The following is a 288,358-nucleotide window of genomic DNA, read 5'->3' as shown; positions in this document are numbered from 1 at the left end:
TTTAAGACTTGCAGAAGGTGCTGGGCCAGTTGTGCTGCTAACAGTGGCACTCCACTCTTCATTGCCTTCAGAAGTGGTGAGGGGAACGGACAAACTTTGCAGCTACTTTGCAAGAAATAAAGCCAGACAAGTCATGAAAGAGCTGCACGGAGTGGCGGGGGGAGAAGAAAAATAAAACCACTCTCAGCTTTCCATCTGCAAGCCGTTGCTGCACAAGAATGCAGTACAGAGCTGGTGTGAGGAAAGATTATCGTTTCATGTGGTTTCCAGATAACCACTGATAACATATATAATTGCAGCTGACCTTACGATACCGTATTACAAGTTATATTTTCTTTAATAGTACAGGAAACTGTGTCACTTAACCCTAATGAGACTGGTGATGAAGAATCAAGCTCACAGCACACGAGGGAGATGCAAGGGCCAGTGACTAGAGCATACTGTCCAGCCACAGCTCTTGTCTTGTCTTTCTGTTGGGTCCATCATCATCTGGAGCACACTATCTATACTGTTTCAATGTAAAATATGCCCCTCCCTCATTATCCACAGAGCTTTCTAAACTCTCCACTGAACCATTTGCTTTGCCCCCTCTGAGGAGCTACATCCGCAAAACTCATGTTCCCACACAGAGTCTAGGGAGGTGTAGGATACAGGAACTGGCCACTGAGTCATTTTGGCATTTTCCTACCACAGTGCTTCAGGCCTAATTGCAGGTTGCAAGTTTTCCATCAGTGACATTGCAGATAGACCAGAGTCTTGATCAATGCAATTTAATTTGTTCATGGTAATGAAGATACGCAATAAGTGAAGAGAAGGCTTTGGTCTTTCCAGCTAGACCAAATGTTCACAATGTGCTCTTAGTGCCTGCATTATCTATATTGTACAGGGCTCCGGAGAGTCCTTGTTTTATTCAATATACTAAATTGCATTGATTGTTATTTCCTAGTGTGCACTTTCCATTATTATCACTACATTTTTGTCTCAAACACAGAACTGAAATACCCCAGATGCTGATGGCTGTTTATTGGAAATGTAGTAAGTTAGGAAAATAAGACTCAGGAAAAAAAATTGCAAGCATTTATAGATAGGAAAGGGCAAAAGGTACTGTTAGTTATCCATGAGTACTGTTTATTTTTCTTTTAATAATCTGCATAAAGTTATATGAAAGCAGTAATGTTTTTCGACATCTCGTCATCTTTAACACTAACTTTTTGTGTCACTTGTTTTGGAGATGAAGGACAGAGAAGAAGCATCATCTCAGTTATGGTGAAAAGTGCAAAGCTGGCAGCCTTGAAAACAGGTTCTTAAGACACCAGTGCATCAAGCAGAGCAGAGACAGAAACGTCCAGCCAAGGTCTTCTGCAAGGAGCTGCACAAGACCTCTTGCCCATGGGTAGAGAGGGCTACCGAAATGCTCCTCTGATCCTGGCTGCTTCAGATGCTGCAGCAGGTCTGAGGACAGCGTAGGAGAGTGTAAGCCATTGCAAGCATCCTGGTTGGCTTCCCAAAGGTTGGTACTTGTGCCATTAGGTATTTTATGGTGAGCTGTTACTAAACTTCAGGAAGACCTATGAGTTCAGTCACTATTCATTCATGAAGCAGTAGCTTCATGAATACTTGTTTAAAATGAGCTTTGCCCTTTACTATGTTTGCTAATGTATCAGACAATAAATTGCATAGCTGCTCCACTGCCTCTCCAAAGTTCCAGGGTCACCATGTGATATACAGACTGGCTGGACTGATTTCATTCGCAGCCGAGAAAAAGAAAACTAAAAAATGAAAAAAAAAAAGAAAATGATGACACAAGGCTCAATTAATAATTAATTTAAGGATTGGAATATACTTATTGTGGATTTTGGGGAACACAAGTCTTTCCAAGCAAACTGAGTTTATTACATCAATGTAGGGTTTTTTTTTATTTTTAAATAGATGGAATGTTTGACATAATACTTTGTGCCATTTGGTTTAAAAACTAGCACTCTATAGTTTCCACAGAATATGGCTCACAATGAATTGGGAAATACACTACTAAACTTTTAAAAAATGGTAGTCATCACATGTTGTGTACTGGAGGGCTTCATGCATCAGCATTAGCATCAAGAATGTTCAGCATTCCAGAAGAATGCTCTGGAAATGAATATAAAATCCCTGCTAATAAAATTTGCAAATGACATAGAGATAATGATGAGGACAGAGCACTCGTACAAACTGACCAGGATCTTAGCATCTAGGCTCATTCAAACAAAATTTGTTTCTATGCAGTGAAATGTAAAGTAATTCATTTAGCAATGTGGAATCGAGCCAAAGCTACAGACTTCATCCTGTTAAAGAATGAGTCTGAAAAAGATTATAGTAGAAAAGCAATTCAACATGGGCTCTAAAGGCGATTCTGTGATAAAACATGACCAGTCTTATCCTGGGACTTTTAAACTGATGATTAGTGAGTGGGACTAAGGAAGTGATTTTACTGGATAAAACACTGTGGCAAGTGATAGTGTAATACAACATCTGGTTTTGGTGTCCACATGTTTAGAGGATATTTGGAACAGGGAAGAGCCTCCAAAAGAAGAAAAATCTTTGCAGTAAGAGATGTAACAGCTTAGTGCTTTAGCTTATCAAAAAGAATATTGAGGGGACTGGCTTATAGCACATAAGTACCTTTTTCATAAGGAGAAAATAGAAAGCTTCTGCAATGTAGTGGAGAAAAGTAATAAGGACTAATGGCTGGAAACTAAGGCCAGACAAATTCAAATTAGAAAATTAAGGACCTTTTTTATAGTAAAGGTGATAAACCACTGGAACACATGACCAAACAAAGGGGTCATTCTCCATCTCATGACATCTTCACATCAGGCTGTGCATAAGCCAAATGCAGATTATTAGCCTCATTGCAGATGTAACTGCATGGAATTTAATGGCCTGTGATGCACAGGAGGCCGTACGAGATGATCTACTGATCCCTTTTCACCTTAACCTCTGTGCACCAGGGAATAAAAGGAGTGAATTCTTTCACTGTGGAGAGGTATTGCCAGCTGGGAAAGGATAAACTGGTGCTTTTGGCAACCAGGAAAGTGGGAGATGCTTCTAAAAAACAGAAGCTTGTTCTGAAATTTTAGTAATAACATCAGAGGGGAATAAATTAATTTACATTTTTGTGGCATTTCCCATGTCCAAATTCCTTCCAAACAGTAACTTCAGGAAACAGAAAGTTTCCTTATTTCTTTCCCTCTCAATATCTGCTTTGAAGGCATCCCACAAGCAGGTGATATGGAAGTGTCTATTATTCTCATCAGTCACAAATAGTTAATGTTAAGCCCAATCTGAAGTCCTTTAAAATTAGCAGCACTCACCCCTGAATTCTCCAGGGGAAGTTTCATCAGGTTCACTGACATTCACATACTTGCTAGACAGTTTTATGGCACCTGCAGCCAATGAATTGTATATTCTTTAGCTACACTGGCTTAGATCTCCATTCACACCTGAGAAGACCATCTGCATTTCTTCAATCTCTACACTGTATCTTTTTCTTTATAAACCAGCCAGAAGTATTTTTTAATGACACATACGATTCTGTTATCCACTTCTGGAGCAAATTATATTTTGCTAAGTTTTAGGTTATGCTGGAGGGAGAGAGTCTTACTAGACCGTTACTAGAGGAGTAACACCTTCCACCATAATGTTCAATTTCACAATATCAACCAAATAACTTTGTTTTTCAATAGTATTTCAGCTGAAGACTTTCCTGTTTCCACCCAAAACAAGAAACAATATTGTACAAGATATGAAGGAAATTAATTAAGTTTTGCATTAGTTCCTATAACAAAAATATTCTCTTCCAGGGATATTAATTCTTTCTCTCACACCTGCTTCCCTGCTTTGTCAAATGTATCGAGTTTCACCAGACCTTGAAAACTTAGCCTTTAGGTACTCTAGAAGAAAATGTGTTTAAACAAAGAAAGGAACATGGGTGTGAAAGGCCAGCTCTACTTCAGCTTTTTTTTTTCCATGGGAACCATGGATCAAATTTTCTCAATGTTGGTAAGAATTTTTTGAGTTAAGTAATAACCACACTAAATATTGTAAATTTGATGAGGTAAAAAATATATATGGTAAAACCTATATTCTACAGCAGTCATTTTCTATTACCTGGCTGTTTTTGTTATTGTAATTCTCTTGCTTATAGCTGATGTGAAAATGAGGTATCTATTGTTCTATGTACATTACTTCAGCATAGTCCTGGCCCACATTTAAACCTCCTAGCTAGCACAGTGATATAATTAATAATAGTACTTGATATACTCTACAGGCAGCAAAATTGTAAAAGTGATAAATGTACTAGACTCAGGAAGGGATTTACCCTACAGCAGACTAACTGGTTGAAAAGACATGAGAGCAGGGGGTAACAGGTAGAGTTAGGACATTTGGAGAATTCAATATGTAATAAAGTCTCCAGATAATAAAAATATACCTATTTAACTAATTTATGAGGAGGCAACACATCTATATAAATACATACATATATATATGTATTTAATATATAAGGAACATTTTTTTACATTCAGAATTCAGGACACTGCTTCTTTTATTCTGTAATCAAGAAAGCCTTGTCAGCTTATCCATAATAAAAGAGTCTGCAGAAATTTTACCAAGTTCTGACCCATTCTAGATAGACCCACAACACTTTTCTTCTTTTTTTTATTTCTAAAAAAAGCCCATAGAAATGCATTATGGAGGCATTAACTCCTACTGGGGCTATTTTTCCATCTGGCGGTGACAAGCTGTCACTAGAGAGCAGATATTTCGGGGAAAAAATAATCTAGCAGGAAGGACAGAGAGCCCAGGAACTGGGAAACTCATTTTGAATTAGAAAACATGCAATGAGTTGCCTGTCCTTCTGATTACTTTTTGCCTTAAGACCACACAGGGTATTTCTCTTTAGCGTTTCTGGTCCCTCTCGAGTAGTTCTGTATCACACAGACATGTTGTGAGTCTCTTAGATCTGATTGTAATGAGGAATCATATTGAGAGAGAGCTGAGTTAGATATGAGAGACAGCAGGATAATATCTGCCTTTATTAGGGGACAGATACTGCCTTGAAAAGCCAGGACACGGATCCCCACTGTTTGGATATGAACACAAGGATTATTAAATGAATGGGTGTCATAATAGAAATAATAACACTGACCTCTAGTTTTCATCAGTCTTAATGTTGTTCCCTCATTATAACAAACTATTTACCCTTTGGCCTCATTTTATGCACATGGGAATCAGATTATTGCCTCATAAAACAAAGGAGCAGTGAGATTATCACTTAAGTAATGGCCCCAAACATACTGTTAGCCCAGTGTCATGGGCTGTTGCTATAGAGCAGAGCCATGTAACTCCTTTCACTAGGGCACGGCCCCAGCAACACGGGCAGTGGAGCAGGTAGAAATGTCACGGGGCGCGCGAGCACAGCTTCCCATCCACCCTCAGAGCTGTCAATGATGGAATGATATCCCTGGAACTTGTTAAACCTCCAAAAGCTCATATCCATTTAGAAGTGAAAGCTGCTTCCTCCGCGCCAAATTGCTTTATCAGTTTTAGGTAGCCGATTTTTCCCCCCTGGTATTTGCTGATAAAATGTTTGCACACTGTTACAGGGGGAAATACGGAGCACGGGGGGAAAAAAGGAAAGAAAAAAGGGAACCTTGATAATTTAAGAGCTTCCATTTCAGAACTAGAATGCCAAGCTTTTTAGATGTAATTGGTGTTTAACTCAGGGACTCTTCTTCTCTCTCACTTTTTCTTAGTGTTCAAAGCAGGCAGAATTGCCCCATAGTCTGGGGATACCTGTGACCAGCTGAAGCACACAGCAGTGGCTGGAGTCCAGGGAGACAAGGATCTGTGGATGTAATGGCGGCATTGTCTGCACTTTCATTTCTCCTGTTTCCTGGTCCCTCTCCTCCTCCGCGTTCAATGCCACTGCTATATTTATCTGGGAGAGAGGCCATTGTAGGCTGCATATTTATTAATCATCCTTACCTGCTTCTTTTTGTTCTTTGCTCTGGTTCTTTTCAGTGCTGGGAGGCAGAAATGCAGTAGCATATGATAGCAGAAGTACTTACACAGCACTTTTTTATCCACAGATCTCACAGGGCTCTGTAGAGGTAAGTGCTAATATTGCAATTATCATCCCTGTTTGTCAAAGCAGAGAAGCGAGGTTAAGAGATAAACCCAAGGGCACACAGCAAGTAAGTGATATGGGGTAGAAGGGACTCTACAACCTCCATCCAGCATGTGCTTCTTAATGCCAGCACCTTGGTGTAAAGGTCCTTAATCAGAGACATGTTTCATCAGCAGGGAGGCATCATTTTCCATAGCAATGTTCCCTGGGAGGAGCAGTACTCCCTGTGTTAGTGAACAAGCCATCACAGTGGAATATTACCTGTACTGCAGCAATAGAGTTACTGTGGCCTCTGGACTTGGCAAAACTATCCCAGTGACTGGTGCCAATACATGGGTAAGGAGGCTATAACTTATGTGGGGGCTGTCAGGAAATGAATATCTCCATCAGGAGATTTAGAAGAGGTGACTAAATTCAAGCTCCTTAGCAATTATTCCCAAATGGCCTCCCGCCTAGAGCTGGGATCTGACTGCCCCGGAGTAAGCGTAACTTCCCCTGATTTCACAGGCACAGGAGCAAAATTTTGATTTTCCAGAAGGAAGTGGTGTCTGCATAACACCACAATGCTGATTTTTATATCTCAATTTCAGCTTTGTTTATCTTCTGAGAATAGTTATAAAAATAAAATCCAGATCTTTTTTTTTTTTAAGTGCTGATGGGGATGGGAGTCTGGATTTCTCAGGGATTACGTAATGGAAGAGAGAGAATCTTTGGCTTTAAGTCACCCATTCAACAGTAGCCGGGTCAGATGTGTGTTAGTATTGGTATTTTCCACTAGCCCGCATACGGAGAAGTTGGTGGTCTTATACTCGATGCATAGCTCAGAAGGATTATTTTACTAGCAATGTGAAGAGGATTTATTTGCAGCATGGCTGAGGAGAACACACGCAGGGAAAATGAAGCAATCCTGAGGCCTCTGGGCTGAGCCAGGTCTTCAGCACCCTGGAGGATGCTGTGGATAACAGTGACCACATCATACATGTCTCGCACGTAATGGACCTATGGCAAAAACTTTCAGTGCCCTCAGTCTAGCATCTTTTCAAAAAAAAATGGTATCACCACCTTTAAAGATGATTTAAAGCATTAATATCATATTCCTTTGATAATTAGAATTTTGAGTAGATTCGAAATTTATGATACCCTTTTTTGGCTCATGCCAGCATAAGAACTCCATGCAATGTTGTATATTATTATCTCCACTGAAAATATGCTGTGGTTTCTTTTTCCCTCCTGATGTAAGTACAATATTAATAACCCAGCACTTTCAGCCACTGCCAGGGCCTTGGACACTTGCAAGGGAAACTGTGAATTAAAAGTGGATTTGAACAAGAAAAAATCCCTGCCTTAATGGTACCATTGTAACTGATTATATTTGGTAATGGACTTGCAAATGAAGTTTAAACATTAATCTAAGAGCTCAATTAAGTGAGGTATTACAGTGCAGCAGAGGTTTCTTCCATTCCCCAAGCAAGTTAAAAAAAATAAAAACAACTTGGAAATGCAGACAAAATCAGCTTCTCTTCTTTCTTGAGAGGTTTTGTAGAGGTTGTTACTGAATTAATGAAATATTTTTGATTCACATTTCCATTCTAGTAAGTGAAATGGAGGGGGATATTGGTTTTGTTTCCTACAGCAGTGACAAACTGCAACTAGTGATTCCACCGACTCTGCATAGTCCTGAAAATCTTCAAGCAAATCAGACTTCCCTGGAGGTCACCTGGTCACTGAAGACACATTAGCAAGCCATCTGACTTCTTCAAATAAACTAAGATTTCACTTTGTACTGGGAGTCATACAGTACACTACTCAATGTGTATGGAATGGATGTGTATGGGATTGCTAAGGGAATGGTGTGAAAACCCTCTTGGGTGCAACTGGGTGCTCCGTGCTCTGGGTATCCCTGCTGGAGCAGGGGGGTTGGACTAGATGATCTCTAGAGGTCCCTTCCAACCTTAACCATTCTGTGATGCTGTAATGCTGTGATGATCAAGTTACTGGACCCCATAGTGTTTGCTCACAAAGGTTGAAATTCAAAGCAGTACTTAACTGCATGTTTAAATGGGAATTAAGCACATTATTAAAGTTACGTGTGTGCTTAAGCACTGTTCCAAATAGAAACACTTCCCTGAATCCTGAATAGCAGCAAAGAGTAATTCCTTCCACTGCTGATGTTACAGGGTGGAAGGCTATAACCTACATTATGCAGGTCAGACTGGATGGTTGGTTGTAGTGATCCTTTTTGGACTTCCAGTCTGTGCACAGAACACATCGTTGATCAAATACCAACTTTCCAACTGGATTGCATCCAGCACAAGCTGACTGTGTTTAGAATTATAAGAAGGAAATACAGACAGTCCATGGTAATTAAACACAGGGGAGATTTTTTCCGTTCACAAGCCCTAGCCATCAGTGTTTTGGATAACCTATTCTATTAAAAAGCTATCTTGCTACAATGTATTTGTACAGTTCTTTATTCTGCTCATTCTATTAAGGTTGCTCTAAAATTATTCCGCTGAGTATTGCCAGCAGCTTTGAGACCATTAGCACACAGAATTAAATAGAAATGAATAAAGACTTGGCTGAAATAACATGTGGCAACTCACTTAAAAAGGCACTGTCGAGATATTTTATACACCTCTCCTTTTACACTCCATTGTTTCTAATATTTCTCTGAGAGACTTGGATATATTTGGTTCTTCCTACTACCATTTGGTCCTTTACACTGGACAAATAAGAGTTTGTCCTCAATGGCAGTGTAAATGAGCCTGGTTCTCTCCTCTTGACACCTCAGCTTGCACAGTCCGCTGTTGTGCTGGAACATCTTTGTCGTGCATTAGCAGGAGAGATGTCTCATTACTTGTTCGTCCGTGCTCGTACCCTGAAGAAACACCTGAAAGGCAGATTTGCTAGGTCTTATAAAATAATGAGCATGAGACTTTTAAGTATAAATTCTTGTCAAGTAATACATAGTATTTGCACTCAGACATTAAAATGTCTTTACATTAAACAGAGAAAGGAGAGTCTGAATTCACAGAAGAATGCAGCTATCTACCTTCCAGGCAAGAAGCAGGCTTCCTACAATGAAAACTCTGTCAGTAAAATACATTAGCCTCAGATGAACCTGGTGATTCCTTATAATAAAACACTTCACTACAAGGAAGACAACCTGAGCAGGACAACTCTTCTGCTGCTGTGACCATTTGCCAGGGGACAACAGCACTGACACCACCTCAGGTGTGCAAGTCCCACAGCTGCAGCCAGGCTCGTGCAGATGGAGCACTGAGCAGCTTGGTGTAGCCTCCCAAACTGTTTCCTTCACATGCGGGCTAACAGTCTCAGCAGCAGCACTTTGTGTGCACTGCAAGTCTTCTTTGGGTAGTGCTTTGAAGCAGGAAATTTTGCCTTTTCCCACCACCTTCTTACATTCTACTGCTTTTGCCACACATCCATTACGGCTCTTCCCTCTCCCTCTTCCTGTTGTTCGGCTGCCTCCAGAAACTAGGACCAGGGAGCCAAGCGACTACATCGCTGATTCAGTTCTCTCAGAGGTAGCACCAGCACTCTTCCAGCTTTAATTACATAAAAAACTTCATTTAAGAAAGGGGGGGCTTTTTATAAGCCCTCAGGTCAGATTTTCATCTATGCTGGCACCAGTCAGGAGGATCTCAACAAGAGCCAGTGAAATCTGGTTTAAAACTCAGCCTTAATTCATTTCCAGGTCTCCTGCATAGTGTAGATGCCACCACAGAACAGTTGCCTGTCGGCAACCAAGCCAAAACTGTGCTGGAAACAGTTGCTAGAACCCGATGTTAAAGATCTGCTTCCAGCAGTGTCCACTCTCCTCTCCCTTGTCTTCTCCTCACCCAGACCCGGAACCATCCAGAAGTGAAAGCTGTTAGTGACAGCACCCATCTCTGCAATAAAAATAACAAAATCCAGGCCAGGCATATCCCGAGGAAGAAAACCTGGATTTCCTGAATTTGGCAATAGCAAGCATCCAGGGCAACTTAGACTCCATGATGCCAGCAGAGACCATTCCCATCACACTTCGCAGATCCCCTGAGAGGATGGTATCTACCAGCACTATTTCATTCATTTTTTTTAAGGAGAAACCTGTTTACCAGCACTGCACGACACTCCTTGGAAACTAGAAAGTGGCAAATAGGCTTCTTTTTTTTCCCTCCAATTATCCTTTGCCACCAATCCAACCAATGTATTGTGTGATACAACACAAGAGCTGAAGAACAGCTCTCCCAAAGTAAATTACTCTGAATGTCCTTTTTGACAGTTTTTCCAGATTTGACAGTTTTCTTGGTGTGAGAATTTTTCCATCCATTCTCACAAACCTATGGATGAATATCATTCACTCTCTACTCTCCTTCTATCTGTTTTCCACGAGAGAAATTCCTGTCTTCTGAGCAGAGATCTTTCCTGAAGTTTTCCATCAAGAACTCAATCCTACCAAGGAAATATTTAAGGGAAGTCTTTGCCCGAAGCTCTTTTGAAGACTTTGTCCTGCAGCTGCATTTTCACAAATTCGTTTAATCTGACCTGTAATCCAACCAAAAGAGAATTTGTGTTTCCCTAAGGCTCAGGTCCTCATCTTCAACTGATGCAAATCTCTGTACTTCCACCAGCTTTGATATACACAAAGTGATTTGGCCCCAACAGTGTCCTGTCTTTTAAATATCCTTTAAACTACGTTCTGTTGGCTATTTCCCTCAGAAAGAGCACTCATACGCTTGCCTACATTATGGGGGCAAAACAAATAGGGAGATCACCACCTATGGGATGGGAGATTGCATCCATCTCTCTGCAAGCTCTTGACCTATGGTAAAAGTGAGGTGACTGAAGAGTTGGATACCTCAAGTAAGGTATTACAGAGCAGCTGATGGAAGGCACCTTATTAGCGGGACTAGATGTGTCTGAGCCCTTTCCTATTTTTGTGGTACTTTTGAGACAAAATTGTTAAGATTTATTTTCACATATTTGATTCAGGCCATACTTACAGAGTTGAATTTTGTCTCTGTATCTGTATTGTTTATCTGTGCGTGTGTGTATTTATATACATACGTATGTAATAGGCATACTCCTCTGGTTAGTTGCTTTTCAGATTGAAGACAGAAAAAATAATCAGTTTTATAATTCTCTATTAATATGCACAGAGCCTTCCAGGCTCCAAACGATAACTGCTCCCTGTTTAGTGTAAGATTAGACAACAGGGCCTGCTGCCTCATAATGGTACCTCCTAATAGTGAGTACTGAAGTTGGACATTGCCTTAGACTGCAAATTGCAGCCAATAATCACAGCCCAAAGCATATCTTTGGCAGTAGTATAAACATTATTAGAGAGGAATCTAGAAATCTTGCTTGGTCTCTCATTGCAGCAGTAAACAGCATAGCCAAAGCACCTGCTACAAACAACTCTGTAAATCTCTGTCACAAGTGTGACATCCAGCCTGAAGAATTAACTTGTCATCTTTTTCATCTAAGTTTGGAGAAAGAAAAAGATTATTGGGGCACCAAGCCCCATCTTTCCTGTGGTGCTTAGCCATGGGAGCCTCAGCATCCTATCCTAAACCTTAATAATTCTTCCTAAGCTGGAAATCACAGCTGCTTCTACAAGTCAATACTTGATACAAAACGTGATGCCTTCATCCTTTCACAGGCAGATCTCCTGCTGAAGTCAATGAGAATTTGACATTTCTATCAACAGTCATTTTGGCCCTTCAAAACAAAGAATCAGTGTGTAGTTTTCGATACAGTTGCAGGCAGGGACTTGCTTGTGTGGGAGATGTCCCTGAAAAATAAATATATAAATCACATGTTTCCTGGCTGTATCAGTAAAAAAAAAATGTGTGGACACAAGACCAAAACTTTAGGATACCAAATATTCCTATTGGGTGATATCAGTTACCTGAAAATAAATCAGTACATTCAAAACTCTAGCCCTGACAAGATAAACTGTACTTTAGCAATCATTAGGCTGATGAAATTAAAGACTTATAGGCACGGCTAGGCTTCAGTTCAACATATATCTCTGTGAAAGGGGGAAGACAGTCATGTGTTGCTCTGCCTGTGTTCCAAGCCAACCAGATGTGAGGCAGCCAAGAAGTCCTGTTTAAGCACGCATGTTGGATTCAGCGTGTCATATGTACTCTTGATTAGTTTTCTGTCTCTAGTCTTGGAGGATCTTCTCACCCATACATAGATTAATTATGCATCACATGCCCTTTTGCAATCAGGAAATAATACCAGCATTTTCCTGCAGCTATAGAAACACCCTCACATTATTATCATCTTGTATGTAAGCACCTTTTACTACAGTTGAACTGGAAAACTGAGGAGGAGAGTAAACTTACTAGAAATATTTCTTATATTTTCTCACTGTGAACTAGGGACTTATATTTAAAATAATTCAACCAAAAATGTAATATACATACCTCCTAAATGTCACATACCATAGAGCTCCTAAATCTGTACTGATCACATAAAAATGACCAGCTAGTACAATATGATATGTTTCTATAACAGCTTCAATATTCAGCATTTTTGAAAATCAGGCCACTCGATTTAGGTGGCTAATCAGGCACATTTTAAATGGTTTGCCTTAATTAGTTCCCCAAAGTTACATAGATTATTAGAAAAATAACTAAAGAAGCATTTTTATTCAGGAGGCAAAACATAATGCAGTGCTAAACTATTAAGCACAATTTGCATGGAACGTGATGTGCAATCACAACTGCCTCAGTTTGAACTTTACAGCCTCTCTGTATAGTTTACTGGCAATAATTTTCTCCTTGTAATACTCAGTAGGTTTCTCTTTCTTTGGGGTAATTCTTTTGTAGGTAAAATGACAACTGCAAATGAATGGTAAAATTGTATAGCTGAGTGGATAAAATACTTTAAATTACAGCACTGTGATAAAGACACCACTGTAAAGGTTACAAATAATTTTTCATTTTAAGGTCAGTGTTGATAATTTCACTAATATTTTTAGATGGACTTAAGAAACAGGTTCATTCTGTTTTAAGTAAGTCACAGGTCTGTACAAGCTTTTTGTACGTACAGCAAAATCTGTTCCTATTCCACGGCAAGGGAAGGTACGAACATCTGTCTGGGTGAGCTCCTCGGGATATTCTTTAATTTGACTCTAAATATCTTGAACTTAATCTAGATTCCTTCTCCTCAAGCTGAAGTAGTAGGTCTTTTCTTTTTCTTTCTTTCTGATTGCAGGCTCAACTTGCATTAATAAAGAGGCAGACAAGCTTGCAGATTGCGGAGGAAGATATTTAACCTTTGATTTACATCTAATGCATCCACTGGTGCAGACAGGGACTTGAAAACCTCTCTTATGAAAACTTGCTCTCACTGGTGCTGTGAAACCAGTACAAGTTTTCTTTGTGGCTTAGTTCCATAAAAGCTGGTGTTAGTTTTGTCATGACAAATGCAATCTGAAAGCTGTGGTTTCCTCTGCATCCTTAGGGAGAAATGACTACAGGAAGGTGTTTTGAGGGGTTGGGAATTTTTCCCAGATTCTGCCCTCAGTTGACTTCTCCAAGATAAGAGTGAAAAAAAAGTTAAGTGAAAATTTCTCTTGGTGGTGCCCCCATGTCAAAGAGGGTATTTTCAGGGAAGCATCTTAACTTCATGAATCTTCGTGTTAACTATGGGCCTAAAGGTTACAGAGGAAATATGTGCACTTCCAGCCAAACTCTGTCCCTTCAACTCTATTGGAGTTCTTCTCCAATAGACTTGGATATTCTTCTCCTGAATTCACATTGATGCAATGAAAGAAGACAGCCTGTTTCTTTGGTCTTGTGATTTTATGATGACACTAGTTTAATGCAATGGGTCTTTTCTTTTTGCTTCATTTTTGGAAACAAAGACCTTATCTCTGGCATGGCCCTGAACACTCCATGGGCTCTTCTTGTAGATATAGAGCTAAATTCAGTATTTCTGTAAGCTGATATAACCTATTTGCCTCAGCTAAATCGTGGAGCCTACACAAGCAATGAACTCGCCTGGGTCTTTTAGAACGTGGCAGTTATTTATCGTTTGAAGTATCTTATTCATTGCTGTTAGTGCCGTAAATATGTATGAAGAGTCACCTGCTCCATTACTTTCAGTGTGGCAGCTGGATTGTCTCTAAACTCCACTAGCAAATCGCTGAATAGGTACCAGCTCACGGCAAGTTGATTTATGCCATTGCCAGCGCTCCTCCATTTAATCCTCTGCCCTAATCCTTCTCTTAACCTCCATGTGCAGTCCCAAATAAAACCTGCCCTCCCTTCCCTCCTCCCTTCCTGTGCGGAATCTGAGAAGAGATGAATAGGCACCGCAGACAGAGTGATTATTTTGCCGTGTAGCTAAACAAGTCCCTGATTAATGCTGGGTTTTTCGCCAGGCCTTGACTGGGAGTAGGTAGGGAGAGAGCAGAGGGTCCGTCCCACAGCCCTGCTCCCCTCCCACTGCTGTGGCTGCCCTGCACCAGCACGGGAGCATCCCCGGTGAAGGAGCCGGCGAGGCTGCCCGCTGTCCTGGCAGCTGCCTGCCGAGGGGTGTGCGGGGCTGCGCTCGCCGCCCTCGGCCAGTGCGCTGCGAGCTCCCCCTCCTGTCCCATGGCCTGGCCTCCATGAGCATAACCCACATGCCCTGCGTGTGGCATGTGCTGGCCACAGAGCTGCCGCCATGTTAGCGGGCAGCGCAAGGGGCAGGAACTGGACCTGGGGACAGCCAAGCCTGAATCAGTCCCTCTGGCCTAGGCGCTGCAGCACTATCGCATTGCAGGGATGTGGCGAGGCAGCGGGACACCATGTGTGGAGACCACAGTGGGCCTGGCTGCTGCTGCAGAAATGGCTGAGGGCCTCAGGCTTTGCTGGCCCACCTTCTTGGTGTTCAGAAGCCCCTAGCTCCCAAAGGACTCCACTGTCCCTTCCCATCTGGCCAGCCAACCACATGGTAATGAGGGAAGCCTTCCTGCGGTGGAGACATCCACCCACTTTGGTATGGACATCTGGGTCACCTGAATCCCTCTCACAGCAAGTTGCCAGCTGCCTGGTGTGACTTTGAAGGGCTTACCATGGGCATGACTTCAAATGTCCTATGATGTGCATGACTTTGAAGGCCCTACAATGGCCATGTCTTCAAACGTCTTTCTTACAGTTGGTGTGACTTCAAACATCCATGATGGGCATGACTTTGACTTTCAAGGCCCTATGGCTATGGCTTCGAAGGTCCTACAGCTGGCATGACTTTGAAGGTCCTACAATTGGCGTGACTATAAAGGCCCTACAGTCGGTGTAACTTCAAAGGCTCTATAGTTGGCGTTGCCTTTGAAGGTCCTATGGTTGGCATCACCTCAAAGGCCCTACAACGAGCGTGACATCAAGGCATTATGGTTGGCATTGCCTTCGGAGGCTCTTCTGATGAACGTGAGCGACAATGACACAACCAGACACGGAGCAAAGGTGGCTTTGGCCTCTGAAAAAAAAAGAGGCCTAGCAGCAGTGGGTGAAGTTCTTCAGTCCCAGTGTCAAGCTGGAGGGGGTTTTGCTCTGGCTTTGCTAGGCTCAGCCCACCACAGCTGTGTGTTGCAGAGTCACAGTTGGAATAGGGTATGCCTGACAGGATAGTACATGCACCTAGCCGTGCTCATGCAAACATTTAGCAAAAGCAGGAGGCCAGCTGTGGTGGCTTAAGCCACATGGCTGGGGCTATTCAGTGAAGGAAAGAAAACTCAGGAGGGCTGTGGGACTCTGCCAAGAAAGGTCATGATTTTAGTGCAAAGAGTGAGTTTAACAAACAGCAGCCAATTGACAATTGGGAATTTTGGCTAAGTGAAAGCTTTGAGATTTGGCCCATTTGGCCATGCCATTTTATGCATTTTAGAGGACACAGTCTTTCATTCAAAAACCAGCATGTCACAGAGCAAAGCAGCTTTATTTTGCACACTAGAGCCTTCATGGTCTAGGATGATAAAATTGTCTGGCACTGTACAATGCTAGCCTTTGCCAGGACACCACTTATTTTAAACAACTGCATCTTTAAGAAGGAAATAAATGCTAAAATTACAAGAAAAATCCCTTGTTCCTTTCTATCTTTGTATCTTCCCTTGTAATGGTTTAGCATGAAGGCTTGGGATCTAGTAAGGACAAGGCAGAATTCTTTGGATACTGTAAGGCTCCCTCTGAGTTACAGAAAAAAAAGTGAATACAGAGTAGTGTGGAAAGAGGGCACCACATGCACTGTAGTTGGAAGAATTTCCTCGGGCTCTCCCAGTCTATGTTTTATAGATGCAGCGTGTATTTATAGAGCAGGAGGATGAGCAGATGACAGCACAGTATACTCAAGGAGTGAAAGATGAGGGAGACGGACCCAAAGCGCATTTGCTACGGGCACTGCTAAGACAGAGTATTGAGAGACTTTTAAGGAGAGGTGAGGTTTTGTAAGTGAATGGTCACCGGACAGTGTTGCCAGACAACACGCAATCATCGTAGCCTGCCCTTAGGTCTGATGTGTTTTAAAGCCCACTCACCCAGTGAAGCTGAGCAGAACAAGTCCAGAAGTGTCCTTTCATTCTTTCTCAGGAGCAGGGTGTACTCTGGAGTAACTCTGACTGTGCTCCTTGACATGTGTAGCTGTTGCCTTGTTTACAAAGCACAGCCAACACTCATTTGGAAGGAGTGGAGATGAGAAAATAGAATTGAGGCGTCCCTTGAATGTAGGCTGCGTGCTGTAGCTAAAATAGTTCAAGAGCCACTTAGGGTGAAAGAGAACCCAAGCAGAGGGTAATATTGCCTGTGTCCTTCTGCCACTTCCCCTTCTTGGCAGACTTTGGAAGTGCCTGGAGGATGGTCTAAGCAATAGTGCAAGGGTGGGGAGGCTGGAGAAGGGTGTTGACATGCAGGGAAAGAGCCTGGGGAGTGAGGCTTACCCCTGGAGCTGAAGTCGTTCATTAAAGCTGAGCATAGGATGCAATGAGTCAAGAAACTATTCATTTAAGATTGAGGAGTGGGAGTGAAAAGTGTTTAGTACATTACTTGCGAGCTTTCACCAAATCTTAAGCAAAAGTCAGAGAGAGAGCAATGTGTGTTTTCAGTGCTTGCAGCCCAGCCAGGGAATTCTGGCACAGCTCAAGTATCACAGAGTAGAAGTTTTCTAAAAAAATCCTACTTCAGTCCTCCCCCCTCCTGTCTCTAAAACCCAGAAAGACCGTTCATAGGGCCCTATAGACTGTGGAGTGCAGTTACACCATGGGACAAAACACATTTGTTCTTCTGAGTGGAGACTGCCTCTGTCCGTGTGCCCGGATGCTGAGTATTATGGGCTGCAACATGAATATTCAGCTGTGAGCTGAGAAATGCATATTTGAGACAGGGTGGAATGAAACCATCATATAGGCAGAGAGGAATAGAGCTGTACACCACCTTCTTAACCCTTCCCAAAGCAAGGGAGAGAGAGCTTAGACCAGCCATAGCCTTCCCTGGGCAGCTGTGGCAGGTGGTGGTGCTAGTGTGTACCCCATATGCCTTTCTCGCTCCCTCTTGTCTTCAGTCCCATGCACACAAACTGCAAGCACATCCTGTATACCAGGAGCCAAGAGTCTGGAGGGAGTGACGGCTGAAAATCTCCCCCTCACGAGCTGCTTCAAAACACCCTTGTGCCACAAGGCCACTGCAAGGTATTCACAGGGTGAGCCAGACCCTTCCTCACCCTTCCTCTTAGTCAGAGCTCCACATGAGGTCTGTTGGCTTTGGTTGTCCGCTCTGTTACTTATTACAGTTTCTAAAATTAAGTCAGAGCTTTAATCTTAGAAATAAGTGATGGGGAAACCTTCCAGTAGTCAAAGTGAAATCTGACTCAAAAGGGAAAAAAAGAACCCAGTTGTTCATAGGCAGCCTGCGAAATCAAAGAAGCCAGAATCTCCACTTCCCCAGGCACCACCTTCACCAGCGCTGCCTTGGCACCAGACTTGTCTCCTGAAAATGTGAGTGGGTGGAGTTTTATTTGCAGGCTGTAGGGAGTTCCTGAGCTGACATGCTGCCAGATTCATGCTTTGTTAACTGTTGCTTTCACTGTCAGTCGCTGCGATTATAACCTGGGCATTTTTAATAACATGGGGGCAAAAATTAAAAAGAGGCCACTAGATTAAGGAGCAACCCTGGGACAATTTGCAAGTCACAGTTAAGAGAGAGATACCCGGAAGATTTGCCAAGTTCAAAGGTCTTCATTATTAATGTTCCAGTAGCTGACTTGATGGATTGGGCTAGTCTGTGTCCCGTTACTCCTTCCACCTTTTTTCCTAAAGATAAATGCAGTAGACAAATCTCTGTATGGAGGGATAGAATCTGTAATAGATTATTTCTTATTACATAGAAATTGGTTAATAATTTACTAATTCAATTTCAGTGTTTCATCCCTCATTTCAATTAATCCTTAGAATGTAAAATAAATGCTGTTCTTTGTTCTTCCAATGCTAATGAAGAAACTAATGAGGAGACCTGTCCTTCATACCTGTCTAAAGATGATTTAGCTGCATAGGAGTTTTTTTTCTTTTATTATTTTATTTACTTCTGCATTTAAAACACAACATCAATCCATAAAACTGTAAGCATTACAAGCTAGTTATGAGCACAATTTGCAAGTGTGTTGCACTAGTTTTAATCTAGTAAAATTCCGTTTCTTGGCAGAGCATTATAAAAATCACAAATCCCTATATTCTTCCATTCTGTAAATGGATATTTTGTACATATACTTTATACATACTCAAATAAAACAAGATATATGAACTTTTGTGCAGTGATTCAAGCTGTTGTCTGCCACTCTGCAACTGCGCTTTAAGATTTAGCAGATGTAGAGTGATTTGTTTCTCACAAATTGTGTCTGGGGCTCTGTGGCCGTAATACCTTTCAAGGAGATTTTTTTAAATCGCATCTGTCAGGAATTACACAAGTATAATCAATCCAGCCTCCTGACATCCCTTCTAGCTCTGTTTCCTGTAATTCTATTACCTGTTGTTTCTTACTGTCCTCCTACCCTGTTTCGACCCTGTCTCCCCCAGCCACACTCTGAGAACTGTTTTCAGGCCTGTCTGTAAGAGCGGGCAGTACTCAGAGCGCCCGGGCGCTCGTGACTGGCAGGGGCCTGTCTGCCAATACACAGGTGTGAACTAGGGAACCAAGTCAGATTCAAGCCAACAGACTTCTGTTCTTGCAGTGCGCTGTGTCATCAGTGGCAGGGGATTTGACGCAAACACCAAGGGCACTAAATGACGCGTTCTAGTGTTCAGATGCTTTTTGCCAAGTGTGATTTCACACCTTGGGGAGCACAACAAAATCTGTCAACATAACTCCAAACAGCAACATTTCCATATTTTACTTACCATGGAGCCCTTTTTCTTAAAAGAAGAATTACGATAGTAGTGCATGGTCAAATTTGTAAACTTATTCAATGCAATTGCTACTGGTGCAAGCAGAAATTACCCTTCCTTTCCAGACCTGTAGGTTTGCTTAAGGCTGTGTCATTACAGAACAAGGGTAGTGCATTAAAGCATTTAATAGAGACACCTGAATCTTGCCCTTGCAGTGAAGCGGGATGAAGGTGCTGCTCAGTGTGGGCTCTGCTCTGAGAAATAATCACACCAGTCAGGATGGGACTCCTCACAGCAAGCTGATGAGAGCTGGTATCATTTTTCCTATGAATGAGACTGCTGAGATTTTCTTTTAGCTAGAGTCTGCTTCTGAGGGCTGCAAAAGTGATCACGAGCTGGAAGGCTATGTTCAGGTTTGCAGGGGCCGGCACTCAGGAACTTGTGTCTTTGTACAGGGGCAGGAAATTCCCTGTGAGTCTTGTTCTCTGCTTTGCCCTTGCGCACAAGAGAGGGAAGGGTTTGGTCTATGAAGTTTACTTTACAAATTCCTAATTCTATTAAGCAAACGTCTAAACGCCACAGAGTAGACCCCCAGATATATTAGAATTATGAATTCCTATATCTTTAGCAGTAGAGAAGTAAGATTTTCCAAATGACTGAGTAAACTGACAGCTCCAAAAGAACAGCAAGCTGATCCATTGGGCTTGATTCTGAACTCCCTTTATTGCAGTGTAGATCTGAAGTCAACAGAATTATGCCAAGGCAAAATCAGAATCCATCTCTTTCTTTTCTTTTACTCTGCTAGCTAATCCCATAGTTGCAAAGCATCAGAAAAAAATCTATATATACAAACTCCATTGGCCAGGCTATCTTATTGAGAAGCCTACAGCATATCCTAACCTTATAAAAAATCATTCAAGTATGACTCTGTCCTCTCTCTTGCTTTTGTGATAAGCAGAGAGGAAGAGCTGCCAATAGTACAGAAAATATGAGATGGGAAAATAATATTTCACAGCAGGTGAAAAAAATATCAACAGAATAGAGATCAAGGCAGCTAAATTAAGGAAGCTCACAATACCTAGGTAGCAGGGCCACAATACAGTACATGGATGCAACTGAGGCATTAAGGCAGCTAGAGTATTCTCCCAATGGCTGCTGCAGAAAGCAGCAGCATCTGCAGTAGTGAGCTTCTTACCAAAAATCTGCTCCTATCCATTGGCTTGGCTTGAAGTAGATTAAACTAGTGGAAAGATTCTTATTGACTCCAGCAGTCAGTGTGCGAGGCCTGGTGAGTTTAAATAAAAGGCAAACAGGTGAAATACTGTTGTGATAAACGAACCTACAATTTCCCAGACTGCAGATGACTGTTGTATTGCATGTCCTGTGTGACACACTAGGCTTAAAAGGTTGGTGTCATCTTTCTATGATACCAACAAAAAATAGGTGGGCACATTTTGAGGTTAGCAAATGTTTAAAACAAATGATTGTGGCAGCCTTTAGAAGTGGTATTGGAGACATCTTTCTGCTGTTTGTAAAAGCTCAGCTTTCCCTTCAAAGTCCTAGAAAAAAAATGGCAATATTCCATTTCATTAGTAGCTGCTTTAAAAAAAAACACATGACTATGCCTCTTACATCAATCTGCCCTGTAAACTCTCACTGTGACTTGTAGTTTCATTAAATAAATTCTGATATTTGAAATGTAAATCTCATTTTTGAGGGCATTGCAATTTACGTGCAAATTTTCAGAGAGCAAGAGAGAAAGAAGTTCTGCCTGTCCCGACAACACCTGGTGGAGGAAGGACTCCTTGATACCTGTTGTTCAGTGCTCAAAACCACAGTTTTCCAAACAAACCCTTCCCCGTGTAGCATGATTGCCACCTAAAGTGCCACGGAGCTGTATGATTTTACTGACACTTTAACACTGTATTCCAAGATAAGAGGCATGTTCTTCTGATTTGCTTTAAGCACATACAAATGACTAGATTCTTATCGGCCATATGTCTCTGGGCTGGTAGCTTTCTTGCTAAACTCTCTATCGGTATTTTTTGACTTAGCATTTTGTTGGGCGTGGGGGGGGAAATGTTAAAGCTCTCCAGACAGAAACTAAATCTCTACAATTTATGTTATTATGTACTGTTTGTATTGTTATAATTTCTGTAGTCCAATTACAGTATAAAAATAGTTTAGCCATGTCCAGAGAGATTTTTACCATCCCAATGGATGCAATACCTCTCAAGCTACCGACTGTGCACTGGTGAGGCCGAAGAGCATTTGAGGTGTTACTGGTCTGTTGAGAAGCTGCTTCCACAGGCATCCCCAGGGCACTTCAACAAAGCGCCTGTGAGACTGAAGGAATCAGGAAATAAGAAAAAGGAAATAATGCAGTGTCATTTGCAAGAGATGAAATGTAACCACCATACCTATGAGACGATGCGGGCGAGAGATGACCCAAATGTCGATTTTGTATATTTAGAGAAGATGAGATAAAAAAAGAACAGCTAACTGGACCCAGCAGCCAAAATTTAGGTGATGCCGGGAGGAAAAAAAAAAAAAGAAAAAAGAAAAGCCATAAACAAGGAAGCATATACAGAAAGAAAGGGAAAAAAAAAAGTAAAAAGGAAGCAGGGAGTCTACACGGCCAGATAAATATGGAGAAGCCAGTGCGTTAGGCAATGAGAAAGCACAGAGAAAAGGAAAAGCCAAAGGGGAAAAGAAGGTGCATGAATTATTTAAGAAGGGATCACAAGTGCAACATCAAAAGAGGGTCCTGCTGTTTCAGTTCTAACTCAATGGAAATGTTGAATGAAAAGACTGGAGAAGCAACTACATTACACCATTGATAAATTTCTCCATAGCATGTCAACAAAAAACATGTTAGATATACATATATACTATATAATTATACTGTTGCAACCCCTCACGTAAACACTCTAGGAGCAAGCCTTCCCCAGTTCTGACTTACATTGCTTTGGTTACACCGGAAAAAAAATGTTTATTTTGGAACAAGAGTTCACAGGTAGGGTTATGCTTGTTTAACTATTCTTATATAGTTGTATTGATGTGAACGGTGAAATGTGCCTTTGTGGACAAAGCCTGAAATATCTAGCTGTCCTTCAGACCGTAGACATGACATTTTTTCCCTTAGCAAGAAGCTGCATTTCAAAGACACCTTTTATGATTGTATGAAAACAGAGCAGAGCAACACAAAATATTTAACAAAAACGGAAAAAAAGTCTTTTATAGGTATTCAGGAATGTTTAAATTTCCTAAGCTTACACTTCCATGCAAGCAATTGCTGAAGATGCTATGTGAAAGTTTTGTGATCATGAATGGAGAAAGGATAATGAGAAAGTCTTAAAAGTGAAGTTTTAGTCCATGCTGTGAATACTTCTATAACCTTTGCCATAATCTGAGAGTTACTATGGCCTATATCAGGAAGAAAAAATAGACAATGGCTTTCAAGAAACCTTGGTACGAAGGGCTCTCAATGCTCTTTAGAGATTTTGATAGTATACCTTTTTGTTTTAAATATGGACATCATGAGGGAGATGAATAATGTTTTGCTCCTCAATACATTTGAAAAATGTACAATTTCAGTGTTAAATGTAAGTAATTGTTAACAATCAAATGCATGTTCTATTCTTTGTCTCTATGTGCTGTATAAAAATAATAATAATAATAAAAAGGTGCTTTACACTGGTTTCTCAAGAATGCAGCATCAGGAATCTACAGAAGTCTGAGAGCCTGAGAGATTCTATTGCTGCCTTTTGAAGGACTCTGTAATAATGAGGCCTGGGGAGAAAAATTGCAGTTGACGACCATTGAAGTCTTGAACTGTAGTCAAGCCACCGAGTGGAATTACTGAGCCTTGAACACCTCTCCTGAACCTTCTCTGCTGAGAAGAACCTTTGTTAGATGAGAAGGCAGAGGTTGAAAGATTCAGTTGAAATCCTCACTAAACACATTTTCTGAGAAGTTGGGACATGTGGATTTTCTCTACACACAGAGTTACAAATCCATGAAATCAGAGCAGATTGGAAAATCACTCTTTTTTTTTTTTTAGCAGGAAGAATAAACTAGAATCAGGATATTAGCAATTCAGCCTATGAGCAAGCAAAGCAGATTTTCTTGTACTGACCTACTTGAGCCAGAGTAACACATACTGTGACACTGAGAAGTGTTTGAAAAGGCAGAAAGAATGGACTGTATGTGTGAAATATTATTTGTATGGTGAGAGACTCCTTTGTCTTGGCTATTAGGAAAAATATTCTGTCTATTTGTTGTTGAGTTTTTAAATGACAAATTTAAAGTTTGGCAAATATTTTGTATGCTCTACTGAGTAGCTGCATCTCCATGATGAGTGATTTTCAAGAGTAAGTCTTCAGACTCTATGGTCAACTTATAACATTATAGTGACTATATGAATAATAATGTCCTTTTCATCTGAGTTTCACAAAGCACCCTACAAAGGCAGAGGCATAAACTGTGAGCTCACACTTTTTATAAGTCGTATCCAGTAGCTTTCATTTCTAACAGTTCAGCTTATGCTAAAGAAAGATTTGTTGGTATAGCTGTACAGACAAAATACAATATCCAGAGACGTGGCTGTATTGACAGAGTAGTCTTCTAGTCTGGTCTTTCCTAGGCTACACTTAGCGTTACACCAGCATAATGCCAGGATACAAATGGCACAATCAGACCATTTATTTCTATACTGGGAAACCTCAAAAGACAGATTGGACAGATTTGGTCCAGTAGTGGCTGTTACCATTGGACAATTAGTGATGACAAATCAAAAGCAAACACAAGTTTAAATGTCAAGCTGGAATTTCTTAGCAGGAGAAGAGTGGCAAAAAGGTGCATTTGCTGCTGTTAGACCCACTACCTCCATGAGTCCTTCTGTCCGGGCATGCTGGCTAACACCTCTCACCTCTGCCAAGGATCCTGTCAAGAATTGCCCATTCAATTGGGCAGTTGGGCACCTCTCCATTGCCCTGGGAGACTTCCTAGGGCAGGACTGAATTATTATAATGCATCTACTGCTAAATCTACAATAATCACTCTACTTTCTAAGTTTCTTCAAGGAAAAGTGATATATATAAATGGAGAGCTGGGGAAGATCAATAAAGCAGTATTTTATATCATCTCAGAAAAAAAAAAAAAGAACACACAATGGGAAAAGCATCTGATCTAGGGAGTCTGCACGCTGCAGAGACAGAGAAGAAAAGCAGAGCCAACTCCTGCAAAGCCCAAAGGAAGCATGAAGACCACGGGGGAGGCAGCATTCTGCAGAAAAGCAGACCCATCAGATACAAAAATTAAATGACAAAAACATCTAATGAGTGGCTATGGGCAGAGTCTGTAAGAACCCCTCTGTTCCCATTTTCAGTCTAACTCCTGATTAACATAATTTTCTTCAGTTATGGGAGGGAAAATGAGGATCAGAAACATGAAGTGATCGCTACAGACATAAGCAGGAAGAGTCGTATACCTCTCAGTCCTGATTGCTAAATACTAGCTATAGATCTGGCAGACTGAGAAAGCAGTGAATCATTGTATCTTCAAGGTAAAGCAATTTTAAGACTCAATCTCATCACCTGGAAGCAATACAGAAACCTCTGAAAATATATCTCATGAAACTTCTTATGATGCTGTGAAACTGAATTGATCTCAGCATCTTTAGTTTTTCGGTTACCAGAATGAACAGGGCCATATTCCAGGAGGGGCATAAAAGGAACAACTTACAGGTAGAAGATATATGTTGTTATATATAGCTATACTTCTCTATTTAAGGCTTTGATATGAATTAGCTTGGCCAAGACTTTAGTAAGGCCAAAACGCCCAACATGTGTAAAGTGTTTCTGCTCACATCACAGATTCTCAGCAAGGCCTTCAGAGAGCTCCCAGGGCTTGTCTTAAAAAAAATCAAGGCAAGTTGCAAAGAGCAGAGATCTGACAACGAGACCTAACAATTTCCCCTGCAACTAACTCTTCTTTGACCCTGGATTAAGGGGAGAGGAAACAAGTCTTTTCCTGCTTGTGAACCCCTTCCTCCTTCTATAAGGAATTGAAAAAGATAAAACTCTACAGACTGAGAGTCATATTGTTTGAGAAAATTACAGCAAGGGAAGTTGAATGCATCATTAATTTATGGGAAGACAGTTGCACGTCGTAAGAAGGAAGCCATGGGTGAGCCTGTAAGTTCACTTACGTCATAGAAATGAGTATTGTGTTTTCTCTGTTACATTTTCTCTCATTTGAATAAGGTTCCTTCCTCTTTTGTGCCCACTCAGAGTTTCTACCTAGCTTTATTCAAATAGCTGTGTCATAAGTCCTGAACTACTCACAACTTTTCCTTGCTACCTGGCCTTGTGTTATAGAGTCACACAGAAAGGACATAGTATGCCATGACAAGTCTGCACAAGATAATCAGCATGTTTCTGGCTTTCCTGCTGCCATTTGCAAGCATGACACCATCAGCAAGCTGATTTTAGAAGACCCAAACAGATGATCATTTCTTTTCTGCTCCCCACAAAAGGCCTGATGCAAAACTCACTGGAACTGGTGGAGAGGCTCACAGAGATGTAAGGGGCTTTGGCTCAGGCCCAAACACACCAGCCAGGAATAATACTGAGAATGTATCTGGAGCTGAGATAATACAAAGGGACTAATCCTAGTCACCTTCCTTTAACAGCAGGCTCCGTGTGATTTGAATTGGCTAGCTTCTGCCATGAATTAAGCACAAAACCCTAAAGGCAACTCCAGTCATCTAGCCTTGCAGTCTCCTCCAAACTTAATCCAGAGGGAAAATTGACTAATCCTATTCAGTTGCTACCCTGATCTAGTGCCATGGCTTAAAAAAAAAAAAAAAAAAAAAAAAAGGAGGGGGGGGGTATGTCACAGGGAGACTGAATACTCTCGGTTGGTTTTCCTTTGCACGTCCTTTGCAGAACTTGACCAAAAAAGGGGGATGGTGGGGGAAGTCTGGTGAGAAGGAAAGGTTATTTGCTAAAGTGAGTATACACTTAAAAAAAAAAAAGGCAGGAGATCAGTGAGGTTTTGTCAAAATTCCCAAGATGGAAGGAGCTAGTCTTCCTAGTCTTCCTTATTTATTGGAGTAAGATGGAGTAAGGACCATGTTCTCGACTCTCTTCTAGTTCTTCAGCGTCCATGCAGGACTGAGAGAACAATTGTAGGCAGGAGTAAGGCAAGCTGCCTTACTTCTGGGCAGTGGACGGCACAGAAGTTGGCTTCTTGTCTACTTTTCTCTCCAAGGCTTCAGAGTCAAGGCTGGAATGGGAGAATGGCGCATTGCCTAGTCTATGAGGTTGTCACTGTAACAGCTGCTCAAGTGATAACACTAGTAGGTGCTTTCAGGGAGTGCATTTTTGGGTAGGCTTCAAAGTAAATAACCACTGGTGGTGGTGATCTTACTGCTTCCACCAGGGTTACCAAGGATTATGTGGTGCAAGAAAAGTACAGTTTATGGATAACCCCCTACCAAGGTTGTTAACATAAAAAAGGGAAAAATGTGTATGGGATTTGGTAACAATCTTTGCATATTCTTTGCTCTCTGTTACAGAAGTGGAAGGCTTTCATTATTAATCTGTTGTCTCATTTGACTGTGGCGCATGTTTCCTGCAATGACAGGAAAGGGCTGGAGGTTTGTTTTTAGTGAAAGTAAAGATTGTCTGGTTTTGAAAAGCTGCTCCATAAGCAGTGAACTTTGTGAAACCTGATCGCCTGCTTTGTGTCCTCATCCCTGCATTTGGTGCTTGACATGCACTGCTGTATTCCCAGCTCCATCCTCCGCTGTCCTCGTGGGCCAGTTCGGGGAATGCTGACAGACCAGCTCATTGCTGTTGGATATGAAGTAGCCAAATTCTCCCCCCACACATACACCCCTTTCACTGGGAAGCACTGAGTGATCCAAATCTCCATCCTTTACCCAAATGTCAGTTTTAATGAAATTTATTTGCCTTTGAAGCCTTTGTTAATGGCAGACATGCCAAGGCTTCAAAGATCCCCGGGGGAAGGGTGACCACATCTTCAAAAGCTTTATTCCCACAGTTCAAAGTAGAAAGATGGGTCCCGCTAGCAAGCTGTTCCCAAGGGCCCATTCACCAGGCCTAGTACCTGGTATCACAGATAACAAAGACTGAAGAGAAAGGTCAGCAAATAAATCAATAAATAAATACACAAAACATGAAATTATAGTGGAATTTGTTCTTTTGTCAGAAAGGACTCTTGCAATATCATTGGTGTATCCTTCCAATACCCCATGCTCCTCAACTACGTGGGAGACCTGGCAGCGAGTCCGGGCGGAGTGTAGGATGTTTTGGGACTAACCCATGTGAAATGAGGTGCTGCTGAGCAGTGCCGATAGAGGCAAGGGAAAGAGGGAGAAGACCAGCACATGCAGTGTAGCAAGGAAAGGGAGGGAGGGTGACAAAAGGAAATGCTGCCCCTGCACTGGCGTCATGCCGTGAAAGCCCAAGCAGGGAAGCCTTGGGGTCTGCAGCACAAGCACCCGGCTCCCTTCCTCCTTCCCCACTCAGAGCAGAGGGGTCACAGGATCATAGAATCCATAGAAGAAGATTGGAAGGGACCTCTGGAGATCAGCTAGTCCAACCTGCCCCTGCACACGCAGGGACACCCAGCGTACGTGGCACAGGGCGGCATCCAGGCGGGTTTTGAAGATCTCCAGAGAAGAAGACTCCACAACCTCTCTGGGCAGCCTGTTCCAGGGCTGTCACCCTCACTGTTAAGATTTTTTTCCTTAAGTTCCTGTGGAACTTTTGATGTTTTAGGGGTGATGTTGGGGTCTTTCATACCATGCCACGCTGGGCAGGTGTCCCGTGTCCCCTGCTGCTCCTGCGAGCTATGGTTATATCATTTAACCTCTTGGACCCCTCGGGTGTGAGGGTGGTAATGAGCCCACAGACCACTTTTGAGGTTCCCCAGCAGAAGGATCGGTGATAAACGTCCTTATGCATTGCCACAGAGCACGGCGGGGATAGTTCATTATATTTTTGGCCACTTAAAAGTATCGGGTAACCTGATTGCTGAATCTCTCGAAACAAGGGCACCAAGCCAATTTTATCCTGAGTGAAGTCAATGGTAATGGCCCATTCCTACTGTCCCTTCAGGAGCAGGTCCAGCACCTTGATTAAGATCTATGGCCACTACAAGGGCTACAGGGAAGGGTAACCGAGGGTAGTGACCTTCTGAACACGGGGTGGGTGTGCTGGGTCAGTCTTGCCAGATCACTTTATTATTTTCTGCTTGGTGGGCAGAGCATATGCAAGAGGCAGTAAAGATTTGGGGCCGGGGGGAGGAAAGAGCAAAAAGCCTCGAAAACCAAGTACAGTGGCACTCCATGCAGTGCCTGTCACACAAACAGGCTCCCCATCAGTGGGGCTAAAAAAAAAGACAGACAGACAGAAAAGCCCCGATGCTTTCAGCTTGGGAAAGCCCAGGCAGCCTCTCGGTTCTGCGGCCGCCGCGCGACGCCCAGGATTTCGCTTTCTCCCCCGGCAGCAGGCGCTGATGACGTCACGAGGCGCCCCTTCTTTGTGTGTCAGTGATGTCACCGGGTGCAGCGTGGGGGACAATGGAATCCTGAACTCCGGGCGAAGCCAAGTGGGAAGCGGCGGCTCCTGCTGTTGATCCGGGGCTGCTCCCGGGAAAGGGGAAGGCGAGGGAAACAGCAGCCGCTTCGGGGCTGAACAGGTGAGAGGCGGAGAAGCTGCTGGGGGGGCCGGGGGGGAAATCCCCTTTTCGGGCTTGTGGTGGGGGGTTTGGGCTGGGCTTTTATTTTATTTATTTTATTGCTTTCCAACTGAGACAGGTGAGAAGTTGCTGCTGCAGGGAGGACAAAGCAGGTGGGGAAAGGGAGCAGCTTCGGGACTGAAGCAGTTGTACGATAAGCAGGGGAAAACAAACAGTCCCCCCACTCTTCAGCCCTAAATAATCGCCTTAAAAAAAAAAAAAAAAAAAAAAAAAAAAAAAAAGGCAGCTTCAGGAGCGGGTCCCTCTCCCCGCCACCTGCCTCCAGCTCGTCCCCTTGGGGCTTTCGCCCTAAGCAGAAACCGGAGCCGGGCAGGGGGAGGGGGCGTGGGGGGGGTTATCCCCCCCAACCCCAATTACTTTTCAGAGGGTCTCCGTTAAAAACTCCCGTCTCCCTCCGCTCGCCCCTTCCTCCCTCCCGGCAGCCGGGGGGTCTCCGGCTCCCGAGACCCCCCTGCAGCGCCGGGGCCCCCCCGGGGCGCCCCCCGGTGCCGGGCGGCCCGCGGCGCCCCCGCGGCGGGCGCGGCGCCCCCGCTCCGCTCGCGGCTGGGGGGAGGCAGCCGGGGAAGCCATTGCCTGTTTAATAGTTGCTGTTGCAGCACTTCCGCTTCGCTCCCAGCGAGAGAGACACGAGTGGCCAGGCCCAGCCGCACCGAGGAGGAGCAGCCAGACACAAAGGCAGAGGTAGGGGCCCGGGCCGCCCCCGCCGCGCTCCCCGCCGCCCCCCGGGGGCACGGGCGCCGCGCAGGGCCCCGCCGGGGGCCGCGGGGCGGCGGAGCGGCGGCCGCCGCGGTGCTGCCCGCGCCTGTCAGGTACCGCTGCCCCCCCGCGCGCTGCCCGGCCCTGCGCGGCCGCCGCTCCCGCAGCCCCGCGCGCCGGGCCCGGGGCTGCCCCGCCGAGGCTGGCGCCCCCCGGCGCCGCCAGCCTCCCTGCCCCCCGGCCCGGCGGCGCGCGGGGACCTGCCGCCGCCGTCCCTGTCCCCCCGGGCGCCGCCGTGCCCTCCGCGCCCGGCCGCTCTCCGCGGCGCCCCGCGCTGCCCCCCGGGCCTCCCCGGCCTCAGCTCTGGCCCCCTGTAGGCCCTGGCCCTTCTCCCACCCCGGCACCGCAGCCCCCCTGCTCCCCTCCCCGCTCCCGGGCCGGCCCCCGGTGCCGCGGGTGTCCTGGACGCACCCGGCCCCTGTTTAGCCTTTATTCCTGCTCTCCCCCCTCGCTCCCAGCGCCAGATGCAGCAGGCAGGGGTTTCTGCTCCTGCAGGTTCCACATCCTCCTTCGGGGTCTCCCCGTTGCCAGCGATGCCCCACTTCCATTTTAGCGCTGGCAGCAGTGGCCCTCTTGTCTCTTCCCACCTGCCCCCACACTTCCAGGGAAGCCGAGAGGCTGGAGCTGCTCCGTTTTTATTTCCTACACCCCTGGGCTGGGAAGTGGGGAGTGGCGATGGCTCCTCTCATGTGCATTTTGGGGGAAGATGAGGAGGAATTGCTTTGAGCTTCCCTCATCCTTGCAGCCCAGTCCCTGCTCCTCTCTTTCCTCACTTGCTTTCTGCGAGGAGGCTTTAAAAGTCCCTTCCTCCTCAGTGTTACTAGTGCAGGGGAGGCTGCTGCTCCTCCTGCTCGGGCTGCAGGGCCTGACGAGGAGAGGGAGACACGAGGACCCGTTAAAAGGAGCGTGACCCAGACACAGAGCAGGACTGTCAGCTGCCTTTCTCTGTGTGTGTTTGTGTTCACTGTTTGTTCCCCGCGCCCTATGGTGTCTCCTCTCCAGGTTGGGGTGTGTGGTGGGGGGGTCGCTATGTCGGATGACGATTCGAGGGCCAGCACCAGCTCCTCCTCATCTTCATCCTCCAACCAACAGACAGAGAAAGAGGCAAGCACACCTAAGAAGAAGGAGAGCAAAGTCAGCATGAGTAAAAACTCTAAGCTGCTATCTACCAGTGCCAAGAGGTGAGGCTGCAGTTAGTTGTGTGGTGGGGTTTTTTTATTGCTGTTTCTATTTTTTTTTAAACTGTTTCACTGTATCTTTTCTCCTTTCCCATCTTCTTTTGCTTTTTTTTCCTGCTACCCCCTTGTTGTTCCCATTCTTGCTCTCTAGAACTTATGTTCAACCTTTCCACGCAAAGTTGCTGTCGTTTCACTTTTTTTCATCATCTCTGTGCAGTAAGGAGTGTCTGCCCGACCTTAACTGCTCTAGGAGATTTCTTCCTGCTTTTTCCTGCCTTCCATCCCAACTAGTCTTTCTTTTTCTTCAGACTGTTTTTCTGTCCTCCAGTTATTTCTGCTGTCTTTTCCCTTTTCCTCATTAACATACAGGGATGTTTAGGAATGGCATGTGGGAGCTTAATTCCTCTCTTTGCTAGTGGAAACTATATGTCTTAAGTAGTGTGTTTAATTTCTGTGTCAATTTCCCTTTCTGTGTAATTATTTGTTTGTTTTTTTGTTTTTAATTTCCAGGATTGCTCTGAGGGTTAATTAGTATTTGTGAAGAATTTTGAGTTTTCTTAATGAAAGAAAGTATATATGAGTGCAAGTGGTGTAGTATAGTGCCAAATCTTTTCCGCTGTTTTCCTGTTGACTTGCCACATACATTATCTTTTTTCTGTGCATTGACTAGAACAAACGATCCACAGCAGGTCTGTTAGTGGACATTGTAGTCTAAAATACTTTTTTTTTTCTTCTTATGGGGAAAAATGGTTTCATTCCAGAATAATGTCTGTATCGGAGAGATGTCTGCCTGGAACTGTAGTAATTCTAGCTACATCAGTCAGTTCTCTTCACGTGGACAGGCTCTTGGAGTCTTTCAGTTAAAGTATCATTGCCCTTTTTTATTTAACTCAGTGTTTCACCTAAATTTAGTGCCATCCTGCTCCAGAAAGCTAAGCCTGCAAATCCGGTTCTCAACCAAACTTTCAGTGCGTCAGTAAGAAGAATAGCCCATCTCCCTGAACAGCTTTGTCGAGCAGCACAGAAAGGTTATATCTTAAGATGTCAAAAGTGACTGGGGTTTTGTGCAAATGCTCTGCTATCATGTCTACAAGTTCTCTGTGGCTCTGCAGAATTTAGGCAGTTTGGCTATTCCAGATCTCCACTTGGCATATTTCCTAGGGAAACTTGTGTAGATAGTGGCGAGTGGTGTTTACGTGTGGTTCTTTTAGCTATTTTGAAAATAACTTTTAAAAGCCTACTGACTGTGAAGTGCCTAATACAAAATGACCGTGGCTTTTGTTGCATGTGACAAGTAGAAGAGGCGGAAAATGTTGGTTGAGTTTAAAGGAGAAGGGAGGGAGCCTGAGTGCTGGGTGGGGAAATTTGGAGGGGAAGCTTGAGTGACAGTAATGGGACTCGAGGGAAGGGGATGATAGCTGGTTGGGCATTCTGTGGCAAAAGCAGCGTGGTGCTATGTAAGCCCAGAATAGTCTGGTGAGGGAGGGCAGGGTGTTGCCTGGACGTGGTGAAGAGAGGAGTGGCAGAAGTCCTGAGGGAAGGGACATGGATGGTGGTTAAATGTTTTTTTTGGAGGTGAGAAGAGGGGAGAACTGAAGGGCAGGTATATGCAGCAGCCTTGGAAATATGCAGATGTTTGCCTTCTTTTAAGTGTCCTTGGGAATGGCTCAGTTATTCACTCCCCTGGGGCTGGTGTGGTTTGTGTTTTTTTTTTTTTTTTTTTTTTTTTGGGAGGGCGAGGATGGTGATGGAGAGTAAGGGAAGCCAATTTGGCATCGAGTGTTCCTCTCAATCCAGGAAAACAAAATTCCTTCTCAGGCTGCAGTTTGGTCCCAGTGCCCTATGCATTGGCAGAGAGCGTCCCCCCTTCCCAGGGGAGCTGGCGCGAGCAGCGCCTGCCTTTTCCGAAGCTGCGCCCCTGTGGCCGGCGCCTCTGCCGGAGCACACGGCAGTGCCGGGCCTGTCTGCTGCTCCCACCGCCTGTGTAACAGGGTGCTCGTCCTGCTTGGAGTGTTTGGGCTGGGGAGAGGCTACAGCTGAGCGCTCTTCTCTTGTGCAGTGTTGCAAACCCGCGGTGACAGCGGGGCTGTGAGGGGGACACGCTAACTGCCATCCCCACGGTGACTTACCTTTGTTCTTCCTCGCTTTTATTACTGCAGGATTCAGAAGGAATTGGCTGACATCACCCTAGACCCACCTCCCAACTGCAGGTTAGTATTGATTCCTCCCTTGGGAAGCGCCGAGGAAGGTGGGGGGCCAAACTGTGTTATGTGTTTGTTTTAATCATCCACAGGGGTTTGTGGTAGAGCAGAGCAATGGCAGTTTAGATGGCTTAAAGTACTTCTGTGAGTGCTTGCATGACATTAGTTTCCAGGGAGTCGGGGAGGGACGACTGCAGAGCTTTTATGTGTTTTGATATGAGTTTTCTGTGTGTTTTGTTTTAATAATTGCATTTGAATCGTCATACTGTTGCGTGTATGTTTCTGAAACCATCCCGAGAAGAGTGTGAAAACTTGCTCTTGGTTTGTGTTTTTTTTTTTTTTTTTTGGTTGTTTTTTTTTTTTTTCTTTTTTCTGGTTTATAAATCTAATGCTTGACTGCACTAATCTTATATAAATAAGACTCCTGCCGAAGAAGCAGAAAACACTGAAATGCTATGAGCTTTTTAGCTCTACAAGTTCTGTTCCAAACAATAACTTAGTGGAAGAGAGTGCGAGTTTATCATTCAGCAGGTGCCTTGCAGAAGTACATGTTAGCTGATGAAGTAGAGATACTCTATTGCCTTTTCTGGAGCAGCTTGTTTTAAGTATGTTTTAGAAACTTGTGCCTTTTTGTTTAAAGCATCTAGCAGGTTGATTTGGTTCATTGCCTGGTGGCCCAAACCACCTTGCATTTGAGGAGGAGACAGGAGTCATAAAATCTTTGGTTGTGCCTGTTTGTTCAATCAGGTTGTTTCCAATGTAGTGGGTGTTCACTGTAGCTGCCAAAGCATGACTCTGTTCCTGTCTTCTTGCTGTGGCTGGACTAGGTTTGAGACCTTTTGATGTTGGGAGGAGAAACAATCAAAAGAAAATGCTGTTTATAAATACCTTTCTATGTTGATCTTTTTACGATTAAATTGGCACCCACAAATATGCAGAAGCCTTTTCAGTGAAACCTTTTTCTCCTGGTAGTCTCAGAGAAGCATTGGCATGAGCTAGCCTAGCAAGAGCCACTCTTTCAGGACCAGTCTGAAGGATCAAAGTTAATGAAATTGGGAATGGAATGAGACGTGTGAGTGTGATAGGAGTCTAGGCTGGAAGAGACCTTCTCACTTAAGTAGACTCATTAAAGAACTTGGTGGCCCTCCAGCAGCTGGCTGCAGATCTTTTGACAGTGTTACCGGTGGGTGATGCTTAGGGGAAAGGAGAGTAGTCTGGTGTTAAGCTTTTTTTTGATTTATTTATATAGTGAATCAATGTCATAAAAGTATTTTCTAAGATATGTTTTAAATATTCATCTAAATGAATTACAATGATTCAGTGTTTTGGCTAGACTTTATATATATATATATATATATATATATATATATATATATATATGTATATATATATATATGTGTGTGTGTGGGTATAAAATGCTGTTTGGAAGATAACTAATGAACTCGAAGCTTTCGGTCATGACGGTATTGTTTTAGTGACCATAGTGACTACCCCTGCATTACTGGAGCTTCCAGCTCTTGGGTTAGAAATGTCTGTCTTGTCTGCATCCTGACTCTGTGTCAGGATGAAGTCCAGATGCTCTCTCTTCTCCTCCTCCTTCCACCATACCCTGATTTTCATTGGAGAGGGAAAAAAAAAAAAAGAGACGGAGGGGGAGGCAGAAATGTGGCTCAGAAAGGAACTGTGACTTGCAGTTAGCCTAATCTGGGTGATCAAACTGCAGTTTGAACTTAGCAGATCTGTCAAAGGTTGTGGTAGTGTGCGAGTGTCTCGGATTGCAGGTCTCTTCCGAAAGTTTGTGTAATCAGTATTGGAACCCTAAATTGCCCTTGTCTGAATTGATGTGACTCATGGGTAGAAATGAGCTGGCAGGCTACCTGTGAAAATATGGTTGCAATTTTTTTTTTCTTTTTTATTGCATAGATCACTGAACATAATGCACTTCAAGGCACATGCAGTAACTTTGTGTTGTTTCAGCCTTTATAAATAGTTTTAATTGTAAAAATTAGTCCATAGTACAAGCAGTGACCGTTAATCTTTGCCCATGGTGTAACTGCAGGTATTCCACATTCCTTCCAACCTTCAAATGAATTGCATTAAAAGTTGACAAGTCTAAAAAATATAATACTGAGAAAGTGGCATAATTCTTTCTGTTGATAGCTGATAAGTAGGAAGAGTAGGACAGAGGGTGCAGGACAGAGGCTGGAAGCTATCCTACTTTATCAAGCTTAGTGGTGAGAGTGAAGGAAAGGAGCTCGGCTTGTGGCTAGCCAGGTTCGGATTGCACAGTGGAGCACAGGGACTTCACCTCTGTAGCAACTGCTTTGGAAAAGGGTAGGCAGGTGCTGATTGCCACAAGAGTGAGATGAGTTTCAGTTGTCACAGTTGCAGAGAAAGTTCACCTCTTGCGGAAAAAAAATAGAAATGGTCAATTTGTGAGTGTGAAGAGGTTAAGCAATTGAGAAACTGGTTGCTGCGTGATGTTTAAAGTTGCCAAAACTTGCTCTGAGGAAGTCTGCTAACAGTGTCACTCTGTTCCTTTATTTTTTTTCTTCCCTCATATGATCATTATTAACATGCTGCGAGTGAAGTATTAAAAATACATTTTCAGAACTTAATTTCAATTTCCTTCCCTCGGTGCTTTGATTTTCCTCATACCTTTCCTCTGCCCTCAAGGCCTTCATCCCTGCTGCCCTTTGTGCCTGTTGTCCTGTGCCTCTGCACATTTTTTCAGGTGCTACTGCAGGAAGAGGGGGGGAATTCCTTTCTTTTAGAGAAACCTCACCCTCTCCTCCAAAGCTGAGCTCAGAACCTGTGGGTTCAGGCAGCAATATAGGACATAAGGTATCATCTGTTCTGCTGCCGGCTTTAGGGTAGCAAAAATCTCAAAGTCACTTTTGAAAATCAGTTACATTCCTACATTACTTAAGTGCCCGTGAAATGGATCATTTTACAGAGAAGATTCTGTGTTATTTTGGAAATGCAGGACCCCCCCAGCACTGGATGGTTCTCTTATACCCCTCACGACCACTCTTTTATTTTCCTGTGTTGTTTTATCCAGTGTCCTGTGTTTGATAGCAATTCAGTGTTGACCAGGCTTTAATATTCGGTTGCATTGCAAAGTGCTGCTCTCCTTCCACTCTTACTGCAGTACTGAGGGTTCAAGATATTTAACACATCCCAGAGCAACTGAGCATGTTGAAGGAAAAAGCCTTAGATTGTAAATGATTTTTGGTAAGAACTGTTTTATACCTTTTCTTATAAAACACCACATATAAGACGCAATTGCAAATAATGAAAACCATTTGATATTTCAAACCAGGTAACTTAAAAACAAATGAGTTTCACTTTTATTTTTGTAGCTGGCTGTGACCATATTTCCATGAGTAAATCCCACAGCTCATCTATTTAAGAAAAACAAGCAAACCCAGCCCCCTCCTCCAAAACAAACCCGAAACACGCTCAACACCCCGTGATGGAGCAGCTGCGTGGCGCCATCCATACCACACGTATGGGGGTAATAATGAAGGAGAGTTTATCCCAGAACTTCCTTTCCCCTCAGTAGTTTCCTAGCTCCTGGTTTTCCATAGCTTGCTTCTGTCCCCCCAGTGCTCACCTGGCCCTGGCCTCTCCCAGCCTGCCTTATCTCCTGTAATCCCTGTGCTCCTAATGTCTCCCTCCCTAGATTGTGACTCTTAATTGTATGCAGGTTAGTACTGTTATTTATGCAGAGTCAGAGGTTATCTGCGTGGAAATACAGTATATGTTTGGCCTTCGTTTAGAGAGATAAGTTTTGGACTTGAAGACTTTTTAAAACAATATATGTTTAACACATTTCACAAGTTTGTGGGTTCCTGAGGATTAGTGTGTCCTGGTTAATGTCCTCGTGTGACATATGTATAGCATTTAGTTAATTTTGAATAGTTCCTGCTTTTCTTCACTCTTTTTTTCAGTAGGCCAGCATTTGAGACGTTTTAATTTTCTGTTGTCTGCAAGATGATTTGTTTCTGTTATTGGTGGTAAGCTATGAAAGCCAAATGTGGCTTTCAAATTGAAAAGGTCGTTAGGGGTTAATATGAATTGCAGAATAACTATGTAGACCTAGAGTATTTCAGATCTCTCGGCATGGTACCTGATGATTTCTCTTCTTAGTTTGTATTAGAACGGAAAGTTGTAACTTTTTAGTTAAAATAAGATACGTAGAGAGATCTTGGTGTCTGTACATGTTTGTGCTAGCAGCAAGTCGAGTCTTTGCAGGAGTCTGCACCCAGGACTGTCTGCAGATGCTCTGTTTATAGATAACACTTGTGAATCTTGTTCTTTGGTTCTGTCACGGTGGCCAGGCTCCCGAAGCTTTAGCAGGAGTTCATTAAAGCTCTTAGTACCGTTTATGTTCTTTATGCCATTTCTTTGACCTCCCTCTCTGCGCGTCTCCTGTCCGTAAGGCTGCTAATTGCCACGAGGTTAGGAAATAAATGGTCGCTGTGTTGTGCTGCAGCTCCCCGTCTGTAAAGTGGGAAAGAAACGAGCGACTTGGCCAAGGTCACGCAGGAAGTCTGTGGCAAAGTGGAGAAATGAATGTAAATGTCCTTTGTTGTAGGCTGCCCTGAGCCCAGCTCGTGTGCTGGAGCCGTGGGCATCGCGCGTGCGGTGAGCAGGGCTGCAGCTTGTGCTTTATTGGGTGTCTGGTGCTGACTGTGTGTAAGCAGGGTAATTTAATGTTATTTTCCCCATCTGTGTAGAGGGACCGAAATGGATATTAACTAGAATTAATGTTTTTAATCTTTCTTACCCAAACCGAAAGAAGTTTGTCTCCACATGGCTCATTTAAGGCCGTATAGGCAAGGCCAGCTGTTACTTAAGCGAAAATAATTTTCAAATCTTTATGAAAAGAGACATTTGCCTGCAAGGCTTACAATTGCTTTAGAGTGAAATGCTATCACAAATTCATTATTTAAATAATAATAAAATACAGTTGTGTTTCCTGGCTCCATCAGCTGAGTCTTTGTAAATCCACAGAATAAGGACCAGATCTCCCTGAGAGTCTTGTGCAAGTTAGCTGTCAGCACTTAATAAATACATGTCTCCATATAGGTGGGGGGGAGAACTGCTCTCTGCTCTCATACGTGGAATATTTGGAGTTTTCAGAACTTCGCAATGTGGAAGTAAGATTCCTTGGCTGGGGGAAGTCTGCAGAAAATGTGTGGCTCAAAGGCAGTTTTGAACTCGATGTTTTATTTTTCTAATTAATATATTTCATCTACTTACTGTGAAAACGTAGCATTTGTTTTGATTACAGTTGTTTATATGGTACTTGGGTTTTTTTGCAAGTGTACTTTCCAAATACCTCCAACTCTAATAATGCTTTAAATGCTTTTGCTTTTAAATTTAGACTCTTAGTTAAGGATGCACTGTTATCATTATAGTGTCAGCTCTTTTTATTATTTTTGTGCTTTGAAGACTTTCCTGAAGTGTGTAGCCATACACTTTAGCATAAACTTTAAGGACTTGTATTTTGTAATTAAAAATTTTCATGTCAGTAAGACTTTTTTTTTTCTCCTTTATGTACACAATCAGGTTGTTAGATCAAAAAAGACATGATTGTGGGATTTTTTTCCTCTGTTTTTAAAAAAAAAAAGGCATTTTTATCTTGAGACTAAAATGCAGATCATGTCTAATTTGAGTTCTCAGTTTATAAAAGTGTCTTCAGCACTCTTGTTGTTTCTCTGAGAAGGGGATGTGTTTTGTAACAAGTTTTGGACTATGGGGTAGGAAGGGTCTTTGTAATTAGTGCTGCGTGTAGTTGAAAAATGTCTTTTGTCACATAAACTACCGGTGGTTCCCCACTCCCTCCCCCTTTTGTTTGGTGCATGATCCCTGGAGAAATAACTCTTCCTTTTGAAACAGTGTATTAACTAATTTAGAGATCCCCGACAGCTGCATATGGTCTATTTTGCAACCCCAAAAAACGGTCTGATTTAGGTAGCTGGTGAGCTCCAGGTTTACGTAGGTCGCAGCTCCTGCAGGCGACGTCCTCCGCTCGCCCTCCTCAGGCAATAGCTGCCGAGGAGCAGCTTCTGTGCGGGTTTGTTAGCTAATATTGCAGGAATTTACAGTTCTGAAGGCAGCGAGCGGTGTTTGTCAGTGTCCTTTATAAACGGGCAGCGTGTTAATGGCGAGGCTGCTCGGCTCCTGCGGCAGGAGCTGGCTGCTTGGGTGCAGGTCCCGCCGGGCACATCCCGCCTCCCTAATTCCCCGAGGAGCCGCGTTCCGCGCTCCCGCGTGCCGCGTATCGCAGCGATGGATCTCCAGAGCGGCTGCGAAATTGTGTTGTGCCTAAGAACAAAGAGGATGGAAATCCCTCCTGTGCGCCTCTTGTACACTGCTTAATTTTTATTATTTGGCTTTCAGCTTTGTTGCCCTTGGAGGGCACTGTGCAACCGTGTTTATTATCCTGCATGTATGTTATATCAGACAGATGCTCTAGAATTTTGTCTTGGTTATGCAGTCTTTAACTTGGCGTAATTTCAGTTGCATTCCAGCTTTGCCTGTCGTCATGCCTGGTACTTTGATGCATGCATAGCAGTAGGTTTTGTATCTGGTTTTGTTTTAAGAAATATTTGTGTGGTGTGTGCATGGTACTTGATTGACATAAATAGGAAACGCTGAGTGTGGAGTACATCTTAAGGGCTTGATTCCACCTTGTCTATTTATAAGGAGACAAAATTATCCACAGAGCCAGGAAATCTAGAGGATCGACAGGGGAAGTTATTGAGTTTTAAGGATTCTACAAGGGCAGGTTGGAAGTAACTGAGTTCTGTGGCTTCCGTAAAGGTCAGGGAAGGTGTCGTTTGATGCCAAGAAGAGCGTGGCCCTGCGGGTGAAGGGGATGCTCTGGGACAGAGGCAGAAGTCGCCTGCACCCATAGAAGTTGCAGCAATGGGTTAAGGTTATTGATGGGCTTGTGCAGAGCAAAGCATCTACAGCCTCTACCTGCAGTCTGGTGTAATGTTAAGTGAGAGCCTGCAGTCTTCCACGTAGCCCACTTCTGAATGTACTTAATGTACTGAACATAAGGACACATGTTTTAATGTAAGTGGGTTAAGAGATTATTGCATATCTGTACAGACTCGTGCACCATATACAAAGCTAAGGTCTATGCTTTCTCCGCCAAAGGAAGTGCTTTAATCTAAGTTAAATTAATGATATTATTTAGTCATTATAGTAGAATCTTGCCAAACTGTACATGCATTTGCATGGAATCAGTTTATATGCATTTTTCCCTCCAAGGCTTAATGCTGCAGATCTAAATACTGACTTAACAAGATGAGCTAGAGAACATGTATTGTCAATTACTATAAATAAATGAAAACTGTCAAAATAAACACTGTACACCTCAGAATTCAGAGGGGCGTTCTTGATTCCCTTGCCAATTTGCAAATTTTAGCAACATGCAATTGTCTTCCAAGGCATTTCTGGAAAGTATAATGGTTACTACAGTGCATTTAGTAAATATTTTCTGTGTGTGAGAGACTAATTGACATTACCAGGAGAATATAACACAGATCTGCATGCTTAACTGCATCATCAAACGAGCAGCATTCTCTATTACCCTGGGCTCCCTGGCATGGGAGGTGGGGGAGAAGAACAGAGCAGGTCATGCAGACTGTAGCTTGTGCTAGATGTAATGTTTGAATCTTCTTCTCCTGCATCGTTTTACAACTTAAAATATAGACTAGGTAAGACTTAGGTGAACTGTTTTGAGTACTGGGCCCCAAACCAAGTTTTGGCAGTTCATTTGTTGAAGAGAAAATACAATGTAATTGGATTAAAGAGACTGTACGATTAATGATGTAGAGCCCTGTAAAATTTCTTTGCGTTTATATGTCTGTGAAGCAGTGCAAAATTTAGGGCTCGATTCCTCTAAGGTCTTCAACTTTTAAAGTCGGAAATGAGTGAAAACCAAATCAGGATGTCAGTGGATTACACTTTCTTTGTATTGGTATAAAAGATTGTCTAAGAGATTACGGAACTGCATTTCTGATCCTTCCCTCTGGAGCTGTTGGGCTCGCTGGAAACCCAGGCAATCTTGAACTGATGTGGAGGTTTGTAAAGACACTAGTGAGTGTTACAGGCTAGAATGGAGGTGAGCTGGAGTGGGTGGTCCTGGAGTGGGGGAGCTGCTACTATTTAATGCTACTTCTGCTGTGGATGTGTGAGTAATAGATTTTTGCCAATGAATCTAATTCTAGTGACTCTTAAGAAGAAACCAGTTTCCTTTGTTTTTCTTTTTGCTTTTTCTTTCCCCCCCCCACTCTTAAATGCCTGAGTTCCTGATGAGATTTGCAAACAGGAGTAGGGGGAAAAAAATGTTAAAAATGGATTCTGAAACTAGAGGTGGCTTTTCACAATAGGTAAGTTGATGAGAGGAGTGGGAGAGAAATCTTTTCCTATGGATGCAGGAATTCATTGCAGTTTCAGGAGGCACAAGAAGACCTGTGCAGTAGTGATCATTACACGAGGAAACCTGTCAGGATTACTGTCCAAAATGTTTTACCTGCAGACTGAATATCCCCACTAAAATGTTAAGATGCTAATTTAGGGCACCATTGCTATGGATGTGAAATTTTCAACTTCCAGAAAGTTTTAATATATTATTTGGTATGCTGAACAAGCATAGACTCTGTCTGCTTTCAGAAATGGCCTATAACAGTAAAGAAATTGCAGCATATTTTAATTAAAGCAGTGCTTAACTGTTGCAGATGGTTTTGAATGATTGTTAAAATGCACGCAACTGTAATAACATAGAGTTTTAAAACAATTATGTCAAAACTGTAGTATACCACAAAAGGTCATTTCATCAGAAATTTCTGATCAATCAAGTTGATTGTTGTAATATCACATTTGCACATTAATTATTTCCTGTGTGTCTTGGTAACCTTATATTAGATATATTAGATGAGGCATGTGTGTGTAGCTGGGTTTACCTTGTAAGTTGTTCGTCAGCAGGAATTGTCTAGTTTTTGTTTGTTTGTTTGTTTTTTTAATTTGGGAATTGAACCATGTTGCATTATGGCTGTATCTTTTGAGAAAACTATTTATGTTACTTGCACTTAAGGGGACCATGGGTGAGAGGGAGAAGACAGAATACTTCAAATGCCGATAAAATCTCAAAATATCATGAATCTAGCTATAATTTCCCAATGCATTAAAGCTGTGCTGGTCCTTTCCTTCCTACCTTAAAGTGAATATCTACACCACACTGTAGTGATCTATAGACTTGGGCACGATGATGTTTAGTAGTTCCAGGAATGACCTAGGCAGGCTGTCAATAGGAATGTAACCAGTGTCAGGTCTTCACTTTATTCTTCAGATGCCCTGCTTTTCTTTTAGTAGCACCTCAGGATGAAGGTGCCTCTAGTGAAATTTCAACACTTTCTTGGGAATAACATCTTCCCAGTATTTTTCCATCCCTTGGCTCCCCATATGAGGTTAGTTGTGTTGTTGGTAAGACTGAGAATGAATGACGTGGTGAAGAAGTGTAAGGGCCTGCTTTCCAGCTCGAATTTGTGGAGAGACACAAAACCACTCCAGGCAGAGGGTCTTGTGTCCTAATGACAGCAAGGCTGTTCATAGAGATATTAATGGTGAGTGTGTAAGGGAGTGGTGGTGCAGAGAGAAGACTCATCAGCATGGCTGAGAATTTTGCACACATTGCTGAAAGAAAGGATTTTGGCAGAGGTGGAAAGTGGAAGATGGAAGACTTTTTTTTTTTTTTTCCTTCTCTCTCAACTCCAGCAATTTAGCCCCACTTTCTTATTGCTTTCTTGAAGGAGCAGAAGAAATGGGACACCCCTTGTATGGATGGAGCGGGCCATCCGTAGACCAACCTTTTCTTGGGTGTGAGTGAGATTTAAGTAACAAGCCAGCATGGAAGCTGGCACGATATTTTTTCATTGCCCGGTCGTATTACACCCCCACTCATGAGGCAAAATATTCACCTAGCAATAAACCAGCGTGTTCGCACAATCCTGAACTGTTCACGATGCAAGAAGGCACGACCTGCCTCGCCTTTCCGAATACAACGCGTGTAACGGGTGCCCAACTGTATCTTTGCAGGCCTCCTCGAACTGCTGCAGGAGCTGCGTGCGGCTCTTGAGCCCGGAGTGTCTTCCTATATCTTTAGAAGCACATGAGTAAGAGCGTGAGCGAGAAAACAACGGTGAGGAGTGGGAGAAGAAAATCAGTGAGAAAGGAATGGAGTGAGAGAAAGGGATGTAGAAACAGAGGGAGGGGGAGGGAAGAAGAGAGGGAAACAGTAAGCAAGCTGAAAGGGGGGTAGGAGGTAAGAAAGTTCAGAAATCCCTTAAAAGCAATGGGTATCAATCAATGTAGACTGGTATTAAAGGTAAGAAGCTGCAGACTTCATTTGTTGAAGGCCTAGCAAACCTCTCTGAAAGGAACCCACCCTGCTTCATAAGCAACTGGAAGAGAAGCATGACAACTGCTCCTGAACAACTTGCTAAATCCTGTACTATTCAAACTAGCGTTATTTGCTGAAACTTCTTGGAGGTCACTCTGAAGCAGATAAGGTCCTTGTGCACAACGGGCAGTGTTATTCAGGAATCTGTTGCTGCAGGAGCTTGTGGAGGCAAATAGGATCAGCACAATCAAATATGGGCTGAACAAGCAAATATGTAGATACAAAGAGAAAAGTCAGGGATGTGCCCTGATCTGATGTGTGTGTGTCTGGGAGTGCAAGAACAGACTGCAGAGAGTGACCGTAGTTATGAATTCCCTCAAAATAGTGTCTCTTCTTGCCAGCTTCAGACTGCATTAGATGACCAGAAAGGGCCCTTTTTACTTTATTAGTGGAGTACCCACCAAATACAGTTTCTGCTCTCCTGCCCCACTTTTCCCTGTTCACCCTCTTACCCTCATTCTAGTCTCATTCTTGTCTAACTTTGGTCCCTCTTCTGTTGCCTTGTTCCACTCTGTGTTGCTTTTAGACAAGTAAAATGTTCAACTTTGGCCCTTTATGGAAGAGTTCCTGCCACCCTTCTTTTTAAGCTTTGCTTTCTAAAACAATCCCTTGTTTTCTGTCACTCAGCGGCTTCTCTTTGCCTTTGTGAAGTGTTAACCTACATACCAAATTGTTGGATTTGGACTGCAGAATTTTCAGGACAAAAGACTGCTTTGCTTCTTGTCCGTGTTTGCAAAGCAGTATGTAAATTTCCAGCTATGATTAAATATCCTTTAATAATAAAATAGGCTTACTCCTTGGGCTTGTAGATGTCTCCCTATCCATCCCACTTCCCCCCAAATTAAGTTATGCTTATGTTGTGACGTTGCATTTTTCTCTTATCTGGTGGAAGTAAATAAGCGAGTGTTTTATTCAGCTGCTATTGTAGCATCTTGAATATGTGATTTGGTTATTTTCCGGGTTTGTGCACATCAAGGTTATCACAGCTGTTACTTTGTGATACTATTACATTGTAATGGGATAATGTGTTTTGAGATATATTAGTTTTCTTTCTGGATAGTAGCAGAGAAATAATAAAGGTGTCCAAGAGCTAATCTCTTTCTTTGCTGTCTTTGTGCTCCTGCTTCACCTTCCACCTCAATAACTAGAGGGACTGTAACTATTTGCTAGGGAACTATTAGTTAAATTGCAGAACTATTACAAGTGCTGAGACACCCAATTTAAAGTACTTAGTATTCAGTGTATGTACTTAACTCCTAATGACTATAAATATTCTGCTGTATTTGAGCTTTTGCAATATATCAGGTGTGTTTTGTAGGTATTATTTCCACAGCAATAGCAAATTTAGATGCATGTAGATGGTGAAAGCTGTGACTTTTACATTGATTTACAAGGATTTTTTGCTTTGCTTTTTATAGTAGATTTTATTCTTTATGCAGAAATGTAAAGTTATGCATTTTGACAAATAATTTAGTACTGAGATTGCTCAGATACATGTGTCATTGCAGTGCTAAATATCATAAAATTAGCTATTTCAGACATCTGCATATCTAGTACTGAATTTTGCCAGGAAAGATGAAAAATAGGGATCAGACAGTAGGGCCTTGGGATGGTAATGCCTTGCACTGGAGATGTGATGGACTGAGAAGGTGTAGGCAGCAGTAGAAGTGGAGTGAAAGACCGAGGAGAAGTGGGAATGTGCAGTGATCTCTGTCGGTGTGGCTGACTGAACAGCTGGATGGGATTCGTTTGGGATCAGTTTGCCTTAGCAAGAGTAAAGGAAGACCCCGACTGGGGTCTGGATCCAGGAAGGTGAAGTTTGTGGTAGGTTGTGAACTCTGTTCAGTTTGTAGCGGTCTTCCTTGATTCAGCAACAACAGGAAAAGAGAAAGGTGCTGAAGTTGGTGACTGAACTGTCACCACTGAGGAAGACTAGGAATATGTGGCTTGGAGTCATATGTGGACCTTGGACGTGGAGAACCTGGGGATAGGGTGGAGGGGTGTATTTTGCCAAATCCCTTTTCCCAGTAGCAAACCCGGCAGTCTCTTAAACAGACTCGCGTCTCCTTGCACTTCTCTTCAGGCTGCCGCTCCTTGGCAGTCTGGCGGGTACCAGCTCCCCAGTGGGGCATAAGCTTTGCAGAAGAGAGCCAGCGTGTCTGTTCTGGCCCTTGGCAGCATCCCTCTTCTGTGAAGAGCCCTGTGAAGAGCCGTGTTAGTGTCTTCCTGCCTCCCTTCCTGCGGCACCGACCTGCTTCTGGCCCCTTCTGTCTCCTCAGGCTCACAGAGCCTTTCGGCAGGAAGCCGTTACCTTGGTCAGACTCCATAGCCCACATCCCCCGGGAGAGGGAAGAGCTGAGATGCACCTGGCAGCAGAAAGCAAATGGTTCTCAGGAATTTAAAAAATGAACGAATAAAATCTAACTTGTTTTGTTAATTTACTTGCAAATGAAGTAGCAGTGATCAACTGAACTACTGAATACGTATATAGATTTTTGAATTAAGTACTCGGATCGTGAATCAGAAGAGCTTGACAAAAGGGCAAGAGGAAAGAGTGGTTTTGAAGTGTTTAAATGGTCAATGGGGATTATCCTGAGTGTGAGGAACACATTGGAATTGACATTTGTCATCTTCATTTACATGGTGTTCTTTGGTCATTGGAAAAGTGTATTCTGTTACCTTAAAAGCTCTCTAGTCAAGAGTCAAGTCTAAACTTCCTTTTGAGGTCACAGGAACATCTTTGGCATATGCAGTTGGTGAGCCTGTGTGAGCATTTACACAGCACATAGTTATACACGAGGCAAATGCAACATTAGTTAGCCAACGTTTTTACTCATCTTTCTCTCATGCAGTCTTTAACTGACGTATATCTGATGGTTTTAGTGCGTGCCTTATTTTCAGAGAGAGAACTGAATCTGGGCTTTAAGACAGTAGTGGAATTGTGATGTTTGCTGAGATGGGCTTTTTGAGAAGGTAACGTGTCATAAACAACACGAGATGAAGCGCTAAATCTCTCCTCGCTGAAGACAGCGACTGACCTGCGTTCAGAAGTGTCTGTATATGTCGATGTTTGTGTTAATAGAGTTCAGGGTTGCTACAAGAGTTGTGAGTTTTAATGTGTAGAATGTGTAATTTACCCATTTTTTTCTTTAATGGGGTTTCAAATTTGTTATTGAACTATTTAAGCTCCTTATTGTTTATATATATATACAGTATCACAGAATGGTTAAGGTTGGACTAGAGATGATCTAGTCCAACCCCTTGCTCAGGCAGGGGCACCCAGAGCACCTGGCACAGGGTGGCATCCAGGAGGGTTTTGAAGATCTCCAGAGAAGGAGACTCCACAGCCTCTCTGGGCAGCCTGTTGCAGTGCTCGTATATGCACAGTGGTTTTCTTTCTCTCAACTTGTATATGCAACATCATTAAGCATTTTTTTCTTCATTTATTAATTAGTCCGAGCCGGCTGTATGGAAAATTGCTTCTTACTTTTGACTTACGTAGGCAAGATATTTCTTTTTTGTGAGCTGGGTTTTATATAGGATTATTTTCTAGTAAGGATTATATCACATGATTATGCAGTTCTCTTCTCCTCCTAAGGGCCATATATATGATATCTGGTCAGTAGAGAGAAACTCACACTTTTGACCTTTATGTCTCTTTGGACCCATTAGCTCTTGTGCATAGTGGTGCTTCTAAAATTGCTTAACTGTTCCAAAGAGATCATTTGTGCTTCCTCTGTTACTGACATTTGATGTGGTCTCTCCCCAAGCTGCCAAAACCCTACTGTATATTAGATTTTTGGTGTTATGTAAAGCAGCTGTAAAACCACGTGGCTGCATAAGTGTATTTGAAATCTTTGCTGTTGGCTACTTAATTTTCCTCTTTGTGTCTCTGATAACTTTTATAGCTTTGCCACCACAGAGAGCTAATGAAATATAATTGATACTGCTAATATATTGCTAATGCACATGTATGTATACTGTTTGTTTAATAATAATACAATGCTCAGATTCGTGGTGCTTCCTTTCTAGTATTTATTATCCTGTACCAAGTGTAAGAAATGCTGGGGCATGCTGTGTTGGGTTGTTGCTGTGTTGTTTTGTGTTTTGTTTGTTTTCTTTTTCCTTTATGCATTAGTTTGTCCATTACAGTCTTCTGATTTTTAGGAAAATAAGAGTTATAGAGGGAGCAATCATGTAGCAAATATGGAAAGCAAAAAAAGACAGATGCATGTGCAGAAAAACATAGATGTAGGTGAGGGAAGGTCTCTTGAACTCCTGTTGATATTTGTATGCCTGCAGGGAATCAGTCCCATGTGCCTGCAGAGCACCCTTGCAGGGATTAGGAAAGGCAATTTGTTTTACATGTTCAGGTTTATCTCTTTACAAGAAATACTAAAGAAAACAAAAGGCTTAAGTTATTCTCTGTTTTTTTTTTTTTTGGTTCTTTTTGTACCCAGTTTAGTCTGTAACAGAGCTGCATGTCTCAGGAGTGCAGTTATGAAATGCATGTATTTATTACGGGCCTGACTTTCAACATTAGCTGTTTACACGAAGAGCACTTGTTGAAATGATGAGTCTCTTGATCATTCCTAGCCCTAGTGGAGAACACATTTCAAAACAGCACAACAGCCACTGAGCTGCCTCTTTTGCTGCTTTTCATCCACACTGGTCACAGCTGCTAAGACATTTTTAATAGACGGGTTGCCTTGGGGTTCATCCCCGCTCTTTAATTGGAGGATGCGTAGATGCTCCTCTCCCCTGGGTTCGGGGAGCCCCGGGCAGCGCTGCGTCCCTGCCCGCGGTGGAAGGGCCCGCTTGGCTCCGGCTGGAGGAGCAGAGCCGCTGTCACCGTGCAGGGGTGCTTGGGACAGGGAACGGCTGCTTGGATTTTGCAAATAGCTGAAGGGGTAACAGCAAGGGGGGCGCCCGCTGAGGCCTTGTTCTGCTTCAGCCTGCGTTCTGCAGTAGGTAAATTGCTCAAGAAGGATGAGAACACAATATAGATGCCCGATTTCAACGTGGAAATGGGTGAAGTAGGCTTAGATTTTGTTTTGCCCACCAGTTCACTCTATTTTCTAGGATAACTGGGAGGAGTTACTAATAACTTGCAAATTTTAAAATTTCTGGATACCTTCTGGTACAGCAGCTTTAAGGGAGCAGTGTCACATCTGATCTACTTTCTATTCCTGGTGTGGTTATGGCGTGCACATATGCACACACCGTCCTCTTGAACTCAGTAATCACAGAGCAGTTATATTCCCAAGTAACGTTTTTTGTTTACCTTTTGCCATTGCTTTCTCCAAAAATGTGCAAAAACAGGGAAGTTTTTGCGTGTAAGTTGGCTTCGCTTGCTGAAGAGGACAGTGAGCAGAATGCCTGTTTCCTAAACTCCGCACATTGCCTCACCCGAGGAGCCCCGCGGGCTAGGCCCTGGGCGCAGGCCGGGCGGGCTCACGGGGGTCATGCTGAGTTGCTACCGTTGATCGCAGGGCTGTGGGCAGCGAGAGCCCAACCTCGTCCTGCCTGAGAGCAAGGGCTGCTGGAGGCTTGGAGGGTGCTGCAATATTGTATATACTGCCAGCATTTTGTATCCAAAATAGCTGCTAATATAATTCTGCAGAAGGCCAGATAAAAGCATGTGTGCTCTGAACAAATACTCCGCTGAAGCTAATTCTCTCCTATCAATCCTGAGGGCCTTTCTGCTCTCCTGGTGTTGACACTGCAGCAGTAGCTGTTCATTTTAACTGTCACTGAGCTGTGTTACTGCACCTATGCAGACGTACCAATTTTGTGTGTGTGTCTCCATGTGCAGGCATATACACACATACCTATTTAAACATCTTTTTAGTATGAAATAAAGTACATGTGTGATCAGGATAGGACATAATTTTACCTAATCGTGCAAGTTTGTTTAAGGGTGTATGTCATCCGTAAAAAAATCAGTGTGAATTACCTTGCACTCGATTAAGGCACCTTTTTTTGTCTTTCCCTCACCTGGGTTTCTTTTTTCAAAAAGATCCTTCTGTCAGCAAGGAGGAACAAATTGTGCTCTTGTGCCCTTGGCAACTACCTGCCAATAATAGCAGACTGGTGGGTTTCCCACAGTCCTTGCAGAGTTTTAACTTGGAAAAATGATCTTCTTAACAGTGTAAAAGCATAGTTGGTTTTGGAAATTCTTTCATTGTCAAAATAGACCTTTAAAAAGTCTGGCCCAAATGACAAGTGTTCTCAACAACAGCTTTTCTGTTCCAGAAATGTTTTTACGTCCTGAAACCTGTTATCCTATAACTAATGCCTTTTCTAAATACATATTAATAATGTGTGTGTAAAGATAAAGAATCTCCCTTTCTCCCCAGGGTGGTTGTCCCTCCACAGTTTTGCTTGCTGAAGGAAAAAGACTTCAGCAGTGGGAAAATCAGCCCTACTTTGTGGTTTTGCAGCTCTGAGCCTTGTGATGTAAATACATTTTCTTTAAGCAGAAGCTTCATAAAGAGAAAAAAAATCCTCAAAATTAAGAGGTTATAGTCCTCATTTAGGTAGTTTAACGTAAAGAACTGTGATCTCGGTCTTCTTGGATCTGTTGGTTTTGTATTTGTTCTTCTGAATTTTTGCCTTCTCACTCTGATTTTCAGTACTTGGCCCATGAGAAAGTTTCAGCCAAACCAAAGTGAACGTGCCTAGATCATGCTCGAATGATTCATGACAGGTGCATTAGGCTTCCTGTGAAATCTTAGGTCAACTTCTGTGCTATGGGATTTTTGACTTGGACGGTTTGATGTCGTTTTGGGCCCAGCAAACTGCAGCAGCATCTGCACCATTGCAGAGCGAGGAAAGTCACACAGCAGGCTCTGAGAATCTGAGAGTAACATTTATATTTAGGGACCAGTCCTATAGCTTAGGTAATGAAAGAGCTCTGCAATGTCTCTGAATTGCCCTTTTCTATCCTTCAATAACTGAATCAAGCAGTTTCCACTGCAACACCAGTGTCATCAGTCTGTAATCCTACCAAGTCCCTCTGAAACCTCTTTCAATTGCTTTTGTAAATGCAGAGCCTCTCCGCAGCGCTCCCTGTTTTATGAAGTGTTTCAGCTGGAGCCCTGTTTGCGCTGGGTAGCGGCGGGTCCGTGCGCAGAGCCGGTCCGGGCCCTTCCTCGCGGTCCCCGGCAGGTGCCCGTGGAGCCGGGGCCTCGGTTGCTCTGGATCCCCGCGGCCATGAGGCCGCTCGTGGCTGTGGCCGTGAGCCCGTGGCTGCCTGTAGGAGTTGGGGCTGTTGGCACCGCTTCTACAGCGGGGTTTAAAGCAGCACGCTGAACACTGGTGATACCAGAGGCCGGGGTGGCGTTGCATGATAGGGTCTTCGTGTGGTTTTTCTGTTTGCTTGCTTGCTTGCTTGTTTTTCCATACTGATTCAGGAAAAGGTGGGCAATATTATTGCCCCTCTCCCCTGCTAGCACTTCAGCCACACAGATACTATATTTCATCTGGTTGCGGGGTTTGTTTCCTTATTCAGGTTTCAAATACAGGTTTACTAGTGTTGAATAGAGGACCGTTTCTAATGCTCTCAGTAATTGTTTCCTCATGTTTCCTTATAAGCAGCTTGCTCTGAGCTCATAAACTTAGAGTTTTCAGCTCCCTTATTTGTTCCTCTTTCTCAGATTCTTCTAGTAGAGGGGAAAGTTTACTCTGTGTGGAAGAACGTAGCCAAGGTGAAATGCTTCAGTTATTTATGTAACTGTTTGCTTCATGCTGTAGTGTAAAAGAAAATAAACTGGAAACATCTGTTTTCCTTTTTCTCATAACATCAGAACAAAGAAATATTCCATTGAAATTAAAGGTGGCAAATACACAAGCAATGAAAAGAATGTGTTGTATGTGTCTCACACGCACAATTAGACCATGGAACTTGCTGTCACAAGAAATGGAGGCCAAGAACAAAGTAGGATTTGAAACAGAATTAGCGAGGCATTTGGATGTTAGGAATATTCAAAGTAATTCTTATTAATTTTGATGATTTAGAAGAACTGTTAGACCCGTGCTCCTAAACTTGAGCACGTTTGTCTTGAGACATTCCACCACAAGAGCAGACTCTTGTGTTTCTTCAAGTTAAGCTTGCATGCAAAAGAAAAAGTGTTCAAATTTTGAACCTTAAATAGAAATCACCCCATCTTCTAATCCCCAGTTTACACATAGGCAAACTTTTTTCCCTCCTTACCTCTACATAGACATCTATGCACCTGTTTTGTATCTCTTTGGAAATGGACATCCTCCTTAAATATTATCCTTGACCTTTTTCTAGTAGTGTTATCATCTCATCCCAGAAACGCCCGTTCTGCACCGTGTCTGGCCGGGTTGCCCAGGATCGCCTCTGGAAATGCCTCTGGAAATGAGCTGTGAAGCGAGGAGCGGAGCGCTCAAGCTCCCGAGTGATGAACACCTCTGTGGCTCTTGCTCTCGGAGGTTGATTAAACTTGAGCACACTGTAATGAGTGAAATCACTATATTTCTCCAAAGGAAGTGCTGAAGATAGCAGGTTCTTTAGCATGTCTTGGCTTTCTAATAAGTGGCGGTTTAAATTATGGAATTAATTCCACAGAGTGGAAAAATATAAGGAATGAGGTAATAAATATGTTAAAAGGTTTGACTATTGTAGCTGACATTTATGCCTGCGAATCTCAGCAGAGCTTTCAACTATACAGTTCCTACACAGGAATTGAGGGAGAGAGGGCATCTTTTTTATATGCTGAAGCTCTTTATTATCAGCAATATCAGGAGAAAAAAGTACTTGAGCAAAAACATAATAGGAAAAACAATTAGAAATCCCTGGGCATTAGCCAAATTACTCACTGTCTTCAGCGACTCTTATTGGGAGTATTAGAAAGGATACATAAAATATTTTTAAATGATAAGTCATGTTTTAAATAAATCATATTTTTAAAAGAAATAACCTTAAAATGCCTCCTGTAGAAGGGTTCAGCTCTCTTTGCAGAGCTGTATGAATTCCGGTGGAAGGATCTGCTCTCCTGTTACTTCCCAAAAGCTTTGCTCAGATGGCATTTAGAAGCAGAGTGTGAGTTTGCTGCTTGCTTACAATATGGTCAGCAGTAGCATCAATTGATCACAAGTGCTTAGAATTTTTCCCTCCATAAAGAGTACAATATTTTGTCTTTCTAGAGAATGCAGAAGTAAGAAGGATGCTTTCAAAAGTGCTCTTTGCTGATAGTGAGAATGGGGGAACGATGGGAAAAAGTGCCCAGTCAGCCAAGTGCTTTGCAGTGATCTGGCTCTGACAATTTCTGTTTATTTCTTCTGGGTTCCCATCAGAGTCTTCTGTGTCCTGCCTTGCCCATGAAACTGTCCTTCGGTTAATTTGATGGGAGTTTTGCCATTGTGTTCAACGGGCTGAAGACTTTGCCTAGCCTGGGCTGATAAGGAACCGCGGGCTCCTACAAACACACACACACACACACACTCTTTACGAATGGTTTTGTCGACAAGACTGTTAAAGTCTTTAGCAAGTATGGTTTGCTTTAAACACTTCTGAAAGTTTGGAAGGAACTTACTCTTCATTGGCCTCATAAAGGACATAATGCAGATGCATAAAATGTAAAGCCTTGTCTGCAAAATTTTGTGTAATACTGCCCACTTTATCTCAAAACGAATATTGCAGAAGTCACTGGATTTAGGAGAGGACAGATGGGAATGATAAAAAACCCTGGAAGAGTTCTCATGTGAAAGATACAGGGGTTGTTTACTTCAGAAAATAGAATATTTCTCTTCCTTATTTCTTTTTCTCTAGAGAAAATAGATGGGAAACCTTTTTCCTTCTGTTTTATCATAAAAGAACAAAAGCATATGGAATGAGATTAAAAGATAGAGAAATTTAATTTTTGTGGCATGAAACCAGACACTGAGATTCCATGCCGTATTGCGTCGTTGAAGCCGGGAATTTAGGAAACTTCAGAAGGACTCGGATGTTTCTGTGGAGAGCAGAGCCAGGCGCAATGAGTCTAGCTTGTTTGTGACCCGGTTTGGGAAGAGAAGAGGGTGCCGCGTTGCAGAGGCTCGGCCAGTTACTGGTCAGGCTCTTGCTGCAGCTGGGAAAGAAAATGACCTGGCAGCAGCATCCGGAATCTGAGCATGGAATGCTGGAAACCCGTCGGGGAAAGGCTGCGGGAATAGGTGCGCTTCCGATCGGATCCTGCACGGCGGATCCTGTGTTCCTTCCGATAAAGTCGTGGATAAGCAACGTCCCGTGACAAAAATCTGTATTTGACCCATGATCAAAGTATTTATTTGCGGTAATACTACTTTTATTATATTAGTTGATGGCTGGAGCTTTAAAAATACTTTTAATATTATTTTAAGTGCTTAAAATAGAGAAAAAAATGTGTTGACAAACTTATCTTTGCAAGTCATAACAGGCTTAGGCACTGTGAAACATTTATGTGACAATGACACCTGTAAGAGTGATTTCCAGACTATTTTCCTTAATAATTTTGCTAAATTAGTATCTGTCTCAAAGAACTCAGTTTAAAGATGAAAACTGAAATGTACCTGCTTCAGGTTCTTACTGCAGTGACTTTGCCTGATCAAAGTTTGTTTCTGGTATCATTAACCCATGGCTTGGAAACTGCATCAGTGTGGCATAGTTTTGTATATTTATATAGAATGAATAAAGAAATCATGTTACTATCGGTAGCTTGCTAATCTCTTAGTGATACTATCACTTGGCTGATTAAAATTTACCTACATTTTTGTGATCTGTTTTACCTTTCTTTGGCAACCACAAGCTCAGCAGAACAGCACTGGTTTCAGCTGGTTTGCCTTACTTCAAAAAGAGAGTTGTCTCATCATAATTTTTAATTGCCTTTGATTAAAAACCTGATTTAAAATACAACGGTTTGTTCAAAGTTTTTTTTTAATGATGGGAATGACACCTGCCCTTGGAATGTGTCGGTTCTTAGAGATTTAAGAAGACTATACGAGTGTACTTTTGGGGTTTTGCTCTATTTACTGACCTTTCCTAGCTGTGACCATGATACAGAAACTTAAACAAAGGAGTGTTTATTATCATTATGCTATTTTAAAAGTTGAGATGAGATTGCCTAAGATAGCTAAGGAGTTTTCTAACACAGTATAAATAGTGTAAATATATGTACTTTGTAAACATGTTGCTGTTTGAACATGTTTGTTTTACTGAAAGGAATATTTGAAGTGTACTTTGTCTTCTAGTGAGAAAGCCAAGTGAATGAGTGTTTTCAAAGGGAGCTGTGGAGACTGGGGACAGACCGTTCTGGTTTCTTCTTGGGTGCATTTCCTTACCTTCCTGTGAGAGAAAAACCTGTGGTCTATAGCTAACGATAGATCCATTTCTTTTCTTGTGGTGATACGTATGTAAAACTATCTCAAGCTTGGGTATTAAAGTTGTCAGTTCTTCCAGGTGTTTTGCCCTGTTACCATATATTATTCTGCTTTGTATTTGCGTCTAATGACAAGCAGTGTACTCAGGTTTCCTTCAGAAAACTGTAGTATAAAACCAGGTGCAAACTGCCTCACTGTCTCTGTCAGTTTTTAGTTTTACATGCATGCCTCTTCGGAGATTTTTTTTAATGTGCATCTATATAGTCATGATGTGCAAAACTCCACGCAACTCTCAAAGCACCATCTTCTCACTATTGCTTTAAGGTGTTAATTGCAACAGTAGCCAGGTTATAACGATGGAAAGTGTGAATTGCTTATCTAAAGCAATTGCCTGTGTTTGAGTGGAGTGCTTTCCTCCTTGTGTACATAATGATGAAGCGTAATAGAAATTTAGAATTGCTACAAATCAATTTGTTAACACTCTCCAGCAGAGCATTATGTGAATCTTCACTGACACTGAAGTTCCTTCTCTGTGAACTTCATAGGTTGTTTAGGAAGTTTATGAGAAAATGGGTATTTCTTGTGACTTGAAGAGACTCTGGATTATGAGAGCCTACCTGAAGTGTTATTTAGCATCTGGATTATGAGAACACACCTCAAGTATTACTTAACACTGGTGCTTTCAGCTGGTTGCACAGCGCGGCAGGGCTGGTGAGGAGGTTGCCTGAACTTCTGGTGTTCCTTGGAGCCACCTGCCTGTGGCTGTACCTGCCATCCTTGGAGGACTTGTTTCCAGCTTATTCAACTGCTGTTAAATCTTCCCTCTTACGTGGAATTTGGGAAGGAACAGAGCCTATTAGCTTTTTTTTGATATAGGTTTTGGAATGTAGTGCTCTAAGTGAATTGAAGCCCTTCTTGTCAGGCACTTTGTTGTCTCTAATGATTCCTTACGTTTTTGAGGTGCTTTCGGTCAAAAATATAGTGAAATGAAGACATTATGAAGGTCAAAAGTCAAAAAGGAAAGTGGCCAGTGATAACTTCTACTGTTTGCAAGTTACTTAACGACTATGGCTGAATAGAGTCCTGGAGAGAAAAGATAACTTGCCAGGACTGTATCTCTCCTTTCAAGTTGAGGTGTGAAAGTTGGGTCTCGACACTGTGTATGTTGTTTGAGACCACAGCTTAGTCCTCTTGTGACACCTAATGTGGATTAATTTAATATTCCTAGCACTTTGAAGACAAAAAATAAATAAATAAATGAAACTTCAGAAAGATGCCACTAATTCCTTGTCACGCTATCCTTGTGAAAATACTATCAAAAATCAAGAGCCTATTTTGTTTTTAAGTCCTTTTGAAAGATACCTTTTATTTCAAGATTTGACTCTCAAAGTCAGCTTCAGAATAATATTTATGTATGTTACTGCTACAATAAATGTTGATTAACCACAGTGATGTGGCTAATGCTTGGAACTGTTATAATAAGAACAACTTGCAATGGTAAGTAAACAAATTTTAGTGACTGCTGTGTAATTGGCTCACGTCTGTGCTGATTTAAATTGTAGGCAAGGTTGCTTTATTTAAAAACAGTAAACTCAGATCTTTGAGCAGAATATCTAGTCTTTGCATGTTACCGTTTTACAAGTCAAAGGCAGTTATATGAAAGCTTGTGCTGGGCAGCTTCAATAGTAATTAAGTGTGAAAATCGGTAAAGAGACGCTCTGGGTGTTGCATAATAATTGATATTCCTTAGCTGTTGTCTGGAGAAGGGTAAATTAAATTTGTGCTGCTATTGGGTGGCTTGTTCAGTTTTGCTCTTGCCTCCTGCAGTGGGTTAATCAAAATCTGGTGCTCTTGTTTCCTTGGCTGAATGACAAGACAAGTAAGTTGATCTAGGAAGTTTAATGTAGATTTAAAAGAAAAAAAAAAAAAAGGAAAAGAAGGGAACTTCTAATCCAGAATATTTTTTCCTTTCTAAGTCTCATATGGCTTTAAAATATGTTCTTCAAAGCAAGTATGCCATGTGTTACACCTTGATTAGTGACTTAATATTGTTGGTATTGACACAGGTAGGCTGATTAGAAGTGATAGAGTGGCCAAGATAATGTGATGACCTGGTTCTTCAGATAGGCAGGGATGGTGCCACCCATCCCTGATCTAATGGGAAAGTGACTGTGCTGGTGTCCATGGGCCGACACGTTTGTTTTAATCTGCAGTATGTTTTTAGGGTTTGGTTTTGGTTATTAAGCAGTAACCAAGTAAGAGCAACCTAAATGGTAGTCGGCAGGACAATGGTAGAGGGATCAGTTTGGAGCATGTGGTAATGCAGAGTGGGTTTTTTTGGGGCTTTTTTTTCGGTTATTTTCTCTTGATAACTTAAAATTGTGTATAAATTAGTAATCCTAAGTACTGCATGATCTGGTCTGAATACAGACTGTCTACAGAATTCATTTTTATTGTGGGTCAGGAGAGATTTTTAATGACGCTTGTAGTCTCTCATCTTTAATACAAGCCTTTTGCCCCCACGGAGCTCTGCAGAGCTAGCTGGGGAGACAGTGGGGTGAAGCCCCAAGGACCATGTCCTTACTAGTTTGAGGAAGTTCAAGAGTTTTTGCCTGCTTTCAATTTTCAGCAAAGCAGGAGCTTCTTGCCAAAAGTTACACATAATTTTTAACTTTCTGGGGCCAGTTTCTGCAAACTGGTTTTAGCTGCCATTGCCTTTTCAAGCCAAGTTGTTTAGCATGTGCAGTTCTTCATCTATGGCTAGTAGTTATACTGAACTGAATAGTGTGGACTGCTGATGATGAAGTCTGCGATAGTGAGTCCACTGTGTTATCTCAGTGCTGGTTAAATAGATTCACTACACAGATAGGATTCGTGTTTTTTTTTTTTCTTTTTTTTTTTCAATAGAACAAATGATTTCTGAAGAGACAGAGGGCTCCGTATCACGTGAATCTAGACAAGTAGTTGGTTTAGAAATTTTGTAGCTGATGTACCGCAGGGTACCTAAATATTTATGATGTGCTGAGATTATTTACCCATTTATCAAGACCACCTTTTCTGATAAGGGCAGGTCAGTAATTTGGCACGGTGGAGAGAAACACAGGCATATATTCTGGCTTGATCCTGGAGTGGCAGGTTAATTGTGATGAATTTCCATTTTTCCTTGTGGGTAAAACATGGTTTAGGGGGAGACCCCTCGGGTTGCCTTAAAGGAGCCCTGGACAGGCTGCTTCTGGGGCATAAAGGGGATTTTACAGAGCTTGTGGTTGTAGAGAGCATTTGCTTTAGCGTGTGCTTAAGGACCTGTTCTGGACCAATAGGTAGTAGGAGGAAGTCGTGCATTTGTTTTATCTCCTGGGGTGCACACCACAGCCGAGGTTAATGACCCGAGAACTTTGGTGTTTATTAACGGTATTGGTATGGATTGATCCTCTTTTTGTGTCTCAGGACTGACAATTTGATGTTGGGCAAGCACTTTGAAAGTGCATTTGCCTTATGAAAGAATTAAAGTTACAGAAATAGATGTGCTTACTAGCTACCAAAAGCCTGTTGGAATTTGAGGCCCTGAGCAAGTGGTGCAATCACAAAAATGTTGCGTTTGTGAGAATGCTTAGTTTTGCTTAACAGTTGTAAATTACACATCCGCGCTGTAAATACTAAATTTGGAAATGAGGTCTAAGGGGGACGGGTCTTCCTTCATGTTATGTTGGCAGCTAATAGTCCGGCTGACAAATGGCAGGAAGGAAACCGATGGTAAAAATATCGCAAGGTTAAGTTGGCAGAGCGTAGCTTCTACCATCACATCTCTTTGTCATTTTAAATAAGCCACTGCTGCTTGTTAGGCAAGTCAGATTCTCTTCTGCTCTTTCCCAATTTATTTTATTGTTTCCTACGCAGGGTATTATTTAATGGGAGAAGCAAGGTCAAATATAAGCCGGTACATTTTAATTTGGGGGTGGCAGTAAGGTGTCAGGCAATGCAGATTTGCATACAATAAAAGTAATTTCCATGGCATTTTTAAAGCTTGGCGTTTTGTGTGTTTGCACACTGGGTCTATTGGCACCACAGACGTGCAGGAGCAAGCCCAGCCCTCTGCAGTCAGGGTGGACACGTAGCAAACAGCCCCACAGGTTGTGGGACAGACCTCTCTGGAGGAGGCCGGCTCTGAAGAAAGAGGCAGCCCTTGAGAGCTGAGCAGGCTGGGTTTATTTTCAATTTTGGAACCGATGCTAAATGGATTAATTTCTCTTGAACCTTTTTATGAGGACTTGCTTCTAAATTGAAGTGATTATTGCTAAACTAAATAGAGCTGCAGCAGACTCCTGAGAATAACCTAGGGCTCCTTCTGACCTCTGCATTAACTGAGCTTTTATTTTAAATCTTTGAAGCCCAGTTTAAAAAATGAACTTTACAGCAAAATTATTCAAGAGAGCTGGCCTTTTTGCAAAATAATTTTGTCATAGCTGCCCAGTAATATATTGTTGAGACTGAAATACTTCAGGTGATAGTCCTGGATTTGCAAGTGTTTCTGTTGTAATCAAAAAAATGACTTCTCAGCAAGGATCAGGCCCTCTTAGTTGTGATGTGATCTTGTTGCCAAATATTTTTGATATAAAATTTTCTCCCCTGGAAAACCTACTTTGTATTTTTTTCGAATAAATATCTTCTGAAACATTTTCCTTGAGGTCTCATAAATACCTGTGTAGCACCTTATCAACTCCATTATCAGAGCTATTTAGTTATTTAGTTTCTTTTTTTAATATCCTAAGCCTGTAATTCACTGCACAGTTTACCATCCAGTTTAAGCTTTGTGCAATTTATTTGCAATTTTTAAATCCTCCCTGTTTTACATTAGTCTGATACTTAAGGGAAAAGCTTTCCAGATGCAACAAAGAAATTTTGTGTACTCTTCCCTCTTTGAAACATGGTGGGATTTGTAAAGCATTTACTCTTGTGCAATAATATTGTGACTGCCATTTTAAATTTAGGACAGAAAATACAATAAACTATCAACAAGTTGCAACAAAATATTTTTTGCTTTGTGTTTTAAAACCATATCCCTGAATATGGATTAAGCTTTGTTATGACAATTTTAGTGCTATAGCAGTAGACTGTGCCATTTTTGCTTACCTCCCCTTTTATTCTTTTGCTTCCTTGTCATTTTTAATTACAGACAGCTGCAACTTTTTCCCTTACCCTTCTTTCCCACTGCCTCTCATTGAGCTTCTAGTGATTTCACCCATGGTCAATCCATCATTTTTAGCTGATCTGGACACAGGGGAGCAGCTTGGCTCCATGTAATGGCATTGAGCAAAAATACTGCTCTGATTCACAGTCATGGGATAACTCAGTACATTACTATTAGCTTTCTGTGGTTGGCTCTATGCGGGAGGTTTTGCTGTCGTGACTTTTTTCCCCTCTTTCCTTTCTTTGATTAAAAATGAGAGGCAGGAAAATTGTTCCCAACACTTAATCTACTTGACTGAAAAGTGGCAATTAAATGGATGGCCCAGGATATCCTCTTAACTGCTTCAGTTTGGTCAAATTTCTTCCCAATAACTGTGTGATGTTTAATGCTTATTTAATGAAAGAAACATCGTGTTTAAGTTGGGCTAAGAGTCTTTGGATCTCATGGCAGGGTGCTTAGCATCGTGGGGTCCTGGCCGTGAACGGAGTGCCTCGGTTTTATACTATTAGAAATAATAATCATCATAATAGTCAAGTGTGCAGTACAGAAATACCAAAGTAGCTAATGTGTGTGTGGGCAGTGACAATTATTTCTAGAACTGCAGCTATGCATCTATGCATTGATACGGAGTTTTGGACGTGGCATTGTGGCGAAAGGATTAGCTGCCTTTTTTTTTTTTTTTTTTTTTTTTTGCTCATTTGTTTTTAACTTGACCGTGATGTACAAAGCTTAAGGGTCTGTAGGGCAAAATTTCTTGGAATAAGGGATTTTGTAAATGTGGGTGTTCTCGGTGGTTAAGAAGCTGTCCTGTCTTCTTCCAGGGACCCTGCTCCTGCCTCTCCCAGTGAGCTGGGACTTCTGCGGTACCTGTGTAATTCCCGCCCCAAATTCACCCTCACGACCTGGGTGAGGAGCCCCACCATGAACCCTCCTGGTGGGCTACCAAAAGAGGCAGCACTTGTAATGCCAGGTCTGGAATCTGGTGTATTATCAAGAAGCACCAGAACTTCACATGAATATATTATCCTTCCTCCCTAGCAGCTACCAGCCAAACTGCTTCTAATGCATTTTTTTTTCTTGCCTTTTTTTTAAAAAAAAAAAAAAAAAAAAAAAGGAGGAAAAAAATGGTGGGCTAATAGTCACATAAATATTTCCTAAAGCTTCCTATCAGTTTGCCGTCAGCCTGCAATGGAATAGCTTTACATGGGACATAGTTTAGGTACACTGCCACTTTGGAATTCCCATATATTTCTAGCACGTTGTTTCTTTCTGGTTTAAGCTATGTCTCTTGGAAAAGATCAAGTCTGCAGTGTTTTTTTGGAAATTACCTTTATTTTTTCTATAAGTAAGCAGCTTCAAAACAGTTCAGCTACTTGCATCAGATTCTTCCTTTTCAGAACAAAATGGTTTTATAGGGGTAAGTTGTAGCTGAAATATGAGTTTGTAGTTTTGTTGCTTGTGGTTTTAATCAAAACACTTGCTAGTTTTCATTGGCTGCTGTTTGCTTCAGCATACCATGAAATTGTCCCCCTCATCCTGAGGAAAGGTGCTCTGGCATTTTAAATGACTGCTAGAATAGTTCCTTTTTCAAAGGAACGTGCGTCCCTTTGGTGTGTCTGGGTATCTATCCGGTGCCGGTAGCACTGCCTGGTTTTGATTTGCTTATCAGTACAGTGCTGCGCTATTGCATGTGTTCTGCATCTCACAGAAGAGGAACTGAGGTAATCACTGGCCTACGGTTTTACTAGAGAAAAAGCTTATGTTACCGTGTGGCTGATTCCTAGAAATGACTAGGTAGTTTCCAAATGTTTTAGCAAGCTGACGCAAACAGTGGGCTCCTTCCTAGTGCTTCCTTTCTGGACCTTGCCCTGGACAATGTCAGCCCTGTGTAACGTGGGACTCCAGTCCTTGAGCGTGTGGTGCACAGCAAGAAATCCTGCCTTCCACACGCGGCTTTGCGTAGTTTGCCCAGGGGTGTCTGGGCAGAGAGGGCACTGACCCTGTGGGTGCAGGGTCGGGTCTGTGCAGGGCAGCGCGGCGCTGGCGCCCGGCGCGCTGGCAGGCGGGAGGCGCAGGGCGGCCGCTCCGCTGGGCTCTGCTCTGTGTCCGGCCCCTGGAGCACATGGAAGGGGACGTGCGGGTGTGCGTGTCCTCCCTGAGCGCTCGGGCTCGGAAACAAGAGCTCTGCGTCTGCAATTGCCTGTTTAGCTCGGCTGTATTCTGCCCCCAGCCTCGGCTGCGGGCGTTGTTAGTGCAGCTGGTTGGTTTTTAAGCAGCGAAAGGACGTGTTATCCACAAGCCAAGGGAGGCCGAGCAAGCTGGGCTTTTTCCAAAGCGGCACAAGGCTGGTGGGGACTTTCCTCGGGCAGATCTTCAAACTGGGGCTCATCTCTGGGTCTAGAAATTCCTTCCTTGCATTTACCAGCAATGTTCGGACTGTTACTTCTTCACAAGTTAGATGGTCCTTGAATGAAAACCTGCCTTTGCACTGGCCACTTCCTAAAGGCATTAGTGTCCTAACAAACACTTGCCCCGAGGCCAGGCTAGCAACAGCTTGGGGGTGATAAGGAACGGGAGAGTTACAGAGGCTGCAGCGCATCCTCGCTGAATGTATTACTGTATTGTCAGGGAAGAGCGGTGCTTAGCTGCACTGTTGTGTTGCAGTGATATAACACTCTGGTGGGTTGTGGTGGGCGTTTTGTTGTTTGTTTTTTGGTTTTGAGCTCATCTTTTCACTCTCATTCTTCTCTCGTTTCTTTCTTTGGAAGTGAAGAGGTTGTGGGTTATTCAGTTTAATACTACAGAAAGTTGTCCCTCGCATACTCTTGTCTTGCAGTGGAAACAACTTCTGTATAATTGGCTAAAATTGACTTCACAGTGGTCATATGCTGGGCAGCTTCAAGATGTTGCATTAGTGGATATAGACACTTAATTTGAGCAGTGGTGACATCCACCAGGGAAGGTGGCAGCTGTGCCTGGGAGCCCCGTGTCTCTGTATCAGTGAATTTCTTTTTGAAGTGGGTAATTGCTAGGATTTTAAACAAAGAATGTAATCTTTAACCTTTGACAAGTTTTATGTCTCCACCAAAGTTAATGCTACTGCACTTAAGCTATGTTCCAGGATCGTCACTTTTCTATTAAGTGCTGGGTCTTCTTGAGCTGCTTGATATTACCTAATCCTAATTTAAACCCGAGCAATATTACACTCTGAAACTGTCTCGCATCTCCCTCTTTCAGTCTTTCCTTTATAAGAAATCAATGTTAATATGTAAAAAATGGAAATCTACAGCTATTTCACTCTGTTAATTGAATTATGAAAAGCTTAAAAGGTAAGCTTAGTACATCACTGCTAAAGCCTACTGATGTTTTACAAAGATGTTGCACTCTTTTAATACAGAGGTCTAGCAGTATATTACTTGCACGCAGTGATAGCTCTAATTGGAAACCTAATAGGGCACAAGAGATTTCTAAGACTATTATAAATAATAATACGTTATTTTTAAGTCAGTGGGATTTCTTTTATTGACAGTCCTCTGGGTTGAAGCTGGGAATAAAATGCAAAGTGTTGAAATATTTCTCACTGCTTCAGAAGGCTGTATTCAGTGCTAATAGCACACCACATTTCTCCAGTGTTGAAGTGCTCCCACTTGGCAGGTCCTGTGATATAAATTCCAAGAGCAAATTGGTACTAACAAATCTCAAGTACCTGTTCCGTTCAGTAGCTCCATCTTTAGGGGAGAGAGGGGAGGAGGATGATCTCTGGTGTAACTTGGAGCAATGGGGTGGTTCAGTAGGTTGCTAATGCCTGTATAGAGAGGTGATTCCTCGGAGTGGTGGCTAAGGGTGCCCAGGAGAGACTTTTCTGGTAGGATTTCATAGCTAAGCTGCTGTCTTTCAAGAGCTAGAGCTTCTTGTCGAAATACAGTGCTATTCCAGTCCACGAAGCAAGTGGTAGCTGGAGAGCAATGAGTGCCCAGATATATGGGCCCATACAGGACAGGGACAAGTCATTAAGGTAGAGCAGGATGCCAGTTATCTTCAGCGTGGAAAGGTTTTTGTTTTAATTTCCTGCCATTCTTGTAAGCAGTGTGAGGTTTTGTTTTGATGAGAGAAATCTTTCCCCAACAGATGGTGCATCACTGTGCACAGAACCAGTCTCTCTTTTACTACCTTCCTACGTGTTCTCCCTCCCCTACAACATGCTCTGAGAGATAGTTCCACTATTACTGAAATAGCTAGCCCCAAAATACCATGAACTTTTATTTTCTGTGGAATCTGAAAATGAAGTTTTAGAGAGATTTGAAAACAAAACTAATTGGCTTTCTCTCCTCTGATTCCCCTCCTGTCAAGAACGTGTTCACTGCTCTGCAAAGGGCAGGAAAAACCCACCTTCTGATCCCGGTTGTTGAGAATTTTTGTTTTTGCAATTGTATTTCTATTCGTAACGCTAACGCCAGCAGCACTAGCAATTACTTTGGTTCCCTTCACAGTAATCAAATGTATATTGTCATGTATATATTGAAAGCATTGGATTGCTTTCCCTCTCAAGTATTACTGCTCCGTACTTGTTATAATGTGAGAGGAGCCTTTGTTTATCCCTCAGCCTCGCAGCAGCCAGGATAAAAGGAAGGGGAGGGAAGAGGAAGGGCTTTCTCTGCAGCAGCAAGGTTAAAATGCAGACCGAGGGGAGAAGGGATTTCTGAAGCCAGAGCGAAGAGCTGTGTCAGCACCTGCCTTCATGCAGAGGGAGTTTCCAGCTCTAGCATCTCCCTGATAAAATACCACAACAGCAGCACAGAAAGGAAGAGGTAGCAGTGCAGCCCTAAACCATTAATGGCATTACAGGTTGAGCTGTGCTTAGACGTACGCGGAGACATCTGGCATGCTGCAGAATGCAAGCGTTGGCTGGTTTTCAACAAATGGCCATTTGTGTTCTGCGGTGTCTTTGGTGCGTGTGGCTGCTTGAGAGGAGCTGGCAGGTTGGGGACAGTCTAGACAAAGGTGATTTAAGAAAGCACGGTTTTAGTTTAATTCTCCTTACAAAACGTAGTTCTGTAATGCAGATGGTGTCAATGGGATAAGTCCATGTCGCTTTATTTTAGAGACTGTTGTGGCAAAATGATATGAGTGAGGGAAATCCTGACATTTAAGAGTATCATCATACACTTGGATTCACTTAATTATACAAAGTGAGGCACAGAGTGAGCCACAGTTCAGCAATAATACGGCAATATACTTTTAATCTTGTGTGCTCTATTTTAGGATGAATAAAATCAGTATCAGTTCCTTATTTATTTAATGTGGTCTTTAATGCATTGCAGTTATAGCAAGCCAGAACACCCATTTCTGAAAAATAGGAACAACTTTTCTTTGAAACTTTGATGTTTTCCATTGTTGAGATTATTGTGTTTTAATTTGTTTGGAAGTTCTGGGCAATGTTTCTTTTAGAAATGTCAGGTGAAAGAAGCCATTTCTAGTTTCTCAGCAGACGTTTGCTGAGCAGCCTGAAATACTGAGCCCAGATAAGACTTCTGGGATTTTCTGGAAGCTTTCAGTCTAATTTCTGTCATGGTCTTTACTCCAGGTGGCATGTGAAATGTAACATTGAGACCATTCTGTTGCATCATGCTCTGAGAATATCCCAAGCCATATTTATTCAAACTGTGGCAATATTCCTAAACTTTTTTTTTTTAATCTCTTAGCGCTGGTCCCAAAGGTGATAACATCTATGAATGGAGATCAACCATTCTAGGTCCTCCAGGCTCAGTCTATGAAGGAGGTGTTTTCTTCCTTGACATCACATTTACACCAGAATACCCTTTCAAGCCTCCAAAGGTAAGAGACCTGTAGTTGATATCTTATGTCGCGAATGCACAGCAGAGCACTTAGCAGCAAGCAGTGTTAATGGGATGCAGCCCATTTGAAAGCTGTTCTACTTTAAGAACAAGTTTAAGCTCATTTCAGACACTACATTGGTTTCTCTTAGCTAATGTTAATTGCATTTCCAGTTCATTTGATCACTGTTTTAGAGCTCGTTTTCTTTTCCATTTTGGTTTAAGAGAGCCTATGCAGTTAGTACAGACATCAGGACAGGACTGAGAAACTGAAAAATAAACAAACTTGGGGAAGGAGGGAGAGGGAACAGTATTTGTTTCTCTAATCACTCAGTTAATAAAGTGTAGTATTTTTATGTGCTTTGGTCACTAAAGTGGAATTTAGGTTTGGGTTTTTCTGAGCACCTGTTCACTTGCTTGGGTAGTAGCAATCTTTTTCTGTAGTTGTGTGGTATTTTTGAAACTTTTATGTTACCTTGTTGTGTTCTAATGCTACAAGACAAATACCAAGGCAAGTAAACGTTATCTTGTGGTTCATGTATGTGGTCAGAGACGGTGTTCATTAAAAAAAGAGGGGGTTGCACATACACATTGTGTTTGCCTTGCCTCGGAAAGCAGTCATGAGCATGTTTAACTTGCTGCTCAAAAGCAGCCACACCAGTGACTGCAGTGTCTTCAGAGACTAGTCTGGAGTATAAAAGGCTTCCTGCCCACAGTCTAGGCCACCAGTACCTTTTAGTGGAGACACTGTCCATTGGTCATAGCAGATGAATTAATGCAAGTCTCCTAAATGAAACAAACTGTTGAATTGTTCTTGTCCACGTAACTATTTTTTTTGGTAGCATCAGGACATTAAATTCCCCCCTAAGCTTTAAGGCTCTGACTCACAAGAAGAATCATATCCCTTGGGACATCTGTAGGGGTTTCCTACTGATGCCTGCCCCATCCCTCTTTGGGAGGCTCTCTGGCTGTATGGATGGTTTTGCTTCGATGTCTTGGATTGGAATTTTAATTCAGTCCCGAATACTTTATTATTTTGTTTGTAATTAGCTTGCGTAAGAAGCACTTCATAACTGTTTCACAGATAACTATGCCACATTTTCCTTCCCACGCTACAGGCACTTATGATCTCAGGTTTGTCCAGCTTGATACCTCAGCAGACCTTATTGTAACTGCCAAAGCACTGAGATGGTCCCGTGCGCTGAGTTCTCTGACGCAGAACCAAAAATATAGTTTTGTCACATAGTGCCGCCCTGCTTTCTCTTCTGGGCCTCTGACTGGGATCTCTTTGCCCTATCTTTGGATCTAAACCTTCACCCAGACTGAGACACACTGGATTTAAAAAAAAAAAAAAAAAAGAAAAGAAAAAAAAGCACCACATATTAAAGCCTCAAAAAACTAGTTCAGTGGAGGTTCACGGCACTGTAGCAGAGTTGCATTTAAATGGAGTCTTTCATCTAGCAGCATCTAAGCTGGTTTACAAACCACACATACCTATGTTAATAAAATACACATTGCTTCAGTCCCATGGAGACAGGATGTAGGAGAAAGCATAGCAGTGATCTAAAAGCACCCACCTGTGCTATTTGTGCCCTTTGGGTTCCAAATGAAGAACCTTTTCCATGCTGAAAACCAAAGACTGTTATAGTGGCTCCTGCGTTAACACCTTCCCTTTGTATTAGTGACAGCATGGAAAATGCAATTACCATGTTAACACAATGCTTGCTCCTACTTTCTTCCCAGTAATTTGTTGATTTCAAGTTGCCCAACTGCTTCCACTGACTGGCAAATATTATTTGTGGGTCATTTGAAACTGCTAGGACTAATGTGATTGCCATAGCTTTCCTATAGTTTGGGGCAAGAAGTGAAGAAACGGCCAGTTCAGATGCCAGTGTATCGTACTAATGATAAACATTAAGAGTAGCAGAATGGTTAAAAGCAATTCTGAAAACCTTGGCCTCTGAAAAGATTAAGCTGACTAGAGTGGAAGAACTCGTTTTTTGCTGAATCTTCCTCCGTAAACCTTCAGCAAGGAAGAAACCTTTAGTGCCCTCATTGAGTCCTCTGTAACTGCTACGACAATCCTACATTGGACTGCCCCATGGCAAAGTGTCTCTAGCAGAACCCCCTTCATAACTTGAAAATGAAATGTCATTAAAGGACTTGCCTCTTAAAATGAAAAAAGAGGGGAGAGGAAGAGCTGAAACTGGTCATAGCGGCTGGCTGCCAGGTTCGTAGGAGGCTGAGAGGAGGTGCTGCAGTTCAGCCACTACTGACAGACGCTGTTGACGAGCATCCTGTAAGCAGTGTGTGGTGACGATGCACAGGCGCAGGCTTTGAGGGCTGGTGCTAGCTCCAAATGCGAGTTTAATACCTTGGTGGATATGTTAGAGCAACCTGTTGAGGGAAGGTGTTGCCGCAGCGCAGGCATCACTGTTTTCCTCATGTTGTTTCACTTGTGCACAAAGTTTGTTGGCTGTTCCACCGATGCCTTAATTTTTCTGTCTGCAAATATGAAGAGTAGTTTGTCAACCTGCACTACTGTGAGCGTGGAGAAGTGAGAAGTCTTAAAATTTGGCTTTGAAATACATCAGACAATACTGGGGACTTCAGTGGGAGAAATCTGAAAAGGGGCCAGGTACTCCCTCTCTTTGTGCTGAATATGTATAGTGGAGATCTTTTGCATCCACTGAATGCTTCATACAGCGCTTGGACGATACTAGTCTTAATCTGTTCTCTCTCTCTCCTCTCTCCCTCCCGGCCCCCCCTATTTAATGTGTTCTGTTTTTGCCTTTTTGTTACAAATAGCTATTGAGACAGGCATATGCCGGGTGGGCCTGTGTTCAGGAGTATCCAATAAACAAGTATAATGAGAATTTAAGAGCTCAGTATTTGGCCCTCAGGATGGCTGCTATTGTTTCATACTATTACACTAAATGTTTTCCCAAATGGTGTGTTATAGTTTGGTTAGATTTCATTTGCTGAGGTAAAAACAGTAGCTTGGGTTGACCTGGTGCGTGCTTTTATCATTCATATTAATAACCTCTAACCACTTCCTTCCCCCCTTTCCTATTTTGCTGGTTGTGTAAATTAACCTACACTGTCACTTCAGGGTAAGGTTGAGATCAGCTTTGTGCCTTTGGAACAGCTGTGCTTAACTTTGTGTAGTTACAGCTTTAATGTGATTTCAGGTGAGACATTCCCAAAGGATAGCTCAGTTCCACTCTACTTTTCTACTATTTCACACAATAGTCTCTTGACCCTGAATACGTCGTGCTGCTTTCTACGTATCTCAGTTTCTCCTGGTTTTGCTGCGAATCTGCTTTCCCCCCACCCCCATAATGTATAATGAGCATTTACTCTAAACAGTTTGTTTGTAAGTGGCCCTGTAATTCCTCCTCCTTTCCCAGTTTCATTGGGTTCTCTGCGCTGCTGGCTTTTGTGCCATCAGCAAAAACTGTAAATGGCAAACAGCTGGGCTACATGTGTCTGACACCATCCCAGCTCTGGCTTGCTGCTTAAGTGAAAACAAATTCACATCTTTCCCGCAGTGCTTTCAGTAGGCAGAGAAACTGGAGAAAACCACTTTTGGTGGCATGGCAAAACCCTTAAGGTTTCTCCAGGCTCTTCTGCACGTATAAGGAACTTTTATTTCTTCTCTCTTTCTTCTCCTTCCCTAAATAATAAAAATGTAAGTCTGATTCTCAGAGGCAAATACGATTTGTGCCTTGTTCTAAGTTATTAGTCCACTGGACTGAGAGACTGTCTAAAGAGATTGCTTTCTCAGATACCAAGCATTTAACTGTTGTGCTCAAGCTAGACCTCTTGACCTGTCTGTTAATTTGGTACTTATTGTATCAACTTGGAAATACTCCACACTTCCCCTTCTGGAAGTGTTTAATCTGTTAAAATTATTACCTCACCTACAGTTAGAAGCCTTCTTGGAAAGAGACCAAAGCTGTAGGTCAAATAGAGAAATACTGAGTGAGCAGTGGGCTGGACTGAGGCTGTTTGGGACGCAGAAGCAAAGTCATTGCCAGCAATTGTAAATGCCACAAGCTTCTCTTTCACTTGACAGTGAACGGTGTGGGTTAGGGCAGGTGCCACAGAGCCAGGTCAGCCCTCCGTGCAGGCTGATGTGCGCGGGTCCCGCGTGGCTGTAGAGACCTCGCTGCTCTTCCCTTTGAGGGTAATTTGATCTAGGAAACATCATGATGTTGTTTTTATGTTTGTTTTTGTGGGTTTTTTTTTCCCTACCTGTTCTGAGGTTCTCTGTGCAGATAGCAACAGGGTTCTTGTTTTTGGAGCTTATTCTGAGGGATGCAGAGGGTGCATCTCTGGTCTCTCACAGACATTATGCTATTTCCACACATAATGTGGAAAAACGAAGGATTTTTTTTTGCCTATTGTTTTTTCATTTTAAACTAAAACCAAAGCAATTTACAAGGAACAAAGTGGGAAGTCTCCCCAAGTGTGCCGTGTGGGTGTCTCCTGTATGACAAGGAACTGCAGTTGTGAGACCAAAAATAGCTGGAGTGCTCTGTACATGGCGAGTGTTGTTGGAAACGTGGAAAACAGGAGGCGCTGCCGTTTTGTAGCTGGTAACCCCACCCCATCCCACATCTGCTCCAGAGCCTGGAAGAGGGAGGGTCATGGCCAATGTTTTTGCATCAGAAAGAGGGGGGAAAGAGGGTTGACTGGCAAGTTTTATGTGTGGGCTGGTCTAATCTCAGGGGAAAACACAAGTGTGTTCTTGTCATACCACACGCTTACCAAATGTGTGTTTCACAAATACCCCTGTGACCTATAAACAGACAATAAAAATTGTGGGTGTGGATAGCTGACAAATTCTGAGGATTTAGGGCATGAACCCTACAACCTTTATTCATGTAGATAATCCTAATTCATGCGAGTTCCGTCAAAAGTGTTTTCACTGTTCATCAAGGGAGCCGGGATAAGGCCTTACTACAGGTCACGCTCTCCTGAAAACAGTGTTGTCATGGTTTTGTTTCCCTTTTGGATAACTTATGTGGCAAGTTGCCCAGTTCATTCACACCTCCCAAATTTGAAAACTGTAAAAACCAATGGATGCCTCTGTATGCAGAGCACTTTGGATTTGCAGCTCTTGTCCCTTCCAAGTACCATGGTGTATCCAAAGGTTTTCACAAGTGATCGGGAACCCAAGGAGAGAAAAATGTTGGTGGATGGTGTTAACACATCAGACTTCTTTGGTGCTGTGAGCAAAAACACATAACCTAGGGAAAAAAAGCTGGATTTCATAGTGACCTAAAGCACCCAAACTTGGGACCTTGGCCATGGTTTGGCAGCAAGATTGTAAATGTGTCATTTGTGACTCTTTGCTTAGACATGCTGAGACAGCACTGATTCATTTTGAGGCTTTTGATAAATCACTTAAGCTCTGAATTTCAGTTTCCTTTTCTTTAAAAGCAAAAACTGTAATGTGACCTTTAGTAGTGTCAGTAGGGTGGCTGTTTATTAACACAACTGTGGTGTATTCAGGGAGGCTAGAAGCAGTACTGTCAGCTGCACACTTATGAGATTTTTATTTATTTTAGTTAAAAGGAAGGTGGTTGTTATTTGCCTCTGGCTTTGAGCTGTACTTGAGTAATATCTTTATATTTTACCCTGGAATTATCAGCTAGAAGCTTCTCTTTAATACAAACTGAAATTCCTAGGTAATTATTTCTGTGTGGGATCTGGCGCCCTCAAACTTCCCCTAACACCTCATGGTAAAACGCAGAGATTTGACAACTTTGAAGGCTTTGAGAGTACTTATGTCTTTGTTACGATAAATACAATTAACTTTAGCATATTAATGGCAACCACAAACTTTAATCTGGGGACCTTAGTGAAGTTAACACGGCCCCTGCCTTGCCATGCCTAGTGCATGGGTACGTACCAAACCTATCCTCAGCACTGGTGCTATGGCAAACGATGTAAAAGGGTTGGGGCGTTTTGGGTAAAATTGATCTAAGTCCAAAGGGGACGAGAAGAGGACAGTTAGTTCCTCCGACCCCGCCTCCCCCCGCCCCGGGAATTTGCCAGTTCTGACGAAGGCAGGAGGGTACAGGAGAAAACCAGAGGTTCGGGGTGGTGTTGGAGGGGCTACGGGCAAAGCGCACGCCCGGCGCGGCGAGCCAAGATGTCGCCTCCACAGGGGCTTCTTGCGCCGCGGGGCCGGTGGCCGTTAGCGGCGCGGGGCGGGGGGAGGGGCCCCGCGGCCGCCTCGCCAACGGCCGCCAGGGGGCGGCAGCGCCCCGGGGAGCCCGCGCTCCCCGTGGCGGCGGGACGGGCTGCGGCGGCCGCCTCGGGTCGGTTTCTTAAAACAACAGTAAAGTAAAATAAAAATTGACCGTCGGTAGCTGATGTTGTTTATCACCCTCTCGCGCGTGATGCATTAGCCCCCAGTCTAATAGCCGTTTCTCGTAGGTCACGTTTCGGACAAGAATCTACCACTGTAATATTAACAGTCAAGGCGTCATCTGCCTGGACATTTTAAAAGACAACTGGAGTCCAGCATTAACCATTTCTAAAGTTCTCCTCTCCATCTGCTCCCTTCTCACAGACTGCAACCCGGGTAAGTGCCCTGCACAGTGATGAGGCTACCTGTAAGGTTATATATATATATATGTGTGTGTGTGTGTGTGTGCATGTACACACACACTCTCACTCACACACTCACTCACACACACCCCATGCTCAGTATTTAAATAACTTGGCCCTCATCTCATCCTGTTGGCTGCAGGCCGCATAGCTCTGGCCTCTACCACAGCACGTTTCTGTCCTCGGGGCAGCTCCCGAGGGACTAGAGAGGGTCAAATGCCCCTGCCTGCCCCCACGTTCATCTCTGCCAGGGCTGAGCTGTGGGGAAGGCAGCAGTGCCCCCACTGCAAATTAAAAATCCAAAATCGGGCTTGGGAAGGAGAGGAAGAAGGGTCCTACACTCCTCTCAAGAGCAAAACCATGCTAATTTGGTAGCAGATATGAGCTATAAAAGATACACACCGAGTTCTGAAAATTAGTGGATTAGCTATTTACTTTCTATTTAAATACGCCATCTATTTAAATGCGGTTACTAAAACTCGTTATTGCTCCCACTTACTCCAGCCATCCATACCAGTTAAGGGGAATGCATCTTTCTTTATAAAGTCAATTTTACAGTTTATGTATGGGTATCTATAAAATATGAGAGAAATGTCAGACAGGTCATATAATGTGTTTAGGAGAAGGAAAAAAAAAAGGTTTAGAAAAATAACTTGCCTGAAATAAGTTGTATATTATTCTCTTTTCAGCTGACCCCCTGGTTGGAAGTATTGCCACTCAGTATATGACTAACAGAGCAGAGCATGACAGAATGGCCAGGCAATGGACCAAAAGATATGCTACATAAGTTGGAGTTTTGTCAAACTCTTGCATTATTTGTCTGTGATGGAAAGAGCTGCTTATGACTTTGAAGGGGTGGGAGGAGGGAGGGTGCTGGTAAAGAGTAGGGTATTTCTATAACAGATTTTATTCAGTCTTTTATTTCCTAAGATTTTGTTGTTGTAACTTAAGGTATCTTGCTACAGTAGACAGCTAGAATTGGGAATAGCATATTTTAAGACTGTAATTAGTTCAGCAATATTAGCTCACACATAGTACCGAGAAGAATGTAAACTTCTTAGACTTTTCTGGTTTTCAGTTTGCTTGCAGTATGTAAAAGATTAAAACAGCTTAATTTTGTACAGGTACATATGTTGACATTTATGTAAAAGACCTTTCAAGACTCTACACACTGTTTTTGCTTTTTTGTTTTTGATTTGGGGATCTTATTTTGTTTTGGGTGGGTTTTTTGTAAAAAGATGTTGGGGTCGTTTTCCCCTATGGAGGGCACATTGGTATTTAACAAATCCTTTTTAAAGACTGTCATCTCATGATCTGTGATATGGCGAAGTGGATATATGGCCTCATATATGAAATGAGAAGTAGTTAATGTATTATTTTATAAGCCAATCTTTGTGAAAAGAATAAAGGTTTTAATCAGGACTTATGGCAACCTGTAGTGAAATACCTTAAGCTGTTTAACTGTAAGGCGTGGAATAGGAGTCACTCAGTGGATTGGTTGTATGTTGTGGGCTACTTAAGTCTGCATTTGTTACTGTGCTAATAAAAAGATGTTTAAAAAAAAAGAAGAAAAGACTTCTGCTTAGTGCCCTGCTTTGTCATTTTGCCACAATAGTGTCTCCCAGAATACTTCAAAGGTTGTAATACAGGTAAGGATGAAGACAAGGGAGCTCTGCAGGTGAGTGCAGTGACTACTTCTATTTTGGGAGATGTTTCTAGACAAGCAAGGTAAGGGTTTTTTCAGCTGCTTACAGGTGTTGTGCAGGCCCACATGGCCCATGAAGAGGTTGCCTGCTGCAGAGTCCTTGCTGGTTATTTTTTAAGTTACATTTTTTCACAATATTGGCTTTTCAGGACTGGTATTTTATTTGGAAGTATAGATGGAAAAGTGCAAGATTTGGAAGGGCAACAGTCAAGCGGAAGAAGAAACCGTTTTTCTGATGGAAACCGCTGTTCCCAGTGGGAAGAAGAGGGAGTCCTGGCTAGCTAGCAGGAGACATCTGGAAGGAGCGTGAGGAGGCTGAATCTGTAGGTCCTTTAAGTAGCTACAAAGATCATCTCCTAGAGATACGCTGTTTGCACTGAAGTATGTAGCAACAGCAGCTAGTTGTGACTGTGGTATTTTGGGGCACTCCCTTAAGGTAATAGCAGGAAATAAAGACTCATTTTCACATGGCAGGTACTGCGTGTTCCAACACACGTCTGAGTGCTTGTTCTGTGAGACTTATTTCAGTACTTTAAAATAAAATCCATGTTCAGCTGATTTACGTACTTTCTGACCTATAGATATATAGACCAGCTCCAATTTGTTTCAAAATAACTCGCTAATGACAGGTGTCCTTCCCGTGCGAGGCGCTGGTAGGTAGTGGTCGTTGGCTGTGCCTGCTGAGATGCCTTTTTGACACAAAGTGGGTTTTGGTGTATGAGCTCCCTCAGCTGTCTGACTCGGCCTAAGAAAATTAACAGCATATAGCTGCATCACACTAGGAGCATCTGTGGTGAGGGCCTCTCTTAAATTCATTTCTTCCTTCCCTTTACTGCTTCAGCTTGTAAATGGCTTAATCTCTGTAGATTTTAGTCTGCTTCTTGCTTTGCATTGCCAGCATGAGCCAAAATGACTGTTCCACCCAGCAGGGGAAAGGAGCTGGTTCAGGTGTCTGATCTGAGCAACCTGATTTCAGCAGGACAGAAGTGTAAGAGGAACGGAGAAGGAAGGTTGAATTTACTGTTATTATTATTATTTCTCTTTTAACAATCCTTCTGCCTTACTTGTGAAAGGACTGTCTAGCTGTGTGGTAGATAAGTGAACCCCATGACCTAGGACAGATTTTCAGTCCGTGGATCAGTAAAGAATAAAATACATGTCCTGCCCTTCAGCCACCAGATTGTACAGTTGTACTTCATTTATTAACCCTACGTAAAACTGTACTAGAGAGTTTCACTTTGACTCAGTGCAAGTGGAGCAAAAACTACCATTTCCATCATTTGTCTTTGAAATGCTACAGTATTTAGAAAAGGCAACTGATGTGAGTGCTTAAAAAGCCGTAGAACAAGCTTTTGAGGGAAAACAGTGGGTGGTGGTTGTTTATGTGAATGCCCAAAAGGCTCCTAGGAACGAGTCTGTCCAAACAGAAGATGATAGTGTATTTGACTTTACATAACCTGTCTGGAAATGTGGTCTGAGTCAGCAGAGGAGATCCCTTTTTCTCTTGCCTTTCCTAGATCATTGTCAGGTCCTGAGTGTTTCTGGACCAGCTGATGGTGCGTGATGCGGCTCCCCTGGTTCCAGCAGCAAAGCGTACGGACCTCAGCCCTGACGGGGCAATTGGCACCGAGCCTGCGGGGAGCAGGACTGGACAGGAACCAGTCATCTCCATCCCTTCCATCCCCACGGAGTGTGAAACTACCCGTGCCTGGCTTCACCTCCCAGCCTCCGTGCCTGGGGCTCTAGGGTCAGCCTCAGCACCAGCGCGCGGTCAGGACAGGTCTCCGGGGCTTTCGACTGCGCCAAAGCCGAGCGAAGTCGCTTCGTGGAGGAGAGCTCTGAGCTGAAGAAGAGGGAGCCTCAGCAGTTCCTTGGTGCGAGGGGTGATGAACCCCGCCACGCTGCAGCCGCCGGCGGGGAGCGGGCCCCGAGCGCGGCCTGCGCGCCGCGTAGGGAAGGAGCGGGGCGGGAGCGCTGCTCCCAGGCCGGGCGGCCGTGCCCCGAGCGCGGCCCGCGCGCCGCGTAGGGAAGGAGCGAGGTGGGAGCGCTGCTCCCAGGCCGGGCGGCCGTGCCCCGAGCGCGGCCCGCGCGCCGCGTAGGGAAGGAGCGAGACGGGAGCGCTGCTCCCAGGCCGGGCGGCCGTGCCCCGAGCGCGGCCCGCGCGCCGCGTAGGGAAGGAGCGAGGTGGGAGCGCTGCTCCCAGGCCGGGCGGCCGTGCCCCGAGCGCGGCCCGCGCGCCGCGTAGGGAAGGAGCGGGGCGGGAGCGCTGCTCCCAGGCCGGGCGGCCGTGCCGCAGCGCTTGCTCAGCCGCCCTGTCGCAAGGGGAGCGATGGCGTTTCTTGCAGAGCGTTACGCGGGCTGGCTCATTCGTAATCACTCCCTTATCTTACTCCGTGGCCGCAACAATCCAAACTGTATTGGGCAAGGCACATAAACAGTTTCGTCTGCCTCTGCTATAAAGGTAGGAATTCTTGCTTAATTCTTAGTGAATTGTACTGTTGCTCTGACATTAGTAATGCTGACAGGATTTGTCAGGGTTCAGGAAGAGCAATGCTATAAGCACACAGCTTAATTGTGCTCATTAAATACACTATTAGCAGTTATGATATGACAGTGCAAACACTGTGGTTTTGCTGACTCACAATTAAATTCTCAATTTTTTTTTGATAACAAGCTTAATTTTATGGAAAATTACAGAACCGAGTACTTCAGTTCACTACCACTCCCCCATTCCTATCTTCAGCAACAAAGAGAAGGGAGCATCAGTTAGTGTGTTAGGGTGTTAAAACTGGTTCATTGCTGTCTTTCTGCTCCACTCTCTCATAACCTTTTGGACTGATTCTGCCCTTCTGTATTTGACCTGGCTTTGTGCACTGACGGGCTGACCTAGGACAGCAAATTCCTGCATCGCAGATTTACCCATGTGGAGAACCGAGCGCAGTGCAGTGTGCTCTTGCTGCTGGACAGTGTGCCATTTATTAAAGCCAAGAGCTTTGTACAAAGTATTTCTGGGCATTTCCTGCAGGGATGTTCCCAGAAGAGCCTCCTACAACCCTAGCGCCCTCTCACAGCAGCACGGATCCTTGTCCCCACTGCCGTGAGGCCTCTAGCTCAGCACACACCGGATTACTGCAGCTTTGGAGCAGGGTTATGTAATGCACGAAGCGCTCCGGTGTGGAGCCTCCTGCTCACAGAGTTGTTCTGTATAATTTCTCGGTAAAATTATCACCTTTGTCAATGTGACTGATTTGTACTGGGCATGCTGGAACAAAACCACATACAGCTATGTTGTCCTTCAGGTTGCAGTTAAATTAATGAGTACCCTGAGAGCTTTTATGGTTTGAACAAATAAATTCCTAAATTGAAAGTCCTATTTTCCAGACTTTGCTGATAACCTTCATGTCAAGGTAGATTTGCTCTGGGGTCTCCCACAAGGTGTTTTTCTGTTTTGTTGTCCCATTTCCCCACCAATCCCCCCTCCCCAACACTAGCAGAGGTTAAATCCCCCAGTTTTACCTGCTCCTTCTCCCTGTCTCCTGCAACAATGTGCTGACCCCAGTCTCTAGCTCCAAAACTCCCTGTGACTAGAGCTGGCCCTGTTTAAGGCAAAGGTAAAAGAACTGCTGCCATTTCAAACATACGTTCTCCCAATGTGATGTTTTATTGAAGCCAGCACTATTTGTGACTAGAGGCTGCAGATCTGCAGGTTTGCTGGGGGGTTACTTAGTCATAAGCCGGTTGATTTGTCCCTCAACACGGATGTACCCAGGGAATTCAAGCACCTGCTAAAGACTCTGCTGCTCTTCCGCGTCCCCTTGTAACCAGTGTTGCAAGGAGTTACTGTCATGAAGTACTTTTACAACTGTGACCATCAGTAGCTTTCAGGCCAAGCCTCCAAAAAGGAAGGGTGCCTCTAAGCTGTGCGCTTGCTGATTTTATTGCTGGATGAGATTATTGCTTCAGGTGAAACTGAGAAGCGCATGGCAGAGAAGGGGCCAAGGCCGTGTCCTTAGCCGTTGCAGACAACGTGAAGGTGGCTCAGTTATCGCAGTTATTCCCTTTGCTCTTCCTTCCAGGCAAAGGAAATGTTGATTTGTTCTGGGACTGGGAGAGTTTGCTAGCCAGGAAGGTGAACGGCTCAAGCAGCGTTTTACGATCGGTCACAGTCACTTCCCACAGTCTCACTTTCTCAGCCCTTGCCCATTGCTGTGCTGCTTCTGTTTCCACTTGTCTTTGCTCCAGCAGGTCAGTTTTGTTTCCCAAGACGATAACAGTTACCTACAAACAAGGAAAAGGATGAGCTTTACACAAAAAGCATCTTCTCCTTGCAGTGCTTTTAGACAGCAGATGTATAGCAACACCCTTCAGACCTGTTCTGTAACTTAGCACTGGCACAAGGTAAGCGGCGTGTATTCCAGAAGGGTAGGACATGGGGTTCTAATCAGCATCATCTATTTGCGAAGTGGGAGCAGACTTTAAAGACAGGACAGGTGGGATCCCCCCTCCCATCCCCGCCCCCAGATCACTCCAAGGGAAACCATTCCCCAAGCAGCAGAAGTCAAACAGCCCTGTTTTCCATTTACTTTACCATTGAGCTGCCATAAGCAAAGGGCAGGAGCATGAGATCTGAGTAGAGCAGAGTAGCAAATGCTTGAGAGACTGGGGGGGAAAAAAAATACATAGCAGTAGAGAAAGCCTGGCCCAGTTAGCCTGGCCCTGCTTCTTTCCAGCTAGAGATGTTTGTCCTGTTCCTGAAAGGTTTGAAGCTTCCTTTCCTATTCTGTGGCAGCACATGGCATTTGGATGGTTTCTCCCTTTGCAAAGACTTTGGAAGAATCTGACACCTTCATACATGCTTACCACATGCTCCAACTGAATTTTACCTATGGCTGCATTCTGCCTGTGTGTGCAACACAACTTCTACCTAGTATAAAATCTGGCCAGGCTTGAGGTGCGTGCTGCAGCACTGCCCCAGGCAGCAGAGGAAGCAGCCACCAGCGTTTCTGCCAGCGGCCGAGCAGCAGAGGACCGTGTCACTCGGCAAGGGAGGCTGTGCCAGCGCAGAGGCACCACCCTGTGTGCAGACAGAGCCTCAATTCTGTTAAGGAAATACAGAGCAGAGCCCGGGCCATAGGACTGCTTGTGCTATCTAGCTAAGAACGCCTCGTCTCACCTTCTACCGCTTCAGAGCTTGTTTTATATGGGGTGCAAGTCTCAGCAATGGAACTAATTTTATGCAGTTTATTGTGAGCACCCCCATTTCCATCACATAATTCTCAGTCAAGAACACAGCCTCTCAGTTCTCACAAAGCACCAGCAAACTGGCAGTTTTCTAAACCAGGAACGAGAGCGGGGAGGCCGGCAGCGCACAGGAGCGGGGACACACGTCCTGCTGGGGCTGTCGCCATCTCTCTGCGCCAGAACGTGCCCTAACGCACCAAGTCGGGCCCTCGCCCGGTGCCTGGGAAAGCCTTCCTGCTTGTCCACTTTTCCTTACCCTGCAGGGTAGCTATGACGGACTCCGGCAGCCCTGATTTACGTGCCGGGCGGCAGCTCCCGCGGGCCCTGCCGTGACCGTGTGCCGGGCTCTGCCCTCCGCGTGCTGTGGGGACCAGGCAAGCTACACCTCAGCCAGGGTCTCCCTACTGCTATCCCGTTTATTCCTCATGCACTCTCGCCCCCGCCGCCTTTTTTTAAACAGCATAAAAGAGACATTTGGAAATCTATAGGCTGAAGGCATTTAGCAGAGAAAACTACTAGAGGATATGAAGACATTGAACAGGAAACCATAATGGTAATGCCACATGCAAGTTATATTTGCTTAGCTAAGCTGGAACACTGTCAGCTGAAAACACTAGCTGCTTTCTGAGGCAAAATAGAGCAGTCATTTCACACAATTGAATTGATTCAATATGGTTGTTAAAATACATTAAAGCCGCCTTGCCAATTGACTAATGTCTGGGAGACCCGCTGTCAATTAGAGCAGTTTGTAAGCCATGGAGGACGTGAATGCAAAACAAACAAAGATAATGCCCTTCGTTAGGTTATTCAGTGCACTTGACTTCCCATGTACAATATCTACAAAAACATACAAGCCGCGCTGCTGCGGACCATATGTTTTATTAGTCATAAGTGTGCTGACTTGTGCATTCAGCTATTTGAATTTTAGCTGAACCGGAGGAAGTAAGGGAGGAATCAAAAACCACACACGCATTCTTTTGCATGCCTTACATGGCATGTGAATTAGGCCTCCCCAGCATGACAGAGCTTTCTTTTGTCGGATTGCCCAAGGCTGTGGGCAAATTTGTTTTCCTTTGTACGCAAGCTTTACGAAATTCCCGCTTTGCATTGCTACCTTACTTCCTATCGCTGGTGTGCTAATAAGCCAGGCAGTTGAGTTGAGTTTACCTCCTTTTTGTCTCTAAAGACGTCGATCTCTCTTTTGAGCAGTTCAACCCTCTGGAAAGCTTCGAGGCTGGTCACAGCGTACACGAGAACAAAGCCGTCGGCTACAGAGAAATAGTGTTTGGGCAACTCTACACCCTCCTGCAGACCCCTCGTGTCATAGAGCCGCAGCTGCTCCTTCACGCCGCGATCCGTTTCCACCGAAGCCAGGTACACATCTTCCATCGTGGCACCTTCTTCTAAGCCTGTTTTAAAGCAAGCAGGAAAGTTCAACCAGCGCAACCACAGGAATGACTCGCCCTGCAGTAAATCTTTGCACGGTAACAGCTTTCCTTGCGTGTCCTGCCGGGCTGACTTGGCCTGGATTCACCCTTGGCTGCCGCCCCCACTGACGGGCTGCATTTGCAGACCACCACGCCAGCTAGTTACAGCAGTGACACCATTTAAATACATACAGATAATACATGTGTATATGGTTATACCTGTAAAATTAACCCATACGACATGTAAATTCAGGATGGGATGAGATACACAGCTCTTTCCCCAGGTTTCCCAAATCCCAAGCGCCCAGCGTACCAGTTCTGTGCCCAACGTGCTGCAGATGGGCCTGCCCAAACATACCCTTCCAGGGGACCAGCCAAGGAGCACCAGCGAGCCACGTACTAACATCTTGAGCCTACTGCTTTTCTTCGCAGTGAGCGGGATCACACTGCAGCAGCAGCAGCAGCCAACGGAATCACTCTGGAAATGAATGTGTGCAGCAGTGGCACGACTAAGCAACACGTGAAACGGCCAGGAAAGGAGGGGATGTTTGCATGCAAGCAAAGGTGCATGATATATTTACTCAAATACAGAGTGAGCTTTTTCCATCCCTTAGGGATTTAAAATGACTCAGATTTGCTAATAGGAGCAAGCTCATTTACTGCAGGGTAGGAACATGCACAAGGTAACAGGCTTTCATTATATATCACTTGCTCCATGGTAACTATCTTCATATTGGCTCTTCTTCCTCTCCCCCTGGTAAATGTGAGATAATTCAAGGTAGCTTACTTTGAACTAATTAAAACTACTTTTCCAAGCCAAATCTGAAAACATGTGGATCAGGTCAGCTTCATGGTCACCCTGGATGCGAGCAGATAGGGTTTCGAGTCCCAGCAAAGTATCTACAGAGCAGCTGGGTGACTTTCAGAGTGGCTTTAAGTTCCCAGACCAAGCTGTGCTGGCCATGGTTTTGCCCTCGCTGCACTCCTGCGTGCACGGGCCATTTGCTGCTGTGGGGCTACTGTTGAGCACTGCACTGTTCTCTGTGTGTGCCCAAAAGGGACCATATTAGGGCTTTGTTTAAGAAAACACCGGGGATTATCTAGACTGTGAAAATAAGACTTTTCTATATTCAATGACACTATTCAAAATACTTCACACTGACAAACAAGCTGAAGAATTCCACCCACGCTCATCGTTTCCCATGATGTAGGCAACATTCCTCTGCAGGAAAGTGGCACAAGCTGTTCTCTTTGCCCCTCTCTGTGCATTCTTTGTAGATCAAACTCTTAATAGGTTTGCAGCGAACTCATTTATCTTGCTTCCAAATATAGCCACATTAACATGAGAGGGTAAAACCAACAGCAGAAGGGCAAACCAGAAAGGTAGAAGAGGGGAAGCACAAACACATTGCATGTGGTTGTGGAGAGTGTTACAGGGACATTTCTAAAGACCAAACTAGGTAAATAGAGCTTTTTCTTTAGATTTTTTTCTTGCTCTGCTTTACTTCTCCACAGAGACAGGTCAAGAAAGTATCTAACATGAGGAAGTATTACTCTGGGAAACAGGAATGAACCAGGAATACCTAGGTTTACTTTTTGAAAAGCAATGTATTACGTTGCACCTTAGCACCTCATATCTTTTCTCAGAAGAAGTCTCAGGAGAGGCAGAAAGTGCCCGTCTGTGTTACCAACTGCTGCCACAGAGGACCTGCAGGGGAAGCCTCAAGCAGAACTTGGCTGATGCTTCAACCTCTGGTGACTTTCCAGCGAGAACAAAACGAAGACCAGGTGGGTGGAGGGCTCCCTGCGCTGGTGACTACCCCAGGCAAGTTAGGCAAGCTGTTGCAGATACCAAAATAAAGGACAAATTTAAACTTCATGGAGTTGCAAAAATTCCCAAATTGTATGCTTATGTGATACAGAAACATAAACGCAGTGCAAATGTTGTTTCTCCTTAGGTACTTTAGAAGTTCTCACTCTTAGAGAATCCCCTGCAGGAATTCAGCAAAGAATTCTTGCCTCCCCTGCAGGAGTTCAGCAGAGAGCTCCTAGAGTTTGCTGCTCCTCGCATTTGTGCGAGTGTAGGACAACAGTCTTTACTTACTTAGATCAAGGGAGGGCATACTGGTTGCTCAGAGAGGTTGTGGAGTCTCTATCCCGGGAGATTCTGGATATGGCCCACATGCTTTAGCAGACCCTGGCTGAGCAGGGAGGTTGCACTAGATGATCTCCAGAGGTCCCTTCCAACCTCAACCACTCTGTGGTATCAGACGATTCCTGACTCAGGGAAATGACGGACAGGCCTTAACAGGAGCAGCTCCATTTAGACTCGGCTACCAGGTCAACTGATTGTTGACCACCAACCAGCAGCCACATTTGCTGCCCTCGTCTGCATACAGTCACCTCCGTTTCCATTCATTTCTAAAAGACAAAGCTGCCTGCAGCTCTGTCAAGAAGTAGCTTTAAAAAAAAAGACGTAAGAATACATGATTTTTGTTAATTAGCCTCCGCATATTTGGAGCTGTCAGTCTTGCAGCCAGAACTCCAGCTCCCTCAAACTGAGATCAAGCGAGGTCTGTTCAACTCCTCTCCTCTCTGAGCCATCATTGAGCAGAGGTACTGATTAGGAAAAAGAGCCTACGGTCTTTAAAGACACATCCCACGTCAAAGGTAATCCAGCAACTTTGGCACTAGCTCTCTCAGGAGAGCTCAGGCTACCCCTGGGACAAGCTTCCCACTTCTTCCCACTTCACTAGCTTCCAAGACAAACAAGGCAGTCAAGGACCCATTTAATGAGAAAGACCAAAAAAAAAAAAAAAAAAAAAAAAAAAGGCTTTTCCTTCTGTAGGAGTGCCACAGAAGGTGGGTGATTCGGACAATTGAAACACAAAGGCCACAAAAAAAAAATGGCATAGTCCCTTGTGGCAGAAGGCCACATGCACGTGTGCAAGGTTGAACAACCACTTGGGCCAACCCTGGGCAATCCTGGCCCCACATAACTCAGAGATAAACCTACACCCATTTCAAACATCTCCGTTCAGGTTCCCTCCCCAGCTGCCCCAGACAGGCTGCCATGCAATATGTACCTCACTCTGAGAGGCTCCAACCAGCCTCTCCTCTTCCCGCCCTCTCTTCTCACAGCACAGGGCCCCAAGGCAAACCACCCCTCTTTGGTTTTAGAGCCCAGCCTAAACTCAAATGTTGTTCCTTTGTTGCTCACATGCTTCTTTTTTAGGGGAAGATCTAGTATTTTCCTCTCTAGCAATTCTTCTCCTTTGACCTTAAGCAAACTTGGTGCCTTTGCAAGACTGCTGGCCACATAAGCAACAGCCATGCTCAGTGCCTTTATCCATGACAAGCCAGGGAGAGAGAAACCACAGATTTTTCTAGGAATAGGGAGAAGAAAGAAAAGAAGGAGAGGAAAAAAAAAAAAAAAAAAAACAACCAACCAACAACAAAAACCCCACAAGCAACATCCCCCTACCAGGTCTACAAGAGCACCACCAAGCACGTGGCCAGGAGCATGAGCTACTGAGCCAAGGGCTTTATATAGCAGCACGAAACCTCCAAGGACACTTAATCACTTCCCTGATAACAGCTGTGCCACCACTCCCTCTTACAGAGAAGTCAACAGGAGGCACATTAGCACTGACAGGGATTCCTGATGATTTACTACCAGGAGGAGACTCCAACGTATTAGACATCTTGGAAGACGACACTGGATTTTGCTCTCTCAGCCTGCACCCAAATTCAAATGCTCCCCTTGCCAATGCAAGGGGCCGGGGACGGTGACAAGGATGGAGACGCGCCATGCCCGAGCTCGGCGGCCTCCTTCACTGTGTCCCGTGTCTGCTCCGCAGGGAGCTGCTCCTGACGCCGGTCGGGAAGCACAGGCTCCCAAACAGCCTGTGTCCCTCCCGCTGTACCCGGAGAGCGGCCCTGCTCGCTGGCTCCGCACGGACGGGCTCCCAGCAAACACGCTGCTCCTTGCTGCCTCCTGCAAAGGCCAGCAGCCAAGAGGGACGCGTCAGCTTTCCGGAGCTCACAAGCCTTAGGAAACGCAGCCCAAGGTTTAGTAAGTGCCCTTTAAATGTGAAGGGGCCAGGGCTGCAGTAGTGACACCAGCGTCAGGCACCCGCTGAGATGGAGTTTTGCACAAAAAAGAAGGGGGGCAAAAAAAAGGTTTGTTGCACAATCGCTGAGCAGGAGCGAAGCATTAAGAAGTGATAAAGGGACAGTCACAGCTCAGCCGCCAACACGAGGCCTCTCCCCGGTTATGTCAGTGAGTCTCCGTGACGTTATGTAATCGTGGAGCTGGCTGCTTCCCAAAATAGCTCCAATCAGCACCACGCGGACAGCCGCCCGCCCTCAGCTACCGATAGGAGCCGCGGGCAGGAGGCAACGAGAGGCAGGGAGATTTCAGCAACGTGGTCTTGCTCATGCTGCTTGGACAATCATTTAGTTCAATGGACATGAGAGGCAGGTTAGCAGCAAAGGAAAGGATCCTGTGCGTACCCGCTCGGCAGCTTCCACGCTGACGTGCCCCAAACGCTGCAGGGGGCAACGCACACGGATTGCGGTAAGATGCTGAAAACAGACGTTGCCTCAACATTTGAGGAAATCCTCCCTTTAAACAACGGTATCGCAGATCTCACAGATCAGTATCGTGCTGCCAGCAAATCCCTCCCGTCCGCTCACGTTAAGGGAACAGCACTTGCAAAGCACAACTCTAGGAATCCTAATATTTATCCCCAAACTTACCCTACACTTAATAAACCAGCCCAAACAAAAGATGCTCGTCCCCTGCCCGGGCATCCTCTGTAAAGGCCCTTGTGTCAGTCCTAGTGCCACCCCTTGTCAGGCCGAACGGGGCTGCCCTTGCCCTTAAAGCAGAGTCAAGTGGAAACGCGGGGAGCAAGCGGCTTTGCCTTCATTTTGCTTCTTCGGAGAGTTTCTTGAGACTTGGCTTCTTGAGACTTCAGCCAGTCTCGGGCACCCCCTGCACCTGTCTCCAGCTGCTTTCCATAGGATGGTTTTGTAGGGAGCTGAGAAGCTCAGCACAAACATTTCCAAGCAGAACAGGGAATGCCAAGTAGAGCTGTTCTTCTTCCCAGCACTTTGCCTAAATATCACCCAAAACCAAGCGAAATAAAATTTTAAGAAAGCTAAGCAAAAGTCTAAACAGTCTCTCTACTTATCTCACCAAGTCTACTTATTTTTCAGATCTCTAATGCATCTTCCAGGGAACAACGCACCTCTTACATAAGCAGGCAGCAGCACGCTGTCTGCTTTCTGCGTTTGCTTCTTTTTAAGCACTCGGGTACTTTACAACTGGGGACACGGAGAAAGGCCCCCTTTCCCGAGGCCCCTCTGAAAACCGGCAGATAAGGGGCTGGGGACGCCAGGGCTGCCCGGGGTGGGAAGCAAAGCGCGTTCCCCCGCTCCGTGAGCTGCCCTCCGCGCGGCACGGCCGGCAAGGGGGGACGCCGCGCGCGGACGCCGAGGCTCCTCACCGACACTGTGCTTCCCGTAGAGCAGCTGCTCCAGGATGGCCGTTTTCCCCACGGACGCCGCTCCGCACACCACCACCTTGTAGCCCTTGCCCATGCTGGCGCGGCGGCCGGGCCGCACGGCGAGTCCTGTGCGAACGCAGGCGTGAGGAGCGCGCGAGGCCCCGGCTCCCGGCCGGACCCCTCGCCAGCCGCCCCGCAGCCACCCGTGGCGTTAGGACGAGCTTCCCCCGCAAAGCAAAGCGCGCAAGGCTCGGGCTGCCCGGCCGGGGCGCCGGGACCGGCCCCGGGGGCTCCGCGGGGCACCGTGCAGCCCATGCGCCCCCCGGCACCGCTGCCCGGGGGCCGTCGTGCTCTTCGCTGGAAAATCATCCTAAAAAGAAACTCCAAACCCTGTCTTTAATAGAAGAATTAAATAACAATTGCAATTATAAATAAATGAAGTACGTAAATAATATATAAATACAAATATAAACAAAACAAACAAATAAATAAATCAGTTTTAGAGTTTATTTTTAGAATCTTTTGGGGAGGTCTGAGTAATTTTTTCTTCGCTTTTCAATATTTTTTAAGAAAAAAATCATTTTTAATAGATTTCTTAATGGATTTTTTTAAGCATTTTTGGTTAATCCCCCCTCCCTCCCTCCCGGCCCGCGGGTGCCCCCCGCCCCCGGTGCCGCCTCCCCCCGCTCCCGCGCGCCCCGCGCACCTGGGCCCGGCGTCCCGCGGCGCCCGCTGCCCCGCGCCGCCGCCGCGCCCCGCCCCCCGCCGCCCATTGGCTGCCGGGCGCCGCGGGGGCGGGACTCGGCGCGGCCGGCCACCCGCCGCCCCGCCTGCCCGAGCGAGGACTACACTACCCAGGGGGCCCCGGGGCGCGCGCCGGAAGCGCGGGGCGGCCGCGCGGGCTGCTGGGAGGCGCCCTTCTTCCTTTCCGGCGTGGGTCGCCATCAGGTGAGGGCCGCGGCGGCGCCGGGCCTTGGCCACCATCCGGCCCCATCGGGCCCCATCAGGCCCCATCGGCGGGCGCGTCGCCGCCTCGGCCGCGTCGCCGCCTCCCGGACTCCCGTCGAGGGCCTCGGGGAGGGAGATGGCCGCGCTGCGCGGGCGGGGCTGCGGGGGGCGGCCGGGCCGCGCCTCCCCGCGGGGCTCTGCGCTGGGAGCTGCTCGGGGTCGGGCACCGCGCGGGTCTCACGCGCCTCTCGGTGCCGCAGGTAGGCGAGAATGGGCGCGTACAAGTACATCCAGGAGCTGTGGAGGAAGAAGCAGTCGGATGTGATGCGCTTCCTGCTCCGCGTGCGCTGCTGGCAGTACCGGCAGCTCTCGGCCCTGCACCGCGCGCCGCGGCCCACGCGGCCCGACAAGGCGCGGCGCCTCGGCTACAAGGCCAAGCAAGGTAACGGCCCGTGGCGGCTCCTTCCGTAAACGGCGCTCGGTAGCGCAGCGTGGCGACCTCCAGAAGTGTGAGGTGTCCTGGGCGAAATGAGGTTTATAATGTTGTAAAGCAGTTAAGCTGGTAGTGCTGCCTGCAGCCCAAAGCAGCTTCTCATGATGATCTCTGAATTCACGCTCTCTGCCCCTCTTGGCACAGGGAGAGCAAAGGGCCTTTGCATTTAGTTCTTATGCTTTTATTACTGCCAAGTCGACCACTGCTTTGAATATGCAGAGTACCAGATGCGCTAGGCTTGAAGAGGGCAGGGAGTTCTTCCTCAGGCCAGGTGTTACCATGAGTTATTGAAGCTGCCCGTGCTCAAACAAAAGGGGATTGTCATTGGATTGTCATTAGAGCAGAGTTCCTGGTCAGTGAAACAGACTGAGGGAAAGTGGACCTCCCTCTGCGACTTAAACCTTTGAAGCAGGAGGTTTGTCTACCGTGACAACACAAAATTAAGACTCTAAGCTTACGTTCGTGTTTGTGAAGTTGGCCTGGTTTCCTCATCTTCACCGGTCAGTTCAGATTTTGGCAGAGTTTATGGATGGCTGGTGCTTTATCAGTAAGACTGCCCATCAGAATGTGGGATTTTAGATGTGGTCGTTAGTATATTTAGAACTGCCTCATGCAGAGATGTCATATAACTGGTTTTGGAAGTGAAACCACAACAATAAATCATGTCTATAATTCTGTTATATTGGAAGAAAAAAAAGCATCTGTACCAGGCACCCCCAGGTGTAGATTTTGAAGACTGATATAATACTCTTTGTAGCATTTGAGCTGGGAAATGCAACACGGACATCAAGATGGCCTTTGCTGTAATCATCCCCTTCTCCTCCCTGTCTTGCAGGTTACGTTATCTACCGCGTCCGTGTTCGCCGTGGGGGCCGTAAGCGCCCCGTCCCCAAAGGTGCCACCTACGGCAAACCTGTGCACCACGGCGTTAACCAGCTGAAGTTCGCCCGGAGCCTTCAGTCTGTGGCAGAGGTGACTGCTTTGTTACTGCTCAGAAACCTGGGAGAAGGAAGGTCTCGCTTGCTAAAATGGAAGATACTCAGGCAAAAAGTTACCAGTTAATGTGCTAGGTAGAAAAACTTAAATAGTGGTATCAGGAAAGCACTGAAATGTGTTTAAAAAGCTGAGCTAGGAACAGTGGAAAAAAAAATCCTTATAAAGATGAGAGGGGAATAAGAGTATTCCTTATGTGGCTTGTGGAAGTTTCTGGTGTATGTTTATCTAAAGTGTGACACAGTAGGTGTAACGAAAAATAGATGCATAGCTAGTATAAGATGCGAAATAAGAGAATGTGGAGAGATATAAGAGGCATGAGAAGTCAAAATTCAGATACATTAAGGTGTCTGAATTCAGTCATGACTTTTCGTAGTTCAAAGTAATCATCCCTCGTGCTGAATTTCTGTAGTAACATGGCAGTTCCAGTGTGCATGTAAAGCATGTTTTCAGTCTTAGTTTTCTGGAGAGTTGTAGCACTACCATTGAAGAGCAGCTCAGCTTTCCAAGAAGAAAGGCTACATGTGTGAAGTGAACTCAGCATGGGCCATATAATGAGGTGCAGAAGATTGATACAGCATAGGAAAAAGATCTTAACAGGCTGTAAGATCTTTAATAAATAAATGGGGTTTCTTAGCCTGTGTTTTTGTATTACTAGCTTTAGATAATGATCCCTTCGAAGGGCAGTAACTCATCTGAACTCTAAATTCATTAGCACCTGGTTTTATAGCAGTAGTGTTGTACAATATACTTGGCTAGTTTGCAGGCTCTGAAGTTAAAGGCTAGTGCCAGAAGATCCCTGGCCTGTTATAAAAGCCGTGGTACCTCAAGAGCTCAAATATCAGTGGTATAACCTTTATGTATAGTGTTTTTTATAGGCTAGAATATTGAAAATGAAAACTTTTATTAGATGAGACCTTAGCTAAATTTCATAATGTCACAGTAGTAGTGGAGTTGAAAAGGCGTAGTTCTTGCCTGTGGAAAAGTATTTTATTCCTTCCCATGGGTTAGGTTAATTTTGTGTCTCTTTTCAGTCTGCAGATGAGTACATCGTGAAATGTTAGGGACTACTCATTGCCCTTATGTCCTTCAATAGAAGGCTTTTCTGTTTCCAAAACTTGGGAAAATTCTCCTTTTAAGCAGGCTTCAGACTTTGCTGCCCTGTGTTAGTGATGTCTTTGGCATGTGTTATGGCATAGAGCCTCAGCAGATTGCATGTGGGGCTTATTTAAAATAATAAATGGGACATGTTAATTAAAATAATCACTCATATTTGTTTTAAAGATAAAAATGTCTTGAGCACTGAAAACACAGAATCACGTGCTCTTAGTATGTGGTGTTCCAGATAACTGGTGGCTAATGCAGAGTCTCTTTTGGCCATAGCTCTGCCTGTGGAGGATGTTATTGACCCTCAGTTTTGGTCTTAAACTTTCTGAATCTCAGAATTGCTCTTTACTGCAGGATTTCTACTTTTCAGATAAAAATATTAGAAAAATATAAAACTGTGATAGTAGCAGTCATCTCCATCCAAAAAAGCTAGTTAAAAGCAGTTGATGTTTAATGCTTAATATATGTGATGTGCCCACATGCTAGAGTGATCCAAGGACTCGAATTATAATTTTGTGTGGAGGAAATAGTCTTAACTTAGTGAAAAACTGTAGAAGTGGGTTGGGTTGCAGTGGGATGGAGGATGGATAGGATCTCTTGGTTCATACCTTACCACGATGATCAAGTCCTATGGCTGGGTGGACTTGCAGTATTTAGCCCTGAAATTAATATTTTTGACAAAAGAGACAAGAATTGTTACGGAATTGATACTTCCTACTTTAATTTTTGTTTGCTAAACCAATTCCACTTCTTTCCAGTTATAACTGAGGATAGGAATAGCAAATACTAATAGCAGAGGAACAAACAGGGGAACCTGTTACATCAGCTCTTTCTCCTATCAAAGCTGGCTTATTCTCTACAGAAATGTTTTTCTTTCCTCTAGCTTTATATTTTCAAATTGATCAGTATTTCATAGTTTCCCACAAAAGATTGGTTTACGTCCTTCTGTGTGAAAACTGCCCCTGCTTCCATGATTCTGTAGATGTTTGATTATACTTTTTTCCACAGGAACGTGCTGGCCGTCACTGTGGGGCCCTGAGAGTCTTGAACTCCTACTGGGTGGGTGAAGACTCCACGTACAAATTTTTCGAAGTGATCCTCATCGATCCCTTCCACAAGGCCATCCGGCGCAATCCCGACACGCAGTGGATCACCAAGCCAGTCCACAAGCACCGGGAGATGCGCGGGCTCACGTCGGCCGGGCGCAAGAGCCGCGGCCTGGGCAAGGGCCACAAGTTCCACCACACCATCGGCGGCTCGCGCCGCGCGGCCTGGCGGAGACGCAACACCCTGCAGCTGCACCGCTACCGCTGAGCCGCGCCGCGGTAGCCACCCAATAAAGCTTGTGCGGGCTGTCCACTTTAACAAGGGCTTCTGCTGCTTCTTTGCGCGCTTGGAGAAGCGCGCGGTTCGTTCAGCTGCCTCCGTATCTCGAGAGGTGGTTAAAAACGTTACTTGGTAGCTGGGGAGGGCCAGGCCCCAAGCAGAGTTCTGTGATGATTTTTTTTTTCACTCTTACTAAGGCTGAAAGTTTGAATTGAAAATTCAATGGCTAGACCTCATCCTCCTCCTGTTGGTAGGAGGATACTTTCTCACTTTCTACACATGGGCGTCTCTGTCCTGTGCTTACGCTGAAGGCCAGCTTCGATCTTGTGCAATGAGATGTAAATTGAAAGTGCTAGCTTTTATAGCTAATTAAATGATAATGACAGTTTTATTTCCAAGTTCTGTCTTTTGGTATGTTCTTCACTGTGAAAGCAGCTCTTGAGCCTGTGTCTGCAAAGGTAGATAGCTAAGATAAGCTAAGCAGAAAGCTAAGATAATTCATTAAACTTCATGATCAGTAAAGTATATAGTTTTTAAATAGGGACCATGCAATGCTTTAGGTTGTATGCCGAGATATTTACCATAGAGTATTTCATTTAGGTAGGGTTTCAAGCTGTTCACTTTATAATGGTAACAAGAGTCTCTTAGATGTTCCTGAAAGGACTAGAGAACTTCTCTGTGGTGTTACAGGCTCCTCAGCCACATTCAGGTTTATGCTGCACAGGTAGATGGTGGAAATCCGAATTTGGATAACTGGCAGTTACAAGGTGTTTTAAGGTGCATTTTTGTAAAATGCCCTGTGACCTTTCGCTACAGAGTTTGCTCAAATGACATGCTGAGAGTGGAGTAACTGCCTCTTCTGGTAGAGCAAGCTGCACAGTTCTAGGCTCCGTGGGTTTCATAGCAGCCTGCAAGGATGGCAGCAGGAAAGGCATGAACAGAGGGCCTCCAAAGGGCTCCAGCGGGGCGGGCAGGTTTAGGAAAAGGAAAAGGCGCAGGGACTGAAATATCCAAGACTTGCCATGTGACTGAAAAAACAGAAGAGCTTATTTGGCTGCTTCATTGAAGGTCTAAAGGACAAAGCTTTTTGGCAGCACGTTCAAGTTGGGAAGTACACATCAATAAGGTTCTTGCAGGCATTCCTTCCATACCGTGTTTTGGCTGAGTCAGGAGAAAAAAAAAATCCAAGGATTCTTCTGTGGCTTTGTTAAATGCTACTGACTCTTTTGAATAAGGAAGATCATTTTTAAAAATGGTTTTTAAAATATTTTTTGCCACCTTTTCCATAAGGAAGTGGAGTTGGTTTTGAAAGCAGCCTGTGCTTTGATGTAGGGCAGGGATTGGAGGGTCCCGAGTGCAGACTCCGTGAACAAGATCTCCCCTCAAGCACAGAAGGCAAGAGAGCAGAGAGGGGGCTGCTGCTCCCCTTCTGGGCTTTCAAGGGCTTAAATGGTGCAGACGCATCCATTTTTAAAGGTGACAGCCTTGAGGTTGGCAGTCAGCAGCCTGTGCTGACCTAAGCTCTCCAGGGCGCTTGCTAGCAAGGAGGCAAGGATGGTGGTGGGTGATGGAACCACCAGCACTGAGGCTGTGTCAGTTGCCATAGTCAAAACCTCCCTGGGGAGGGCAGAGATTGGCTTGTCTTTGGTGAAACTTGATTGAGATTTCCTGGAGCTTTTCTAGCTTTCAAGGAGCTAGTCCCCTTCAAAGTTCTTTGAAATCTATTGATGAACATAAATACCGTGTTATTCTCTATCAGGCCAGTTAAGTAATTTGAAAGAGGTGGTATTTGTTTCAGGGGGAACTCTTAGATAGGGCTCCTCTCAAGTCTCCAGGAAATTGGGTTGCCTTAAAAGCAGCATGTTCTCACCCAGGACGTGTCTCACACTATGTTTTAAAGCACACTAAGTGCTAAGTTTTGTGTTCTGGGGCTGAAAGGAGGATGAATTGCAGTGGATTTGCGTGAAGAGCAAAGGCAGATTTTCTGCTCCTCCCCACCCCTTTTATTAAAGCTTGCTTTTTTTAAAAGGGAAAACTAAGGTTTAGAGTTGTGTGCTTGAGATGCCTGGCCTATAGAGAAGTTTATAAAGAAGTTTTGTGGTATCTTTCCAGTTGATTTTTAGCCTTTGGGGCAAGTTAATAGATCGCAAATCTGTTTGTGTATGATGAATTTTGTTGAAAATCAATTACCTGAGATCTGTTAGTAGTTGCAGTGGGAGAGGCCATGATTTGAGTTCCACCAAGGATCTCCTGTGACGCAGATGTTAAGCTCCAGCCCATGAGGAAGGGGAGGCAGCAGCAATTCCACTTGTGAAATGTATTAGAGACCAAGGAATCTGGTTTTCAGTTTCCAGGGCACCTATTCTGCTTGTCTGCGCGTGAGACTACGTATTTATCAGCCTGAACAGACATGTTTTAAAAATAATCAAGAGAAGCTACCTGGTCCTTTCAAGGTCAGCCAGGAGTATCCCAGTTACAGCCACATTTCTCTGGAGTTTATGGGAACAGCTTATTTCAGACTGGCAGTTGCTGTCAGAAGTAGTTGACTGTAACCTTTTATTACATTATGGATTTACATACATGTGTGTGCAAATTACGTAGATTAATCACTTAGCATTTGGTAGAAGATGAGGGCCTGACAAGCATTCGGCCACCGTTCAAACCTAATTCTGTCCTCCCAACGGGTAGGATGCGTAAAAACAGATTGTGTAAATTAGCAAATGTTCTTTGAATAAGCAAGTCATGAGCTGCCTTCCATGTTGCTAATAGATGTGCTCATTACTCGGCAGTACTGAGCAAGCCGAATAGTACAGGCCATGCTAATCAGCGGGGAGGGCAATTAGTTGATTTTGGCGCCTCCTAAGCACGGGAGCTGTTCTGCTGCGCAGGAGGGTGGCAGCGCCCTGCAGCCTCCCTGCAGCTGGGTGGGCGCCAGGGCCTGGCTGCCGCGCGGGGCGCTGGCGCGGCGCGAGCGATACCGAGATTTACCCTTATCGTTGTCCTTGCAATGCAGCCGCTGTTCAATAGCCTTGACCCAGTAAAAAAGCGAGAGCAAGTAAGCAGTCCCATCCATCTAGCTAGCTAATGATCAAAAAGCTGGTCTCTAAAAATAGGCTGATATCCTAGCCTTTTATCTGCTTATTCCCCAAAATGGGTAAAACCCTCTCTATCCTAGCACAGCTCTTTTCTTTCACAACACCGATAAAGGTAGTTCTGAGAGTATCAAGCTGAAAGACCTAGATCACTGGAAACACAATCATAGCCCAAACAAAGCAAATCGGGTATGAACTGATGAATATTTTCTGGTGTTTTAAATAAGCACCAGCTTCTGGAGCCAATCCTTTTTAAGTGAGTGCTTGAAGTCTATAGGTCTGTAAAAGGACAGAGAGTCTCTTTGTTGTTTGTAACCTCCTATGTCAAGGTTCTGAATCAGCCTTGATTTAATAATTACACGTGGGATGTATAGGTTGCAAGGGCTATCTCTCTAAAGGTAGGAAGTGATTGAGCTACGTTTCTGATGCAACATTTAATTTTGTGGCTGTCGTGTTCTTACCCAACACACCGGCAGAGGCCTCTGGAAAGCCAGGTTTGGAACCCAGTTCTGGGCCCTTCGTTGCTGCCAAAAAATTTGACAGCACATTCTTTTCCTCATTATCAATTGATATTTAGTCATATAATTAAAGGCTTTTATGTAATAAAGATGATGTTTAATAGCACTAAGTACTGTAAACTCTCCATCATGCAGGGAAATGGAGAGTTGCTGTACCATGCAGGACACTGGCTCACGTGTGAGCAGATGAGTGATCGGTTTAAGCATGGTAAGATCTGTGCTGCCTTGGAGCTCTCTCGGGTCAGACCCTCAGAGCCTGCTCAGGTCTGACCACGTTGCCTTCTACTAAAGGTACTAAAGGTTAAAAAATACTTACGGTTAATACGCTGGCCCCGAGCTGGCTGCTCAAGGGTTGCGCAGCCTGTGCAGGGCTCTGAAAGGGCTGTAGAGGCATCGGTGCAGACCCGAGCGGGCTGCTTGTGTTCAAGGTGAGACATTCTCTTGGAAACAGAAGAGACGAGAGGCGCGCTGAGGAGAAAAAGAGCAAATCAAAGGGGGAAAGAAAGGATTTGGGGCACTGCTTAGCCCCTGGGCACAGTGCAGTCCCTGGGTTATAAACTTGGCCTCACTGGAGCTGTTTTGCCGTTGAATTAGCCCGGTGTGGCTGCAGGAACATTAATCCGCAACCCGGGTAAACCTAGAGGGTGTCTGCGCTGCACCTAACGCGCCTCTGCGAAGGGTGTGCTGTGTAACGCGCTGCTGGGACGCTGCGTTTGCTCGAGTCCTCCCATTCCCAGACCCTGTAAAGAGGCTGCACGCCAGTAGCCAGTGCAGCAGACAGAAATTAAGATCTCTTATGCCCTGTACTGTGCTCAATCACAGAACAAAAATGCGTCCCCATCCCTGAAGAGCTCATGCACTAAGTATAGGAAGTCGCTTATTAGTGCAGTGTTCACTCATTCATTTATGCACACAAACATTTTTCTCCCAGCATAGCTTTTCTGTGACTAACAAGCAATTATTTGCACCCTTTCCTCGTACAGGAATCAAAGTAATTTGGCTCATCCGCTGTTAGGATCTCCCTGCCTTTCTTGCAGGTTTCATTACTAGCCTGAAGAATTTAGATAGAGAGTTACTTAACTAGTATAAATCCACTGCATAGATGAGCTTTGGGTTATCTTTTTTGATAGGGAATGCCACAAAATATGGTTCATCTGTACTCAGTAAAAAAAAGAATAGAGGCAAAGTAGATAATACCTCTAAAATTAGGAAGAAGAGTGGATGTAGAAGGAACTTTCCCAATTGATTATTTATAAGAGTAAAATATGTAAATCAATTGATCCTGTTGATTTTGCACAATCTGATTTTCATTTAATGTAGGTAATTTTATTTCTGGTAGGTGCTGAGATGTCTATTCTTAGTAGAAAGAGACTAAAAATCCATGTGAATTGATAGTGAGATACCCATTTTTTCATGTTGCCTAATTTCTATGGGAAAGCTGATAACTGCTCTTTATGAATGATAGAAAAAAAAAAAGATTACACTTGCTGCTTGGGTTTAAAGTCCTGTTTCATCCAAACAGCGAATTTAAGCAATAGTTTCAGTCTCTCTGTGGGAAACAAAAAATAATTAATTAATTAGTGTGAAGGGTTACACTGGAAACCTAATTCTTAGATTTATTATTTATATTGTTGAGAAGGGAAAAAAGGAAAAGAAGGCAAGCTACTGTGAACGAATGAAACATTTTTTGAGGTCCTGCAGCTAAATGAAAAACTGCTATAGGTATTATGTTCATTGGCTGGTTAAATGAAAATGCAAAAATCATAAAATTATTTAATATAGAAGATCAGTTTTCTCCAGTGATGGTCAGGGCTGAAAACTTTAAAACACCTATCTAAGAAACAATCTTGCCTACGTGCCATTCTGGCAACACTCAAAAAATTTGACTTCTTTAAGAAATATAACTCAAAAATAAGGAAATAGATTGTGATGGTGTTTTTTTTTTTTTTTTTTAGCCTGAATAATTAATTATTTAGTCACATTGTGACTGTGCAGAAATGAACTGCAGAACTGGGATTTGGTCCAGGTTAGAACGATCACTGAAACTGGATGTTTTTGCAGCTTCCTCTAATTGTCCTAAAGTCCCAGGAATGGCCTTGTAGTTCAACCATGGGGTGGCGAGGTGCTTTCAGAGCCCATGTTTGAGCATGGGATGGCGAGGTGCAGCTTGTAACAGCAGGGAGGGCAGAAGCCCAGGGGCAAGGCGAGGAGGGAGACCCAGAGAAGCGGTCGCCTTCCATCCTGCAGCGGCTGGGGAGCCTGGCCCGGCGTGACTCGAGCTTCGCTCTCTTCAGCACGTGTCAGCCAGCCTGAATTGCCCAATCTTGGTTCTGCTGGTTTCATTACAGCCCTGAGCAACAGGGCGGTGCTTGCTGCTGACTCAGTTCTTTTCCTTTTTTCATTTTTTTCCCTAGTATGATGGAGATTGACAAGGTTGTAATTGTTCAGTTTTGTTTTTTAAAGAAAAAAAAAAAAGGCACTTCTCAACTTTGTGTGCCCCTGTGTTGTCGGCACAGCAGGCTCCACCTGCACGCCAGGCACCAAGGGGAGAAGAAGGGGGGAGCAGGAGGTCTAAGCCGAGCAGCTTTGACGCAGGAGATTTCCTAACTCAAGGCTAGATAGACCCGATGTGGAGTGTCCCTCTGAGATCTACGATCCTGGATGAGAGTAAGACTTGAAAGAAACAAAAGTGTGAGCTGCTGCAGGCCCCACTCTGGCGACTGTAGCGGGTCCCCACAAGAGCTGGGTGGGTGCTGGGCCAGTCTGGAAGTCTAACCGACACGGTATCCCTTTGGGATGGAGTTGTTAAAGGGTATTTGGAGAAGGAGCTCAATGACTACACAGAGTCCAGCTCCTTGTTTGCCACCTCCGAGGCCCTCAGCAGCAGCGTACGGATTCCCTCACGCTGCAGCGGGCGTTGGGGCTGTCACGTTCAGGGACTGCACGTGGATCTCAGCCCGGGCAGCGGAGGCCGCGGCAGCCACAGCTGCTGGTGCCTCCCACGGAGCTTCTGGCTGTGCACGAGCGCACGCTGGGCCTGGGCACGGGGTGGAGCGTGAGGCGCATGAGGGGAAAATGGCTCCCCTGACTCACAGGTGCCTCCTGTAACTCAAAATTGGAAGTGGAAATACAACCTGTTTTGATGGTCTGCTCCTGGAAGCTCATGGAGCCAGACACTTTGCAGGTGAGTCAGAGCAAAGCTGCGACGCTCAGGACTGCTCTATCAGTGGCTTGGCAGCATTATGTAACGAGCCACTGTCCTTGGCCACTGATAAAACTGGCTACCTTGGGCCTTCGGTACTAGATTTCTGCTCATAGCTGACTGTTTTTGAGGAACTGCAGTAACACAAAATGGCAAGTGTCTGGAGGCATGGCAGGATGCAGCTGAGCTCTTGCTGAATGCAGGCCTATTATTGGACATGGTGCTACAGCTCTTCAGGAAGAGAAAATAACGTTTCACTGGTGGCCTCATGATGCCCCCACATTCCTTTGTGGTGGTGCTGCTTAAATTGCACTTAAAATGGTGTATCTGTCTGGTTGGTGAAGGCACTAACACTGCTTGTGCCGAACACGCCTGTTTCTTTGCACAAGGAGTGGCTGAGGTTCAGAGAAGGAAGCTTTTGCTCGCTTGGAGCCTGGTGCTCTCGGCTTCTTCTCTATGCTTGCATTTTGCCATGTCTTTTTCAATGCTCCTGCTGAAAATGTTTGTATTGGAGTGTTGGTGAAAATTGCCAGGGTTTTAATCAAGATCCTTCCTGTCTTCGGAGAAGCCTTTGCCTTGTCCCAGGCCAGGAGAAATGGAAGAATGTTCTTTTGCTTGATTGTGTTACCTCAAACAACGTTGAATAAATTCACTGATGGTGAGAAATACAAACCTTGAAATGCAACAGTCTTTGTTAACATCCAAAGTGTTATTTGATATTCCCTTTTGGAGGGGATGGTTGTGGCAGTGAACGCCAACAATATTTTGAATCTTGGAGCTGTGTGTTCGATCCTAGCTGGGCATTCCATGCATTTTCAGGTGTTCATGTAAAAACAGATGAAGTGACTGTGATGATTTTATTACATCTCTAAATGCCCCACCAGGAGGTTTTGTTGGGACACCCGGGATCCCTTGAACAACTGACAGAATATTCACAAGGCCTCGGAGAATACTTTAGACCAGAAAGGTCTTCTCTCTGGCTCACCGGAGGGAGCCAGTTTTGCTGCATGTGAAGCTGGTGGATAGATCTGAGGAAATACATGTCACCCTTCATTCACTAGGCTGAAAAAATCCAGCTCTGTGTTCCCATCACATCAAATATGGCTGGTCCCTTAATAGGCATATCGTTGTGTCAAGAGTAATCTGGGCAAGGCCACCGAGGCATAACACAGGCAGGCCTGAGACTCAGGGCAGAAAGATTAGCCAGATGTGTTCACATTCCCACTGCTTGCACAAGTGCCAGAATTACAAGTGTAGATTAGTTTGGACCCGCCGCAATGTTTGGAAAATCAAATACCAGAGATATCCCACAAACATAATTCTAAGACTCTATTAGCATAATTTTCATCTTACATCGGGCTTGCATGATTGTAACCCCACTGCTTTTAATGGAATTATTCCAGATTTATCTGGAATTCATGTTATTTTAAGATGGGGTTGTGTATTTGCAAAATGGTTTGAGTACCTACAGTTTGTTTCTAACAAGATTTGACTCTTTACTACCAATATCTTGCACAGAACTTTATCAGAGAAACTACGTTTGTTTTAATGGTTAAGTTTTTATAGCTGGAAGCAATTTTCTTTAGTGTAACATTTCAGAAGCCCTTTATGGCTAGTGATATTTCATTGAATGCCTGAAGACTGAGACCTACTGCATGACTTTATCATGTATAAAGCTTATTATGTGACATAATTTGGTGCATAGCAGGCGTATTTATTTAAAAGGTCACGAAATCATATTTCACCAGTGGTAATGGCATTTTTATCCATTTAATAGGTTTATCCTAAAGCATATTTATTTCTAATGCATTTTTTTCGAAGGCAGTTAATAACTTTAACTCTTCAGGCTCTTAGTAGAATTGAGAACGTAGCATTTCAGGATTAGGATTTTTGCAGTTGGACCTAATCCAGCAAGATGCAGGCTCTGATAAGGTGCTTCATGCTTTGTCTCGGGATAGAACTCAGCCCCTTGAAGCATCAGCCCTTAAATCATCTTTTGACCTGCAAGTTAGCCAGGCTGACCCAATAACCAGGGAAAAACACCACATTATACAGAGTTACTAAAAGCCTGAAGCTATTGCGGCCTTTAAATTGCCAGCTAGCCTTTGGGTAGTTACATATAATAGTTCTCTGAGCCAAAATGTGTCTTGTTTTATTGGTTCATTCCCTTGAGAAATTTCACTGATTTGAATACAGCTGCCTTTGTTCTGTCTGGCTGTAAAAGGGCAGTCATCTCTCTCTGGGCCAATGCTCCGGAACGAATGGTACTTGTAATTAAAGGCTGCATATTTCCTATGGTCCTGGGCTATTAGGGGCTCCAATACAGACGGCATTTGCCTCCGTTCATGACTGAGCGAAGTTTTGTCTAGAATTTCCCTTGTAAAATATGCCAGCAATCATCTAGATTGTGCTGCTCCAGAGGACAGGAGCAAGAGGAAGAAGAGCAAAAGCTTGCAGGTAGCTCTGGGCACCATTTCTGAGCTTGCGTCCTCCATAAAACCTGTACAGTCTCCAAAGGAAGGGAAAAGCATTACCTGCATCTGTGTTCTGCCTAGGAGCCAGGTTTATATTTGTGTTACTTCACATCCATCCAAGCATTAACACAGTTTGCAAAGAGAAAAAGCAAACTTCCATTTGTATTTCAATGGCCAGAAGGGCTTAGAAGGCAAATGTCAAGAGAAGGTGGAGCGGCACTGCACGAGTGCTGAGGCAATGGTTTTGGTGCCAAGAGAGCAGCATTACAACGCTGGGGTTTCCTCTCTCTGTGGCTCATGGCAGAGCAGAGCGCCGGGTGCTCCCCTCTGGTTCCTGTGCGAGCTCCAGCACGGACGTCCGCGGCTGCAGGAGCTTCCTGGTGAGCACTGGTGCTGTGATGCAGGGTGCTCTCCCGGACACAGTGACTTAGGAGCGTTTGAAAAAGTCAGAAGAAAACGTAGGTTTAGAAGATATTTGTTACAGAAGAAACAAGGCGGGGAAATAGTAAGAGAATTCAGTGGTGGGGGAGAAGGCACCAGCAGCTGTTGGAGCTCTGCTGTGGGGGGCGGCAGTTGTATCCTGTCAGTGAGTCTTCAGTAAAACTCTGTTGATTTTTCCTCAGAGGCAGTAAAATGTGTCATTGGAAATCAGCTGCTGTAAGTCACCTAAGTCTGAGGGCTTTAGCTGAAGTATGAGCTGCTTTACTCAATGCATTTTGCTTCTTCTCTGCCATAAATCATGATGAGTCCAAGCAAGCAGTATGCAGCCAGTTAGCATGAATAAGAAGTATACCTGTAATAACATTAGGTAAGATAGAAATGTCTACAACTTTCAGGCCATAAACCTACTGCTCATCAGCTGAATCAGGAGGAAAGTTCCCCTCTGGGCAAGCGGGTGTCTAAGTGTCCCCTAAGAGCTCTTTCACCTTCCTCCAAGTCCCTGATACTTGGCACCGAGAGACAGGATGTGAGATGGAGTGAACAACCTGTGAGCCAGTTCCTCTCCTTCAATTGGCTGCAGTGTTCCCAGCCCCTGCACTGGTGCCTTGTGCCGTGGAGACCTGCCCTTCCTGGGTAGGCTCTATATTTAGCTTTTGCTTCATCCTGAAGCATTCTGCACACACTCAGTGTAGGACAGGATGCGATGACAAGCCAAAGAACCAAGACCTCCTCACCTGGATTTCACTTCAATAAGGAAAAAGGGCAATGATTGTATAGTTAGAGGTATATGTCAAATATAATTTGCAGTGGAGCGGAGCAAAGGGTCAGAAATACTCTGTAGGGCTTGACACAAGCCTACTGCAATCAATAGAAATGTTTCTATTAACTAAAACAGGCTGAGATTAGTTAGGTGAATTATTGATCTTTGCATCATTAATATAGGAAAGAAGTTATAGGTTATAGTTATAATTCTAACAACATTTACAAGGCAATATTTTAACTAGTAACTGAGGATAGCAAGTAAATATTGCTTTAGAGAAGCTGGAGATACAAGGAAAGTTTTCTTATCGGTTGTCTGACTCAAGAGAAGTGAACTTGTATGAACTCGTTCAAACTGCAATTGTGGGGCACAAATTATTCACAAAAGTTAGGTCACTGAAAATTGCAGAAGGATCTTGTGAAATGGACTGACTGAACAGTAAAACAGTATTTTATATGGGAGAAAATAACTTTCATTATATGTAAGCCAGCATAAGTGCTATAATAAAACCATTACCAGGACAAAGAACTTGGGGACATACAGATCTGTGAAAATGTCAGCTTAGTCTCAAGCGTCAGTCAAAAAGACAAAGAAGACATTAGGAGCTTTTTCCTAAGGTAAAAAGGAACAAAGAAACAGAAAATATCATAAAGTGCTGAGTCTGAAAGAGTTGCTGCCTCTTGGTGTGCTTAATGTAAACGTTCTCTCTCTTTGCAAGGAATATGTTTGGCTACCAAGTTAATATTGCTATGAATGTGCCAGGCATTTAAGAAATCCAGCTCATCAAAAGCAGGCAAATGCCTGCTGATAGGAGCTAGTACATTCCCAGCTGGTGTGTGCAAACCTGCTAGATGTTTATCAGGCTCCACGTGGACGCAAAGGTGCAGGCATCCTGGCATGACCTGAGCAACCACCAGCATTTCAGGCCTGAGGAAAAAGAGTCATCGGCCTCCACATACCTCCGGTGAGGTGGCTACCGCGCATCCTGTCCCACCATCCAGCTATGCAGTTAGCAGTTCAGTCAGCATGAGTTGCTGCAAGACTCCGGCGCAGTCTCCCCCCTCCCAGAGGCAGGGGAGTATTTAGCACAGGTGGGGATTCACCCTGCCATCTCTGGAATTTAAACATGCAATTTTAGCTGCTCCATGTGTCAGGGGGAGAACAGATGGGGAAAAGTTTGTGTGCTCTCCCAGGGGCATGCTACACATGGGAGGTTTCTGTCCCACTCTGGGACTCTCTTTTGCTCTTGCACATGTCAATGCCTCCATTCAGTCTCTTTCCAAAACCCCATGACGGAGAGCAGCTCCTCAGGAGATGGAGACTGAAGGTTTCAGAGAGCTGAACCCAGGGAGGTCCCATCACCCCTCGTCTGATCCCCTCACTGGGTTGAGTGATGCTCCCGCTCTCCGGAACACCAGCACTGCACTGTGTCCCATAATGCCCAGACTCGACTTGTCTTCTGTGGAGAGGCCAAAAACACGTGGGGAAATGTGTCTCCTTCTGGGGATCAGGTGATACCTGCCGATAATCCCTTCACAAAGGACGGACATGACAGCTCTGAAAGCCATGTTGTAGGGGCCAAGGTTGGGGGAAGGTCAAAGAAGCCCCTTGAGAGAAGCCCAGGCACCGCAGCTCCATCAGCCCCCACAGCTGTGGGGTACCATTGCCAGCGTTCGCTTGTATGAGGAGGAAGCTGCCAAGGGGAACTAAGAAAAATGTGGCTCCTGTACTGCAGCCCCCTGGCAGAGCGTTATCTTCCCCTGAGCTACAGGGCATGTCCTCGGGACTTCCATGTCCTCAAAGGCAGCTTTCCCTCCAAGCACAGCCAGGCCTCTCAGCGGCTACTGGGGCAGTTGGTAGGTTCATGCTGGCCAGCAGAGCTGCAGTGTAGCAGTGGAAGGGGCCGTTTTCAAGATCTCCATCTGGGATACCAGGATGGGAGTTACATCAATTGCATCATCCTGTGGCTACCTTTAGCCAGCTGGACCTGCTGGGCCTCCTCAGGAAAAACACCTTTTGGCTTCCTCTGATGCACTGGGCAGGGTGGGCCCATTAGTTGCTTTTGCCAGACTGTCACTAAATGCTGGGCTCTGGGGGTCACAAGTATGTGAGGAACTGGCTGGTGGGGAGGGAACCAGTGGGGAGGTGGTACAGGAGCAACTGAGGGCATGAGGGAAGGGGTTGCTCTTCCATGAAGGAAGAGGTATGTGAGAGCATCAAAAGAGAGCTAAATCCATTGGGGTTTTCCCACAGAGAAGGGAAGGCTGGAGAACTGGGCAGAGAGGAACATCATGATGTTCAATAATGGGAAGTGCAGAGAGCAGGACCCGGGGAGGAGTAACTCCAGCAGTGCATTATTATGCAGCAGGACAGGCTGGGGGTGACACACTGGAGAGCAGCTGAGCAGCTCCATGGAGGACTTGGGGTCCTGCTGGACAAATAGTTGCCTATGAGCCAGCAGAGTGTCCTTGTGGCCAAGAAGGCCAATGGGATCCTGGGGTGCATTAGGAAGAGTGTTGCCGGCAGGTCCTCCCCGCTCTGCTCAGGCCTGGTGAGGCCACATCTGGAGTGCAGTGTCCAGTATGGGGTCCTCAATACAAGAGAGACGCGGAGCTACTGCAGCGGGTTCTGTCTGCGAAGGGCTGCTAAGGTGATCTGGGGACTGCAGCATGTCTCATATGAGGAAAGGCTCAGAGGGACAGGCCTGTTTAGCCTGGAGAAGACTGAGGGTAAAGTCAGTCAGATACTTATCAATATGTATAAGTATCTGAAGGGAGGGTGTGAAGAGCAGGGGCCCTGACTCCTTCCAGCAGTACCCAGTGATAGGACAAGAGGCAGTGGGTACAAACTGAAACACAGGAAGGTCCATCTAAACATTGGGAAAAACATGTTTTACTGTGAGGGTGACTGAGCACTGCTGCAGTTGTGCAGTCCCCTTCCTTGGAGACAGTCAAAAGCCATTGGGATGCAATCCTGGGCAATATGCTCTATGTGATCTGCTTGAGAAGCGGGGGTGCACTAGATGATCTCCGGAGGTCCCTTCCCACCACAACCATTCTGTGATTCTGCGATGAGTGGGGAGTGCTCCAGGACTGAAAGTGCATAGCAAGACCAGGCTGGAGCTGCTCTAATAACCCACAAGAATCCCAAGAGCAGATAGTGGATGGCATTAAAACCGGGCATTAAAACCCACAAGAAGCAGGGAGCTTGAACTAGATGATCTCTAGAGCTCCCTTCTGACCTCAGCTACGCTGTGATTCTGTGACACGAGAGGCAGGAGCCTGTGCTCAGTCCTGCAGGTTGCCTGGGGGCTGCACAGAGCTTTGGTCCCGGCACCTGTGTTTGCAAACTCTGAGTGCCCCACTTCCATACACAACCACCCTTGCAAACTGCAGACGTCTGCCTTGCCCAGCAGCAAGAGCTCGGCTTCTGTAGTCTTGTACCCATTCCTCTGAATAGTGAGGGGTGTAATATTTGTTGGTCAATATTACTCAAGCACAGTGTCTAGTCCTTAGCAGTTGACCATGAACAAATACACAAAATCCCAGAGACACAGACCGCGCGGGCAGGGAAGACTTCCTTTGCTGTTGTTCCTAACACTTAACTCGGTGTCCTCAAGGCATGTGGCTTATACAAATCGCTGCTTGTCTCCTCCTTTGAGTCTGTTGACCCAAATCAGCTTTCAAGACAGTGGGCAAGGTGGGCTCACTTCGAGTACTTTGGATTTGTGCTTATTCCATCAAAACCAGCAGACAGATGGCAGAGGGGACACCATTAGCGTGAAGAGTCCCCCCTGCCCCACAGATGGTGACGAGCAGGGCACATCAAAGCCCCTGGGCCTGCCAAACAGGCAGTGTCTGTGAGGAAACATGGAAGTATGGAGCCAGCATGAGGAGGAGACCTGGGTGTATGAGGAGGACAAGATGCTCCAGCAGGGGGTTAGGGGGCGCGGGAAGGACCTGGGTCGGTGAGGGCTGGGGGACAGCAGTGGACACTGCATGCAGGCGGGCAGGAAGCCTGGCTGCAGACCAGCGGGAAGCCCCACCAGCTCTCCTTACTGCAAAAGTGACGAAACGCACCCAAACTGACCCCCTTAGGCCAGGGCAGAGGGAACTCGCCCCCCTTCCCTTGCCCACCCGCCGCCACCCCCACGCGGGACCTCGCCACGCGGACGGGACACCCCCCCCCCCCGCCCCGGCGCGGGCTGCACGCGCGCGGGGCACGTGCGGCGGCGCGGGCGGCGGGAAAGTGTGTCACTGGGTGAGCGGGCGGGGCGGGGCGGGGCGGCGCGGCGCGCGCGGGGCGGCCGCTCGCGCCCTCCCGCCCTCCCTCCCGCCCCGCTCGCTCGCTCTCTCGCTGCCTCTCGCCGCTGCCGCACTCGGCGCGGCGCCGGCGCCGCTTTTGTTGCGAAGGGGAGCGCGCCGCGGCGGGCAGCGGCACCGCGGCTTCCTCCGCGCCGGCCGGCAGCGCAGCCGCCCCCTGCCCCGCGGCGCTCCGCGGCGCCGGCACATGTAGCGCCGCGGCGGCGCCGCAGCCGAGCCGCGCCCGGCGCAGCCTCCGCGGGGGACGCCGCCGCCGCCGCCATGGAAGTCAGCGCGGGTAAGCGGGGGGACGCGGGCGGGGGGCGCGGCGGCGGCTCCGAGCGCCCTTTCCCCCCCTCCCTGTCCCGCTGCGCGTCCCCGCGCGGGGGCTGCGCGGCGCCGCCCGCCCTGCCCTGCCCCCGCGCGGCGCGGGCGCTGCGGCGGGCGCGCGCGGGGCCTCACATGGACCCGCGGCCCGGGCCATGTGCGCGCTGTGTTTACGTTCCGCGCTGCGCGCGCGCCCATTGGCCGCGCCGCGCCGTGACGCGCGCGTTGCATAATCGGGCGCGGGGCGGCGGCGCGGGGCGGCGCGCGGCGCGGACACGTGAGGCCGGCGGGAGGCCGCTGTTTTGGTGACCTACATTCGGGGCGGCGGCGGCGCGGGGCGCCGCGGGGGCACGTGGGGCTGCGGCGCCGCTCGCCACGCCCCCCCCCCCCCCCCCGGGGCGCCCCGTGGCCGTTGGCGGAGGGCGGCGGCCGTTGGCGCGGGGGGGGCGGCGGTTGCGCTGCGGCGGCCGTTGGCGCGGGGGGGGCGGCGGTTGCGCTGCGGCGGCCGTTGGCGCGGGGTCCGCACGGGTGCCGCCATGTGCGCGCGCCGCCTCAGGGCGCCCCTCACGTGGACGGGCCCGGTGCGCGGAGGCGGGAGGCGGCCCAGTGTGTGGGCGCCCTCCCCCCCTTCCCCCTTCGCGGAGCCTCCGCGTTGTGTAACGGGGACGGGGGTACCCGCTGCCCCCGGGCGGCCAGGGGCAGGAGTCGTTTTACTGTTATTTTAATTTTTTTTTAAACGAATGCGGTGTAATTTGAGAGCAGGCCGAGCGGGAGGGCAGCCGCTTCCCCCTGCTTTTTTGGCTACGCGTCCCGCATTCCTCTCTTTCCTCCCCCCTACCTTGCCCGTGTCCTGGAATAAATGTGCTCTGTGCAGGGTGTTTCCTTGGCGCTGCGGTTGTGTCCTCCTTTCCGGGGGCGCCCGGGTGCTTAGCTGCAGAAAATAGAAATCAAGCAAAAAACAAAAGTCATGGTTATCCATCCTTTTCTATTTTCTCCCCTTGGTGAGGGTAGTAAATGTGGTTTCGCGCAGGGGGAAGCAGTGTTGCAGCAGTGTGGTTGGATTTGGAGGTAAATGGAAAAAAGAACCGATTAATCTTTTTATCGCAGTATCTCTGTATTGTTAGGATTTTTCAAATCTCTCTTGAAATTAAATAGCTGCAGCTTCTCGTGCTTCCTGTAATGCCTTCCCCTGGCCCCTTGTGTCACTGAATCACCTAAGTACGTGGGATTTTAAAGATGCTGAATTCCTTATGGATCTGCCTAAAATGTGTTTGCACAGTTTAGCATAACATAAAATCACTTGTTTTAGCACATTTCACTAGACTCACTGGGCAGATTTTGATAAGTTTGTAGATCCGTGGCTGACCTCCCTATGTAGCATCAGGATCTTTTCCTTCAGGAAAGTTGTGTGGGAGTGGGGAAAATGCTGCATGTCTGCAGTTTCCTGCTATGTGGTTGATGATCTGTGCTACTTTTCTGGAATGTAGGTTTCAACCTTTAATCAAGAAAGGATTCAGGGAGAGCTATTAATATAATTTCTACAAATAGCAAAATTATTTAATGTGCCACAGACAAGACTGGCAAGATCTCGGAGCTGCAGGAGCAGCTTGGCTATCCAGGGGCTTTTGAGGCTTTCAAAAGAGAAGATGAGGGGGAAAACCCTGTATAAAAAGCACAGTCTTTACCATCTCTGCTGTGGCATTCGTGCTAGCATTAAGGGAAAAGAGCATCCCCTTTTATCGGCCAGGGTTTAAAGATACTGGGGCGAGGTGCCAACGTGGAGAAACGTGGACTTCCCCGAAAGCCTCGTGGGATGTGTTTGTGCGTTGTTCCCTGCCCGTTTACAGATAAGGAGGGTGCTGGCTGGGAAATCCAGTTCCTTCCTGGGTCCTGGTGACCTCTGAGCTTTGATCTGGTGCCTGGCAGAGGCATTTAAAACCAGGGAGTATTTGGACCTTGAAAATCGGTGACACTTGACACTGCTGCTGCTCCGTCTGGCCCTGGGTTTTGCCTTTTCCTCCTTGCTGTGACCTGCATGTCCACTGCAGCTCCTCCACCTCCCAGCCGCGCGGTACTGAATCCTGATCCTGGATGAGTGTTAGGTCGTGTGGAGGCTTCCCTGAACCCCTGTGCAGGAATGCCTCGTGCCAGGAGGTGCAGAGGTGCTGGCGTTCAGCAATGTGGAAGGTAGCTCAGCCAGCGATGGCTTGGTGCGGCTCCCGCTTCAGAGGGGCTTCCCCAAGGCGCTCGCCCCGTGTTTGCTTTAGAGCACCAGGGAGGGTTTCTTTGCCAGAGAAAGAATGAAATCTTAAAGAGCAAAATGAACTGAGTAAAGCTCCTGAGAAGTGCCGGGAGGATCATTATAGCTGATAAAAGGAAGAAGACTTATAGGTGGCTGTCTTTTCCCCCCATCTTATTTTTTTCTGCTTGCAGACGCTGGTATTTCAGTGTTGTTCTAGGAGTTACATAACACCAATGTCTATTAGATCAGAATAACAAGCTTTTTCTGCGAGGAAGCTGTAATTAATATAAGGGACTATGACCCCCAGACCTGTAATACCAACTTAATCAGTTGGTTAAGGATTCTGACATCAGTGCTTTTTACCTCCGAAGGAAGTCAGTATGTTGCCATTTCTAAGTTTTTTAAGTCTTTCTGATATGTGGAATTCCTTTCTTCAAAAGAATGAGTCACCTGGGAAGAGATTTTCCAGAGTTAAGTGTGTGTGAAACAGAGAAGGTACAGGATATAACTTAGTTTAAATAGTTGTGTGGCCTTTGCTGGTTAGCTCTTTCTGTGTTACATGCTTTTGTTGTATTAAACACTTTTATAGTGGCTTTTGAAATAATAAGTCTTAGAAACTCAAGTGGAATGAAGGTAGTTTCTCTTGCTTATAAGCTAGACAAACAAGCCTGTGAAAAAGCAGAGCTGCTTCTGTGGCTGCCGGAAGACAAAAAGCTGGTTCAGCTGAGAGGTGCTCAAGTGTGCTGGGCTGGGAACAGGCTCTGCTCTGCAGCGTCTCACGGGTAGCAGCCCTGGCAGCTGGAGGTTTAACTGCAGCTGTTAGCAATGCTCCCGAGACCTGCAGCAGGACCCCTGGCACTGAGCGGGCTAAACAGCGATGCCACAGGCTGCGCTGCCGCCTCTTCCCGTTCCTCTGCCCTCTGAGCTGCTCTGAGCACCTCTGCGGGCCCTGCAGAGCCCCCTCCTGCCTTGCCCCCTTCCTGCTGCCCCGTCCTGGCAGCACCGTGGTTTGTTGTTGTGTCCTTGGAGCCTCTCCTCCTCTTTAATCTCATCGGCGGCTGAAGGAGGCTGATAAGATGGCAGAAGTGGATGGGGCAGCTGGGGTCATTCTGTGAAACGTCACGGAGAGAACGGGGCTGGAGGGAGGGATGGAAAGGAGCGCACATGGGCGCCGGGCCTGGCGATGCCGGGTCATCGCGTGGCTCACGTGGCAGGGGTGTATGTCTGCTTGTTATGTCACTACACGCTGCCTTTTTTTCCTGCCTTAGGGGGTGTGATAGCTTACATCAGCTCTTCGAGCTCGGCATCCAGCCCAGCCTCATGTCACAGCGAGAGCTCAGACAGCGGTTTCCAGTCATCCTCTTCGCCTGTGCCGTCCTCTCCAAACAGCTCCTCCTCAGAAAGCAGCTGCAGCAGTCGGGGCAGCGAGGGCTCTGATGCTGCACCCAAGAGCGACCGGCTGGAGGAGACTATTAAAACAAACCAGTCAAGTGTTGCTGGTTTGACAAAGGGCCATAATGGAGTCACAAGTACGTTTGGTGCCAGCTCCTGAAACCACCACCTTCCTCTTCCATTCCTGCAGTTTGGGGTTGTGCATATGTTACAGCCAGGTCTTACGGGTAGCTTCCTTGTTGGGCCCGTGGCCAAGCCTCGTTTTTTGTTTTTTATGCTTTTTATGTTTCACCGTATGTATTGTACAGTATGGTACTACCACACTGATGCCAGTATGTGAAGGTCCCATTGTTACTAGTGTAAAGCAGTCTGTAAATACAGTCCATTCTTTACTTCAGATTACCACCAGTGAAAACTGATTTGAAAAAAAATCCAAATATCAATATCAATTAAAAGAGCTAGATTTAAAAGATGTTATCAAACAAAAATAGTAGCAGTCAGTGTTTTTCTTCAGGGGTTTTTATGAAGGGGTGTCAAAAATCTAATTGTGCCTGTGAGCACACACATGCACACACTCACACGTAAAATAATTGAACTGCAAAAAAATTTTCTTACACTGAGATATCAAAAAATACATCATTTTGATTTAAGTCTTAATTTGTAGATGTAAGCATGAAGTAACTGTAAGATGGAAGTGGTTTTGGGGTTTTTTTGTTTGTTTTCTGTAATCACAAAGATCAACAATAAATACATTTTTCAACAGTTTGAAGGGGCAGGCCCATCGACAAACATTCTGCTGGAGTACTTCTAGTTGTTGCTGTTGCTCAGCTTTAAGCTGACTTTGGGGCCACTAAAGTCGCCGATAAAATTTCCGTTAGCATCAGCAAGACCTGCGTTAGGTCAGCACTGTGGCTTGCTTGCAATACATTATAAAGTTGAGTGTTCTATAATATTTCTATTTTTTTAAGAAAACAATGTTTGTTATTGGCTAGGGAAACCGCAGTCTTTGTGGGCTTCCTTTTCCTGATGGAAAAAAAAAAAAGATTGAGACCAAACTTTGACCTACTTACCTAAATGGTCCTTTTAAAAGTATGTAAATGTAAGCAGACTTTCCTTTTCTGCTATTGAGCGCAGTGCTACTGTAATTGAAAGCCTAGTGAATACATGTTCTCTCCCTATTCTGCTGTGTTCTGTGTTTGTTTTTTTGCCCCTTGCCTTAAACTTGTACCTTCTGAACTGCTCAGGGTTTTCATACGTTCTTGTTTTCTGCTCCCGTGTTGCTTTTCTTTTATTATTATTACTATTATTATTACTGTTGACACTATATATTTTGCTTTGTCATCATGTTGAAAAGCTGGGAGCGTGTTCCTGTAGCTGTCACTGATTTTCGGTATTCTTGACTTCTCTGTTCTAATTCTAGAGTTTAATGGCATGGTTCTTCTGTGCAAAGTCTGTGGAGATGTCGCTTCAGGATTTCATTATGGTGTTCACGCCTGTGAGGGCTGCAAGGTGAGCCATATTTCTGCTCACCTTCCTGCTGCTGAAATGCTCAGGTTCTCTCATCTCAGTAAGGGAAAAGGGGTGATGACCGATGAAAAATCATGGGTATGCTTTTCTGTTGAACAATTTCAAGACATTTTGAAATATATGCAACTACTAGGTAGCAGGCATGCGTGTTAATATCAGGTGATACAGACCTATTGTTATAACACTGCAAATACTCTGTTCTGGGAATATAGTTTCTGTGAAGGTATTTATCAGCTTATGGGTTATGTGAAAGAGACCTTTGAAAAGCAGATGGTGCAAGTGGATGGTTTTGTTGACAAAGTTTTGAGATTGAAGGATCCAATTTTGGCTTTTAACTGTGGTTGCCTAAGAAGACTGAGGGCAAATCTTATAAACTGGCAATACAATGATGAAGTAAAGTGAAGATATTTTGATTTTGAGTGCTGACTATGCAGGCAAAAACTTAAAATCTAATTAGATTTATATTAGAAATTATAACCAGTTTGCTTTATATACAGATGGATGATGTACTGGGGGGTAGTAGGTCGTGAGGAGTTGTGTGTTCTTGCACTCACTGATGGCTCTGAAGCAGTCTAAAACACACTGAAATTCTTTTATGGGTGCAGAAAGGTGAATGGTGACAGAAGAATTTGACAAACACTGCAATAGTCACGGTTTTTTGTTTGCAGGGTTTTTTCCGAAGGAGCATTCAGCAAAATATCCAGTATAAGAAGTGTTTGAAGAATAACAACTGCTCCATAATGAGGATGAACAGGAACAGATGCCAGCAGTGCCGTTTCAAAAAATGTCTCTCCGTTGGAATGTCAAGAGACGGTACGTCCCCGGGCGAGCACTGCTCGCCTCAACACAAGCCGGGAGGGATCTGGGCTTCAGGAAAGGCAGCTGACCCCGTTGCCCAGACAGCTTCCCTGTCACAGCACGTTCCCGTGAGCTTGCCTGCTTTTCTGTGACTGTCCTGAACTGGTAGCATAATACTGGCCAGAGATGTGTCCTTGCAGATTACTGCAGTGGCTGCCTGCCCTGCGGTGCTGTGGTAGGGGCACAGATGTAACAAGAGACTTAATCTTGTTTTACCCAGTTAATATTTTAAGCTGTATTTTGCTTGGGACAAGATTGCTCCAACCCCCATCTCTCTCTTTCTTCAATAAAAGGCAATTCTGTCCAAGCTAAATGGACTAAGTGGAACAGCTTTTTTTTGAGGTGAATGAGGCCAGTTGGAGGTCATGCAATTTTAGTAGCCTTAGAGCAACCTTTATAGCGTACAAGGAGTTTTTTGTTGCGTGGATCAAGGATGTAACTACATAACTCCTTTAATTTGCTTTTGGTGGAGGTGGGGCAAAAGGTTCAGCTGAGTCTCTAGCCCCATTTCTGCAGTCTACTTCTTGTGACCTTTTTCTTATTGGAATCTTGAAAATATGTTTTGTTAGTCTGCTAAACCTTGCCTGTCACAAACAGTTCTTTCTTGTGTTTCACTTTTTAATTTTCTCTGGGTTTTTACTTCACAAGAACTAGGAATTTTGGGCTATTATTATTGGGCTTACTGGGTGGAGTGTTAAAACTTACTTCAAATAATTGTTCTGGGCTCTTGTCATGCATATGAGTTATTTCATCCCCTAGGCGCTTGTTTGTGCATAAGGTTGCACTCGCTTTAATGAAGGAGATTTAATGATGAGCTACTGTGTGAACCTAATTACATTCAATTGAAACTGGTCATAAGCCCCTACAAGACCATGGTTGGACAGGATGGTAAAAGTAGTTGTAGATTCCTTAGGTTAGGGTTAAAAGTTATGCAGCCACATGATGACCGTCCCCTTGTCAGCAGAAAATGTCCTGGCAAATTTTTCTTATAACTTTGTCTTGAAAAGGTAAGTCTCATTCAGTATAGATTGTCTTTGTTTTGTGAGATATAAAATGTACCCACAAGGAACTGTCCCGTAGGACTTACATTAAAATACAAGAACTGTGTTTAAATTTGTCTAATTGTCAGCACATAAAGTTGTACCAATTTAATTGAGCCGGTCTTAAATCCTGCTACTTAATCACATCTGTGTCTGTAATCCATAGCCAAATTTGGAGGGGGGAAGGAAAAAAAAAACCAAACAGAAAAAGGAAAATGATTTATTTTAGAGCTACCTTTCTTTGTATGTAAACAGCATCTCATGCCTATCCTATGTCCGTGAAGGTCCTTGACTTGGTGATGATAACTCTGCTAGTAGTATCAATGACAGCAGTGTTAATGCTTCCTCTTAGAAGGCAAGGTTACTGTTGTTTAATGTATTTTTTTTTCTTTTTTTTGGGGGGGGGGTGCTGTTTTTTGCATTTTGGTTTGGTGCTGATGACTATCGCTAATGCTTTCAGGACTGACTTTTTTTCCCCCCCCCTCCTTTCTCCATTTTGGTAGCTGTTAGATTTGGCCGCATTCCTAAACGTGAAAAGCAAAGGATGCTGATTGAAATGCAGAGTGCCATGAAAACCATGATGAACAATCAGTTCAGCAGCCACTTGCCCAATGAAACATTAACAGAGCCTCAAGATCAGGCCCTTCAAGAAGAGCTTTCCTCCAAGCCCAAGCAAGAGCAAGAAAACATCAAAAGCCCTTCTCCTCCTCCTAGCTCTGACATTGCTAAGGAAGAAGTGATCGGTATGGTCACCAGGGCCCACAAGGACACTTTCATGTACAACCAAGAACAGTCTCAAAACCCAGTGGAGCCCATGCAGCCCCAGAGCGGGGAGAGAGTTTCAAACAACCCTGAACAATATATCTTGAGTAACGAGTGCTGTCCTGCTGGGCTCAGTGGCCCCCAGTACCCTGAAAGCGAGCAGCACCTTGGCGGACAGTACAACGGGAGAAATCCCCTGCATTATCCAGGCGGGCACGCCGGGAGTTTCACCAGCGGCCACTGCGTGACCTTCCCCAACGGCTACGCTCAGCGCATGTGTGACAGGATCCCTGAAGGTGTCTTTTCTCCAAACAAGAGTGCCAGTTACTCTTGCAGTACTGGAGGGAGATTGCATCTGGTATATTGATATCAATTGTGTGATTTGACTTGGTGAAAAGCTTAGTGATGCTCTTTTAGTGTTTTGGAAAATGTGTGGTATGTGTGGGTAGGTGTGTGTGTGTGTATGTATGTATGTGCATATATATATATATATATGTATATAAAATAAGAATGGGTCCAGCTGTTCCACTTTGGTAAGTGAAGCTGCATGCAGCTAACTGGCACAGCTGCTAAAACTCAAAATAGGACAGTTTAGTAGGACAGTTTTGATAGTGCAGATTGTGATGAAGGAAACTGAGTGGTGTGTAGGATTTGAAACCATAAACTTTTTATTTACTTAGGTGTGAGTTAGTTGAGAATAGACTAATAGACACCAAAGGGCCTTGGTTGAAGAATTTTTTTTTTCAACTGAGTTGATTTTAAGCAAAAGCAGTGTTGGGAGTTCGTAGGTTGCCTTCTTCACTGAATCTCCTTGAAGGATTCACAGGCAGATGCGCTGTGTTTTCCTTTAAAGAATATTCAAAGTTTCTGGAGTGAAACCTCAGGACTGGGGCTATTTCTGGGTCTTACTGGTGTCCTCTGAAATTTGTCTTGCTGGGTGGGATATCTGTCTTTCTTTAACTATTTTTCTTCCCTTCAAATGGGGACAGGCTTATTTTCTTACAGACCGCATAAAATAGGGGCTCAATGGGAGCCATATTGCAAGCATCCTTCTTCCCTAGTACATCCTCATATCTGAACAGAGGCAAGAGTGAGCTATATTGCTAAAATCCTTTGGGAAAAGTTCAGCATCTTTTCTGTAGTACTTACCTGGAAATGCCAAGAGGACTGATGTGCTTATGTCTCCTAGAAGACTGCACTAGAGTAGTTTCTCACTGAATTCTTAACAAAGGTAGTTCCTATTTTCTTGCTTATGTGTGGATTTTTTTTTCTCTTTCTGCTTAACAGTTCCCTCCTGCCTTGCACCTGCTGCTTCCCTGTTATTCAGGCAGCCAGTTCTGTAAGCCCCTTAAAATAGACTGTCCTTCTCTTTATCACTGTAACCGCCTGGCATGGGAGAACATGGCATCCTTGTTCTCATCCCGTGCTACTCTCCAAACACAAGCCCCTGACCTTTTTGAAGTACTTGAGCTGAGAGTTTGTTTTTTCCCCCGGGCTTGTAAGGGTTCTTCACAGCGCTCGGAGGCTTCTGAGAAACCTCTGTGTTTGGAGAGTTGTTTGTTTTGATGCTGGATTATTTTGTTTTCCTGACTGTTGCATGTGTGGACCCTGCCACCCCTGGCAGGCTCTGACCTCTAATTGCAGACTCTGGACACGGCAGCGTTGCAAATAATAATCATCCTCCACCTTTCTTCCTTGCAGGGAAAGTGTGTGGAGTCATTTCAGTGGCATCCTTGGCGCTCCTGAGAAGCAGAGGTTAAACCTGTCCGTGTGGGCAGGCAGTGGCTGCACCTGGGGAGGCCCAAGCAGTTGTGTTGGCCTGTGTCTAGTAGCTGCAGGGAGGTTTAACACAGCGTGCAGTGAGGAAACCAAACCGAATCAGAGCCCTGCATCCCCAGCACAAATAAAGATTTTGCCAGAGGATTCAATGAGAACAGGATTTGAGTAAAACGAGTCAGGAGCTGTAGGCAAATTTAATTAGGCTGTGATCCATTGCAGAGGCAGATGTCTGGGAGTTGTTTGGAGGTTTTTTTGCCAGTTCTCCTCGTGTCTCAAAAAGCACTGCTTACAACTTGCTTCTCAAAAGGTGTTTCTAAAAAGCTAGTGACTGAACAAGTTGAAAATTTCCTCCATGGGCATTAGTCTCGAGTATAAAAATGTCTCGAGAGTTTTTAGAAACACTATGAATAGGTGAGAACACTGTCCTTCCCTCAAGTTAGGGTAGTCAGGTGTAGCATGCGAAAATGAGGTGGTTTTGCTGCCTGATTCAGAACAGGGTGCTGACAGAGTCTCCTTACTTTTGGTAAGTACTGTATATTTGATAGTGTTGTATGAACTCTTGTAATATCGTACAGCAGAGATTAGTGTCTGCTTTGCTGTTCATTATGTACCCAGGCCTTCCTTTTGTCAGAAAGATTCCCAAATGAAAAATAGTTCAGGCTGACTCCAAATGATTTTCAGTTTATTTAAAAAGGTCCTCCTCCCCCAGCAAAGTAGTAATGTGAATGTGGAGATTGTCCTCAGATGCATAGATTGTGTCCTTGTTTGTAACTGAACCAGAAAGTCTGCAGTTCCATTCTTTCCCCTTTGGGGGAGAGAGAAAGAAGAGGAATTTCTACATGCCGACTGCCTAGGCAGGAACTCTTATGAGTTTGCTGAGGGGAAAGGTACAGAAAAACATAGATGTTTTCTTTTCCTTGGCCGACTTCCCATGCAGTGAATTGCTAGACAGTTCTGGGGTCTGAGATAGCCAGCACGAGGAGTGCAGCTCTGAGGAATTAGTAATATGTCTCACTGTTTGCTGTTTGCTCTGCTGGCATTATGTAGAGTTGCCTCTACCATCTGGTACTTCAGAGGAGTACAGATTTACAGGAATTCCTGTCCTTGCTGAAGATGGGTGAAATGAATATGAGAAGGTTTATCCGTCATTAATACCTCATTTTAGAAAGTAGAACTGAAAGTATTTGAGTGACTGGTGGGGTTTTGTAGTGTGAGTTTGCTGACAGCCTTAACTCATATGTCTGATTTTTTTTTTTTTTTTCTTCTGTGATCGAGATCCCATTTTAATGGGTTCGGACTTCTCATACAGAAAGACTCTCTGTGTTTGTGCTAAAGAACAAGTATTTTAACATCTGCTGACTGTTTGCGGACAGAAGTGAAATACAGGATTTTAATCTTCCTTCTCTGATTAAAAAGAAATAGACCAAAAAAAAAAAAAAAAGCCCAAACCCCACAAATACCCAGGAAAGGAAGCTTGGTCTGGCAATGAGGGCGTAGACGTGTGAGTCAGGAAACCTACGTTCAGTTTCTTACTCTGGTGCTGACGTCTGTTACCTTGACTAAAACACTTGACATGCCTGCAAAACAAGAAAGATCTATGAGATCTTGTGTGGTAGAGATGGTGAGATTACAGGCAATTGATTGTGAAATGAAAAATAATTGTGAGGTTACAGGGATAACACAGGTAAGAAATCCAAACATCAAACATGAGTGGGATCAGGGAAGAAACACATTGCTCTAGATTGTCTCAAGTACATTTTATTTCAAACAATACTGCAGTTTCCAAAGTCAGCAGTTTCAACAGGCTGGTAATGGTCTCTTTTAACAGCAACAGCAAAAAAAAATTCAGTTGATTTGGGAATTGACTGAGGAATACTGTTTATCTTTGTATATTGCTTTATAAAGTTTTCTTCGGGAATAAACAGTTTTCTTTGAAATATTTGTCAGTATTTGAAATGTGTAAGTGTTGTGTTCTGTCTGTATTTTGAAAACATTAGGTGTGTCCAATGAGTAAGACTCCTTATGTGGACCCAAACAAGTCTGGCCATGAAGTCTGGGAAGAGTTTTCCCTGAGTTTTACCCCTGCAGTGAAGGAAGTGGTGGAGTTTGCCAAGCGCATCCCGGGTTTCCGAGACCTCTCCCAACACGATCAGGTTAACCTTCTGAAGGCTGGGACCTTTGAGGTGAGAACACTGCGTGTCTACTGCGAGCTCTGCACACTGCGCGTCCTGCCAGCCCCCTTAGGAGCAGCAATAAATAGCAGCAGGTTATTTCGGGCCACGCCGGCTCGTTCGTGGGTGCCAGCTCCGAGCGCCCCTTTAGCTGACAGCGGCAAGTGCTTCTGGTCAGATTGTGGTGAGCTGTCCTGGCTCACTCACAAGCTGTATTGCCCTTTACCCACCCCTGCTGCCTGGGTGGGATTAAATGACTAATGAGGAATTGCTGGGTTTGTATCTTAGCCGTTATTTTGGTGGCTACTGTTGCTTAGCCTGGAGCGAAGCGGATCGCACCTGGAAGGGTGGATGGCTTCAGAAAGCTGCCTACCATCACACCATCTTTTAGAGAAATGTGTTTTATCGCTGTGCGTCCCAGCTCCTGCAGCCGTGTCCCTTTCCAGAGCACCGGGCCTGAGCCGCATTGCCTCTGGTGGCAACGGGGGCCAGTGCAGCCTCCGCCATGGCCCGTGCAGTGATACTGATCCCAGCTGTGCTGCTGAGCCCAGCTCATGCTGCGTCCGTCCACAGCCCAACAGGCCATCCCTGTAGGCTCTGATCCCACCAGGGCCTCAGGATTAATGTCACCCCTTGCAGCCAGGACATGTGTGAGCTAGTGATGCTAAACTGGCAGCGCTGCCAGAATGCTCCATGCTGCGTTATAATTAGTGACCTTCACCAGCTGACCTTTACTTAAAGACCTGCTCTCATCTGTTGGAGACCAGGTGCATATTTTATAAGTGTCCAAATGTGAAGTTTAAGCTTAGAGGGCCAGAGGAGATAAGTCTCAAGAATTCAAGTTATCGTGCTACGTTTTTCTTTTGTGGCAGCAAGATAGGGTGTTTTAGGGGGAAGGTAGGATGGAAGGCAGGGTTAGTGATGCTTTTTCAGAGGAATGCTAGTTTTTGCACTTACCTGAAAACATTTCTCTTGTAGTGTGTTGGGTCTCTTCTGTGCATTTATAAAATCTAGTTCTAAAATGGATAATTGTTGGGCTGAAAGAGGCAATTTACACTGCTAAAATTTAAGTACGCTGCCTTGAATTTGTTAGTTTCTGGGTTTTACCATTCCTCCTTCCATTTGCTGTTACGTATTTTTACCTATTTTTGACCTTTTAGTTTTTGTGTAAAACTGTTTCATAGCCGAGGGCTCTCTCCTTAGGTCTGGAGTCTCAGCCTCTTAAGCTGCTGTTCCCGTTATACAAAGCTGTTGGTTCCGTCTCCTGTGCGGAGGCACGCTATCCTGTGTGCTCAAAGGAGGCTTGAAAACCTTGCTTGGACCACTCACCTAGCTTAAAGCCAAACCCTCGTGTTTTCAAGTAAACTGTTTTGTTTTGGCATTTCTTTACTTGGATCTTCAGCCTTGTTCATATGCCTTTTTTTCTGGTCACAGGTACCACTGTTTGAAAGGTTTCCATATCCATGGGAATTAATAATATTGTCCAGCTGTATGCTTATTCCTATTCCCTTATGTATATGAAACATTAATAATAATTTATGTTAGTGAACTGGAACCTGTAGTCAAAGGCCTGCGCGGTGTCTTAATAACTGGAAAAGAAAAAAACTGCAGAGCAATTAAAGCAACAAACACAAGGACTAACCATTTTGGTCAGTCCCTGTGAATGGGGCTGCTGCTGGGGGAGCAGTCCTGGGCGGGCGCATGGAGATGTGGGGTTTCCAAAGCACCATAGCTGTACGTATATGTTCTCACACCACGTATAGATGTAGCACAGCATATAGATGTATGCTTTCGCACATAGGCGAGCTGAGAAGTCCGCTCAGATCTTGTGTTGCTTTACATGGGGCCAGTGCAGAAGCAGCATTGAGCCCAAACCAAGGGTCCCATCTGGAACTGAGCTGATTCTCCCCTTCAGAATGTAGTGGTAGAACTGCTAAGCCTGTTGAATCCACTGGGCTAGTGACTCGATTTATGCACAGACTCACAAACTTGGTAATTTGGCTGCACGTGGTGGGGAAGTGAGTGGGCACTTGCCTGTGTGGAATTTTTGTGCGCTTGCTTTGCTGTGATCAAATGACGGGATTGATCAGCCACATCCTCAGCATGCACAAATAGGAATCTTGCTTGAAGTGAAACAGGAAGAATTACGTGCTGTAACCATCATCTGAACTACTCTTTCTTGGACATAAATGTTAACATTGAAAGCTATAGGCTGGGTTTCTGCCTAACCTAAATCAGTGCAGCTTCCTGGATTTCAGTTTTGGAGAATAGCATTAATACTGGGTTGCCCAGAAGATACTGCTCGTTATTTCAAGTTAGTGATCCCTCATTTTTAAAACACAGTAGTAAAAAGGGCTTAGCATTTTGACCTGGAAAGTTGTGGAGTACCTGGCTAGTCCCTGCAGATGCACAAGGTCAGCTTGAGCTCTGCTCACCTCTTCAGTCTCATGTGGTTGTGTTCTGAGGGCTTCCCTAGTGCCTAGTTTTCTGCACACGGTAGCGAGTGTCATCAGAGGACATAGAACTTAGGTAACAAGAGTGAATAATATATAGTGCTCATGTGTTCATCCAGATTGCTGCATGTCATTTGGCTGTTTAAATTTAGCAGCAGGTCTTGTAATGTGCATGAATGGTATTTGAATTCTTAAACATTTTTTTTCCTGAACCCTTCTTCCTTAAGCTTGTCAAAGGCTCTAGTCTTTGCTGAAAACCTGTTTCTCCTCTCATCTGTAGTAAATGCCATTTAAATTAATGTAGTTATGTAGGGTAAGTGAGAAGACTGACACACCAAGAGGGTACAGCAAGTCTGACGTTTGAGCCAATACCAGTTGGCTCATTTTCTCCAAAAAGGAAGGCTGTTGTGTGCAACTTAAACCTGGAAAAATGTAAATAAGCTTGTTGAACATGAGCAAATGAAACTTTACAAGCCATTCCACAGGGAAACATTTCACAATACGGCTGAGAAACCACAAGAGAAATTTCAGCCTAGAGGGGTAAGTTCAGCACATCTCAACTGCTCCAGCCCAGGTGCTTATATCAAAGGGGTGTTCCCAGCTGCAGCTGGAGACCAGGTGCTGTTTCAAGCCCTGCTGTCCTGGCCTTTTGCAGGCTGTTCTTGTGGCTCCCTTCTCCCGGAGTGCATTAACATTCCCATGGAAAGCGCCACGTGGCATGGTCCTCCTCCAAGGAATGCTTGCTGGGCCAGATCACCGGGTGGTGTAAATCAGCACTGGTTCAGTGGAACTTCTCCAGTTTACACCAAGCAAGAATCTGGTTTCATGCCTTTATTTTGCTGCTCCTGGCCAAGAAAACGTTTCTTTTAATGCTCTATATGCCTTTGGCTGCCCTTTGGCTTAAGCAAGTTGTCCTACTGGCATATTTATGAATGGCACTGTCTTTGTGGCTCAGGCTGTCAGGCTTAAATTTTCATTTTCCTGCCATTCAGGTGCTAAAGCCCCCTGCCCTGCATCCATTCCCTATTTTCTTGTTTGCTCGTTTCACAGAGGCTACTGAGGCAGAGCTTGCATTGTCTTTTTACAGCTCAATAGCATGCTGACTTTTCTATACAAAACGCTTGTACAGTGGGTAATAAGAATAAGCCAGTTAGAGTGATGTTAAATTGATTTCTCTTCTCTTTGATTTTCTAGAAATACACTTACATTGCTTTCTCTTTTTCTTTTTTTGTCTCTCCTTTCACCAGGTTTTAATGGTACGATTTGCATCTTTGTTTGATGCAAAGGAACGTACCGTCACCTTCCTCAGTGGAAAGAAGTACAGCGTGGATGACTTGCATTCAATGGGAGCTGGTGATCTGCTCAACTCCATGTTTGAATTCAGTGAGAAACTAAATGCCCTGCAACTTAGTGATGAGGAAATGAGTTTGTTTACAGCGGTTGTTCTGGTATCTGCTGGTAAGGAGAGAAAGTTATCTAAAACTATGCTAAATTTTGAATGTCTGTATCAAAAGATTTTTATAAAAATATATTTTGGTGTTTCAAGACTAAGCCTAGTTTAGCAGCTTTCAAGCTACTAGCAGCCTGTATTTTTTTATATATTCTATCTAATATTGTCTTCAGGAAAACATGGTAAAGGGATTTTTCTAAAATTTTATGGAATTCAAAAATACAGTTAGTAGTAGAAAAATCTGAGTTTTGTGGGTGTGTTTTCTCCCTCTCATTTGAGAGATTGGGTGGAAATTGAGGAAGGATGGAGCTTATTGCCCAGTAGCTCTGTAGAAGCCATTTGTCTGACTCTGTCCTGCGAAACTTTTAAGAGTCAGGGAAGTGTTGATGAAATTACTTGACTTACAGAGCCTAAGTCTTTAGGTGATACTTCTACTTCCAAATATCGTCACTGAAGCCTACTGCATATCCTATTTAACTTTAAATCTAGCAGTTTGTTCTCTCTTCTTGTCAGTGAGGGCCCTCTTCGTGGGCATTGTAACTCCTTACTGTGAAATGTTTGCCAATCCATTAACATCTTCATCGGTCTCATATCTTGTTTCAGTCCCTGGAAATACAGAACACACTGGCCCAGGTTCAGAGGAGGATTAAGCACCTACTTCTCTAGTATTATCGAAAGCCCAAATTAGGCACGTTAGCTCTGCATGTAATGCCTGGAGTACAAGGTGTAGAATCCTGCTTGCTGGATATGGAGCTCTCTAAAGGTAGCAAGCAGGAATGGTCGTGATGCCTATTCTCCAGGCAATAAGCCTGCCTCCAGAGGGAGGACACCCCAGGCATGAGGCTGCAAACACTTGAAGCTTCTGTAATTGAGGTAGGACAATTCAGTCCAGGAGTTCCGTGCAGGGCCACTTGAAACTTGATAGTATGGGATGGAGCAGCTGGAGCCTCTTAAACATGTAAGCAGTGGTAATGAGAGGGGTGGTACATGGCTGGCAAGCTCAAAAGCCAGAAGGAATGGCAGCATGAAGTGCAGCACTGTCAGTGAAAACATTTCGGTAGTGGAGAGGGATGTGGGGTTTTAGTCTTTATTCCAGACTCTACTTTACATATTCTGAAAAATAAAACTGGCAAGGGGGGGGAAAAAAAAAAAGATGACAAGAACCACAGGACCTTTAAAACCAGGACTGAAAACCACGAGATGTCTTCCCTTCCTGTGCAATGTCGCGACAAGGCTACAGCCACGCTCTAGTTCGTCCAGCTGCTGGGCCCCCAAGAACATCACCACCCCGCGCAGCCTCTTTTGAACCTTGGTGGCTGCATGTGCTCTGCTGGGCATGCGCGCAGCCAGGGAGTGTGGCGAGCACCCAGGGCCCTGTGTGGCCTGTTCCCTGCTGCTGCTGGATCCCTGCAGGGTTTATCTTGGAGCTGGTGCATAGCGTGGGTGGTTCTAGGCAAGTACAACACAGCATCAGGGCCACGGAGCAGGACAGCAAGACAAGGTGTTTGGGGCATCTCACAGCTGCTGAGGGAGGTTCTTCAGGTCATGGCTTTGGCTGTAGGTGCTGCGTGACTTAGCTTCCCGGACTGCTCACCAATCCCAACCTGCAAAGCTTCTTGAGAAAATACTTCTGGCATTTCATAAAGCACAACCTGATTGGTCCTAAAATGCATAAGAATGTGGGGGTTTAATATTTTAACATTAACATATTCCAAATGTGCAGATTGAAAGATAAGCACGGTAGCAGTGAAGAACATATATAGTTTCTTACAACCTCTTACTGTCATATGTCAAGGAAAGAAGAAACAGGGCCATACAGTGAGTATGCAGAGGTGTTCCTGGTGGTGGTGTGGAATTACCTTGGTGCCACCCCAAAGCTAAATGAACACTCTGGTTTCATTTAATTGGAAGTGTTCAGTATGGAGAGGAAAGGGCAAGATGGATCATGGACACTGGCATGTGAAGAAAGAGGAAGCAAGGTGGAAACAAAGCCAAAAGAAGGCATTTCATGGAGGTCTAGAGACAAGATCCTCTCTTACCAAGCTGAGGGTTACGCTATGTGATTGCAAAATTAAAAAACAACAACAAACAAGCGAAACATGTAAAAGCCCCTTAAATCCCCCATGTTTTATTCTCCATTAGTTGAATGGTAAAAACAAAGATTTCATCTGGGCACTGGAAACAGCCAGAAATAATGTGAGAGGGAAAAAAAAGAGGTGGATTTACTGAGCAGAGTAGACCCCCCACAGCTACTACGACAGTCCAAATAGACTTTTAGGGTTGCAGTTCTCTTCCAAAAGAGACAGGGGAGTGTCACTGTGTTTGTACGCACGAGTCCTCGAGAAACCTCGTCTCATGGACTCTGTGCAAATCTGGTCAGACCCTGTTCGGGGCAGAATAAAGCTAAACAGATGCTTAGAGGATGGCAAGTAAAGGCCAGGAGCCCCCTTCTCTTCTGTCTGTCTCCTCATTAAGCTCTTTCTGTCTTGATACATGGCTGGATTGAATGCAAGCACCTCGAGAAGGAGAGCGGCTACTTCTCAGACCTAGTGGACAGTGTACACAGAGCAATAAATACATGTGTTCATAAATACAGATGGACATTGACTAAAGTTCCTAATTGTTAGGGCAAAAATGTTCTGGAGCAGTCTTTCTGCAGTTAAAAAAAAAAAAACACAAAATCAAAAAAAACCAAAAAATGTTTTAGGACAGATTTCTAAGTAATATCTTTTCCCATAAAGGTGGGGAGTTATACGGAATGCTCCAGGAGGACTTTCTAGATGCTGTTCACCTGAGCAGTCCGATCAGATTTACAATGACAGCATAAGGAAAGGATTCCCAGGCTGCCTGTAGGAGCTGGCTCTGTGCTACCCCAGAGAGCTGCTGTCATTGTGTGTCCCACTTCTGCAAAGTGCTTAAGTACCTGTGCACTTCAAAGCGCATTGCACTTCGCATCAGTCACTTGTGTATGTGCAGCCTGGGCTCAATTGGCGTGGAATTTAAGAAGGGAGACCAAACTGCGGCTTAGAAAAGGGAAAAAACAAAACAAAACCCCCCTCACACACACTACTGTGGTATATCGTGCTTAAAAAATTGTCTTTTTAAGCTCTTAGGCTCTGCGTAAAGAAAACGGGTATATGCTGAATAAAGCTTTCTTAATAGCTATGTTACATGGAGTAACTACAGTATGTGAAAGTAGAGTATTTTTCTTGATACCGAAAGTCTTCTTTTCCTCTTTATTTGAGAATTATATACCCTCAAATTCCCCTCTGAAATTTCATTTTGTCAATGCTTGATAAGAACACTTAAAGATAGGGCTGGCCCTGGGAAGGCTCCTGTTCCCGCTGGCCCCAGGGGTTCAGCAGCTTAGACTGTGGGGCCGCTTGGTGTTTCTGTGTTTTTTTGTTTTTTTTTTTTTTCCTCCCTGCCTGCTTCTGGACTGGGAGTTCCTCCTGCCTCCTCCAAATGTGAAGCTCTACGCTCAACATCCAGCCTTGAAAAATACTTGAAATACTCACTTCAAAGTGTCCATGTTCTCTGCTTGCATTGAAAGTTGTGATTCAGCCAAGCAGTTAAATACATGCTTCAATCTGGCCTTTTCTGGAAATGTGAGCATTGAAAAAAAGAGTGATTGAGGGCTGCCAGTTTAGAGTTCAACAAGAACTTAATACTATGTAAAGTTGCAGTAATGTTTAAGAGACTTCAGGTATATGGGTTTGGAGCTCCTGACATGAGTAATTTTTTTTTCTGCTATTTTGTTTAATTCTTAAATAAGTGTTGAAAATACTGAAAGCTACATCTGTTTAGTCCTTTTTCCCATCCCCTTCCCCTCATTCTTCTCTCCTTAGATCGATCCGGAATAGAAAATGTCAATTCTGTGGAGGCACTTCAGGAGACACTAATTCGCGCTTTAAGGACCTTAATCATGAAAAACCACCCAAACGAAGCCTCTATTTTCACAAAACTTCTTTTGAAGTTACCTGACTTGCGTTCCTTGAACAACATGCACTCTGAAGAACTCCTGGCCTTCAAAGTTCACCCATAGGCCTTTAGGTCTCACTCGTACCTGGACTTGCCTCGTGTTAAACTGTTTTGTGCTCAAATATGTATTTATACAATTGTACCACTTGTTGGAGAGAGAAGAGCTCACAGGCTGTGAGCAGCCGATGGCCGTTCCGTAACCTTGCAATAATGCTTCAGCGGGTGCTCTCACGGCGCGGCGGTCGGCGTCCTCCACCGTGTCCAAACCCCGCTGCGCTGCAGCGGAGGAGGTTACGAGGAGCCGGAGTTGGCGCTGACTGTATTCCCACACGGAAAAAAAGAACCACCACTGCCCTCTGAAGTACCTGAGTGCAGAATAGCTGTGTATGTGCACATGGAATGGGGTGGGAACAATGCTGTGTTAATAGGAAAATGGAAGAGCTGATTTAATTGGTCTTTCCCTTATCTAATATATGTGTGTCTGTGTCTCTTAACTCATGGTTGTTCCATTAAACCTGGTGGAATGATTTCAGCCTACACCAACTCTTCACTGAGTGTGTGTGTGTGTGTGTGTGTGTGTTCATGCCATGTGTATATAGTATAAATAGTTACGTAATGGGTGTTTATGACTATATAAAGTACAGAGTTGTGTGTATATATGTGTATGTATATAAATAGTTCTATACATAAAGTATACATATTTCTTCACAATATTTTAAACTGTGAAGGAATTCAAACTTAAAAAAGTGATCTATGGAAAGAACCAAATAGATGCACTTTGCGTATTGCTGAACTAATTATCTGACCATTTCTAATTTTTAGGAAACATCAAATTTGCATTAATATGCTGTGTTTGTTAATTTAAAAAATAGAGTGTCACCGCAGGAGCAGAGTCGGATTCAACTTTCATAACAGCTCATAGAGAATCTGAAGTGGAGGTTGTTGTTCGTGGTACTAATCAGGTTGGTTGTTCATTGCCACAGAGGTTCTTACGTTCTCATAATGGATAAAGAAGCACCAGATGCTCTTCTTAAATTTCAGCACAGCCAAGAAGAAACTATTAGATGAATAACAGCATCTATCAGAAAAAATATGGGAAAAATATATCCATGATTGCATTTGGGTGTACGTGTGTGCTGTGACCATTTATTTCTTACAGTGCTTGCTTTGCTGCCTCATTGCTAAATGAGAATCTGACACGAAAATGTGTGATTCCATATGTCTGTTAACAATTTGGACTTTGTGGTTCCCATGCCTGTTCTTCTGGAGCTCTCCACTACTGTGTGTCTGTGTGCATGTGCGTGTATGTGCAGAGAAGGTTCACTGGATAGTCTGGATTTTTATTTAAAAAAAAAAAAAAACCTAAACAAATGGGACTTTTTTGTTTTGTCTATGCTAGTAGCAAATTACAAAGCAGATCCTCGAGTTCTAAGATTCTGCTGCTTTTTCATCTAGGAAAACGATTCTCTGTTTGTTTGTTTGTTTGTTTTGTTTTCTTCTTTTGCATTTGTAGCAGGACCTGGCACCAGAAAAGAGAGACTGAAAAAGCCAAAGCAGTTACGCTCGAGCTAGTTACGTTGGTTTTGCGAATGCGGGAGGATGATGTTCCATTACCCTGGTGTTTAGCTTTAGCTTTGCCTTAGAGGTAGCCCTCGTAGCGTTTCGTAACACTAATGACTCTATGGAGAAATGTCTCAATTCGTTACTGTATATCAATTTATGCAGTAGTTAGGGCCACAAGCCGCAGAGCTGCCTGACTGCAGACCTCCTGCTCACGCTGTCGGAGTAAGTCTGGAGCAGCAGCACGTCAGCAGGAGTCCCGTGCCCGCGGTCGAGGCTGAGTAGCCGCAGTGCTGCCTGCAAGCGTCCAGAGAAGCCCTGTCCCGGGGCTGGTCCCCCCCAGAGCCTCTCCACAGCTCGGATTGTCTTCGGGCTGGGAGCTTTCCTCCTGGGAAGCGGTAAGGAGCAATGCCCGAAGTGCGGGGACCCAGAGCGGGCAGGTGCCCAAGTAAAAGGGAGCTCAGGAAGTTGCAGCTCTGGCCTTGGCCACAAGACAGGAGAGCAGAGCCCTGCCCTTGCTTGTCAGCTGTTGCAGGGAGCCTTGTGCTCCTTCCAGCTACTTAACCACTGGATAACGGCACCCAAAACATACACTTCTGCTGTCCAAATGCGTTACCAGGGCATATTGTCCTAACTTAGGTTAGTGATCTGTATTCTGCCAGTATTACCTGTATGAGAGCTTCACTGAATTCTGCATTGAACCATTCAGAGTTGAGAAAGGGCACAGGAACATGTTCTGTATTACCTAGGAGCTGAGATGTCTTCTTTGTAGACCCCATTTCAAATGTGGAAAACAAAACTAAGCCTTGGTTCTTTGGGGAGGGGAGGAGAAGAGGCTTTTTGCAGAGGATGCCACCTTACAACCGTGATTTTTTTTTCTTTTTCTTTTAAAACTGTATTATTAAGCCTTTAGGAATGTATAACCAGGACTGAGTAATTACCGCTTACTGAATTTTAGTTAGATTGACTATGTATGCCTATAGATAGATATTCTAACTTGTGCAATTTCATTTGAAATAAATCTTCCTGTACATACTGAAAAAACTCCTATATAACAAAGTCCCAAACAGATTGACTGAACAAAAAAGGTTGATTTAAGTAGTGTTTAAAAGTGACCCATACACTACAAACCCTAGCTTTGAAAATCTAAACTCATTGTATTAGCCATGTATCGTGAGTTCTTCTTTTACTGTGTCACTGGTTATACACTTGTTAAATGCTGAGATAATAGACTTCTTGCCAGGCATTTGAGTACTGTAGATTGGGTCATTGCTGAAAGATTAATATAATGTACTGTATGACTTAAATGAAATTTTTATTCTTGATTTTATTCTTGTTTTAAAAGATTAAATATGGGCATTATGTCAGCAAGCTAAATGGTGTTTCTGTGTTCTTTGTTTTTTTCTGTACCAAAGCTGGAGGGGAAGAGCAGTATTAGATGATGAGTATCAGTTGCTGCATGCTTACCGAAGCTGTGCTGATTTACAGAGCCTGGGAGCCTATATCTCACTTTTACTATAGAACCAATGCTTTTTGCCAGGTGGATGAATTGTTTTGTTTCTGGTGCACTTATTGCAGTTAGCAACAGGCTTTGGAGGTGGGAAAGGGGGCTGTTTCATTAAAATGAGTAGTAAATCAAACACCCTCATTACTTTTTTTTTTCAGTTACAAGACTATTTTCTTGAAGTGCATGTGACTGAGAGTTCAGCACAGACAGTCTTGGGGCAAGGTTAGAAGAAAGCCACGCACGTAGCACGCAGCGGCCGTGTCCTTTTCCCTCTCTGGCTGCGAGCGCCTCACCACAGCGAGCGGGAGGAGCAGGACGGCGTCCGCGCGGGCCTGCCTCGTGTGCGCGCAGGCCTGCCTCGTGTCCGCGCTGCGCCCTGCCAGGAAACGGCGCGTGGCGCGAGGCAGATGAAGGTGTAGGTGTGTGGAAGTATCAACCGGCGAGGGCAGTAAGCTCACCCCCCAGGGCTGGCGAGCCGCGGGCTGCGCGCGGGCTGCGAGGGAACGGGCAGCGACCGCCAAAGCGCAGAGCACACTGATCGCAGGAGCGGTTGGTAAGAGGAAATAGTTGGCGCTTCCTTTTCTTTGATGAGTACAGCAAGCAGCTTGCAGAGTCTTAATCGCTGAATGTGCACATAGATATTTTTTAAGATTGAAGTACAGATCGTAGAGTGGGGAGAGGAACATCCCAGTATTTATAGAGCCTTGAGACACTCACGTTTGGCAACAGACTGAGGCACAGAGGGCACCCTCTATTCGTCTCTCGTGCAGAAGAATCTCTGTGCCTGCCTGGGGAAGGAGTCTCAGGTGACTGGGGACACTGTTACGGCTTAAAATTGGGGGAATCTAGTTTTGAAGCTTCCTCTTCCCTGCCAAGCTGCAGTTTCTCAGCTTGGGAAGATCATGTCCTGAATTATTCTCATGCAGATACATCAGGGCCCACTTTCCTGGTAGTACAAAGGTGGAGAGGCGGATAGGATGAGCTAAAAGCCCACGACCCAGAAGCCGTCGCCCAGAAATGAAGCTCTCCTGCAGCTCCTCCAGAGCTCTCATGGCTCTGTTCCTCGCTGCAGACCACCGGCAGGCAGGCAGGCTGCCTCGGCTCGTTACAGGGCCAGGTAATTGCTGCCCTGTTTTCCATTTACCTAATGGAGCTATTCAAAACCGTGTGACGCACTGGTGATGCCTTAGGAAATGAGGCTGACGCTGGTGCCCCATCTTATGCCACTTGGGCAGTTCCTGCAGCCTCACATGGGTCTCCTTCACCATAACCTCAGCTTGTGAGTGCAGCCAAGCCCGTGCAGGACTGCCAGCATAGCCCCGGAGCATGGCAGGATGGATCTCCAGGATGCATCCAGGATCTCAGCTGTTCCCGGATCCAGCTACTCCCTCTGCCACTTTGGCCCAAAGGCAGGTGCAGGAGCCCCAGGAAGCGACCTGGCTCTGCGTACAAATGTGACGACCAGCTTCCTGTCCGCACAGTGCGCTGGAAAAGCGAAAACACACAGATGAGCAGCCACCTAACGTGTAGCAAGGTCCCCGGGAGCAGACGGCACAATGTATTTGACAGTATGTTTCTACAGAGTCTGAACAAGCACCCCTTGGGCTGGATCCTTAGGGTGCTTCCCTGCAGCAGAGGTGGGTCCCTGCTGCATGGAGGATTTGGCCTTTCACCCATGTGCTCTCACTCTGCAGCAGCGGCCGTAACCTGGCACAGTGTCTGCGTGCGCACGCACGCGTAGCGTGGATGCACGCGTGTCCCTACGGCACAGCGCGTGCTCGCCCGGTGCTGCCTCTTGTTGCTCATGCAGCACATGGCCAGGCCGACCCCCTGCAACACCCATGGGGCAGCATCTGTCCTACTGGCCCCCTCGCAGGGGCCTCAGCGATACTGCTGGCTCCATGGGCAGCAAGCACACACCAGCTACGTCTTAACATTTTACTGGGGGAATTTACTCGTCTTTATTTGCTTACAGTTGTTTGCTGTGTGCCTAGCAAAGAGGCAGCGCTAGAGTAATATCATAGCATGAAACACAGTTCTGTCACTTAATGGCTACTTCTTCTCCCTGTTTTTCCATTTATCTGCACACAGCAAGTGGGCATAAAAAGCACACATGCAAATTTGGGCATAAACGTACTGATTTTCTTATAAGTGCTTCACCACACAAGACGTTCATTCCTGCCTCAGCATCTAAGATGAAGTGTGGAGGGGGGCAGGGGTGTCACTTTTTGACTCAGCTATAAATAAAAGCCTGGAAGAAGCCAGTTTCATGGGAATTCTGCATGGGGCTCTGCTTGCAGAGGTGCCTTGCGTGAGCATGGGTGGGCTGCGTTAAAGTACTGCTGCAGATAGGCAGGAGGCCGGTTGCCAGCACTGCCAGGAATTACCTGGCACCTGCAGTCGAAAAATCCTTGGCACAACCAGCAGGCTGCAGGCAGCAGGGCAAAGCTTGGCCTTGTTCCTGGGCTGGGGGCTGTTTGCTTCCTTCAGCTGCCCTGTGGCACCATGAGCCTTCTGCAAACGTACAGAAGAACCTAAATTTGGCCTTGAAGAAACGCCTAATATACTTGAACCAAGACAAAAATTAAAGTGTCATTCAGGTTCTAAAGGCTGGAGAACATTGCAAACATGGGATAGGTGGGGATAAGAAGGTCAGCTGGTCACCACCGCATCTAGTAATTATTTTCAAATCATGGGGATGCTCCCTGTCTTTGCTCTTTTCCAGCCTCCAGGTTTATGGAAGTATGTAACCAGGTCAGAATCGTTAAAAATAATTCTGGAGCTGAAGAGTTAAGTCCTTGCAAGCTCTAATGTCCACGCTATTCTTGTCTGTGATGTGTCTCCCTGGTTGTGGCTTGGCCTTCATAATAGAATCATTACGTTTGGAAAAGTCCTTCAAGTTCATCAAGTCCAACCGTAAACCCATCACCACCATGCCTGCTAAGTGTCTCATCTACATGTTTCTTGAACACTGCCAGGGACGGTGACTCCACCACTTCCTGGGGCAGCCTGTTCCAATGCTTCGCCACTCTTGCTCAGCATACACCTCTGGTGGTTGCTACACCAAGCGTTTGCTCTGCTTCTCTGCCCCATCCTGCCAAAAGTGGCCAGAAACAGTGCTATCAGAATTACAGCAGGGCTAAGCTTGCCTTAGTGCAGCAACAGCTTTAGTACCACCATCTCATTAGAAACAAAATAAAACCAGAGAACTCTGTACTAGGGCAAGCTGTGCTTGCTTGTCCACATCTGCATGCAACCGAATAGGGACCCTCATTATCGCCTATTTACTGATAGCAATAAGTGCCTCTTGTCTTCAAAACCTGTGTAATTTAGGCTCTGTTGCTAGTTCAGACAAGTGACCTAACTACAATACTTTGAACTTTCCAAACCACTTGATGTCTACTGACTGCTGAGGTTTCTTCCATGGAGGAGCGATCAGCTCCTGTCTTGTCCTGCTGGGATGCAGCTCTGCTTCTCGGGTGGCGCTCTCCCGACTCGGCTGCATTACGGATACGTTAGTGCACACTCGTGGTCATCACTGGCACGTTGCTGCCTCAGGCTGCACATCGGAGCCTGGGAGCCGCAGGCAGCGTTGCCCTGACTAGCCAGTCACGGGGCAGGAAGACCCAACCCATGGTGGCCACGTAGCCATGGGTCACATTCCCAACATGATTCCTGCTGTGGCCTAAAATGATAAACGTGTCATGTAAAGGTGAGGCCTTGGCCCCAACTGCAGAGTTGTGTGTTCTGCTGTGCCCTTCACTCGCTATGTGCTCTTGGGCACGTCATGTCCCGTGCACTGCCTTAGCCTCCCTTTCTGCATAGTACAGCGCTTATTGCGTGTGCACGCTGTGGGCTTCCATGCAACAAGTTATTTAAGTGCTGTGAGAGTCTTTACAGGAGCCTTCATACGTTTCAGTTTTGAAAAGCTGCCTCATATTACCAAGATACCTTCCAGTAGCAGCATCAATAACAAGCAGCTACCAGGTTGGGGTATCTCTCCTCCAAGAGAAAAGATTTAAGAGAGAGCAAGACTCCAATGGCTCAACATACTAATACACTAAGAATTTAGCACAGTCTAAAAGAGAAAGTCTTGGAAATGTTTCTCATATACCATAATAAGAGGACTGATCAAAGTAAGAACAACACACAAAAAAAGTGGACTGCGTGATTTTCTAGCCTCACCTTAACTCTGGTGTTACAGTTCTGAATGAACCATCTGGGTTTACACTCCCTGGAAAGCACCACAGACAGTGTGTTTGTGTCGCATTGCCCCTTAATACAGGTTTGACCACAGCCTTCCCCATGTGGACAGTAGTTCCTATTCAAAAGTCTGGTTCGGTGTCTGCACTCTGACTTTGGATGGGTAAAGAAGAAGCCTGAAAAAGTGCTGTATACAGGTGGCTGCTGCTGGCCTGAATTCACACACAAAACCACAGCTCAAGTATTACAGAGACCAAACCATCTGTTAGGAGCTTGTTTATTGCCAACCCAATAAACACAGGATAAGGTAGGTTAAGGGAGCATCACAGTCTTTCCATAGCCCTCTGCGCACCAGCTGCCCACCCGGCATCTCCACCATAGACTGCATCAGGATGGCTTCATGGTGGTCCAAAAGTGAGCGTGGCAGAGCTGCAAACACCCCTCAAGGAGCAAGGAGGGCAAAACCACAGCAGATGGATGGCATTCCCTGAACCTCTCATCTTCAAATGCAGATGCCAAAAGACTTTGCTCTGTGACATATCATTTTCACCGTCATTCTTTTAGCGAGCTGCATCTGCGTGGATTACGTAGATGGGCATTAGCTTATGGGCAAACACAGAGCCACAGCAGCCTTCCTGTTTTTTTTTTTTTTGTTGTTGTTGTTGTTTTTAATGATATTTTTGTAACCGAAAGTGGAGGAGCCTTGTTATTCCCCAGGATTTCTGGAAGAGGGCACTCTGGCACCAGGTTTACCAGCAGCGAGCTGCTGTCTACAGACCTCACTTTCTTCTACTCGTGTTTGCTCCTCAGCCTGAAAGGAAAGCTGTTAGGAAAAAATAAACAGCTTATATCCAGCTTTGAGACAGGGACATTAGAAGAGAAGGATGAACTTCAGCTCTAGGGACAAAGATAATGTAGCAGTGAATTTATTGAAATGTCAGGACAAATGGGAATGACATAGGCAAATAATCTAAAGGGGAAAGGAAAAGAAAGTAACAGAGATGATAAAAATTTAAAATGGCAAGCACAGCACAACAAGGAGCAATTACTCCAGGCTGCAAGCAAAGGAAATGTACAGCACAGAGATATACTGAGACTAGTGGAAGAGCCGAGCTCAAAATGAAAACAATAAAACAAAAAGTATAATTAAGAGCAATTCAGGGCACCCAGATGCTTTCGGAGCTCAGCTCAGTCGCCAGCTTCTGCTGGTGACCACGTCCAGGTGCTCGGCCCTGCTCAGCCGTTCCTCACCGCACGCCTGCGCCGCGGCCGCCAAGCGCCAGCGCGCGGAGCCCGGGGTGCGGGAGAAGGGCGGAACCCAAAGGTGGAAGCAGCGAGCGGAGCAGGGGCTACGGGAGGCCTCTGGATCCCCTTTGGGTGCCGGGGCCCGAAGGGCTGCTGCGGCTTCAGTGCCAGTGTGTGCAACAGAGCAGCCCGTGTCCTCTGCCACCACCGCCCCTCGTGCCCAGCGTTTCTTCCTGTGTGAGAAAGAGCTTTAAGAGAGATCGTGGTGCCAGGAGCTGAGACTTGACAGATAACAGCAGTTGCAGGCAGGTAGGCAAGGCAATGCAGTGTTAGCAGCTCTTAAATCTCCCAGAACTGATGCTTTTCCCTCAAGATGAAACTGCCTGAGTAGGATCACACAACCTTTCTGTAAGGTCCTCCAGGAAATGGTGCTTGAGGAGCACTAGCAAGAGAGAGACAGAAAAAAAGCCAAGCCAGAGGAGAGACACAGAGGGAAGGAGCTGAGCGACCTTTTTCCTCTTTGCCCTCTTCTTTTTTAATTAACAGAAAGTGTAGTCTGTCATAGTGTAGTACTTGCTAGAAGTAACCTGTGTTTGCTGATCACAGCTCATTTGGTTGTGTAGGAAGACATAGACAGAGCTTCAAGCATGACTGATGAGAGCTGCAGAGCCAGCCCTATGCATTATTTTGACTGCTCCCATGAACAGCAGCTCCTTAGGTGCTTGCGTGTGGCTTTAGCTCCAGAAGGTGCTGCTCCACTTCCCTCCGGCTCGTTTGGGTCCTTCTGTGGTGGGGCTGTTGGTGATTGAAAAGATGAGCTCAGTCGTGCTGCTTTAGCCCTCAAGTTTCAGCTCTGCTATCTCACACCCAGCAGTGCTTCCCATCCTTGATAAATAAAGCAACCACATCTTGTCTGCTGGTTACCTTGTTCCTACTCTGCCTACTTGTTGTTCAAAGAGACACCACTGCTCCGGCCTTCCAGCACCTGCGGTCATCTCTGTCCTGCTTCCCTGAGCAGTTGTGCATAGCCTGCTGCTTACCCGCCTGCCAAAAACCCTTCCGTGTCCAGCTGGCAGGCGAGCAACGAGCCTCAACACCGTCCCCACCACATCCTTGTTGTGTCCTGCTCATCTGGCCACCTCACCCAGTTCATGTTGCCTGATTCAGGGCTGCTGGAGCTTTCTCCTTCCCACTCGTGTGCTTGTTGCTGCTCAGCTTGGTTTTCCTGTCCTTAATGAACTCAGTCTCCCTGCAGTCTCTCTCAGCCCACCACCTCCCACAACGCAGGCAAAGCCTGCAACAGAGGTAAGACTTGTGTTTGTGCTGTCTGACTTGTCTTTGGGAAGCCCAACAAAATAGCAATAAGAGGTATATTATTAAAGACAAACTGACTGAAGATGGGAAGAGAGTCAAGGGATGACTTACTATAAGACCAAGAAAATCAGGATACCAACAATAAAACAGTATATGATTGACAGCTTTGTGTTGCCATAGACCCAGCTCTTTCAGGTACTATTTTTATGCTGAATCAAGAGTTTGAAGTGCTTTGGTTTCTCTGACTATTGATTCAACATCGGACTGGTTGATCTACTAAGGAGCTAAGAATTGGTTTTACCAAAGATCTCTCACAATGCCTATTCAGGTGGGAAGGCAAGAATCCAGTTTTGCTGAATTTAACTCATGCCAAGACAGTATCTGTGGATGATGGCAAACCTTTAAAGAATTTTTTTAAGTGGTTCCTCAAGAATGACTCTTGCATCTAAATTCTTCAGACTATATTGATCTTTTGCTGCAGGGGAATCCCAGTTTACTTTCTTCTTTGCTTACATACAATCCTAATTCAGCTTGGAGATGAATACTTGTAACAGATAGATGCTCTAGATCCTGTGACTCCAGCATTATTCCTTGGTCCTGATCTGCAGTTCAAAGAAGGCTTTGTGGCAATATACCATATGTCTGACACAGGGATGTTGTGGTGTAACTGCTACCTTCAGATGCAGAAGAAAGTAAGCCAAGAGGGGCTTTCAAAGAACAACCCTTTGAGACTCTGCCATATCTTCTGCTCACCTTGATCCCACATGCTGATATCTGCTGTAATCTCCTGCTGCAGAATTACTGCCTCTGTTATGGATCTCTGTAGTGCATCTCCTGTGGCTCTTGGCCACCCAAAGATTTTTGGTGTGTGCATCAGAAAGTCAAGACTGACCGTCACATCCCCACCCAGGACATTCAGAGTACAGTTCCTGGCTGCATATAAAGATGATTCGGAAGCTCCAAAATAATTCACAAAGACCTGAAAAGCTAATATTTACCTAATTTGCTCTAAATTGTGATAGTCACCCCACTCCACCAAGGAGGGCTTATCCAGACTACAGATGAACTGTACCATGGCATTGGTCTTGTGCAGAGCGGCTCAGCCTATTTACCTTGTAATTGTGTTGACCGCTTTTCTAGGATTCAAACCCAGAGTCAATATAACTTCTGCTCCCCTGTTCCTCTGCTGCCTCTTACACCATCATGCTGTCCCTCACATTTGCAATGGGGTAAACTCCAACAACCAATCACCTTCCATACCTCTGCTGACTTGCAGCAATTCTCTTAAAAAGAGGGAATTTCCAAGAAACTAAGGTCCCTTGTCCCTGAGCTATTTGTGGTTAACCTGATTCTTTGTATTCAGTCTAACTTCAGCCATCACAAAATAAGATGGTCACTAGGAGATTAGTTTCAGTCCCGCAGAACAGGGCATGAGCAAGGGCCTTCTACAAATAAAATGTCAGCACTGACAGGATTGGGAATGTACCAACCTGAAGATTTGAGGGGCCTGTCAGCAATGAGTTGCTGGACCCAAAACATGCTGGGATTTAGTTGCTGAATCTCAGGGCTCTGGCCAGTCAGGCATGCTCAATTTAGGAGACCAGAGGGTCTGACATGAATGCAGCTGTGGGGTGGGTGCATGGCTGTGTATCTACTTCACGTGTGGTGTGCCCTGAGTTTCGGCAGTGTCCTGTGGGGTGTTATTGCTTCTTGCCTACAACAGGCTGAGTGGATCTCTGTGGCTCAGCCATTGGTCTCTCGGATGACCTCAAGAAAATAGCCAAAAATCTCAGCCACCAACTGCAGACCACACTCCATGGCATCATGGACACTCCACTGCTGTCAGCCTGCACTGCAGTCTGCAAAGTGCTGCCTTCCTGCTTTAGGTGGGGACTGGAGCTCTCAGAAACATCCTGTTCTCACTAGGACAGCTATGTGTTTCTGCTAAGCCAGTTGCATTGAAGGCATTTATCTAGCCAGACACATTTTCAACATCTCTCAAGAGAAGAAGGGAAAGGAACTGAATAAGCTTTTGGTGGTCAAATTGCTCTCTCTCATGCATTGTCAAATCTGGGCTCGTAAGAAAAGCTTTTGCTGGAAAGCAGGTGCTGGGTGAAAGATGGATTAAGAATTTGAAGACACACAAGCTTCCACATAGACCTTTGCCAGCTTCACCCCTCTCTGCTGAGGTGGGTATATGCTGCACTGCTGTTTACTGAAGCTTAAAGAAGTGTCCCTCTCTCTTCAGTTCTAGCAATGCCTAGTGACCCCTGGTATGTGACCGGTGAGGGTGGCATCCCAATGTGAGCAGCAATTTGGTAATAACCAAGACAGCAGAAGTCGCTATCTGAGTTTAGAAAAGGGGTTATCTAAATTCATCCTCATTGCAGACTGCATTCTCATTGCAGAGAAGTCATCAAACGGTTTGCATGCATGAGCTTTCCAGCTGTGCTGCCACAATCCACAGCCTAGCTGCATTCTGTGCCTGGCAGAGACCTCACATCAGCAGGAAGATTGTTTTTTTCTCTGTCATCCTGAAGCCATTGTGGACTACCTCAGACATATCAAAGTCCTCAGTAATAGGTGGCCATGCCAAGGAGACGATGCTTGGCTATTTAGCAATATGTGTATGTGGTAATATAATTGTACAAGGCTAACAATTTCTTTTCATCAGCATAATAGAAAGAAATACCAAGTCAGTCAAGTCTAATAGTGATTCTGCCTCTAATTTTTGTTCAGCCAAAGCAATGCCAAGGACAAGTTTTTCAAGAGCCCTTGATTATGGCAAAGAAGTGCTAACTCCTTTTTTTTTTTGTCTGCTGCTCTCATTAATTAACATGATTGTGTTTCTATTGTGATGAGAAGCACTTAAGAAGGATCCCAAATATAGATATAAAAATTAACAGTGAAGAAAGATCAAGCCAAAAGATGCTGACTGTGGAAGACATAGCTAAGTTTTCCCACACTGTCACCTTATTGTATTCCTTTCTTTAGCTAGCTTTTCCCTAAGGAGATCATAAATCCCTCAGAAAGGAGTGAACCTTACTGTTGAGATTCCTAATGTGAGTAAAGATTGCTGAACCATGCCCCTGGTTCCCTATCTCCAAAATATCTAGAACACTTCAGGAGTTGTGGCAAATTAAGAAAAAAAGCCTACAGTTCAGTTTTAAAGCTCTTCAAAGGTAAACTGCTTCTCTGAACCTTTTTAAACCACAAAAGTGTGCAAGAGTAGTATTTAGATACAGTTGAAAAGCATTCAAAATACTCTTCAGACTCTACCACTTGGATGCCCCACATCCTTTAAACCACCACCACACAGCTGCATGGGCCCGTGGATCACATGCCCCCTAGCATCCCCTATAGCTCATAGGTTGACCCTCTGGAGGTGTAGTTCATGCACCGAGTCCTCCTTTACTCAGCATCCCTGGCAGTCCTTGTAACACTGGGGTGTGGCAGCCCCAAGTAGTGTAAACAACTCACTGCAACCTTATCAAGAAGGAATGTAAACAGCAAATCCAGCATGAGGCCTGGAGCCTTAAAATAACTCCTTACCTCCTCTTCCTCTTTACCTTCTTATTCGCTCCGCAAGCTTATGCCTTCACTTTTTTTTTTTTTTTCTTCAGTCAAAAAGTCTTAGAACTAAATTATGTGCATTTTATCTGAGCTTATTAATATTTGATAGTAAGAATATATTATGGGCTGCAAAAAGTGTTGATGGCAATGATAATGATTGGGTAATAACTTCATGTAACCTTTAACTGAAGAATTTCCTGCATATGGGCATTCATTTACTGTCTCATGTTTTCTTTCCATCTTATACACAAAAAAACAGAGAGAGAAACATGCACAGAGCATGACTGTGTGAATCTTGAGAAACTGAGATAAAAATAACTTTCAGTTCTTATGGGTTTCGTTTCCCTTCAATTTTATTCGTAACACTTATGCTTTCCCCACATTCCTGGTACTTGCAGGACAGAATTCAATTACCTGCCTTCCTTGACAGGACACCAGCAGTGAGCAGAGAGCTGTTCTTTGCTGCCAGCCATTCAGTTACCAGTCGATACCCTGCTTTAATATTTTGGCATTCTCCAGCTCCTCATATTGTCTCACATCATGCTTGGAGATGCCAATCTCTTCCAGAATGTAGTTTTTTCCTAAGCTAAGATGAATGACAATTTATCCACACTCCCAAATGGCAGCCTAAGGAACTCATTCTGAGATCAGTCGAAATCTGCACTGTCAGCCACCACTCACTATAGTAAGTTCATCCTCAATCTAAGACTTCCCCTATAAGCATTCCTTCTCGGTATTTGTGCATGTTTGTTAATGAAACAGCCCAAGAAGTCACAAGAAAAACATCTCTGGAATTTATATCACCTGACCTGTGCAGACGAAACGCTGTTCCATGTGTCTGGCTGCAGGCAGTAAGACATGCCAATAAGGCTAGAGCATAGTCGGATGGGGAACAAGGAGGGATTCAAGATGCATCTACCTGTTGCAGACACGGCACTTGTTACAGAGTGGCTGGAGGGCAAGAGCTAGACCCCTTTATCCCTAGGAAAAAAAAAAAGGGCCTTTTTATTTCACCATTTCTCTTCCTCTGACAGAGCAACGCACCTTACTTGCAGAACACCTGCCTGTGCCAGAAGGTCTTGCTCTCCCTGACACTCTAATTCACTGCTTTGTTCTGTTAATTTTATTAATACCCTATAGGCTCACTCCTTTAGTCTTCAGGTGACATGTTTCATCATGACAAGTGTTTCACAACAGGAGACATGCAAAACATAGTAATGCTTTGTGTGTGCAGCTATTAAATATCCTGCCAGAAAGTTTAGAAGAGCCCAATAAATGAGCTGCATTTAAACCACCATCCAGAGAAATTCATTCAAACCTGCAGCCTGATACAGATGATTGTAGGGTGTTTTGTTAACAATATTATATCCAAAGGATGACATTCACTATGGCATGTATAAAAGAGATCAAGCTGCCCTGTGTCACACAGTGTGGATAAAGGAAGTAAGTGAGACAGTGGACAAGACTAATTCTCTAGACGTGAATGCTATGGACCTTGAAAGGATAGTGCGTGCCGTGATGAACACATCGCCAACACATGAAATGCTTCATGATCAAAGTGCTTGGCAGAAGTGGTTCAAAACCTCTTTGGTGGGAGAGTTTCAGGTTGTTCTAAATCTCCAGTACTTTTTACTACTGACGGGCAAAGCCTCTCTATTTAACCGATAGCATTCCTAGCAAAACTCAAGAAATCTAAAGACTACTGAGAAGAAGCAGAAGGGTAAGTTGGAGCACATAATTTCTGTATCCTGGTCATCACGCAGTCTGCCAGGCTCCTTCTCCTGGGATTTGCCCTGGTTTAGGTTAGGTTAGCTGAGTTGTCTTCTTTCTGAAACATTTTTTGGTTGGCTTTGGCAGAGCAGTTTGGAAGCTTTCAGTTCCCCTCCCCTCTTTTTAGTCTGTCAGAAATGACAGCAAAGCCAGTGTGTCCCTTGTGCTATGTATCCTCTTTCTCCTGCACCAGCTGGTGTTGTTGACCTTGGAGCTCCCACAACAGTCTCTGGCATAGTGCAAAGAGGGCAGATGGCCCATGAGAGAATGCCTGGCAAGACGGACAACTATCTATGAGCTTCATGAGCTCTCATGGTTCAATTTCCAAACATTGTTTTTGGTTTGCTCCAGCTAGATGTGTTTGTTCCCCTGTTTTCACGCCCCAAGGAAAAGAAGCAGTATTATTTCTGAAGAAGAATGCCTGAGTTGCGGAATCATGATGGTTGCTGGAAAGGAGATTTTTTTTTTTTTTTACCAGACATTTAATTTGGTTGGAAATACTGCTTTTTGCGTAGCCCATTTTGAAACATAATGTTCCAATCAGCCCAAAGTGTGGTCACAAGGGAGGATCCAAAGGAAACAGTGTAAAAACCTCCCTGAGCTTCTCCCAGCACTTCTGTGCATAGAGCCCTCAAACAACCATCCTGCGTCCTGCAGTCTGCCTCTAGAGACTGTCATTGCGCTCCTCGTTGCATCTCGACTGAATAACAAGAAACCTTCCAGGGTCATTCCATAGACACACAGCATTTTGCAAGTGAGCCATCCACTTGTTAGGAGGCATGTAACCAATACGTGAATCCAGGTAGGCTGATATTAAGCTAATAAGGAGGTGTTGAGACCACTAAGCTTGGAGCAGTTACCAACATGGTGATGCTGGGATGCTCCACCATTTCTCCATCCTGGGTGTTTCTTACTAGAAAGGGAATGCACTCCAGTCCTGCTGACTGTGGAAACAAGTCAGACGTGTGGTATGGTCTTAACAGAAGGTTTAGTTTATCATCCTACCCCAGGCTGCAGTGATAAAGGGCAAGGCTGTCTGACAGATACCCAAGGACAGCCCAGATCACATAATTTACATCTACTATCATCTCCCATTCTCCCATGTCCTGTCTACATTCTCCCATGTCTTGGCCCTCCCTTTCTCTACCCCAGTCTTCTCTCAAATAACCTTATTATTTTTCCCCTTTGGTCCCAATTTGGCTACATCCACACCGAAATTTAGTATTTCTGATAACATTACATAGGTAATCTTGGCCTTATAGGGCATTACTGGTACAGTTATATAGGTACTGTTGACTTTGCAAGATTCTGCTTCCAAGAAAATCCCCAACACTCCAGTTATCTGTGAAGTTTGATCATGTCTCACATAATTTACCTGTAACCATCTATGAAATCCATCCATTCCTCACAGCACTGTATGTAACTTTTGTTGGCCTCTCACACTAGTAGCTGTCATGTCTGGGAATTGCTCATGTCATGCCCAGCAGTTTCTCATGTCCTGTTCAGTTAGCTCAAAGGCAGGCCAGGGCATAGTTATCTTCCTGAAACCTTTAAAAAAAAAAACAAAAAAAAACACATGGTTTTCAAGCAGTCTGTGATGTCCACATCTGTGTGCTGCCAGAATCACTGAATGGCCCAAAGAAATCTGGACAGAATCAGACTAAAATCATCCTGGACATTATGGAAGCTCTGCATGACAGGATGCCAGATACTCAAAGCCAGGCTACATTTCTCAGCAGGAAGGTTTAAGATGGCTAATGCTTCTCAGGATCAGTATATTGGTATATCTGTCAAAAAAATAAAAAAGGTGCATCAGTGCAAAATCAACATTCACAGCAAAACACAGCTGTGAATTTTCCATGTGAAAAGAGCATTCTGAACAACAGAGGTGCAAATACTCCACCTCAGTTTCCAGATACATGGTTTGAACAGGCACCTAAACTAAGGCACCTAAACTAACATTTCATCTGCAGCAGACGCAGCACACTTCCTTCTTGTGCCAGCTCTCACAAACCTCAGGAGCTGAGCGGAGCACACCTGTGGAAGTGAGCCCTCTTCTAAGTCTCCTTGGAAGCTCAGAAAAAGGAAAAAAGTCTCTCTACTTTCTTAGTGAAATCAGAAACCATGAAAATGGTCCTAAAATATTACTTGGGTTGGCTGTTGCCCAGGTGGAGTAGCACTGAAGCTGCTGCATCACGACTGGGTTCCTGAAACCTGGCTTATGTCTTGTCTTATCCTAGACATCTATCTTGTCTAGGCACTTCCTGATTAAGAACCTAATTACCCTCTTCTTTCCCACCAAAAAAGAAAAAAGGGGAAAGATTGTTAGTTGTGTTCTGAAGTTAAAAACGTTGTCATCATTCCTACTTCCCGAAAAATAAAGTGTGTGGGAATAAAAGAGTGTGTAGGTGTGTTCAGGTGCCTGAAGCCAAGACTAGAGGCGAATCAGATCAGACCAGATCAGATAAAAATGTGACAAGATATAATTAACCCTGGATGATAATTTAATTTCAGTATTGATTTTTTTAACGGAACCTTTAATAAAAATGAAATGAAGAAGAATCCCACAGCCAGTGCCCCGAGTGGTCGCTGTGTGCCCCTTCCACGCTGAGTTCAGTTCAGCGGCCGAGATCCCGTGTCACTGCTGGTGGATGCTCAAAAAGGCTCCCAGTTTTCCAGGCTGCTAAAGGCAAGTGCTGGTTGCACCAGAGATGCTCATTTCCTTTTACTGCGGGGCAGCCTGGCCTCCGAAGAAGTCCTTGGTACCAGCATGAGCCACCAGCCCTAAGAAGGGCTTAGATTCCAGGAGAAATTGGAAAAAGTCTCCACCTGTTTTTCAGCCCAAGATTTTTGCGACATAGATTGGAAATCAGTGTCAGCCCAGTTGGATTTTTTAGTCCAGTGCTGAGTGCAAAGTCATTGTGCAAACGTATCTTCTGCAAAACCCTCTCCTGCTCTGGCCAGGCCTCCAACAGCTTTTCCTTCAGACTTCCCTTTTCCCTCAGGGATCTCAGCATCAATATTCACAACTTGCAAACGTTGGCAGCAGGGTACTTCTGAATGGAGCCCAGGCAAGTGAATGCGGGCATGTTATAAGAAACAGATGCCCATTTTAATACTGTAACCCAATGTTAACCCGTCAGTCATTTTCAGCCCCTTTTCTTTCTTGTTGTTATTTAGGTTACACCAGAACTCAAAATTCTTCCCTCTGAACCAGGTAATGGCTGGCTTGAAGAATACTCTACCTCCCAGATTAAGCAGAGAACTAAGAGAACGTCTGACCCTTTGGCCTCTCCCAGCATCTTCCTCACAGTCTCAATTCCACCAGCCCCCTCCGGCTAAGCAGCTCTCAGGTGCCGTGTGCTCAGAGCCACCTTGACAAAGCTGCAAGGTCCCTTTCCTGCGGTTATCATCAGAGCTGGGCTACCACGTCTTGCTACACTCCGCTCTGGAGCATGAAGCGGGCTTGCATTACCCACTATGCTTCCCAAAACGGCTACTTCTGGAGAGGAGGGTAATATAAAGTCAGCATGTGTGTTTTCGTCATGAGTAAAGAAACCTTGGAAAGGTTTGGAGCAAGTAACATCCCTGTGTGCGCTGAACTGCTTTCCCCTGAGCCTGTGTTCTGCGCTTCGGGTTTTCCTTCCTCTTTCCATTCCTTCTTTCCTTACATTCTTCTAATTTTACGTCTCTCTCCTTTACTTTTTCTCCTTTCCCCCTTTCTTCTTCTCATTTTTTAGTGTTTCATCCACTTGCCAGGACTTGTCACATCCCCCGATTTTATTTTCCTTCGTTGCTGATCTTTCACTCAAATTTGACTTTTGATTCTGGCTTTCACTCTTTGGAGCTGAGAGATCTTCCAGACCTTAATTTTAGCACGTTTTCAGACATGTGCTTAATTTCTCCAGCAGTTCAGACCTCTCTACCTGAAGATGTGCTTTAACATCTATATCAAGGACTCTGATGGCTGAAGTAGGAAAAAGTTTTTGCTCACTGTGCTAAGCATAGTCTTTTGCTGCTCAAACTCTTACCATATCTTTAGATGTGCCTGTATGTACTAACCCCTCCTTTTTTCTTTGAAGTCCTACATCAGACATGAAGATAGTCGCTTCTGTACTTATGCCAGTGAGGAGGTCTTCCCCTTTTTGCTGATCTTTCAGATCAAAGAGATGCCAAAGGCTTTGCTGCTGCACAGTCTAGGCACTGCCCCCACTGCCCTTTGCATATTGCTTTTCTGCATTTCTGCAAAACTGACTTTCCTTCTTGCCGAGGGACCCTCTTCCACATCCATCCACAGAGCTGCTTGCAAGCTGCTGCTCTGCTAACTTGAGGGGAAAGGACTTCTTGCTGTCTTTGCTTTTGGTTTGCTCTACCCCACCTCACCTTCAAAACAAACAAAAACAAACAAACAAAAAAGACCAAAACCGAGGAAACAAAACACCCTGTGTTTTCCAAACACGGTGAAGCCTGTGTTGGTTTGCTTTCCCTTTAAGAGTCCACCCTGGTTATGCATAGCAGGTTACTGAGTATATATCACTTTTCCAAGTGTGTCACTTGATGTCTTTCCAAGGTACCACATGGTCAGGGTGATCTAGGAGCTCTTTTTTTTCCCCCCCGCTTTGGTACCTCTGACTCAGGGATGCCACAAGGCTTTCGGTTTTACTTGACCACAGATGTCTTAGAGGTGCCATAAGTGAATCACAAGGATGCCCCATGGCTTCTTCTTCTTCTTCTTCTTTTTTTTTTTTCTTGAATATTAAATTAAACAACTGTTTCTGCAAAGTCTCATGCTTTCTCCTTAGGAGGCACATCTGATATCTGGTAAGTGAATACCTCTCCATCACCCAACACCTTGTGTTTCGCTATTTGCGTTGATAAAAATAAATAAATAAAGTTGATGAAAAGTTGATAAATGAGTTCTGGCATTTCAGCTGTAGACCACATCTATTTTTGAGTAGGTTTTGTAAATCTTTTGCTTTGAAACAGTTGCTGCTTACAAACATTCCACTGAACGATGGTTGAACTGGCTGGTAGATAATGAAAGTAGGCTGGAAATATATAAGAAATAGCATCTTCTATTTCTCCTATTCTGCTAGGCACCTTTATTCAAAAAGTTTATCCTTTACTGACATTAATGTGTACTCATTATGATAATGAGTAGAAAATACTTCACAATTACTTCAAAAGCAGTAATTATGTTTTAAAAACTATCTAATTTCTACTTAGATTTGTTTACCTTGTCTGGAGCCATTTTCATTAAGGAAATGGCATTGTCAGACTGCCGGCAGTCTGAAATAAAACCAGCAGCTTCATTTCTGTTACTAAACCCTCCATCTCACTTCCTAGTATTTTGCCATCTCCACCAACACATTGTGGAAGTCCTTCAAGGGAAAAAAAAAGTCAGAATTTAATGAATAACAGTGTATTTTGCAACAACAAACTATTTCTACTACATGATTTTTTCTCTTTTCCTATCAGAAAATTAGGCTTACTGTAATAGAATTTTCAAACATAAGTATAGCTTAATAAACCCAGGACATGCTTGTCTTAACATACCAGTTATTTTCAAGAGCTGATAAAAAAAAGAAAAATCTGGTTTTGTCAGTAAAGTAAAACTTACCTAATGTGATTTAGTAGCTGCCGCAAGATTGTATCACGTATAAATTTTAGACCATAGCTACATCACAAAACGATGGATGCTTATTTTCCTCACCTTGTTTTAAATGACATCTCTCTGTTCAACTTCTAACTTGTTGCCTCTTTGGCCTGCAGCCTGTCCAGTTTATTAGTGTATCCTTCTGCTTATTCTTGAGCACAGACTGTTGAATTTTGATTAAATTCCAATTTAGAATAAGAAAATCAAGTAAGCAAAACTCCTGAACTGTGGCATAGATAATTTGCATTCTTACACTTCAGAAGCAAGAATATCTTTCAAACTACTATATTTTTTTCCTAAAACATGTGTTGCAATCCACGCTGTTTTCTGTGTACTTGTTTGATTATATTCCTTACAACTTGGTATGATGTGGCAAGCTGATTTCAAACTGGAAAAAATGTATAGACTGTGAGTGGAAACCACAATCATGGCACATAACCATCCATGCTTGGAAGATGCTGCATTTTTTTGTTTTTCTAGTTCAAAACAGTTGACTTCATCTGCATAGCTTTTGCAGCGGTGTAAATTGGCGCATTTATCTTATTTATTTAACTTACTGTTGATCTGCAGTGATAAAGTTTGAATTAGGTTTTCTTCTATCAAATGAATTGCTGTGGAAACAAATTTCATTATCCAGCATAAAGAACTCTTTTTGAGCTATGAAGAAATACCACAAAGGGACATGATTTCTTTAGGATTCAACCTGAAAAAATGATGAGCAAATTAGATAATCGGAGCTTTTTTTTTAGTTTGTGATGTCACACAACAGCCCAGACAACATTTTGGTTTCCTTTATTTTTCTCCTTTCTGGCCCACTGCATACCCTTCCCAGCTCTTACAAACCCCGCCAACCTCCCTCCAAACAAACCTCAACCCTCCCTCAAACTTCCTGGGGAAACATGGGAAAAAAAAGAACTTTTTACTGAATATTGCGATTCATGTACTCATGTGCTCAATGGAGTGCTGGTTTTAATTATTATTATTTTATTATATTGAACAATTGCGCTAACATCCTACAAACAAACTTTTTAACAGAAGTTAGGCATACTCCTCCGTTCAATAGAAACTACATGGTTTTATCTGATCTCTTGCAAACAGTTGTGTCTAAAATTATCCAACTGATTAATAATTAAATTAGACTCAGCTTTCTGTTTTGTTTGCTTGTTTGTTTTTTTCCTCCCCAACTAACAAAACAGCAGTTGGTCTAACTAAAATAATACTTTTCTCTACAAACTGTGCCTCACTTATGGCTAACACATTTTCCATTTGGCCAACTAGCAATTAGTGGTTTACAGCAATGCTGATAAGGTCTTTTAGCTATTTTTCATTTCATTTGCTTGACACAAATACATTGTAAGCTGTGTTTGATTGAAAAAGAATGCTTTCCTCTTCACTATCCAGAAACCAGTCGTGGTTACTTGTTTTCTTCCTGAGTCTATTTGTGTGAAAATAAAATAATCTCTCATCACTTTTTTTTTCTTATTATTGCTTTGAAACCCACAAAATTTGTTATAGCTCTCAGAGAAACACTTTTGAGATGTTTCCCTACATGCTCTGCTTCTAAAGTCTGTGTTCTGACAATCTACTCTTCCTTCTAAGGAGGAAGAGGAGATTCTTTAATGGGAATTAAGGAAGTTCCTTAATGGGAACTAAGAAATCCTTAATAATCCCATCTTTAATTGGCTATTTGCCAGTAGATGTCCATTCTGTGTGTGGTGTTGCCTGCTGTTCTCCAATACATTCTGCTAAAGGCCTAAGTAAAGGCCTTGTAAGTGCGAGAGGCCTTGTCTTTCCCCTCTAAGCAAGCAGCCAAATACACATTATCCTATGCCATGTTAATTAGTTGCTGTAGGTGTTCAACTTCCAGAAACCCACTGAAGATGTCCCACAGTGGCTGCAGGAGCCCCACGGGCAGCTCCTGCATCAGGCCACCCCAGCGAGGGTGTAGAACCACCAGGGCAGCTCAGCTTGGTCAGGGTATTGGGTGGGACCCTCTTCTTATCAAAGCGAGAAAGGGGTTGAAAACTGTGATAAATGCAGTAAGGAGCACAATGTGAGACTGAAGGAAAAAAGCAAACATCTTACACCATTATGAGTAGTGTCAAATATAACTATACTTCAAAGTGTCCACTCTGTCTGTGACCTAGCTGCAAGGGGCTCTTGTGCATGTTTCCCTCCTTTGAGTGGAAGGAGAGAGTGGCACACAGAGTTGTGCTTTGGGGTTCTTGAATATCATTTTCCTTTCTATGACTAAAATATTTATGATTTTTGTAGACTTTTACTGTTTTTTCTTTCTGTGAAACACTTTAGGACACTAACAGCTGAAAGAACACACACACAATAAAAGCAAACAAGCACACAAGCATGAGATGTCACATTAGAGTAAAATTCATATGCTCTAAATCATCATAGTGACATTAATTGTATCAATGTATTTTTGATGTACAAATTTATTCTAAAATCATTTCAATTATTCACTAGCTTACTGTATCTAAGTATGCAAAAAATTAATAAATATTTTAATCTTTTTTGGGGGGAAATTCCACAGAAGGAAATATATTCACTGATTATATAGGTCAGATACAGCTGTCTCTTCTGCTACAAGCACAATTTGTTATTAATACTGGTCTAAATTGCCATAAAATCTTCCATTCTAGATTCATATAAAATCTGGTAGCCTAAAAGGGCATCTTAATCCATGGCAATACTGTAAAAGTACATTTATCAATTATTAGCACCGATATCTTACAGATATGATGAGCAAAGAGGGAAGCATGAGTCAATAAAGTGTATACTAACACTTCACTTTTTCTGAATTTCTCTGCTGATTATGTATGTTAATTCCATTAAAGCATATGCCAGCTGGCTAGACCCTTGCTTTTTCCATCATACAGCAGTAATAAAACATGCAGTCAGAAGCAAGCGAAAACCACAATATTCCCAATACTCAAAGCAAGCCCTGGCCCAGGCTCACCTCACTGCTGTCCCCACATGACTGAAACAAGGCTTACCACTAGTTCTCACTCTTCAGAGAGTTTTAAGAAAGAAAATTGCCAAAATGCTTGTATCTTTATTATTATTATTATTATTATTATTATTATTATTATTATTATTATTGAGCCCTATGTTTGCTATCAAAACTGATTTTCTTCATGGTACTTTTATAAATTTGTGGGTTTCCACTAACTATTTGCCTTTTTCTCTCTGCTGAATTAATATCAAAGACACTACTAGAACAGTGGTATAAAGAGACAAAAATCTGCCCTCTGATCTGCATGGTCAATTATCATCATGATGGTATCTGACATAATAGAAAGAGACTCTTACATAGGTATAACAGAGCATCTTAGTGTAGACCTGTCATGGCAATACCCATCATGATCTGGGAGATGAATATTAACCATATAATGAACACATACAGAAAAGGTGGATGCTGTGGGAGAACACTGCTAACAACACCTGGTCTTATATAGCTTCACTGGAAATAAAGTGACATTACTGGAAACAGTCTTGGTTTGTGTGAGTAAATCTGCAGTTGGCACTAGTCTTTTTCTCTTTACTTTTCTTTTTAAACAACATGCTCACTCCATATGTAAATGTAAATTTGTTTGAAATAAATACAAATACTTGTTTGAGACCTCATAGCAGTACTGCGCAATGTTTCTTGGCTCCTCAATACACTAAAGATACAAGAAGAGCTCATATCAGTGCTCTGTGTGAATGTTGGTTTCATATGGGAAAAACAACCCTGCTTCTATTTTAGTATATTGGATGCTATTTCCTCAACACTCAGTTTTCAATTTTATATAATTAGGATTTTTGATTTTTAATCCTAGGACATATGTCTTTTTATGGGCCACTGGAATGTGACATTGTTAATCTTATTGTATTACTTGAAATTCCAAGGACTGCCTTTCCCACTACCAACACCACAAGCCTGAAAATGAATGATGTCTGAGAGTGCCAAGGAGAAACGTTGGGACTAAGCCTGGGAAAGAAATAAGATCAAACTTCCTGGTCTTCGGAGGGCCAAAATTAAAAGTAAATAAATAAATAAATGCCTTCATCTTTTCTCTTTGCCTTAAAAACATCCAAACTACCATAAAATAGATTTAGAAAAGCTAGAAACTAATCTAAGTAAAAATTTAACTTCAGGACAAAGCTTCTCTCTATGATCCTTAAAAGAAATCAATTCAGATCCAAAGGCAGTTTTCCCTGTTATCTCCTGCATAGATCCTTGCCCTTCCTCAGAACACCAGCATCTAGGCTGGCAGTGGCTGCTGTTGGTCTGCAAAGTTTTCCTTCCCCTCCGTGACGGAGAGCGGAGCACAGTTTTGATGCGGAAATGCTTCAAACCTTCATCTTGCAATGAGCTCCCCAGAAGGTCCAAACCAATCTGAACTGTGAAGAAGCCACACTTTATTTGAACAGATGCATTTCTGAGTCACCATGCATACCTCCCCACATGCTCCACTGCAGCTAGGGAGCATAACAGAGAGAACCATGACACCCAAGATGTTAACTTTCTCTCTAAAAGCTTGTACATCTTCTGTGCTTGCCCATACCTATCTGTGTGCATGGGCTTGCAACAGTGCATTTCACAGCTAGCCAGGGCACCTTTGGGAAATGCTGCTGATATCACATGTGCTCTTTGCTATGAAGTCGCTGAAGGAGAACTCTGACCCAACGAACTAGAACTGGCTTCAACTCTACCGTAGCCTCCAGCCTTCAGCCTCCTCACTCTTCTTTCAAAATGTTTCTTTTTCCCCAAAAATTGGTTATGCAAAACAGCTAGACAGAACTCCCTGCCTCAGGGCTGCGTGGCAGCAAGTTTCTCCACTTCCTGTGGAGCCTTCCAGTGGAAATTCCTTCAGGCTTTTAATGACCTGAAATAATAATGACCACATAGCCACTTCTGCAGGCTTCTCATGTTCCCGTCACACTTGGTTCAACCACATACACGCTGGCATCTGAATGGCTGTGAAGTTAATCCATGGGAAACCACTTGTGTTCTTGCTTTCTGCCACCCTTCCACCCTCCCATGACTCATCCCATAGGAATTACTGCTGTAGTTAGTTTTGACACTTGGGCAAAACGAATTTTCAGCATTATCGAACAGAAATGGGGCAAATGAGAAGCCGTTTCCAGCACGTTCGCTTGTCATCTCTGCCACAATGCAATATCCCGGTTAAGAGGGCTGAGTTACGGCAGTCGTGGTGCAGCGCTTAGCGCCTACCTGGATCTGCTGCCAGCTCTGGTGACAGAGCAGCAATCGCAGGAACCGCCACTTGATGGAGCCAGATCACTCTGCAAAGGGAGTCCGGATTTGTGGATAGCACATTGGAGAAAGGAAGTCAGGGAAGAGGGAACTTATTGAAAAAACATTTTTTGTTCGTTTGTTTGTTTGTTTTTTACAGCTTTGCACAGGAGAAATATGTGTCTTGTCACCTGAAGCAAAATCTACTGACTTTTGCTGGAATAAAATAAAAATGTAGTGTATATACATTTGGTAAAGTATGTGCCCACCTGTGAGAGACAACCTGCGTTTTTGGCTTTTGTGTATTTCAAGAAGGTCAATATTTTAATGGCAAACTTTGTCTTTTTTTTTTTTTTTTTTTACTGTTGACATGCTCTTTAAAATTTCAGCCATTTTCCCCATTTTTCTCTTAAGATCTTTGAATAAAGTTGAGAAGATCATAGAAACATAGAATGCTTAAGGTTGGAAGGGACCTCTAGAGGTCATCTAGTCCAACCCCCCTGCACACGCAGGGTCACCTAGACCACGTGGCACAGGACTTGTGTCCAAGCAGGTTTTGAAGATCTCCAGAGAAGGAGACTCCACAACCTCTCTGGGCAGCCTGTTCCAGCGCTCTGTCACCCTCACTGTTAAAACATTTTCCTTAAGTTCCTGTGGAACTTTTGGTGTTGGCCAGTTTGTGGCCATTACCTCTAGTTCTGTCGGTGGCCACCACTGAAGAGAGACCAGCACCATCCTCCTCACTGCCTCCTTTGAGGTACTCGTACACACTGATCAGGTCCCCTCTCAGCCTTCTCTTCTCCAGGCTGAACAGGCCCAGCTCCCTCAGTCTCTCCTCATAGGGCAGATGTTCCAGGCCCCTGATCATCCTCGTAGCCCTGCGCTGGACTCTCTCCAGCAGCTCCACATCCCTCTTGTACTGTGGGGCCCAGAACTGGACACAATACTCCAGATGCGGCCTCACCAGGGCTGAGTAGAGGGGCAGGATCACCTCCCTCAACCTGCTGGAGACGCTCTTCTTAACGCACCCCAGGATCCCATTGGCCTTCTTGGCCACGAGGGCACACTGCTGCCTCATGGTCAGCTTGTTATCCACCATGACACCCAGGTCCCTCTCTGCAGAGCTGCCCTCCAGAAGGTCAGTCCCCAGCCTGTACAAGATGCCTAGTTTGCTTCTAGTGTAAAGCACAGAGCATCCTAAGGAAAAAATGAACGGATGACAAATTATAAGCACTTTCGCTGTTCTCTGCTGAGACAAGCAACTCTCTCCTTACAGTGTGTTTCCTTCCTTTCCTGTCAATATGTATGGGACATTTTAATTGAAGCAGTGTTAATAGCAGTTAATTCTCTGTTGTATTTATTGTAATCGCTGTAACAGAGCTCAGGGAACCTACCTCTCTCTCTGTCAACTTTATCTTCAGTGATCAGGGATTATTACTGGGAGTCTATGTGTTCTTGGGCATTTCTATATCTTCTCATTACCTAGTTTTCCTTTATATCAAATTGTTCCAGCCAGGGGGTTAAGACTAGAAGGCAAGTCCATTTCTGAGGGGATGCACTGACTGGCATATAGACGAAGTCTTACCATTTCTTTACATATACTCGGATCTCATTCAGTGGGAATAGATGCTGTTGATTGGCTGCAAAAATATGTTGAAAACAAGATGTAAAGTACTCTTTTCTAGTCCATGGGCCCACATTTCAGAAAAGGCTAGTTGGTCTAGTCTGCAGTCTGTTGTTGGGTATAAATATGTTGGGTGGGCCCACAGATATGTCTGTCAGTGGCTATATACGTGGGTGGGGATGGCAGGATAGGAAAGAAGCCACAGCACAACAGCTTAGCATTTGCTGGGTAGAGGGTCTGTGTCTGGGAAAAATAAAAATAAAAGAAGCATGGTAGGAGATAAAACACCCAGTGACATAATGGCATTCCAGTCCCACATGTTGCAGCTCTCGAGCCCACTTGCAAGTTCATCTCCTTCCATGACCCCCTGAATCAGATGACAACTGAGATTTTCATGTCCTTGCGATACTGGCAAGCCTGGCAGGGTCTACTTTTAACTACATCTATTTTACAAAAAGATTAAAATGAAGAGGAACTTCCTGTGTTACAGCTCTATTGGTTTTCAGTACACAAGCACATTAAGGACCTTATTAAGTTGAACCTAAGATTGCCTAGATAGTTAATTTCCTCAATTATTTCTGCATAAAATCCACTCTTTCAAGGTGAATATAAACATCAAAAAGGCAAATCATACTAGATGAACATCTTAATTTCTCGCTGCAGGCAGCCACAGGCCTCGTGTGTAGCCATAAAAACTACAGTATTGTCCCTCTGCAAGGTCATCCTAACTTCGTGAATCTTACAGCAGCCAGGAAGGGACCAAGTGTGGCAGCTGCTCCTTTCCCTAACCCTCCTGCTGTTCTTGTTCCCCCTACTCACCTTGACCACAGGCGCTGGGCCAAATGTGAGTCTTGTTGGCAGCTGGCTGGGATTGCCTGGCACCACGAGGAGGATGAAGGTGTCTCTCACAGCGAGCACAGTGCCACATCCTTGCCCCAGGGCTGTGCAAGAAGTGAGCACAAGCTCCTGAAGACCAGAGCCCTGGGTCCAAGACCCACTCCCTGGCCAGGTGGACACCCAACCTAGGTCTGAGAGAAGAACTTGATCGTGCCCTTCTTGAGCACTAGCCTGGTGCTCAAGATTAGCTCTAGGGGACATCCAGATTGGGTACAGCAATGGCTTGGGATACTGAAGGCATTTGAGGTCTGTCATCATTTCCAGAGGGACTGTTTGGTATTTGAAAAAAAGTAAACAGACATTTTCCAGCCTTAATGGCATAATTTTGCAATCCCTTCCCAGCTTTAGAGGCTACACAAGGTATACACAAGCTCCTGAATCAGTGAATCTTTTAACATTTATCATATGCTAGACTATTTTTGCGTAGTCACAGAATTAGAGTTGCTCCATTGATAGGCAAATCATACCTTTTAGCTGGACTACCTCTGTTCTGAAAAATATCTTCATGTGCTTTTTAAATGAGTATTTATCATTTTTTATAACTCTAGAGTCAATATTTAGCATTTTTCCAATCAGTGAATCCTGTTTAAACTGAACATTCAGGATTCCTGTGGTATAGGATGTTTCCTGTTTTTTTTGTTTTAAGGGGATTCCAACTCTCCAGTACTTTTTGCTACCGACTTGGGCAAAGTGCCTCTACTTAACCAGCAGTGTTCCTAGCAAAACCCAAGAAATCTAAAGACTGCTGAGAGGAAGCAGAAAGATAAATCAGAGCAGATAATTTCTGAATCCTGGCTGTCTTAGAGTCTAGCAAGCGCCTTCTCCTGGGCTTTACCCTAGGTTATGTTAGCTGAAGTTGTCTTCTTTTTGAGACTTTATGGGTAGTTTGGAAGCTTTCCGTTTCCCTCCCCTCTATGTTTGCTCTGTCACAGATGACAGTGATGGCCCTAGCAGCCAGTGGAGCGGGTGCTGTGTGTCCCCTTTCTCCTGCACAGGCTGGAGTTTTTGACCTTGGAGCTCCTTCTGCCACAGTGTGAAGAGGGCAGATGAGAAGGCCCATTAGAGGGACTCTGGCAAGACAGAAAATTCTCTATGACTTTCATGAGCTCCTGTATTCTCCTATGACTCCTATTTCTAAACATCATTTTTTGTTTGGTCCACCTAGATGTGTTTGTTTCCCTCTTTTCCTGCCCCATGCTACAGTTCCAGGGAAAACTGCAGTGTTATTTCTGAAGAATGCCCAAATTGCAGAATCAAGATGGTTTCCGGAAAGAAGGATTTTTTTTTTTTAACCAAGTATTTAATTTGGTTGGAAATAGTGCTTTCTGCCTAACCCGTTTTGAATCATAATGTTCCAACCAGCCCAATGTGCGGTCACAAGGGAGGATCCAAAGGGAATAATAGTGTAAAACCTTCCTGAGCTTCTCCCTGCGCTTCTGTGCCTGGAGCCCTCAAAGGGACGAGATCAGCCTGCATCCTACAGTCTGCATCTAGAGACCTTCATTTCTCAGCAGGGAGACTTTAGATGAGTAATGTTGCCCTGCATGAACTTATTGTTGAATCTGTTAAGAAAGCTATTGCTTATACTAACTAGGTGCAAAATCAACATTTACAGCATAGTGCATTATCCTTAGGATATGCACAAGGATGTGTGCACCACCTCAGCCAGAACATAATGAGTGTCCAGTCCTTTGGTCTCTTTTACTAGTTTCAGTCATCTGCCCAGTGAAAACAGAGGAGAGTATGAAAAAAAAAAAAAAAAACAGAGATGCTACTGCTTCAATGTAGCATAATTTGGTTTCTTGTTCATGTAAATTAACTGGTTGGAATGGCATGTAGAATATCCACATAGCTTTTGGCACTTTTTCAATGGACTTCACCCCCAACTTAAAATTCATCTGGCCCAACTTTATTGGCAAAGCAAATTTTTGCTATTGTTGGTAAGCCTAGCACAAAGGATTTGCAAGGCTGGGCCTTGAAACCCTCTCCTGTATTTGCTGCACTTAATAAAGCTGGTGTAAAAGGCCAAAGTTCTCTTGTTAACTGTTAGGCAATATATCACTTCTCAAGACTTTTAAATCTCTTCTAGAGAAAAAAAAAAACACTCAAAGAAATTATGGGGAGAGTTGACTCTCCTATGCAAGTAAAATGCTTAGCCCAGCCACCTGCCTTCTTTCCTTAGCTGTATTCTTCTGTGAACAGCTTTTAGGTCTGACCCCAGCCACATTATTAGCAGTTAGGTCAACTCCTTACCCCAGGCAAACCTTCAACCACCACTTACCTCTGCACTTGCTGGGTGCAGGCTGTAATTTTCATCCAACAGCTATAGTATTTATACTGTAAAAAAAAAAAACCTTAAAAACACTGATTCTCCAACTCAGGAGTGGAAGGATGCATTTCTATATTAAAAGAGGCTTTTTCATACATATATACAAAGGAAAGAAATTTAGATGTTTTTCTTCACCTCTCCTTTCAGGAAGGGGAATTATGAAGTTTAAAATCTTGAATCATATTAGTCATTAGTTACTTTGCACAATACAAAAATGAGTCCTGGCACCCTACCTCCAATAGACCTGAAGTAACAGCTAAACTGGGAAAATGCAGTACAAACCCCTTAGTACCCAATTCAGGGACACAACAGGAGCTCAATAGCAAGGATAATCAGGAGATTTCTCAATACAATAACACTACATTGGCTTCTAAAATTAGGACAAACCAAATTGTAGCCCAGAATGTGCTTTAAAGTGCAGTGATAGACTACAAGCCTGCTCCAAGAATAATGCAGTCCTGAGCCACTCCACTGCTTACATCTGCAGAGAAAAGCAAGTTTTTCATATTTTTTATTAATTGAAGCAATGGGTTAAATCTGATAAAGAATAGGAGATTTTGGGAGTGGGGTGAAGGTTTCCATTCTGTAGAGAGTGCTAGCATAGCCTGGTCGCCTAAAAACATTAACACCTGACCTCCCACCCATGTTCAAGAGTTTCTCTTCTTCCCTGAGAGAGAAAATGCCCAAGATATGCATAAGGTGTAAGAGTGGAAGATTAAAGGTCAGCAGACAAACGTTCCCCAGTGGATCAATCTCCATGCATAAAATTTGCATTGAACAGGAGAGCTTTCAGTAGATACAGTACAAAAAGGTATTCTTCCTTTCTTGTGCCAACTGTTACAAACCTGAGAGAGACTCCCCTGATGAAGCCAGACTTCTTCTAAGTCTCTGTGGATGACCAGGAAAAAAAAAAAGATAACATTTCTTCTCTACATCATTGATTAAAAGCAAAGTGTTACTGGGCTTGGCCTCCCACAGCTTTATAGGGGTAAAAGTGCAGCACTGCAGTCGCTGGCCCAAGAATGGGATTCTGAACCGTGGCTTATTTGTCCAGCCTCTTGTCCTATCTTAGACATTAATCTTATCTTGACCCTTGATTAAGATCCCTTTTTATGACATTCTTTTCCACCATAAAAAAAGAAGGCGCTTGTTAGCTTTGTTTTGAAGCTGTAACACTATCATCACCCCACTTTAGGTAAAACCATGTGTGTGGGAAAAAACAGTGTGTAGGTGTGTTCAGATGTCTGAAGCCAAGACTAGAGGCAAATCAGATCAGCACAGTGAGAAATGTGGAAAGGTATAATTAACACAGAGAATGACTTAATTTTATTTTTTTTAACTTTAAATAAAAATGAAATTAAGAAGAATTCCATGACCAGTATTTCGAGTGGCACTGTGTGCCGCTTCCACACTGAGTTCAGTTCAGCAGCTGAATTCTCGTGTCACTGCTGGGGGGTGCCTGTAAAAAGGCCCCTGGCTTTGCAGGCTGCCTGCCTGCAGGTTGCTAAAGACATGTGCTGATTGCACCAGGGATGTTCCCAGCCTGATATGTTCACTTGCTCTCACTGCATGGCAGCCTGGGCTCTGAGGCAGCTCCTGGCAAACATGACCGAGCTCTGGAGGAGAAGGACAGAGATGAGGTGGGCGTGATGATCAAGTTGCCTTGGACTGCATGGAAAAGGACCTTGTTCACTGTCCAGGCAGTTATGAAGAGGGGCTGCCCTTCTGGGAGATCTCGCTGTGCCACAGCAGAGCCTACCTGAGCTGTGCCCTTCAGGAGAGTCTCAGGCCTGCCCCTGCGCTGGGGACAGACATTAACAAATCCAGTTTGGGGAGAAGGGGATGCCAGCAGTTTTGGTGTGCTCTCTGGGACTCAGGAGGCCAAGTTTAAGTCCTTCCACCACCACAGTTTCCCAGTATTGAGACAGAAGTCAGACTGTACAAGGACAGCCAGAGATATCCTCCAAGGAATCAGGGCAGATCAACACCCTGGCAAAGCTGATTTCTCATCTCTCGTGCTCTGTGTCATCTCAAACACAGGGACACTGGCTACCTCCCAGCAGATGTAAGTGTCATAAGGATGTCCATAAATAGCATTTGTCATCCTGAGACATGCTATTGGAACTGCTGGTGGCCTTTCACATAGTCTCTTGGTGCTCCTCTGGCTGCAGTAGCTTGGATATCTCTACCTAGCTCCTCCCGACACAGCTTGGGATTGCAGACTTCATGCCTCATTCAAGGAACAAGGCATCTGGTCTTCGCTGGCTTCCCTTAGCCACGCGGTTGGCAGGCAGGGCACATGGCAGGGCGTAGCACAACACTCATTAGCTACCACTGTGTCCCGCTGATCTGCCTTTGGCCAAGCAGGTCAAGGCTGCATTTCCTTCACAGGAGCCCATGGGAGCGCCTCTCTCGGCCTTTCGGAGCATGGCTTTCTCTGCAGCAAAGCCATGATCGGGCCAGGTCCTCCACTAGTGGTCTCTTGGCAGTCATGAGGAGCTTCCAGCCCACCATCAGTGGCTGCTTTTCCTGAATCCAGGCTCCTGAGGCTCTGCTGGAGCCCTTGGAGTTAGCCCTTTTTGCTATGGCTGGAAAAGGGGGCTGGGACAGGCCTGGTTAACTCCACCTTACAAAACTAATACATACAACCCAAGGCCTGACTGCATTCACTTGACTTCTTGCCATTACAGGCACCTTCTGCTGCACCCCTCAGTCTCTGGGTCCTGCTCTGACACCATCCAGAAGCCCGTGGAAACACCACTAAAGCCACTGACAGGCAAAGCTGCCTCTTTGGCTTATGGTGAGAGCTTTAGGCTGCTCAAACCACACATACAGGCAGGTGCTGAAGGGTTAAGGCCCCGGACTATTTGCTGCAGTGCAGACTTTGTCTCCATAGAAGCCACAGGAATTTACCAGCGGACTTGAGGACTGCTCCTGTCATGCACATCTGCAAAAGCAATTATGGTTGGACTGCCCTGTTCCTAGTGCACAAGGTGGAGGATTACAGCACACAGGGGCACAAATCCTGCCTAGAAGATGACTCGCAGGAGAGGCCAGCCACCCTGATCCCTTTGCTGGGCCCACCTGGAGCTCCTGCGCAGCCAGGCTCTCCAGCCTGGAGCCATTGCTCTCACCCTCCTGGGCTATGAGGCCTTTCCTCACACTTGCCTTCCATGAGCTAAAGGCAGGTTGCGGTTTCCAGCCCACAGAACTTACTGGCTGGAGGCCAGGAGGGCTCTGCTGAGTGTGAAGGGGAGGTCACGAATGCACTGGCCAACCCTTCTTTTTCAGGCCTCTGCAACATATCCTGGCTTTTGCACTGTGTAAGGTCTGTGCGTCTCATGTCCCCAGATTATGAGGCATCTCTTGGCTTTGACAAGAGCTGCTCTTTTCAAGCCCTGAACATACTTATGTGTATTTTATGAAAGCCAGCACCTGTGGTATCTCCTGCACCCCACAAGAATGAGGTGCAACGCTGCCAGGACATTGGCCCTCGTCCCACATTTTGCCATTATCTACCAGGCTGCCTTCTGCATGCAAAGGCTTTGGCTTTTGAGACCCATTAGTCATTTTCTGCCCTTTTTGGTTGTTTAGATTGTGCCAGAACACAAAATACTTCCCTCTATGGAAAGTAATGGTTCTGTTTGAAGGATACTCACCTGTAGTGAGTAAGTAGAGGGAAACTAAGAGAACGTCTGACCCTTTGGCCTCTCCCAGCATCTTCCTCACAGTCTCAATTACACCAGCTCCCTCCAGCTAAGCAGCTCTCAGGTACCGTGTGCTCAGAGCCACCTTGACAAAGCTGCAAGGTCCCTTTCCTGCGGTTATCATCAGAGCTGGGCTACCACGTCTTGCTACACTCTGATCTGGAGCATGAAGCGGGTTTGCATTACCCACTATGCTTCCCAAAACGGCTACTTCTGGAGAGGAGGGTAATATAAAGTCAGCATGTGTGTTTTCGTCATGAGTAAAGAAACCTTGGAAAGGTCTGGGCCAAGTAACATCCCTGTGTGCGCTGAACTGCTTTCCCCTGAGCCTGTGTCTTGTTCTGCTCTTTGAGTTTTTCTAAATGTTGCTTCCCATTCTTCCTTCCTTCTGTGCTTCCTTCCCTCCTTCCTTCCCCCCTTTCTCCCTTCCTCCCCTTCTTCTTTACATTTTTTAGTGTATCCACTTGCCATGACCCCAGACTTTGCTCTATTTTTCAACTACCCCACATGTTTTCCAAACACAGTGCAGTCTGTATTGCCTTGTTTTCCATTTAAGACTCCACCTTGGTTATGCACAGCATTCTGCTGAGTATATATATCCCTTTTCCAAGTGTCTGTCCAAGGTACCGCAAGGTTTGGGTGATTGAAGAGCCTTTTTCTCCTGCTCCCTTTGGTACCTCTGACTCAGGGAACTCACAAGCCTTTGGGTTTTGCTTGACCATGGATGTCTCAAAGGTGCTATAAATGAATCACAAGGACATTCCATGGCCTTTTTTTTTTTTTTTTCTTTAATGTGTCTGTTAAAACTACTGTTTCTCATGTTTTCTCTTTAGAAGGTAGAGATTCGCAACACGCTTAACGAAGAAGAGCTTCTGACCAGGCAAGACTAAAAAGGTAACTAACTGGTGCTTTGCTGTTCTCCTTGTTCAGCAGACTCTGCTCACCCTTACGGAGGTGGAGATACAGCTGCCTTGTTTCACATCCTCTAAAGAGCACTTCTGTGGCCACTTTGTCTACTGTCTCCTCCAGATTCCTCTGAAAAGGGAATCTATGATCAGCAAGAGTACTCACCAAGGAACCTCAGCAACACCACAGGAAAGAGCTTTTGGAGAAGCAAGAAGCACCCAGGATGTGCAGACTCCTCTTTTCCAGTGATCCCAGTTATCTAAGATGGAATTGAGTATGCAGAATTGAGTATGGCCTGGAAATCTGGTCTGGGTGCTTTTTCCAGAACTAGGTATCATAATGGACATTGCTTTTTCCATGAAATCAGGGATTTAACATTCCCTTGTCCATAGGGGGCTGTGAAGCTCTTCTGGTGTTACTGTGCTCTGTTTTCAAGTGACCTGTTGCTCTGAGATTCAGCACTGAGTAAGCCGAAGAAGTGCTGCTGACCGCTAGCATTTTTTGTGAACCTTTGGACAGTAGAGACATGAATCATTTCTCAGACTGTACAGTCTTGGTTCGCCTCAGTTTCCAGCTGCTGCGTTGCAAGAAACCACCTAGCACCCCAAGGGCACCAGGCATCTCATCAGGCTGCTCAGCCCATGCTCACTCGCACAGTGTTCAGGGGCTCAGGCCCACCACCTTGTGCTTCTCTTTTTATAAACACCAAACTCCAGGGCTTGCTTTTCCTCCTGAGGGGCACTGGAGACCTGGAGAAATCCAAAACCTCATAGTACTAGAAGGATAGTCTGTTACCTTCTCCAACAGGTAACAGACTGAGACATGGCAAGCATGATGAGAGAAGAGCTCTGTTTCCATCACACCAGTCTTGTCTAGACTAGGAAAGAAGAAGGAAAAAAAGGGTGTTCCCTTAAAGATGTAATTGCATGAGACATAAATCATGAATCAGTTCACTGAAGTGAATTACGTTTGGCTCATAAGAGCAGCAGGAAGTGAAATCCCTTGGCTGGGAGCCCTGGGGAGTGGATGGCAGAGGGAGAGAAGATAAGATTTAAGATATGTGCGGAGATGGTCACAGAAGGACAGAAATTTTATGTTACAGGCAAGACACTATTCTGCCCTGGGTCCCTTTTTTCCCATTCCAGCATCCTCGAAGTGTGGGATAGAACTGGCTGCGCAATCTGGAACAAACCGAGACCAGAACCACGTTTCAGTTATAAGCTTTTTCTTTTTTTTAGAATTCAAGCTTACACAGTTATCTATGCTCACTATATTCATAATTACATTTTAATATCTGCATACAAAAGCTATGTAAAAATTATTTTCTTCCCCCAAATATACAAATTTTCTCTTTAGATAGTTTAAAACATTTGTGATCACAGATTTTTTTTTTTTAATATATTTTAGGCTGAAAAAATATTACCAATCTAGCATATCACTTAACACTGTTTGCAAAAAAATACATCATTCAAGGTACTTTTTTTTTTTTTTTTTTAACTGTACTGTGTAATGTTTGCCTTACCTCAGGGCATGAAACTGATATAAAAAAAATAAACCAAATAAGCAAAACCCACAAACCTCACGGATAAAGGAAGAAGTCCTCCCAACTAACTTCATAAAAACAAATAAACAAAACCCAAGCCACCCTTCTCTTAAAAAAGTTATGAATTACTAATTTGATGTATTTATGGGCAAATTAAAACTGAAGAGTGCTAAGGAAATAGGAAAGGAGAAAAAGAAATTACAGTATGTCAGATAGTTCATGCCCTGATACTATCTTTACCAACATTAAATGTATAATTAAATAAAGTGTCTTTTTTATGTTTTACATTGTGCTCAGTAATTTACATAAATTTAATCTACACCCGGGTGCTGATGTAGACTTACATTTGATTGTCTTGTGCATAAACAAGGTTAGCTTTTAAAGAAGGTAAACTGTGCAATCGACAGTCACAAACAACTTATTACCTGCACAATATTGCTTTTTGAAGGCGACATCAGTCAATGTGAATACACACAAATAATGCATACTTTTTGCATTTGCTAACACCTATACGACACACTAAAACTCTGTGATAAGGCCAAACCTTTTTGTTTGTTTGTTTTGAATTTTAAAGCAAAAATATACCATAGTAAAAAAATGTGCTCACACTGTTTCGAATCTTCAAGTGGAAAATAAATCTCTATCACACTAGAATAAATTTCTCTCTATAAAATTTAAATACGGATCACTTCACTGCTATATCAAAAGGAAATGTCTGGCAATCATTTCCAGATGATCACAATAACAGACACATTAAGAGGTCCTGTTGCCTCTGTCTTTGTGAAAAGATAAATGCTGAACATTTCAATTGCTCTCACAGTGAGAGGAGCATGTTCCTTGGTTTTGGATTTGGATTCCGTCAATGAAAAAGGTTTAGCCTTAGGAATGCTGGCTACATCTCAAAACCGTAAGACTGATTTTTATAATTTATGATTCATGCAGCAAAAAGTCAATATGACACATACAGGTTAGAGTTCCATAGCATAAAGATACATCACTAGCAATGACATGCTCTGCTTGTGATCTACAGCCTTGTCTCGGCAGATTTCTGATACAAATATTTCTTTTTGGACAGCTTTTCCTTTTTCTGACGCCTGCCTCTGAAGAAACAAGCACTTTGCTCAAGGATGATTTTGGACCTTGGAGGTCTAACTCTAACGTCTACATTTTGGCAGAATGTAAACGAAAATCACTATCACACACTATATATGTCATTATAAATATCATAACTTAACTGAGATTACACATGAAATGAATACCTAAATGCACATGTTATTCAGGGCAAAAACATGAATGATGACAATCAGGTTTGGTAGGAAGAAACTTCTATCTAAAACCCACATATAGACCACAAAGCAAAAATAAAGAGTTATGTGGCACCATCAGAAATGAGACTATGTACTGCACTGAAAAGTGCAGGTTGCTTATTTAAGTCAAAAGGCCAGTTCCCACAAACCCTGCTGATTGCAGTACTGATGTCTGCTACTCAGACTGGTAAATCCAGTGGCTCAGTCCTACAATGGCTTGAGACCACTGGTGCATGGTCCATAAAAGTGAGCATGTCCATGAGTCTTTGCAAGACTAAGGTCAGTATCCGCTGCTAAGAGTCTGCAGGAGCATCCTCATGTTCTAGCTTTGTTTCCGTGATCATGTAAATCAGGAATCTTACTAAGGAAGTCAATGAAGTCACACAAAATAAGACTGGTAGGAGATCAGAGTCAGGCCATTGGATGTCAGTAGATCAAATCTGTCAAACTAAGAGCCTGATCTTAGTTTTCAACTGAGAAATACTAATTCCCCTCTTTTAATCAGTGCCAGATTCCAACTTAACCTAAAACATTAGGAAAATATGCTGCTATACATCCTTTATGCTTAAAGGACTGATGAACCTTTCCAAGTGGGCTGCCAAACCCTAGGCACTTCAGCCCATCTGCAGTCCTCTAAGGAAGGAGGCCCAATTTTCTGAACCCTGATTACCTACAACTCCAAACTGCAGCAGCATGTTGGGAAGTCAGGCCATTAGTTTGGATGGCTAAACCATCTCAGGTGCTTGAATTCAGACATCCATTTATGCAGGCTGTGTTTTAAAACTTTGTGTCTTGTCTTGGTAGATCCTGGAGAGAATGAGAACAGCTTCCTCCATCAGCAACAGTTTTTACAGTAGCCAGTGTGTGACACGTTAATTCTCAGCACTGTCTCAAGCTGCAGTTCGGCCCTGGCTGTTTTGAGTTTTCATCTCTCGCAGCTTTCACAAGTCAGTCTGGTCGCTCTCTCAAATTTTTTTTTAACCTCTGATTTTTCTTTATTTTTTTGATTAATGTAATCCTGTCAATCCTAAGCACTCAAGAACCAGAAGTGAGAAAAAGTCACTGTTGGATAGTTATTTCCCATCTTATTATTTAATGTTTAGGCTATTTTCTTTAAAACCGAGTGGATGAGAATTGCTGATCTGAATCAGAGTTGAACCTCTCAAGTAGCAGCATGACTCCAAGGACTGAAACTCTGAAAACAGACAAAGCATCATAGACCCTGTAGTGAGGTCACTGTGAACATATCCAGAAGAAAAACGATGCTTTTTTTTTCTCCTCAGTCTTTGCAGCACAGGCAAAAGATCATACATGAATCCAAGCTCATATTTAGGAGTAATCTGGTGAGATGTTCAAACTGGTATCGGTAGGACCCTCAGATCCATGGCAAAACAAAACTCTGAAAGACATGCACTTCTTTTCTTTTTGACAGACATTTTTGGTATAGACACAAGTAATGCATCAGCTGTTTAAGTTAACATTCAAAAATATCTGACATTCTCACCGACTTCACTAAATTTTCTACAATGGCTTTACTTTCCATATATGCTGCCAGTGCTTTCTCAAACCATCTCCAAATCAGATAACTAAAATGTTTCACTCACTATTGGTGCTGCTCATCTGAGTAAGACTCTGCGGACCTGAGTACATGCTAGTTCACCACACTGGCCTCTTGTTCCAAAAGGCTGAAAAAATTTCAACTCCTTGTCCACAAGACACACCGCTGTAAAAGGGATTTGGCTAGAGACATGTCGCTAAAACATATACTTTGAGCTGGAGCAAACACAGCCCACAACAGATGTTCTTCAACTTCACCAAACACTTAAGGGCAAATTTCCAATGGCCTGGCTTCCTTGCTACCTGCAAAAAAAAAAAAAAAAAAAACCAAAAAACAAAAAAACAAACAAAAAAAAAACAAAAAAAAACCAAAAAACCAAAACCAACCCCCAAAACCTTACACACCCCACTGTGTTTTATGTTCTTGCAAAATTATGGGCACAAACCCCTATGCAGTAACATCAATGCTTACACATTATTACAGGTGCGTATGATTTCAAAGAACACGCAGAATGAGGTTCCAGGTCCCTGAAAACAGCCTATAACCCTCTAAAGGTTTTAGTCACTGACATAGTGAAACAGAGGTGGAAAGAATTTAACCTCCCCCCACCACACATTGTGCCCCAGCTAGGGGATAAGTTCCTGAGTATTGTATTTTCATGAGGAGATAAATGCAAAACATAAGGGTTTAAATGTGGGCCATGAGCTCTGAAGGTGAAAACATCCACACTAACCATCCCGTTGACTTTCTGGGCAATATATTAATAAATAGCAGAGAAACAGATACAAATGAATGTACAACACACCAGAATGTGGGATATGAGGAAGTGCAGAATATGCGGAGTAAGTTCTTGAGTTCCCAGGAAGAATATAAAGATGCTTTTGATGTATCACACAAATGCATAGAGAGGTTTAATATCAAATTCACAAATGCCAGAGAAGGACACCCCGAATGGAGATGGATGACAGAGAAGAATCTCTACCCATAATGCCCTCATTACAGGCCCAAACATTCCAGTATTGGGAGTACTGGTGCACAGATTTCAGCAGCAGGACATCCTGTCATTGCTCAGTTCAGTTCCTGCTAGTGCAGTTAATGGAAATAAATTATTTAAAGGAATCGAGAGAGAATCTAGCCAAATATAACACAAACACACCCCAAGGAGGGAGAGAACCTAGCTGAACAACACACATGCACGCACGCACACAGAGGAGAGTGTGAGAGGAGACAGAGTGAAGATAAAAATATGGAAATTAAGACATCTGCTGAAGATTTGTAATTATATATATATAAAATTATATATATATGTGCATATAAACTTTATATATATATATAAAAAACCAAAAGATTACTGCCAAGCAACACTATTTGTATTACTGGGATAAAGCTGTACAGTTTTGAGCATTGTTAATAACACAGTTGGTTTCTGTCCCATCTGGAGGTCATTACAGTGTTTCTTGTTATCATCATTTTATGATCATCTACAATCCTGAATAAATCTGAGGAAATCCTGGTAGCTTGACAAGGAGTCTGCTTGCTCACAGTGCTCCACACACTTCAGAAAAAGCAGACCTTCCCACTTTCAGGAAAAGCACCTCAGAGGATCAAATTTCCCTCCTTACTCTGAAAGACCTTCCAGTGAAGTTACTTGGAGTTCAGATGGATAGGAAAGGATAGTACTTTTTTTATTTTTATACACATGGAAAGAAAATGAGTCCCTTCTACCACTCCGTATTCTTTAAAAACATGATTTATGGGGTACAGTTAAACCATAGTTGCTGGACAATCCTCAGATCATGATGATGACAAAGATCCTAGATCAAACTGGCTGTTGTTACAGCTGAAACAACCATGAAGACTAGAAATTTCATCTCAAGAAATGGTCTCTTATACCTGTGAAATACTAGACAGAATTGCTGGGGTTAAATTACCAAAAGCCGCTTTAATTTGGAGGCCAATTTATTTACTGCCACTTCAGCTTCCAAATTCTCCAAGCAATGATGTGTGTGAGCTGGTGACTACGTAAGTGCTGGTGAATGAGCCTGGTCTGTTTGCATTTTCACTGCTAAGCTGTCAAAGCATTCACATGAAAGCACCGAGGAACAAACCGCAACAGTCACAAGTACCCGCATTAAAGGGACGTTTTCATCCATGTGTGGTGTGTACACAACAGCTCCTCAGCAACCCCAAACGAAAACCCAACCCCGCCTCCAGAAGCAGAGCAGAACAAGGTAAGAAGAACAAACGCAACGTCGGAAGAGCCGGGCAACGGAATGACATGGCAGCCAGTAGTGCTGTGGGGAGGCAGGAGCGCTCCAGTCTCTAATCCTCGAACACCTCCAGGAAGAGCGGAGGGAAGAGTTCGGTGGGACACTCCACCTTCATGTGCAGGAAGCGGCTGGCGTGGCAGGCTCCGATCATCCGCAGGTCTGTCACTTTCATCAGCAGTTTTGGCCAAAAGTGTGCAACGTGGTGTTTTCTGTAGTTAATGTAGTGTTCGAACGCCAGGAGGAAACCCTCTTGGCACTTTTCTATCCTTTCAACGCATACAAGACCCGGTCGATCTGCAGATACAAAGGAACAGAACTGCTGTTATTACTCATTTATTTTAATGAATGTCTGGCCAAAAAATCAGGAGAGAGAGGATGATCCTATTGTTAAGAAAAAAAGAACAGAGACTTGGGACATCTGGCTCTGCCACAGACAAATTTTGACCTTGGACATCTCACTTATCTGTGCCTCTGCATTATGCTTGTTAAAAAAAGGATGCTAATCCTTTCTTCATTCTTTGTCTGCTTTGCCTGCTTATAATAGCTGTCTGGGGAGTTTTTCCTTACACTGACAAGAACAGCAGCAGATCCTTGATCTCAGCTGAGACCTCTATCTATATCATGCTGAAAACAACTAGTTCATTGGGATTTCCTTGTCAGAACTCCAAATTACAATTATTTCCCATCTGTTTAGCTGCAGCATGACCAGGCGTCGAGCTTTGATCCACAGGGAAGCCGCCAAGGAAACTGTTCTGTATCAGCAAGGGACTTCAAATACTGAAAGTTTGGTGGTTTGCCTGACCCAGCACCCAGCAGAAACTTGTAAAAGTTCTCAAGTCAGTGTTCAGGAGACACTTAGAGGAAAGCAGGTCCTCTAAAATGGCTTCTGAAACCCCTGCTTATTTATCGCTGTGTAGGGAACCAGAAAGAAATCAGAATCTTTTCATTGGGAAGGTGAAGTGCTGCATTGTGATCAATGTGGAAACCTTACTGTCTTGGCTGTAGCTAACGCCTGTAAATCACTGCTCTATGTATTATTCAGTGCCTGGTCTTTAAAGTGGTCTTAAAATAAAACCTTGCCAAATCTGACACTGCCCAAGAATGGTATTTCCTCTTTGGGCTGGCACAGTCAGTAGAAGCATATTTGAAAACATAACGGATCTGAGAAGGTCAGGAAAGAAACTCTGGAAATTAAATGAAATGGCCTATGTTGCTCCTTTATCACTTCACCAAGAAGCCTTTGCTAATGGTCCCGATGTGCCCACTAAAAGCCCGTTAGCATGCAGTGCTGCTGTTAAGTAGGTAAATAAGAAGATATATCGAACTAAACATGTGAGATTGATGGAAATGTGTGTGATCTGTACCCCCCAGCCAGCACATGACAGGGAGAAAGAGAACATACTACGAGGATATTGCGGTTTAGTTATCAATTTTAATTGAAAAGTCAAGGCAAATTGGTTCAGAACCAGCTCTTTCACTCATCTCTTCCTAAGTCACGACACAGTCTGAACTAGGTGTGTGTGACCAAAGCCACTTTCATGCTCACCTCTCTGGAGTTTTTTCCAGTGTTCACCAAACTCACTTTAAACTGTATCAAGATTTTGAGAGAGAATTTCACCCACATATTCTTTTAAGTGCAACAAGCTCTAACGCATCCTATTTGTTTTAAGAAGAGGTTTGTAACAAAGACTAATAATAAGTTTCAAAATGGTGGGGTCCCCAAATATATTTGTCCTCACCTGATGACATGAGCAGAACAGCCTGAAGAAGAGCAACCTCGGTGTCATCCAGGTTAAATGATGAGAGAGACATGCCCAGGTCAAAAATGGCATCAGATACCACTCCAAGACCTCCATTTTTCAGCTGGCCCCTTGTCACCGCGATCTCCCCATTCAGTGTTAAAGTCTCACTCTCAGGGTCATAGCGAACTGCTGCGCGGAGCGACATGATCTCCATACAGCAGCCTTTCAGAAGGATGATCTGGTCTTCACATGGCAGCTGCAGAAATTGTAAACGGCAAATAAAAAGATGTGTTTTTCAAACTGAATTGGTTTTGCAAGCATAATAAATCCAGGGCGACAAAGTTGCAGTCAACACTCCAGAACACACCATCACATGGTACAGTTACACTGCAAACATCCTGCTGACCGGTTAGTTCCAGTCATGTCACAAAACTTCCAAGACTCACATTCCTACTTTAAGAAACTCTGGGGAATTAATGTCCCCACATGCCCTTTGGAAGTCTCGTCGTCATGCAGTTGTGGGGAAGGGGATCCGGGCAAGGCACTCAGGGCTGCCCAAGCTGGTTCAGACACACCTTGCAGAAGTGGGAACCCTTTGTTTGCGGGAGCTTTATCAAATTAAGTCTAAAAAACATTAAGAAAGAAGCCTTCCACTTTGCAGAACATTTCACAGAGCATGAAGGATAAAGCAGAATTGCTAGGTTGGTGCTGACGTATACTGTGGATTTGCATTAGGGGTGGATCTGAGACAGTTGAAGTAGTCGCTGCTTTCAGGTATTTACCCTTCTCTCTGCCACTCGTGAGCTCCCACGAGCTTGCAGCTTGGCAGAACAGACTAAACTACCACTGGGGCTGGTGTAGGCACTAGTGATCCCAGCTAAACTCATTGCCAGCCATGCTTCTTTCTTACCTGACCAGAGGAAAAGAATGATGCTTCAGAGGGTCTGTAAGAGTGAACTGCTTTTTAAATAAAAAGAATGAAAGAAAACTCTCTATCTAGAACCAATATCTCAGTCTGTGGGGCATGCAGTCTTAATTCTCACAGTCCATTTCAAACAACAGTCAACTTACTAAGCTATTTTTGTCTGTTGTGGCTCATCTCCCTGGTTATCACTAGACTGACAGAAAATTCTACAGAGAATAAAAAATTCTTTTTTTATTGCAGAGTTCCAGTTTTTATACTGGTGCACAAGTCAAAATCTTCAGGGCATGAGACAAGACTTCTGTTTTCTTTAACATTAAAAATGGTAGCTGTCCGAACTGAAGAAGGTAGGTTCTTTAATAAGGTACTGCCAGGATGCTGAGACAGTTAGAGAATGTGCTCATTATAGCATGTCTTTACATTTTAGTAGGTAATTAAATGATAGCAAATACCACAAAGACTATTTTGAGGCTTTCACTAGATCAACAGCAAAGGGTCATTTTTATGAAAAAGCAAATCAATTTTTCTTAGATTGAAAGGAGGCAAATATACATCCACTTCTGGTTCATATGAAGTTGTTATTACCTGCTTTGCAATCCAGGATGGAAAACAAAACAAACAAACAAACAAAAAAACTATCTATAGGTTTATGTGGCAATGGCGTACTCACAAAGCAATTATATTTATCTGGTATAAAACCATGCAGAGCAGATGCTGGACAGTTACCTAACACTGGCGGAAAGCAGTTGCCTGTTAAACTTTTAAGCCCAAAGCCAGCCACAGTCAGAAAGGGATTGAATCATGCAGCTATTTTTCCAGCAATGTCAACTCAGGTGTGAAGTGTTTGATACATAAAAAATGACTCATCCTATTCAGAGCAAATCATCTTCCCCGACCTCAGCAGTAGCCTGTGGAGGGCTGCATAAGCATGGTGACAGTCTAGCTGCCCATTGATGACACCACTGCTTGGCTGCTGAGACTGAAGTAGGGAAGGAAACAGAGATAGAAATGAGAAAAAGTGAGAGAAACAATCAAGAGGTATCAGAAAAGAATAACTGCAGGGAAAACAGGGACATGAGTAAAGGAAAGGGTGAAGGAGAGAAAAAGAGAAATGAAGAAAGACTAAGCAGAAAGAATGGGGTGATGATAGAAAAATGATAGTAAGGTATTATATGACAGTACAGCTATTTTATTCACTACATCATTAAATCAAAAAGAATTTTTCTTCCTACTCAAACCTTTCTTGGAACTTCTTTATGGTACTAGTGATACCCATCCTTCACCTGCTTCCCTAATCCTGAAGGATACACTGGATACCAGCTTCACGGACATCATGTCTCAGCTTTAATCTACCAACAGCATCATTTACCAAGAGCGGGAGCCTGAATATCAGCTCTGTTCCAGACTATGGAGACTGAGTGGTGCAACCAGGCACCTTCCAGGAATGGGGTAGACAAATGTGACCAACATCTGCCGCATGTAGGTCTGTCCTCCTCTCTCTGCAGGAAGCAAAAGCAAAAAGCAGGAATCTGAGGCGTTCCCTTCGGCAGGGTGTACTTGGACTCCCACAAGTGTGAGCTTAGCACCACAGAGCCGAGATGAGCTACCTATCATGTTATTTATACAGCTTTACCCAACATTGGAGCACTGACACCTGTGACACCTAAACCCACGCCAAACTGATAAAATGCTGCTCACGCAATCTTCTTTTTTTTTAAGTGGAAGTAAGTGCAATAAGGAAACAGCAGAAATACTGAGATGAGAATGAAGGTTTTTTTTTTTTTTTCAGATTCTCCCATTACTCCAGGATTATTTTGTTTTGGCATGTGCCCTTTGCATGAAAGGCTAATGGACACCTATGAGCTATACTGGGAAGTCACCTTGCTCTCATGGCTTGTGTATGTGTGCAAGGAAGAGAAAAATAAATAGAAGGGGGCCAAAGACATGTAGTTGGCCATGGATGCTTCTTGCCTCGCCTCTCCTTGGTAGAGATTTACAGCACTCAGCCTCTGTGGCAATTAGGAAATGTGATGATGTTTGAATGCTGAGCGGATCCTTTGGCATAAAGGAGGGCTTTTTTTCTCATGAACAAATTCACAGTCCACACAATGTCGCTTCTCAGAAAAAGACATGGATTTAAAACATAAATGCACTAAATAGTTATCAGGAATGTGTCCCCTCAAAGGGAAGAGAACATTTGTGATTTTATTTATGCTACATCTGGAGTTATTGACAGTTGTCCCTCACTCTACCATCAGACCTCACTGTACATGGGTGTCAGGTTTACAAAGTGGCTCAGCTGTAAACAAAGCCTGTCCTAGGCGAGCTGTGTAACCTACAGAGGTCATTCCCCATAACTCCTTGATTTCTTCATCCATGCCTTCTGCTCAGCTCTGACACAAGTGGGTCCATGGTAGCCAGGAGGGGTAGGAGATGTCAGATGGGCACTGTGGTCTGTGTGTGACTGGCAAAGCTTTCTAAATTAAAGACTACCTTGGAAAGTCACTGTAACTTCCTCCGAGAGACACCAAATCAGAGCGGACAGCTTCCCTCAGACGCCGAGTGCTGCAGGGGCCTCTTGATCTATGGATACATCCTTCATGTTTTAAGATCTTCATGCTTGGCCACTATCTCATGCTTTCTTGGCTGATAGAGCCAACACTGAGGTTAGCCAGGAAGAGCTGTTTACACTATGCCAACTATTGGTATTTACCTCCTCTTATTTTGCAGGTGCTTGAAGAGGAACAGACCATTAGGTGACATAAGAGCTCTCCTTGACTGACCTTAAAGCCACTCTGTGGATATCAGCTCCAAAAGAGCAAAATACTGTGGCTGCCTTAAACTTCTTTTCTGACTGATGTTTACTTATCAGGGGAAAAAGCTGTTCCCATGTTAGGGAGTCCCATGAACCTCCTAGCAGGGTCATACCCATTTTCAGTGTCATTCCTTTGGCATTTAACCTTAGGCAGAATCAAGTGTTGCTCTGCAGCGTGGGAGCACAGGGTGCCCATCCTTCCATGGCTGCAGTGGGGGTATTTCCGTATTAAAACTCCCATGGCTGTGGATTCTGAGGGACTCACAAGACAAAATTATTTTCAGTTACATTCAGGCTGGAGTTAGGATACAGTTTTTTATGTTAGGTCAAATGTCAGGCCATGTGTTTGGACCTCCAATGAACCTCAGCTGTTAACAGATTATCCTAGGGCCTGAGTATTCCTAACGTGCAACCAAGTACTGTAATGTATATTTTACAAGTATCTGCATGGAATGGTAGATACTTTACAGACTCCTTTGTGCACCCCCTGGGGTTCACGGAAAACCTACCTAGGGAATACAGTGAGGTAAGTGATCATAGAATCATAGAATGCTTAAGGGATCTTTAGAGATCATCTAGTCCAAGCCCCCTGCACACATTCCTCGATAGGGATGCTTTCCTGCATTTGAAATATTTGTTATTACATAGATCCAGCTCCACAATACTAGAACTACCAAGCACCCAGGAAACACCAAGGGATCTCTGTGTGTTGGAAGATCTAATGAAATGTATCAAAAATACTTTTAAATAAACGCTTTTTGCTCATTAGCTTCGATCAAGGCCACCTCTAAAGGCACATTCAAGTCCCTAATGAATTGTGATGACTTAACAGATCAACAAAATTAGGAATTCAGTAATTACATGAAAAAGAAAGCTAAATAAAAGCCAGATGATTCCACTCTCATCTACTTTAATTCTCCAGTTTTCTGCCTTTAAACACTGATTTCCTTTTGGTAAAGTCATGCCTGTTACAGTTCAGTGCCAGCATTATTCTGAATAGAGTTTAACATCCAGTAAGCAAACGAAGGATGCAAGATGGTTTTCTTACCTCACAAAACATAGGCAACTTTTTGGCAAAATCCACCACTCTTGTAATCGCTGGTGTGATAATTTTTGTAAACTGGCTGAAGGCTTCTAAATCCACTTTCCCTCCTTCTGGGGCATTGACTATTGGTGCTTGTCCAATGTCTTCTGGCTAAAGTTACAAAGAAAGATATATAAAGGAGCAATCTATCTTAAATCAAATATTTGATCCAGAAAATCCTACCTGGCAAGGGAAGATATGCTATTAATGTTCAACAATAAATTTTTATTAAAATGAGCAATAATACTACCCACTTATGCCAGAAAATGTGAATCTGTTTATATAGCACTTTTAAAGGAGGTGACTGCCCAGAGAAATGTGTGCCTGGCATGCCCCTACCCATGCTGTGTGGGCTACTGCATTTCTGTGCACATGCAGTTTCTTGCTTGTGCCTGTATCAGAATATCTCGTGAGTGTAACTTGTGCCTTTTTTAAAAAAATATAAGGATAATCTATCTTATTACATATGCTGAAAATTCTCAAGTTTCCCTACAACCAAAAGAGGCTGAGGTGCCTCGTCACCCTCTGGGAGATGCTTAGAGCTTTGCAGGATTTGGCTCTCCCACCTACTCAAAGTTCTGAAACCTCTCCCAGAGCAGAGACTGCCCAACGTTGCAGAGCTCCCAGCAATTGCCAAGGCTTATTTTGAGAACTAGGCTAAAGCAACCGATGACTAAGAAAGGCCTAAATTGAAGCTAGTCTGGATAAACGAATATGATTTGAACTCATCTGGACAAAATTCAGGTTGAAAATCACCTTCTGCATGACTTCAGCTCAAGGCTTCTCCATCACAAAAACCCTATTCTGAGGATTTTAACAGGAACACATAATTAAAGCCTTGATCAGAATCCGTGTACATGGGTGTTTTTTATCCCAAAAGCACTTTGATTTGTTCACCCGATTCTATGACAGTTTGTCATAGAATACACAGTTGCTGTGTATTTTAAAAACCACATATCGAAGCTGTTCTTCTGTTTGCTAAGTACAGCTCTGCAGTTATGAAAGGCCTGACAAACACTATGTAGAGGTTCCATTTTGTTCACTTTAGGAAGCAAAAAGCTGCAAAGGCTCAGGGAAGAATGCCTTTAAGACTGATGGAGCTCATGACATTTATATAAGAGCACTTAAGCATGGAGTTGCTGAAACTGCTGTCTACAATAAAAACGTATGCTTATTAGTTTTTTTTAAGCAACACTTCATAAAAGACCCGTCTACAGCTCTGTCATCAATCTGAATCCAAATCTAACTTCTTCCAGGAAAAAACAGTGACACACTAATAAAACAAGCACCAATTGTAAAAGAACAATGAAGAGGACTGGGCTCAATTATCTACGGGTTCCTACTAAAAAGCTCGAACAATCCCAGTTCTAGGTTCCTCCCTCCCTGAACCTTGGGAAATGAAACCACACTGTCTATGTGTTCATGATAAACAATCTCCTTCACTTCCGAGCAAGACAACCAAACTCCTACAACCATGCAGAACGTTGTCAGGGAGGATGAGAGCACAGCATTTCCTTGGGAAAGCCCAAAGAAGGCAAGATCACTAGCTGAAATCAACACACTCCAGACCCTGCAGCTGGAGAGACCTCACCATCAAAGATGGTGAAGAGGGGAAAAAGTCAGGACCTCAAGAAAGCTCTTGGATAATCAGGAGCTGCCTAACGACTGATGGCAGCTCCTGAGGCTTGCTGTCCCTCCTCTGGCTCTTCCACAGCTTCTGGTGGAGGGCTTCCAAGAGCCCCTTGTTGAGGTTTTCAGGCCATCTTGCCCTTCCCCTCTTGTGCCAGGCATCAATGAGCTGCCTACGCTTCCCTGGTATCTGTGGCAAAACCCAAGGGGCCCTTGAACCAGGGTTGGTCCCCTCTCCCAGCGGGGGAGGGTTGTCCCCTCTCCCAGGAGTCAAATCTCCCCTGGCCCTTCCTGTCAGCCCTGTGCTGGGTCTTTCTTCCTCCCAGCATTGTGTCCACAAGGCCAGACCTCCATGTCGCTGGCCCACCAGGCTATGGTGGTCTTGCCCCTGCGGGAAGTAAGAGTAGGCCAAACCTTCTCTTGAGCTCTCCAGTTTTTATCCCAGACTAGTTGATACTGAAGGAATAATACTTCTGTCCAAGTAAACAAATGCATTATTGCAGCTGACATTAAAGAACAAGTTTCAGGCTTTTGGTCTGTTAAAAACAATGAAGGAAACCTTGCTATGCAGTAAAACTGGGAAAATTCTCTGGTTCTTCTTGTTGGCAACCACTGGCTGTGTTTTCCCTCCTGCATGCTAATAAGCACATGTGACCACACATGCAAAAATATGAGTACTGCCACTGGAATTAACAAAATATTATAAAAGGGATCAGCTGGTTTGAATAGAAAATTTCCCCTAGCAATTTAATGGTAGATGAAGATTCCCACTGTGCTGCAACACAGCAGCAGGAACATAAGCTTGCAAAAAATTTCTCTCTCTATCTGGTTGGGTATTAAGACTATTAAAGACTCCTTGTATTCCTGTCATGCAGTTTCCTATCCCTCTTTTGTGCTGTCTAAGCATTTTGTATTCTGCACTTATTTCCTTTAAAAATCAATTAGGAAAAATCAAATAAATCCTTTTCTAAGGCTGAGCATCGCAGACTACCATGTTTTTTTTCTGATCCTTAGTTACAAGCAAAAAACCCTCAGTCTTACAGCAAGCCATCCAAAGACCATGGTGTATGTATCTTCTACTTTCACTGAAATTAACTCCTCTTTGTCAAATCAGCTTCCCTTTAAAACTTGCTGTTGTTTTATAGCATTTACAATATGTTGTATGTTAGTTCCTAATGAAAACTATTACCCCTGAAAATATATGCATGCAAAAAGACAAAGTATGTATTACAGACCGATACACTTACTAGTCAGCAGGGAAACCATTTTCCTGATTTTTCTTATCATAGCACACTAAGAGCATCCATCTGGTTAAGCCTTAAGTCAGCAACATGCTGTTTATCTTTTGAAATACATGGTTTGATCAGATACTGAGGTTCAGGCAAGAACAATAAACAGCAGTGGTGGAAATCCACCATTTCTCATATACATGGACACACTGGCGGACAAACCATGTTTGGGATTACTATATTAGGAAGGGACTTTGAAGGAAACAAAAGAACATGACAACAAGAGCAGTGCACAAGGCTACCATGCCTACCAGAAATTTCCTTTTCTGCTTCCAGTGGCTTCCTTGTGCATTGGTGGCCACATGTGCTTCGGTAACAATTTTGATCAGCTCCCATTCCTCATCTGTTGGCTCTGGTTTGTGCCCGATGGTTTTCTGCAGCTCTTCCCGGCGCCTCTTCTCACGATTTTCTTCTATCAGCTTCCTCTTCGCCAACCGCTTGCTGTCATCCAACACCACTAACAGGGGCAAAAGCAAACAGAAATGACAAGCTCTTAGGCTTCTCTTTGTTTTTTTTCTATGACTGCTGCACTAACTGACTGCAAACACCTTAGCTAATTGGTATAGAAGTGCTTCTCTTATTTCTCTCCTCAAGCTTCAATCTCTTCAAAGCCTTGATTGCAAAGAGTGACTTACCTTTCTGCCTATATAATGTATACTATCATTGTCTTTAGATGTTTATTCACAGGAAATAAAGTAAATATGGAAAAGCTTGGAGAGAATACAGAAAAAGGCAATGACAGTTTCTTTGGCACATTCATACATGCCATCCACAGAGGTGGTTTTCAAGCAGTGATGTGTGTTGGTCAGAATCAGACTCCAACCAACTTCTTACTCTACAGAGGCACTGAAAAGCTGAGGCTGAGGCTGATCACTGCCATGTTTGTCCAGCAGGGCAGGGCTTGAACTAACCATCTCAAGTTACCCAATTCCCTCTCCTGAAGTTCTGCCTGGCTGAAACCAAGTTGTATGGTTTCTTCTGTTTCCCTGCATACAGAAAACACCTTAAATTATTGATTAAAAATATTAAACTAGAATATTTTTTTGTTGTTTTTCTTCATTTAGTCTGTCTCCCTTTCAGTTTTGTGCTGAGGATTACAGTGGTAACAACCATTAACACTAATGCACAGGGGGATTTACATGAGTTTCTCCCATTTACACTAATTGAAGTTATTAGTGTAAATCCCTGTGCAACGGCAGGAAAGGACGACCCCTAAGGGTTAATCTCACAGCCATATGTTCTTATTCTTTAGACTGTGAGTAGAGTTCTTTTCAACAGATAACTTCTTCATGGCTAAAAATAAAACAAACAACTGCAGGATGACTCATACAACGACATTCAATTTCACATCCTCCAGAATTTTCTAAACGAGATGTTTTTTTGCAAGCAAAGTGTCCATCCAGATGCATTTCCCCCTCCTCTCCTCCTCTCGTGTTGCACAGGCTGCTAGGGTGAGGTGAAGGTCCAGTTTGGTAAACAAGACATTACAGCTCTATGAAAGTGGTTTGATGCAATGAATATAATTCCTGGGTACAAATTATTAAACCCGAAAAACGCCAGCAGTTCTGCTCTACTTAAACAATCTTCACCAATCAACATACTTCAAGCAAATAAACATATGAAAAAAAAAAGAGAGAGAGAGAGAAATGAAGAAAAAAGAGTAAAGTATACTTACAATCTGTTGCCATGCCAACAAAGATACATTTTTTGAAGCGACATTCCTGGCACTGGTTTCTTGTTACTTTGTCTATCACACATTTTCCTTCATATTTACAGGAATAGGTTGGATGGAGGTTTTTCTGAATGGTTCTTCTAAAAAAACCCTAAGTGCAATAAATAAATAAATTGGAAAGCATTAGTACTGTGTAGTTTTTTCAACTTCGAGGCACTTTGGTTTGGTATGAATTCAATTCACCTAAATATGCACGAAAATACTTTATTCCATGAAACTCTCAAAGAAGAAAGGAACAAAACAGTCTGCTAGTGCATGGTATTTCTGTTTCATAAAATATTTCCTCATGAAAAATTAGAAATATATAGACATCTGAGACAAGAAAAGGCATAAGGAATGTCTTCTTAAGGTACAGGATGGACTGTATATATTCCTGAAGTCCTTCGAGCCTTATGTTTTGTCTTTAATTTTTTTTTTTATTTTTTTTTTGTATTTGTACTAGAGAGTTCTTTTCAAGCCCACTTCTGACACACAGAATCGTTTCAAGGGATATGGAAGACATGTGCATACTATTAATTAAAGAGAACCTTCTGTTATTGTAATCAGTAAAAATGGCTGTGTGCAAGTAACCTGTGCTACTTAAAGGGATTAAAAAATGAACAGTTCTCCTCCATTGTTTCCACCAAAGCTGAATAACCAGGCAACCAACCAAACAAATCTAGGCAATACTAAGAATTTTGCAGTCAAACAAACTTCGTCCAGCCTTTGCGTTTGGTTCTACATAATAGATCCATATTTCTAATGATCTGTATATTTGAGAAGAGGAATTCATTCATATTTACCTGCCCCCAACCTCTGAACAAACATCACCAATAAAGATATCATTAACTGCAGTAGGGTCTGAGGTCAGATTCTCAGTTCGTGCAAGCTAATGTAGCTCTGAAGACACTGATTTATACATCCCACAGATCTGTCCTTAGTTAAAGAAAGAAATTGGATACAACTTCTCTCTGAAAATTATGGACCTAATCCTGGTATTAATTTCAAAATGAGTTTTGTCACTGACTTCAGAGAGAGATGAATGAATTTCTCATGACCGCAGAAATGTGACCAAGATAGGCTACAAAGAAAGAATTTTAAACTGAACTTTAGTTTGAGATTTCATCATAGTTTGAGACCATCCACATTTGGCAAAGCAATTTGGGACCATCTTGACATACCAAGACAACTGAGACCATGCTCATGTTACCAAGACCACAGTGAATTACCTTAGTTCCCACAAAATGAATGGAAAAAAATGAAGGGAACTAGGGTTTCACCTAATGGTTAGTCTCTTCAGCTGTATCTTCAGTACAAAAGATCTGTTTTTAATTATATTAAAAAACACAAGGAAAAATCTTATGGCAGATGCTGCGTATTTTCCCCTAACACGGAATGCTGAATTAAAACATACAGATAGATCCAGGTTTCAGTTCAACTTGCTGCCTCCTGTGAAAACAATGAAGAGCACTGCTCATTAAAATTTCATTTTAAAACATCCAGCTTCAGCTAAGAGTATAACTCTTTCTTCCTTGGTAACAAAAAAACCTGAAAACTCAAAATGAGTTGTATAAAGCATGCCTTTATTCTTTGTAAGACTGGGATCTCTTGGCCCGAACCCAAATACAGTAAGTCAAAGGCAAGATGTCTTTATGTGGGGTATGGATCAGGTCTCATATTCTCATCTCAAAAACAGAAGGATTTGGATCCATTCTCATCCCTGAGATGAAATCCTACAGACAGGAGCTGTCCCTCTTCTCCCTGAAGCTGTCAAAGGTGGCTCTGAATGCTCAGGAACCTGGAATAATTTCTTGTTATAGCAAGAAATGGAGTAATCTCCGCTGAATCTCAAAATGGTACTGAACTTTTATTTTCCAAACTTTCATGGCACTTAATGTAGCTCTAGCTTTTTTACTGTAGTGCTCTTCACCACTTGTTTTGGCACCAGACGTTTTATTTTCCCACTTCTTTATATTTCTCAGAAATTTTTGGTAAAAAACATTTTGATCACCTCCAGATACCACATGATAAGGAGGCTTCTCTCTCTACCTGTGCTAACATTTCATCACACATTATCTGCTTCTCTATCTGTTGATTTTAGCCTTGATCTTTAAGCTTCTAAACAAAATTCTATTTTTTTTTGGTCTTTTGTCCATGTTTGCATATGGATAACATAATCTATCTGAAATTTCACACATGCACATAGTAAAGTACAGAAATGGGACTTTCAAACTATAATGGATGCAATTGTAATTACAAAAAGATATAAAATCTGAGTTTCACCAATAAAAGCAAGCACAGTCGCTTGTAAGGCAACCTCTCCTTCCTTAAGTTCTCTTACTATGCATCTAAATAGCGATAGATGTAACAGGCAAAACTTGGAGAAATATGCCAGTGACAGTGCAGCTCAATGTTGCTTTAATGGTGTTCACATTCCTTACTATTTATTCTTCACAAATCATGTGCGAGGATGCTTTGTTTATAAGAACACTTGCCAAAACAAAGTTTTGGCTGTCAGCTCTGATTACTGTAGTTATAAAATCGAATAATTTTGTGTGGAAGCAACCAGTAAGTCCTAATTTATCCAGAATTGACTACACATAACCTTGAAGGAAAGTGATACACCTTGAAATGTGCACACCAACATTCCAAAGCATGGGTTTGAAGTGCCCACATAAAAACAGCTGTCAAACCATCTTGTTCAGTGAGTACACTTGCAAGAAGAACAGCAAAACAAAACAAAGCAAAGCAAAATAAAACAAAACAAAACAGTCTGCTTGGAAGCCAATTATAACTACGAGAAAGAAATTATTTATTTGTTGCAAATTGTTAGCTCAGTGTCTTGTGCATTAGGCATTATTTCAAATTGTACATCAGACAAAGGAACTGTATCTGAAGATATAAGAGGATTTTATATGCTGTATTTGTACAACAGCTAACAAAAACCTTAACACAAAACTTGGTGGGCAACTCTTTAATTGGGAGATTGGTAGAAGCACTATTTCATAGTGCCACATTATTGCCTTCTTGTTGTTGTACCTGAATTAAGTCATATTCACATATTTTATGTATTGTTTCAGAATGGTATATAGAATGCAAATGTGTAAGGATAATTTGTCCAGCTCCAGAATTTTCCCCATATATAAATCATTTTCATATGCATACGCATATACATGTGTACAAAATCATCATGAATTTACAACAAACCTGCTATACATAGGCTATTTAGGGCTTTGTACACCTCAAAGGTTTAACTTTTGGCAATACTGTATAATTGAAGGAGTTAATTCAATGTAAAAACTAGTTCTAAAAGTCAATCCAAAACCAAAATCTCGTTACAAATATTCTAGACTTTTGGGATGAGCAGAGCATGATTCTGGTGGCTTAGTCTCATAATAATAGTGTTTAACATGTGTGGTCTCATTTGTTCATTTTTCTCCTGCAGGAAAGAATGGCTTTTTTAACAGGATCTCAGGCTATTCAGGGTAATTTATGGCAGTGAAATCATTTAAGATTTGCTTGACTATGTTATTCAATTTTTGTTTATTTTTTTATTTATTTGCTCAAAGCAACCTCTTTGATTTTTTCATGCAGCTTGAAGAGCCAGTTTAGCTTCAAAAGCACATTTCAATATGCTAAAGTTTAAGAAGTCAAATAATTAAAAAGAAAAAAGTTTTTTAACTGGATGTCAGTGTTTGCCAAAATGCTGGATGTTACTATTGCATGAACATGTGGAAAGGATTTTTATTTTTGATTTCTGACAGCAACTGTTAGAGACACAGAAACACCGGCAATCACAACAAATCCCCAGGCAGAATCTCAGCTATTGCATAAACAGCTTCACTGGAGTCGTTGGGAGAATGCTGATGAGCACTGGCTGAGGACGTGGCCAAAGAAATATTTAAAAACCTAAAAATAAAAGCTATTGTCTGAACAACATCAAAAAAAATCTAACTTTTTTTGTCTTCTTTTCCAAAGCAAACACTGCAAAAAACAACTATATTCCTTATGCATATGAAGATCAGCAGCACAGCCAAATAGGGCTTATCATCAGTACTGGATGTTCTTATTCGCCTCTAATCTGTCTTTGTTTTATTTGACAGTGCAGTTCAGGAAGTCTGTATAAATGGAGAAGGTGCTGGAGGGCTATTTCTAATTCCCACCTCCCCACCGGGCCATTTACCTTGCAACCTTCACAAGTGATGCAGCGATAATGATATCCGGTGGCTTTGTCCCCACACACTACACATAGCTCATCCTTGTCTAAGTAACTGGGTATATACCCTGGAAAGAGAAAGAAAGTGGCAGGTAAGCACTAAATAGCATATTAAAATCCACTGCAGATTTTTTCTACCAGCCCCATACTTCTGACCTTGCAGAACCACCGGCTGAATTCCATGAATAAAAAGCTTTTGCAAAACATGTTACAGGCGAATTTGAACATAACCTGTGTTATCTTCCATTTTTCAAACTGTTTCAGCATGTATCGGTCAAGAAAGACCAGTTTGAACAAGATTACCCTCTCCTGAGTGAAAGAATATTTCAGAAACATAAATGCATTTATTTTTACCTCAAAGGCTTTGATGTGAAAAAAAATAAATAGCAGTGAAACACACATTATATCTCTTTCCTGTTTCACAAAAACCCTCATATGCTTGTATACTGCAGTAAGATGAGATTCCAGCTTGCAAAGTGACTCAGAGGCCTGTTACGAAGAATATTTACCGACAGTTCGTTTGCTTCAAAACAGCTCTGCAGGTGTGGTTTGCAAAGCTCCAGCAACAGAGAGTGAAAGCTGGATGGATCATACCTTACCTGGGTGTGTTCCACAGCACCGCTTCATATAGCTCGAATTCAGGGCAAAATACGTGGGCATTCAAATATGTGTGTGTGTGTATGTGCATGTGTGAGAATGGTATTTGCTCTTCTGAAGTGGTTTAGCAGACACTCAACAAGTGGAATCAAGTATTACTATGAGGAAAAACATCGGATATGCTTGCTTCTTTTCCCATAACAACATTTGCTTTGATACTATAAACATACTTTCAATTTGAGGAAAAAAAAAACAAAACAAAACCCGATTCTGATAGCAACCAAAAGGCAATTCTAAACTAAAGAGAACTTTGAAACAAAGTATAAAACTTTCAAATAAAGTGTTCTGACAACACAGAATTAATGCAGTTATAACATAACTTTCACATATACTTCATAATAAATAACTTTTCTTTATCTCTGTAAGGATGTAATACTAACATTCCCAGATTGACCCCCAGTGAATAGTGGTGGAAAGAACAGATTTTTTACATAAAATGTGAGATTATTAAAATACAGTAAAAACCTCACAGAACCACGGAAAGGTTGAGGTTGGAAGGGATCTCTGGAGATCATCTGCTTCAGCCACCCGGGCTCAAGAGGGGTCATTCAGAAGAGGTTGCCCAGGACTGTCTACAGTTGTGTTTTGAATATCTCTGAGGATGGAGACTCCATTGAAGATACAAGTTTCCCCAGAGAGGTCTCTGGGCAACCTGTTACTGTTTTCTTCGTTTCAGATGGACTTTCCTGTGTTTCAGTTTGTTTCTCCTGCCCTGTCAGTGAGCATCACTGAGAAGAGTCTGTGTCCATTCCCAAATCAGGTGCGGATACACTTTGACAAAGATCTACCCCTAAGCTTTCTATTCAACAACTAAACAATTTCAGCTCTTGTAGACCTCTCCTCGTACAAGATGCTCATCCCTTAACAATTATAATCCTGATAATTATCTTTTGTTGTCTTTGCTGGACTCGCTCCATTATGTCCATATCTTGTACTGGGGAGCCCCGCACCGGACACTGCACTTCAGACAAGTTCTCCCCAGAGTTGAGTAGGACGGGAAGATTGTCATTGTCAACCTACTGGCAATGTCATTCCTAACGCAGCCCAGGATACTGTTGGCCGCCTTTGCCACAAGGGCACATTGCTGGTTCATGTCCATCTTGCTGTCCCACGGTCCTTCGCCGCAGAGCTGCTTTCTAGAAAGCTGGCCGCCAGCCTGACCTGGTGCATGGGATTATTCCTTCCTAGGTGCAGGACCCTACACTTGCCTTTGTGGAACTTCATACGGAGGTTCCTTTCCACCCAGCTCTCCAGCCTATCAAGGTCCCTCTGAAAGGCAACACAACCCTCTGGTGTATCAGCCACTCCTGCCAGCTGTGTATCATCATTAGCAAATTGCTAGGGTGCACTCTGTCCCTTCACCCAGGTCACTGATGAAGAGGTTAATGGTACTGGTCCCAGGATTGACTCCTGTGGGACATCACTAGTGACCGTTATCCAGCTGGACCTTGTGCTGCTGATTACAACCTTCTAAGGCTGCCAGTTCAGCGAGTATTAAAATACTTGGAATTAATTGAGCTTAACTTAAGTGAGCTTTCTGGGTGTTGATGAGTGGATTAGGAGCAAGTTAGGAGCAAGTAAAGAAGGATGGCAGGAAGAAGAATACTGTCAAATTTAGATGTCCAGTTTTGAGCAGTTAAGCAGACTTAAATCTTTTAAATCTAAATCTTTTGTTTATCTAAAATTAGATAAACAAAAATACCCCCTTATGTAACTTTGGGAAGCAGGAGCACTCTGAAGGCATGCCCAGATGCCTGTGTCTCAGCTTTGCTAATGCTCCTGCAATCTGAAAGGGAACTGGTCAAGATCTTACTGACGTATGATATCAGTCTATGATATGGCAAAAGATGCGGTTTGCATTCAGGTTGTGTTTCTGCATCATGAACCAGTTGTGCTTGCACAGAGATTGGTGGACACGTGCAGCTGGCTCTGTGACCTTGCGGGAGCAGAGACAGCAGGGTTTCTACTCCAATTTACATCACTGGCTCCTAATGGACTTTGTGGCAGGAGAGGATTAGCAGTGGCAGTTATCCCTGTCCTATCCCCCTCTCACTCACACCTGCCTCACACAGCTGATGCAGGAGGCAGCTGGAGTAGGAAAGCAAAGGGAAGCAAAGTCTTCCACTGAATTTCTCATAAACATTAAGGGCTTCTTGCTACTGCTGGCGTCATGAAACACAGCGTTAGCACAGCATAGATGCTATCCTCTAAAATTCAGTCTCCTTTGCTTGCTCCCTCAAGAGTTAATTCTGCATTAAAGGCCTTGATATTTCATTAAGTATATAATCTGGTTAGCACTATTCATGTAATGGCAGCTTTGTTCTACAGGAGGAGCAGGAGATTACTTGTTTAAATGGCCTCCTTAAACACACATAGCAGCACACGAGTGACCACTGGGGTTCCTATCCCTCTCAGGGTTTTCAAGACTTCACTCAACCCAGAAGACAGTTTGGAATCTGTCAGAGAAGATAAATCTTCAATGGCCAGTCCTAGTCAGAAATAATAATAAAAAAAAGAATCCCTAAATGACACCACATTCCCGATTTTGCTTTATCAGAAGTATTAAGTAATGTATTTTTAAAGTACTTAAATGTGAAATATGATGTTCATTACTTTTGGATGATCACGCCCATATCACAAAATAAGCACATACACTGTGAACTCCTTCACCGATTCAACAAGAAACATGAATAAAAAATTCTTATCCCAAGAAATCACTGACAATAAAAATGTGCAATAAACATTTTAGCTTTCTATTAAAAACCTGAGAGTGATATTCACACTTTGGCTCATTTTTAAGCTTTCTTCCAGTAACTACTACTAGTTTCCAGGAGAAACTGCTAGAAAGTAGAAAAATGGGACATTCAGCAGAGATTTAAAAAGACATATGCTTCAGGCAAACAGACATCAGGCCAAGGGGAATAATAGCTTACAAACCTTAACTTCCTTATAAATATTTGCTAATTTTTGCAAGTACCTCTGCTTAAATTCAGTGCAACTTTGGCTTCTAGACTTGCAGATAAGCAATTTTTCTTATTCACTGTTCGAATCCATAGTAGCAGAATGAAATTCAATGATACTTTTCTAAACATGGTGCCGGCACGGAAGCTATGAATAGCACGATGCAGACTCTTGGGGAAGTCTTGGATGGCAACAGACCTATGTGTCTCATTTAGCCGAAGAGCAAAAAGAGGCTGAACGAACTGAGTTTGAGAAAGCAGCTGAGAACAGACTATTTTCTCACTCCCTGGAGCTCTGAAGAAAACAGAGGATTTGCAGACTAAGAGATTTGTCCCTCATGTCAGCAAGTACTTTTACCTCTCGGATGTGTTTCATAATTCTAGATGGAAAATACAAGTTCCTACGGGAAGCAGCAGAGGTTGTCTGGATAGAGTGATGTGGGTGCTCTAGTATGAAAGAATATCTGATGACAAATCCCATGGAAACATTGGGTGGGCTCTGGTGTTCATATCTCATCCTGCGTTACTTGGTCAAACTGCAAAGTAATTAATTAGGAGGAACCATTCAAAAGCAACATTGACCCAACCGAGCTGGATTCAAGCCCCTGTGTGCTGTGGTCTGTCATCCTCTGGGATCATCATTTGTCACAAGGAGTGTGATCCCAATGGCTAACCATCTATCCCTCAGCTTTGAGTTGACCTTGCTCATCTTGATACCCACTCCTGACCTTGGCTTTGAATGGGGAGCACCAGGCAGTGCCCTTGCCCTCGGTGCACCCGGTGTTTCCCCTATGGTCCGAGGTGACTTCCTGGTTCTCCAGACTCCCACCTGCCCGTCTGTCTAATCGGACTGTCTTGGCAGGCCTAAGTCCTCAGCAGGACCCCTTACCCATCCTGCAAGACTGTGTTGCATAATCCAATATAACCCATCCTGAGGGTGAACCACAACAGCTTTTACATTTAACTCTTTAACAGTCTTTGTAGAGGTATGGAAAAAACAATCCCTTCCGCAGGAAAATGCACAACGGAGAGGTCACAGCAGCTGTATGGGCCGAATGAGATTTACTAACTGATCTGCAACAGTTTGTTTCATTACTACCGTACGCCCAAATTCTCAAATTACTTTGTGTAGGAATGATACCTTAAAGCAGTACATGTGACCCCAGACAGTGTAATAGACTAGAGGGACACAAAGGAGATACCAGTTGCTGTTTATCCTCTTCCCTACCTAGGGGCCTGTGTGACATGCGCTCCACAAAATTATGCATACCTACTAGATGTTACTTACCAGCTTGTTTCTGATACAACTTAAACTGCTTGCAAGCACAAAATAGCTTTTTCTTTTTTTTTTTGTTATTTTACAAGAATACTTGTATTTTAAGACCATTATTCAGTATTTTGGTGCATTTTTATTGTACTATGGCATAGGATAATGTACTGAAGGTATATACACCTCAATAAAATAAGGGGTTTAGGACTTAATCAGTAAGCTAGCACTGTTTGCTATAAATGGGAGTATGAGAATGCCAAAAAAGGCCCCAAAAATTACTACTTTGAGAACTCTGAATTCTATTAGAACTGAAAATTCATACTATTTTAATAGATGCACCATAACTCACTGCAAACTATAAAATAAACTACAAGAATCATACAAATATAATCCTTGACATACTTGTTTAAAAAAATAAAAAGTTTAAATTTAAAAGGCTTAAAGTGCTTTATTGGACAAAGCACAGAGCTGAGTCAGAAAAAGTATACTTCACTCTTGTTCCTTCACCATTGATTTTGCCAAATTAAAAGGGTAATTTAATCTTTTTGTAATAAATCTTTCCAAAACAAAAACAGGGATGGGAGGTACAATTCATATGTTCAGTATTAATCTCAAAGGCTGGCCTGATCCACTGATACTTACTCCCAGGTTTCTTTAAATTATTCCCACTGAGAATGTTTTCTTTTTCTCCATCAAGTTGAGAAACCGCAGAATGTTGTTGAGCAGATTCATACATTGCTTGTTAGCTGACTACTAAACTGTCCGCAGTTTGGACGTTTGACTTTCTTTGATTTATAGAATTACTTAATTTTGAGGAGAGATTCTGCAAAAAGAGGATTTGGGACACTTTTTAGAGATGTTTTTTCCCACTCTGACTTTTCCATGTTAACTCAAAATCCTGGGGCTGAGTCAGTATCACTGGTGTGGCCCAAATGTTCCGGAAAGCGTTGCAGGCCAACTTGCATTACCATTTAAACTGCTGTCATCACTGGTGCACTTCATCCATTACCTGCTCTAGGCACAAAATGCACTACTGTAGGTAACGCTGCAGAGCCAGACCATGCACTTTTTCTCATTCACTCAAGCTCAGTATCAAGACTTTGGCTTTTTGGACATAACATTTGCAAAAGTATTTAAATGTTTTTAGAGAATATTTAGAAAATACTTATTATCACAAGTAGCTTATTCACACAGAAAGCTAAGTCTTACTGAAGATGAGTTTTACTGCTGATGGAGCACAGCTCACCCTCCCATCCTTCATTTGGTTCTGCAACGGCTATAGTGAAGGAGATGAAATCACCTTTTCCAGTGACAAAATTTTTATTAAAAATGAAACAGATATAACTCCAAATGCATACTGATTTACTAAATAAGAGGATGCCAATTTTCTCATTACAGCTATCTCTTTAAATTGATAGTCAAGAGCACTTTCTACAAAAACAAAATCATTTTTAAAAGACAAATGGTAACTGTTACTGTACTGGGAGCTACGCTTCTGCAAAAGTCATAAATGTCAAATAATCAGTCTCCTTTCTAAATCATGTAGATGCTCAAGTTACACTCACTGCTCTGATAAAGAGACATTTTGGCATAGCCTCCATGTTTTATTTTCTTAGGTGTTCAGAAAATACCCTGGTGTTTTCACACTGCTGAGAACTCAGCTTGGACTAACTCACTCGCATAGCTTAGCAGTTATACACTGTGTATTCCTAGCTGTATGTAAATTGCCTGAGAAAATATAAGGTGAAATAACAAGGACAATTACAGCGATAATAAGTTTCAAAGCCCCATTCACCTATCATACTGCGGGCTCTTAAAAACACTGCCTTAATTTTACCTTAAATCTGGGGAAATAAAAGAGATAAACAGATTTTTGCACTGTTGCAGTGTGATTTGGGAAACCTGCAAACTCTTAGTTCTGGGGCAGCCTTTAGTTACCTTGGGAGATTCACCTGCATGGAACCTAACTTCAGTGACATCAGTGGCATTTTACACTTAACTCTGTCTGTGAAATGACTGTACAAAGGAAAATGACCTCCAACCAAAGCTCTAATTTTGCAGACCTACTTCCTATGTTGTCCAAATGGCCACAACACTGTGCAAGTACCCAGCAAGGGAATACCGAGGTTTTCTGGACCTCTGCAACTATTTCTGCAACAGGAGCTCCTGGTACCCGTGGGTACTCTTCTTCCCCGCGCTGACGGTGCAAGGAGATGGAAAGACACCTCTTCCCAGTGCTCAGCACGGGCTCCTCTGAGGAAGCACCATCCTTGTAGTGCATCCCGCTGCAAGCTCACCGCGAGGCAGCGCACGGAAAGATCAGGTGTGAGCTCCTGGGACACCCCTGGGAACAGCACCCCCTTCTCTTCACCATCAGCCCTGTTCTGCCCAATAGATTAGACACCCTCATGCAGAAAATGAAGTGTATCTGTCTGTGGGTTCTTTAAGATAGGACCAGGGTCTGCAGATGCTTCCATAACAAAAAAGTAAGCTGTTGTGCAACCGTGCTCCTATCTTTTAATAGTGCAGAGGACTGCGCAGGAGATGCAGAATAACAAGATGCAAACCCAAAGCTACACTTCCATCCCTGCTTCTGTGGAGCGTAGTTTTTTTTTTCCTCTTAATATTCAAGCCATTCATCAGAATTTGTAAATTGAAAACCAGGAAATAATAGTTTTAATGTACAGTTATATCTGGAGTGTGTTTTCTTATATTTTTGAACATTTGGCTATTATATCTAGGTACTGATCTTTGTCCCTTTAGCAACACTGACATTGTTTGGGTCTTTGCTTCTCAGTATTTCCATAATTCTCTCAAAGTGACATACGAATACAGAAGTAATTAAACTTCCCTTCGTAAACATTAGCTTTTCTCAGCATATAAAACATCGATGCTTTTGTCTTCCTGGAGGGGAAACTAAAGAAGATGCTGAGCATTTACAAACTAGCAGAAGTTTTGATACGAAGAACCTCCATGTGGCACTGCAAACTACAATCTCATTCAAACAGCACGGATGGTACTGAGATTATTACAAGTTTCAGGACACTAACAGAAAAACCAACTGCAACAATCAGGACTGCTCACGGGCACATGCTCAGGGACTTAATTTTGCTTTAATGGGCTATTACCAAGGCTTCTCTAACAAACTCCCTCTTACCCCCCAAAATCAATTCTGGATCAATACAGGCACACATGCCCTGCACAGAGCCTTCTGTTCTTGGGACAGGATTAAAAGACTCGTTAATTTTAGGATAGCTTGGTTAAAAGATGGCAATCTTTTTGCTTAACAAACTGAGTGCTTGCAAAGGTTTGACAGAAGGGACGCAACTTTTTATTGATTATTACAGTAATAATGGCTGTAAAGAAGATGAAAGAACCTTGCTCAGTCTCTGTGAATGATCAATTAAGAGCGTGATGGAGCAACTGCTCCCCCAAAAATTCTCTACAAATTTTAAGCAGTAGAGGTAGTAGAAAACATGAGCAGACAAGTACTTTTTAAAAATAATGCTGTATTCTTTCAACAAAGCAAGTAGAAAGATGTAAATAGAGCAATAAATGTATCAGAGGTCTGAGTACCAAAATAACTCATTTAAAGCTCTGTATTAAGTACAGCAAATATAACTTAAGAACCTTTCATATTATGAAATATATATTCCTCCACTGACTTTACAATAGCAAGTCACTATCTTCGTTAAGTTAACCCTGTGCAGCAGTTTTTTATCAAAATGACACATGGGAAAAGTCTATGAAGAGTTATAAATTTATTGATTAAAACACAGTAGCATAAAATTAGCCTAAAAAAAATACTTTAGAATGCTACACAATACAAAAATGCATGTCATGTACAACTCCATTTAGTCTATAACTTAATCATGTTCTCTACATATTCCTAGAGCAGGATTATTTTTTTTCTGATATTTATTTCCTTTATTATGAAATACTGTTCAAAGTATGAAAATCAAGATACTTTCTACTGAATCCATAGTTTTATTGTACCAGACACTAATCATTATTTCCTGCAACAAGGAAAATATTTCAATTTTCCGTGGTATTAATAGGCTACCATTGACCACGAAAATTCTCTATATAGCCAGTTAAATCAGATTTGTTTTGATCTGAATAACTGCATAGAGGAAATTTGGTCTTGATAGAAAAAGGATACTATATTGCTACAAGCAATTTTGTATTTTTATTTTTTATTTAAGTGACTTTAAAGGAATACACTTTTATGGAGAATATACGCTTTACATGTTCTAGTTTGCTTGTCTGACTTTAGCAAAACTAACACTGAAAACATTTACAAGTGGTTACTAACATTCTGGGCTCTTTTTGAGAAGTGGTACCTGCATTGCTTATTTGAAAACAGAGGAAGAAATGCTGAAAACAAGCAGTGATATCATTCCAAGGGCACAGATACTACACGCTAATTAGTTCTCAAAAACATATTGATTAGAGCAACTTTCTGCATGCAGAAAAGTCCTTACTGCAGAGTTATATGCTTGAATGCCCTGTCTCTTTTGCCTTGCATAACCAGAGACGCACAGTTTTCATTTAAAAGAGAGTAACTCTCGTACACAACAGCAGTTCTATTTTCAAAATATTTTTCCGAGACTGAGTTACTGAGCAAAGAGAATCTACATTTAGTGATAATGCAGACTCACACGAATGGACCGGTCCATACGCAAGCAGAAAGCGAGAAGCTGAAGGACATACACTGCCGACATTTCAGAAGAGAAACTTTCTTATCTAGATGTACAGCAAACGAACTTAACAGCCACAAGAAGCAGAAAACAAGCAATATATTTGCAAACGTCTTTTACAGATAAAGAAAAAGTGCTTGGAAATCCTCATCGCTCGCAGAAAACCTTACAATCACCTAGCAACCTATGTTACCGCTGCTTTCAGTTTTGAACAGGCAGCCTTCACATTCAAAGATGCATCAGAGCCAAGTGATGCAACTGTAACTTTAAAGCAAAACAAAAACAAAAGCACAGATTGTTTTTTCTTTTTTTCTTTTTTTTTTCTTTTTTGGTATTTAAATAAATTGCCCCTACCTTTCTTCTGAGAGTACGATGGCGACTGCACTTGAGAAAAAGTAGGTTTTTCTTCGGTGAAATATTCAGGTTGGTTGTACTGATTCAGGGCCATGTCCATGTCAGAGTACTCGCTTTTAAACACGTTTCCAGGGTAACTACAGGTATAAGGCTGATTCACCGCCCAGGCCTGTTCCATATATATGTTGTTACCGTGCAGGACCTGAGCATCACAACTGCTGTAACCCTGATTATCTTCAATATATGTGCAATAATCAGTGGCCTGCATGTAGCAATTACTCCCCGCAGCTGGGTGCACTTCATATATTTCTTGCATACAGTAGTTCATTTTGTTACCCTATCTCGGCTCCTACTTTACGCACACGCACACACACACACACACTCGGGCATGCATACGCATGGGCCGCGAGAGGAGCGATGAATATACAACGGAGCCGACCGCCGCGCAGCCCGTTTCACTTCGGAGCTGCACCTGATGTGCTAAAATCCTATTTATATCGGGACGGCCCGTGGACAACCCTGCCAGTCAAACATATTGGGAAGCAGATTTATGACAGTCAAAGGTCTTAATCTGCGACTGTAAGTTAATTCCAGGGGAAGATGGCAGGCAGGTAGCAGGGGCCACCAGACAAAGGAGCTGCGTCCCGACAACCCTCCTGCTCCACCGTTTGGCTGCAGTAATCGTTTTATAAGCCATTTCCAGCCCTTTGCAATATGATTAGAAAATGATTACTAAGGCGAGGACACAGTTATGTCACTGTAGTTGTCAACTTAAGTGTGAAGCATTATAAAGACTGCTTAAGAACTCCCAAAGGGGATACGCTGAAAATCCGAAAATCAATAATCCTGTTTTTCAGCATTAAACCATAGAAAATCCAATAGCACTGTGCCGATGACCCAAACAGTAGTCTAGTTTTACAAAATTTAGCAACTTAATCTGTCATCAGCGTTATTGATTTTGTTTTACAGAATTACATGCATGAATCTCCCCAGCCTTCCACACATACACAATCCTCCCTACTGTCTGTTAATGCATTTACGGGAAAGCAGCTTTTTTAAACTTCAGTGATTTGGGCAGATAATTTCTATTTAGTTCAACAGGTGGGAAACTTTAAAATAATTTGATTTAATCAGCAAAATGACACCGCTTCAATATTACCAATAAGCTAGCTGGTTTGCTATTTTGTTTCATGGTCTTTTATGTTTCAGCAATGAATTACTTCCAGAAAAGTATCTATTTTTTGCAACAAGAACCTGAGCACAAGAAGGAGGTTTTCTTCACCCAGGTTGGCTTACATAGGATCTATACAGATTTTAATGCCAGTAAAACAAATTCTATAAGATCTTGTAATTGCTTAAAACAGCCCAGACATTAATGTCCTTCATATATTGTGTCTGATCACCCTTTTTCTTTATCTAAAAAGACTTTTAAATGTTATATTAGTAGTCTTTTTTTTTTTAACTAAAGCATGTTTTCTTAGCAGCACAGCACAAATACGAAAAAAAAAACGTGAAATCGGTAACAAGATAATATCACCCTTAAATGTCAGTGCTTATTATTAAGAAGCAGAGTTACTAAATTAATAGTGAGGTCTTAATGTTGTTCTTTCACTCATTTTAAATAATACACAAGTTGGCTAAAACCACCTGTACATTGGCACGTTCTCATCTAAGCTTTTAAGTATACCTCCAGCAACCTACCTGAACACAAACCCAAACGTCCCTCAAAATTCTGTGAAACATGTAAGAATCAGCCTTGAATATATACACATTTCTCCCTAGCTGGCATTACTAAATGTTGCAGACTACTCTAAAGAGCCCCAAAATAAGGGGCTCCCTTTTCCAATGCATAACCATAATTAACCTTTTAAAATAATGACCGCTGACAATTAGTGTGTAACATGCAGGTTAAGAGATCTGAGGTAACTGCTTCTGAGGACTGAAGAATTTGCACTTTATTCTTGGATTATTTCTTCTTCCTAACTATAAAAGAAGGATCTCTAAACAATGCACTTACTAACTTGCCTCACAAAATAATCATGTATTTGCTAAGCCAAAATGATCTCTATTGATATCACTTCTACTGAAGTCAATGAGGTTACTTCCCGAATGACCTTTCTGTGGTAATATCCCGAGAATTTAGTAATAGAGAATAAGTAATAACTTTGTTAAGGGCAGTCAGTATTTACTGAAATCACAGCAGTAAAACACAAATGCACCTTCACTCCCAAAGCTGTTTTCAACCAAAGTTCTTGTTCAACAAAAAGTGTTGAGAAATATACTGTGATAAAGCACACATTAAAAGTTAATTTTCATTTTAGTTGAAGTCTATGATCTAGATTTTCCAAACGGTGGTTTTGTTTGAGATAAAAAGCATGTCTTAGACAAGATTTGATTCTTCAAAAACAGATGCTCAGCACTTCATAAAAATCATGCCCGTGCATCAAGGCAAGTGCTCAGTTATTGAGGACTTTTCTAACTACTTTTATAAGTATGATGACTTGCTTGCACACTACATTTTATCAGCTGTATTTATTCATACATTCAGAGATAAAAAGCGTATTTTATTTTATTTTCCAGGAGGGAAAAAAAAAAAGCCTTCTATAAAAAAAAACATAACAAACTGAAAACACATGTCAGAAAGTATTGACAAATATTTTCCAAAAGTGCTCTTAGAAAAAAAGAAATCCATTCTCTAGTTAAGATTTATAATGACTTCACAAAAATTTTAAATTCATGGTATTCTTTTATCACAGTTTCCTTCTCTGAGAATAATATTTGAACTGGCAGAGATTTCCTATGAAACTCTGCAATGCCTGTTTGCACAGAATGCCCAAATTGCCTGTTTATGTGACTGCTTGGTAATATTGTACTACATACAAATGTAATACCTACAAAATCATAACCTGCTGAGTCTGATTCTTCAACCCCCCCAGAAAGAAAACATTCTGCATGTGCAGTACATGGAGTTTTTATTTACCACAAAATGATCTCCATTGCAGCTGACAGGAATTTATGTGAGATCTTGGGTACAGGAGAGGCTCAGAATACCCACAGCGCAGCAGAATACCCACATATTTTTACCATGAAGTGGTCTAACCCAATACATTTCTTCTTTCTTTCACTTAGAAGATTGCAGTTGCCTAGCACTTTGTAGTTTTTTGTTTTGCTTGTTTTTTAAAAAAGTAAGAATAAAAAGGAATACACGATTTTGGGCAAAATAGCTGGTTTGGTCCATGTCAGTCTCCAGGGTGACACCAGTTGTGCAGCAACGAGAGGACTCTAAATTCCCCGTGGCCCAGGTACCCTGGGGTCAGTTTTCGACATGACTGATACTACTTTTCTTCAAATTACTGTAATGTTGCAAGGAAATTAAACTACAAGAAACTGAGAAGAATGAGAAAATAATGTGGATGAGAGTCTTTTCTGACAAAAACTGAATGATAAATCTTGCCAGGGAATGAGATTTCCTGACCTGTAATGTGCCGGTATCAAAAGAGGTCTATGTCACTGCAGAAATTTGTTTCCCTTGGAAACAATTCAGTTCAAAAATATACTGCAAGGATTTAACATTATTATTAAAACTGAAATATTCCTATAACTTTTTAGTGAAATTTCTTAGGGTTCAATCCTGCAGGTCCCTTTCCTATATCACTTGAAATTAAACCATGTAGTAAAAGACAGCCAAATGGGATCTTCATCTGAAGTCCTAAACTGGACCAGAAAATAATAAATGCAATTTTTTTGTTCCAGTGTTGTGTTCTGACTTGAATATTGGAGTCTTTGAATCAAGTTACACTGAGCTTGCATTGCTTTCAGCACAGCAGTATCACATTTGGAGTTTCAGTGGTTCCCAAGTACCTGACTGGGCTAATAAATGGAAATTAACCACTGCTGGAATAAAACTTAAGGCACAAATTAACAAGACAGTAATACAACAAAAATTTTGATACTGTGGCAAAAGAGGATCCAAAGGTTGCATCCTTCACTGTCTGAGGTTTCACTTTATTGTTTTATAAGAACAGAAGGCATTTGCTAAACATGAGTGCCCCCCAAAAGTTTTGAAACACCCCGCCAGTGTAAATCAGCAGTGAGTGCAATGAAGCCAGTGAAGCAGAGCTATGGACAGGGCTCAAGGGCTTGAATCCAGACCTCTGCAAGGAGACCACTTTGTGACAGCCCATACGCTTCTTCCTGGACTCGTGTTTTAAAATCTCTGGTTTAAAAATTTTTATTGCAAACAATCAAACGTCCTGCAAAGCTGCACTTGAGACATAACTCATAATGAAAAATAACAAAATTAATGGTGCACTCCTAGTCTGTATCTTAATGCTGCAAGTAAGTCCCCTATATTCCACTTTTAACAGATGCTGCAATATCAATTCGGCTTCTACAGAGATTTCAAATTATATTACAGAGCAGAATACTCAAGGGACTAAGCGGAAAGATTTTATGTTGATTGTGTTTGTACTTTATACATACAGATGGTGAAAAAATAGTATATACTCAAAACCAGTTTTGCATATTTGAACATGTATTTGCAAGGACTAAACAAACCTTCTTAAATTCTAGCAATTGTGTACACTTGCATTTTTATATATTATAAAACAAATGTTATTTTTCCTATTTATAGTTTTTCTATTTGCATGCATTCCCTCTGCCACTTCTCATGAAGGCTATGAGGAAAAACACTGATCTTCAAGAAAAAAGCAAATCTGCACTTTCAGGACACAGACAACATAGTATGCAGTGCAATCCTTTGGGCATCATAAAGATAAGAAATGGTTCTTCCAAAATAATCTAATGAGTCATGCAAAATCTTGCTTGACAAATTTAGATACTAGCTTATCACATCAGTTCTGACCCTCACGGGGTTCAAAAGGAAAGAATGACCTCTACATAATATTCATCTTATTTTGAAAAACTCTATTTGTGACTAAATCACTAAGTAACTATATTTACGGAATTCTACGGTGATAAAGTTACAATGGAATTTGACAGAATGAAGAGTATTTCTTGGTAAAGACATTAAAGACATTAAATCAAAGATGTTAAAAATTGGCACTTTGTCTACAGTACATTTATCAAAGCAAGTGCTACAGCTGAGGTAAAAAAGAAAAGCTCAAGTTTTCTGGCATAAAATCATTTGTTTGGGTTTGAAACAGATGCAGTAAATGTCAAATTAGCTGCTTCTAGCATAACCCTGAGGAAGGTCTTGTTTGTACAATAACCTCCTGCTTTTCTCAACACTGGAGAGCTTGTCCCTTCTCTAAACCACATCATCCGCAAACCCTGCAGTACCTTGGGTATGACACTCCACTAAATCAGCCCGTGACTCATGAAACAACATTGCGATGTGCCTTTCATTTAAACACTTTAAAATCATTAGTCTGTTTGGATAACAAAGAACGTCACAGTTTACATTTAAATGCTCGTATTCCCTACAAATGCAGCCCTCCCTTTTAATATTTGACACCTTGAATACATTTGGGCTACAGAGAACGGAGTTTGCTCTTCCCCAATCATGAATCTTCCAGGGTTTTATCTTGCATTTTTCTTTTGCTATCATTCACAGCACATGTAGGTAGTAATGTCTCACCTGAAAGAATTTGTTCCTTGACGGGTTTGCCAACCAATGGGCTACCAAATCCTGGAATCATGTTTGGCAACTTTTAAGACCATCTCCGAAAAAATATTTGCAAGCGCGCCAGATAGGCCTGTGACCCAGAAAACCCGATTTGCTAAGTCTCCCCATCTCTCTTAATTGGAAGCCCCCATTAGGTTAATTAGATGGCTCAACTCCCAAGAAAGTAGCTGCCAAGACTTAACATATGCACCTTCCCCAAGTCACTCCCTCCGAAAGCCCCCTAAGAGAACTTTAAGGCAAAAAGTCCCATTTGTGCAAAAACAAAGCAAAGAGGACAGGCCGCTAACGTAGCTTGACACAACCCGATTAGGAGACTCTTGGGCGGCACTGTCTGGACAGCCCTTGTAAGACGCTAAAGCGATCAACACCTGACATCTGTTAGCACGAGGCATTCTGAGGTAAAGAGCAACTAAATCTAAAGAAATCAGGTACTTAGACCAGTTTAACTTTTTCATGAGGTGATATCCTTCCTGACACTGTAATCTTTCTTCCTGAAGTGACGCAAGACTTAAGTAAAAGAAAACAACTTGCAGTCCCTCCCTTGCAATAAGCAATATTTATCTTTTGTGGGGCGCTGAACAAAGAAGAACTCCATTAATTCCTGGTTTCAAACAGAATAAAAATGATTTCACCACTACATTTGTGCTAACGCCTAAGTGACTGTGACTCTTAAAAGGATTTATTTTTCAATTCTATTCTTGATATGAAAAAAATAAGACTATTCGAAAGAAATGATCAATTTTCCTGACTACTGAAATAAACAATATTTGGAACAAAAAGGTCCATTTATGTGTGTGTTCCATGGGCGCTACCTAAGGCTTTAAGGGACAATTAATTATAACGAAGAAGGGAAGGCAAAACACCATCGTCAGAGGTGAGAAATGAGCATCCTGAGAGCAATAAAAGAACACTTCACTCTTGTCTTTGTATTTTTGCCTTTGTGTCAAGGATACACTTCATTTAACAAGTCTAGGTTGAAAAGCAAGGATTTTTGATTAAGACCATAAAAGACAGAGAAAGAATTAATTTTTAAAAGGTCTACAGGAATAGAAATGTTTTTGAATTATATATCACATTTAAAAACCTACTAAGTACTTATCACATTGCCATCAGGACTTTAAAAAAAGCTATTAACTCACATAAACAGAAATGCAAAAAGTCATAATTAATCCTGCTGTTAAAAAAAAAATGTAAAACTACAAAATACTTTTACCACTGGTCAAACTCCTGAACATAAACACCAATATAAGGGACTTTTTTTTTTTTCCCAACACAGTATTTCCTGTATAATAATGCTGGTTACCTTTACATTTTTTGTCTTCTGTCTGGTATTCCTGGGCATTTGGCATGACTTGAAAGTTTGCTTTTGCATGGCCTGGCTGTAAAACAGTGCTCGTCCAAGCTGAAGCACGTAGACATTGGGAAAGCTGCTGTCTGCTCCTTGGGATATCATTATTTCTGGAATGCCTTTTCCAACACAAACAATTTTCTGATGTACCAACTTTTTTCCAGCTGTGATTTCTGTCAGGCCGCTGGATAGGTCTGCGCCAGGACAGGAGGCCGCTCTCTGGAGGTTTGGCAAATACTGCAGGGTTACAAGCTGTTGGCATTGCCAAAATCTTGCTCAGGTGTGGCGTTTTGGAAAGCAAGTGGTTCCCCAGCTGTCCCGGTGCCGCGGTATTCCCATGCATCTCCACCGGACTGCACTGGTACGACGCCGAGCCCTTCAGCCATGCCCATTCAGCAACCATAGTTTCCCTCCGGTATCATTAAATATAAAATTCCCATCTCTGAAGCCTGCAGGAGTAGGCAGCGCTACGTGGACAAGTTACCGCTCGATGTACCTTTCCCAACATCACAACTAGCACATGGGCCCCGCGGCAAGTTACCACCAATTTATTGCCTCGCTCATATGATCATTTGAGGTCTTGTAGGTCGAGGCTGGTCGTGAACAATTTTCAGATGCTTAAAACACAAAACATCAAGGATTCAGCCTTGTTTGACTTTGCTCTTATCGTAGGCTGACCTGAGGGACACTCTGTTACCTAAGTGTGACATTCTTATGTGGGCATGCTTAGCCGTCGCACTGGTGATACCTCCTGCCTTGCTCAAGTGCTGCCCACAGGGCAGTGTCCGAGACGTGTATTTTTATCCCCAGGAGTTTGGATGTTCGGGTCCTCTGAAGATAATACCGCCAAAGCGGTGTGATTTGATCTAACTAGTCAAATAGCTTAGGTAAATTTATTTATTTATTTATTTTGTACAGAAGACACTGAAGTACCACCAGCTGATAAATCCGTAAATCTAAATATAGCCTGTTTTCTATTCTTGGGGCGGCAAAAATAAATGCAATAGAAATGCCACTTCACAGTCAATATTCCACATTTAAAGAAATTAATTTCTTTTAGATTATATGCATCCAAATACAATTAAAAATTGCTTTACAACTTGAATGCAGAAAATGTCAAATGCCAGTCATTTCATGACTGACCTCCATTATAGTGTAAATCATTGCATGATTCTGCTATTTCTTAGGGATCTAAGGGTATATTTTACATAAATTTTACTTAGTAAAGTCATTGACATCCATATAAGCAAATAAATGCATTCCGAGTCCTGATTTCCTGATAAAAATGTTTAAAAATAAGTTTGGGATTCAGTTACCAGAACTATCATGCTATTACTTGTTTCAGAAGTTTTGTCTTAAGAATTCTGTTAAGTAGGACATTGCTAATATAGGACATATTAGGTAGATTTAATCATGGTCAGTATTAAATACTATTATTTTATATTAATATTGTATATTATACTGTATATCATGTCCATGTTCACATAGAGGGTTTTCATAAACCATAAATTAAATCATATTTAATGTTAAAAGTAAACCCATACACTTCTTTTTCCCTAATCTGAACACTTTTAGATCTTGTAGCCTTTAATGTAAATATAAACGTGAGCGGGAAAGACTGGACAGTTCTGGTCAGAGCCTCTGGGAGCTGCATGGAGCTTCCTGGTAACACCCGCATGGAGCTTGGCCGTCTCCCTCTGCTTGGCATGGACAGAACTGCACACCAGAGCCCAACTCTCCCACACGTTCTTTAATCTCAGATAATGGGCCCTGCGGTTCCTTCTCGTTTCTAGCTATCTCCCTGCATGGCTAAGATATTTATATAAATTTGGGATCCAAGCATGTGCTATATATATATGTATATATACATAAATACATATATACACATACATACATACAAAAAAAATTCTATGCTTCTGTCATAAATACAGGTATTTTATACTTTGCCAATTTCTTGAAAAGATCGCTGAGCCCACATAAATCTCTACTCTGTGAAAAAAAAAAAGAGTTACATAATTTACTCAGTTCTTGTGCTTTGTCCTGGAAATTAAGCCAATGATTCATAATCCAGACTGCTCAGTCTTGTTAGGCATACATTTCTACATCCTTTCACCAGTTTCATCTACCTAAATATTAAGAGGAATTTTCACAAAATGCATACAGATTTTTACATGTAGTGAGCAATTCTAAAACATATTTTCCTATTTCTATTTGCAAAGCATCTTTGGGATTTCTAAATATGATTATGGGGGTGCATTTAAATGATGGAGAATAACAGCAGAACAACCTGTTGCTATTAAAGCTTCTATCCCTTGGAATCTGCCCAGGCAGCACCTTACAACAGCTAATGCACCATCAAGTAGCTTTAGCTTTTCCTTTTCTCTTAGTTCCCTTGAAATTTGTCTTACTACTTTGACTCTTATCTTAGCTGCAGTTTATTTAATTTTACAAGCTTCCACTTTACAAATTCTCTTAAGTCTGCAGGGACTTTCTGCACTCAATTTTTGCTACACAGAGAGTAAGTATTAAGGAGCTACCACTAAGGAATCTCATATTCTGTCTTTTCCTGTATGTCTGTGCTATAGCACATATGTATATCCGAAATTACCATTCAGCTTGTTAAGATGTTAAATTACAGTTCCACTGCAGGATGACATTATTTATTCTACGCCTTTTCTCTGAACAAATCTTGCTTGAATTTTTCAAAGATTTTTTTTTCTTTCAGCAGAGAATATATTTAAATCCATTACCTCTGCTTCCGGGGGTTTTAGTTTTATCCTTGATAAAGGGTGATAATTTAGTATTTTCTGACCTTCCTAAATTGCTCTCCCTCTAGCTACCCATAAAATGGCCCTCATCAAGGGCAAAAGCAGGACAGTCACCTGGGTGAATCACAACTACATAGGTCCCATTTCAGAGCAAAGAGGGACTAATGAAAAGGATCCAGAGCTGCTTCTTGTCAACGTAAGTTAAGGAATCATCAAGTAATTTCAGAGATATTTAAGCAGCATAATGTGGCAGTAACTGACATCTGACCAGTCAGCATTTCAAAAGACTTTCTCAGGTTCCCATCAGAGTATACCTAAAGGTAAGGCTGTTTTAGAGAAAAGCAAAGTTTAAGCGACCAAAGGCCAAGCAAGCTAGTCTAAAAGGACAGGCAAGGAGAAATCATCAGAAACCCTTCATTACAGGCCAAGTCAAGATTCCTACTGGACAGACACGAAGGACAGCCTGTCCCCTGAGCAAACGCCTGCAAAGGCAGCGGAATAACTCAAACACTCCCACCTCTTTCTTTACGCTTCTCTACCTGCCAACCATGGCAGAGGAGATAGGAAAAGCCTCTCCTTTCTGCAGCACATCTTGAGCACTGAGTTGTAGCTGCCAGGAGGATGGGGCTCTCCCTGCAACGAGTCGGGCACCCATCCCCAACTTCAAACCCCATGAACACTCAGGGTGCACAAGGGAGACCCAAGAAGAGCCCTGAAGGGAGAGCCCGCTCAACGTACTCACCTTACCCTAGGGTGAAGGCACCTGGGCCATCCTGCCTGACGCACTCTGAGATGGACCCGTTTTTCTAACGCATGATGTGGTTTGCTGCACGCAAGGACAGCATGTCTATTACTGTTCTGTTATTCCTTTATACAGTGCTAACTCCAGTTGGCCAGGTGGATGGCAGTGAGAGCTGTGGTAGCAGAGGAAATCCCGCTGCCTGTTCCGCAGGCTGCGCCGCTCCCGCATTTTGGGAGAGCACAAATCTTTATTTTTCACTCCCAGCAGCAGGTCAGCATTTAGCCCTGAGATACCAAGTAAATCACCAGTTCTGAGATGTCATAGGATTGGCATTTTCACATTTAAAGACGTTTCCTCTCTAAAAGTATTTGTTCCAAAATTGCTCACAGCCTCCAAAAATTTCAGCTTGTAGCTGATCAAAACAGCAGATTAAGATATTAGTAGTGTCTGAGTTGTCACTAAATGACTTGATTGGAAAACAAAAGGCTGAGAAAAGTGCCATTTTAACACAGGTTTACCTCTTCTAACATTTGAAATTTCCTGCAAACTGAGCAGCAAGTGCGACAGTACTTCTACTGCTTTTTAAACATTGAAGTATACAAGCATCTAAGGACATCGAAGTGGGTTGGTTTCTAGGAGATCAACTAAGGCAAATGCAATCAGGATTATGACCGAGGAGTGAATAGTAGGTTGATCAGGCAGACTAGCTTTGTATGGACCCAGTCCAATGACTCTAGATGATTTTTACTTAGCAACTTAATATCAAAAAAAAAAGTGCTGCGATTAAAGGACGCCTCCCAATCAGTAAAATTAAAACCTGCTTCATATTTTGTACAAGTGTTTTAGAGCATGCAAAGTAACTACCAGCAAAAGCATGTGGATTTTATAGATGTGTTTATGCTTGGAAGGATGAAACTATTTGTGCCAGACAGGGTTAAGGTCATGCTTCTCGTAAGTGTTACTGTGCAGAGCATTTTCTTTTCATACCTTTCATACCTTCATTTTGCTTCTCCTCTCCCCACTGCCCTTCTTCCTCCCCTTCCCTTCTCTTTTCTACAGAATAACACCACTATATTTTCATCTTCTTTATCAAATATGGAAGTATTTTTCCAATGGGTTTTTCTAACTTTTAAACCAGGTTCATACTTCAGCAAGGAAAAGAATGGAGCAAGGATGGATGGAGTTAATACATACTGGCCAGACTCTTACAGCTATCCAAACTATGCTGTCATATAATGTCCCAAATAAAACCTTTGAGAACACGTTGATTTATACCCTCAAATTTTAAAATGTTAAAGTAACAGGTACTATATAACAAAAGTGCACAGTGAGAGACAGAAGACACTAATGAGAATGTGGAACTAGTGATGTCTACTGAAACCACCACTAGGTTGTCCCTGGCATTTCAGAAAGATGCATGTGTTCATGTTTGTTACCATATGGGTTACCATTGCATGTGCTTTTTAAAAACACATGATATTTTAAATAACTATTAAAGAAATACTAGATACATTTATCTCAGCAGGAGTCTGAGCTTGACATTGCAATCAGGTTTCTAAATATATAAAAAAAATGTAAACAAGAAAAGACTACCTAGAGGAATGTGACAGCTCATCTACAGGGTAACCAGAGGAAGCTTTTAAGCAAATGGTTTGGGAATTGGGTATGCAAAGCACTATTGGGAACCCTCTACTTAGAAAAATGAATATTTTCATTTCAATCTATTCTAACAAAGGAAATTTCCTATTTTTCAGTACAGATCCTAGAGTTCTGTACCTGGATCTGGAAGCCTGTGACAGCTAAAGAGCTAATCAAAATATTAGAAGAAATGAATGACCAACAGTATATGGGAAAAAGCAGTAAAATACCCAGATGTACAATGGACTGGGGAAAGTGGCATTCCATAGTAGGGCCTGTGCCTCAGCTCTCAGTTGCTGTGCCTCAGCAGATGCCAGGGGAAGGGGAAGGACACAGCAAGCTCGGGCAAGAGTTTCCCAAGAGTCTCCCAACTGCCATCTATTTTCAATCCAAGGAACTTCCCAAGCCCACGTAGCCTATCTCTACAGTAACAAGACTCAAAGGATTCTTCTTTAAAGTGCTACTCCAGTTCCCTACCATGTATGCTTCCTGCATCCGCAACATTCTTTGGCAACGAGTTCCAATATTTGCCTCCCTTTATGTGAAGAACCATCACCAAGGTCAACCAGCCTCTTCCCAAGGGCAACTTGATGTTTTATGGATAATGAACTCTGGGACTCATTTCCAAATAAGCCTATGTTTGAATAGCGGATTATAATGCATTATTACCCTCTTCACATTATGGTAGGTAATGCTGTTAATACTGAGGAACCTACTAAAACAAACTAAGTGATAATGCAAAGCATTATTTCCATATTACGGAATCAAGAATTCATAAAATAGATCCTTAAAATGTATAAATTATAGCAAAACCATTTGGGAGAAAAATGCTTTCCTTCAAATGACTTGCATAGTTTTTGTAAAGTCTTGATTCTCAGGTTTGGATGGTCCATGCTGGACCTCCAAACTCAGTCCACTGAGTCACCATTGATTAACAGCAAATCCTGGGGACATGTGCACATAACTGAAGCTCTTTTTTCCAGATGGAATAGTTTAAGATCTTGTTCTATAATTGCTCAGAGAAGTCCTGTATCTTAAAATAGCACTGCCATAAATTCTTGTTCAACAAACGTGGTCTTGAGCAATGGTCAAGTAAAAAAGAAGTACTAAAACTAGCAGTCTTGACAAAGATAAAATGAGTTTGTGAAAGCCAAGGAAAAAAAGAAAAAATCATGTTACTGATCATACATGCACAAAGCAAAATTGAAAGTTAAGATTTCCTATTTTGAAACCTGATTTCTTAAAACATTTCTTTAAACCTTTCCCTTCTTGTGATTGGTTTTAAGTCAGATGTTTTTAAAGAGCAATAAAAATACATTTAGGGAGTGTAGAACATATTGTATTTACATGGAAATAAATAGAAAATGCTCATTTGGATAGTAGCATTCCCATAATTCCTCGTCAGTTTTCATTGGCACCAGAAATTACCATCCTCTCTTTATATAAGACTATATTTAAAGGACAAGAAGTGCGAGCTCAGTGCTCTAAGGTATCAGAAGAACTGGGCAGAGCCCAAGGCTTAGGAAGAACACAAAATGGCAGGTTGAAGGTCCTAGGGTAAGCTTAGCAAAGCAGAGTGGTTTGTTTTATAGGCTAGTGGAGAAATCTTAGGGAAAACATGGGGAAATATTTTTATAAACAATTTTTACTTTCTTTTTTCATGCAAAATTAACAAGTATGAGTTACATTAACAGCATTGCACACTCTCTTTAACCCATGGCAGCAGTAAAACACAGACAGTGTTACACAGTCTAAGAATGGAACTCAACATTTCTAACACTTAACAATCTGCTCCCATCAGAAATTATATTTCAGAGACAAGTTTCCAAAAAGAAGCATCTCTGTTTTTTAAACCTAATTGTAAAATAAGTGTCTCTTCCAATACAATTTCCTTAAGCTTTAGTTTCCACCAAAGAAAAGGTTATAAAAATGGTCTAAATATACTGATAATTAATTGAAAGCAATGGAAAATAAATTAAAACTAACATAATGAAGAATGCTTAAGAAAAGGGCTACCAGAGGCCACAAAACATAAAAAATACAAAAACCAAAAAACATGTCTGTTTGCACCATTCACACTGAAATCTAATGAAACACTGTGAAATCTTTGCTGGAAAATGTAGCAGATATTCTTGTGCTGCAACTACCACCTTAAGCTGTAAACTGAAACACCTTCCTGCTTATCCCAAAGAAATAATGTTTTTCAGAGAAGTTCCTTTTTTTTAATAAAGTGAAAGAAAATCCCAACATATTATTAAAGAATTGTATAAAACATTGAAACATTACAAAATGTTATACAGACTACTTGCCTTTTGAAACTGACATTTCTTCAAAGCACATAAAACATTAAAGTTTTAAACGAAAAAGTTAAAATTAAACCAGAATGCCTGTAACCTAGAACTCACTAAGCTTGATATTTTTAACTGCATATTCAGAAATATGCTTCTAAGTAATAAGAGCCATCATGATTCATAGCTTCATGCAAAAACATCCCACAATATAAATCTTGTTAACCTTTTGAAAATCCCCAAAAGCTCGTTACAAAGCTGCTGAATCCTCGCATAACAAAACCATATATTAAAGTATTTACTGTCCTTCTAAAAAGTTCATTACTTAAAAGAAACAATACATTTGAGTTAATGGGACTTTATCGTGGTCTGTCGGACAAGAAGTGTGGGACAGTTTGCACTTTCAGACAGTGATGTATGTTAAATTAAACTATCCAACGAAAATCATCATAGAAATTTAGGAGAAATCATTTCTCATCCGATGCTACACAATAAGCTATTTTCCAATTGAATCCAGAACATATTTACCAGTTAATGAGCACTATAGTGAAAAGACTCAGAAAGATCTCCTCTCTCATCCTACTCTTATTACTTTTCCCAGTTGCTTGAAATTACATGCAACCACCTTGAAAATATTGTTTTTCAAATGCATTTGTTTACATAATAGTTGATTAATTTTCTTCTCTGAGTTACTTGTTACAAGAAATATTGCATATTAAATTCCACTTACTGAAAATATGCATTTATGACATTTAAATTATATTCCCTGAAGTAAGCACTTAATTTTATTATAATTCCTATCTCAATCTAACTTAACCGTCATTATCAAATAGAACAGTGTGAATATTTGAGTGCAGAAGGGCAATGTTGGGATCGATTATGAAACACATTCAGGGTAAAATCCTGGACTCACTGGAGAACAAGAACTGCTCTGAGACCATTATTCTATACCCTGTTTTCTTCAACCATGAAGGCAGCATTATTGAGATCTGAGATATCCTGCAAATACTATTTAATTTCTCAAGTTTTACATGCCATTCTTGAATTCCATTGCCTGTTCATGCTCCAGTAAGTGAAGTAAGATGGAAATTTCTCAGGGTCGTCCTGTGTCTTGGAGTAAATAGTCGCACGGAAGTGTTCAGCTTTAGATTAGTGCCAGTGAATGATGGCGCTACTGCCAGAAGCTTCACTACAGTATTTAAACAGGAAGAATTTGTTATAAGCTACATAAGCTATGTTGCATATTTATTTTTATTTCTCTACGAAAGTACTGTATCATCTCAATGGGAAAACATGACTTCTTCAATTCCCTATTTTATTGTACAAATATGTGGCAGAAAGATTGTAATTACTGCTGAAATAGGACTAATTTTTAAAATGCTTATAATATTTTTCCAGCACTCTATGCACTGTAATTTCTGGTGCCAAATATAAAGCTGATGATGGACTACAGCAACACTACTATCCAACTGAGCATTTTCTAGTTACTTCTATGTACATAAAATGTATTTCACATTCCTTAAATGCATTTCTCTTGTTGTTCTTTAAGACCATCAGATTTACTGCTGAGCTGATCATAAAAGAAGGGAAATCTTTAAAGAAATAAGGCTTCAAAAAAGAAAACTAAACTTTCAGATTTACTTTGTTTGTATGTGATCAGTAGCCTGAAAAGTATTTATTTATGGCTGTACCAAGCTTATGAGAACAGGATGTGTCTGTCTCAACTGCAAGACATGTATTATGGCCAGCTCTCCCTTCCTGAATCATCACTTTATCTGAATGTTTGGTCAGCACCTGAGCTATGTGTACATTTAAGAGGTTAGGCAAGCCTGGACATTTATAATTCGCATGGTTGCAAAAGTATATTGACAAGCACAGAGATTTCAAAACCTGAAAGGCCACCTTTTCACTTGTCAGCTTCCAATGCCAATCAAGTACACAGTATTAGGTGTTCATTAGCCTAATATGCATTTCTGTGTGAACTTTGACTGCATTCTAGGAAAAAGTGATGGTAGTTTGGACTTCGTTAACATTCTTTTTTCAGTTTACTTTTTTTGCATTGGAATACTGCAAGTAAGGGTTTTCACTTTAATGAAATTCTTCCAGGTTAATTGAATTGGATACAGAAAAGTTTGAAGTTCTTACTATCATTTGGGAATTTTTAACTCTCTCGGTATTAAAGCTATAAGCATACACACTCACAGATGTATGGTATAAAACAATAAATGTGCGTTTTTGAAGCTGAGATGTCTAAACATTCAAGATTTTTCTCCTATGGCAACTGCAAAATGTAGTAAAGTCTAGCTTTACTACTCCAGGCCAAATTCTACAACCTTCATCAGACAAAATTCTTCTAGACTGTGCTAGAACCTGGAGGCTTTGGGCAGCGCCTACAGAGAAAACTCAATGCAATAAGAATGTAATATAAACACAGAGAAATAAACGACCTACCAAAAAATCAGTATACTACAACTTATTATTTTAGGCAACTGGGTTGGTTTTGGATAGGATTCTGCTCTCCAGCATCTCAGTATCAGAATCTAAGCTTTTATTTTCATTCATTAGGAAAGGAGTCCTATCCAGCTCTACACTGTGGCATTTACACAGCCAAAAGTTCGAGAGATTTTTATGTCAACCATGTTTCTTTTTGCATTTGCACTCATGCAGAGAATGGGAAACAGAACGTACAAACTGTTTTTAAGAGAGAGAGCTATGGATATCTCCAGCTGCGCCAAAACTCTTCTTCTGCAAATGAACTGCAAATAAACTGGCGACTGTTTTCTTTGTACACATGTCTCCTGCCCGCTCCTTTCTAAAGAAATGCTGAAAATAGAGATCTTTGCAAGCAGGCTGTGTCTGCACTGAGCTCAGCAGAGCTGCCTGGGAGGAGAATGCCACGGGGATGGTCTGGGCAGGCGTCATGGGGGGACCTCCATAGGACTCCCCTGCACAGGGACCTGCCTCCTGCAGCACTAAGGAGATGGTGAAGTGGATATACTGCATTTTAGACCCCACCATGCAGCACAAGCTCCAGGCCCTGCAGTAAAAGGTCAAAAAACACCACTGTGACACGAGACTGAAGAGAGCACATAAGTGAGCTGGGAGAGACTGCGTGTTATATGTCAATGTCACAACTTCTTGCAAAAACAGGCATTTGTTTAATTAAATGATGATGCCAAGAATACAGAAGAACGCACAAAGCTTTCCAGCAGACCCTGCCTTCTCTAGCCTCAGGAGACACATTCCCTCACAGCTCCGAGGTGGCAGTGATGCAAACCTCGAGCCTGACACACTGATCCAGGACAAGGTAACTTAAACTCATGAGCAGCCTTGGGGCCCTCTGGCCCCATCTTATATTCACCTGTGCCCAAATTCCACTTCAAAGAATGGCAAAGAGGCCATAAGAACAACAGTCACATGATTCAGCCTCACATGGAAATTAAATACATGTGCAAACAATATTTGTACCATAAAAGCATATATTTAAATAATATTTTGCTTTTCCTCTATATGTTCATTAAATGTTACTCTTCACCTTACATCCAGTTGCTGGATACAGCTTTTAACCTCTGGGGGCCAAGCCTGCACATTGGGATAGGAGCCATCTAGGGTAGGAGAAAGGATATTTGACCTGCCCAGACAATAAAACTAAACTGTCTCTTGAGCATAACAGCAGGAATTGAGACTTGTTTGTTATGACTTTCCCTGTGTAACACATGCTCCATTTTACAAACAGGTTTTTAAAAGCCTCTATTTATACATATTTCAACAGCTAAATGCCATTAACAGACAATATCAGCAAAACAATTCATTTTCTTATGTGCTTTGATGAATATTGAACCCTACTGCAGAAGTCTGCACAAGTTTTCTATGTGATGTCTATATAACAACTAAATCTTTGTGGACATCCTGTTCTTGGACTAGCCTATGTATCTTTTTGACATAGCTAATTCGTGTATAGCCTCCCAATACTGTACAGCTAAAAGGGATAAGGTGGTAAATAGAACCTAAAATGGTTAAGGGTGATTTCAACTCTGGATCTTCAGCCTACCAACAGATCTGGTCAATTATTATCAGGAGAGTGCTTAGTAATCAATATAAAGTGAATCTGACTGTCTCACTTTGAACCTCAGGGAGTATGTCCATGTTACAAAATAACTTCTGCCAACTTAGTCAGCAGAAACTGTCATTGAACTGGCAGTTCCAGCAGCAAAAGCAAAAGTTGAAATGTGCATTTAGAATAATGCAGCACCATTGCTGAAGGAAACCCAAGGAGCACACGAGTTCCAGGGAGAAAATGTTCAGGAGGACTACTGCATGCCTCCTATCTACGTACTGTAGGTAGAAGGAAAACTTCAGTTCTCGGCACCAGTGAACTCAGAGCTTTAAAAAAATTACAATTTTGCAGGCAATTTTGAATAATAACCCCCCCTCAAAAAAAAAAAAAAACCAAGAAATATTGTAGAAAAGCTCTTAGGAAGTGTGGTTACCTGACATACTGCTGGGAGTTATGGATAAGTAATCATTCTCGTTCTTCTTCTGTCACCAACGTCACCTGCCAAGAAAAAGGAAAAAAAAACACCCCATGTAATACATCTGTAAATGCAAACATGTACAAAAATTATGTTAATAATGCTAACTTCTAAATGGGATGGAACATTGTGGATCCTGAACACCACAGTCCATTTTGACAGCACAACCTATTACATTCAATTCAGTGCACCTTGCTGCATTATATGGGGCAAAGAAAGCATGTTAGGTCCAGAACCTGCTGGACTGGATAGTCTGTAGATACAAGGGTTTTGGAGTCAAGGTCAAAAAGAAAGAACTTGTATAGTTGACAGAAAAAAAAAATGCTGCTATTTCATAGGACACTTTCCTCTAATTTTCTGTAATAGGTACTAATACAGAATTACTGAGGAAAAAAAAAGATTTTTTAAAATCTCACTGTTTGTGGTGATATATGCGCATTATTCTCCAGTTCATTAAGAAAAGAGGATTCAGAGGAATTAGAAATCCACTTTTCAACCAAGGGTACCACAAATAGCACATCCTCTTTCAGGAACCTCATTCCCCCCAGAGCACTTCCCAGCTTGATACCTGCTTCTCCCTCTGGTTTCAGCATAGACAACCAAATTCAAACAGAGACTCTCCTGCAGGTATTATTCCAAAATAGAGAAAAGATCTCATTAGATATTTTGAAACTGACCTCCCAATGGCAGTGTAAAAGTGGCATGAGATGAGAATCAAGCTTTTCTGATTATCAGGAAATATCTTTTAATGTCAACATATAAATGACTTTTTAAGGGGGAAATAAAGTCCCCTTTTTAAAGGGGAAATAAAGTCTCTGTCACATTGCCCTGATCAGTGTTTTATGTCCATGAACTGCGCTGTGATCACTCGGCAACATAGCCAAGTTCCTATTTCAACTGAATTGCTGTTTCCTTACACGGGGAACGTCTCTTGTCCTTGAAACATCTCCCATCAGCAGCAGGCTAAAAGGACATCTGCTCTATTTAGGCACAGGCCACGAATCCGGAATTAGAAAGCAGGTGAGTCGGAGCAAACACCCGCGCCGTGTAATTAATGTATCTGGGGCGCGCTCCTGCAGTGTCACCCAAGCTCGGGGCCGGCTCGGTCACCGCGTGGGGACAGTCCTGCCGGGGCGGGAGTGCGGGAATGGCGAGCGGGGAGCGCAGAGAGGGCTACCTCCACCCCCCCCCACGCACCCCCACGCGCCGCTCTCCGCAGGCCACGGGCTCCGCGCGGCTTTGGGCGGAAAAACGGGAAAATCGGGCCGGCCCCGCGCGGCGCCGCGCAGCCCCGCGGCGCCCCCTGGCGGCCCCGCGCGGCGCCGCCGCAGCCCGCGGCTCCCCCCGGCGCGGAGCCTTTAGCTCTGCTTTAACCATCCCTTTTCTTTTCCTTTTCCTTTTCCATTTCCTTTTTCCTTTCCTTTCTTTCCCTTCCTCTCTTTTCCCTTCTCCTTTTCCTTTCCTTTCCTTTCCTTTCCTTTCCTTTCCTTTCCTTTCCTTTCCTTTCCTTTCCTTTCCTTTCCTTTCCTTTCCTTTCCTTTCCTTTCCTTTCCTTTCCTTTCCTTTCCTTTCCTTTCCTTTCTTTTCCTTTCCTTTTTCTTTTTGACTGTCTGCATTAACAGCTTTGTTTTCACTGTAATTTTATGCTCTTTTTCGTCATTTTATGCCTCATTACATTAACTTGGTTTATCTAGTAAATCTTTAAACTACATTAATTGCTGTTGCAAGACTCAAGACTGCTTCGTGATTCCAGGAAAAGAAAAAAAAAATCCCCAAATCTTAGTGTTTACTCTAACTGTAAAGCAAGTGCAAAGTAAACCAACTGAAAAGTTTTATAGCAGGAACTGTTAAAATACCCTCCAGCTTCCATGTTTGGCAGTGCTTTTTGTCTCTTTCCCTTTCCTTCCAAGCAAGAGACTCTCCTTGGAAGGAAACTTCCTTCCTACCTGGGTCTCAGGTTTCTTCTCAGAACCGACAGCATCTCCTTAAACTCTGGAGAAAAGCAGTATTTTCTGCTTGATGTTTGCTATGCACAAGCCACACAACAGAGCTGACAAAAACTTTTTGCTATTGGGCCTGTCATCTTGTGGTACCTCTCAAACTCCGTAACAGCCCGTTGATCAAAAGATCAAAGAGGAGACAAATTTAGATCAGGACATCAATTGAAATCAGAATCCAACCCATCCTACCATGTCACGGGACCCAAGGAACCTCCGCAATAAGCCTTTTCCCAGAATTTAATCGTGGTTTGGTGACTCAGTGACACATAAGTACTCTTGAAGTAAACAATTGAGTGTTTTAAATAAAAATGCTGTTTCTCCTGTAAATAATTAGTTTCTAATCCAAAAAATACTGTTTATATGCCAATTTATTAAAAGAAACAGAAAAAAAGGGAGAAATACAAAGTTCCTCAATGAATTCTGTACAAAGAGAAGAATTCCAGATATCCTGGGAGTTTTGCCATTTTTCCCAATGAGACCAGGATTTGGCATGAAGGGAGCTGTCACTTGTGTAAAAAAAATAATTATGAAGTTTATAAAAAGATAGTCTTTGTTTAAAGCATTATACTAGGATATCTGGCCTATCCTCCTCTTTCCCGCAGTTTAAAGTGCACATCTTCTTTCTCTTCTCACATCTGTCTAGAAATCTGTGTACTGGAGCAGGGATTATTTTTGCTGTGTGCACAGAGAGCACTTAGCAAGCCGGGATCTCCACTAGCCGGTCAGCCTCGCGGCAGCCAGTGTAAACACGGTAAATGAGCCCATTCGTAATACCTGCGCTGTACCTGACAGCCACTGGAACAGTCTTTCCAAAAGCACTGGAAATGTTTTAAAAATAGCTCTTTTCTCCTCCACTTCATATGCCAGAAGTAAAATAATTTCCTATTTTTCTTTTCTTTCTTCTATCTTTCTTTCCACATCGATGGAAACATTGTGGAAGTACAGAACTATTTATCCATTCTGGTATCCAAAAGCTTGAATGTCTTCTGAGGACCCAGCATTTTTGTGCTGTTTTAAGCAAGGAAGAATTTTATGCGGTATCTTCATTAATTATGGCAGTTTCCTCTGTGAGGCTTCTTAAATGTGGAAGATGCTGGAGAAAACCGGATTCATTTTCAGTGCCTATAACTTACTGAAAAGTACACGAACGGACACAAGTGGGAGTGAGGCAGATGAGTCATAGTCTCAGCCTCTACCACATCAGGCCAGGAATTTATGGGAGCCATCATGGACTTTACAGAGTCACTTCCTTTTCACAAGTGACACAATTTTTATGTTTAAGCTTTGCTACCAACACAGCGAGCTCTCTTCATTAGATGATCCTCTACGCGCTGAGTGCACTGGTTTGCCCGCAAGGAGCTGGCCAAGTCTCATGGCTCTGAATCGCAAGTTCGGACCATTTAGGGCCACCCCAGAGCTTCGGATCCCAGCGCTGGATCTCCGTGTCATCTCCTACCAGACAGCAGAGGCAGTCAAAGGGGCAACATCCTATTTTCAGTCACTAGAGTTAAGCCCACCATCTTTTTCTTCTTATTCTCACACTTACATTATTTTAAAAAATACAATCCTCACATTCATAGTGGGTACCTCAAAAGAAAGTAGCAAAATAGTTATTCTGTTGTCTTATTGCGATATCCTGAATTCTGCTTCACACCTACAGACACATACCAGGAAAAGACTAAACCTATTCACTCCAAATCAAAAAATGGAACATCTTTGGTATTTTCACCTTCTGCTGGCCTGAGATGGTCATATTTGGAATTAATTCTCAGTCTTTGGTCTCCAATCTAGGCATGCTGTCCAGTTTTTTATTGCCAGGTATTGCACTTTTTTTTATCTATACGAAAGGTAATTATGCAACTAATCAATGCGTTGAAGCGCTTGCTCACTCTCTCCAACAGCCTCCACCTACATGCAAACGCGCTGAATAAAATAATGAATACAAAAGAGGGCTACAGCACTTGGGGGATGAGGACTGAGAGGGTTTTATTCAGATTTAGGCAGTGGTGGCAACTTTTGGCAGGCCAACGCTTGCCGTTTCTGATGTGATGGGAGCAGGGCTGCCTTCGAGGGGAAGAGCTCCCCACTGAGACCATGAGCGGGCAGGAGAAACGTGACAGCACGTGGGACTGGGCAGGACACTGCTGAGAAGTGGCAGTAGCCAAGAGCCAGCTGACAAACCCGATGAGCAGCAAGAGGAAGCTCTGCCAAGGCACCCATGGAAAAGTCAACGTAAGGGGACACACGGATAGCACAGAGCACTGGGGAGATCGAAAAGGGCAGGAAAAATGGAAAGGGGAAGAAGCAAGGAGAAGATCTGCAGGAGGGAAGATGTTAGGTGGAAGAGTAGAATGGGGTGCATCTATGAAGGCAAGGGGAGACTGCGAGGGAAGCACAGGCTGTGAGGAGAGTAAACAGAACAGTAAGTAATGACAACTGGAATAAGAGAAAACTGCTTTAAGAGAAGTGAGTGGAACCATTTCTGGTTGGGAGATTCTGGATCTTCTCCAAAGGTCCAAAAATGGACAAAGAAAAACAAATCCATTAATTTAATATCTTAAACTCAGTCACGGCCATCTCTTCATTTCTGGAAACAGATTCATGAGTGGGTGGTGTTAGTACTGTATCTGTGGACATCGCATGAATCTCATAGACACAAGATAAGACAGAAGCCTTCCTTACAGGAAAAACTAATAGAAAACAAGCCAGGGAGGGGAGAACAGAACCTTCACTAAATCTCAAATATCCTAGTAATAACACAAGGAAAGCTGAGAGTTGATGCCCAGTCGACATTTTTTGGCTGTAGCACCCTGACGAGGACAGGATGCAGGACACCACAACCTTCTGGCCACACACACTCTTGCATCGCAGGGTGACCTCCTAAGAGCTATTCCAGTTCAGGGGATGCTGCTGAAGCCTGAGCGTTTCCACACTGAGCCCGGTGTGCTCCTTTTTAGAGCTTGCAGTACCGCATCCCTTTGGAAAAGCAGCTCTGGCAGTTTCGGAATCGGGCGCTCGGGAAGTGCAGGGGAACGTGCCAGCGTGCTCTGACTGCCTGCTCCAGGACATGATCCCCTCATACGATATTTTGGCACAGGCACTTTTATTTTTCTTGGGGGCCATCTTGGCTTTGTGGTGGCCAGTTATTTGATGTGTCATCTGAACATTTTGTTCCATAAACTCCCTCCACAAATGCTTCTCCACAAACACTTTAACTTCCATTTTTTAGTGAGAAAATCTGAACTGGCAACACTGCATCACAAGAAATGGCAAGGCAAGCTATGGGTTATATTGATTCATAACTGAACTTTTAAATTTGTTTTCAATATTCAGTAGCAAAGCAAAATTAACTTTCTGGAGCTGGGTTATACAGAGGATTTTGTGCCAATACATATTCAGTGGAAAATGTATTAGACAATAGCTTATGGTACATGATACCTATATAATGAGCAAGCAGCATTCTCTCCCTTATAAAACATACAGAACAACCTTGCCTCATATGAGACATGAAAACCTATCCAGTTTCTAAAAACATTTAATGAAAGGCATCACCACCGGCTTGTAGGCACAAGATGAACTTTGACTCATACTTGGCATTACTGGGCTTGCTCAACTCATAAGGATGTAAGACTGTGCAATAAAGTTTAGGATCAAAAACACAGTGCATCATCCATTTAAACCTTTTTATGCCTCCTCTCCTGAAGCACTGGATTATAAAGGCAAAGAGTTAATGAATTTTATAATACGCATGCTTAGCAGTTAGGCCTAATCCTATTCCTTCCTCCTCACACAGAGTAACGACCCTGAACATGTCAAGTTTAGGACTGGGTAGTTATTGAACCTTTCAGGCTCAGAATTTCCCATTTCAACTTGTTTCTAAAATATCCTAAAAATTCTGAGCACAAGTAAGTCAAGATTATGGATGCTCTGAATAAGTCAGGATCAGACCATCAGGTATTGCAGGTAGCTCTGCAAGGGCCTCAGCAACTATTTCACAGTACAAAAGCCAGAAAAACATTACATGCAAATAATAAGTCCAACAAGTCCTAACTGCAACCTTGTTGCTTTACACATTTTTGAAAGCATTTGGGTTTTAATAAGCAAAATGGTAGGGTGAATAGTTTAGGTTAATTTAGATGGAAAAAATAATTCCTCACCATATTAGTAAGACTTCAATCTGGACATACAGTTGGCACAACTGGCTGGATGATAAAGCTGCCCTGTTGAAAACATCTACAAACATGTAGGTCTTCCACAGCACCACAAAAAGTAGCATTGTAACTCAGCAAGATAAAAGCTGTTCTCATGATTTCATGAGAAGCTAGTGTTTCATTGTTTTGGGATGTAATGTATTATTTTTGAAATTACTGGAAAATATTATGATTTTGTCTTAGCCAAAAAGAAAAGGCTGGAAAACAATTTCAGTGTTTCTGTCACTTCTCCAGTGGTCTTAATGCGCTAAAAACACGTTCTCATATGCAGCATCTAGCATAGCAGAGAAAGACTTTTAACGTTATCTTTAAACTGCCCAGATACAAAACAGAAAACTAAATAATGCTTCTCTTGCCCACTTTTAATAAAAATGAATGATTCTGTGTTTACAGAGTATCTCAAACCACTTATCATTGGTAATCACTGTGTGGAGCTCTTGACCTTAGATGCATACGCCCTAAGAAAAATCTGCTTACACCCAGGTTAAACCTACCAGACACACGGACTGCAGCTTTTGCTCTGCTTGGCTTCAACCCGTTGCAGAAACACCAGCTCTCTCCTCTACCCAGTGCTCTGCTTCAGCCCATGTGTGTACACAGGAGGGCATAAGAGGAGCACAAAACTGGGAGCAGTGCTGCTTAGCCACTATTTTGATAGCCCGTGTTTTCCTTTTGCAAACCAGCTCTATTAAGATTTATGTCCTCTCACAGGAGCTAGCGTCCCATGAGGATACTCCAGTGATCGAAGAGTTTTTCAAGCTACATTAATGTCTTCCCACGGCATAACAGAATTGCACAAAGCGCAGACACTCTCCACCTGCTTGTGTTGTTGTTGCGTAGCGGTGCGACGGCAACTCCACACGTCAACTTATATCATGTTAAAGCAAAATGGCATATTTGGAGCATTAATCTCAAAAATTCTCCATGAGGGACTCACTTAACATAAAGCCATCTAATGAAAGCTGGCCAGATTTGTAAGAGAGTAGCTGATCTGTAACTGCACATTAGGAGATGTTTATTGCTGGAGATTTAGGCCTTAGTTCAGAACAACCTCTACATACTTGCATAAATACCCCATTGAACAAGGATCCTGGAGGGCTGATGATGACGGCAAAGCAGAAGGGTAATATAAAAGAGCTCATATTTAAGTGATTGCTCCTGTGCTTTTTGAAGAGCCTTAGAGACACTTCATGGCTTACATGTTCATTCTCCAGCATATGGGAGTTTCATTCAGACTACTGCTTTGACGTAAAACTTTTCTTGTTTTTCTGTTTCGTTCTGTCAACCCGGGGAACATTAGCTCTCATTGAAAATTCAACAAGGGACAGTTTATCTTCCATTCTAATTTCTTTTATTACTCATTGCAAAGTCTGTATTAGGTGAGGGTTGTGTTGAATTACTTAGTAAATCTGTGTAAAACTGAACAGCGTCAGATAATCTCAAAGATACTAAATTTCAAAATCTTTTATTGAATGTGGTGTTTTTCTACCCTCAGCATGAAATGGATTAAGACAAATAATGTTTTCTAAATGTCAGGAGGGAGGCACGTGGCTGAATCTTGCTAACAAGAATTATTTTTGTCAATGCGTCTTATATATGTTGTGCCTAAAAAATAAGTGAAGCAGAAACGAACATGTTCCAAACTACAAATGTCACTCTATTGAATGGGGATAAGTATTACCTAAAGATTGGTACTGGCATTTGTTTTGAGCTATTTTCAGGGACTCGGATATGAAGCAGGATTAATGCAGCTTTAGGCTTTCTGCCTTTCTTACCCAGAGCTTTACAGAACCAGCACTTTGTTTTCAAAAAGAAATTCTAAATACAGAAAAAAACATCGTCTATATTCCACGCTTTGAGCTTCAGTGTGCAAATACCTGGACCTTTTCAGAAAACACTCGACCTACCCAGCCTAAAACTGATAGCAGAATCATATTACTATCAAATTCTGTAATTGTTAGCACAAATTCCAGAATTGAAACGTATGGCTTAAACTCTTCTCTAATTCTAGTGGGGCCAAACTTTGAAGAGGGTTATTGTCAAGAAGATTAAGGCAAGAGGACCAGAACAAGAAGTTGAGTGTTTTCCGAAATACGTACCCCTAGTCAGCAAAACTTATCGTAGGAGGAAAAATAAAAGCTCAAAATCTGTCCAGATCCCTTTTTTTCAAGCCCAACTGGTGGTCCTGTGCGCTTACCTGCCAGCACAGAAGCAGCTTAAATGAAATGGGCTTTAGACCAGAGTTCACAGCAAGATATGTGTAGAAAGAGGACAGTGTATTTCTAAAGAGGTAAGTTGAGGCATGGTATCTACCAGTAAGGCGGATATCCCTTAAAGCATAATGAGGGCATACCTAGAATATTGCATGAAGTTCTGTATAACCTACAAAAAGGTATCAATTCTAGAAGTGACAGGCAAGTAAATTTACATGATTATGGGGCTGAACTGACAGCTCCATCAGTTGGGAGTTAAGCATGGCTTGGCTACGGGACAGCAAAGTGAGCACGATAGTGATGTTCAAAAGAAAATGAGAGACGATAAAAGAATATGATCGTTATGGGAAATTCAGTCAAATTATGCTAATGGTTACTGGTGGACATGTAATTAGGTTAGAGGGCACCTATATTTAAAAAGGAGTATTTCTGCCTGTCTTTAATTGATATTTTGAAATGGAGAAGCCCCTATTGCTATTTATGAGGTTTACCCAAAAGTTTATTTTTCAAAAGAAAAATTCAACGACTCCACTAACAATTAGGCTTAAGTTGGAGAAAACTTTCTGAAAACATTCCCTCTGAAATGTCAAAATACAAAACACATGTTTTATACATACATAAATATATTTATTACTATTTTGAATAAATAAAAAGTTTCAAGTTACCTGGCAGTAAGTTGGCAGTCATAAAATATGACTGCATTAAAGTGATCTGAATGTCTGTTTGCTTATGGTTTCGGGCAGACAGGAGTCATGGAGAGAAAGAATAATACTTGTGAAAATGAAGTAAACGCCCTATTTTGCTTATTTTAACAGAAAATTGCTTGCACCTTCTGTAGCTGCTCTCTATATATGTCCAACACTGCATTAAGTTAACTGGATTTCAGCTAAGGATTTTCAGAGCTCGACAGTTATGCTGTTCAAAGTCCCTTCTAGCCTCTGTTTTTGAGAATAAATACACTATGGCATATTCCCAACTAAATAATTTACTCATTTACTCTGCTTGCTACGAGGTGAGCTCTAACTACACCAATCTCCTGCCATTTTAGTGACCTCGCTGGGGGGCCATGCTCAGGCTGAAAGGGAAGAAAGAGGAGATCTTTGCCTTCTTTAAAGGGGAACATAACCTAAGATTAAGCAGAAGCACTATGGCTGCAAACCTACTTTTGGGTGCAGTCTGGAAACAAATCACACAGCTTCAGTGTTAACAATGGGCTTTCAGTATTTCTGATAAAGGAGTGATTACTTTTATTTTTTTTAGAAATAACTCTTTTCTTGTTTGCTGCCTCATTTACATCCAACAATAGTAAAATCAAGTCCAGATATTAAGAGAAAAAGTTTAATCACTGATGATTTTGCTATCTCTCCCAAGCAAACAACAAAAGTCCACAACCTTTTAACATTTTCCATCCTATTTGCTAATTACTTGCTTTGTAATTAACCCATTATGCATCTGTCATTTTATTTTGAATTAAATCACTCTAATTGCTGGTAAGTAGGGTTTATTTAGGTTTTATTATTCCTGGTATGGTTGTATGGGGTCATGAATAGGGAACTGTTCAAACACTGAGTTACAGGTGGCTATCTGCAAAACTGCTGAAGTTGCTCGGAATAAAAAAAGTTAAGTTGCTCTCCTTAGGTGATTTGATTTTAAGGACTATCTGTAACAGAAGAAAATGTTTTCTGCAAATATGAGATTTTTTTAAATTTATTCCTTGCATCTTATTTCTCATGACACATTATATTGTTTCTTGGAATAATTTTAATAAAGGAATAATTATGCTAAGAATTCTAGAAAATGCCTATTGCTAAGGTGCTCAGTCTGCTATATAGTAAAACTCTGTGAAATGCAGTGCAGCTCTATATTAACAGTTTAATTTCAAATAAAGAAAACAGAGATGACCTAGGCATGGGACACAGAGGAAGGAGGTGAAGTAATGCAGGGCTAAGAGTTACCGCCTTTTAGTATCTTCATATAAAAGACCAGAAAAGCTGAGGATTTTGTTATCCATAGCAGAGCAGGTTCACTGCTGTGTAGAGTCAGCCAGCTCATGTCAGGGCAGCTGCAGAGCTCCCTTTTCGATGGACTTTGGAGTAGTATGGCCACAGTGCAGGATGAGTCACCCAGGCCTTTCCAGAACGTGGGACCATCTCCCAGCTGCTGCACGAAGGGGATCCCATGGCCTCATGGAGGGAATTCCCCGTGTCCCATCACGGGACTCTGGCCCCTCTTTCCAATGCCAATATAATTTGGGGAAGTCAGGTTTCCTTTTAGTATTGAATAAAGTTAAGATTCTGATACTGGTATGTTGGATGTAAGACCTCTATTTCCAACAAGAACCCAAGGCCATACGTGGGCTATCCTAAGGCACAACTGGGGGTCCAGTAAACTAACAGATAAGGTCCACATGTAAGAAAGGATAAGTGTACAAAATTATTGACATTTACAGAGAACGCCTGGATAACTCTTAAATGACTATTTCAAAAAGACAATCTCTCTACCCAATTAAGAACCTGTAATTAAAGCTTTTCTGATTGCTGTGTCATATATGTGTCTTTACCATCAGCTACGAGCTACCGAGTCATGCTGCACATCTGGGAGATCCTGGTATGCACTGCTACATTTTGTTGCTGCCAGATTTCTACTGCTGCATTCATTCTGATGGCTGACCTAAGAAAACCTGCACCCGGGCGGGCTGCATGCACAAGGATTCACCTTCCACTCCCATCCTTGTTCCTCTTTGTACCATGCTTTAGCAGAGTGCCTATCTTTGCATTCACTTTGCTAACACTTGCAGGTGCAGAGGAAGAAGACCAGGTATTGTAGAACAAGGCAAAGGAGAAGGGAAGATAAAGTGGTGACTATTAAATTTTTAGTGAAGAGTTTTTGGATGGCCTTCAGAGACAGTACTGCCTGTCAGAGGGAAGCCATCCGAAGCCCAATAAATGGATAAACTTACTGTGCAGAGCTGAACGATGAATCAGAATAGTTACATTTCATTAGAACAAGGGAGAGAAAAGCAAAGACGCAGTAAGGGAACTGAATTATGACTCAGAAGATATACCTAATAGATGTATTCTGGATATGCTTAAGAAGGGTGGTGTTAACACCAGCACAGCCAACTTTTGATGATAAGGACATGAGCAAGAGTTCTGAAAGTATAGACTGATAGAAGAAAAACAGACTATTGGAGTACAAGGAATGAAGAAGCACACAGTTTTGAGTGTGACCTATCTGCAGGAGCATGGAAACAGGGATCCATGCTGGAGACAACACACAAACAGGCCCAAGTCTCTGGAAGAACAGCTGGGAAAGAATGAGGCAGTGAAAATTCAAGTGTAAACCTCACTCCACAGCACTGGCATCACCTCGGGTTTGCGTTCAGCATCTGCAGCCCTTCTGCTTTTCCTGCTTTGCCAATTATCAGGTTGGTCCTCCCAGTTTCACCCATAGCTGCTTTCAACCCTGATAGATATTATTGGCACCTAAGAATGTATTTATCAAAGCAGTAACTTTAGGGTGGTAGAAGTGCCATAAGACTCAAGTCTCAACAGGACTGAGTTTCTTCCCTCTCCCGAGTTATCGGGAGGGACTCTGTGTTTAAAGTTTATTGTTTAGTTTGTGTAAATGTGAAACAAGAAAACCGAAGGTCACATTTCACTCTCAAGGAAATCAAACTTGTGAGCCTTCTGACCTGTTCACATACCAAACTCCAAAGTCTCAGCCCTATTACTCAATCTTTGTCTACTGCTCTTCTGGACCTGCCATTTGAAGAATAAAACCTTTCAAAGAACATAGCTGCTAAGACAGAAAATCACCATTCAGAGAAAACTGTCTTAAACACTTGGCACAGATGACTTTGATGGTTAGCAAGATATCAAATCTGACCTAAAGGGCCCCAGCAACAAGATAAGCACTAAAAAGGAGCACACTTCCCAGGGCTGCAGGATATTGGACATTTTCAAAGAATGTAGAGATTCCATTTTTAAGTTCTGTGCAAGTATATTGCATTAGTAGGGTATGGAAGATGCAAAAGTGAGAGTTATCCAAGTCATTTAATGAGTTTTTCCAGAAAAATTACCCTGAAAATATAGGCAAAACAAAACAAACGAAAAAAGAAAAAGGATGTTTGCAAGAAAAATGATTCCCCAACACATGACATGATAGAAATTGTTACTTTTTCATGGATTTCATTCTTCCATTTAGTGTCATCTCTATTTAACTAATATTCACTTTGATTTTAGCCAGGCACTCATAGACTGCTATTATGTCACTTAACATCAGAAAGAGATACAGAACGGGATGTCTGCTCTGCCCTGCTGATACTGAGGCTTCTCATGACTTAATCTCAGCAGTGTAACATGGATATATGGAAAAGGACAACGAAAATAAATGATCCACAAGTAATAGCCCATATTTCCCATCATTCTTACCTGAAAACATGCTGAGATAAAAAAATATCAGAGACATCCTCTTTCTGTCACTCTGCACAACATCTTGGAGATCGTGCAGTAAAATACCAAAATATACAAAACATAAATTATGGCTGCAGACTCTTCCCATCCAGAGATAGAAAGGGGGTAAGCTCTCAGAGCAATTTTGAATTATTCAGTTTTGTAAGTATTAATATATGGACCTAATCTACATTCACTGTTATCCAAATTACCTTTTGCTGAAGGAACAAGTTCTGGCTAATGAGGAGAAACAAATGAAACTCACAGAAAAATAATTAAAGCTGGCAGTTGGAATGGGAATTGGAGTCAGCACTGCCTCATGCGCTGTGTTGAAAATACATTTATTCTTACAGTAACCCTGCTTCTTCATCCATAGGGTGGAGATAATAAGACTCACCTAACTTCTTACAGTATGCTACTAAGATCCACAGATAAGCTATTGGAATTACTGTGACTAATATTAGACACACTTAGCATGTTTTCTTTTTAGTTCAAAATGGGTTTATAGATCGCATTTCTGATCTACTCAGTGTTTTGGGGGATCCCTTTTCTAGATGTCATCCAATTTATTCTTAATTTATTTACAACACTCAGGCATACTCTTTGCCATTAACATTAATTCTGTTTTACAGCATAATAGCTTTATGAGACTCTGTTCTCTTTATGATGTGGGAACACAGTAGCACAATGATTCAACAAACACCCGTTTTACCAACCAGCCAGATTTAACAGGCTATTTCTTGTTGTATCCTATAAACACAACCAGGAGCCAATCTGATATTTAATGATGCAAATCATAAGCAGAAGTACTATTTTCTGCCAAGATATAATATGTGGAGATTGCAAAAGCTTGTAGTGGAATTTCTGTAGAAAAAATATACTGTATGGAGGTTTCGGAGATTTTCCTTTATGGGAATCAAAACCAAACATGTTTACTATGAAAAGCAGATAAGTAGATTCATTAAAAAAAACCCTGAAGATATTGACAGCATGAGAAAACACTTCACCTTTTCTCTTTAATCCATGGAAGATATTTGCAACTAACTGCACTGAAGGAATTTTATGATTTAGAAGACTTACTCCTTGATAGCTTTTACGGGAAAATCGCAGAAGAGGACTCACAGAATTAATATCCTTTTCTGTCATTTTTCTTTTATTTTTAGCAAATTTTGAGAAGCCCTTTATCCCATGCTCATACAAGTGCAAGTGAATCTCAACATTTATCGTCTCCAGAAAGAGTATAATGGGAACATATATTTAATACTCATTATCAAAATAAACCCAAAATTTCAAAACCAACCTCATTTTTTGGGTTCCCAGTAGTTGTGACCTGACTCACAATTGCTAGGTTCTTAAAGCTGAAATACTGGATCACTGGAAATGTTTCAGTACTACAGAAATCTGCTTTCTCCTGAACAATGTGACATCACTATAACCAATCCATGTGCTGGAATTCACAATTACATTGACCTATATTTCTGAGATACTGTGGTCAAAAATTATGGTCAAAATGTGTATCTCTTTCAGATTGTGTTACATTTATTTCTTCACTTCAGTTTTATTCATCTTTATACTTTTTGTACAACGATGTGGTAGAACTTAGGAAAACCTCACACTGTTGTAGAAACAAATACTCTATTTGTTCCTTCAGCACAGACTAAAGATGTCTCTGTCAGTATTAGAAAGTCTGTCCATATCAGTCATTCTGCCAGCATTAAGATACTAAGAAAAAAGATAAGGGTCCGTTCTAAAGGCCACTGAAGCAGAGGAAGTCTTTCTATTGACGTCACGTTCCTTTTGCATGAATTAGAACACAAAGAATAGGTTCCCGTGCCAAATTCTGTACTTCTTTATGTGCACTCATTTTTATTGAGTAGACTCAATGAAGTCTACTGGACTGTCATTCCTGCAGCCTTTATACAACTTTTACCTTACTTTATACAGTCTTTCTGGGCAAGTAGCCAGCTTGTCATATATTATAAAGGAAAGCCTTTTTGTCTGCTAGTCTGAGTTTATTCCTTCGTTTCATTCTCTTATTTACTGTACTTGTCCACCAGATATGAAAAGTTCAGTCCCCGGTTGGAGATTCACCTAAAGGTTGGAGATTCACTTGTTGGAAGTGACAAAACTGGCAATGACAAGGCCCTGCATGTTTGTCTACAGGAGTACATCATTTAGGGGCATAATGTTTAGGGAGAAAACAGACTGCTTGCCAAATACCCTAGGCTCAGCTCCCCTTTGAAATCTTGCCAAATCATTGGGAAAAAGCACTGACTTGACATGAGACATTGCCAGACCAGATGGCGACCAATGGCTGAAGCCAACAAAAGCTACAGAGAGTGCCGTGAGGAATGGCTGGATTTCATGGATGATTAAAGGGAAGTTATGTGAGATATGGCCTAATGCCACACCAGACAGAGGGGGAACCGGGGGGACCCTCTGCACAATCTTGCAAGCCAGAAGCACCTAGTCCTTCTGTTGTTTTAGGCCAAAACTACATGGGTAACAGTGTGACGAACACTTAATTTGGGTATGGGTGTAGAAGAATGTGGATGAAGGGTGATTGTTTACTTTGGGGGAGACCTGGGCAGGGATAAAGGGAATTACAAGGGCAGCAAAGAGGGAAGTCACGGAATAGCACGGTATCTGTAGGTCAAAAGATGATATAATCGGGGCTGTCCAGGACCACCTGCAAGACAGCCCAACTTAAACCTGGACAATAATCCAAACTTGCTGTTCCACTCATACTGTGTGTGTCTCTGGCCTACTTGCATGGTTGGGAGGGCCAGGCAGGATGGTGTCTTCCCTGGCCAGCAGAGGAATATCCCAGCCAAATGGTTGAGCATCCCAATCCAGGCTTGATAGCAACTGCATCTTCCCAGCCTTTATACAGCACGTACTGCCAGCAGGAATTCCTCTCCTAGGAACAGTACGTCATCTCTCATTATTTTTATCTGCCTCTAGTCAACATATGTATGCTGGCAGAACCACCAGAAGTCACTTTGCTGCCTTGTCACAGTGAAGGAGTTAATTCCTTCAATTCAGTGAACAGCAAAATATGTAGCAAAATGCATTTGCACATCCTTTTCATAAAAATACTGCCCAAAGTTATTGCATTCTTACATTGAAAGCCATTTTTACAACAATAGAGATTAGGTGAAATCAAGAGTCTTTTTTTTTTAAGTCTGTTTTTAATTATTTAAAGTAACTATTAGCTTTTTTTTAATAAACCAGACACTGTTTCTCCTTGTAGATACTACTGTCTTTACACACTGCACACATATTCACCTTTAAAAAGTATATGTAGTGCCTTACCTCAGAGGTAAAAATACAGAAGCAAAGGTCCCTAACTCCAAGTATATACTACTGATGCCAGTCAGTAAAATAACAGAGACTTAGATCTAAAAGAGATGCTAGATGGACTTCTGAATTTTTGCTTCAAATATCAAGTGAGATAAGAGAGAAGTGTTTGTCTACAGCAGCCAATATCCTCAAAGATAAAAGGCAACTTCTAGAACTCTTAAGAGGAAATAGAGAAGGAAGGAAAAAGGGGCTTGTTCACTGAGGAGAAGGCTTAATAAAATCCAGAGACCAGCTTGCAAGAAGCCATCTGACTGGCTCCACACCAAGACATTTACAGTGAATATAAGCCTGGAGATGTACTGCCTCTTGCTCGTTACAGGGTGTTTATGAAAAACTGTTCCATTTTCTCAAGGACTGCAGCTAAATCTCCACTGAATAAGCACATCCTGCATTCATATCACATTTGCATATATAACACAGCAAAGCACTTTTAAATGCTCTAAATGCAAATAGTTGCACAAGCAGTTTAACAGTGGCAAATCCAGCCACTCCTAACCAGAATCTGGGCTTTTTGATGTTGCCAGTTGCCAGGATTTTTGTTGTTTGGTTTAGCAGCCCACTAGAATATATAACAATACAATATACCCTTTTTCAATACTCTCTCATGGAGAGGAATATTTTTTAAACAGTGCATTTTTAATAGTAATAAGTTTTTAAGCTGCTGAAGAAAAAGCTCAATTTGCCAGGGTTCTGAGGGATTTGTGCATCACTGAAGTATCCAACAGTTTGGAAGTGAATCAAAATATTCAGTATCAAAAATCATATTTACAAGTAAAATAAAGCAAGACACCTTGCACACCTTTTATGAATGTGCTTTGAGGAGAACTTCTAACATGCAAATAAAATAAACTGTGTTTTTTATTTGAATTTATTGTATCCCAATAAATTTTAAAATCAATGAAATCAGATGGAAAGAAGTTGCACTGTTTTCTTAAAAAAAAAAGCAAAAAGAAATCTGTATTTATGGGAAAATATCTTTTGTAATTGCTGGAAGCTGTAACCATACCCCTCCAGATTTTTTATGTGAAACTTGAATCCCATTTGGGACCCATACATCACATTTTGTAGCTGTACGCAACCATACTCCAGGAATGATCGCTCTTCACAGTGACCATCCAGACTCCTGCTTTAGATGGGTCTGTAAAGATAGGATTCCTAACCAAAATACTCCGATTTTGCAGAAGCAAAAATTGACAAGAAATTCAATCCTGAATCATCGCCTGATTCTGTTCCCATTTAAGTGAAGAGAGCTTCTACCTACTGTACATATCCTTTCCTCGAGAAGCAGAACTAGTTCAAGGCTGCAAGCAGGGTAGGCAGCAGCCTGGAGGAGGAAACTGCCCCCACTGCCCAGGAGAAGAGGGAGCACAGTGCTCACCTGCAATTCCCTAGCCCTTCCTCGTGCTCTGTCTCACAGCTTATGTGCATTGATTGAGATAAAGGGCTTCATTTCAAATTTTACCAAGATATGGGTACACATTATTTAAAAGTTTCAGCTGTTTTGAAACATTCTTCCCTCTGATAAAATCTGTATGACAAAGCAATTCATCTCCTGAATAAATCTTCTTTACATATTCACCATGTGAGGCTCACTTGGTGCTGGGAAATAATTGTTTCTTTCAATATTCCTTCCCAACTGAAGGATATTTGGTTATGCTTTGTTCTCTTATTTAAATCCGCATAAAACAATCCTAGGCTGATTTCAATTCCATATGGCATAGATTTTTTCCATAAAAGATGACACTGACATTTTTCTCTCAGTGATTCGAGGGAATATTTAAATATGTTATATAAAATGAAGAGCTTGGACAGGAATACTGGGAGACCCCACCATGGATCATGCCATCTACCTACAAGGAGCCAGACTTCAAATCAGAGAGAGGAGGAGAGACCAGAATACAAATGACTCAGTGTGCACCCTCTGTTCTGCTGGGCATGGAGTATTTCCTCCTGTTTTTATAGGAGAGACACCAACCTGAATCGTCCTGTTGCAGAAATAATGCTGCAGATATTAATTTTGACGTGCAGAAGGACTGATGTTTAGTCAAATTCTCTCCTACCGTTTGAGATGGGTGGGAGTGGGGTGGGAATCAGGTTCCACTTCTTTCCAAGGTATTTCTCATTCTGGATAATCTGAGCAGGTCCATTTGTAGATGCCATGTGCACTCCTGTCAGCCATCCCAGAATCAGTTGTCAGACTCTCTAGAATACGTTTACACATCAAAACCTTCTTGTATTTATCAGTGAAGAACTACCCTTGCATATTCAGTGTTTTAAGCTCCAAACAAATCACTGGTTCCTCCATGTCACGTGCAAGAGCCCAGCTCTTCCAAAAAATGCAGGTAAAGGCTATAGTCAGTTTAGTAGGGATTTTTTTTTCTCATTTCTCCTTCTTATAGTCTCCTAAAACTTCAGAGTCAGGAAATAGAAAGAAAGCACTAAGCACTTCTGTTGCTGAAGTATCACTTGAATGGCTATGATGTGTGATTCACCTCACTTGAGTCTATCCGTGTCCTCAGCATTTAGAGATTTTCCAAAAGATTACACTTCCTTGGAGTTGTTTCTATCTCCAAATCAGAAACTTTAAATGAAAATCTGGTATTAGCAAATTCTTAGTCAGAAGGTGTAAAGAGCATTGGTGGCTTTCAAAACAAACAGCAAAACAATCTCTCATATTACACAGAAAATAATCTTACCAATAAGGAATAAAATTTAAGAGGAATTCATTGGTCAGAAGTCAGTGGAATTACTAGGACTTCATTCAGCATTTTTATATGATAATCATTTTTGTCAAAAAAAAAAATTGTACATTCAACCAGGATGAATGCTAAAGACGCCACAAAAGCCCTTTTAAGGACTCTTACTTCGAAGTAATACTCTTGGATGCTCCTTTTTCCCAAAAGGGAATACTTTCCCAAAACAGGGTCTGTTGTGAAGCCCTTAGGGTTTCCGTGTTTTAGCAATGCTCAGTCCCCAATCACTTGAATTAATTCTGATTTGCAAATATAAGCCTTTGGGTTTTGCATATTTCTACAGCTGGTTGCAAGAGTTTAACTTCAATACAAAGCTACATTACTGAGTACGTGCAAACATTCTTATCCCTTTTCTATACAAGCATTATAAGCCAGTCTGCTGTTAGAAAGCCTGGGTTTGTTAATCTTGCCAATACCCTGTACTATGTCATGTGCTGTTCAGCAAGAACCATGGGCAACCACACTGTCTCAGCTGATAAGCTATAAATGTTACAGAAGTCTTTCCCATCTATACCTCCTGGTAGTTAAGACACAAAGTCTGCCACTATTGTAATTCTCTTTGGAAGAAGAAAAGCAGCAAGTGCTAATTAAGTGAGGTGCCATGGTACAGCAAAAGTCATTCAGAATGAACATTCAAGTGTGAAAGACAGAAAGGTTTCCTTCCTTTTCAAAAAAAGTATAGAGCAAAGTTAAACACTGAATATCTCTGAAATAGTAAAATTTGCATGCATTTTCACAGATTTATGCATACAAATGAAACAATCTTTTAGCCTTATTTTAAAGGCAATTGCATCTTCAGTGGGATCGCCGCATTTCGCTGTGCCCGAAGTTTATGTAAGCATTTAACTTCAGTCTGGCAGTGGATTTAATCAGTTTGTCCACAAGGACACCATAGCAGGATGGATACAACTAATTTCTGTGATTTGTGACCACAGTTTATGATAAAGGGCTTTAAGGCCAAGTGAAGTAGTGAAGGCAGAAAGTTTGAAAGGATTTTCTTCTTTTAGGGTTCCATATAAATTCTGGAATGCTGCAGGATATCTATTGGGACTAGCAGAGCATGTCCTACATGATCAAAGTGAAGGCTTCGTGGAGCAGGACTAAAGGAGAATTTCTAGTTGGTGTATATCTCCTGCAAATCCAGGCCAAGTTACGCTTGTTTCAAGCCACCATACTAGGTCTTAGTGTATCCCACCTCTGCCTTCAGCTAAAACGTTTTTCCCAATATCAAGTTCTCTTGTTGCAAATGAAACTCCTGCGGTCTTGTTTCATCCAAAGATTGTTGCATTTCCCTTCCCTTCGCAGCTACCTTCTGGGCACTCCATGGAAACTATTTTCACGTTTTTTTTTTCCAGTCTCATTTATGCAAAACGAAGCAGCTACACATCACTCACCTTTACGCAGAGCTCAAGGTTTCTATTTTTTCTTGTTTTCATCTAGATTCTCTTCTAATGCTCAGTGTCTCTTTTGAAATACTGTGCCCAAAACTGGACTGAGTTCTCTGATTGGAACCTCAGCAGAACTATGCAGTAATGTAAATGTTTTTCAGTCATTGTCAAGGGCCATCTACACATTAACCCTTCTGGACACTTTGGAGTGTATCTGCTTCCATTTTTAAAATAAACAATGCTGAAATCACACCGCTGGAAGAATAAAAGCGCTCATTTGCACTGCTCACCTGGAACAGCTACTCTATCTCAAATTTACAGCTGATATTATTCCAAATCAAATTTTAGTCGTGTTTTCTTGGTCAATATATGCAAACAAACACACTTAGGCACCTCCTTATTTTAAACTCAATGCCTAGCTCTAAAGTGAATAGAATGGTGCTATTTTTATTTTTATTTATGATTTCTAGAGGTCCCTTCCAACCTTAAGCATTCTAGGATTCTCAGGTTTTTTTTTGCAGTTATTGAAGCCAGAGTGAGGATGAAAGCAGTTAGTGTTTCTGAAAGCAAGACTTAGCTTTTCGGCTACCTAGAAGATAAATGTCACATTTTTATTATTGTTTTATTACTGTTCACACAAGAATACATTCAAATGAAGTCTGAAATGTCTTTTAGGGGAATAAAGAGTATATCATAGCACCAGTTTTTATTCACAGCACAGAAAAGGTCAGCATGCAAACATAATGTGCTAGAAATTGATCTGCTCTGAGTCCAGTCAAATAAAGAAACTAGCTCCTAAAGACAAAGATTATCTTTTATGTTTTATCTACAATATTCTACACATTAAGATTTGATTCAAAATGTTAGAAAGAAAAATGAGAAATTAGGTAAAATAGAAACATTATCTTTCATGAACTCCAATCCTTTTCTATATAAATCAGAGCCTAGAAGTAAATTGTAAAATTACCTATTACTCTTTCTCTCTTGTATATATATATTAAATGAATATTCAGATTACATTATCATAAATTATTTTTTTTTGTATCAGTGAAGCAATAATTTTTCAGGCTGTGTGAATGCAACTTCATAATTCTCAAGAACAGTTTGGTCAGTATAATCCCTAGTTTTTGTGAGACAACAAGTTTTGCAAAATTTTTGTCAGAAATTGGGCTCTTTTAACAACATACAAAACATAGAGCTATAAATGAAATGATCTGGAGACTGATCACCTCATAAAGGCATGATTAAAATATTTTTCTTCCATAAAACATCTAAAATCTTCAGGTAAATGGAGAAGGAAAAGTGAAAACTAAGAGCAGTATGCATTTAACTGCTTGCACTTAACATGAAGGTTTGTAACTAAGAGCACAACTGAGGTGTATGTAAATATGTGAGCAATTATTGTACCCGCAAAGTATCTATGGTGACTTAGTTAATTTTACATGTTTATGGACGTGATACTAGCACTTAGTTACCACAATCACAAGTTTTCCTGGGTAAAATTGCTCAGTTACAGGAATAAATACAGGATCTGATAGGTATAGCAGTTGTGTACACATACATCTGAATTCAGCCATTCAGAAAGTCCTCTGAGACCAGCATATCCTGGAATAAAAACATAATGGAAGACACTCACGCTACAGCGAAGAACACTAACTTTTCCCGGATGAACTGTCCTCATTTACTTTGGAAAACTTCTGTTCTACATAAAGCTGTTCGCATTTGTAACTCTTTCCAGCATGAGTTTTCATCAGAAGCTGATCTACCAAAAACCGTTGCATAGCTAAAACATTACAGACATAAAGATCCCATAGGTCAGAAGAGACGAAGATCCCATCACTTGAGTACAGACCTTGGCAGAGCGAGCCATAGCAATGTGATGTGGTATCTTCTGGCCTTTTTTTCTACCTCCTTCCTATAAATTCTCAATGTTTGCTTTTAATCTCTGATGGGCATGCAACTGTCATCTCTATAAAATCATCTATTCAACCCTGGCATCTTTTCCCTCCATAGTCCATCATTACAGTAGTTCTTCTCCATGTAAAACCCTTCACATCTATTTTCACTGCATTTCTGCTGCCATTTTGTTATTTAGTCACTCAAGTATGGTGAGATCCTTTCATGACTCTGCCAGTTGACTTTTTAGCACCTTCAATAATTCGATATTGTCAATTACCTGAATTTTAACCCTCTTTCCATATGCTGAACAACCCAAGGTCTTGGACAGATGCCTCTGGGACTCCATTGGTGACTTCCCTTCATTGTAAAATTTGACAATTTATTTCCCATAGTTTTCTAACTTTCAGCCACTTATTAATTCATGAGAGCAGTTTCCCTTTCATCCCACAGTAGCCTTAATTCTTCATGGGTCTCCAGGAAAGAATCCTATAGAAAACTTCAGAAAACCAAGGGGGTTGTAACAACTGAATCACATTATAACCGAGTAGGTTATAGTATCTGGATGACATTTTTTCACAAAATCATTGCCTCCTTCAGAAAACCGAGCTCAGCTTGGGAGGTTTGACTTCTTGTTGCTCAGCCATGCCGTTCAGCACAATCCTCACTTCAGCCCTGCTTGCTGTCACCAGTCGCTGCACCCTGCAGTGCTAACCTATGACTGAGATTTAAAACATTCATCATTCTGATTAGCATTTTACACACGTGAAACAGTGGATTTTCTGGCTGTCAGAGAATGAATAGTTACGAATTATGGCAAAAAAAAATTTACAAGACCATTATTTCCCATACCCATTTTTTTTCTGCACTTCCTCAATGCAATGAAAATGAATGTGTGGGGAAGAGGGGAGAAAGCTCAAGGATTATGAAAACAACGCCCAAAACAAAGGCTTTGGAGTGCATGGGGGATTTCAAAGCTTTGAGGGAAGAGGAGGATACTGTCAATGCAAGGAAAAAGGTCTCTATACTCTGGCAGTAGGTCACTCCACCCTTCCCTTCCTCTCCCCTCTACCTTATGTATGTTGGGTAACACAATTTGACATGGCCACAGAAGTCAAACTCTATTCAGCTGCTGCCTCCCACAGCACTGGGGCAAGTGGAGAGCATGTCCAGGCACCAAACTATGAAGCCTTTTGGTAGGGATAAGACCATGATCTAGAAATTACACCTTGGATTTAGAAGGGCTTATCCAACTGAGGATGGCTTCAATTGAATTCTTCATGTTTAGAAAATCATAGTTTTCCATTTATAATGTCATCGTAACTACTTCTTACTATCTCTGCTTACAGACCTTTGATGTATTTCAATTCGTGTTCTCACACAATAATGAAACCATGTTGTCATGGTGTATTTGACATGGGAGCTGTAGGTATTTAATACTACGTTTGCATTGTAGCGCCTCAAGAATTTTGGCTGACCGATAAACAGGCGAGTAGACAAAGGCTGAAGTACAGTTATTCACACCCTGCTTTACAGTTTGATGTTTCTCATGTTATGATATGAGATACAAGAAGCACAACACAGAGACTTCTCCCAGCTAGAACAGAGGAACCTAGGAAAAAAATTGCAGCACTATTCCAATAAATACTACTGTACTATCTCTCAAGATGCTTATGACTATTCAAATATTTTCACGGCTATAGATATATGGATACATAAACAGAAGAACAGGAAAATCTTATGTGTTATTCTAGATGATTGTGACATACTGAAAATAGTACACTTGCAACATATGATACCTAATTAGAACGTCCTTTCCGAAGTGACTATATAGCTGCAGATTCCCATGCAGCTAAAGAAATCATAAACAAGTGAACTAATGCTTACTGAAATGCTTTGTTTTTCCCCAGATTTTTTTTTCTAGCTCTAGCTATAATTTTATAAAATAAATGTCTTGGATCAATCTCGGTAAAAATATTTGAGGGCAGGGTTATAAGAGCCACAGCCACTGTTCCTAGGGATATTTTCCTAACATTATCCAGGTTCTAGTTCCCTGAATTCTATTGCTGCCAGTCAGTTACTTCTCCTATAAGAGTCTGAACAAGATCACAAATCTGAAAAAAATAACAATCTCTAAGAATGTTCAGATCTAGAGATGCATGCTACACAAGAACTTTCATTCTGAAATAATTTGCTTCTATTTTATCTATCTATCTATCTATATCTTTAAAGAAAGCAAAGACAAGATCCGAACAGATCAAAGTGCAAAAATGGAAAGGGTGAGGGAGGTGGTGAGGGAAAGACTTGAATAAATCGAACTACTATACACTACAGAGTTTTGCATAGGCCCACATATAAGCAGGGTAGAAAACAAAAATACATGAAAGAGTTGCAAAATGAAACAATGCAGGTTTTAAGAGCCAAGAGTAATCGTCTCTTTTTCCTTTGAAAAGGATCTTTCCAAAAAAGCATCACCGAAATGCCACAATAAAAAGAGATATTATGTACCAACAAATAATTAGCGTTTGAAGAGACATCACAAAAACTGCATCACAATCTCGAATTAGATACCTAATCCCACAGCAGACGATCCTTAGTTTAACTGGCTACAAAAAAAATGTAGCTTAGATGTCAGTTTTTCTATATTAAGCTCACAAAAATAAGCATTCGCCTTAATTACGTTGTTGTTAAGAAACCCTGAAGAAATTATTTTTTGTTCTTTTGATAGCTCAAGATATATCTTCCCTGTGCTAACTGGGAAGAATTTCTCATTCCAAATCTTTGAGTACCACATGTGAAAATCAGAGAGGTAATAACACAGATAAAAATAAACCTGGGGTGGAAGCAGACTTTTTGGCATGACATATCACAAGTGCAGAGTTAATTTTTCACTTTCTAAGTCACAAAATGTTAAAAATTAATACATTCTTTGAAATGTTAACATTTAAGTCTTTAATATCTTGAGAGACTACACAGTGCTCTTACCTAATTTGAGGATAATAGGCTACAGTAACTTTTACTGCTGCACTGGACGTTGGTCTTTTTTTGTGTGCTTTCATGCTACGCCAAAATCGTCTAAGTGCATATGAATAAGTATTGTGGGTTTTTTTACGAATGCATATACATTTAAATGAACGATTTTGCTTTTTGCTTTGGTATTCAACAGGCAGCGTTTCAGACCCTGTCAGCTTCTCGCTATTGTTCCTGCCTGGACCCACATCATCTTTTTTCACAGAGGTCCCACGTTTTTTTGCCCCATGAATCTCACTGCAAAACTTGCGCAGAAGTGCGAAGAATTTACCAAAATGTCCTTGGTGACCCATCCTTTGGATTTTGCTCTAAGTGGGCACGAGCGGGAGGCAACGCTCCGGCTGCGGCTCAGCTGCGCCTTTGCCTGTCTCTGCCCAACCCGCTCCTGCCCTGGCAAAGGAAAGCTCACCAGAAAACTGCCCTGGGTCTTTTAAAAAGCTTTCTCAACAGCACATCTTGAAAAGCATGAAGAGGAAATGTACATTTAGAAATCAGTTCATTGGCTAAAACAGAGCGTGCAGCAGAGAAAAAGAACGAACTCACCAAGGCACATCCTTGTGAAGAGAGGACGGTTTTGGTAGCAACCCTCCACAGGCTGGAAGTTAATACTCTTTTTCTTTAGTCTTCTCCTTTCTCAGTCCCCCCCACTCCTAATTTCCCCATTTAAGGGAGAAAATAACAAGGCAGAAGACGCCAAGAGACTTTCATGACATAAACAATAAGGCCTTCCTGTGCCAACATTTCCTTTAAAAACACTTGCCAATAAAGCTCCTGGAGGCCAGCAAGAGAAAGAAACGCCGAAACAGCCGTGACATGAACTTGGCATATTTTCTGACTCACTCACTTCCCTTGAGACAACCCCTCCAAGAGAGCGTTGAAGGAGAATGGGAAAAGAAAATTTCTTTCAGTGCGTCAGGCTTCAGCTACCCGGCCGTACAAGAGAATTGCCAATTAACTTTATTTCTGTTTACCTACAGACCCGCTCATGCAGTCACCTCCACTGGCATGTTTCCTAACACATTCGTGTTTGCACATTAGTCTTATAATTCTGACATCTGAAGAAAAGGCAAGACGACTTATTTTTTTCTTAATGCTGAAAATGCGTGACTCTAAATAACTTCTGAGCAGCAGAGAAAAGATTAATAATTTATAAAGGGCGGCTAAACACTTGGCTGTTTTGCAGACTAAATCCAAATTTCCCTTCCCCTTATCATTGCTCTGTATAGCGCTATTATAATTTTTAGATACCAGACATGCTAGTCGACAAAACATTAAGGACACACAAATATCTTCCCTATCCGTAATGAATGTTTGTCAGGATAGTTTCAGCGTGTCGTTAGGAGTAACACCACGTTCTGTAAGAGCGACGGCAGGCTACGCATCACAAATTCAAATCTCTTTAGAAATGAGCATCTTGCATGCAGGCGGGCGCGCGTTCACTCGCTCGCTCTTCGGATAAGGCTGCCCCTTGCCCGCAGCCCCTGCGGGAGGGTAGCAAGGGGCTTTCGGCTCTCCGCTCCCCCCCGCGCACCAAGTCTCCCCTCCACACGTACCAAAAACACAGGGGACGGTGCAAAGGCCCCCGCCGGCGCTCGCACGAACGCTTCATCCTGTCACCGGGTTAGCGCTTACCCGTCCTGCCTCTCAGGCGGCGGCGGGCACTGCCAGCTGCTCCCCAGTCTGCCAAGGGCTGTTGCTGCTGGGTTGTTTTTTTTGGGGGGTTTGCAGTCGGCTTCTCAGATTAGCATCAGAGTATCACATATCAAAACAACCACTAGTGAGGATCTGCCGGCCTGCACATAAGTGAGGGTTCACCATACCTCGGGCTGCATAACTGCACCGTGACGTAAGCCAGCACCGCACACCCCTCTCGTCTACTTTCTAACAACTCGCTTTCTGCTTCGGCATTTTGGCTTCCAGAGTGCTCAGCAAGATCCCTGAGTCTCATCTAGAGGCTTGTCTGCCCTTGGAGACTCCCAGTAATGTTACCTAAGCCAGTGCTACGGGACCGCCACGGAGTCTGTTATCAGAAGGTTTTTCCTTATTGCAACCACCTTTCCTCTCCGGCTCCCAAGAGCTGCCCGTCCACTGGCACTGCTGCATCTACCCCAGGGAATCTGCGGATACAGCCACAGTACCTAGCAGTCATTTTAGTTCGCTATTTTTGCACTCCCAGTCAGCACGGTTCTGCTTGCAAAGTATTATAATATAATCTGTAATCGCTATCATGAGGTAGCTGCTAGCTCACCTTTACTCCATCATGTCTGCTTAGCACAAACACAGTGCAAACTTCTTTAAAAAAAAAAAAAAAAAAAAGACTTCTGTCCACTAGTAAAGTCAACACTAGGTTGTTTTTATGTTTGTTTTCATCAAAACCTGAGAGAGGATGTGTTTCTTGAAGCAACACCAGGACAAGTTGTCTGTGGTTGGCTAGCAAACTCTGGACTTCAGGGCAGAAATATTCAGGAGGCCAAAAAAAAAAAAAAAAAAAGCTGACTTGCTCAAAAAAAATTAAAGCCGCTCTGACAATCTTCCAGAGAACCCCTGAGGAAAAGGGAGGGAACTAGCGAGACTCAAGGAAAATGGATGGAAGCCCAGCTTGGAGATTCAAGCCAGAATGGTTTCTGGCCAAGAAGGAAGGCTGGCAAGTAGACAAATACAGGCTTTCATAGGCAGCATTATAAACAAGACATTAAAAATATTAATCCATTTAGATTTCAAGCACTGAGATGAGATTTACTTAAGAAGCAGAATTATGTTGGTAATGGCTCCTCAAACATTTCAGTTGAATGTCAAAGCTTCTGCTCAACTGTATCAAGTGAAAATACAAGGAGCTGTTGACACTACAGGATTCAAAGGCAGTCGTACGGCAGAGCTGGAAAAACACGGAGTATGGCAGAGGAATGCTTAAGCCTTGGTTAGAAACTCAAGCCCTCACAGGGAAACTGCATTCACAAATTATTTTTACCTTCATTTCTACATCAAAATAATAAATTAAAAGGGAGAGACGGTTTCTTATAACCAAGCTGCCTTTCAGAAACCTTTTCAAATAAAGCGTAAATGATCTCTGCCAAAATACTTTGTTTCCAAGTAGAAATAGCCACCTAGAACAGAACGTCTTCTCCTGTGAAAGAAACTCTAGGCAAACCTTAGACACCTATGACCAAAGTTTCTTCTCTCCTACAAGAGTCAGGACATCTCCTCACTCTCAGAAAACACACATTTATTCTAAAGGATTCTTTTATTTTTTTTAATGCACCCCCACAAAGCAAACGTAATTTCAGGGCAAAATCCTGTAAGCTACCAAGGGGTAACTTGGTTTGCTGAGCACAGTGACAGCCTTAAATGAAGGGAAATATGTGAGCTGCAGTTAGGGTATGGGATTCAGGGAGGAAAAGAGGAGTAACTAAAGGAGAGGCTGCCTTGAATCAGCCAGGATGTCCCTCATGCAAGCCCATTTTATTCTTTATGGGTGTAAAAGGGGTCTCTTTCATATACTGACAGTCACTGTAAAACACCGAGCATGAAGAGATCGAGACAGCTCAGTTCAAAGCACTAAAAGCATTCTAAAAGAACATACTACAGCTCTCCATTCCCTTTAGTTGTTTAAAAAAACATTAACTTAGCATAAGACATAGAAAACGATCTCATCTCTTTCAACCCAGGATATACTATACACCCTTCAGAATTATACTCCTTATGAGGCTCCTTTTAAAAAAGAAAAGAAATAAAAATATAAACCCCCCACTTAGCCATTTTCCAAGCTTATATCTTTAACCACCCACAAACTTATCTACAAGCTTTCCACAGTATCTGAAATGGAAAATCTGAGCAAAGGAAAATCTCAAAACAGGGAGTTAAGAAGGAATAACTTCATTATGGTTAGAAGTGAAAAAAAATAGATTAAAGTTTAAAGAGTCTGAAATTTTATAACATTTTAAACATTTAAATGCAAATGCAAGTGCCAGCACATGAATTATAGAATTTCTGTAGCACTCCTGGTCCCAAGAATCATAATATGAGATTTGCTTTCTGTGCTCTGCATGTTACCAGAAAGAAACACTGGCATCTCAGATATTCTCAAATTCTGTACAAACAACATATCTAATAGTATTAATTTTAATGTTAGCAGATACATCCGTTTCAAAATGTTCTAACTGAAGGTACTTTTATTTAAAGCTATTTGCCTAATACACATCACAACCTGTGCAACTTCACGGTTTAGAAAGACATTTTCAACACAGGAAAAGAGAAACCATTAGCGAAATGCTGCTTGGCAAACAGCAGCTTACACAGTGAAGCTGCAATATTACCCTGGCTTTTCTCTATATTATGTATAGGCCTACGTTCAAAGTAAACATGTGGTCATAATTAAATAATGATTATGACTTACATTTGTGTAACACCATTCATCCAAATAGTTTAAAGCATTAGGTAAATCTATAAACAATGGGCCTAATCCTGCCCTCCTTCCTCACCTAATACCATCCGTTCAAATGAGCTACGTAGATCTTGTCTGCACACAGGCTTAATTGTTCGCAATTAACTCCATGTGTCAACACTCGCTCTCAAAAGGCTTGCTCCTGTTTCGCTTAATTCTCTCACTGGGTACTGCAGGTGAAGGGACGGCTCCTACACCCGCACCGATTTAATGGCACTTTTGTGGACCCCTTGGTACAGGATCCTCCTTTAGGCTTTACAAACCTCATTGCTGCGTATTTCTACCGTGATAAATGTTCTTTTGTGGGCAGGAAATTAACATGAGAGTTTCTCATATGTCTGAAGGACTGATCCTCACATACTGACTTCTATCTGGAAATCCGGGGCTGAAATTAAATTCCGTAACTCACCACTTCCGCTCTCATACCTTAATCACCTGAGTAGCCTTCTTAACATATCAAATCCCACAGTAAAACCACAATAAATGATAGACGTAGGAAAGAATTCTGCAGTTTTTAAAAATAAATTATTTTTGGAAGCAGACATGTTAAAACCATTTCTGTGAGTCTGTAGTAGGAAGGATTTCTGTCACAAATAAATAATCAGTTGCTAAAGGAATTAAAAACTGAGATGAGCTTTGCGACCTCCCTGATATTCTGGTGTCAATCTGCATGGACAGTCCAGCAGTCTCAGAATGGGCCTAAAGACCAGGAATACTTGAGTCAGACTTCATTTTGGCTCTGCTATGGACCGTTAGTTAACTTTGCTTCAGCTGCAGTATATATAAACCGAAGCATAGCCATCCCTTCCTCCTATAGATCTCACAGGACTCATTAAAGTTCCTATGCCTCTTTCTCCAAAAGGCCATAAAGCAAAAGCTGTTTACTAGTGTTAGTTATTATTTAGCTTTTATCCCTATTCCTCTTCTATATAAATTTTGCCTATAAGAAAAGTCACTGTGTTACGAATAACTCATTCTCATCTTGATTTAGTGTTTGCCCTTCCAGTTTTAATTTCGCTTTGCAAAAGGTATGCTTAATGTTAGCATTTTTTAGCATCAGATGGAAGCACAGTAAAACGCCATTGACTGTTCAATTGTCAGTCAAGCTTACATGAGCACAACAGTGAAATCAAGTCATATTTTTTCCCTGCAAAGCCTTCTAACAGGTATAGGTTTTCCGAGCTGCTCATTCAGAATAAAACAAGCTTCCCTAAGCACATTTTGGTCTTACCTTGAAAGAATCATATGGTACCACAGCAGTCCTTACTGCAGAAGGAACCCTACAGAAGCCACTGCAATGGCTTACACACTGCATGAGGGACATCTTGCAAAGACACTGCAAGGCTGCTAAATAAGAGCTGTTGTGGTTCACTAACAACACCTACAACTATGCACTCCTGTTTATGAATATAGATAGTGTTTGAGGACCTTATATGATATAAAAGATTGGAGAGAAAATATGGATGTAAATGGTTTGAATCACAACACATTAATAGCACGGTTTCAATATGCAATTAAAAGGACACATCTTATTGAAGGGTGCTGCCTTCATACACCCTGGGCATGAAGAGGTTTCCTCATCTAATTAGTGGTAGCTGTACGAGCAACACAAACTGGTCACAGAAAGGGGAGCTTTCTTGTCCTGCCCAAACAAAAAAAGCAGCAGAAAAGCTATGCTGTCTCCAGTGGGAAATCCATAGCAGGGCTCTTACAGTGCACCTCTTCATGTATTTTTGCTTGGCCTAGGACAGGAAAATCAGCTGCAAAAGCTGCACAGACTGGCTCCCTTGCCATGGCCCAGACACCAAAATCGCTGGAGAGTTTTTACATCACAGATAAACTTAGAGTGGAGGCAGAGAAACCAAGAGCAACTCCACTCAAAACCGGGTTGCAGGCTCCCCTGCTCCTTATCTGTGCCCTTTTTACTGTGTTCTGGTTTCAGGCCAGACAGAGCCCATATCCTGGCTGGCAGGAGCACCGCTCTGGCACTGCTGCACATCCCGGCTGCCGGGCGGGCAGCAGCTCCCAGCCCAGCCAGGGCAGCAATCCTGGCCCCGCACTTGGTGGAGGCCTTCGATGTCCTGCTGCCGCGGAATACAGAGATGCCTATAATACAGAGGCTCTCGACACTATCCCTTAGCAAATTCATAATCCTAGAGAATTTCTTCATGGCAAGATATGATTCAGGCCATGCAAGATATAATTCACTGACACAGCACTTGCACAGGGCTTGAAGAATTCATATGAGCCTTTTATAGGGTGTTTCCAGGGCACTGAATTTCACCCAGGAAGGCTGCATAACTACCTGGAATGCAAATGAGCTGCACATTAAATGAGGGCATGCAGGATGAAGAGACTCTGTTGACTCGATGTCCATCATTTCTTTGGAGTAAAAAGGAATTACCAGATTCAACATAATGGCAGACTAGTCTGTGGTTTCAATTCATTGGCAGTGGTAGCAGGCGCCTGCTTTGAAAGTTTTTATATTTAATGCTAAAAATGAAAAATGAAATCTGCTCTTGAGACTAAAGGTACAATGGTCAAAATAGTCAAAGTTTGAGCTTACGTAAATACAGTAGACTACAAAACACAACAGGTCAGGAGGGTTCCTGATAGGAAGAGCAGCAGCTTTGTTATGAGAAATCCCGGAGGAGAATGCACCCAAGGACATGTTTTCGCTGTTGTCGCTGGAAAATACAGACAAAACAGCAGATGTTCCTGGGACATCATGAGAGGATATGGACAAAACCAGCAAAGAGCGGTTGAAGACGAAGATAAGAACCACCGTATCTTCAAAGAACTGTCTGGAACTGGGCAGTAGGACCAAAACTGGGCCTCTGAGCCAGAATGGGGCCACATACGGAAGTGAGTTCCGGGTTGTCATCGAATGGACACGGTGAGACGACCACCTGGAGATCTCCAAAGACCCCCAGAGACCACCAAAGGGACAAAGGGCGCACGCGCGTCAGGGTGGGGTATATTATAATTAGTTCCAGGAAATAGAATGAATATGTATGATCATTCTAAGAACTTAATGCATATGTAGCTAATTTAGAAACAAAAGCTTTAGCAAGCACACCTTAGGGTGTGCATGATAAGTGGAGCTATCCCCTGTGCACCCAGCGCTACAATAAAGTGAATGCCTGCTTCTTAATACTAAATTGGTGTAAGGGGTTTACTCCCGGTTTTTGGTGACAGCTTCATGGGATTATAATCATTTTACCCATCCTAGCTATATGTACCTGAATCAGAGTTTGCTGTAATTGCATCTTGAGCAGATACAAAAAAAGACAGACTAAAGTATAAACTTCATTAAAAAAAAAAAAGAAAAAATAACACATTCAATTCTTATTGCTATAATTGCATCTGACTATCTTTCCCATTATTTATCATGACTTGGCTATCAGTATGCTGTAGTGTTGAGTTTATCATATCACTGATTTTAACATTTCCGATGTTGCTGCTTTGTGGCTCTTGCTTCCCTGAAGATGTAATACCCCAAATCTCTACAAGCAAAAGAGATACTGAGCATCCCCCATGGTACATGATTCTGACATGGAAATAAGTGTATCACACAGTAAAAACACAACTAATATAAAAACATTTCTTCAGTCATGCCAAAATGCTAGAATATTTATCACTGAATAATGAACATGCTGAGGCACCTGTTTAAAAGCAATGACATTTCTGAGTGTAAAATACAGGTCATATTCTGACAAAATCCTTCTGTCAGTTTTCACCAGCTTCAATGCATTTGCTCCAAGCTGATGTCATGCCGAGATGGGAACAAATACTAGGTCAGGGTTGAATTGTTGTCTACACATGACCTGAGGTATCTAAACCTGCCTTTCCTCCTCCTGCTGCTCTGATTCCTGAGTGCACCTTTGTAGCTCATGTGTACCGTCAGGCTGGATATATGACTGCATAGACATATTTAGGATACCCTGGGATACTTTGGAAGGTCCTCGATGCCCATCTTTAAGCACCCTGTGTAAACTGTTTTCAAAATATCTGAAATCTGGGCAACATTCTCCCATCAAATTCAGAAAATCTGAAAAGGACTGGGCCTTGTAGACCTGGACATAATTCTCTTCCACAGGAGCACAACAAACAAACTAATTTCTAAGGACTCCACATCTTAGCAAAACATTGTCAGTCAACACCAATACCATGCCACAACTAGCCTAATTTTCTGAGAATCAGCTGGGGTGAACAAGTATACCTCATGAGTTTTCAGATCATCCTTTTCCTGGGGTTCACACATGAAAATCAAGAAGAAATTCCTCTCACAATCTAAACCTCACTAAGATCAGAGGTCATTGGAAATATAGGAATGCCAACTGTTTGTTATGTATTGAAAGTATGTATACCATGACACCTCAAATCCTCAAACCAAGAACTTATATGAAGGAAAATCTCATCAGCTTTTTGTGGGATGAGGGTCTTTTAGTTAGAAGTTAGTAATAAACTTTCCCTCCTTTTTACCAAAAAACTACACAGGCTAGAGAAGAAATCTGAAAATTAAGTTAACTTTTATATAAAGTATAAAATGTGATATTCATACCTTCTAGCAGCATCACTTTCTAATATAACTTTGTAATGCAACTGTGGGAGAATATTTTCTGGAGGGAGGAAAGGCCTAGGAAACAAAATGCTTTTAGTAAAATGAATGGTTTCATTGAGTATTTTTAGTCTGGCCTCTTGAGATTCTCTGCAAACATTTGCAAAACTCTAAAACAGAGCCAGTGCTATGTCACTATCTTTGGTACAAATAATTTGCTAGGAACTATTTTGTTCTGGCAAAGGGATATATGAGAGAGGATGCGTGAACTGGCTTTTTTTTGTTGTTTTTTTGGATCAATGATGTTGTTTGTCAACTGAAGGCTGTCTTTATGAGGGAAGACCAAGGTGCCAAGAAGTACACTTCACCACGCCAAAACTTACGGGAGGAGTTCAGAAATAGTCTTTTATTACCCAATTAGTTTTATCAACTGACACAGACCAACTGAAAGGAGGTAACTAATAAGAAAAAAGGGGTTTAATGAAAAAGTTATCAGCTGGACACTTTCCAGAAAATAATTATCTCTCTAGGTAAACAAGTACTACTGTTCTGTTGGGAGGTCAGACACAAAGTGCTAGGCATGGAGGTCTTCTCGGGATACCAACCATGAATGGAGTTGAAAAGGGAAAAAAAAAAAAGTAATGGAATTAGCCACACTGATAAGGATTGATGACTTGTTCTTAAAGAAGCTAATATATTTTACTGTTATTTGACCTATAGATATCCTATTGGCTGTTCTGAAATACAAATGAAGTACAGCTTGCCGGATTAGTATCTTTATTCAAAATGAAAAATAGGACTACAATAAGCACTGACACAGTCACCTACTCCAGAACAAACTATCAGAATAACTTTTTTTTTTATAGCTAGCAGGAAAAAATGACAGCTAGCAGATTTTATGTTATCCTGACTGCCCTAGTAGTAATGAAAATGGTGATCATAAAAAGAAATACAAAATTTTAGATAATATCCCGCTCTTTCAAAAAAAATTGGGTGTAATATTTGGAAGATACATAAACATATAGTTGGCTTTCCTTTCCATTACTTTTCCCACTGCATGACCTAAATGGTGTGGCTCAAATTAAGTTTACATTCACTTTTATTCCTTTATTTGAACTATATTTTAATGTTTTCCATTATTATTTGCTTATCTACTGTATATCTAGAAGTCATGCAAAACCTATCTACTGGCTACCAAAATGACACCAGACACATGTAACTGCACAAAGATATTTTAAGTACTCTTGTTGGAGACCAAAAAAAGAGAGACCTAATTGACTAAAAGCTTGTGCCCCCTAGCAGCCTGAATAGAAGCATCATAAATTGAGAATTGTAAGTGATGCAACAAATGAGCCTTATTGTGCTGTTCTTTCTCCTCCCACCATCGTGAGCTAATTTGAAAACAGATGCAGTAAAGAATTTGTGGGAAAGTGTTCTGTGTATGGGGATCTACAGCAGAGGACCTACCCTCTCCACTGCAGAACTGTGAATATTACCTTGAAAGCTTTATGAGTAACTACAGCAAGCTCTAGCAATGAATGCTAGAAAAAGGATTATTAAAGGAATTTAGAATCAGTAATTCCAAACAAAAATACCAGCTACTGCCACACCAGAACTATGCTAAAAACAAGCATAACATTTTTAGGAGGCCTTGGCACATTATGAGCAGGGTTAGTAATACTGCCAGGAAAGAGCAATCTGTTTGGTTCCTGCTAGCACATCTCTCCCTGTTTGGAGGGCTGAGGCAAATAGCAAGCCCTAGTTCAGCAAAGATGTCTAGACAGCCCTACGTACAGCCGAGAGCACCTGCAGAGACACACATTAAAGCCTTGGCTGAAATCTCTCATCTGGACTGTCACAGTGCCTTCCCTAGGAACATGAATTAGGCTGCATGCCAAACAGGTATCGTCACTGTCTCTGTGTCTAAATAGATTTTGAAGTCTGATACTGGATTTGGCGAGGTCTATTATAAAACAGTCTGCACAAAAGAAAAATAAATAAATAAATAAATAAAAAGAGTAAAAGAAAGCGAGAAATATGGGAATGCAAATGAATGAGCTCACCCAGGCACAAATAGAAAGCAGGCTTAGCTCGGGAATGAAGTAACTGCAAGATAAACTCCATCTGCCATCCACCTTTAAAGCTCTGCAAGGGAGAAGACTATAAGATTCATGATCTTCATGAGTCTACAAGTAACTCCACATAGAGGACAGATTCTCTGCCAAAAATAGTCCACGTTCACTTTCTTCCAGAGTCAGTCTTTTGCTGGCAAACCTCCACCATGGCAATATCCAGACCTGCAAATGGATGAGGTCACTGACCATGACCAGCACATCAACGCATATGGTGCAGACCTCAGTCCACATGAGAACCAGCTTTTCTCCCTGATGTACATTTTCTCTGTTTCCCTCCACCACAGTACTCTGTATCCTTCTCTCCACCCCACCACCACCTCCTTTTTTGTTCTTTCTTACACCATTTCTCCTTCCCTTAAGACTGACATGCATGGTGCCATTTTAGAAAGGCAAAGCGGTTTTAAGCTCTGCCCACCCTGAGAAGAGGAGGAAAAATTGGATCAAACCAGGCAGATCGTGTATCAGGGCAATGAGTAAAACCCGAAAATTCACCATCATTCTCATAGTGATTGTTGATCCTCTCAACAGATGGTTCAGTGAACCATCTTTCCTCTTCAAGAAATTGTCCAAACAACAATCACTATTTTAATACACAGCCCCTCTCTTGCAAAAGGTTTCCAACATGCTTTGATCATATGTGCCACACATAGACATAGAATTTCAATGACTATCTACCAGGTCTACCAAGGAACTAGGCAGAAGAGATTTCTAGATTCTAACTGACAAGTCAAATTGCTTAATGCTGTGCAATGATTCTCTGGGTTCAGTTAGTAGCTTTGGGGAGTCAAAACCAAACTGTGAGACTGTGAGAAAGCTTTTCCCATAAATGACTACACCTCCCAAAATGCAACTACAGCAATTTCCCGAGATAAGTGCTCCTCCAAGCCTAAGGCATCCTTGCAAATATTTCTGAAAAATGAAGATCACTGATCTCTGCACAACACTCTCCTTCCCATCTACTCACTATTTCTCTAGGAAATTTCAGCTTTTCTAGTCAGAATAGTACAACATCATCAAAATAAACAAATTGGAAGCAATATGGAAGTAAACCAAAACAAGATATTAGAGGAATGAAGACAGAAGGCTTTCCTCAATCATTAGCTGCAATACAACATTTCAATTAGTGACCTTTTAGCTAATGTTACTATATATCTTTGAGGAAGGGCAAAAAATTTCCAATTATGTTAATATGTCTAGTGGTAATAGCTATAGAGGACACGGAGCATTTGCGCCTCAGTTTACTGTTATAAAAGTCAAGCTAGGCAATTAGCTGATAAGCAATTAAAAAGTTTAACAACACATGCAAATACGAGCAGTCATATAGAGTGATCCTTATGCACGTAAGTGAATTCCTTAAATGATACGCATTTCAACAGAACGCATTAGATAAGTCTGTGCTCAATTTGCATTGTGTGTAAAAGGCGGCTTTCTTGCAAATTCAGTGCATGTTAAGCGGGAGCTATAATACACCACCTTAACTGGGGTTATACAACACTCCCCTAGGATCCAGTTTCCACTGTCTTATAATTTTGCCAGATTAATTGTTTGGGCTGAAGCTTTCCATGTTGGATATGTGCCTCAGACTATTTTTTTCATATATCAACCCAAACGGTTTAAGGGTTTCCAAGACAATGGCCAGGAAAAAAAAAATCCTTGCTTTACAGTGAGAAAATAGTATGTGGTAGCCCATCCTCTAAGCAGTTCAAATATCCTTCTGCCTTTTAAACAGGGAAAAGATGCTTTTTGGTAGGAAAGTGCCTTTTTGTCAGGCCTGTTAAAACCTGTTTGTATCTGGGGACATGTCACACCTTCACAGTCTTGGTCAGATGCGTTAAACGGCAAGTTGAAGGCCTCAGAGAAGCCTCTCCTCACTGGGCGCCCTCCCTCCACCCCAGGGCCAGCGGGGCATCGGCCTCGCCAGGGCACATGACCTGGAGCTGCTTTCCCTGGAGCTGCTGCTCCCAGTGCCACAGCCTGGGACACAGTGCTGAAGGCAGGAACAGCATTCGGCTTTACCCGCATAGTGGAAAACCAGCTGGATTTCCAAGCTGGAGGAAGCAAGAGGCAGACCAGAGAGGAGAAAAGGAGTGGATGAGTAGGGGGTTAGCACTGGAAAGGGGAGAGAGAGAAGTTATTCCTGGTTCATGCAGACCACTCTTGCAGAACATGGAGGACAGGATCCACTAGTGAGGACTTGGAAAAAAGAAAAGAAAAAACAAAAAAAGAAGGATTTAATTAGCTGGGCAAAGGGACTTGGATATGAGCTTATGAGAAGAAACAGCTGGACATGGAAACATGGGTGGAGCAGTCCTTGACTTTGCAAACTCAGTGTTCTGTGTGTGTTTGGCATGTATAACATTTAACTGGAAGTGAACTGCACTGAAAAGGGTAACGTAACAACATGGTAACTTAAAAACGTACAATGCAAAGATAATGTTCCCATATAGGGACTACAACATTTTGCTTTCAAGTATTTAGGCACCTCTGTGCAAGTATGGCCTTCTTCAGGGTTTATGCATCCAAAACTGCAGATGGAAATAAGACTGTCAAACACTTCTATTTATAAGGCAAGGATTCTTTTTTTAAAGTGTGTATAAACTTACTCTATTTCCATGATTAGAAACCTACAAGAAAACTGAGAAAGACGACTTGGAAATACCTCAAATGACAACCAAGTGTATAGCTCTCACTGAATTTTTAAAGGAAATCAGGTATTTGCTTATTTCGTGCCTTTGAAAGTCTTCCCTGTTTCTCTAAAAATCCAACTATAGACAATTTCATTAAAAGAGGAAAAAAGAAAGAAAGAAAAAAAAAAAGTAGAGGACCCCAGAACTACCAATCAGAACCAAGAGCAAAATGTTAAAACAACAGCTTTCGAAAGGCGAAGTTTGTTTACACTGCAGCCACTGCACAGCACTGTGCAGGTGCAGGCGCACTCATTTTAGCCACTTTCCATGTAACTATAGCAGCATGGGGGTCAGCAGGGGTAAAATTTACCTGGAAAGCTGGGAAAACCAGTCTGCACAGAGCTCTGCGCCCCTGCATTCAAAGCACTCATTGCAGGCCTACTAGGTTAAACTTAGCTGGGGTCTGTTTGCCCTGCACGGTGCGGTAGCAGCAGTGAGGGGCAGGTGGGCATTCCCCAAGTCACCACACAGAAAAGACTTGCAAAAACACACACGTCCGGAATCATCATCTGCATGCAGAGAAACGGACTCAGAGCAGGAGAATTTTTAAAAGTTTTTACTGATTTCCATTTGTTTTAGTCTGAATTTTTAAGTAGCAGCCAGAAAGGGATATTGAGTATTTATTAATGATGACAAGAAAAGTAAGTGATTGACCTTTCTTGGGTTTGTTGCTCGATAAAGACTAAGCATTGTTCATAATATGGTCCAAAATCAAAGCGTAGTGAAATAGGGCAGGAGACTCTCTCAAACTGTGGGCTGAGGACTATATCCACCAATTACACATACTACACATATTAGAAGTGTAATGCAAAAATATGGAGAAAATTACTACCGGAGATAAAAGTTTTTCAGTCTTCAGTTTGTATGTAGTTCAACTGCTCTTTTTGTGCCAGTGACAAAGGCAAATACATTTTACACAACTAGCTGGTTATACAGTGACTTACTCTAAAAAAAAAAGAATGAAGAGGAATGATGGTTGTGCAGTTCCTCTCTTCCTTTGCTCCTACCCCTTGCATTATCATTTATTCTCAGATATATATACTTCAATAATCTATTATGAAAAATGCTGCTATCAGTGAGTGCGTGCTTATTTAACGCCAACTTTCTTTCAGCACGGAAAATCACCTTCTCTCAGGAGAAAGATGATTTGCAATTTGGAATAATTGCAGTGTCTCTTAAGTAGTTCTAATTTTAAAAGGACAAAACACATCTCATTTCACAAGGACTGCAGAATCATTACACAGCACGGTGATATAACCTTTTCAGAATACAAGCATTGCCTTAGAGATAGGAGGAAAACTAATCTAATTCACCATGAAATACTGTTTTTCTTACTATTTAAGAAGAGAAACCGAACTTTGCATACTCTGTGTCTCAGAAGACAAATGCATGAAAACAAGATACTCAAAGACAGTTAGAAAAGACATTGAGCAATTTTATTCCATAATTTTAACGCAACCTATAAAATGTTATTTGAAATATTTTGATGATGAAATGAACAGAACAAGTTCTTGTTCTGTAACACTAAGAGTTGTATTTGCCAGATCCTCTGCTCCCTACTCTTGTTTCCCCACTGTATCTGTGCCATACATTACCCATAACATGGCAGGAGAGTGGTCCTGGGTAGATATGTCACTTCTCCACCCCGTAATTCTGGATGTATGCAATCCTGATAAGTGCCACTGAGACCTCCTTCCCTACAAAAATTAACTCTAGAATCAAATAAAATATAAACTAACTTATACTGCAACTCCTTGATTTATGTTTGATCTACTTGTTACACAGTCCATTAAAGACTTGCTAGATCTGGCCCCAAACTTACCATCAACAAATTATGACAAAATGTGTGTTGATGCACATAAAGGGAAAAGAATTGCCTCCGAAAAGCAACACAAAACACCAAGTGAATTGGAAACAGCCTATGAAAGGCAGAGGGCATGCACTGTAGCTCCTTCATGCTCTGGTTGTTTTTTGGGAGGTTGCTCTATGTACGATTAACCACTTTTTTCCTGCAAATGATTTCATTTGAATCTGTGTTATTATCTTTAAACTGTTGCATCCTCCCACCACAGTCACATAAAGCAGCACAGCTTAAAATGGTAACAACTGAAAACATTGCACAACAAGAGCCCAAAATCTCCAATTTAACCTAAAATCCCACTCATGTCTCCTTCCTGTTCTTTGTATCATCACAAGAATGAAAGAAATTCATAAATTGTAACTCTTAGTTTAACAGTACCTTGGCCAAAATTCAAGCTTGATAATTAATTACATTCTGTCTCTTCAAATTCCCACACTAAGCTGACTAAGAGGAATAATTCTTCTTTTCCCTTCCTAGACAACAGGGTTTTATATGGCTAATGGACACAGTATTCTACCTCTTGAGAGAGTTGTCAGGTTAACTAGAGAAAAATAAGAGGCATTTATAATACTTGGATAAAATGACAACAGTAGATAAAAAGAAAATAGCATTGCACTAAGCTTGAAGACCATGTCAAGCCAAAAGCTAAATCACTGTCCTCTAACTATATTTTCTATAAGAAAACAAAAGCATTAATGATACAGGACAGGCAGCTGGAAGGACTTAGTGTCTGAGGGACTATAACGGAGACTGAGTGATTCAAGATAGGGGAATATTTTAGAAAATTCAGAAAACGGTTATGAAAAGCCGACGCATCAGTAAGGTAAAATACATTTAAATATAACGCTAGACCTTGATGAAATGCAGACAGCATACACACCATTTCTGTCTGAAGAATGCTGAACATCAAAACTGTGCTATATTCTCAGACAGCCATAAAACAAAACAGTACCTCATGCCAGTTTTCAGTAAATTACCAATCAAGAATAGGAAAACTATTATGCTGTCTGTACTATGAACATAACATAAACCACTCATCATGCTAGGGTTATAATTGAAATTTTCTACTGAAGCAGAGGCATTAATACCAAAACCTAAAGCAGCACTATTACAAGTTCTTATTTATGGCAAATTGAATGTGTATTTGAACAGAACTTAATTAGCCTCTTTCTCTTATGGTATGAAAATGTGAATCATTATCAAAAAAGAAAATCACATATCAAGGCTACTGTGAAGAGTCTTGCTAATACTACATGCATTTTACAATGCCAAATTCTAGTGTGATTCTTTATGAAAACTGGAGATACCATCAGTAAAAAATGTCGTGTTCCTTCCTTAATCTGCTCTGTCATACTTGCTGTCTTTGTGAGTGTTTTACAGATAGTGTGAACCTGTACCTGCAGTCTAGAGGTTGTACCCTGAAAGCAAAACAGATAATACATGGTGACAAATCATTTTTATATTGATCAGATTAATAGGGAATATATGCAGTTGATGTTGCCAAAAGCACAAGAGCATTCTCAGTGAATCAGATGGTAACTTCTGATCCTCTGATTCTCTTTGTTTTGGTATCTAAACTCTCCTCCAATTCTAAATCAAAAGCAGGGTAATTTCAATCCAACTTCCATTCATCCACCTCACTCAAAAGTTGGTGCTAAAATAATGAATCCACCTCTGGTCCAATTCTACATTCATCCCTCTCATTTTCACTTTGGAAGGCATAAAGCAGTTCCACATTTTCATTCAAATAAAGTCCTGGATACTACAACAGCAGATTTGTTTGTAAACTACACAGTAGCATAACAGTCAGTTTACATCCATTGCGTATCACACACACTCGCATGCTCTTGGCATTTATTGAAGTCGGTTTGGGTATTTGAGCACATAGGCTGGGTCATGCACACTGCACCACCACCACCACACATCCCACCAGGAAAACAGTTTTGTGTGATTAGTATCATCTTCTTCTGCACAACAAATCAGTCTTTATCTTCAGAGGTTGAAATACCGGGTGATTACACATTGGCTGATTCATTTCAACTCAACACTTTCTGAGGGCAGAAATTGTAGAGAATGTTTTTTTAAGCATGTTTGTTATTCTACACATTGAATTTGTAGTAAGCATAAAGTTTAACACGAAATCAGCAGGAAAAACATTACAGGACTCACTCATGATATATTTAAGCTTTAGATTTTGCAAAAACTGAAAACATAGACAAAAATTTACCCATAATTTGATTTATGCATGTTTTATGTAAAAGTCTGTATCACGCTGTACATACAAACAAATAAAAGTAATGACTAATTTCCTTGATTTCAAAGAATAGGCTGGAGACACCTGGAAATGGGCCACACTTGCTGCTACAGCCACTTACTGGTTTGCCGTAGGTGTTCACAGCACTGAGGTTCCATTGCACTTTATATTTGGTGATATGAGCCTGTCACTACCAAAATATGTGTATCTTCATTTTTCAACACTTCTAACATGGATTCAGCACTTTCGGTACATCCATACATATCTCTACAGCTTCATAAACTACTGGTAGAAACCTTGTTTCTGGATAAAAACAAGTACATGCAGATCTATGTGGATCAGATACTTGAGAGAACCCCCAACTAAACCCTTTCGTGCAGCAGAAGATTGTCTGACAATTGATAATCTTAATTGAACACATATTTTTACAGTGTATGCTTCAATATCCCTTATCATGGATGACAGATGTTTATCTGACCAGCTGACACCATTGTGAGCTATAAGAGAATCATGATTGCAGATGTTAACGGAAAGACAGCTAGTGATAAAGGAAAACATACAAACACCTGGATCAAAGCACATAATGAGTAGGAATTTAAAAAATGGCTCATACAATGGAGCCATTGTGTTACAAAATTACTGCACATCACACACATTACAGAAATGCTGCTTGTATTTTGTTCTATTGACATAATAAATTACTAGTCTTGCTCTCTATAAATACATACTCAGATAATTTATCCGTTCAGATTTACCAGCACAACTGGATTTATTACACACATGCAGACACCTGTTTTATAAAATATATCAACTGCGCCAGAATGACCATGCTGGAATGCTCTGCTTTTCATCCAAGAGAAAATGCACTGCAAGCTCCTGTGAATTGCCCCAGTAAATCTCAGATTTTGTAACAGGGAGATGGTCACCCAAAATGAGAGTCAATCATTTGCTAATCTCCATGTCAAAAGACAAAGGGAAAAAAAATCAACAAGTATTAAGTTTTGGCCATTTGGCCATTCTTGAACAAGATCAGATCTAAGATTTTTTGTTTTTGTTAGACCCTAGTGAGAAGTACCCTCAATCTAGTCCCCTTTTTAAAGGAACATTTAAATTACTTACTTGTAATCTGAAAAAGTCAAAAGAGACACTCTTTTGAGAGCCAAATCTGACATCCTCAATTATCATTAGACATCAACATGTTGGCACTGAGACCTTAGTTACGTTCCGAAACATGGGATTGTAATCAATCACAAGCACGTTTCATGATTCAGATTTGATATTGATAAGCCTTCTTAGGAAACTGATGGTAACATTTAATGAAAGTAACCCTTAAAGGATTCCACATGCCATCAAGGATCTTCCAACAGATTTTTGTGACTCTGCCCACCAAGGTATCTGCCTTGGTTAGGGTACTTTGGAGTTGCATCTAATGGACAGTATCTTTCCAAGTATAGTAGTTTGTCAAAAGAAATCAAGACACAAGTAGTTTAAAAATGCATTCAGTTTGCTTTTACTCAGGGTTATGACACCTTCTGAAAGGTATTTGATTCAGGCCATCCCTACTGTCTACAGAAGATTAAGAGCGTCAATATAATCAAGTGTCCATACAATTAACCAAATAGATTTCAAGGTCTTCTTCAGCTTTGAAGGTAATTCACTCCACTTGTACTGTCAAGCACTGATAGCAAGCCAAAAATTCCTTATAAAATTTTGGGTTATGAAGAACAGTGTGTACATGCAGAAGACTTAACAGCATTTTCTCCTAGCAGTACTTGAATATACAGCAGTTGGATCAATTGCTGTAGAGTATGAAGCTTTAATATTTCATGAGTATGCTACCAAAAACCAACCAAACAACAACAACAAAAAATTAAAAAACCACAAACAACCCTCCTTTCCAAAACAACAAACACTACTATATCAGCACTCTGCCCAAAATCAGAATTGCTCAGATAAGGGAACACAGGGAAATGCATCCCAATAATGCTACAGCGTAATGGCCTTCACTACATGTCTCCCAAGTTCTTATGTTAATAAAGAATAATGATACTAAGTATCCAAAAAGCCTGTTGACCATATTACATTGAGGATTGACATCTCTGCAGAGGTTCACAAGCCTGGTACTACAGTTCCATTCCAACTAAGCAAGGAAGTGTTTTGTCATTTAGTACTAACTGAAGAAACAGAAAAATCCAGTTTCAGGTCAAGTCTTGAAAACACTTGGGTCGACAAGTATTTTGATGTCTGAGTGGGAGAGAATACTTCCAAATGAATACCCCAAAGGCACAATGTTCTGGATGGGCTCGGGATTCGGCAATAATCACGCAGAACAAGGTGACTACATGGAGCATTTATTCAGGTGAAAGCACAGAAAAGCAGCAAAGTGTGGATAACTACTCACGAGGTGATACCTGCCGGCGGGATACTGCACCCAAACATCCTCTGGAGCTGGCAGATCAGAGAGACAGAGTTGCTGACCGGCTCCACGGAGACAGCGCAGGCCTCAGAGTCAGGAGTTTCTCCTCTCTCCGCACTGTCCTCTCCATGCCCGGTGCATCCGGGCACGTAGGGTCCATACGATCCAGGAGGCAGCCCGGGGGTTGGACACGCTCCGCCTTCAGGTGGCAACTCTCCCCCCCGAGGTGCGTGGGCGTGCACACCAGTCGGGGGTCCCAGCCCTCAATTCGAGGGGCCTGCCTTCCTCCTCTTCCTCATTTCCATTTGGAGGTGTTTCACCTCCAAAGCTAGTTTGGAGGACATCTGCGGTTAAACTGGCTACAAGCCTGGCCGAGTGGCCACCTTCAACTGGAGGGGGCTGCCTGTGAACCGGGCTGAGCAGCTGCCTCCGTGCTCCTTATCGCTCAGCCTAGGCAGGCAAACACCTTCTTTCTCAAGGTCTGGCTGCTTCCCACAGGAGATTTTTATGACTCTACAGATAACAGAAATTTCCAATACATGAGAAGAGATGAAAGAAATGAAGACACTCTAGAGGTACAATTATTGCTGGAAGTTGATAAAAAGTGACAGAAGTGGAGAAGAAACTTTTGGATAAAGCAGTGGTAAAAATAGGCTTGTAAGGAAACTGGTTAAAAAAAATAAAAAAGAGGTGTACTGAAAACTTGTAGTGGTGATGTTTTATTTTACTCTACCACATGAAAAACAAGGTCCCTCTTTCCTCAGCATTTATTAAGATCTTAAGGAACAAATTTTGCTATAAATAAACTACTGTACATAAACACATGAGTATTTACAGTTTACTCCTATGCTGTACTTTCATCAGAAGCCATCTTCTTCGTTCTAACAAAATCACTCAATCTGTAGAACTACACAAATATGCATGAATATGGAAGCGCAGCAAAATATTCCTGAATTCTAGTTCATAGCTACTTTGCACCTACTTTTGCTTTACATATTTGGGCCTAAGACAGACCTGATAAAAGTTGCCAGGTTGAAATCCTGTAGGAAGATGAGGAACGGTGGCAACTTGCACTGCTCTGCCTCACATGGAGCATCTCAAAGAGAAAGCATGAAAAGAAGGAAATGCATAGCGCATTTCAAAGCACAGTCTCTTGGCTGAACCTGTCAAGCAGTATTGATTGTGCCCATGATTTCTTTGATGTAGCTGATTAAAGAGTACTATAAAGAAAAATTATGATTAGGCATGTTTCATATAGACCACTAAACAATTCACAGATAGCAGGATTTTTTAAAATATATTATTTATTTATTTTACCAGTAACAATATGTTTCAACCTTGGGAGAGATAATCCTAGGTTTTCTTTTTTTACAGTACTCACAGCAGAAAAAGTTGATCTAGATAAATGCTTCAAAGTTCAGTCAAGAACTTAAGTTTTGAACTTTATTGTGCCTTTTCTTTTTAAGGATAATTTATCTGTTCTCCTCCTTACTCCTACCTGATAAGGCACTGTTTCTAAGTTTCATGTCAGTTTCTATAAGACAACAAAAAAAATGAGGCACAATATGATGATAAAACAGAAAACCCAAGCAGAGAGCCTTGCATTTCAAAAGTATATAAAATACACAGATTGCTTTAGAAAAGCACAATGAGAGAATACAACGGTAGAGTTGCTAGCAACTTAGCACTGAATAAACCTAAATTTAAGATTATCATTACAAAGTAGCACTTGAGTAATAAGCAGGAGAGCAAATTATTTTATTTTTGAATGGCACTGCCAAAGGATTTAAAAAATATGTATTTTCTTGTCACTGTTTATTTTAGGAGTTCCTTGGAAACTGGAATTGGAAAGGTTTTCTTTTCAATATTTTTCCTCTGCATTGTGATTGTTCAGTAACTGTGTTCAGGGGTCCTGCTGAAAGAAGTTTAGAGAGATATTTGTCAACTCCTCAAAATGTAATAAAAAATAAGGAAAATATGAGGCTTAGTAATTCCATAGAGATCTTCCTCTAACTCTATAGCTCTAGCGTATAAATATTATTACAACCACAATGTGCGCTCATTTCACAAATAGGCTATAAAATATCAGAAATCGTTATTGATGACTGGCAATATATTTTTTGGTATCCATCATACTTGCATTCAACAAACAATCCTTAGGGCTTCCTCAAACATATCACAGAAAAGAAATAAATTAGTACTAATTAAATTGGGCAATTATCTTCCAATCATAATTAGAAAGGTTTCATATGCTTTCACAGATTTTTTTTTCTCCCAAAACATAACAGGATTTATTTATTTATTTTAATCAAGGCTGTCATATCCAGGAGTTCACTGATAACAATCATGCAAATTAGATTTTTTTTGGTCTTCTATTCAAACACAACATTTTATCCTAAACAACAGTGTAACATCCTATTAATCTGAATTACTCTACTGACTAATATAATTCAGCTGTTTGGAGTGCACTGGATCAGCTGCTTTTTGGCCAGCCAGAAGCTATGCACAATCTTGACAAATAGGCATGGGGAATCTGCTCCCCAAGATACTGGGAAAATCAGCAAGAGGTGCCACATTTCCAACAGCATCTGAGAAACTTGCTGCGGCAAGGGCAAGGTCAAATGCAGTCACAGTCCAGATCCAGATTAAAGCCTCCAATCTGAACAGCTCTGATCCAGATGTGCAGAAGTAGGAAACAGTAACTATTGACATTAAACAGCTTGTGGCAAATAGTAATGTTAAAGCCCTGTTCTCCTTTAATGTCATTCTCAAATGGGTAACTCAAAAGTTAATCACCATTTCAATACACTGAATTTGTTTATCTCCTTGATGACAATGAAATAACTGTCAACTGCTACAAAAAATGTTTGAAATCTGAATTAAAATTTGAATGCTTTCAGAGATCACCACAACTTATATCAGAAATTCAACTTTTATGTTTGGTTGTGTTGCAAGCCTATCAAGAGTAACAGTGCAGAAAATTGGCTGCAGAAAATGTAGGTCTCTATTCAACTACAATAACCATGTGTATACAATTATTACAATAAATACAACAAAGCACCATCCAGAGCACTGTGAATTTCTATTAAAATAATGAAATTGCTCACAGAAGTGCAGACAGATAACATAATGTAATGTTATTTTACTGATGTATAATTTGAGTGCTACACAATTCAAAAGAAATCTGTCATAACTTCTCAGACAATATAGAACTCTTTATTCAGCATGTCAAACAATTAACTGCTTCTTTTTTACCATTGAAACTGGTTGTATAAATATTACACTAACTTGGAGCAAAATGACTTGGAATGCAAATTTATGTTTGGGTTGGAAATTCTTAGCTAAAATAGACAACCTAAACAATCTTCTTCCATAGAAATACATTAATATTGAAAAGGTAACAAAAAAACACATGCCAGAACATAAAACAGAGTTCATGTAATGCTTAAAATTGGATTTTTTTTGAGACTTTTTGATCTTATATCAAACGGTACAGCTTCAAATGAAAACAGAAGGAAGTCTCTGAATTCCAAAAAGAAAATCTGGCATCAGAGAATTAAAAACCAAAAGGATGACTTCAGCGGCAGTCACGCTTTTCAGGAACTCGGCTTGTTCCATGTTTTCTTTACAAGCTGCTGACACCCTCCATCAAAAACACAGTTATTTTAGACTTTTACTGCAGAAAATGCCTCTAGTGATTCCATCTTCATCACCAGCCCAGCGTGTTGGCCTCTACCTTCCTAACAAGAAGCACTTCAGGAGGGAGAAATACTGTCTCCAGCTGTCATCGGGGCCTCACCGTAAACCTTACCACGGTGACAAAGTTGGCGGACAACAGACAACCGCGAACAACCTGCAAACATTGTGGGAGGCATCCTACAAGATGGGCACAACGCAAGCGCCAGCTCCTGCCCATCCTACCTTGAGCAGGACTGATGCACCAGCAGGTGCTGCACTTGAAATAAAGCAAGAGCCAAGGAGAAACACTTCCCTCGAAGGAGAGGTCTGAGGGCACGACTCGTGCTGGTTACAGCTTGACCACCACTTTGTAGAGCGCACAAACCCCAACCACATGTAAAGCATAAACGTTACCAAAAGTGAAAACACATATGGCATGGTTTCACCACAAAAGGTAACCAACTTGAAGTACGAGATAATCGCCTTGTAACATAGGGACTTAATGGTGGTTATTTTACAGAAACAAGCACCATTTCATAAAAGCTTAAGTTACAAGTACAATGAAGTCACATCAAAATACTGAAAACCTTTTGTTTTTTTCTTCTTCCTGTCCTTAACGAGAATTTGTACACGTGAAAGTTCACTGCTGTCAAGAGAGAACACCTCTTAATCGGTCATAAATGACCAAATGCTCTTAGTATTTACCTAGTGCTAATCAACAGATCAAGGGGGAATATATAAAAACAATCCCCAGAAACAATAGGAAGCAGCAGCACCTCAGTGCAAGTCATGATTAAAGCTCTTAATTCAACTATGAACCTTCCTAATTATTTTCGGCTCTGAATAACATCCTGAATTTAACAGCACTGACCTTCACTTTTTATTCCCTGCCGCAATGGAGAAGCAATCTGCAATCGGAAGTACAACACGGAGGCAACGCAGGCTTCAAACAAAGAGCCCCAAGGAGGCTATCAGGAGTAATCTCCCTATTGCAGCGGAGAATCACCCAACTCGCGGAGCATCTCAAGCAATGTTTCAGGCTACCACCATTTGCTTACACACAAGGCACACCTGGCTATTTCACCCAGCAAATAGGTGCTGAGTAACACTGCCTGGTCGGGTAAAGAGACACTCGAGAGAGAGTGTGGACAGAACCATAGTTGAGTGGAAATTAATTCTTCTATCATGGGTGCTTAAGAAGTTCTGCATTTTGAGGAAAGTATGCTCCCCCTTAGCATAGGATGAAGCCCTTGAGATGGAGGATACAACGGATGCAAACCCGTGCAGCGCTGAGCGCTCGCTGTAGGCCGCGCGCCCAACGCCGACCCGTGCCCCAGGCAGCGCAGACGCAGCTCCCACTGCCGCCCACGCACCGAGGTGCCCAGCAAGGGAGACAAGCTGCACCCTTTGCAAACTACAAAACAACCAGATTTGCGTGAACGGCACCTTCTTAATCAGGTTTCTTAATAAGGTAAATGGAGATTTATTATCGACAAATTCCCAAACGGAACACACATTCTGTTTTGAAATAAAAGGAGTGTTTTGTAAAACCATTATGTAAACACAAAGCTGCTTTTCTGTAAGTCAGTTTATCAGAGAAACACACTGTATCAGGTTTTTAAAATATCACTAGGCTAGAACCATAATCATTAGAACATTTGCGTATTTTATAGTGCAAAGATAATGTACGCTAATAGACTACTTGTCATCATATTACTTTCATCCAAATAAGTAAGATTGGATTTATTACTGCACGTCTCAGGCTGTACAATGATAGAATTCCACAGACTGTTGTCTAATAAAAGGTCTACTGAAAGTAATGGAAAAAATTCTGTTCATTTCATAATTCATAACAAAGGAACAATACGATGTAAGGCATTATCTTTGTTAAAAAATAATTTGCTACTTTACCTTATTCATTCATACTAATTTAAGGATGTGTAAATTATAATTTTTGACCTGTGCTTTAAAGAAGTGTTGAGAGATGCATGCCATATCCTTCATGAATAACAAAATGATAAAATTTCCATTTTAATGCAAAACTTGAAAGCACCTTCATCACAGAACCGTGGATCATACAGACTCATGTACTGTTACTGCACCCAGCCATGGCAGTAATATTTTTCACTTAGATTTTTTGAGCCCACTATCATTATCGGAAAGTGTTTTCCAGAATCTAACATTTCTAATTGCTATCTCCCAATTTCCATCCTGAAGATGCTTCTCATCATTTTGTTCATCCACCCATGCCAATGTTGGCCACAGTTCCCTAACACAGTTTTCCCCTCCCTTCTCCTGTCTCCCTGCAGCAGGAATGGTGGGAGAAAAGAAGGAAGAAGGAAAGTCTTGAGCATGCGTGTAAACACACATAGATTTAAACACAGGTGCATATACACGCATACGTAAGTATATATTTAGGTGTATGAAGTGTAAATAAAACTAGATTCATAATTACAAGAGGTATATACCATCAGAAATGAGAGGTGGAGTCCTGAATCCACAGAAATATCAGCAGTACTGGCTTTTGCCAATGCCTCCTGTTTCCATGAGGCAAATCTGGCGCAATGCAGCCCATACTGAAGCGCGCTGGCACAACTGCTCCAACAGCTCTTCAGTCACATTCTAGCCACACTTAAGAAAGTCTTTTCAAAACTCTCGCAATAAAAACTGATGCCCATGAAAAAGATCGAAGGCAGGCACCCACACTAGGGCAGAATTCAGTGCTATGGAGTAAGCTAAACGAAGCATAAAAAAGGGCATCATATAACTTAAACATCTTGCAGCAGTAGGCTCGCACAAAGCCATCCCCCTCATAAATGTTGTATGATTGTTAACATTTAGGACATATCTTTAGAAATAACAGGGCTATTTCTATGTAATAATAATCCTTGCAAAAGTACCAGTAGCAGGTTCTCAGTCTATTTATACTTAGCTTGAAAATTAACATTCTAAAGAGCTGCATAACTTTTAGACTAACATTTCTTAGGCCATGTTTCCAAGAAAAAAATTATACAGTAGAAGCATAATCCCCAAAGAAAATTGCTGGCAAATTCTTAGATACTATAAAGTTAAAAAAAAAAAAATCTTTCTTAGCGCAAGTCATTAGCTCTGTTAAGATTTGCAGCGTATTAACTGTTTTAATCAGAACACATCTTTAGTTAAGAACAAAAGTTTGGGACTTTCCTCACATGACCTTCCTGGCATCCTGCCAAGGAGCAGCTCTTGTTGACATTTAATCTGGACGTAATCCCTGAAATCTCTGCGCCGCTGCTGGGTTGCAGGGGACGATTCTCCGGCAGCAAACACAGACTTATATTAAAAATTCCATTTGAAGCTCATGGTGGTTCCCTTCCCTTCCAGCTGTTGCAAATTATTTGTTTGAATAGAAAAACTATACCTTCTTTTTTTATAGAGCCATAGTACCTAAGCACAGAAAACCTAACATTTTATTTCAGTTGTTTTTCTACTGATGGTTACGACACTTTTAAGGGGGACAAGCTACAGAACACAAGATTGAACTCGGCAGCTGAGGAAGAACCTAGGTAATGAGCTCAAGTGGCTCAAACTACCCCACCATCCCTGAAGAGCAGGAGGATCTCACTGCAGAGGAGGAACGGCTCCTCCAGATGAGGGTGCACACACTTAGTCTTGTGAATAAACACTTGGCTTTACAAAAAGGGATATATTTAAGAGTTTTACCTTATTTTAAGAAGCTTCTGATCTCTGAAGCCAGTTGCACTTTTGTCATGAACACTGAAAAAAAATACATTTTCCCAGTGTCTAAGATTTCTACATCTGTGATTTCTGGCACTTGCGCAAAAAATGGAAAGCAGGTGGAGTAGTGGACTGAGCAACTGATGAACAGCACTGATGAAACTGAGGTAAGGCAGCTCCTTGTCCTGCAGGGAAGTGCAGCAAGAACGGTACCAAATTCCCATTGCTTTCTGTGAGTTCAGGATTTCTCCAGTATTTTCTTCACTGCATTCACAAAGGAGGTACGTAGGCAGAGCAGCGCTGATTTTAACTTGTTGATGCAGGCACAAAAAGCAGCAAATAATACAGCAGTATGAGCGCGAGTATGGGCTGCCCACTGACCTTAGTATTTCCTTCAGGAACAGTTTAAGTTTCGTTACAGTTCACACACGCTAGCTCTGGTCTACCTGCATTTGTTGCAGTCCAACTTCTGACTGCAGAAAGGATTGGGTCTTATTGAGACTTCTTATTTCCTCAGTGATCCCAGCATTTTCCCCTCTCTATATAAGGTAAATAAAATGAGCGCGAAAGATGAAATCCAATTAATCCTCTGAAGGGTTTAATTAACAAAATGTAAAAGGATGATACATTTAAAGCAATTTTAATTTCCTAACTCCCAATTTAACAGCAAAATACTTTCCATCATCAGATGATCAGACTTGTCCCTGGCATTAGCAAAGGCATTTTCTACACCCTGAGTTGATCAGACTACCAAGAACCATCATTCTGTGAGAAAAGAGAAAGTGCTCCAAAGTACTCTCAAAGGCTTATTTTACTACAGTTAAACTCATCATCTGTGAACACATATCCTATTTTAAAGGCATTCTTTTGTGCTGGGGTGCAAGGGACCTTTCAGTGCTTTTACTTCTGCCCTTTAGGAAAACTAGACTAGTAAAAACAGGAGCTACTTCTCCGGTGCTCTAACTCCTACATCTGAGTGGTCTGATCCACATCAACAGCCACTGAAGTCAACAAGAGCTGTTAGGGTTTGATTTAGGACACAGAGGAGTGAGAAATATGTTTTTACCTGGCTTTCAGCCTAGCACAGTGCCACCACTAATGAGTGGCTACTGCAGCGAGACCTTTCAAAAGGGAATATGTGAGATATGGATCAATGTAAACGATGCAAACTCTATCACCATCTCAAAGAGGGAGCAATCGCTGCAGTTTTATGATGGATAATTGCAGGTACGCTGGTGCCAGCCTACTATCAAAAGAATTCACTGACAGGGAAGGGCAAGGTGTGTTTGCAACACAGGCCTCCTCCCTAGGGAGATGCATTTCACGGCTCCCAGCCAAAGCCTTGGAAGAGCCTGCAGGGCAGCAGTTGCATTGGAGCTGCCCAATCACACCCCTTCACCCTAGCCAGGGCTGCCTATTTTTTTTTGCAGCTGTTTCCACCAAAGGCTAAAGAAACATGTAGTCAGCACAACCCCTTCAGGTTGTCTTTTCAGGCTCTTCAGCTAACACTGAGAGAGCTCCCTACACTGTCCTTCCCTGTGTGAACACAGTTTATGTATACCTGCTGCTGCACCTCTCTAAGGGCTTTGCTTTTTCTCAATAATTTGTGCCTGCCTGCTATCATCAGGAGCCTCAGGAGAAAACTGCTCACCAAACTCTCCTACTAAAACATTGCTTCATTTTGCACTGACAAAACAAAATCCCTTTTGCTCACCGTTTCTAATCCCCACAATAACAGCACTGTACACAAACCGTCGTGATAAAAAGAGCTGTATTGGTTAGCCCAATGACTCAGCAGTGGTTTCCTGCATTGCTGCTTCAGAGGCACCAAAAAAAAAACCCAAAACAAACAAACAACAAAAAAAACAGATCAGAAGCTTAAATCTTGATGCTAAATACATGCTCACTGTGCAGCCAGTCCTACTGTTTTCAAGACAAAAACAAATCTGCATAGCCTATAGCTACTGGTGATAAATGAACCACATAACATTAACAGTGACTGACTGCGAGAGGCTCTGGTTTCAGTAACGTCTCCATTTGCAACCAAAACCTCAAGCAACAGAAAACAAAGTCAAAAAGCAAGCAACAAAGGTTTAAGAGAATATTACACACTGTAGACAGGTATATCATATACAACCAATTTTTCACAAGACCTTATTCAGCCCAAGCCTTAGCAGGGCTCCAGAATTCAACTAGGCCTTCCCAGTCTTGTAAATGCTAATCTCAGAAGCAAACATCAGTTGTTTTGACATGAAGGGCTCCTAACTAAGCCAGAAAAACAAACTACAGGTGTAAAGCTAAAAAATAATAATAATAATAAATTAAATTAAAAAATCCATATGTGCAAGCAAATGTATGATTTGTGTGTGCAATTACTGTGATCCTGAGTGGTAAGTAAATACATATGTACCAGAATAGTAATTAATTACTTATCTAACTTCTTGTGGGCCTATGACAACACAGGGTTTCTGGGCTACTGTGATGTCTCTCCTTGCAAATTAGCCACATCACAGAAGACCTCTAGAAAGTTCAATTCCACGGGGTTTGTTTTTCCTGTATTCCTAGCAGGAATAGAACTTGAATTGTGCCCTGCATCATAACTCTTACTGAGACAGAAAAGATCATAACCCGATGTAAGTGGTGCTGTAAGCAATCTGTGAGCAGATGGCACATGGGGAGGAAAACTGGCTTTATGCTGTTCCTTTTAACAGTGCTAGTATTGCAGTTAGGAAGCGAAAGCTTCTGTTTCAGCATCTCAGGTGCTAAGGCTCAGTGAGACAGGCCAAGTCTCAGAACTGCACCAGGACCTGGGGGAAAATGGCATGGCCCAGCTCACATCCATGTGACTAAATTCTTTTCCCCTCCAAAACACGGTTACCTTTTCAGTAATGCCTGTTGAGAATAGTCCCTCGCCCACGCCATCTCCTGAATCATGCCATAGGTGTCATCTGGGAGTGTGCTAGTTGGTACGGGCCAAAACCATGCCACAGAGTGTGCTGGAAATTAAACAATATGGACAGTCATAAGACAGTGCTCAAGTACAAGTCCTGGCACCGATAAATTTACCTAGGTACATATATCCTTGGTGGAGTAAAGTCAAACTGGAGTCATACAAATCCACTGCTGCAGTCAAAATAAAAACACCACAAGAAGTGTGGCACAGCAGGAACAGACATTAGACTCCAAATTTTAGTCCAAAAGTCACAAGATCACTCATTAGCACCACAAGAAAATGGGAAGCACAGATAACTTCCAAATAAGAATTAAATATTTCTCTGAAAATAAAGACACCAGAAGAAGAGCACCACAACAGATATCAGTGTGCTGGCAAACGAGTACTGAGAAATGGATGTTTTCCAGCATTTAGTTTAGGAAGACAAACATTGTTTCACAAATCCACTGTAGCCTTGCTTACGTTCCAGGTTTCCAGATTGATGCCAAAGGGCTTGGACTTTCTGAACATCCTGTTCTGTTTCCTCAACCGCTAGCCTGGGTCCTCTGTGCTAAACGTCTTTATTTCAGAGCCCCATTTTCTATCATTTTATTCCAGGCTCCTCACTCTGTAGGCTTTGTATTTTACCTCTGGGTGAGAGTGAAGACAACCAGATTAATGAGAAGGCTGAACAGCACATTAAGTTATACCTATTTTAAGAGCCTTCTACAGTAAGCATCCCAAGGCACTGTATAAAAATAAAACTACACAAATCGCATTTAAAACCAACAAAAAGCTCACAGATGCTGGCATGCCTTAAAGCATAAATATAAAGATCAATGATTAAGTAATCCAAAGATCCCCCAAAGTTTAGGAGCCACATGAGCACAGACCATTTCATCTGCCATTGCTAGGATGCATTAACTAATCTGCTCAGATGCAGAGTCAAGTCATGCCATCAAGGCTTGGCAGGAAAAACACTCTCCCCTGACAAGGGAAGGAAAACAGCTTTGGAACACGAGCAGCAGCTGGCTATTTCAGGGATTTCCTAAGTGACTGAAGGCAATGCACCCGGCACCTTTCACACGCAGCTGCAGAACATGCTCCTGCTCCGTCCTCTGCCTCTCCGCAGCTGCAGGACGTTCACAGCACAAGCAGCCTCGCCAGGGTGACTACAGCAGCGCCAAGGATGAGGAGGAGACAACACTTCTCAGGGACAGCAACATCAGCTCTCCTCATAAGGGCTTTTAATCCCCAGATCCTCTGCTCGTGGTGTGCTACCAATGCCATCCACAAGCCTTTGCTTGGCTTGGCATGACTGAGGGGAGCAGTGGCCTCAGCTCTTCCATCCCTACAGACACCTCTTGGCTGCTGTGGATGGGGGGACATGAGAGGTCATTTATCTGTCTTGTTATGAGGGGGAATCGCTGCTGCTACCAAAGTGACAGGAGCCTGTTGCTGCTGAGTGAGCACAAAGAAGCTCATTTGCTTCCCAGCTCTCTTACGTGACGGCTCCCCAAGGTTCCCCACCTTGCTTCCTACCTCCTCCTTCCTGTGGCAGCATCTTAGTAAAGGCTGAAACAAAAGTGTGGGGTGATAGATACCAACTGTGGCCTTGTTCATCTTGGTAACTGCATCTCTGTGCTGCCCATAGCCCCTCAGAGCCAGGGGGCTCAGCAGATGCTCCTGATGCACCTTAGCCCTCTTTCATCTTGCCCAGCTGTTTTATGGCAGAAATGCTGCGGAAACCCTTCAGACAGATACGGCCCTACCAGGGTTTGTACTAAGACTGGTGGGATGATTGGTTTAGCAGGCATGGTGGTGATGGCTTTACAGTTGGACACAATGATCTTGAAGGTCTTTTCCAAACATAATGATTCTATGATTCCATGCTTGTTTCTTCAGGAGGGTCACCAGCACACACACCAACCAAGCAGAGTATGCCGAATTCCAGTACTTCTGAACGCACTGGAATTGGCAGCTGGTGGTTTAAGGCTATAAACACAGCACAGAGTCACTGGTAGCTTTTCAACCTTTCCCCTGTCTTGCATCCCATCCTCTTTCCTTCTTTCTCCCTTTCCTTTACTCTTCTCAAACATGCCATCTTGTACAGCAGCCACATTCCCATCCTCTTAAGGTCTTGACAAACAAGTAGGGATGAGCAGTTTCAGAGTGAGGTGGCCTTGCTGAAACCACAGCAAACATTCAAGCGGCACAGAGACAACCATCTCCTTCCTGAGACTTATTTACCTTTCTTGAGTCTGAAGAAAAATAACACATGCACACACACACAGTAACACGTTAACTGCCTCTGTGAACAATCAATGTCGGACCCACTTTAAAATTGCATTTATTCACACACAGAAAAAAAAAAAGATGTAACACACAAATGGCATGTGGCCAGTAGACTGCATTTGTAACAAGGAAGTCTAACTGAGGCCATCAAAATTTTAACCTGTGCAGATTACTTCTGAGATTTCTTGATGAGTTGATGTAAACACATGCATACTCTAGAAGCTGGGGAATTAACAAAAAATGCTGTGGCTGCCAACATATTAAAATCTGCACAGAGTATTAATTCCAGCAAGTTAGCTAAAATCAACTACCGCCTTAACAAGAAGGATGTGAAATATCATCATCATTAAAAAACAAAACAAAAACAGAGGTGCTGAATGATCAGACACAACCAGCCCAATTCTGAAAACCATCCAGGAATAGGTATGTGAAACCAACTGAACAGACAAAGCTGGGTTTAGGAGTGTTTCATTTTATGCTGATGATTAGCTTTATTAAAGAAGGCCTGGACAGACAAGACTTCAAACTCACGTTACTCAAGTAAGGAAGACTCTTTTTTAAACACCTTGTGGCTTAAAAATTATTTGGATTCCAAAGTAGCCATCTAATCACCAACAGGAAAGCAGAGAACTATTTTAAGAAAGCATCACTAAAAATAAACTGGGAGAAGCAATAGAAGGAAAAAGAAAGTGGTCAGTGATAAATACAGTATGGAGATTTGGCTATTTATAATTTGAAGGTTATTTTTATTTTAAAGCTTTCCCTTTGAAACCCGGACAGCCAGACTTCCACATTAATCAGTCTGGTATTCATTCGACTGCACGGTATTTATAGAAACATGCAAAGGCCAACAAAAACAAAAATATATTAGAATTTATTTCTGCCAGAATTTGGGGTTATTATTATCACCTCACATTCACACATACAAATAAGCCACATACAAATAAAGCATTTTACACTGATCCACACTTTGAATGCTCTTCATGAAATTCTGCTCCAGCAACACTTTGCACCAAAGAAACTAACGCACCACTGATATGGCTTACTGTGCCTGGAGACGCACTCTCAGGAGAGCTCACTGCACCATGTGGGCTTGTCTCCTCCAAGAGCTCTGCACCTGATGTCATTCAGGTCATCTGTAGAGCACCTGTGACAGCAAGGCCATTAGGAACCTAAGAAACATCAACTCACTGTGGAGCAAATCCAGAATACAGAGTTGAGGCAGAAACGACACGAGTGGGATGCTGAAAGATTGATTACACACTAGAAAAGAACCAATGAAGGAACCTGTATGTTCTAGTCTAAAGATGCTGCATTTTTCTTTTTAGAAATTGAGACATTTTAAAGGAAAGTGTAATTCCTCTCCCTGGACCTCCTTGGAGGACACAGTCTTGGCTTCTGCATACAAACATACTGCATTTATGAAGCCATTTAGGAAATGCCAACTGAGATGTATGCTGCTTCTCTAATAACCCAGCTAATTCAACTGAGTTTCAGAGTCAATTGACTGCTTTCTGCTAAAACAGAAATTTGTTATTCTTAGCTTTGTTCATGTGTCAACACGGTTTAGCTTAATTAGGCAGCTTTCCTCTCTAGCACTCCCCTCCCTGATGTATTTATCAAGAGCTACCCTATCGTTCATTTTTTAGCATGCTGGGCTAAACGAGCCAAGCTCTGCAATCTATTCAGCTAGGATACAGGCTCTCCGAAATTCTTTTCTGTCCCTGTTGAAGTATGAATCTATCCTTCTTGACTTCAAGGCCCAGAATTACACACAGTGCAGCACATGAAATGTCATTCTGTATATTTTTCTGGGACTCTTCAGTCCCAATATCTTCATCTTATCCTATTCAACTCTAAGTACATATTTATCTTCTAAGGGATCCCATTACACTGATGGCTACTTACTGATTAGATCTGCAGCTTTGCCTTGTTTTTGATACAAATTTCTGATGTTCTTGAAAATATCCTCTAGGCTTTTTAGCCCAGCCAACCTTGCTATCTACCAACCTCATTAACTTGTTTTCTTCATTTCATGGCCTACCCTTTGATGAATAAGAGGCTTATTTATGGACCTTCTTTTTCCCTTATGTTTGCATTAAACAGAAACAAATGAGTACTTAGTCCAAGTCTCTTTTCTATAAGCATATCTGCTATTGTGGCCTCATGCTATGCTAAAACTGAACCTGAAATAGCCTCTCCACATCTCAGCTCAGTAACTCTGTTAAGAAAAAATCATATTTTGTAAATATAAAATGATAAATATGATTTTGCTGGCTGTCGTAGCTCGCACCCAGGACAGGCAGTATCCAAAAATTCCAGGGAATCACCTCTCCTGAAGGCAGCCCGTTACAGCTATATTTCTGCTCGCAAAATAAACACGCCCAAACATGCCCAGGACCAGGGAGACCAGCCGGTGCAGAGAGGTGCTGTCCTCTTCAACTCTGCTACCTTCCCAAAACAGGGTGGCTGACTCCCAGTTGCTTACTGGGGGTAGTCTCAGGGTAACTCTCAAACTTTACCCCGAAATAGGCAGGTGAATTCTGGTAGATGAAAGGCAATGCTGTGCCAAGGACAGTTAACAGCAGACACTATTGATTTCCTTGGGAAGGCTTTCTAGCACCATTTAATTTACTAGCACAGACATCTCTGAATGACCCTAAGTTCTTCGTAGCTATTTCCTGATCTTCATTAGCTTGTCACTCTTTCACCTTCCTTCTTAGGGTTCAAAACAATCCCACTGATACCACTTCTTGAGAGTTATTCTCTAGCTCAACATATTAATCTTCATTTTGTTCCAGCAAGGATACTGAGACCTTTGTTTAAAGTTTCTTCTTCAGGATCTTTTCCAGTCTTATGCCTGTATGGGGTTTCTTTGCTCCTGGAAAACAAACCACTATTCTTTCCTCTAGCTACACCCTGCTGACAGATATGTCTTTCCTAAGGAAAGAAGGCTTCAGACGCACACTTCTGCCTCCTCCATGAGGAATTGATAGGGATCTCAGATCTTCCTGATTATTTCTTTTTTCCCCTGCTGCAGGGGTATCTTCTAACTATTCTCTCCCCGCAGTTTTGTAGTATCATTCTCATTCCTCTTCAGACTCAAGCCTGCAGCAATCTCCATCTCACTTCCCTTTGTTCTGGTGTCCCTTTTCTTCCTCGCTGTCATCTTTTTTTTTTTTTTTTTTTTTTTCCTCCAAGTTCTCCATTGTAGTTTTGGAGTTTTCTCTCCATTGGAGTTTTCCTCCGAGTTCTCCATTTCTCCACATATATATATATATATCTGGTCAGCTTTCTCCAAGACCCCTCCCTTCCAGCAGGTATTTATTTTTATATATGTATATATATATATATATATATATATGTCTCCAGCTGTGCAGTCTGACCACCTAGATTGCTATTTCTCTTCACATCTTCACTTCACTGCCTCTAGCTGCATCTATAGTACTTGGATATTCTCTCTCCTGAGTTTTGTCAGGTGACTTTTCCATATAAAAATAGATTCTATCAGGTAACATTGAAGTAAGTAAATCGCCCTCTGTTCTGGCTTTGGTGTCTTCTCTACTATCCTTCATTCAGTGCTGCATCACTGCACACCCTTTTAAGGAAAAAGAAAGAAAGAAAGAAAGAAAAAAAAAAAAAACAGCCCCGATGAAACCCATCCACACTCCCAATTTTCTTTAAGTGGTGGCTTTCTTCAACCACTGCGTTTTTATTATTTTTGGGCACATATGAAAGGCAGTTATCTACCTGCCCTAAACTAAGCTCACCTAGATTAAAGGTTTCATCTGGCAGGAAATCTCCCTTCATATCTTTTTGCTACAAGAAGTTTAGTCCACTGAAAACTGCAAACAAGCCTCGCAAATTACAAGAGAAATCATGCAAAAATACTGAAAGGAAAACAAGACAGTTACTGTAAAGAACAGGGATAGTTGTACATGAAGTTTTACTGCAACATACAGGAAAATGGACCCATAAATAAATAAATAGGAAAAAAAAAAGAAAAGTAGTATGAATTTCATGACAGAGATCAATCAAGCCCTGCATGCGTAGCCTTCGTTTTCTGGTAGGAGGCTATGATACTATGATATAACTCCTGATGCATGTGAAATAGAAAAATACATTTACATAAACCTCAGATACAAGACACATTATGGGAGATTTCTGCAAAATGGCAAATGGTTGCAGAAATGCACGACTAGAAAGAAAATGTAGCTTAATAACTTAACAAGGTTATCTTGCAGATCAAAGCACTAACAGCGAACCTTGATTATTCTTGATTATTCTCAATAAGAAAGGACTAACACCAGATTAAGGAACAGGATCATACAATCTAAACTGCATTTTGTTGTTTTCTCCTCCCTTAAAAGAATTTCGTAGAATAAAAAAGGAAATACAGATTTTGTAGGATAAATAATAACGACTGATCAAAGAACAAGTAGATGTACAAGAAAGGGGGGACAAAGTATCATCTGAACCTTTTTAGTATACACCAAAATTGCACTTTTTCAAAAGATGTAAAGTGCATCAGTGGCACTGTCAATATGAAGGATATATTAAAAAACAAAGAAAGAAGAAAATGCAGGAAAGCACAGTGCCCAGAATCTTTTGTTTAGCTCCAAAATTTAAAATTCAGCAAAGCTTCTATAAAATCACACAGACAAAACTGGAAATAGTGAGGGCATTTTTTCACATAAATTCAAATTCAAATTGTTAATAATAGGGGAGATTTTCAAAAACATGAATGGACAGCTTATAAGCTGGGTAATCTAATTGTTCCTGCAGATCTGTTGTTCATGAAAACCATGAAATCTCTTTCACCGTTGTTAAGATTTTGGAACAGTGATCCACTATAAACACTCCACCATTTATAATTAATTAATCTTCTCTCCTAATTTCCACAGTGATTTCTCAAAAAAGCCGCAGACCAAACGTACAACCCAGACAGCCTAGTATATACTAGGTATGTTGCTGCATTCTGGCTGCTGACGTTGGCCGATCTCTGTCTAAAACTGCTTTAGAAAATAAGTGAAAATTAGTTTGAAGGTTTTGTTCTTCAAATCATCACAAAACCACCACGAAATCTGAAACTGCTAGACATGTCTTGCCAGGAAATGTCCCTGAGATTCAACAGTGTATTACCACTCGGGTTTGAGGTACAGCAAGTCTTGCACCTCACCTAACTGCATTAGCCTTACCTGAGCTAGTTAGTGAAAAATCTATTAACACCTTTCTAGCAGATCACATTTATGTGTGACCTCTGTTGCAAAGTACCACATGGATTCGGATCCACAGACCATTGCAAAAAATAGGGTTCTTTTTACTTGGGTTTGAATTAAAGTCATTCTTTCCCATCCCTAATTAGAACAAGGCACAGTCCCTGACCAGTGCTATCATAAATATTTTTAAAAGATATATTAGAGGAAGAAAAGGGTATTTTAGAGTAAAAGCCAGTATCATTAATCCCATGCTTGACATAAAACTCATGGAGATGAAGTGAAAGCCTTCGCTGTTCCTTCTAAAACATTAGAAATCCTCCTCTGATTTGCCAGTGTTGCTTTGACTTCCTTTTTAGACTAATTCCTTGCCAGAGGTGCTGCATAATTGTTTATGTCTCATCTAACCTGAAGTGGAAGTTGAAATTTAACAAATATGCAAATACCTGCAAGTGATTCGTACTTGCAAAATATAATCCCAATGTTTATTGACAGCCTATTTAAGAAGTTGCCAGTAGACTTATTTTTAGAAACAGATTAAGTGCCAGTAGAATCTGATTTCTTAACTGCTAATAGTCTAGGACCTCTACAAAACAGTATCCTCAACAACATTGCAAAGGCAGATCATTTTGTTAAGAAATAATATTTGAGGAAATATATTTAATAGGGTACTGTGACCCAGTTCCTCAATGTTCAACTAGCTACCACACATTTACATCAAGAAAAAACATTTTTCCCATCAGTAAATGAACTTAATTGTGGAGATTAAAGACCAGAGCTACTTCAGAAGGGCACTTTCACCATTCTAGTCAGAGTGGATGCCTCAAAACACATTAACTGGACAAACAGAAAATGAAAAAAAAAAAAAAAGATGATTAAAGATAATATATCTTCACCTAGCAATTGGTAACTCTGTGTTCTAGCCAGAGAAAACACTGGGAAAGCAACTGGAGGAGTTTTCCTTTGGCTCAGGGAACAAATGAGCAAGAGCTCTCCTAAGGCATTAGCTACAAAGCCAAAAGCTGTTAAATTCAGTGGCGGCAAAAGCAAGTTACAACACAGCTTGCTCCAGCCTATGTGGACAGAGCCAAACTGCAGTATAATAACATTTAGGGGAAAGAAGGGGAAGAAAAAAAAAAAAGGAAAGAAAAAAAAAAAAAAGAGAAAAAATCCTATGATTTTATCCCAAGCCTGAATCAGACTCATGGAGTCATCTCAAGCGAATCATAAAATAGAGGTAAAACAGAGGCTTTTGCTCAGGTAGGGCATACCTCTAGCAATACAGATTTTGGTTTTATATTTATACTTACGTCATAAAGTCTTAAATTCCAAAAGACTAGGGACAGTGTCTGTGGAAAATTATGCCACTTGCTGTCCTTGAGGAGGCCACTTCCAGTCCAATAAATCCCATCTTTCTAAACATCCATTCTTTTCCAGGGAATGGAGTATTTCCTATATGCCAATGTGCCATCCCAAGTAGCACTATCCCATGCATATTGGCGGGGTTATTCCAAGTGCTGCTTCCTCCATTTCTCTATCTGCGCTTGTACAGATTAAGCCATGTCCATAGCTCATTCTCCTCTCTCATCTCAGGATTTCAGTTAAATCTTATAAAATGATGCATAAGACTGGAGGGATCTTAAAAGGCCATTGAACTGAAAGAAAAACTGGAATTCTGAATAGCTGCTAAGGACTGATTTCTGGTCAGCCGCGCAGCTCTATCTGATTACATAAATGAGAGTGTAGAATCAATCATCTTCAAGCTTCAAATAGCTTTTGTTTGTTCAGTTTCCACTTAATTTAAGAATTAGCTTAAACAAGCTATACTGACATTATAAGGAAATCAGAAGAAGTTAAGAGGATCTAAAATACTTTGATAAAATGAGTATGCTACTATGCCAATCAGAAGCAATTTTCAGGATTACACAAGAACAAAGAAATCAGTGCAGGGTCTGTTTTAATTCCATTTCAGGGAGGCAGTGAATAATAAAATGTAAGCAGAATTATGCAAGGTAATATATTTCACAGTATCTCGTTTGGCCTCTGTATCTTTACATACATGAAAGTTTTACTTTCAGACAGCACCTGAAGACACAGGACACCAAATCCACTCAGGCAAAACAGGACTGCATCAAGGCCAGCCTGCTGCTTTCCAGCTCCCACAGGTTGCAGGATGGGCTGCCCTGCGAAGGGGGCACCCCTTGCCATTATCACTTATCTTTTGCTGCCAGCTGAGCTGAAGCTCTTCCCATAAATTCCTGTAATTTCCAACTGATTTTTGGCCATATATTTTTTTCCAGAAAAATACAACCTCCTAAATCTCAAGAAAGTAAGGACTAATGTGTAATGCACATGTGATGGGTTAGTCTTGTTGCTGTATTTTCACATCAGTGGCTCTACACAGTTGAGTCTATACTGATTTTTTTAAACAATCCTGTATATCCTTACAGTTTATAAATCCACTCAGCAATTGTCAGAAATAAGGGTCTCTGAATTAGGCTCAATTTTGGAGTAAGGCTAGGGGTATATATGGTTGGCATGCTAGTATAAAAGAAATAAGGCATATCAAAACTTGTCAAAACTGCTCAGCAGGACTCTCTCCCAGTACTACACATATGATAAAATAGAAGGACTAAGATGTGCTTTATCCTGATTTTCTAATAACCAGAAAAACAACAACAACAACAACAAAAAACAGTACTTCTTCCGGTGCTGACAGTCAAAAGTGACAAACCTTTTCTTTCGTGTCTGGGTGACATAAAAGCATGTTGCCTTTCTCTGATGCACACGAGCACTTAAAGTCTAAGTTTACAAGGCTCAGCTTTATCCTTGTAATTTTATTATTTTACCCTTATTCTTTTTTTTCTGTGATTATTAAATCAAAAGAGGGATGACTCCTTTTAAATTAATTTGCTAAGAAGGAGTGAAGACGCTAATGGCAAGAAGGAAGGGAATGGGTTTCCAACAGATCAAGAGAGCGCCTTAATGAACAGATGTGTCTTGTAAGTTTTCCTAAATGCAAACACGATGACTGTCTCAAGACTGATTCATTACAAACACAGACCCACCCATCATGTTACATGGGAAGAGTTCTTATTAATTCTTGAATATACTACATTTTATCATTCTGCAGATGAGCAGGAAGGAAACGTTCAGGGACACATTTAGAGGAAAAACACGGTAGACTACAAACAACAACATCCCAAGCGAAAGTACTCATTCCAGGTAAAAACAAAGGAGGAGTCAAAACAGATAAGTCCTTGTCTACTGTTCTTTCTAATGCAGATCATGGGAGTTGAAGTTTTTGCAGAAAGCAGCCTGTGACCCACCCGAATGCACCCCAAACTCATCAGCACCTTGCAGCCCTCAGAGCTCGTGCCCTCATGGGGCCAAGTTCTGCTGCTGCTCGTTGCAGAACAGCTTGGATCAGAAATTCTCTCTCTGCACAGTCCCTTATGTAATATGCAGGTGAAGCCTCTAAATAGAGAGCCCAGGGTATCGCGTAAGACTGAGGAATTAGAAACTAATCTGTAAGTGTGACTACAAAGGTCACTGGAGCTTCCACCTCACACATGGAATTGACATGATGAGGCAGCTTTGCAAAAGAAAAGCATTTGAAACTATGTATCCTTTTTTTTAAAAAAATACCCCCCCCCCCCCGCAACAAGAGACACATATATATTTTAAGCAATGTCATTTATTATACAATCCAAATCAATCAAAAAGGCTTGCAGGTTGGTTTATGCAGATCTTCTGGAAAGAGTTTCTTTTTCTTTTTACCTTAGAAATGCACTCTTTCTCTGTCAGTAACCAAACCCAGCCATCGACCCCGACTGTCTGTTTTAAAAACTCAGATATACCAGCCTTCTACTTCGAACTTCCTGTTAGACTGCATGATACTTGTTTAGCACTTACTCAAAAAAAAAAAAAAAGTTAGAACTTCAAAACCTTTCGCTGCCTAAGGGAACTAAAAATATTAGTGCCGATTAAATACTTATTTTGTAGAAACATGAAATCTATCATGCTACAGAAAATTGTTTTGAATGATACCTCTTCAGCAAGGCAGTGACTTACAGCTTTTCCTCTTACTAAGTTAAACATTCAATAAAAATACAGCTGGGCCAAGAAAACTTTGTTTTGATTTTGGCAAAGCATCAGACAGTATCTTCTGGTCTGCCAACACAGGCAGAATCTTGTCTAATTGTGGGATGCTTTTGGTTTTACTACCTACTAGTGAAACTATTAAGAAGCTGTAAAAGGTTCCAGCCCCTTCTACGTATCCTTAGCCGAATCTCATTAGTTTGCACACTCTCAGTTTGCACACAAAAACACTGCAGCCTCTTCCCACCTTGCAGGGAAAATTTAATAGCAGCGTGTTAAGTCTCATGTTACTAGGACTTCATTACTTTTACAAGCTATGCTAAATAATTAAACTGCACTTGTCAAATAAGTGATTAGAGAACATTCTGTGCCTCGGCGTACGCTTTTACTGTCTGTTTGCCTCAATTCACAGAATTAAATAATTCACAGCGAGTCTCCCACACAACAGCACAAACAACCGCGATCCTAAACTTGGAGCGGGGGAGGGTTGCGTGGCTCCAAGGACAAGTGTATATAGGATGCAGTTAAAGAAAGAGTGCTGGATGCAAGCCACGGCCGAGGAAACTGAAACAACAGCACCAAAGCTTGCTCTGGGGACGCTGCTGAATGAAAATGACCTGAAAGCAAATCTAGCCAGCACCATTTAGATCCGCGGCAGCTCCTAGGCAGGCCTCCTCTCGAGCCTCAAAGCCTTAGAAAAGGCAGAGAAAGGGCACGCGTTGCTTGCAGAGAATGGTACTAGTGATATGCGGTGAACGCCAGTGTTCCCAACCTCTAATTTACCTTCTTAGCCATACGTCTGTAATAAAGTGTGTACCAGAACAGGCATTTCATACACATGGCACATTCTCTTACAGTTCTACAATCCCCTATTTTTGGGGAGAAGGTTTAAGCTAGTGGCTGGGTGCAGTAATCTCCAAAATTGTGCAGCAAGCAGAATCAGGATCACTTGGGGCTGAAATACAGGGGCTGCCCTGCAAAATGGCAGAAGCAGAAAACGTGGGCGATCACATCCATCCATCCATCCCATCCACGAGAGATGAGCACTGCGATGAAATCTCCAGATGACCAGAGCTTCGGGCACCCTGCAGCACCTCCTACCTGCCTCTCCTCCCCAGGGCTGGCCGCAGGGGCCCGCTCCGCTCAGCGGCCCGGCTCACGCAGCAAACTGATGTACTCAAACGAACGGCTGTCCCTCCTGCTCACAGGAGTTCGTCTGTCTGCCTCACCCAGCAATTTTTCAGAACACTCTAAAGATTGCTCAAAATAAACACTGGTTGGATGCAGATCCCTCCTGGTAGCAGCAGCATGTAGCACTCTGCTGCTCCCAAAGCCGCGTCCATCCCCCTAGAGCCTGACCTGTAGCAAACATCAGGACCTTGATGCCCTGGGATTTTAATATCATCATGACGTTCAAGTTGAACTCGGTCAACAAGCATATATACACAATCTGCTATTTTTCAGCTGTACCAAACAGCCATATCTCCATTAAGCAAGGGAGAACATTCCAGATGATCTGGTTCTCTCGCCGCATTACAATTTCCCTGAATCAACACTTTTTGCAGGATTATGTAACGGCGAGCACAGCATGCTTAACTCTTATTTGAGCAGACGTTTCAAGTACCCTGTAAGCATCAGTCTTTCTTCACTCTGAACTCTGCTCTAATCTAAGCGTCCAGACTGAAAGAAAGGTGTATTTATTTCTTGCACGAGAACAGTAAGCTACCCACACAAAATTGCAGATTCCTGTATAGAGGTTATTAAGTAAACAAAGCACAGGAAACAAGATGCAATAGCTGATAAAACATAGTCAAACTAAGCTTTCGATGCCAGCACCGTTCTTCAGTATAGATACTGGGCCAGCAACACACTGGAAACAAGTCAGAAGTGCTGCTGAAATTGTGGGGTATCTCCTTCTTGCTGCCCCCTTACAGCATGGTTGGCATTGAACACAGTGACCCCACAGCTCTCCATGAAGCCCAGAACTACTTTTGCAGCCTCATGTACCACTGACAGTAGAGAAGTTTCTTCTGTGGTATGGAAGACTTTTCCTCTCCATTAAATCACTTAAGCACGAGTTTGCCCACAGAAGGCAGCAGTGGCAATTTGGTGCCTCAGACACATTTGCTAATGGAGACAGCAATTTTCTGTCATGGCATGAAGAAAAGCACTCCTTGAGCATGAAGAGCTCAAGTATGTATTGAGTGACACTGGTGGCAAAAACATGTGAAAAAAAAGACAACGTGAAGTACAGCTAGTACTGTGACTATCAAGAATCTGTGAAAATCCCAGGTACATAACATGTATTTTCAAGAGAGATTGAGGGTAAGAAACTTCATAATAAGAAAATGATACAAACAAGTTATTGCACAGCAAATAGCCAGATTTGATTCCTGACTAACAAAATTCTCCTCTCCTTTCTACTTCACCATACCCCAGATCTACTACCAATATGAATGCACTGCTTTTATCCTCCTCAGTCTCTTGCCCTCCCTAATCTTTCTCTTTCACTCAGCTGACCATGAAAGCACAGACACAGGCTCATTTCATCTTGGCCACCTCACAGTGGTATCTTTCTTCCCTCTTTTTATTCTTGTGGTCTTAGTCTAATAGTTTTCCTGATTCTAGTTTAAAAGGCTGGTGTCAACGTCAACCTTTACCAAACAGTGACATCTAAAGCATCAGAAAATATATATTCACCATGTTTGTGTGATTTGTATGTGTCTAAAATAATAATCCATACATATGTATGGAGTAAGGTATGTACGTACCTTATTCCAGGAAGGCAGAGCAGCACAGACAGAGCACAGACAAGTTTGGTGCACAGCGGCTAGACTCTATCAGTAAGTCAGGGATGATAGAAATATTCTGGAACATGAACAAAAAATCTTCTCATACTCGTCGGCTCCCCCTGGAATTCCCCTATATACCTCCAATTTCAGAAGGTTTTACAGCACAGCACAGCTTTTTTTTTTTTTTTTTTTTTTTTTTTAAGACAGAATTAGGGACAAAAATTCTCCCGAATAATTGAATAATTTTTTTATGCATGCATATGGCTACACGGACTCCTAGAAGTTGCTCCTGCCATGATCACTGTGGAGCTACATTCTGGATTCCTCTGATAGATGCTATATTATATAGATACCATAGAATGTCATAACTCTGATCTCAATTTGATGAATTTTTCTGCTTGCAAGATTTTGCACTCTAATTAGTTTCAGATATTAAAATTAATAATGAATATACCAAGATAACAGAAAGGAGTCAGGGCTATCCTTGGTTAATAGTGTTTAGTGTTTCTTCTTAACAGAACATAAAACTTTTACAATCAAACATTTTTCTGTATTTTCTACAAAAGGATCCACTATCTTTTATCCAGTAAAACCAGGATGTACTTCCCTTTAGCAATAACAGCTATCAGATTAGCATCCTCCACACTCTGTCAGTATCTCAAAGAGGTCTCAGAGCAAACATACAAGTTGTTCTGTGTCAGTTCTGAGGAAAGCAATTATTTTACATTAGAAATTTTATATAATCTGCTAAAAATTCACCCTACTTTATCTATGCATAGAGATATTAAAATTCCTGATACAACTTTTGACTATCTGACTACAAATTCCTATGTTAAAGATGACATTATGCTCACAGAATAACTGGAAAAAATATGCATAAACTCAGATTTTTAATTATATCAGGCATGGTAATCAATGATATATAAATTATTATATTTTCATTATCTTAATAGAAAATGCAAGCTACTAAGTCAGGACAAGAATGAGAACATGAAAAAAGCATGTGTGGACTGATCAAGTTTTAACAGAAATGGGCTCATTGCTCTTGCATTATCAGTGCAGCACGCACAGCCTGCGAAATTGGCGGCACTGAGTTTCTTCAAGGGCCTGCCCGAAGACTTTTCAACCTTTCAAAGGGTCTTGCTAAGTCACCTCTAAAACAAGAGTTGTGATTTCGGAATTTCTGTGCCGGCCTGTACCACATAACAGCCTTTGTTTGGGGATATGTGGATTTAAAAGCCTGAAGGAACTATTAGGCTAATCTGGTCTGACTTCCTGCCTGGCACAGGCCATAATATACAATACCTCACGCAGCAATTTCTTCACAAAGCACGAGAACTTGTAAGTCTACTAGGAGATATTTCAGAAAGAGATCTAATCTTGATTTAATTACGCTAAGTGATCTACCACATTCCTTTCTAAGTGTTTCCAATGGTTAATTACCCCTTTGGTACCGTATTTCCAACGTGAACTTGTCTTTCTTATCTCGCTGTGTTTTTGTCTGTTGGAGCCCTATCCTATCTCCCTACACAGATATTTTTAGATACTAACCACATCACACCTCAAAATTCTCTTTCTTGAGATAGTTTGCTCACTTGGCAAATCAAAACAGAGATTCCTGAATCCAACGAACAGCAGCTGCTGGTGGTATCGTAGATAGATGTTGGCTATGTACACTTAAAAAGAAAAGTCCATTCAAATATAAGGAGGAGCCATTAAAGATGCTCTTTAACAAGATTTTCTAGCTTTCATAGCAGTAACCCATTTCTAAAAGCTGGAAATTGCAGAGAAATTCCACTACAGTCTGGAGACTCATTTTTAACTCAACTGATAAGCTCAAATAAGACTAGTAGTTACCAAATACTTTAGTTAACAATAAATAAATAAGTAATCGCTGGCTTCTGGCAGGTGTTTTTCTACTGCTTATATTAAAACTGCATTAAAATCCTGTTACCAGAACGAACCAGTCCTCTCGCACGCGCTGCCAAGGCAGAAATCCAGGCGTGAGCAATATGTACCCTAAACTGCTTCCAGTTGCGACTCCGGGAAGCAGAACGCGCGAGTTTCCACTCCCGCTGCCGCGCTCCGCTCCTCAGCCGCGTCGCGCCGGCGTTTACATTAGCGCCGCGGCCAGAGGCACCGCATAAGGCTCTCTTGTGCCTGGTGATCTCCTGCGAGCGGAGCAAGCTCAACTCGCTTGGGCAGCGTCTGCCCAGCTCTTGCACGGCCGAATCGCGGTCAGCGGACAGGAGGGGGGCTGGTGTCCTCCCCGCAGCGTGGAGCCTGCTGAGCTCCGTGCACAAAGACGGCTCAGAGCGAGAATTTCCTCCGGCATTTACTATATCCCCGTACTACCCATGTGATTCTCAACGCACTATAAAGTTCTGAAAATGAGTGTATATTTCAGAAGGGCTTTCAGTCCTTCGCATGCGTTTGGTGCAGAGCGGTGTCATTTCTTTGCTGCTTCTGAGACACGTTATACACGCACATGCCTATGTGCCCACAAACCCATACGCAGGCACACACACACACACACACACATACACACTCAGTCTCCATTTACTCATACAGGGTAAGAAAACCCAAAGCTAGCGTCTGCTATTTACATTTATACCACTTTAAAATTTTCCACAACAAACAATGTCATATAACACCTCATTACTTTTTCACAACACTTCTGTTTTTTTTCATTAATATTTCACATTTCTAGTCGCTTGTGGTTTCAAACAGTTTACATTTTGCATAGCTTAACTGATTTTTTTCTTAGTCTCCCTTTTCCACAAACATCCTGCACATCAGGATCACACCTTATATAGGCATATCAACTTTCACTGGTTTAAGATGTCAGCAGGTTTAAAAACCCTTCCTTTTAATGACACTTCTATTTGGGCTAAGTTTGACTTGACATAGATACAATTAATATTCAAACTATCACCTAAAAATAGTGACTGAAACGTAAATGGATGTTTCTGTTAGGCTCTGAACAGGTTCATACTGTGGCTGCCTGTCCGCACAACTTGCTGTCACACATCTCATTGTTCGTGACTTGACATCACTCCTAATGCTGTAATAGTACAGTTTTCTATATCCTCCAACATAGCACATGAATCTCTGCATCCTCAAAAGCGATCAAAGAAGTAAAAAGGTAATAATAAAAAAATATATTCTTCCAAATGGTAACCTATAGAGGGACCTTTTTTTATTTCTCCTTTTTGCTCATCTAAGCAGATACATACAAAATCAGAATGTAACCTGACTTATATTACATAGAAGAAAACACATTCCCTTAAAGGAGAAGATCCTTCTCTAAAGACAGAGGTACAACTCTCGAATTCATAACTGCTTATTGCCACATCCCAAAACCCCAATATTTTCTGCATACAAAGTCACTTATTTTATCAGCATATGCTTTAAAATTTCATTTTCAAATTGCAAGATACTTCTTTTAAATAACCATTTTAACTGAATGAATGAAAACTATAATGTCTTTGAAAAAATTATTACCTCTATATTCTTCAGAAGCAAATAGAAGTTTCTAAATCTATGCAGTTAATTTACTTTCATTAAAAGATAAAACATCGGCATAAAGAAAAAATAACTTAGTAGCAATAAAATAGCCAAATATTATTACACTCAGTCCTGCAATAGGACTGCAATAGTGTCTCCTTTCCTTTCTAATTTGTGTTTTAACATAGTGACCCATACTATGCAGGATACACTCTGAAATGAAAAGCACATTTGTTAAAGTTATCTGCAATTAACCTTAATAATTTACTAAAGTGGAATAACGAAACCTTACCTTATTAGAGCTTCATTTTGAATTCTTTCACTGAAAAGAATAAAGAAAACTGTATTAAAGATCCATTTGGGAGTAAGCTCTTCCTGAAATTATGTCAGTTCTACTTCTATTGAGATACAAAAATTATGGTTCTATTATAAAACTGAAATTAATTTCCATTATTTTAATCATTCTTAACGTGCTGGAATTGAGTTGTTTATTTATCTTAACTAGTCATGGTTCCCAAACAAAGATTTCAAATGCTTTAGAAATATCAATACAAAGAGTGTATCCAGTATCACCCGAACTGCAGGCCTGCAAGGCTAGCTTTACAGGTTTCTTTTCCATGGAAGTGGTATTAAGGATCACTAATTGTGGTTCTTTGATTTGACACTTGTATTTTTAATATAAGATAGCACTTGCATTGCAATATGTATCTTTAGAGACAGTCCCAGCCTAGAAGGTGTTTGTTTTTGTTTCTAAATAAACTAGTTTCTGTTCTATCCCAATACAGAAGAGTCAGTGGCACATGTAGAAGGAAGAAGATTATCAAGTCATTTCATGAAACATCTATTTCAACTACTCCATTTCAAAATGACACATTTTTCAATAGCTTACCAATGGATATCCTGACTTGTGAGCTTTAGCACTGTTCTGAAAAAGTTCCAACATGACTCAGGACAGCAGATGAATTTTGAGGCTTTCAAAAGTATTAATGTAGCTATCCTTTCAGGTGTTTTGGGTTTTGTTCAGCCTTTTGTAACCAAAGAGAACTATTTACAGGCATCAGGATTGCAGTTGAGAATTGGATTCCAGTAAGTTTGAAATAAATGGGAATTTCTCCCACCAAGGTACGCAAGAACACTTTATCTCTTTTCATTTTCTACATGGGCATAATACAGAGTATAAAACGGAAAGCAAAAAAGCCAAACCTAATGGAATTTGGCAATTATTACTGATTTTTGTTGAAACACAAAGAAAATCATGCTGATTCATAAGTAAAGCATCTCAGCCTCTAGCACTTTTTGTACACTTCATTAGCCATCAATCAATATGGTTAGAATTTCACAGATGAAGGGAAAACAAGAACAGAACTTGTTCGTCTTTCTCAAGGCTAAATTAAAAACTTGGCCTCAAAGCAGATGATCAACCCAGTGGTTGAAGCTATGA

General features: G+C 42.4%; 5 protein-coding genes across 9 annotated transcripts; 3 read left to right on the top strand and 2 right to left on the bottom strand.

Moving 5' to 3' along the window:
* Positions 1 to 29,354: 29,354 nt before the first annotated feature.
* UBE2E1 (ubiquitin conjugating enzyme E2 E1) lies at positions 29,355 to 74,380 on the top strand. Of its 2 annotated transcripts, none has more exons than XM_088521205.1 (7): positions 29,355 to 29,422; positions 29,927 to 30,011; positions 31,179 to 31,267; positions 33,424 to 33,474; positions 66,203 to 66,335; positions 72,785 to 72,932; positions 73,648 to 74,380. In XM_088521205.1, exons 3-7 carry the CDS (start codon positions 31,227 to 31,229, stop codon positions 73,743 to 73,745), a joined length of 471 nt encoding a protein of 156 aa, XP_088377331.1. In that variant the 5' UTR covers positions 29,355 to 29,422; positions 29,927 to 30,011; positions 31,179 to 31,226; the 3' UTR covers positions 73,746 to 74,380. The 2 variants fall into 2 exon arrangements, with proteins under 2 accessions (XP_088377331.1, XP_088377330.1); XM_088521204.1 differs by having other exon boundaries at positions 31,089 to 31,267.
* A 3,924-nt stretch (positions 74,381 to 78,304) lies between these two features.
* NKIRAS1 (NFKB inhibitor interacting Ras like 1) lies at positions 78,305 to 87,615 on the bottom strand. The gene is made up of 4 exons (XM_088521055.1): positions 87,551 to 87,615; positions 86,845 to 86,970; positions 81,072 to 81,313; positions 78,305 to 78,941 (listed from the first exon to the last, which is right to left on the bottom strand). The coding sequence occupies exons 2-4, from the start codon at positions 86,936 to 86,938 to the stop codon at positions 78,702 to 78,704; spliced, it is 576 nt and encodes a 191-aa protein (XP_088377181.1). The 5' UTR covers positions 86,939 to 86,970; positions 87,551 to 87,615; the 3' UTR covers positions 78,305 to 78,701.
* A 418-nt stretch (positions 87,616 to 88,033) lies between these two features.
* On the top strand, positions 88,034 to 91,753 carry RPL15 (ribosomal protein L15). Its single transcript, XM_088521167.1, has 3 exons — positions 88,034 to 88,234; positions 89,121 to 89,257; positions 91,394 to 91,753. Exons 1-3 carry the CDS (start codon positions 88,063 to 88,065, stop codon positions 91,697 to 91,699), a joined length of 615 nt encoding a protein of 204 aa, XP_088377293.1. The 5' UTR covers positions 88,034 to 88,062; the 3' UTR covers positions 91,700 to 91,753.
* A 14,985-nt stretch (positions 91,754 to 106,738) lies between these two features.
* Positions 106,739 to 126,567, top strand: NR1D2 (nuclear receptor subfamily 1 group D member 2). 2 transcript variants are annotated; one of them, XM_088521193.1, is made up of 8 exons: positions 106,739 to 106,797; positions 110,337 to 110,597; positions 111,881 to 111,969; positions 112,656 to 112,800; positions 114,389 to 115,005; positions 118,424 to 118,609; positions 122,298 to 122,508; positions 126,349 to 126,567. In XM_088521193.1, exons 1-8 carry the CDS (start codon positions 106,782 to 106,784, stop codon positions 126,543 to 126,545), a joined length of 1,722 nt encoding a protein of 573 aa, XP_088377319.1. In that variant the 5' UTR covers positions 106,739 to 106,781; the 3' UTR covers positions 126,546 to 126,567. The 2 variants fall into 2 exon arrangements, with proteins under 2 accessions (XP_088377319.1, XP_010211513.2); XM_010213211.2 differs by lacking the exon at positions 106,739 to 106,797 and having other exon boundaries at positions 110,234 to 110,597.
* Positions 126,568 to 168,452: 41,885 nt separating this feature from the next.
* On the bottom strand, positions 168,453 to 287,241 carry THRB (thyroid hormone receptor beta). Of its 3 annotated transcripts, XM_088521165.1 has the most exons (8): positions 287,210 to 287,241; positions 212,978 to 213,042; positions 184,083 to 184,183; positions 179,864 to 180,011; positions 178,440 to 178,645; positions 175,235 to 175,381; positions 170,447 to 170,705; positions 168,453 to 169,001 (listed from the first exon to the last, which is right to left on the bottom strand). In XM_088521165.1, exons 2-8 carry the CDS (start codon positions 212,982 to 212,984, stop codon positions 168,760 to 168,762), a joined length of 1,110 nt encoding a protein of 369 aa, XP_088377291.1. In that variant the 5' UTR covers positions 212,985 to 213,042; positions 287,210 to 287,241; the 3' UTR covers positions 168,453 to 168,759. The 3 variants fall into 3 exon arrangements, with proteins under 3 accessions (XP_088377291.1, XP_088377290.1, XP_088377292.1); XM_088521164.1 differs by lacking the exons at positions 212,978 to 213,042; positions 287,210 to 287,241 and adding an exon at positions 201,007 to 201,454; XM_088521166.1 differs by lacking the exons at positions 212,978 to 213,042; positions 287,210 to 287,241 and adding an exon at positions 194,057 to 194,635.
* Between the last annotated feature and the right edge of the window lie 1,117 nt (positions 287,242 to 288,358).

This window comes from Tinamus guttatus, unplaced genomic scaffold (assembly GCF_059628265.1).
Source record: "Tinamus guttatus ecotype Peru unplaced genomic scaffold, ASM5962826v1 Tinamus_guttatus_pri_ptg000115l, whole genome shotgun sequence".
Lineage (NCBI taxonomy): Eukaryota > Metazoa > Chordata > Aves > Tinamiformes > Tinamidae > Tinamus > Tinamus guttatus.
This window is presented reverse-complemented; position numbering and strand designations above follow the sequence as displayed.

Coding starts and splice junctions, on each gene's coding strand:
- UBE2E1 (XM_088521204.1), top strand. CDS start 31,116: ATGTCGGATGACGATTCGAGGGCCAGCACCAGCTCCTCCTCATCTTCA. Junction 33,475..66,202: donor GACCCACCTCCCAACTGCAG/GTTAGTATTGAT, acceptor TTAATCTCTTAG/CGCTGGTCCCAAAGGTGATA. Junction 66,336..72,784: donor ACCCTTTCAAGCCTCCAAAG/GTAAGAGACCTG, acceptor CGTTTCTCGTAG/GTCACGTTTCGGACAAGAAT.
- NKIRAS1 (XM_088521055.1), bottom strand. CDS start 86,938: ATGGGCAAGGGCTACAAGGTGGTGGTGTGCGGAGCGGCGTCCGTGGGG. Junction 81,314..86,844: donor CTACGGGAAGCACAGTGTCG/GTGAGGAGCCTC, acceptor GCTTTAAAACAG/GCTTAGAAGAAGGTGCCACG. Junction 78,942..81,071: donor TCTTTAGAGACAAAAAGGAG/GTAAACTCAACT, acceptor CCTTGTTTGTAG/GTAACTGTTATCGTCTTGGG.
- RPL15 (XM_088521167.1), top strand. CDS start 88,063: ATGGGCGCGTACAAGTACATCCAGGAGCTGTGGAGGAAGAAGCAGTCG. Junction 88,235..89,120: donor CGGCTACAAGGCCAAGCAAG/GTAACGGCCCGT, acceptor CCTGTCTTGCAG/GTTACGTTATCTACCGCGTC. Junction 89,258..91,393: donor GCCTTCAGTCTGTGGCAGAG/GTGACTGCTTTG, acceptor TTTTTTCCACAG/GAACGTGCTGGCCGTCACTG.
- NR1D2 (XM_010213211.2), top strand. CDS start 110,252: ATGCCGGGTCATCGCGTGGCTCACGTGGCAGGGGTGTATGTCTGCTTG. Junction 115,006..118,423: donor CTGGAGGGAGATTGCATCTG/GTATATTGATAT, acceptor TGAAAACATTAG/GTGTGTCCAATGAGTAAGAC. Junction 118,610..122,297: donor TGAAGGCTGGGACCTTTGAG/GTGAGAACACTG, acceptor TCCTTTCACCAG/GTTTTAATGGTACGATTTGC.
- THRB (XM_088521164.1), bottom strand. CDS start 201,454: ATGGTTGCTGAATGGGCATGGCTGAAGGGCTCGGCGTCGTACCAGTGC. Junction 184,184..201,006: donor AGAAGACAAAAAATGTAAAG/GTAACCAGCATT, acceptor TTCTCTTTCCAG/GGTATATACCCAGTTACTTA. Junction 175,382..178,439: donor AGCAGAAAAGGAAATTTCTG/GTAGGCATGGTA, acceptor TTGTAACTTTAG/CCAGAAGACATTGGACAAGC.